Source organism: Barbus barbus (genome assembly GCF_936440315.1).
Source record: "Barbus barbus genome assembly, chromosome: 24".
Taxonomy (NCBI): Eukaryota; Metazoa; Chordata; class Actinopteri; order Cypriniformes; family Cyprinidae; genus Barbus; species Barbus barbus.
The window spans coordinates 22,463,169-22,700,319 of NC_136752.1; the positions used below are offsets into that span (position 1 = coordinate 22,463,169).

The following is a 237,151-nucleotide window of genomic DNA, read 5'->3' on the forward strand; positions in this document are numbered from 1 at the left end:
TATTGCCAATATTGAGTGGCGAGTCTACGCTTTTAGGACCACAATGAGAACGCACGTTGATTAAGGCTTAAGTTATCGGTCACACCTCTATCTTGCCTCAACAAAGCAACATCCCATTCAATTAAACAATACTCTGACCTTATCTTTTTCAAATCAATAACCATGATAAACAGCAGTGTCCAGTCTGACCAATCACAAAGGTCTCTGGGTGAACCAGATAGCAAAAGCACACAACTTGTTGAGACATATGAGGGCAGGAGTTGCTTTACTCACAATGGTTTCCATACATCAATATCTGCGGGAATTGTTTGCCTGAGGTGGAGACATGGCAACACGGGCAAAATGAAGTACAATTGATATCTTGATGTCTATATGATTGTGTGAGTTGGAAAAAATATTTATTTAGTGTTGTGTGAACAATAAGTCCCGATCGTATCCTTGATTAAAATTAAAAACTAAAAGTTTAAAGTTCAATCTTTAATTATTTAATTTTTGCACAACCAAAATTAGATGTTAATATAATAGACATTTCAGTCTGCATGACCAATATATGAGTATTTTCTGCACAGAATACAGACAATTGCTGTAGATTCACTTTTGCTAGAATAATTTCAAGGGTCTGGCACAAACAAACAGCAGTTGATTCATTTCATTCTGTTCTGGTAAGCTGCTTACTCACAAATTATTTCCTGCCTGCTTATGGTCATAATTATGTATTAAATTACTGTAAATGGACTTTATCCCAAAGGCTTTTTGGGTTGCGCCAGCCAAGGCCATTTGAATGTATTATTTCTGTCCCCAAGAATCTTCTGGAAGCTATTGAAGTGATTTGGATTATATTGAATAACCTGCTTTGATGATAAAATTATATGTTTATTCTCTCAAAGACTAATATAGGAAGGCAATGGACAGGCTATTGCCTTTTACGTTGATATAAATAATATTATTTAAAAAATTTAAAATCCACAAAGCATCTCATTTTTATTGTAAATTATTTAATGATGTCAAAGTCAAAGCAATATTTTTATTCAGTAGTTAATTCTCTGTCTTGTGTCCTCGTTCTCTCCCATCAGTTTTGCTTTGATCGTTTTTAACAGTGATCATTTTTGAGAGATCATTACCCAAAAATTTTGGAGGGCCTGATGAAACTGCCATCCAGCTGCTCCGTGATGTTATTTACCAGCCCTTATTTGTGTCAGTTTTGATAACACAATGCAAGGAGGAAGATGAGGATGTGGAAGAGGATACAAGCTGAGTGAGGAAGCAAGAGAAAGTAAACACACAGAGGGGATTTGAAACATTTGAAATGTCTTGCAGGTGCTTTAAGTGACATTTGGTGACTAAATTGCCACAGGCCAGCACTATCCTCCACAAATGCCTCACTGGTGATTCCTTGTGGATCCTGCTTTGACTTATTTATAAAGATACAGAAAATGAACGAGAAGGGTTAAGCATATAAAATGCCTAGAACACTAGTATTTTGACACATTTATGGTGAATATTTTGTCATTAAGAACAGTGTCACGGTACAAATTATATCTTTACTATGAGATCAGAGTCTGATTTTCACACTCATGGTAGGGAACAGTAATTTATTCTGAGACCAGTTAAGCTAATTTTCTAATGTGCCTGAATGAGTCCTGATGAATTACAAAAGACTGCTCTGAAACATCACACGCACCCTCTTAGTAAATGTTTCAATTACCTTATATTAATCTGATTGTCACATAACCACTCAAATACAGTTATTCCCAGAGCTGAGACGAAGGTAATCATAACTTGTCAGCTCTCCTTCGTTAGCACCTGTCGTAATAAATGAAATAGTCCTGCTGAACTGTCATCACTTTTCTGCATTGATAGTAACAGAAGACTTCTGGCAAATCCCTTACCAAGACCAAACTGTCAAATTAAAATAAAACCGCAATCTGCATGTGTTCGCTAACATGAAGTCATGCCTCAGGGGAGGTGAATTAAGCAACCCATAAATAATCTGATGGGCAGCATTTGTTCCATATGTGCTAATACAAAGGGACAGACAGATAGATCTTCACCAAGGGTCTTCAACCTCTTGGTTGGTAGTATAATATTCAGTGGCATATGGCAAGACTTTGCCATTTAGCTATACCTGGCAAATGTGTTCAGTACCATATTTAGTGTACTTGTATGATGTTTATATTGCAGAGTCTTTAAAACAGTTGTTGTAGAGAGTAATTTAATTTATATCAATATACTTTTTATAAGGTTTCGCTAACTTAAAAGTTTTATTAAATTTTTAAATATATTTTAATGTTTTAAACAATAAAAAAATGAACGGTTTTTAATATAATTATTTTTAATTTAACACATTTATTTTTAAGAAAATTTATATTGAAGATTCCTAAATGATGATAGAATTCTATCAGTAAGTATTTTTTAGTTTCTTTTATTGGAGACTTTCAGTGTTGTTGTTTTACAGGTGGCAAAAAGTGATGTTTTTATGACAAATATCTCATTTCTGTGAAATATTCATGAGTGTATTGGAGACAGTAAAGAAATTGTCAAATATAATAACAGTTAATATTTGCTTAAAAACAGTTAAAACAGGCTGATGAAAAGAAACACAATAAGGCCTGGTTTAACAGACAGGGCTTAAACTAAGCCAGGGTTAGGCCATAGCTCAATTAGGACATTTAAGTAATTTTTATAAACTATACTTTATATTTTAAGATCAGTCAGTGCAAGTTTCTTTCAGTTGAAACGGCTCAGACTTACATTTTAGTCTAGAACTAGGTTTAAGCCTTGTCTGTGAATTTGGCACAATCTTGGGGATTGTGTTTTAATTTTGGGGTGTACTATTCCTTTAAGAAGAGATTAATTGATACCAGGGCAGTTCTTAGGTAATGAAATTATTATATTAAGAAAGTGCCATTCATTCTGTGGAGGGTATATGGAGTTGCGCCCAGTCTAAAAGTGATCAGCGCCATCAGCATTTGGCCATTTTTGAGATTTGATTTGTGAGCTAATAAATGTGTGAAGAGTGACAGCATGGGTGCAAACAAAAGACATGGTAGTGTCAACTGGAATTATCACACACAACGATGGGATGGCTGCCAATTATTTTCCTTGATTGAGCATTGGCCTTATCAGAATGACGGCAGAGGAATAGCCTCCATATTCATTAACAGGAAAGTTCAGCAGAACATGGGGGAGTTATAAAAATACATTTAACCAGGGTTGTTTACTTGAGGGCATATACATGAATGTCATTTTAACATGCTCTTTTGCACAGGTTTTTGTGAAAAGCTGAACTCTTAAGGACACAATTCAGGTGCTTCGCTAGACATAAATTAAATTTGAGGCTTTGCCGTTTAATGGCATATGATTATGCAAAGGTACATAGAGGTGAAAGAGTTACTTCTAGGTCACAATTCATCAGCTAAGGCAGATGATTGGTAGAGAATTACAGGGTGTGCTCATTTCAATTAATATCACATTGAAAAATTTGGGTCTCTTTTTCTTAAAGCCATTTTTAAACTCATTAATAAAACCTTACTAATGCAGTTATTTAGAGTCACTATAGAAGACTTTTCGCAGAATTTTGGATTAGTGATCAACAGAGGGAATAATAGCAAACAATTTACATGCTGTTCCAATCAAGACCACAAGTCAGCGTGACAATTGAAATTTGGCTCTGCAACAATAAAAAGAAAAGCGTAATTAACTGTCTACACCGTTTGGCCTTTCACTGAGGGTTGTTGAGAAAATTGTGCATTAGTGTTTTCTGCTTGTACAATGGCAAGTCTTTCTCGCTGCTCCTCAGTGACTGATCTTACTCTCTTCCTGTGAAATTGCAAAGGAAATGTTAAGATTGTCGTGTCACTAAGGAACTCTTTCCACAAAAAGGAAGAGGAAAAGCATCTGGGATAGTGAAAAACACACGCTATCTTATTTCCAAGGATGAACCTTGTGCTTTAAACTGTGTACATATAGAATTAAGCTTTTCATACACTTTCATTACTATTTCATAAAGGACAGTTTCTATTATGCATGAGCAAGACCTAAAATATTAGTCCGGTCAGACAGTGCTGTGTGGGGTTTACAAATACTTGAGGAAAAGCCATCAGTACTCTGATAATCTGATGATTTATTAGTGTTATTAATAATAATTTCTTCTAAAATGTAGCATTTCTTAGGTAAGCTTTGATGAATGCGTGCTGTTATATGGAAAAACTCCACTGATTTCAGCCGACTGTCTTATCAGGGTCCAGTGTATACAGCGCAATGCTCCCTTTTATGTGTGTTTACGCTGATTTATCTTTGATATACAATTATTGACACAAATATTTTCTTCCCATTTTGACAAATAAAAAGAAAATGCAATTCCAATCTGGGAGACAGCGATTAAACCATGTCATAAAAATTCTTTACATCTGACTTTCAAATATTTTGCCATGACTCATTCAGCAGTTATGAATAATAAGGTTAACTTTATCTGTGAATGAACAGATTATGGTTTTTAAAAATGGACCAAATTTGCATTGCAGTTGCTTAGGGAAGTTAATATAGCCTATAAATAAATAAAGCTCGTTGTGCATCTTCCAAGTCTGGTTTCAGGGATCATAAAGCATTTGTAGATTTGTAGAAGTCCAAAAATCTGTTTATTTGTTATTCCATTTAAATCTTTAATAACTTAGCATTTTAAATACATATTGATTGACATTATTGAACAATTTATGAATCACAAATAATACAATGAAAAAAAATCTCACAAATAATCTCAAGAAAACATTCAAATACATCTTTGCAATAAACGCATACAATTTACTTGAAACCAGATATATTTCAACACATAGAACCATTACATGGTGTGTTCATTCATATTTATCCATTCAAGTATGGTCCCATATGAACATGTTTGTAAAATGTTCTGGAATATTTTTTATTCTTTTTTCAGTTATGAAAAAAAATAGTTAGGAAACATGCACATTGTAAGAATAACTGACATTTTATCATATGCAGGAGGTGGACATTCCTGATTAAAATATAAACTCTTGTAGCGTAATAAAAATGTAATATTAATATGTAATTTAAAGAAATAGTTTAATTTAGCTCAAAGGGAATCATTTATGATTTTATAGGGATTTGAACAGACTCACTGTTACGGCAATTCACTGAACCAGCCGTATAACAAACTCTGCACTGGATATTAAAATCCAAAATATAGCGAAAACACTATTTAATAGCACAGTGACAAGATCGGCAGATTAAGACATTAACTTGTGAGCACAAAACACAAGATACTTCTCTTTTCAATATAAATCTGATTTTATTTATATAAACCTAAGACATAAACTAATCTAACACATGAACACAAGCATTCACACGTTGCAGAAAGAGAGAAAGTAAGGAAATGATGAGTTTAAGAGAATGGAAATGTGAAATCCCAAGTTTACAGCAATATGTTCAATTGCATAGACCTGAACAACCATCAATCACTTATTTAACCCTCGCTTTGAGTTTCTCAATGAGGCTAAAATTTATATTAAAAACACCAATTCAGTTAGAACCTGGATGTGTTACTTGTTTGCATTGCCTGTGTTAAGGGGTTTCCTTTGTCGTTGCAGACAGGGGGTTCCCCGAAGTTGCTGATTGGCTGGAAGTTCAATAGTCTTTGAAGTGAGGTCTTGGGCGTTTCCTGAAAATGCGGAGTTGGTCTGGTTGAAGTTTGAAGCGAGTGCAGTCGGAGCTGAACTTTGCAGCAAACTTACATTAGAACACGAAACTCCACGGAAAGAAAATAAACTAAAGTAAAAGAATAAAAATAAAAGGAGGCAATGAGACTAGGTGGTTTTCTTCTCATTGTGGTAGCGTCAAAACGTGGTGGCAAAAGAGAAGAAGAGGAGAGAGAGGGACTAAGAGGACCAAGAGAGCATTTTTAAGAAGAAGAAGACCAAGAGGTTGTAAGAGAGCATTTTTAAGAAAAAGAGAGAGTTTGATGGTGTCCTGAGTTTTTAAACTCGGCTTTCAGACCGTCCCATCTGGACGTCTTGACCAATTAGATACTGGTGGTGGACGAGGAGACACCACCCCTCACAATGTAGAGCGCTTTGAGTGCTTAGAAAAGCAGAAAAGCGCTATATAAATGTAATGAATTATTATTATTATTATTATACTGTCCTTGCTCGGGGTATTGCTTTGTTTCTCCACCCCACTAATAAATCAACATGTTATCTGTTCAGTCAGAGGTCCGAACTTTACAGGCTCTTGCAAAGTATATTTTTGAATATGATTTCTATAACAAGACTATGATGCATTTGACAAAGAATTGATTGGAATAAACATTTAAAGCATGAATTTTCAAACTCATACATACCAAACATGAATATTACCCTTTAAGGCTTAAGCTATTCAATACTTATTAAAAGCAAGACATACACAATGAGTGATTAAAACAAGGATCGTCAAATGTGTGGGTTACATACATAATATGCAGTTATGCATAGAAATTATTAGTTTCATTAAAAATTGAAAATGAAAAGTCTTTTAAGATGATTTTAGGTGCATATGGAAGCAGACAGTCTTTGTGAACCAAGGAATTTCAGTCGGGTTCTTTGTCTTCTATGTGTGGGGGTAGTCAGTCTAAGGAAGCTCGTGAATTCCGCGTGGAACCCATGTGATAGCCATCTCTTTGACCATCAGTCCTGATTACTTGCCCCAAATTTGACGGTCTCCTTGCTGAATTGGAATTATCAATAAGTGTTCTTTTGTCTCAAGTTTGTAAGCTGTTCTGTGAAAAATTTGGTTAGTTTGCTTGCTTCAGACTAGTGGTGCCAGAATCTAATTTATGACATTGTCCTGTTTCCTTGGGGCCTCTCTGAATTACAGCTCCTCAGGTTTCAATGTTCTGATGCATCTTAAATTTGTCTGATTCAGTCTCTGATATTCTACACTTTTGTATCAAAAAAACATAAACACTTTATCAAATTAATCATTTTAAAATTCTGAAGTAAATAGAGTGTAATCAAATATATCCAAGCTTGATTGAGTCAAGTTTTGTCTATTGATGTTTTTAATTAACAGATTTTGATTAATATTTCATGATCTTGTTATGGTAAACATGCATGACTAAATTGTTATGACTGCATTACGTAGATGTCTAAATCAGCTAGACTTGTAGAAGACATATCTTTCTATTGCTCTATACCCACATGAAACACTTGACTAATGTTTCAATTTAAGAGCAGAGGAGGCCCTGCGGCTCCATGTGGACTCATAGTCATACAATAATTGTGTTACAATAACAACTTTGTTTTGCTGTTATGAGTTGTTGATACATACAATTTACATCCAAATTACTGCAAATGCAGGTTCAATTTCTTACTGATTGTTTTTATTTTAATATTGAATTCCAAACTGATAATGATCACTGTAAGCAGATTAATGAATATAAATTAATGAATGTAGGTAGCAGGCTACTGTAGCTCAGAAGTGCAGGAATACTTATTTTATGGTTTAGCATCATCCTTTTACTGCTTTATTTGCATGTGTTCTGAAAAATATAATTAACCAGTTTGGTTGAACTTGTCTTGATTAAATGTAAGAAGTTAATCCATATGTTTAGTTTACTCTCAGAGTGAGATCCCAATAAATCTGTTTAATCAATCATTCCAAATTACATTTAGATCCTGCTTCTGTGGAACAGTTACAATCAATTCTTGAGGAGGTAAGTTGTGTCTTTTCACTTCACTTCATGATGCTAAAGGAATGATATTTATTATGTTCTGTGCTGTTATATTTTTATATCATTTCATAATTGTACTATGCAGAGTGTAAAAAGTTTAAATTATGGGTACTGTTGAAATATTAATGTAAAGTCAAAATAAGTTCCACATTTAATTGTACTCAGGTTTGTAAAGGTTTTTTCTTGGCTTTGGAAATAGACTTATGAAAATCAAGTGCCAGTGGAGATTTTTTCATTAAAATAATTTTGATGCACAAACTTTTTTTTTTTTTAACTGATGGTAAACTGACACCAACATTCTGAAATGTATTACTTGAAATTGTTGATAAATTCAGCTGATTATTTTTTTTTTTTTTACACAAGTCAAGTGTCAATTAAGTCTTGTTAATTTTCAATGTAATTAAAACACATTGCTTTAGGTCAAAGATTCTGTGTTGTGGGAACTGAGATGTCTTTACAAGGACAAATTATTGTAATTAGTTATCCCTAATTACATTTACCATTAAAACGGATTTCATTGTTTTGAAGAAAAGCTAATTAAAATTCATGGAAATGTGACTTAACTTGTTCAGTTAAAGAGATCAAAATGTATAATGATGATCAATGAAATATGTCCTTTGAAGGTCTAAATGAAAATGTGTGTGTGTTGAGTAAAAGTGCAAGTATTCAGTTTTAAAAGTGTGTACATTTTCCAAAATGGACCACAATATCGCAAAAAACTCTTTAAACTCATTGTTTAGGTCACTAAATCATGTCATGTTAAGGTTTGATGTTTTTAACAGGTTCAGGAACCTGATGAAAAGCTCAAAATGTGGCTCTAAGGCGCACTGCCTGCAGTCCAGCAGCTACTGACAGTCGCTACATTTATAGATAATATTTTCACCTCACGACTGAATGATTATTCCATTAGATATAAACACCAGGCACTCCAAACAGAAACTGATTTCAAAGATTTTTAAAGATGATGTACTGCAATGCAGTGATTGATATGATAATATTCGCTGGTGAATCTAAGAATGATACACAGCATATGTTATTGATATTAATCTGCCAAGATGATCTTGGTGTTCCTATGACTTATATATCGGAAGGTAAAGGGGAACGTGTCTGAGAAATGTATATTCATGCTGAATCCTAATCTGTTTATGCATATATAAATCTAATCACCACAGTTTACCCTTGAGTGTGCGACCTGTCTGATCTATCATCGTAGACATTAACATTCACCGGGAAGAACCATGTCTCCCGTTGCTCCTAAATTAAATATATTGTCATTGTCTGAGAAATAGAAAGTGATCATAGGCATTGTATATGATTTCAGTGGGATCTCTATAATACACTTGTCCTCCTGGTGAAATCAAAACGGCTTTCCCAAACATTCATTTACTGTTTTAAGTGCACTTTCCTTCTATTAAAGTTGAATTTTCATCATTTGATTGGATGATAAATGAAATAAGATTGAGCTGTAAAGAAAACCTGCCATTATACAATAATGGAAATCCTTTGTACAGATCTAATATTTATACAGGCAGAAATTGTGTTTTGGTTGAGGAGAAATAGAATTAGTCTTTATCTGCGAGATATCCATTCATTTCTTTTTGCAATAAGAACAATGTTTCCAAAATAAAGCAAATTTCATTCTTGTGCTCAACCGACGCTGCAACCGTTGGAAAAAACATACATGCAATATTTACAACAGTAATTCCTCTGCTTCAATAATCGCTCGTTTACCCAGCTGGGTCACCAAACGCTTCAATCGAACCTAAATGTAAGTCACCAGCAACCCTTAAGCTCAGGTTTTGTTCAGTTTGGAGAACAGATGCTAAATGCAGACTCCTGTTTTTTGGCCATGTCCATTGGCGACAGTAGGTGTGCTCTTCCTGATGGAGGTCATGCGGATAGCAGAGGTGCTCTGGAGGTAGCTGGTGTTGCGCTCTTGGTATTTGCGTTGTCTGCACAGCAGCTGGTTGTTGAAGTGCCTTCGGAAGCTCTCACTCAGCAGGTACAGGGCAAACGGGTTCACGCAGGAGCTGGAGAAACTCAACACGCGCGCCACAAGCGTGATGATGAGGTGTGACAGCGAAGAGTCGATCTGCCGATAGTTGAATGAGCGGTACATGTAGAGAACGTGGTTGGGGAACCAGCACAGTGCGAAGAGGCCCACAAACACCAGAACGATCTTGGCTAGACGCTTCCTCGTTTCCGTCTCAGAAGAGAGAAGGAGAAAAGTTGACAGATAAGAACACTCGATAAAACACAAGGTGCATTTTAGATGAGGAAATGGTCAATAAAATGCATTCAAGTTAAGTAGTGCATCTTCTAACCTGATTCTGAACCCAGTAATTGATTGTCATTTGCAGGAATCAAGTTTAGTTACAACAGGTGTTCTGGATAGAAATTTATGTTTCAGCATTATGTTTTAAAGGAAGCATCTTTATCAAGCTTAACAAGGCTGCATTTATTTGATCAAAAATACAGCAAAAACAATAATATTGAAAATTTTTGTATTTTAAAATATAATTTTTTTCTGTGATGGCAAAGCTGAATTTTCAGCAGCCATTACTCCAGTCATCAGTGTCACATGATCTTCAGAGATCATAAAAAATGAGTGATTTGGTGCAATACAAGAGATTACAAGAGATTATACAAGAGATTGCAATACAGTAAATGATCCCAAAAAGCCATTAATGCCATTCAGAGAAATTAATGATAGATGGATGAACATGACTGTGTTGCTTTGTCCCGTGAAATGCATAATTACTCATAACCTAAAGAGATAAGATAAAGTGATAAACTTCAGCTAGGATGATATACTGTATTATCAAGGGCAAGAGGGAGCGGAAAATGTTAGCTGCCTTGAAACAGCTGCTAAAAGAGAATATTAACGAGAATATCTGTCATCCTTAAGGACCCTTGTCAGAATGCTTGACTGATGATTCACAGCACAGCAAAAGATAAAGTGCCCTGTCTCAAAAAACTGTCAAGGGAGCATTTTATGAAGGGTGTCCCTCAGTTCAACAGTGGCTCATTTTATACGTTCTCTAAAAATGTTTATGGTTTGAATTTTTGGAAAGGAATCTGGTCTTAGATCATCATAAAAGGGTCAATTCCATTAACAACAGCTGTTACTGCAATTTGACATTTTTTCTAAATAATGAGTATGGGTTATATGCATTATGAACTGCATTAAGAATGTATTTTGAATTCCAATTGAATTCCTGAATTTTAAGTTGTAAATGATATGTATAGAGTACATTTTACAAAAAAAAAAGTATATATATATATATATATCAGTCTTTATACTTATCAAATTTCACATTTAATTCAATATTTCTTTGTAATTTGGAAATTTGCTATCAATTTCAGAGAAAAAAAAAAGTAAATCCTATACGCTACATGTATGCAAGTATATAAAAGTGAGTGATCTTGGATAGATAGATAGATAGATAGATAGATAGATAGATAGATAGATAGATAGATAGATAGATAGATAGATAGATAGATAGATAGATAGATAGATAGATAGATAGATAGATAGATGCAATTTATGCAAATGTATTTATTTGCATGCTGGTAAATACATTAATCTTCCTCTTATTCCAAATTATATTTAATAATATTTAATAATGATAAATCTGTACGTTCTGTGGTACTGTCTCATCTATGATATTTAAAACATGATTGATAGATAATGTTTGAAGAAGAACTTTTTTTGACAAACAGAAAATTGGCTTTCAACCGTGTGAGCTTTACACTCTTCCCGTGGAACCTCTTACCTGTCTTTTGGAGTGCTCACTAATCTCACCTGGCATATCGTGAGCACTCTTGATAAGCGTCTTCGCGATGTGGTAGTAGTAAACAGTGATAATGCTCAGAGGGATGAGGAAGTAGACGAGGAATATCATAATGGAGTGAATCTTGGGATGCATCTCGTTGGAGAGTGGATACGGCACACAAGCAGTGAACGTCATGTTCTTATCTGGCATATGAACCACCTGCGAGAAGACCGCCTCAGGGATAGCCAGAAGTATTGAGACAACCCATATAGTGATGGCCTTCAAGCAGGTCCAGAACACCGCACTGGAGGTCTGGATGTCCATGGGATTCACAATAGCTTTGTGTCTAAGAGAAACATATGTGAAGAATTGTCAGCACACAGATTGCTGTGCCTTTCATCCAGGTTGAGGATGGATGAAAGAGAAAATTGCTTTATCAACAATTTATCATTGCTTGAGGGAAACCATACTGTGGGTTCTTATCTGAAGTCAGAGTTGATTCTCTGCGGTGGTTTATAGTTAGTCCACACTAGGATACGTGTCTGTTTAAACTTGACCCATTATTAGTAAATCAACATTTTGAGATTGGGTGCTTTAACTGTTACTAATCTGTTTCTTAAATTGTTTCATTCCATGTTCTTAAAATGACTACTGTTGTCATACAGGGATACATTTCTCTTATTGGATAAACTTGTTATGTGACAGTCTTTGAAGAATTTATTTATTTATTTATTACAGGGACACCTGCAGTCCCTAGACAGTAAAATTACGTATTTGTATAACAATGACAATACATTTAGTAAAAAATCCTTTAAAGCTAAGATGTACAATAGAAACACAACAGACCAACAATCAGACAAACATCAGACAAATACATGAACACATACACACACACACACAAAGCAAGAAGCCAGCAGGGGGGCAGCGAAAGCAGGTCTAGTAGTAAGCTAATGTTGACAGCTCTGATTATCAACTAGCCATTTCTTTAACTGGATCTTAAATGTACTATATGTGTTTAGATTTCTGATATTTATGGGGGTGAGGTTCCACTCAGCACCCGCTCGAACAGAAAAAGCGTTTTGGCCAAATACACTTTTCCTAAAGGGAATGATACAATCTCCTCTCGCTGCACCTCTGCTTCTACTATGATCAACTGTTCGGATGTTGACAAACTGGTGGACAGGAGGGGATGATAGTCCACAAATTATTTTATAAACAAGACATAGATTTGCATATTTTACCACATTTTCCCAGCTGAGTAATCTGTATTTTTGTAATATTGGACAATGATGAGAAATGCTTGGTTTCTTATCCAGAATTTTTACAGTTCGTTTATAAAGTGATTGCAGAGGTTTCAAAGATGTAACACTAGCTTGTGACCAAATAGGTAAACAGTTAGTGATATGTGAAAAGATCAAAGAGTGCATGTACATTTTTGCTGCCTGTGTGGACAATTGATATGGAATGTGTCTAAAGTTAATTTGATTCGATTACAGACCCTTTTTACGTGTGATTTAAATAGTAACTTTGAATCAATTAAAACCCCCAAATATTTGTATTCTGACATGATCTGCAGCATTTCCCCTGACACAAAAACATCTGGCTCAACACTGAAGTTATTATTTGACTTGGCAAAAAACATTGCTACTGTTTTTGATGTATTCAACTGCAGGCAGGAATGCTTCAACCAAGCTGTAATATTGACCATGGAATTAGTGATCTTCTCAGCTACCTGAGAGATATTACTACCATGAACATCTATCTGAAACTACGGTGTCATCAGCGTACATCTGCACAGAAACATCTGGAGGTCATTTAAATAAAGTGAGAACAACAATGGTCCTAAATTTGATCCTTGAGGAAGACCGGTGGACAGACTGAGAGCCTCTGATTTAAATGACTGGACTCTGACTTGTTGGAAACGGTCAGCGAGGTAAGACTCAATACATTTAAGTGCATCTGAGGAAAAGTTAAAACTGCATAATTTTGTCAGCAAGATTTTATGATTAACAGTGTCGAAAGCCTTCTTAAGATCCAGGAACACAGCTCCAACAACCCCACCTCGATCCAACAAAGCTCTGATGTTTTCAATAAAGAAGCAAGTAGCAGTTTCGTTGGAATAATAGGCTCTAAAGCCAAACTGCATAAGGTGGAGAGCATAGGGTGTGGTATTTAGATGGTTAATAATTTGTTTTACTATCAGTTTCTCTGCAATCTTAGACACAATGGGCAATATACTTATGGGTCTGTAGTTTGGCATGGAATGAGGGTCTCCACTTTTGAAAATGGGAGTAATAACAGCTGATTTCCACATACTTGGGAACATATTTTGTGAAATAGACAGATTGATAATCTTGGTAATGGGGCGTGTGACTGTTGTACTGAGCTCCTTGAGCATCACTGTATCCATACCAAAAATATCTTTACATCTAGATGGTCTGAGTGATTTAATGGTCTGTGATACCTCTGATTCTGTGATATTTATTAAACTGAAAACTGATTGACTTGTGTCTATTGAAGGAGTGTATGTGTTCTCTGGTGTAAAACAGCTTGCTATATTAGCCACAGAATCAATAAAATAGTGATTGAATGCCTCTGCTACAACCGGGATATTACTTGTTAGTTGTTCATTTATTTTAATTTATAAAGTGTTTTGTTCTTTGGGGCGATCACCTGTCATTTTTCTTATCTGGTTCCATATTATTTTAGCATTTCCATTAGATTTTTCAATTATAGTGAGAAAGAAATCTGCCTTTGCTTTTCTTAATGATCTTACAACTTTATTTCTCAACATGGTGAAACGTCAACAACATGAAAATTTAAGTACTTTGTCAGCACAGTATATAAACGGAAATTACACACTCTGTAAATTTATATTTATTATAGATTTTTTTATTAAAACATATTTATATATATACTTTTACAGATTTTATATATAGATTTTTTAGAAATATAATATAGAATTATCCATTTTCTGGATTTATATTTGCAGATTACCATTTTTACATATTAATCTTGGAATATTACAATGTGATTTATGTTAAATATACATACATAAATGTAAAAATAACTATATTATAAATATTACATAAATATTATATAATTATTTATTCCACATTTTTATTTAATTATTTAATGTTTGCTTCTCTATACTTGCACCTAAAAACCCTTTACACTGGAGATCAGCAATAGTAAGCCTAAAACTACATGATCAAAGTCATAAATGATTCATCTCTTGGTTAATGTTTTTTTTTCTAACAGAAAAGCTGTCCTATAGGAAATACGATATTTCCTGTGCACATCTTTCCGAAGTTCTGCTGGAGCTGCAAAGCCTACAGACAGAATACACCAAAACCAATAGAGGAAATTCATGGTGGAAAATTGGTTGCTTTTGTTCCAAGGAAATGATTTATTTTGTCCTATTGACAAATCGGCATGGTTTGATCTATTCGACAGTGTCCTTTAAACATTCTGCTGCCATCATCTCTAAAGTAAATGGAAATCTCATATGACAGCATCCTCACCCTGACTTCTCTCCTCCACCAGGTTTCACTGCCCCGGGCATGCTTTTTTCCTCCCTCAATGAAAACGGACTGCCCTGCCTGAGGCATGGGTTAGCTGTGGAGCACCACAATCACAGCTTGATTTCTCCCCGAGTCCCAATTGAACATACAGTATGAACTGACTGACATGCAAATGAACTCGATTGTATTTCACGCATGACTGTGAATGCTGAGTACATTCTAATCAGATTACGTCTTCAAAACAATCGTCTGGTTGACAATACAAATGGTCTGTTTTCTCACCCTCTCACATGAAATACTAGTCAATGCGCTTGTCGTTCTTCCTCAAGCAGAAGCTCCCCAAATCTATTAATATAGACTTAATTCCTTTGGCCAGGAGATTCATTATCACAAGTAGCTGAACATTGACTACATTTTGTATCACGATTGTTGTTTTGGGGACGGAACTGTTAATGCAACCTGCAAATCAATAGCAATAAATGAGAACTGCTTGGACCCCAGGGTGGTGGCATAATCACTGTGACACAAATGAACTTTCAGGTGCTCCAAACAACAAACAGACAGAGCAACAAATAAGACTAGGAAAGGTCATCACCTTTAGCCAGGGCCCCCCAGCACTGACACAACAATGAAGGATAAGTATGTGAAACAGAGAGGACATTTGTCATCTTCACTACAGATCCTCAGCCACATTTTTAATGCTCTTTCACAGACTTGGAGCCAGAAATGAGCTTGTCAATAAATTAGGTTGTCAATCATCATTTAGGATTTGAGGCAATGTAATCTACTAATGAAAACTTTGAATTCTGAAGATATTCCTATTTTCAGTAGCAGTTTATGGAAAGAAATATTAGGGAATTATGGTCCCATTGTATGTGGAGATTTTCTTGAATAAACAATGTGTTTTTGTAGGCTTCCCAAACCCTCCTCTCTTGGCTGTAATGATGTCTCTGTTATTTACAGCAGCCTTGGTTCAATTTGGTTATGAAAACACTGCTTCAGTGTGAGTAAATCAGAAAATTCACTGCGGTGTGAGTAAATCAGAATAATAATGTCAGGGGTAGGCTGTATGTATAGATTCAAAACAACATTTATGTTTATAGAAAGTACAGTATAAAAAACCAAACTACCTAATAAATCTTTCATAACCTGTCCAAACCTGTGCTCTGTGATCACCTAACCCCATCACTCTGTGTAATGTCAGAGAAATTAACTGCATTTTTGTTGTTGAGAAATATATCTGTGCCATGAATCAAATGAACTACAGAATCCCTTCAGGCTGCTTGCCAAATGTTGTATGATATCTTCGTCATCACGATTAATTCTTGTGTAAATCAAAGTTATTTGCATTTGCTCTCAGCTACAGGTGCTTAATAAGGATGTCTTTACTGTTTAATGACTTAAAGCAGTAACAACAAACCTAATATGAATATTTTAGTGTGGTTTATATAGCAATAAACAATGTATATACACCCAAAATAATATATTAAGTGTGTGTAATAAAGTGTTTAATTAGTGTGTGTGTGTGTGCGTGCGTGCGTGTATGTGTATCAAAATTTTATTAAAATGAATGTATAAGCTATACAAAAATGACATATATCACGTTTGTAGCTCATTTCTCTTGTTTTATTGGTTAAACATCATTATCTTCTATCTAAATGTCATTATCTTCAGTTCATTCAGTAGTGAATGTGCCAGTGATTGCAGTTGTTCATTGATGATTTTTTGCCTTACCTGTCTGCGCTCAGTGCCGTGAGAGTGAACACGGAGACTCCGACCGAAGTGAGCTGGATCACCGGGATCATCTTACAAGCCACCGTTCCAAAAATCCACTCCTCATAGAAATACCTGAACGCGTCCACTGGTACACAAGTGACCAAAAGCAAAAGATCTCCCACGGCCAGACTGGAGATGAAAATGTTTGGTACACTTCGCATCGCGCTGGTAGTGATGAATATTTTCACAAGAGTAATGTTGCCCAGTAAACCAACCGTTATGATAAGTATGTAGACCGACGGGATAACGCATCGAATAATGAAATGCACCGTTTCCCCTCCATCTGATGTCCAGTCATCTGTAAAGTTATCATAAACTGAGGTATCCTCAGAGAAAGTGTGATCCATATTTTGTTTTAGTGGCTATAAAACAGAGAAGTTGAAAGGATTTTAAAAGTTGTCCAGTGGCGAGAGAGAGAGGTGCTGTCCGCCAAACTTAGTGCTGAAATGAGCGACGTCTTCAGCCACGTCCCTAAAAGTTGACTGGCTTCTTTGACAGGCAGGAACAAGTAAAGGGGGAGCTTGTGGCAAACCAATTTAACATTTAACTCTTTAAACAAGCCATTCATGTTATTAACACATATTTTAGACTGCTAGTAAAAAAAAATCCAAAAGTGAATGGTATTGTTTAACATTTTCATTTTCTCAGCTTTCTCATTCTCTCATTCACAAAAACGCTGGATAATGACTATTCTGTAGCTGCTTTTTAGGTAAATCACATCTTGCAACATCTACACTTTTATCTGAATTGAGTCAACACTGAACCAACTCAAGCTGAATCATCACAATACTTCTGTAGAAAAACTGAACTGAACTCATTTCAAAATAGATTAACTTTACACTTTTATTGAACTGAATCAACACGAAACTGACTTAAGCTAAATAATAACACTTTTCTCAGAGCTGCTTAACAGAATCTGAATGGTCTCATAATTGTGTTTTCATAATTGTTTATGCTATTTTCCTGTTTATTACTTTGAAACCATCTGTGTTGATGGGGAAGTCGTGCCCTAGAGAGTTGGACTTGTAATCCAAAGGTTGCGGTTTCGAGTCTCAGGCTGGCAGGGATTGTAGGTGGGGGGAGTGAATGTCCAGCGCACTCTCCACCCTCAATACCACGACTGAGGTGCCCTTGAGCAAGGCACCGAACCCCCAACTGCTCCCCGGGTGCCGCAGCATAAATGGCTGCCCACTGCTCCGGGTGTGTGTTCACTGCTGTGTGTGTGCACTTTGGATGGGATAAATGCAGAGCACGAATTCCGAGTATGGGTCACCATACTTGGCCATATGTCACGTCACATTCACTGTCACTTTTCACTTTCACTGTGTTGTATAATGTGCTATACAAATAAAGGTGACTGTAACCAGTCATGAATACTAGTATTTATTCATTCTTCACAGCTAGTCTTGGATCACAAATCACAATTCACTTTTTATAGTGTGTATTAGAAGCATAATATATATATATCATTAAAGGAATCCATGTTAAATTGGCTTGCCATAGGAGCCACCACTTCAATGCGGACAGTTGCAGAGCGCAGCACCAAATAGTTCTCTATCTATCTATCTATCTATCTATCTATCTATCTATCTATCTATCTATCTATCTATCTATCTATCTATCTATCTATCTATCTATCACCTGTTTTAAATAGTATTTATTAATTTCATAAAACGAAGCCCCATCTCTGAATGATGATGGTCATATGGTGCAGTCGCTCATCAGTAGTAAACTGGGATTGTGCTTTCTGGACTCGTCAGGTGCATCTTTTGTCCACGCGCTCCCTTATCGGGATTCGACTGGAGCTCTTTCATGCTCTTTCTATGACTCGCAGGGGGGGATTTACTGAGGGAAGAATTGCAAGAAATACGTAATCAGAAAACCAACTGGGTCTGGACAACTAAAGTGGAAAAAAGGTATTTGAAAAAGAAAGATAGAAAAGGAAATTCTCCAGTCCCTTGCAAAAATGTGGCGCAAATGGAGAAGACTTTTTGTGTGGCTTGCGTCGTGTGTCACTGCATGTAACCAAAGAATTACATAAAGAGATTTTTTATTCAAACATCCGTTTAGAATTGGCTTCTCATCCTAATAAGGACTAAAAGAAACAGACACTGACTGCAAACAGACATTTATGGATTATAAATGCTGATGAGAAAGGTTCCATGTCTAGACAGATCTTGAAATCAGATTTTTCAGTTGGCCTTGGTCTCAGAACCAATTTATCACGGTCCTGTCTTGGTCCTTGCGTTTGGTCTGTAAAACTCGTTTTTGAAGAATAGAAATACTTTAAGCCTCGGTAGCGTCATTATAGAAGGCTGAATTCAAACTTCCAGAAACTTATTCAGAAATGATATGGTGTTTTGACAACTTTTACTGGTTCTGCTCTGCTTGAAGATCAGCCAAAGGAACAATCAAATTGTGAACTTGACATGAGCCTTGCATACCTGAATGAGTTTCAGACTATACGAATGAAAAGCTTCACAGGTCTGTCTCTTGCAGTTCAACTGGACTAGTTACTCAACTTGACTCACATCCTACGAACAAAATCATTCCTATCTAATTGTGTATGTTTGCACACAACACAGATGTTGTCTGATGTAAATGTGGCCTTTGGTAATAGGCTAAATGGATATAATTCGCAACCGACTTGGGTTGCATGCGGAAATGCCATCTGTTGATTTAGTGACATCTGCTGGTATTTATGAGCTCTTGATGCAACATGTTAATGCTGGAGACGAAAAATCTTATTAGAGAAGAATGCAACTTAAATATTTAGTAATTATAGTTAATAGTTATAATCCAAAACCAGCACTGACACACATAGCTGCCACATTTGAGAAAAAAATCTTTAGCTATGCCCAAAGGATTCAGTCATTTAATGAGATTTTAATTTTTTTTACAATTTCCAGAGAAATTTAAAACACGTTCATTAGAGAAAAGGCATATTCAAGTGATATATATATATATATATATATATATATATATATATATATATATTTTTTTTTTTTTTTTTTTTATAAAGAATTGCATTTTAAAGTTTGGAATCAGACGTAGCCTATGGAAACGTAATTTGCACATTTACTTTTATTTTCAAAGAAATTGGAAAATTGCGTTTTTATTTTCAATGACTTTTTATTGCACAAACAATATAAATATACAAACTCATATTTATAGTTCATAGCACTGATAATGTAAACTCATATAACAGAGTCCTCTATTATGCCATGATCTCTGTGAGCTAACAAAACAATCAAGCATGGTCATATATGAAGCATTACTCTGATTGACAGCTATGCTTGCGTGTGCATCACGTGCGCAATGACCGTATGACCGCCAGACCCCAGTACTCTTATTTCGGTAATTAGCATCTCTGTGGCCATAATGGCCTATTCTTTGCTACGTTTCTTTGATGCCTTGCTTGCCTGTTTGCTCTTTGGTTTATGAGTCGAAAAAGCTTGCCGTCAGAAAGGCGCCCCCAACATGTTGCTTTTCTAGCAGGTCTGTCTTTCCCTCGGGACGCAGTGGCATGAGAGCAGGACCTCGGTTCTGATTAAGAAGGGGGATGAACAGCTCTCCGCCTGGATTACGGTTGGTGTGTGGACTTTTAATAGACGATTTAACGTTTGTGAAACGTTTCTTACCTTGTGAACGTTACTCGTGCTGTAGTTTTAGAGTAGAAACACTGCAGGAAAGTCTAGAGGAACTTTCAGTAGGCCTACGCAGTTAACTGAGGCAGATGTGTAGCTACAAATATAATATATAGATATGTGCAATAAAGAAAAATATATGTTTATAGAACTATATACATCAGTATAGTTTGCAAGTGTTTTAGAGAGTCTAAAAAAAAAACATTGTTTTACAAAATGCACTTAACTTAAATGTTATTTATTTTTTACTTTGATTTGAATAGCCTGTTTAAAGTCTGCTCAAGAATTTGAGCAATTTATTAATTGCTGTTTTCCATTATGTGATCTGCCCAGTGATCCAATTGCATTTTGTTGCAATTGTCATGTTTGCTCTGTGCTATTGTGAGATACAAGAGTTGTTTTTTCGCTGACAGAGTTGAATAGGGATTAGCCTATGGGCTGACTACATGTCCCGTGGCCTTTGTTATTTTCCTTTTTGTTTTTTTGTTAGTTTTTTTTGCACTGTGTGAGTAAATTGATGAAGGCACTGCGGATAAAAAGAGAATGCATTGACAAGGGGTTTCTAAAGTGAAAGGTCATTTGGAGGTTCGGAATTGCCATCTGCCTCTGCCTGAGGCTTAGAAGACTGGCAATGATGTTGACAAGCTACCATAGAATAATGCAGAGTTGTGAAGCCAAATTATTTAATTAAACTACATCAAAAACTTTTATGAAGGATGTGTAAGTATACAATGTAAAGTTTTATCTTTATATGCAAAATTAGAACAATTCAATATAAACATGATTTTAGTGGATGCATGATATTAGTGGTTTTGCATTTGCATGTTATAATCACTTCACTTCATTGCATATTTCAGCTCAGGCCTCCGACAGTGATAGGCCAGTTCCACACGCTGTTTTTTGGCTCTGTGCGTACATTTTTCCTTGGAGTCCTTGGATTCGCTGTTTATGGCAATGAGGCTCTCCACTTCAGCTGTGATCCGGACAAAAGGGAAATAAATCTTTACTGTTACAACCAGTTCAGACCTATAACACCTCAGGTAAAAGTTTCTGAAAGTATTTGGATTTAATAATCTGGTATTGTGGTATCAAAATATGCATGGAATGACAGGAAAAATTGACTGTGGATGCAGGAAGAAGTAGAAAGTAGATATAAAGAAAAAAAGATTAATTCCTGGAAGCTAACAGCTTTTTATTAATTCATTAATTCATTTCACTAATCTAAACATGTAACTGTAAGATATGGCATTTAGGTATATGCAGTCTATGGGATCTTAGAAAATATTTCAGAAATCCAATAATCAAAACATGGATGTAAAAAAAAAAAATCAGTAAGTAAGTTCCTAGTAGCTGTAAGATTTGAAGCTTAACAGTCAAAGATAATTTGCTGAAATCTGACTTACCTTAGGCCATCTAAGATGTAAATCAGTTTGTTTCTTCATTGATTGACCTGATTTGGAGAAATTAAGCATTTCATCACTTGCTCACCAGTGGATCCTCTGCAGTGAATGGGTGCCGTCAGAATGAGAATCCAAACTGCTGATAAAAACATCACAATAGTTCATAAATAATCCACACGACTCCAGGCCATCAGTTAATGTCTTAACGTTACATTAATAGAAGCGAAGCACTGGTTTAAAATGACTTAATGATGGATTTGTTTATTACAAACACACAGATTAACAAGTCACAAGACAATAAATTAATCGACTGGTGTTGTGTGGATTATTGTGATGTTTTTATCAGACATTCAGACAGCACCCATTCACTGCAGAGGATCCACAAGTGATGTAATTCTACATTTCTCCACATTTGTTCAAATGAAGAAACAAACTCATCTACATCTTGGATGGCATGACGGTGACTAAATTGTCAGCATATTTTCATTTTTCATCCAAATAAAAACCATATTATACACTGAAAAAAATGATACTACATTTTTTAAGGTAAGTGGTTGCAAACAATTTATTTTAGCGATGTTTAATTAAAATAAATGTGTTGAAAGTCAGTCAACTAAATTTGTTTATTTAAATGTAGCTAAAATAAATTGATTGCAACCACTTAACTTAAAAAAAATTGAGTAGATTCAATAAATCATTTTTTCAGTGTAGGATGAAATGACAAAATAAAAAAATAAAAAAACCTAAAGACATAAAAGTAATAATTTTTTTTTTTTTTTGTCTGTTTGTAGGTATTCTGGGCGTTGCAGCTAGTCACTGTCTTGGTACCTGGAGCTGTGTTTCATCTTTATGCTGCCTGTAAAAATATAGACCAGGAGGAGATACTTCAGCGGCCAGTGTCCACTGTCTTCTACATCATCTCTGTCCTGTTGAGAATAGTTTTGGAAGTCTTAGCATTTTGGCTTCAGCGCCACCTTTTTGGGTTCCTGGTTGATCCTATTTATATGTGCGATGCCAGTGCCCTTGCAAAGATCTTCAACATCTCAAAGTGTATGGTCCCTGAACACTTTGAGAAGACTATCTTCCTCAGTGCGATGTACACCTTCACCATCATCACCATACTCCTCTGTATCGCTGAGATTTTTGAGATTCTGTTCCGAAGACTTGGTTATTTAAACCAGCCAGTGACTTGATAATTTAGGAAGTGTTTTGAGTGATGCTTCAGCAGTGTTTGTTTTATGTCTTCTATGAGTCTCTGAATGACAGATAGGACATAAACCCACATACCTCTGCATTTTCTGCTGGTAGACACAGAAATACATGCTTTTTAAAAACAAGACAACTTATCATTCCTTTTCTGGAATAATCAAAACAAAACAAGCCTAATTAATGGCAAGGGACTCATTAATCTTTTTAGCTTTTCAGATTTTTAAAGCCTAAAAGCACTCTTTTTAACTTGTGTAATCTAATCCAAAACCACATAAATATTTAGTAGGTAATTATTATCTTTGCAGTAATATTTTCAGATTTCCATATTGAAGTACTACACAAATTGCAAGTACTATTTTGACAAATATTATTTGATTTAAATTTCATTCTTCTTAAGGAAGAATAAGTACATGCAATAGTGCATCAGTTTCTAAAAACATTATTGAATGGTACATGGTTTCTAGTTACAATCATGCACATAGATAGTATATTCACCATGCTGTTGATTTCCATATAGTTTTGTGTCCATTATCTTGTGTGTTTGTAGTATCTGTATCTGTACATTTTTATCAGGCATCCATCCAACTTTTGTTATTATTCTCAGCTAAGTGTTTCATCTCAGGTACAAAATGGCATACTGTGATCTCTTATTTTGTGTCAGCGGGTAACTATTTATTATAAGAATACTTTTTATGCATAAATGAAATATCTGAGGAGATCTGACAGCAGGTCTGGCCTGCACATGTTCCCACAGTTGCCTTCCCACTGTTTCAACACCACAGCTGTTTGAGTAATAGCTTTTGGACTATGTGTAGAGAGTTGATCATTTATATTGGTTTTTGATCCATGTCTGTGGGGTTTATGATATGATTATGCATGAAAATCTTCATATAGATATAATAATTGGTGCATATTTATGACTACCATAATGTATTATCAGTCTAGGTCAGAATAAACAGAGCTGCTTGTGAATCTTTGGCACTCTGTCAGATGCAATGCTTTCCTAATGTTTGTGAAGTTTCAATCAAGTAAAAATATTTAAAATAGTCACGTCATTCCTTTTTTTATTTACACCTTTCCATATATGTGATATTCACACATTATAAGGGGAATATTATATAACAGGAATTAAAACTTCACGAGTAACATTAATGCTTTACAGTAAATCTACAGGTTCACCAAATTGATTTGTACAACATTTACAAAAAGTGTGATTATTATAACACTTTATTATTTAAAATACAATAAAAACAGAAAAGAAAAATTAAGTAAATGTAGCCTATAATTAATTCAATTAGTATGGCAAATAAGTAACAAATTACACCTTAAAATATATGATTATAATATATATTATATGTAATATATGATTACAGAATAAAAGTAACCAGTGGCCATGTCGGTCATTTCCTACTCCACGCCTATGGAGGTCAGTAAAGGCGTGGCTGCGCGTTCACGCCAAGACGCGGAAGCGGCTCCTTCGCGAGCGCTTGTCATCTTTGTTATTAGCTATTTTTCGGCTCTTGCTAATCCTAGAAGTTTGTAACAGTGTCTTTTCTTCGAGATGGCGCTCCCGTCGCAGCTGAAACCGATCCAGCACTATTTAAGAACAGCGCAGGAACATGAGAAAAGAGATCCGGTGGTCGCTTATTACTGTAAGTCTGTGAAATTAACGTTAGCTCTTTCTTTGTTTTGTTAGCTTGTCACATAGCAGCCCCTCTCCTCCCACTGGTTTATTAAACTTGTAATTTTGTAGATGATACCAATATAATTCGACTTAAATGGTTTTAATTACTCAGTATTTTTACATGCAGTGGATAGAAATGTTGTGGAAGTTAGTTTCAGTTACTTTGCTAAGCTAGCTAACAACTGCTGTTATGATCATGCAAGTTAGCTATTTACTATTTCATCAGCTTAACTTATAGAATATTTAGTAATACTGTACAGCAAGTTTTATAGCTCTACACACATGCTGTTGTGATGCAATTTAGGAATAAATGTAACAGGATTGTCTAACTTCACTGCATCACACGTACATCATGTGCTAGATTTAATTTAATGTTGTTCTGGGATCTGTAGTTGAGATACAGTCGTTCATTAGGGATGATATTCAGTTTGTTTCTTTATGGCAGGTGTAAGAGTAATCAGATATATGCTGAATCATGTTGGGCTTTGCTGTCATTCTCACCAAGCAAAGCTGAAAAACAAGTTCCTTGTCTGCCCATCTTGAGGTGTGTTGTGATAGGACGTGAACTGAAATTTCCACAACCTTACTTGCAGTATATTTCAGAATGTATTTTTCTCAGAAGTTGTGTTGTTAGTATTTTGACAGAATGTTTTGGGTCTGTATTGGGAGGGTATGAGTGTTGTAAAGGGCTAGGGCTTTTGAAAGACTTTGGTACTTTGAATTATCATATAGGTGTGTCAGACTTTGCGTGTGGTACATCTATTTTTAGCAATACTGTAATACTTCTTTACAGACTTTTTAAGTGTGACGTAAACTGAGATGAATTGTGACCCTTTATGTAACAGGAAGGTGGTCAGCCCAGTTGTTCAGGGCCCCCAGGGATCATCTGTGGGCCTTGGGCCTCTTGGTCTGTGCTCATGTCATGTGATGTGTAGCACATGCATATTATGTAGGGATATTTAGGGATTTAAAAAAATAAATAAAAATAAAATCTGCTATAATTAAAGGGAAAGTTCACAACAAAATTATAATTCAGCCATCATTTAATCACCCTCAAGTTGTTCCAAACTTGTATGAGTTTTTTTCTTCTGCTGAACACAAGAATATATTTTAAAGAATTGTCTAAACAGTTGCTGGCCCCTATAGATTTCCATAATATAGGCTATATTGTTTCATACTGTGGGAGTCAATGGGGACCAGCAACTGTTTGGTTACTAACATTATTCAAAATATATTGTTTTATGTTAAACAGAAGAAAGAAACTCATACAGGTTTGGAACAACTGGAAGGTTTGTAAATGTCAGAATTTTTATTTTTGGGTGAAAGGTGGGGGGAGTGAATGTCCAGCGCTCTCTCCACCCTCAATACCACGACTGAGGTGCCCTTGAGCAAGACACCGAACCCCCAACTGCTCCCCGGGCGCTGCAGCATAAATGGCTGCTCACTGCTCCGTGTGTGTGTTCACTGATGTGTGTGTGCAATTTGGATGGGATAAATGCAGAGCACGAATTCCGAGTATGGGTCACCATACTTGGCTGTACTTCACTTCATATTTTAAAACATTTTGAAAATTCAAAATTTTAATTGTAGTTACATTTACATTTATTCATTTAGCTGACGCTTTTATCCAAAGCGACTTACAATTGCTATATATGTCAGAGGTCGCACGCCTCTGGAGCAACTAGGGGTTAAGTGTCTTGCTCAGGGACACATTGGTGTCTCACAGTGGATTCGAACCCGGGTCTCTCACACCAAAGGCATGTGTCTTATCCACCACGCCACCACCACCCCTACAGTTATTCATGTAGTTTTACAAATTGTACAGAAAATGAATTTAAATGTGGTGAAATCTATAAAATGGCAAGAATCATATAAACTATTGCGTACAAGGAAAAATAGGATGTATATAGGGTGTTTCATCACAGTCGGTTCTCTTTGCCAGCAATGCAATATTTGTCATACCTCAAATCATGCTGCAATACAATTGTGCTTTTGATTAAATGCAGGTGCCTGTGATCGATACAACAACATTACAATATTATGTGCATATTTTACACAACCAGTTAAATTTTTAACTCGCAAAAGCAGCAAAAAGATTTTAACATGACTTAAATGACAATTTAAAATTTATTACATCCAACAACAAAACACCTCAATCGCTTAATTGGAGACATCTTGTCTTCCCCTGCACCATAGCCGATACGATGGACTGATGACCGCTCACTCAGGGTGGGTCTAAGGTAAGACGGCCTTGTCAATCAACTGTCGTGGGAGGGGCCCGTACAGATCTACGTCACTCTGACAGGAGTCTTAGAATGGCCTAGTTGCAGAAAGGAGATTTTTAAATTGGGATCCACTGGGTGGATTTTTATCATTATAGGATGGATGTGTGTACACACTTCCAACACACATTTATGTTCAAACAACTTGTAAAGTGAATTATGCATCCGATGACCCCTTTAAAAAATTATATAATGACAAAAATCTGTACTTCAATCGTCAAAATTAAGTACTTCAGTCGCTGAAAAAATTATTTTCATAAAAAAGATGTGCATCTTAATGTGTTGCAATGATAGAGCATATCGCCTGTGTACTATAAAGTAGTGTAATTTTTACTATAATCTAACTATATAATCAAAGTGCATAGGAAAGTAGTTGAGTTGGATATAGCTATTGCAAAACATTGTGATATGATAAGGATAACCCTTATAATATGGAAAGACTGTGATTTTGCAGTAGAAAGGATTGCATTTCAACAACTTTGATTATAATGTTATATTTGAAAAGCTATTAATTAGTGTGTATGTTTTTGTATGCTTTCTAATGAATTAAACTAAAAATGATAATTAGTGCTCAAGGGACATTGTAGCATTTTTGAATGTTTGATAATACCTGCGTGTTGTGGCTGCTTAACATCAAGCTGCTTAGTCTGCATGCTCAAAGAATCAGATAGCAGAAACTGATAATTGCAGAGAGAGATCTTTGCTTATAATTTTATTTTTACTTTGTATTAGAATTTTTGGTTCTATATGTTTTACCTTTATCGTCAGGGGGAAGGTTGTGCTCATGGATATTAATGTTATTTGATGTTCACAATAGGAGTATCTTATTGGCTGAAAGGAGGACATTGTTAGGTCTGTGCAAGTCAGCTTGAGAGCTAAGTTAACAATTTATAAAAATGTAATAAGTTGACTGGATGCTGAAGGAAGGTTACCAAATGTTTGCATGTCCCAGATAATAGTCACACACACTATACTTTGTCACATGTCGAACAGCCATTTTCTATCAAGTACCCAGTGAAAAGTCAAGTAACTTTATCCCACTGTCTATTGAGCAGGATCTTTTTTTTTTTTTTTGCATTACTTTCTTGTTGTCATAGTTACCAGAAGAGCACATTTTCAGGTAGACTGCAGTCAATACTGGGAGTCCAACCTCATCAATAGGAGACCTCCCACTGCTCCTACAATTTTCCATTTCTGAGTAGTGAGGTATTATGTCCTTTCTTTGCTGAGTCTAAATGTCAAACTTGATATTTGTGTTATGACCTGAGCAATCCATGAAGGCAGAGGGGCAACTTTAAGAAAATGTTAGATGTAATCTCTCTTCTTTGTTGAGCCGTTTCTGAACTCTGAAGGAGAAAGGCAGCCCAATTACTCTGACAAAGGCCGCGTTTAAGCTTCCAGGCTAAGGCCATCCTGTTGTTTCAGGGCAAAATATTGTAAAGATCAATATACATCTGTTATGGAACTGCTTTGAGAAGATTAAGTTTGGGCTTCAATCGAGGGAAAAAAGTGCCATTGTCACAACTTTTGGACTTGAGTTTCTTTGTTTATATAGCTGGCATCTATCCCTCTGAAAAGATAACAAATGAATCTGATTCCTTCTGCAGATACACTGCCATTCAAAAGTTTTTTTGTTTTTTTGCAAATAAATAATTGTATTCTGCAAGGAAGTATTAAATTAATCAAAAGTGACTGCATTGCTTATGATGTTACAAAAGATTTCAAATAAATGCTGTTCTTTTGAGCTTTCTATTCATAAACACATCCTAAAAAAATGTATCACCATTTCTGCGAAAATATAAGCAGCACTACTATTTTCAACTGAGCACCAAATCAATCAGTGTGGTTTTTGAAGGATCATTTGACACTGAAAACTGGATTACTGGGTTTTAAAGTTCTCATAACCCAAAGCTTTGTAAGGACAATCCATGGGGATGATCTATGAATTTGCAAAAGTTCACTTGCCAAAGTTGTGTGGGACTTGCAAATGCACTAGTACCTGCTAAACATCAAATGACTATCTGCAGCTTATTAACACCCACTAACACACCATTTTGGAAGATTTTCAGCCTTTTTATTATCTCAATTATTACATTTTTACTATACAGATTATAGGCTGTGTATTTATTCTGAACAGATCAGTTGCTTTGTGTGTAATTGTGTTGTTCTCTCCTGTTCATAATGTAAAAGGCAGTCGATTAAACAGTCTCATTGTAGATTTTAAACACTTTTTAATTTCTTTCATATTTTAGTAAGTCTCCATTAAGTGCTTTGGGACATTCAGTGCTGTTTTTGAGTGTGGAAGTTGTCTGTATAAAGCTCTGATTGTGTTATTCATACATAAAAACTTTCTTATTAATTATAAAAGGTCTAAGCAGTTTCTTTTAATAGAGGGTGAATTTACTGTGCCACTGGAGGTCAGCATTGACATTTAACTGAGGGAATCAGGCTTTGCTGGAATTGTTTCTGTAGTTAACTTACTGGCCCCTTTTTATTTATGACTTTATCTGTTGTTTGCTTACCCTCATAATAGTTGATCATGGTCTGTTTGTTATATAACTAGATGATGACGATGTATCTACACTCTCTCTCGGTTATTATATTTTCTTCATTATGCTAAAGTTTTAATTATTCTTGGCTCTGGAGTTAAGCTTGCTTTATGAATCATAATTAGTGATTTTGTCATACCCGGTATTTGAGCTGAAGGGTATTTTATGCTTCACCCTTTTAAAGTTAAGATGAACTACATTATGTGATATAATGAAAAAAAGAACAGATTTAGTGCTGCTTCAGAGCATTGGTAATGGCAGAACTGCTTTTCTGGATTATAAGAATTGATGTTTTCTTTTTTATGAAGACATCATAATGTGCGACAACCATGTGCGCGTTGTGTGGCAGTCTTTAGTTGTGTGTGGTTTTTGAAGCAGAATGCTCTTCAGATGCGGTTCTGCTCTGGCTTCTGTTCTGTCTTTTTGACAGAGCTCCAGTTCTCTGATTGGCACCATGCTGTAAACCTATGGAAAAGGCCCTCTTTGACATTGTTTTCCTTCCTTCTCGCTGGACCTTATCCAGTCTTCAGGCTGAGCAGCAGCTACATAATAACATCCTTGTAATAGGGAAAGCAGAGTGCGCGGGCTGACATTCCTGAATATACAATTCGGTTCTTACTGCAGATGTCAGTGAAATACTCGGGCATGTCTTCGTCTGAAGAGTCACGCTGTCTTTCGTCTGTCAAAGGTCAAGCTTGCATTGATGCTTACTTGGCCATAATGAGCATCTGAGATATTGTAGTGTGCTTTGTTGTACAGTGGACATTAAATGGGTGTAATCTGGTGTTTGGCCCAGGCAGATGCAAGTAGCAAGGAATCATTTGACCAATAAGAGTCTTTCTAAATTAATTTACATTTAGGCCACTTAATTACGCCAAAATTAGTAATATCTAGAGCTATTTTAAGTCACTTGATAAGGTTTGTGACAGCTTTCAATGAAACTCAATTCATACTCCTTATTTCACTTTCCTTTAAACAGAGAAAGAAATAAAATCACCCGTAGGCATATTATAGATTATGAATTTTATTGTCATGCTTTACAAGTCTGAATGGCCTCAGTGTTGCATTGTTTCAGATGAGGAAAATTGGATGTTGAGCAGTATGGGCGTAATACAGTTACAAAGGAGGACTTTGTGACCGTATGCTATGATCTATTCTGATAGACATCAGATCTCTGCAAATTGGGCCTCATGGAAGATGAAGTGGCATGTTCTTAAAGAAACAAGGACGGGAAGCACTTGACAAAAATATATCAAAAACTGTATGAGCCTTTCCTTTCAGCTGCCATCTATTGAACCTCCAATTATTTTGTTCACACAAGGTTAACTGATGACCATTTGAATTGTGACCTCATTATAACCGGTGAGATGGAGAGGATTTTTTGAGGACAAAGTGAAATGAAGAGGTCTTGCATACATTTTAGCGTGATGCAAAAAGTCTTGGATGCAGAATTCAGATATTATTCTTGTTTTGTTTTGTAGTGATCGCAGCAAAAGTTGTTTTCCTTAACAAAACTCATTTCTAAGCACAGCGTATTTATTGCTGCATAATGAATGATCAGGGACTCACTCAAACTGAAATGGCACTAATCGTGAGCAATGTAATTGTTTCTCATGAGAAATATGGTTGAGATTATGAGAAAAAAGTTTTCAGATCACAAAACAAGACCAAAAAAAACATTGTATGGTTTCTTAGGGTTTTTGTACTTTTTACAAAACTTTTGTGTTGTTAACAATTGTGGAATAGGCCTATACTGTAGATTGATATCTCATAAATATCTCTATATGTCATAAAAACTGAATGCATATACACATTTTTATATCTATTTATATACTTTGTTATTTGCACTTCTGGTTAGATGCTAACTGCATTTCTTTGGCTCTGTACTTGTACTCTGCACAGTGACAATAAAGTTGAATCTAATCTAATCTAATAAATAATTTTTTTGTAGTTTTATTATATTTGGATGTAATTGGTGACATGACTGGCTTCCTTTCCTTGTTCACTGCACAAGACTATTGGTTTTTCTTGTATTTTGTCTTTAGCTGTTCATGTTGCTTTCTCTTTCAGTTTTTCAGTTTATTTTTAACCCATCTCATTCTGACTAACTTAACTATGTGTATTTGAACTAAGGCACCTTACATGTCTCATTACATGTGAATATGTTTGAAATAAAACTTTAGCATTTGATAGCAGTCTAAACCATTTAAAGCCGTTTCGTTTTCAGATGTGTATTCTATCTAGTGTTTTTCTCTCTCAACAAAAATATTTGTAGTTCAATTACTGAAATTTGAACCTTACCTCTTGGCAGAGAGCACAGATCTATCCAGCAGCATACAAACACCTTTATGAGGACTAACATGCAGGATGTATTTGCCCTGGCCCAAGCACTCACAGCTGGGTATATTTACTTTTCCTTGTTTTGTTCAGGAAGTTGTAATTGCCAGTTCACTGTGTTTTACTGGCTAATGTGTTTAAAATCGGAATTAGATGACTGATTTCAAGGTCTGCCTCGCATACAAAGTGCCATTCAAAGTCCCGTCTCGGCTTGACGAATGTCACTTCAGCAAAGCATGTGGAATTGGTTATTTTGTTTGGATACTTTTTCTAAAAGCACTGTAATATCAAGAAAATGTTTCCAGCCTTTTCCACAGTGTTTACAACAAAAGACAGTAAGTCTAAATATGTACAGTATTTCACTTAATATGATTCATATTATAGTTTCCTTATGTTTGCATACTATGACTTTTAATTTTTTTATTCATTTTAACTTATGGCATGCATTAGGTTCGACTTATGTGTCTTGAATTCCAGCAATTATGTAAAATTATGTAATTTACATTTTACATTTACATTTATTCATTTAGCTGACGCTTTTATCCAAAGCGACTTACAATTGCTGTATATGTCAGAGGTCGCACGCCTCTGGAGCAACTAGGGGTTAAGTGTCTTGCTCAGGGACACATTGGTGTCTCACAGTGGATTCGAACCCGGGTCTCTCACACCAAAGGCATGTGTTTTATCCACTGCGCCATCACTACCCCATCTTCTCATCTGTCTTCACAGTGTTTCCATTAAAAGGCATTTCTTGCAAATATATGCCATTTTAAGGACCAAGTATAAACAGTTCACAAGTTCATGACACAAATTTTCTATCTTTTAGTTTTCTCATTGTTGTGACATTTAGTTTTGTTGCATTAAGTAAGAGGTCCATATTGATTTATCTCAATGTTTAGCGAATGAAGATTTTGGCCAATGTTTAGCCGCAAGGGGATCGTTTCATCCCTCTTCATCACATAAATACAATAGCAAGCATGGGAATACTTTGTAAGCCTTCATCTTTTTAATTTCCTTTGGGACAGCATAGGTTCACCTAGGTGAGATTTTAAATTGGTGGGACCGGATATTATCTTCATTAGTGGAGCATATCCCAAAGGCTATGGGCTTACTGCCTTTTTTTCCCAAATGTCCCTCTTAACTTAATGACTTTGAACCTGTGCAAGAGCAATTGATTGTTGTCTTGTCTTCTTCTAGGCAACCCATATTGAAGACCTTGTTTGCGATTCTTCTTGAATTCTAATGAACAAACTCTGTGCTTCCTGATTCATGCTTCACCTCTTCTTTGTAGATCACATTCTTTATTGATTGATCAAGACTTGTAATTTTATTCACTCATATTAAAACAGGGTTAATGCTTTTTATTGATGTGTGAGGTGAATGAAATTCATTCTGCATATGAGTGTAGTTTTATGCTCTTACAGCAGCGACTTCTGTATCTTTGGACTTGTTTGCCCTTGCAGTTGTAGCTCTGGTATTCAAAGTGCGCATCCGGAAATGACACACACAGTGTGCATCAAAGGCTTGTGGGACCTTGTTTTTTTGTTTTGTTTTTTAACCCTATCTCACTTACCATGTACCACTGTTGTATATTATACGAAATGAGCAAGAGCCAGTAAGAATTCCATTGTATGGGCAACATATGGCCAGTAAAATACCTTGAAAACGTTTGCCAGATGTGTAGGCCTGATCATGTTTTGTAACTCTTGCTAGTGACAACTAGTTGTCCAAAAACACATAAAAGCAAAAAAATGCAGTTTACTGGCAAGGAAAGGGAATTAGAGGATAGTGGAGAAAGTTAATAAAGGGTCAGAACTGTAACACAGACCTTTTAATTACTATTTAAAGTGGTTTTTTTCTCTCATCATAACCTTAAAGTAACAGTCAAACATTTGGACAGTTCTACTTTTTTTCACATTTTAGGTCAGCAAAATTTTGAAATAACAGAAATGGAAATATTAAAATAATGCAGTAAAAAACTGTCTTTATTTCAATATAACACTTCTTTACTTCTTTTTGATAACAGCTTTGCACACCCTTGGCATTCTCTCAGCCAACTTTATGAGGTAGTCTGGAATGCTCTTCTTCTTGGATTGTAATGAAGGAATTCTGATATACTGGACACGTGTTGGCTTCATTTTCTTCACTTTATTCCAACTAAAAAAAAAACAATTTGTAAAGAAACTTATACAACTTACAAAAGTAATTTCAGGCATTTTAGCATAAACTATAAGGTCATGAAAAACATATATCCAGTTAGGCGTGTTTATACATTTGACTGTACTGTATACTGAATGCCAACATGACATCAGTGCAGTGATTAAGCATTGAAAGTAAAATGCTCCTCTCATGTCTAATGTGTTTCAGGTCGGCTTTACGCCGTGCAGATGGGAATGAAACTAGATAGCAAAACTCCAGAGTGCCGAAAGTTTCTTGTGAAACTAATGGATCAGTTGGAAATGGTAAGTCCTAAATTTAATTTCTTTTTTTTAATTAACATCTTACCTCATGAACTCATTAAGCACACTTATTCAACTGATGTGAACTTTATAACTATTTACTTAAAAATGTACTCCCTCATCTTGCAATATGCTGTTATTTACAAATAACTAGATTCATAATTCTAGACTCATACTTCTACCAGTTTTGATTTCTTTTGTGTATGTGGCATTAGCAAAAAGCGATAAGTGACCTTTTGTATTAAGGCCACTGTATTCACATCACCGTTCACAAGGCTGAATTTATTGGTCTCCTTAGAAGGGGAGCAGGAAATTACCGAAAAACTTAGCTTTTATGCTTGGGTGCTGTTATAGACATTTCGGGAACCAATTAGTGGAGAATGGAGACCATGCCGTCTCTAGAGCTCGCTTTTACTATCGCCTCAGCTCAGTTAATTAAATGTCACAGAAACAGGAAACAACAATCTGTGGAGACCCAGATCCTGGTGGGCGCATCCGGTCAAAAGGTCGGAAGCATACAGTGTACTGGACTGAATCTGTGTGAAAGGATGATGCTCTGCTCTTTAACTGCGATCTGAATCAGTCTCCTGTCAATCGGGATTATGTGCAAGAAATCTACTGCATAAAGAGAGAGATCCAAGAATCTGTTACACTTAGAACTTTTGTTTTCTAGTTATTTATGGATTATTTTTAGGAATGGTCAACTTATGTAACCTTATTCTTTTTGCTCGTAAAGAAGTGTCTTGCAGTGTCTTTTTATAAAACTACAGTGGTTCAGGTAGCATAAGTGTAATTGAAATCAGTGGTTCTCAAAGCAGAATGCAAATGATAGCTAATATAAATATCTAACTAACTATATAATTGTGCATAACTGGGATGGTAAGGTAAATAGGTTTGAAAAAGGAAGTGAGACACATATATTTGTTGCTGATGCAACATCCAGTCAAACTCTAAGGTATTTCAGCACAAACTCATCTGTCAGCTAGCAGAAGCTAGACAAATTAGGTAGATGCCAGCATGAACAGGTTCCTCCATCCACAAGAAACGATGAACAAAACTAGACAAGGTAAAAGAAAACATGATCCAGACTACAATAAATACAGGTTCACTTGACCCAGAGGTTAACATGATTTGTGCTGACCAAAGTGTGTTTTTATACAGTGAATTATGGGCTTGAAATATCTGTCTTCTGAAGCATTTATATAAATGACTTGTAAGCCTTCTAATTCTCAGTGTTAGATGTAGGAGTTTTTTCTCATAGACTTGCACAGAGAAGTAGAATGTGCACGAGAAGGTTCACTTCACCTATATCATGCTCCCGTGCTAAATATCAGCATGTGTCTTGGCCAGAAAACACATAGTACCTTCTTCACTTTTCTTAACGGAACAAGCGTCCTTTAGTAAGAGTGTTAAAATGAAACTAGTGTTTCTTTTTTTTTTTTTTTTTTCTTTTTTTTCAAGGGGATTTTGGGTAAACCCCATGGAATCTGTGTGCAGAGACGAGATCTAGTTTCAAGGCTTTGATTTAGTGTGGACTGGCAACTGAAAGCGTTCAATCTCTGTACTGTTTTTGCACGCTTCCTTCCGACTTATGTTTTTATATTCTTCTGCGATGCAGCACAAGTGATGTACTGTGCCTTCGCAATGCTTTTTCATAGAATAGTTAAAAATGTCATTAAAACGTGAACAGTGAGTCCATTCAGGCGCCCACGTTCCGCCTGTTGAAATGTAACCAGTCGTATTTGCTTTACTGATTTTACAAGGAAACCTGACGCTCTGTAGCAGACTCTAACATCACAGAGAGGAAGGCCGAGCCCGGGGGCCGCCGACTGGCTGAAGCTTTGGTGGTTGGATGCTGGTTTGCAGAGATCAGGATTATAGCTGCAAATGTGCTGAAACTTGCCATTCCATTTAATGTTGCAATGAAATTATTATTATTTTTTTTATGTTGGACCACCTCAAAAATTGCTTATGTTTATATAATCGCTGTTTAAATTTATTTTAAATGAAGCTACACCACATTTATTGTCAATGTACCAACATGGAGAAGGATGAAGCCTGAAAACTCATGCCAGGAAAACAAATGGACATATTCAGATTTGCTGCTCTCTCAGTATTATTAGAAGTGAGAAAGCATAAGCCTGCTTTAGTCCACACAGTGCTGTTGTCTGTTGCATTTTAACCATTTTCTGTGAATTATGAGGCTGCAAATTCATTTGCTTGGTGTTGCAGAAAGGATCATAATAATAGCTGGGTGAATGAGTCCACTAATTGCGCATGGGCAACCCTCCAGAGGGACCCTCTTTTGCAACAAAATATTAATTACACTAGGCTTCTGGAGTGGAATCAATGTGGCCGATGCGTCTCAGGAATTAATGAGTCATGCTATGGAAACTAGAGCTTTAGAGAGTAATCATCTAGAATCTGTCATAAATGATGCAGTAAACACTATTTTACGGTATCGCCCACACTAAAACATGCTAAAATGACCTCATTTACATAGCACTTGATGATGATATTACCATTAACATCAGTACTGCACATGGAAAACTAACTTTCTTTGTGTTTCAGATGAAGAAGGAGCTCGGCGACAATGAATCCATCACGCAGGATATAGTTGGCAACGCCCACATTGAGAATTACGCCTTGAAAATGTTCCTCTATGCAGACAGTGAAGATCGATCAGGATGTTTCCACAAGTAAGTCGTGGTCTGGATTGGATTAGTCCCCAGATTGTATAGACTGTTTAAATGAACAGACCTTAATTACTGTTTCACTGAACTGTGACACAAAATAATCCCACTGTCAGTATTGCACATACAGGGAGTGAGCAGGCTAAAATTAGCAACAAAGCTGGTTCTGTACAGGGCAGTTGCTTGGGAGTGAGACGGCATGGATTAGCCAGGTGTAGTGTTACAGGTCACGGCAGTAGAATGAAGCTGTTGTGGACAGTGGCGTCATAAGCATTGCAGTGCTGGTAAAGGGTCCAGGAGCTGAATACCTGGCAGTGACTCAGGCCTCAGGTCATACAGACGGGCACTTCTCAAGGTAGTTTAAGTGATCATTAGTTTGGTTGTAGCTATATAAACCGGAGTACACATTTATTAAATGTTTACCAAGACGTAATAAAATATGACTTCAGGATGTTGTCATAGACGTAGGAACTTTGTATGCGATGCAGTTGCGCAAGAAAAACCTCCAAAAGTTAATTGCTAGCAAAGTCTTGCTGCAAGAAGAAACAACAGGTTCACTCTGAGTCTCAAAATACATTCTGAAATGGATAAACTTTGGCATTTCGTGCCCTTATGCTCTTTATCCCCTTCCTTTTGGTGAGGTTTAGAGTGAAGATCTATCTTACTGTAGGAAGCTGTCAGTCCTGCATACACTCCCTGTCCAGAGGCCACTCTTCAGGATGTATTCACATACTTGGGGTTTGTTCGAACAGTTCAAAAGGTGAATCATTGCATACTTTATGGTTTTCTTTTAAAAGGTACTCTAATTCATGACATTTATTCTCATTCGGGAAAAACAATGCCAGTATTGTCAGCAAGTTCCTTTAGGTTTTCTTGAACATGAATGTATAAGGTTTTATCGAGAGTGAGGTTTTTCTCACAGTGATCAGAGCAACGTATCTGAAGATGAAAATGTGCTGAAAGAGACTTTAAATGAATCACTTTAAATGGTTTGTTTTGTTTTTATTTAAAGAGGATAAGTCATATCCTCTTGGTATAGTCTCATGTCTCATTTCATGGTTCCTTATTCTAGGAAGTTTGAACGTTGGCGTGTTTGACTACAGCAGAAGTGTGACTATGATTAATATGTCCCAAGATGGTAACAGGGAGCTGTTGTATGAGAATAACACCATACCTGACTTTCAGGGTCATTGCATAAGTTTTCATAGGAAATTAAAAAACACTTACCTAAACCTTTGATAATTGACATTTAAATAAGAAAACTACTTTGGGGTCTGTAACAAAAAACAACGCTGATTACATCATAAATGCATGTTTAGTGGCACCATGTGTGAAGAAATACAACGACTTTTGGAAAGAGAAAACTTTAAAAAAAAAAAAAGAAGAAAAAAAAAAGATTGAGTCAGGATTACCAGAAGTGAACAGTCTCTTCAGCTTCATAGGTTCTTGATTTCTCAGAAAAATAACACACTATTTGACAAGATTATATTACATGTTACAAAGATTTCTATTTCTCTTCAAATAAATGCTGAAAATCCTGACAAAAATGTATCACCTTTTTAAAAATATTAAGCAGTACAACTGTGATATTTATGTTTTAATGTATATTAAAATAGAAAAGTCATTTTTAATTTTAATAATATATTACAATATTACTGGGGTTTTTTTCCTATTTAATATCCTATTGTAATATTCAGATGTTCTACGTTTTATCTGCTTTGAGACGTACAATTGGCTTATTTGTTGTACTTTGAGAAATTAATTGACTCCAGTGTTAACAGTTTAATGTGTGTTTTGATCACAGGAATATGATCAAGTCCTTCTACACCTCAAGTCTCCTGTATGATGTGTTGAGTGTCTTTGGCGAATTATCAGACGAGGTGAGTCACTGTGGGTTGTTGACACAGTCCCGTTTCTGATGGCACAGACACAAACTCGCCTAATTTAGTGGAACGTGAAAATGTCTGATGGAATCAAATACGTCATTAGAGCCATGTTCTCCTGTTCAAATCTGAAAACTGCTACAAAAACATGAAAAGGTGGAAATTAATGGGAAACTATAAAGCTGAGCCCAAGGACTGACAACGCCTCACCAGACTCAATGTACACAGAGGTTTTGAGAGGCCAATTCTTGGCAAACTTGTGCCTGGAAAGTGTTGCTAATCCACCAGTTGAATCTGTGTATTTCCAGTGTGCCTATTAGACCATCCCTACTGGTCGCCATGGCCGCAGATGTCTCTTTTATACAGAGGGAAGTGACCTGTGTCCGAAGATGGACAATGCTTCATTGAGTGTTCTTCGCTCCCTAAGGGCCAGACATTTTCCTACTGTAGAGAACTCATTGGATTGACTGTTGAAACAGTGCTCCTTCTCTGTGTAACACTAACCCAGACAATGAGCTCTCAGAATCGCCCTCCATTACTGTGCTGTTTCTCTCTGACAATGCCACAAGGAGTTGTGCCATATTAGATTACATGAGGAAAGGGAACTTTTTAGTGCTAGACTTAAGAGGAATCAGTTCTGATGTATGTAAAAGTAGACGTTGAGATGTAAAGGGGCTTCAAGAGTCTGCAAGACCCTTTTAATGGATTTGAGTCGGTTGTGTAATTACAGGTTTCAGCACGCTTCAGACCATTGAAAATAAAGCCAACATACTAGTCATTAGATTAAGAAAAAGTTTCATTGTACAAAATCAATAATTAGAACTCTTATTTGAATAATATGCTGAATGCATTGCATTAGATTTTCATATTGCAAAAGACTGGTTGATATAAAGTTCTGACTTTAAAACAGCTATTACACATTCCACCTTGAAACATATATATATATATATATATATGTGTGTGTGTGTGTGTGTTACATATAGTTAACATATAGATAAATTCTATCTTAATTTTCTAGGACTTTTTATCTGAGATATCACCCACAGCTAGGCTAATATACTGTAATATTTAACAGAATAATTGTTTGTGATTTATTATTGCATGTTTAGTCCAGGAATTGCCAGAGGCCTGCTTGAAGGTTTGCAGATCATTTGGAAGAAAAAATTTAAATAAGAAAATAAGAACTTGTATGTTGAAAATAATGTTTAAAGCAATCATTTTTAATATGCTGATTTAAAACTATATTTATTGTGAAAGTGCTATTTTTTTTATTAAAACTGTCAAACATTACACTATTAGTGGTTAGAAAGTAAATATTTTCCAGATAAATAATAGTAAAATATAAAAGTAATTTTTTATTTTGTCTTTATAATATTGCATTTAATATTTTTCTTCCTAAGTGTACATGAAAATATATAGCTGACTTTGTTCTCAGGAAGGGGGCAAATTTGAAAGGGTAGCATCTTATTTGTGGGTATTATTGGTTATTTAATAAATATTGGTGTCTTGTAACATACTGCATATGCCATTCAAGGAATTAAACTGTTCATCATGCGTAACAGCCCGTCCATTTCAATGCAAGCTTTCCAAGTCTTAGTGCTTTTTTTCAAAAACAATGCAGAATGTACCATCATTAAACTCGCATTCATAAATGCATGTGCCATAATCATAGTCAAGGGTGACTCATTCATCAATCAATGTTTATCCATGTCATATCCAGACAAAATCCTGACAAACAAATCAAAATCTGCTCTTTTAGCACCCATTCACACATAAGCACCTAAAGTTCATCAGTTGAACATTTCTTATCTTAATGATTCACCGATTGACTTTCCCATTTTTCTCTCCTATCCAGAATATCCAGCACAGGAAATATGCAAAGTGGAAGGCAGCCTACATCCACAACTGCCTGAAGAATGGTGAGACTCCGCAGCCTGGTCCTATTGGAATGGAGGGGGAAGCATATGGTAAGTGCTGATATTATATCTGCTCCCCCAGAATGATCCTGCGACTCCCATTAACAAAATACACACCAGTCGGGGGCTTTCCTCCAGGTTTACTAAGAGGTTTCTTCGATGTGAATGTGTTGTTTGGAGTCAGTAAATGTTAGCACATTGTGTGCCTTATCAATTTGTGAAGAACACAGGAGATGACCGCTTCGCCCCGTGACCCTCCCCCTGTGAGTCAGTACAGGGTGCTGTTTATGTGGTGATTATTTAAACAATCACAGAGTGGATCAGGGTTGCCACCCCTTTTAATAGTGTGAAAATTATCCACTGTTGACTAATCTAACTATTTTAAGTTTTAAAAATGAAATGGAAAAAAGTAATGCAGTACCTTGTTTAAACAGTGTTTATTTAAATAAATGGTTAAAACCAGCCAAACATATTAGATCTTGCCAGATAGAAAAAGTACTTTCCAATTTTGTTCGATTTAGTAACTGTTTACAGTCTGTGGGTGTGTCGTCTGAGATGCAGAATAACCACTATCTAACTCGAGTAATTTGATATCAGAAGCAGCTAAATGGGTTTTTATTAGTGCTGTCAAATGATTTATCACGATTAATTGCATACAAAATAAAAGTTCTTGTTTGCATAATATGTGTGTGTTCTGTGTGTGTGTATGCATATATATATATATATATATATATATATATATATATATATATATATATATATACATACACACACACACATAGAACACACACATATGCATACATAGAACACACACATATTATGCAAACAAAAACTTTTATTATATATATATACATTACATGCATACATACATACACGCACATATATATATATATATATATATATATATATATATATATATATATATATATATATATATATATATATAAATACACACACACATACAGTATATATTTGGAAAAAATGTACATGTCTATATTTATATTCACAATTGATAATATAATTATATAAGCGTATTTTTCTGTATATGTATACATGCATGTGTGTGTTTATATATATATATATATATATATATATATATATATATATATATATATATATATATATATATATATATATATATATATATATATATATATATATATATATATATATATATATATATATATATATATATATAACACATGCATATATTAAGTAAACAAAAACTTTTCTTTTGGATGCGATTAATCACGATTAATCGTTTGAAAGCACTAGTTTTTATGAAGATTAAAAAAGCTGCCACATAGTAATAGGAGGTTACATTGTAGTGGTGGCAGTTGATTTCTTAAGAATGTGCACAAGTAATCTCTTGCAGAATATTACTTGTAGCCAGTGTATAGGATATTACATTTCAACCAAAAAAAGTTAATTAATGTAATCAATTCATAGAACACAAATCGATTACGTATTGTTTAATAGGTTGCTTATGTTACTCTATAATAAAAATGGGAATGGTTAATAGAGTTTTTTTTTTTTTTTTTTTTTTAAATGGAGGTACACAAGGCCAATGTTTTGATTTGGACTTTGTGAAAGGAAAAGGTCATTTAATCCTAAACTGTTTACACAATAGCAATACCAAACCCATTTCCTCTTGAAACTTTATTTAAATTAATGATCACCAGACGTAGAACACCATGGCCGTGCCAATAGCATATAGCAGGGCTATTCAACTTCATCAAGAAGTGGGCCAAATGAAACATTCATTGGGGCAAGCCTGAGCTAGAATATTTTGTGAATGAAAGCAGCAGAGAACAGTTACGTTAATATTTTTGATCATTTAAAAAAAAAAAAGCAGTTTTTTTTATAACATTATTCATGACAACCATTCCCACCTACGAGGAAATTTTGAAAAAATACAGAAAATGGGCTTTTAAAATTTGTCTATAAGAGAGAGAATATAGCTGACTGATTGAAAGTAGGCTGATTCAAGAGCTATGCAACTATTTTACAGTGCCTCTTCACATTGCACTCTTTCACTACGGTTACAGCCTCGTTGCATAATAAATGCACTTTTTCAGATTTGATGAAAGATGCCTCACTGATTTCAAACCTGAATGATTGACAATTAACACACACATAATTTTCCACAGAGTGCATGCGATGCCACATTTTCACTGCAATTAAAGCAGTCTAAGAGAAATCGGGGCCATTTCTCAAGCGGGCCATGAAACCTTTGCTAAATGGTCTCCCAGTTAAATAGGTCTGTAATATAGCATATTTATAAAGTAGAATATACAAATTCATCTACTTGAGAAAGCCTTTTGAAGTTAGTCATCTAAAGATTGATCCTCCTATTAGTTGCAATGTTATTATGAAGCATCTTATTTAGAGATTATATGAAAATGTGACCGTTTGACTGCCAGATAATATATTAATATAGTTGCTTATATTGAAGAGTGAAGAATTTTCCTTGTTAATGTGGAGGTCAAAATGGTGCTTGGCGATGGGATTCAGTTAGATCACTCTCCCCTCCACATCTGCTGGGTGTGATGCTTTTGACCTGACCTGCTCATGTCAGAGATGAAGTCAGCTATAGGCTGAGCCATTGGGACACATGCATGCACAGTATGTTTCTGTAGTATGTGATATTTGTATGATGTTGCCTGTATCATCACTGTGTTTCATTCTCTGCAAGCTGTTTTATTTTTAACTGCTGTCACAAACTCATGTCACAAGTGTTTCTTCATGTTTTAATGGTATTTAAATTTGATTTCTTGAGCTTTACATCTAGCAGCTGGGCCCCTCTTGTTAAGTAGTGACCTCATGCTTGGTTATTCCCACTGATGTGCAGCATTGCCAAGAGAAAAATGATAGCATGCTTTTGCCTTGCAGAGTTTAAGCACCTTATCGCAGATTTGTCTCGTTCCATATGTCCGTCAAATTGCCTTTCCAATGAAGTCCCTTAGAAAAATTATTATAACACTATGCCAAGATGTTTATGTAACGAACACCAGACCTTGTTTGAGGTCAGACCTGCATCAGGTCAGCTGATTAACTGTTCGTTTTCTATTGTCCTTAGCAGTTAGTCAAGTTGTTTCTGTGTATGCGGGATCCCAGTATGACAGTGCATCTTATTACAGCATATGAAGGCAGACAGAGTTTTGCTCCTCAAGGACTTGAAAAGTGAGCGCTGTGTTTTTCCAAAAGCAATTGTTTCCATTAACAAAGTCTAACAAAGGAGTGTTGTATTTGGTGAAATTTTTATATTTTAATTTATATAATGTTCAAGGAATATGCCGTGCTGAAAATCCTTTTCCTACTTTGGTGTTCAAGTCAAAAATGACTGGCATTTAAAAAAATTGCTTGTAAATCTGTCATGCTATATTATGATTATTGGATTTAATCTTTTGTCAACTTTTCTTTTAGTTTGTACAGAACAGGTTTTGTATTTCTTTTTGGAACTGATTGGTATTGATCATTGATCTGAGCTTATGCACCTCAGTTTTTAGGTAAAAAAAACACAGGATTTTGGATAATTTTTGCAATATTCACTCAAAAACATACGAGATGCATACGCTCAGATTAATAAGGCATTTATCATAGGCCTTATTAATCTGAGCGTATGCATCTCGTATGTTTTTGAGTGAATATTGCAAAAATTATCCAAAATCCTGTGTTTTTTTTACCTAAAAACTGAGGTGCATAAGTTCCAAAAACAAATACAAGCCCTGTGCTTACTGAAAGAAAACAAGATGATAAAAAAAAGATTTGATCTGATATTTGATAACAATATAATGAGAAATATTTAAGTAATATTTTATAGGCTTGTCATTTTTGACTGAGAGCATCACAAGTACATTTACATTTACATTTATTCATTTAGCTGACGCTTTTATCCAAAGCGACTTACAATTGCTATATATGTCAGAGGTCGCACGCCTCTGGAGCCACTAGGGGTTAAGTGTCTTGCTCAGGGACACATTGGTGTCTCACAGTGGATTCGAACCCAGGTCTCTCACACCAAAGGCATGTGCCTTATCCACTGCGCCATCGCCACCCCTGCTCACCACTGCTAGTACTGCAAAGTCAGTAGGTTTTAGCCCAGTGTTGTAACTTTAGTGTTTGACTAGAACACAACATGAGGGTTAAAGAAAAGGAAGGACAAGTCAAAATTATTATTTGTGGTGTCAACATTATGCCACAACTGCTGGTTGAACTTAAGTTGTGTTGAATGTGGAATATTCCTTTAAGAACCATACTAGTGGTATTGTCTCCTCACCATATGAGTTTGGCTTTCCAACTTACGGGAATATATGCACAGCAAGCACGCCTCGGGGCATGGGAAAAAGGCTTATTTGAAGGAAAGAGAACTGATCTGTAACAACTTTCTCAATTAGTATACTATTCCTAAGACTCATCTGCAGTGTTTACACCAGTAGCTGTTCGTTTCCTGGAGCAGGATTTGCACCCGTGCCATGACTCCATGGAAAGTAAGGGGTTCTTTATTTTAGCCCGTTGAGAAATTAAGGTCGAACTCAAATGGGCTCTGGTGTCAGGACAAGTACAGCTTGGAAAAAATGAGAGGTTTAAAAAGTCAGTGAAGAACATGCTCTAGACATGCTGAAATAATTGCCTAAATGACTCTTTTGTAGTATTCAGGTGGATTTGAATTGGTTTGCATTATAAGTCGATTATATAACCAAGGTTGGCCTAAATTGAGTCAAATATAACAAGCATGACCATGTGTATACATGTACAGTATGATTATGTATAACATTATAACTTTATGTAGCATGACTGATTGCAAAACGTGATTTGGACATGCTTCAAATTGAATTACTCCTGATAATGACGCCCTTTTGCCCTTCCGAATTAAATCACCCATGACAATTCTGATTGCTGCTAGTTTTCTTTATCACAGCATCTCCCTCCTATTGCAGTATTTTCTCAAATGTTGCATACATTTTACAATTCCTCAAATGAATTTTCCCTTCATACTTTTCCAGATGAACATGACTGCAACATTCTAAGCAACTCATCTTGCATGTTAAAACAATTCCATCTGTTCACAATTTATCCATTCCCTCCCTGTAACTAATTAGCACAGAATACATTTTTCACAATTTTTGGCCAGCAGCTGTAGAGTTTGGTTGAGCACACCCATTAAGACTTTCAGAATTCAGCTATCAGCACAGATCAATAATAAATAAAGACATATTTGCTGAGAGCGCTTCTCTTAATCCTCATGTTGACTTTTACAAATCCATAGTGCGCTAGAGCCAATGCTGGCTCCCTCTCCATCACCATCCTACTTAAAACAAAGGGCTTTCAGAGTGTTTTCATTGGTGAGAACTTTTAATGGCATTTTAAAATAATTTTAACTGATCGATGTTTCTTATGCACTGGGCAGTGAAAGGTGGGAGCTTTATTATGGATTGGCACTCGAGTACCTGGAAATGGTAGCACACTGATTAATCAATAAAACACACAAAAAAAGCATAAGTCCTGCAACATGTATGCACAAAATAAATCCTCTTATTTACTGTTTAATTTTTTGTCATTGGTTACAACCTTTAGTTTTTCTTTTTAATCAGCTTTTACTTTTTTTTTTTTTTTTTACTTTTTTCTGAATTTGACTTTTTTTTTTTTCTGGTCCACAGAGAGGGTCAGGTGCTCGTTTAAATTATATGTGGATTACTCAAACAGACAAAATGAACATTAATTTTCTATGTGCTGTGCAGTTTGTTATACATAGCTGGTATTTATTTCCCTCATTGCTCACAGTGAAAGCATGATATATATTCAGGTGTTCAGAGTTTTCTCCAGAGCCACTGCTTATTCACGCATAGCTCAGCTCTGTGGATTATTTCTCTTATGAACAGAAGGGATGGCTTTTTTTGTGGTGCTATCCTTGTGTAATCACAACCTGTCTTTTCACTGTAGCAGTACAAAGCTATCTCAAGTCTAGACTTTCGTGGTCATATTCTGCCAACTTATGGCCTTTTTCACAATTCCTCATCTGCCTACAGCTTTGCTCTGAGAACAAAACTCTCCTCCAGGATTGACCAGGAATCCCCCTGATCTTTGGCCGATCAAGCCCTCAGCACAGAAACCATATGAAGGCCATATTTTCATAATAGCATAATGTTTGTTTGACTTGCCCCACCCTTATTATTTCACCACCGATTATGAAAATAAACCCCCTGACACATGTCTGGGAAAAGGAAAGTCGTCAAGAAAAGCATGTTTAAATCAAGCCAAAAAAAAATTCATGTGTTTTTCATATGCTTCATTTAGTTGTTCCCTATGAAGAAATGTTATATTGAAGTTTTACCTTGTTATTAAATCTTGCTGATGCAAGCAAATACATATGGTGCTAACCTCTAAACTGTGTTTTACTGTAATATAATATTTTTGCGAAATCGAGTCTGCACAGGGGCTTTAGAAACATTATGAATGTGGGATGGTTGTTAAATTTCAAATGGAAGAACCCAGCCGCAGTTTATTGAAATTTCTTGCTTTTTTTCCTTGTTCTATTTATTTATTTTCATCACTCAGTTTGGGGTGTCTTAGGGCTCAGCTTGCATTTGATTGAAATTGGTTCCGTGTAATTGCTGTCCTCATCAATTTATTCCAGGGATTTGAGGAGCAAAAATGTTTCAAGCTTAAATAAAATCTTACTAAAATGTCACTTGCATAATAGATTCGGCTGATAAAATTCTGCGTGTCCAAATTTCACATTTTTGTGTAGTGTTTGTTTCCCTGTGCTGCCAAGTATCTCCTTGGCTACAGGAAGTTGCCCTGATATTTTCAGATTGAAGCCACTACATCAAAGGCTTTTACAACTAAAGCCCTCAAACAGTTGACTGGCAGTGAGACTCATTTGTTCCATGATTTGTATTTATGATAAAATTATGTGAGAAAATAATGCTGTGAAAATGGGCATCTTTTCAGCACTGAATGGGATAATGTGAAAGAACTGAAAAGCCAGATTAGTGCTGGCAGCAGACAGATCAGAGCTCCATTAGTTGTGGAAAAATGACCAGGAATAAAAACTTCATCCTGAATTGCATTGGTTTTATCAGTACTCCCAAAACAAAGTTGATCTTTCTGGATGCTTTCACAACAAGCTTAATGTTGACACATTTACTTGTTTTTCCTCTTTACTTTAGATGATGAATTTGGTGCCGAGGGTGGTGGTCCTTCAGAAGCACCTCACAATCCACCCCAATCTCAGCCTTCTTTCCACGGCCACCCATCAAATCAACCCCCAGCATCCAATTTCAGTAATATTCAAATACCTCCTGGGTCACACGCCCCAGCCAATACACCTGCAGAGATTCCCCATCCAGAAGGTAAGCTAGCTGAGCTTAAGTGTACTTTATAACCATCTGTCATGCTTTCACTATACACTACTTTTGAAAAGTTTCGGGTAAGTAAGAAGTTAATACTTTTATTCAGCAAGGACACGTTAAATTGTTAGAAAGTGACACTAAAAACACATTTATAATTATACAAATAAATCAGTTTCAAGTAGATGCTGTTCATATGCACTTTCTGTACGTCAGAGAATCCTGAAAAAAATGTCACTGTTGATAATAGTAAAAAATGTTTCTTGAGCATCAAATCAGCAATTAGAATGATTTCTGAAGAATCTTATAGCATTAAAGGCTGGAGAAATGGCTGCTAAAAATTCAGCTTTAGAATCAAAAGAATAAATTATTTATATTTTTTAAATATATCAAAATAGGAAACAGTTCAATTGTAATGATATTTCACATTATTACTGCTTTTACTGTATTTTTTTTTTTTTATCAAATAAATGCAGCCTTGGTGGACAGCCTTGGCCAAGAGACTTCTTTCAAAAACTTTGAACAATCTTACCAACCTCAAACTTTAATTGATAGTGAATGTGTATTTTTTCATGTTTTTTTTCATAAACAGTTTCTTGTTTATGGATAGCCATGCATTTGATAACAAAATTTTAAATCAGTATTTGCTCAGTTTGTGTGGGCAGCGACTGATGAACACTGTTTGTCATTCATAACAACACAAATCCCTTGACTCAAACATACAGGTTAATTAGTACTTCTCAGAGGACTGGGACAGAGCTGTAGCATGTTTGCTGGTATATTTCCCATTTAGGGTTCCTGTTTTTTTTTCTAAAGCGCAGAAAGGCAGGTTCAGGGTCCCCATGAGGGGCATGTTTCCCCTGGTAACTGCTGTCCTCTGTGATTAGTGCTTCGGCTTCCAGACACGGAAATTACTAATCTGCAACATGGCACCCCAGAGGTGCAACCACTTAATTTGATCATGCATAGCATGCTCTCAATTCCCTTGCTCTTGTATTTGACTCTGTCAGCTCTCAGACTCTTTAGATGAAACCAAAGTGAACTTTGCTTTAAATAAAATGTACCTTTTGTTCTTTTCTTCCTTGGAAAGATTGTGCTCAGCCGTAGCTGGTAGCTGAGCGCATCTAAATCTAAATCAGTTACAGTGGTCTAAAATAAATGGACTAGTTAATTCATCCATTAGTTTTTCATCATCCTATCAGCCATGATTGCAAATGCAAAAAACGCTTTCATGGTTATGAGCTAATGGACTTTTCCCCCTCTTTTGGAGCAGCACAGCCTGTCAAACCAGTGCCTGTTCCACGAACCATGCCAGTGGTCGATCCTTCACTCCTAAACAATACTCAGGAAGGTAAGGTTGTTGTTTGAAGATGACTCCTCTACACTGAAATCCAATTTCACCGAAGTCAGCAAACAGTTGTTACAGAAAGCATAGAACCTCATTTCACAGATATGATGGACCTCATTTTCTGCTCATGAAGCCAGAGGAAAATCAGACATTGCACTGGATTTCCTGAAATAAATTAAGGCTTTATTGGAAGCAGATTGATTCTTTTGGCTTTCCATAGTTTGTGGGAACAGCCACAGATGAAACTCAAAATGACATTCCCTTACTACCAGCCATTGTGTCATTGGAATGTACCTTTAATATGAATTATTGCAGATTGTGCCAAAAGCTGCTATTGGCATTCAGCCTGCCAATTAAATAATTTGGCTAACGAGTGAGGTCATTTCATATACAATGACTGTCTATTATTGCTGTAATTTCCAGAAATAGAGCAGACTGAGAATTTTGTAATGCAAGACGTAATTTATCCAGATACAAATTTCATATGGCAAAGTTGCTTTTCTAGGTCAACCAGACGTGTATACATTGAAAACAGAGTATCATTTCTTACTCTTTGGGCTAATTGAAGTCTGTCTGCTCTCATAACTGGTACCCAGACAGGGACGAACAAGGAAGATGACACCATAAATATTATTATCATTATTACTATTGTTTAGACCCCCCCCCTGAAAAAAGGTAAAACCTCAATGTGAAAAGTTTGCATCGTCATACTGCAAACTGCTTTTTTTAAACCATCCTTTCTGAACCATTGAGGTCTTTCTCACAACATATCAGCCATGACATCGTCTAATTGGCTTTGAAATTACTACTTGGTGAACACTACTTGGTGATGTGAAAAAGGCTCTGAAGGTGAGGTGGTTTTGGTAGGGCTCATCCTCCCAGAATTACAATATCTGAACCCATTTAAAAACTTGTTTACGTGATATTGCATGGAGCAAGGTAAAAAGAATGTGTTCATGAAACCAGGGATTAGAAACTGTTCAAGCAACAAAAACATTTTACTTTTCAAAAGCTAAGAAAAATGGGGGTATTTAGTATTAATTAATGAATAATAAAGAATTTGTATATGATTTATTATTATTTAAATACTGTAATAGTAGTTATTTAATATTTTTTTATGTTTAATCAAATATTAGAATGTTTTCATTTTAATTAAGTTTTTAGTAATTTTGGGATTTTTTTTTTTTTTTTTTTTTTTAAGTGGTAGCTTTATAAATTTTTCTTATTTATATAATTTATTTTTATTAGTACTTCAGCGTAGATGTATTTTAGTTAGTTGCCAAGCCAACATTACTAATGATCATTTTAAAAATAAATTAGTTTTTTTTTTAAAACGTTTATTTATATTCTATTTTATTTCAAATAACACAAACTTTTTTTAAGTTTTAATATTAGTAAAAAAAAAAACCCAGATCTGATTCAACTTAAACAGCATTTAAAATAAATAAAATAAAAATTACTCAAATGAATTGATTTTCCTTATTTTTGTTGTTTTGAAGTCAAAAAGATTACTAACATAAGATATTAGTAGTATATATTAGATGTGACATCTTTTACCTTTTATGATTTTGGTTAAGTGTATGATATTATATGACACTGAATCAGTATGGTTTACTTCTGTTCTAATAAATAGGTTAAAAGACTTCGAATTAAATGAATTGAATCCCTTTTCTCAATTCATGCTGATCTAATCACTATTTTCAGAGTAGTTAATGGTGATCAGTTCTTGCAGGACAGTGATGAACAAGACCAGCAAACGAGCTGATATACCGACATGCCTCCAAGACAACTGCTCTGCCTACACCAAACAATAACAAAGCAATTACCAATTACAACAAGTACCAGGGTGAATCATGTCACTACAGTGTAACTGGAAAATGCATCTTAGTTAAACAAATCCTCACATCATAGGACCCGTACTTACCGGCAGTCACGTGTAAAGTCTTAATTAAGCTAGTCTTTTGTCCAGCTGCACCCACCAAACAGGCCTCAAATATTCAACTCATTCGTAATCCATTTCCAGTTATTTCTGTGTTATTTCAATTGATCAACATGCAAGTAGAATAATATTTGTGAATGACACAAAGATGAACCAGTTTGAGTCCCATAAATGCGCACATACACCTTCTGGTCCATATTTCACCCCCTCTACGGCCAAAATAAATGACGACCAAGGTCACAACATTGCCAGTGTAGTAACTTGTTGAAATGTTCTTGAAATCGAGCATTTCAGTTGAGAGAGTTCTGTGGTTATACTCTTCCCAGACTGTATGTATATTGTAGTAATCGAGGTGCAAGCAGTACTATCGAATGAGGCAAAAAATGTATTATGGTTAAATATTAATACTGGAGAGGAGACAGGATCTAGAGATCTTTGTAGGTTCCCAGAAATGCTGTACCTAAATCTATTTTGAAAGCTCACAAGTGCTTTGGTGGTCGTCTCTGTCCAGTTCATTATTTGGTTCCCACATTATGGATTCAGCTCAAACTGTCACTCAGAGTGTCACTGTGAGAGCCAGCATAGTTTACATTGTGGTAAAGGCATTCGTGCACCATGACTATAATATTTCACATGCCCACTGGCAAATGCCTTAACTTAAGAATTCATAAACTAGCTCAACCTCAGATCACCCTATAATTTAATGTGCTGGTGGGCACTGGAGGGACATGCATGTGTGAAATGGGTGCATGGCTTTCCCAGAATTTTCCCCTGAAAATCATTAAAATACTAGCAGAGAAGCTATCTGGTAATATGTCTCATATTATATTTATTTCGTTTTTATATTTACTAATAGATTATTTATAGCTTAAAGGGATACTCCACCCCAAAATGAAAATTGTCAATATTCACTTACCCCCATGTCGTTCCAAACCCTTAAAAGCTTTGTTTATCCTCGGAACGCAATTTAAGATATTTTCTATCCAGTCAATGGGACAGTCACAAGCCTCCCGGTTTTCATCAAAAATATCTTAAATTGTGTTCCGAGGACAAATGAAGCTTTTACGGGTTTGGAACGAGATGGGGGTAAGTGATTGATGTCTCAATTTTCATTTTGGTGTGGAGTATCCCTTTAATATACACTATACTGTTTAAAAGTTTGTTTGTTATTTTTGTTTTATGTTGCCTTACTAAGTCTGCATTTATTTAATCAACAATACAGTATTAATTATTTGACATTATTGCGATTTTAAAATAAATGTTTTTTAAGTTATTCCTGTGATGGCAAAGCTACATTTTCAGCAGCCATTACTTAAGTCTTCAGTGTCACATGATCCTTCAGAAATCATTCTAATATGCTGATTTGGTGCTCAAGAAACATGTCTTATTGTTATAAATGTTGAAAACAGTTGTTGTGCATAATTGTGGAAAAGGTGCTACTTTTTCAGGATTTTTAATGAAAAACTGTTGAAAAGAACAGCATTTAAAAAAATATATATTTTAAAAAGTTGCAAATTACTTCACTATTGCTTTAAATCACTGGTCTCAAACTCAATTCCTGGAGGGTCACAGCTCTGCACAGTTTAGCTCCAACCCTAATCAAACACACCTGATCCAGCTAATCAAGCTCTTCAGGATCACTAGAAACTTCCAAGCAGGTGTGATTTGGAGCTGGTTAGAGCTAAACTGAGCAGAGTTGCGGCCCTCCAGGAATTGAGTTTGAGACCAATGCTTTAAATAGATCAATTTCTATGTGTCCTTGCTGAATAAAAGTGTTAATTTTTTTTTTTTTTTTTTAAAAAGGGACCCAATACTTTAAACAGTAATGTGTGCGTGTAGTGTGTGTCAAGTTTAACTCGTGAAATATTTTCTTTTTACAGGTAATGAGCGGCTCACACCTGAAGACTTTACTCGGGCTCAGAAATACTGTAAATACGCAGGCAGTGCACTGCAATATGAGGATGTGGGCACTGCCATCCAGAATCTGCAGAAGGCCCTGAAGCTACTAACCACTGGCAAAGAATGAGACCATTGTGCTGTCCCCCTTAAAACCACTTTATCAGAGATCTGGCCCAGAGGAACTGAAAAGGGGCCTTTTCCTTAGCCCCATCTGTATCAAAAAGAGACACGCCACAGGACACCCCCCATCACTCAATACAACATCTGTTTCTGCCATATTGGATGTCAATAGTTGCTCATTACTAGACCGATGAGATACAGATACAACACTAAAAAATCAGGTGCATATGAAAGACCCTTTCAAATTGAGGAGTTCATACATATTCATGGTTTGAGGTGTTTTAATGTTTTTTTTTTTGTTTTTTTTCTGGCTTTACAACAGTTTGGTTAGATATGCATGGACATGTAAGCATGTCTCAAGATATCTCTTAAACAGGAATCTTCTCATCTTACCTCAAGCTCTCTGCAACATGAGCTTTAGAGACACTTTGCCCTTAACTACTTTTAGTTATGCTTCAGGTGAAAGGATTCTGCAGTTAGTTTACCTAGTAACTGTTTTCTGCCGTTAGTTATGCATTGCTACTATCAACAATAAATCTTTTTTGGTCAGCTCTTTTATTGGTCATTTGCAGTGCATGTTTCCTTCATCCTCATTAAAAAGGAGCATCTCACATTTAGCTTTTTGGTGGTTGATTATTAATTGTAGTCGTCATATGCTGCTTTCCAAGGTGTATGCATTGAATCACGTGAACTATAAGCATTGCACACATGCAGTTAGAACACGAATAAGGATTATAATAGTGTTAACTTTGGAACTTTGCTCAGACAGCCTTAAATAAATCAATGGCAATTCTAAACCAAATCAATCAAAAATGTGTATAGATTATATGGCTGAATTAAATTAAAAAGACTTTCAGTCATTTTCTTACTGAAGCCGTTTATATTACAGAATAAATCTAGTAATTGCAACTTTTTCTTTTTCAGGTCAGATATAAACCCAAAAGGGAGTTAACATCTCACAGTTAGATATAAACTCAGGTTTGTGAGAGAGTCAGAATTGTGAGTTTAAAGGTGGGGTAAGTGATTTATGGAAGCCAATGTTGATATATTTCAATTTCGGAGGTTCAACCAACTCTGAGTTTAAACTTGAACTCAGAGTTGACTTACTCTGAGATGGGAAACTCTTGAGTTTTCGGTTACAGAACAGCTGAACTGAGTTAGTTTACTCAACTCTGAGTAGGTTGACTCTGAATTAAGTGCGTGCACCATGACTATGAAAAGTCATGATCAGCGGAGCGCCGAAATTACGATTCACCATGGCAACGGCTCCCGCCAAAAAGACGTCAGCGCGAGTACTACAATGCCTAGCTTTAATTCTTAATAACTGTCAATAACTTAATAACTGTTATAATATCAGAGGTGAAAACTGTAAATTATTGAACTAATGTTCATTTTAATGGTATCCCATGGCCAAAGACAGAAAAAAGAAACAAGAATGTGGCAGCAGCTAAAAAGGAAAGTATAAAAACACAATTCAATCAAGGTAAAGCTTTAAACATGAAAGGTCCATGGGTGTGGGCTAAATGCATGACTTTACAAACATTTGACATTAAATATCATTCAATGTCTATTTCAATGCGCTGTAGTTTTTTTCCACAGTCTAAACACTCTTTTCACATAGGCTAATTAAATATTCTCTAATCCAACCAGTTACATTTCTTAATTAGAGTAATAAAATGAACTACTGACTTGTCGACAGCAAGAAGGCAGAGGGAGAACCTGCACCACTGACGAAAAGGAGATGGTCAAGTATTGGAAGATTTCTAAAATCCAAAAGTAAAAAGAATTAACTTTTGCTTTTGTATTAGGAAATAAAGATGACCAAAAAAATAGTGAATAATTTGTTTATTTAACAGCTGTGGTGGTGGTTACGGCTGTACTACCCCTCCATCTGGCATCCTTCCATTCCATAAAGTAATCGGTTTAATTTTCAGAAGGGGCGATGGTGGGGATATGCTTGTCATCAATGCATTCAACCACAGCGGAAATCCTGAAGGAAATTCTGATTATTGGGTTATTTCCAGACGTCACAGAAAGATGTTATCAAGTGCACGTCATTTATCAGACTAGCCTCATTTAAACCGATTTTTACCTCACTGACCTTTGAAACCCCTCTTTGATGGATTTGTGCAGGAAAAACATTCTCAGAATGAGTGTGAGAGGGATGCACACTTTCCTTAAAATCTGCATACAGTGGACTTATAATGTTCTCTGCATCTCCGATGTTTTAAAGTGCATTTTTCTTATTTTGCAAATTATCTTCCAATGGGGTAAGAAATTTAAAATATTATTGTTTCCGTTTGCATTAAGATTATTTTTCTTACCCTATGGTGGACAATTTTACTTGTTTTATGTAAAATGCACTTAAAAGGAAAATCCCCCAGGAAACAAGACTAAATGTAGACCATTTTTCATATATAAACTGCATATTAAGAATTTTTAGATATTTGTACTTGAAATAAGACAAAAATACTCAGTAAGAAAAGCAATTTTACAGCGTGAATTAATGAATGAGGTATTAAAACATTGCTAACACAAGGGGGAGGAGACGGAAAGAAACTCTGGGTTTACCAAAGAAAACCTGCTCAAGGCCAGGTTAGGTTCACTCTGAGTATAAGTTACCTCTCTTTCAGAAACGGGCTTGACACAAACCTCCCATTTTGAAATGGAAAACCCAGAGTTTCCCTGATTTCAGGCTTAACATACTCCGAATTTTCACTTAACCTCCTTTCTGAAACGGGCACCTGGAGGGCAAAACGTCCATAGAATTGCAGCACAAGCCTGTCAATTTTCCATCTGTTTCACAGTCGCAAATATTTATATCACTTCTCAAATTAACAAAACAAAGAATAAAACTCGTTGAGTTCTCTCCAGCACTGAAAAGCTGATCCAATATTTACACGGGTCCTACTTCTTGCCTCATTGTTCCGCCGACATTTTCCTCCTTTTGTTTTTTTTATCTGCCATCTCTATCTTTCTGTCACTCAGCTCAGCGGTTCACTGAACGCTCTCTCTTCCACATCATGAGTAGACATGCCCCTTACTGCTGATTGGCTACAAGTTTGTTTTGGTACTCGACCCCGTTTTCTAAAACATTTTTGAAAAATTACATGCCCCACCTTTAAAACGTCACGATTACCCTTTTCTGTAGAAACAGACTTCCTCCTTCACTGTCATAAATGCTTTTTTGTTCATAAATAATGTTGATTTTTGAATCATTCCACGTGGCAGTAACAGTAAAATGTGCCGCAGTAAGGATTCCTGCAGACTGAAAGATGGGGATGATATTGTATTTCAAAGGCACTAAAGGTGATACACACTGAGTGTAGTTATGTTATGATGTGTCATTTTTTTACTCGTCACAACCCATTCAGCTCTATGCATGACTGAACTTGGTCAGTTCAGTGTGCATATTCAGGAAACATCTAATTACAATAGACAGTTCCTGTTGTTTTCTGCTCAACTTGTGATTGTTGCGGTCGCATTAGCGGTGTCACTGTTTTCCTCTCTTTCCACAGTTTAGCCTGAAGTGTAATAGAAAGGGCATTGCACTTATCTGGAAGTAGACTGAGCTATCACTGCATGCATCTGCATTTGCCTGAATCCTTTCCTGCCTCACTGTGGATGCAAATGAACATCACCTGGGATTTTCCATCTCACCTGTCTTACTTCTTTGTACTCTGGTTTAATTGGCTTAAGTGAATTTACAAAGTAATTATTGCTTCTGATGAAATCCATCTAGGACAGCATATGCATTTACGCTACAGCGGAGGATTAAACCATAACATTGTCTTTTAATCTTTAAAAATGAACCTTAAATTCTGAGTGACCACATTCATCAAATTTCCTGACTTTATAATCTCTTTTTAGTGTTGTTATAGTGTGTTTAAGGGTATTGACATTGACGCACACAGATAAAGTTTATGACTTGATCACTATCAGTGCTGTGGGAATAGAGAAAGCCGTTAAATCTTTTTTACCACCATGAATGCTGCATTATCATTAAAATGTACCATATTTTGCAATGGCTATTGAGCAGAACAAATGAGTAATTTGTGAACAGCAAAGAATTTGGAAGGATCGGTCAAATCTTAATTTCTGGCTCTGTAGTTGTTTTATATTCAAAATCTTCAGCCAAGTTCCTGTGTTATGGTGATACAACGTCATTGTGGCTGTAAATCTCAATACTAAACAAAACATATAAATGTAGCTAGCCTATAATAAATGTCCATGTTATTGTGTATGTGTTCTCACACCCACAATAGATCAAAACCTAACCGTCCCCTACAGGGGATCTAATTCAAAGAAAGAGGCAGGCTCTACATCCAAATAAAGGATGACAAAATGTGTAGTATTATCATTCATCAGCTCATATGCTTGTCGTAAACAGGAACTGGTTACAAGGACATAACCTGAGATTTCTGTGGAGCGTACTATTTGACCTGAATGTTGCAATGTAAGTATCTGAGGTACATGCAAATACAGTTATCCGACTTGTAAGAACTATCTAACTGGAAGATCTTCTCTGACGTTGAAAACAAAGTAGCTAGCATGGGTGACTGAGGACAAGCTCATCTTTACAATCCTTTTATAAGGTCTTTAACAAATTAGTAAGAAGTAATAATTTGTTCATGAAAATATAATTAGAAAAATGACTGAATTCTATACGCTATATTTTGTATTTTTATTTTCTGATTTATTTCAATTTAACAGGTAATTTATTTAAAATGTCATGAAAAAATGTGTATATAGCCTATATATATTATATAAAAGTCTCTTTCTCCCGTTTATAGATTTTTATATACAGTTAATAAAATGTAGTTAGTTATATATATATATATATATATATATAAAATAGCCTACATATTTAATATGTATAGTTTTTAAAAAGAAATCTAGTTCTCTTTTATATATATATATATATGTATATATATATATATATATATATATATATAGTGTATATATATGTAATTTAAAATTACACAAAAAACAATATTAATATTCAAATGTGTGTATACCTAAATAATACATTTAATATAAAGTAAATATATGCTTAATTATACATTGTTCTACATTGTTACTCATATTATCGTATTTAATCCTAGCGTACCAAACACTAATACAAAGTATTCATTATTTATTTATTTATTCTTTTTGGGGTCTCCTCGGGATTTCTCTCACTGAAGGGTGGGGCTCTATTGAGAACTGCCTCCAGCGGTTGGACAAGCACAGTTTTGTCTAGTAAACTCTTGTTAACGCTTTACCCAGCATCTGTCTGCTCGGAGAACAGGTTGATTCATCAAATATAGATAGTGCAATTAATTTAAAAATATCTCCGATGATGATATGTGTGTGTTAATCACTGGCGTGGCGCATGAAAGTTGATGGTGGGCTGCCTCTCAGAGTTCTCACAACTTGTTCAAACAGGAGGAGAGATATAATGCTTCTTCAACGAGACGAGCTTCAATGAAATCATGTAAGTGACTTTTACAAGCGACTTAGCCTAATGTTACATATTCAGACTAAATCTCAAGTAAATTAATCTTGTGGTTTTCCCTCTTTAACTTTCGCTGACAATAAAGGGCTCTGATTAGTGGAAATAGAATTTGACCACAAGATACGTTTTAATGAATGTTACAAATATCGTCTAAAATGAATCCTAATAATAGGCTACTATTAGAAACTGAGTTAGCTGTTAAACTGCTATAGCCTACGTGTTTTATTTATATTTTCTCTTTTTTTGAAACAACGTTGATATTCAAGTAGGTCATTTACTTTTATAAATGGAAAGTGCATGTAGTCTTGTTTTATGTATGTATTGTGCGCATTTAGTTGTATTTTTCCTCTTTTACTTGGAGTGAAATGTCCATAGCCCAAAAGAATGGGTGTCACATTACAATGTTGGTGGGCAGATGAATTGCTTATTGGACTTTTAGATTACCTCAATAAAACTGTAAATAACTAAATAGTATTTAAAATGTCTACGTCTAAATTATAGCTTCCACTCATAGTCTGTCTCTCTCACTATAGTAAGCTGCCTGCCTACACAGCGTTTTTAGACATCACAGACATTTGATGTCCGACAGTCTACTTGATTTTAAGGCACAACCATGAAGTAGGTTAATGCGGAATTTCTTAGGTCATTAAATGAGATGAGCTCATGTCAGAGAAAAATGAGAGAATGATGAATATCCCATTTACCTGTAGTGTTGACAGCTGTAGTGAAGTAATTAAAAACTGTCAAAGTGTTGATGTACTTTTCAGTTACATCTAAGGTTTAGGTAACTCAGTAGTAGCTCATATTAATGCTAATTCTTTTTATTTTGCATTATGGTTTTCTTAGCATGAGAGTCTTAGCATTTTGAATACCATAAGCGCCTGTTTCTGGTTTTCCAACTCATTTTTGCCATGATGAATCAAGTTCTTTATGCTGCTTGCACGGTCCCTTGAGTCGCTGACCCCATTCATGTGTATTTACATATGCTTAGGGGAGCGTTCTGAACAATATTCATATGTTCCCTAATGTCATGTATTACATGAATTTTATATGGTGGTCTCATTCTGATCACTCATGCCAAATGCATCACCTTACAGAGATGATATGAGGATGTTTATTTAAGGCTGAAAAATATGTAGTAACTGATTTGTAACAGTGATTTATGTCAGGGTGTTGACTTACATTCCTCTTAGATAAGATTCCCTTCTCGTTTCATAATTATTTACTCCACAATTGTGGCTTGCCTAATGAGTGCTACTGATGGCATGTTGTGGTTGTTTAATAAAATATGAATTCAGGGCCCTTTCTATTGTCCTGCTGACTAATTCTGCCTTCGCTAAACTGCACTGTGGGCTGAAAATAGAGATCTCTATTATCTTTTGACAATGGTGGTTAAAATGAAACAAGATCTCGGGACCTCACACAGTATTTTGTAACTTCACACACTTCAAGTCTTGGCAACAAAAGCTAACAGACTATGTGTTATTAACCATAGTATCAAATGAAGGATTGCGATAATCTCATTAAAACATAGTCTCAGATGGAGGGAATTTTCCATCCATTTATAATAATGAAGACATTTATCACCCTAATACTAATACAGATGAACAATGGCCAATTAAACAAATAATGTCTTGCGAGGTCTCTAGTGGTTGTCGTCTCCCGCTGGAATCTTCATTTTCCATAGACCTCGGATAATGACTCACCAGAACTCGCCGCCTTGGAAGAAGATTTCAGATCAGGGTTTGTTTGTTGAAATCCAGTTTCAAATTTGGTATCTTAATGTGGTTTGTAGTGAAAAGTCACAGATATGTGCAGTTGATTCTTCTGAGGTGGATGTGCAGATTGGTGCTATGTGCTTTCAGGAGTCTTTTTTTTATCTTTAAAAAACCAAAATCAACTCAAGAAGCCAAAAATTGTCCACGATATAGGGGTTCTTTTTCTGAATCTATGGTGCTACACGGAATCATTGAAGAGCCTTTATTTTCAAAATTATTGTCAACTTCCCTTTCCAGTAAAAACCTAAAAATTCTGTTTTTGCAGCTAGTCAACAATCTGTGACAAAAAGCTCTCAGAAGGACCATTTTAAAGTTGAAAACTGATGCTGATAGCGTCAGTAGCCTCTGCTAGAACAGCACAGTCTTTTTTATGAAGGAATGAGAGCAGGGACTCCTGGGCAATGCTCCATACAGTCCATTATTGTGGATCTGAAGAACCAAAATAGTAATCCATTCTGAGCAGGTTTTAGACTGCAATCATTGCTTTTAAGGGATGTGGAGTAGGTTCTTTTGTATTGCACATCTCAGTATCCTGACCTCTTTTTGAACATGGATGGACATTGGATGGTTAGTGCATTGTAGGGCTAATAAGAGGTTAAAGGGATAGTTCACCCAAATGTGACATTTTTTTCACACTCATTTTGACTTTATTACTTATGTGTAACACAAAAGAAAACCTTTTCCAAAATGTCCCTGATTTTTGCCTGCACTATGAAAGTCTAGACTCACTGATTTTCAAAATAATTATTTTGTGTTCTATATTACAGTCATGAGACGTTGACCGAATTTAAGTTTTTTTTAGGGGTAATTTGTCCATTTAAGACCATGAAACGGCATTGTAGTTTTAAGCATTATCATTTTCTTTTTTTTTAGATACTGGTTTTCTGTATAGCTAAATAGCTTTGTCAAGGTATCCTTCCATTTATTTTAGCATCTGTGATATTTTTTATACATGCATGAACCACTTTATTAGATAACACACTCTCTTATGGTTTTTTAGCCTCTGGTTTCCTGTCATTTCAAGTTTTGCTTTGTAAATAGTGGTGCGTCCCTTTGAAAACCTCACCATCCGTGATCTTTTTCAGCGAACTTATTATGGCTGACGTGGAGAGTGATTAGTCATTATGTAACGGGGCAGCTTTTGCATGGCTGTGGTCACCGTTCTGACAAGAAAAAAATGGTTTCCATGCCACAAATACATAATTTAAACCTTCAAAGTTCTCCCAAATTATAGACGCATGAATAAAGATATTGTGCTCCTGCGTGTGTGTGAGAGTGAGAAAAGCTAATGCATGAAGTGTTTTAAGTCAGTGACTAAGAAAGCCAGAGACAACAATTCATGACACAATTTGTGCAGTTTTTGCACAAATAAACTCTGAAGAATTTGTTTCCAAACATCCATCAAATAACGTTCCCGACTTTAACGGCAATGCATTTAATGAAACCTCTAATGCAGTTGTGGTTTTTGTGTATTTACACTGTACTAAAATGACATGTAAGTAATAAATTTAATTTGCTAAATGTGATTGGCAGGATTTCGTTCATCAGTGGTAGGTGGTGGAGATGGAAGTTCCAGAACGCTCTCGTAGTTTTCCTGCTGCTGCTCTGCTTTTCCATCTCAGGTAAAGGAGCTCTACAGTTATAAATGTAAAATGTAATAATGCAAATAGTGTGTTATTAGGAAATGTAAGCCATAGTTAAATTCTAATCTGAGTTTATATGTATATTTATTGCATATCATGCCAATCAACATTGCTTCCATTTCATGAATTCATCTTTTCCCCTTTTTGATGTCTTTATTTCATATTGTCAATTCATTGTTTCTCTATTCATTTTATATGTAATGTACATGTTTTAAACTTTCTCTCAGCTTCCTTACATTTCTTTAAATTACTTTCTTGCTAAATATCATGCTTTTTTAATCACCTTTAACATGCTTTTGTTGTCCTTGTCCTAGTCACAACCAGTTATACATAAAAAATATGTCAAAGTCATAAAAAAATTTTTTTTTTTAATAATGCCACAATCACTTTAGTTGTGAAGAAAGATCCTACATAAACTCCTCCATATATAAATAAAACAGGACCCAAGGGTGAGATCTGGCTCTGTCAGTGGTCTCACAGCATGTATTGATGGGCTAAACTGTTTACCGTGACTGCTTCTGTTTGTAGGCCAGTCATTACGCACAACATTTGTAGTTGTTTTTGTGAAGCTGACATAATCTTTGTTACTCCCGAGACCGAGTTATAATTCAGACGTGCTATTAATGATTTCAGAACCAAAAAACATGTCCTTAACTGGCAGCTTAAATCCTTTTTAAATCCAGCCTGTTGTTGCTGAATTTAAGTTCTCTGTGCGCTGCATATGAAAAGCATGTGTCTTTTTAATATTAGTCGCATACCATGGCTCGCCTGATTTGTTCGTACTGTTATATTGGTCCAAGAAGGAACGTTTACGGTCTTTGGATGCCTGTCAGAAATGGTTTAGAGCAAAGATCAGATTTAATGCTGGGAATCAGCATCAGGGAAATTTCTAAAGCACTTTAATAGTTTAAACAATGGACAAGCGAGTGCTAAAACAATGAAGTTCGATTAATGTAAGCCACAGCAAAAACAAATAATCAAATAATCTTGTGCGGAAAAGGCCAAGAGCAATTTTGAACATCATTTTAGGACGTCCGCCTCTCGTAGCCATTCCAGACCTCACTTAAATCACGCCTAAATCAAATGTAGTTCAAACTTGGAAAATTCTTGATGAAAAAACTTGTTGATTAGATCTGATTCGTCACGTTCAGTAAACAGCGCACACAGACTCTCCATCCCAGACATGGAAGCTTTACTGTCCTCGTGCAAGAGGTTGTCATTAAAACCAGATGTGATTATGGCGCATAGAGAGACCAACCCCTTTGTGCATAAGTTCACAATATGCTTTTGTTGCTTGTTTTCATACCGAAACCGCAAATGTACACACAACTTGTCACATGTTTGTTCTTGGATGCCCTTGTTTTTCTGCCATGCTACATAAGCCAAGGAGCCACGGGTGTGTTTATAGAGTTAAATCTCACTTAATCCTTATAACAGCTGCTCCATGTTGATCAAGAGCAACGCAAAAAAAAAAGGGCACAAGTGATGGACTCAATTAAGGAACAGTTCCCCCAAAATGAAAACAATATCCTTTACTCACCCTCATGCCATTCCAAGCCCATGTTATTTTTTCTTGATTCCATTAAACACTAAATTAAATGCTGGATGTCTGAGCTGTTTTTCCCATACAATAATTATATGATTCAAAATGATAAAAAGCCTCATAAAACTGTTATAAAAGTAGTCACATTTATATGTTAGTGCGAGAATTATTGTGGGATTATAGAGCATGTGTTATGGACTACTTTATTGACCTTCACTTCATCAGCAGGCACTTCACAACTTTTTTAAAAAGAACAGCTTGGACATTCTGCCTTGTGTCTCCTTTTCTTTTTCATGAAAGAAAAAAATAACAGGCATCCGTAGTGACAGAAAGGTGACTAAATGATGACAGGATTCACATTTTTGGGTGAACTGTTAATTGACCCTTGGCAGATGAATGCTGCACACCTGAGGTACAAAGACAGCAGGTAAACTGCCAGGAGAGAGAGAAATACACTTCAGGATTAAAGCTTTCACAAAATGTGACTCTGCTGAAAGGGCTATTTTTAATCTCCCAGGCCTTTTTAGCCTGAGATCCATGTATCTGGCATTCCATCTTTTGGCATCTTCCCTAAGCGCCCTTCTTCTAAAAGGACATTTTGAGATCAAAGCTCTCCTTTTCTCCTGTAAAATCATGCAGGCATTCTTTCATTGACCTTCATTTCATCAGCAGTCACTTCACAACACTGCGCAAATCCCATTTTATCACCTGTATTTTATTTTATTTAATTTTTATTTTATTTTATTGGTATCACTGGATTGCAAAAATTAGGTAGTAAACCAGTGCCTTTTTGAGTTAATTACTTTCTTAAACATTATTTTTATACAATTTTAAATGTGTTTAAGTGTAATTAATTACATGCACAATTAATATATTGTAATACATGTATGTTATAATTACACCTTCAAAAAGATAACAGGGTTGACATTACGTATTACATTTCGTTTTCAACACATTTAACGCTATTACACTCAGCACGTAGTGAAAGTTGTTATCAGCTATTCATTGTTAAAGATGTTTTTACGCATAAGGATATGAACCAGACAAATTGTACTTATTTTGAATGATCTCACTAGTGAGTAAATGACCTTAGAGTGCAGTGATCCTGTTTTGTACAGTTTGTGCAAATGAAATTCATTAAAAAAGGCAGGTGACGTGTTGTACTGAGATGAATCCGTCCCGGGTGGGAACCAGGATCTGAGCAGCACACCATATATTGTGCCAGTTAGAGCTGTGGCTTCTGTAGCACAGTTAGTCGTGCCGCTTTTTACTGTGGCCCACTCCGACAGCTTTGCACACAACTATAAAACAGCAGGATATTCCAGTAGCGTGATTCCATCCAATAGTGATTTCAGCCTTTTTCTGCAAAACACTCATAGGCCACTTGTCAAAAGCTGATCCCATTCCTTGCTTGTTTAAATCCCAGGCATGATGGCGGAAAGAATGATCTTTTTTCCCTCACCTCTTTACTTGTTTTTGCTGGACAACTGTGATGAATTTTCCACCGTTTTCTGTCCCAGGTGTATCGAGTGGGGTCTTATTTGTGGTGGGTTTTGTAGTGACCCAGTTCAGACTGGTCTGACATTCTGATTTGTGCGGTGCATTTGATCCTCCAGGAGGGACCAGGAGAATGCAAATGTGTAGAAACTTTAGCTTACACTCCATAAATACATTTATGTTGTTTGCATGTAGAGCCTGCTGGCTTTTCAATATGAAATAAAATAAAAAATGAGGTAGTTACATTTATAAAATCTATTTAGTTCAATTGTTTTACAGTTTATAACTTGCAGCGATACAGCCAACGATCGTTTTGCCTTGTAGCCATAACACATAATGTGCTACACTTTATTAAATTCAGAATCACTCTCCAAAAGTAATTTTAATCACATATTTTGCCTTTTCTTATTTAGTTTAATTTAAAGTTAGGTTGAATGCTGGCACAGGGCTGTGGGAAACAAGCACAAGCGAAATTTCTTATAGTGTTATTCCATTAAGAAATTATCTGTTAATTTTGTACATTTATAAAACTTGACCTGAGGCACACAGTAACATTTCTGCAAGAGAATGTGTGTATATCGCTGTTATGTATGTTAGTAATTTGTATCCTTTAAAGTTCATTTACATTTACCTTGTAGTGTATTTGGTCTGGACCTGACTTAGACATACTTAAGGTAGCTTAAAATGCTTTAAAATAGCTAAAACAAGAAAAATTAGTTAGAAACAACTTTAACAACTTGAGATATATATATTTTATACCATACATATTTTATTCTGTAACTTTCTACCAAATTTGTTAGAGAGGGAACAAAGTTCATAATTTGCAACAGTGATACTGTGCATTCATAGGTTTTCATAAAAAGACATCTTTTGATTCTAGAAATGCTTTTAAATATCTGACCACTTTGAAACCGAATCAGAAAAGAGAAAAGTGTGTGGTTTTGGCTTCTTGACAGTTTGGATTGAAATGTAAGTGGTCTGAAATTCAGCCTTTATATCAACTGTCCACTCTGGTGAACACAAGGCACGTAATGACTCAGGTCTCTGAAGAGAGCGAACTCTGTGGTTTAGTTTGTGTCCCCTTAAACAGATCATTTTCCCTTTCTAGGGTGAATGCCCTTATCCTTCTATTCTATTAGAGAGCAGTTCTCATCATTAAAGTGCTTCAGCTTTATTGTTCCCCACCTGGAATCTGTGTAAAGCCATCAAATCCCATATTTCCTGTTTCTCCTGAGGTACAATGACTATACCTGCAAGTTTCAAACCAACTACTATGAATACCTTTTTTTATGGCCACTAGTGGACCTTTATTCTTGGATGTTTTATGCAAAGAGTTTTAAAATTTCATGCATGAAAATTCGATTTGTTGTTCTCAACAATATCGTTACTGTAAAGGAAAAATTGTTTCTGCAGAAAGAAAAAAAGCTCATGGAATATTATTTACTTGGAGAGCACATAATAAATCTTTGAAATTAGTTTGTCCTTTGACTGTTGGATTGGGTTATGAAATTTAACCCTCGGTAATGTTTGTTTACTTACATCAAGCTTGTCCTGAGGAAGCCACTGCATCTTGAGAAAGTTTAATTGCTCAGCGCTGCTCAATTTGCCAAAAAGTGCTGTGGTTTTTGCTTATGTGCTTTTCGGGACTGTATGAACAGAGGCCATTGTCTCTGAGTCAAGTTTTTTTTTTTTCCATTGAAGCCTTCACATCCGAGAGTTGCCTTGAGGGATCTTAAAGATATGGTTGGTGACGTTGATCATAAGTCCATGAGATGGTTCAAGATTCTAGGTTGTCTTAATGGGAAAATGGCTCCAGGACTCCAACAGAAACGTACCATATCTCGATCAAACTTGATATCTGTCTCTCTTGTTCTGTCCTTGTCGATGCACTAACCCAACGGCTGTCTAAATGCATCTTCCTGTCACCTGACTCCTCTTCTGTCCTTGGCCTCTTCTAATACCTGTCCTTTGCGAGCTAAAGTGACATGTGACCTGTTTGCTTGCAGTAGCACAGAGCTGCCAGAGTAGCGTCAGCTGCAATGTGGTGCTCACCGACTCCCAGGGCTCTTTTACCTCCCCCTGCTACCCCAATGACTACCCACCCAGTCAGGCCTGCAAGTGGACCATACAGGCCCCGACCGGCTTTATAGTGCAGATCACCTTCCTAGATTTTGAGCTTGAGGAAGCGCACGGCTGCATCTATGACCGCATCGTCATCAGCACTGGCACGAGCGATGCCAAATTTTGTGGCTTAACACCCAATGGACTAACTCTCAACTCCAGTGGCAATATGATGGAGATTTCCTTTAACTCAGACTTTAGTGTCCAAAAGAAAGGCTTCCATATCAGTTACAAGCAAGGTATGTTTATTGCATGGCGAGCTCTTCACAGCATGTTTATTTATCTAAGATGTTTTAATTGATCCTTTTTTTTATCTTTCATGATTGATTTTAAGGAATCATTTAATTTATTCATATTTATTTCATAATTTATAATTAAATAGATTTTTTTGTATCCTGTTATGGTTTATTGGATGCCATTAATTATGTTTCGTGGCTTAAAAAAAAAACTGATAATCTTTCCCCACAGCAAAAGCAGTGTTTTAATGCAGTGAATAAACATCAGACATCATAGATATTATCAAGATTATGTTGCTGAACTCTATCGCTCCGTTTCATATCACAGCTGCTCACATCATATTGCTTTGCCATTCACACTATCAGTATCATCTCATTGAGTTCTTATGACCACGGTCACAATCATTTAACTAGAGTTATTTATTCAACACTTCTCTTATTCTGTCTTCAAGTTTTCAGCCTGCAAAGTATTTTAATCAATGGTTTTTTTCTTGTTTTTCAGAAAAAAACCACTCATTTATTCATTTAATTTTGTTACCTAATAAGGCTAGTTTTCAGATAATAGATTTCCCAGATCCCAGATTTTTCATAAACGAATGGATGCCTGTTTTTGGAACAGAATGATGTGAACATTGTGGGGTGGAGGTTGGGGCTTAAAGAAATATTTATTTTTATTATCAATGTTGATAACATTTCTGGTAGTATAAGGTAAAGTGCAAAATAATACATTTTTAAAAAGTGTCTTTTTTAACTCTGAGGTGAAAACAATAAACTAAATGTAAAATTGTTATGTTGGTTTAACTAGAAGACATGATTTTTGTAGAATTTTTTTGAAACATGGAAAGAGTTTGGGAAGTCACACATTCTATTTATTTAGGGTTGTAATTCTTTTTGTGAACAAAACTACAAATTCCTAGGTGTAGGCTCATTATCAGGCAACAAGGGTGCCTGTATAAACTGAAGGACACAGTTATGTTCAATGGAAAAGCACACAATCTTAAGAGAAATAACAATCTGCAAAAATAACCTTTGTTATGAAGTCAGACAGGTGTGAAGGTACCCGTTAGTACCCAGTAGCTTACAGATTTAGACACTGTATTTTCTATTACCTTTCCAGTGAAACAGGTTTGAAATGAAACACCTTTGAGATCGAGCTCATTAGTGTTTGGTGTCTAGCAAACCTGTTGCTTGTTCTGTGATCAATAGCGTCAGATGTCTGGTTATGTCAAAAAGCATCATGAATATAGAGTGCAGGGATCTAATAGTACAACTGGAGGTGTATTTTTCCATTCCAGATTGCTTGTGGTTTTTATAGTGAGATGGCCAACAGACACAAACTTCCGCCAATTTAAATGAAATGTGTCAGCAAATCTGACTTAAAAGAGGTGTTTTAACATGGACAAAAGAATATGATTGTCCGGTTTGGAAGAAGGTTAATAAGCTTGTCTTAGAGTGATTAAATATAATGTTCCTGACAAACTTGGATGATTTCAGACATTAATGTTTCTCTTTTCTCATGTGTGTAAAATGAAACAGTTACTCTATATTAGCTGATGCTCATTTGAATTTAGTCTGTGTTGTCCTGTTTAACCAATTTGGAGATCATAAAGAGGTTTGAATGAACCATTTTCTATTCCACAATAACTAAGTGCATGCGTTTGTGTCATATTTTAAGATCTAATGTTTTTCACTCTTGCAGTGGCAGTGGCACTGAGGAACCAGAAGGTCACGATGCCAAAAAGCAGCAAGAATGTAGTGAGAGTGGCCAATTCAGTCTCCATTCCTGTTCTCACTGCGTTCACTGTGTGCTTTGAGATCGCCCGCACGGCCCAGAAAAGTACAGAGACCATCTTTACCTTGTCTGATGCTGATGGCACATCCATTTTGGCATTTGAGAACACAGGCAGAGGCATGGAGCTGTTCATCAACGGTTTCTACTGCTCTGTAAACGACCTGCTCACCAGCTCAGACATCACATCCAGCATGACGCCCATCTGCCTCACTTGGACCAAGTCCACCGGCTTTGTGGCAGTGTACGTTGGAGGCCACTATCGAGCCAAAACCTGCGCAGCCTCTCAGGCTTACACCTTGCCGAGTGGGGGAATCCTCCAGCTTGCAGGAAAAGGGTCAAGCTCGGTCAGTGTGGATGATCAGAATTTGGATGGCTTCATGTACAATTTCCGATTGTGGGATTACGCCATGCCCTACTCCGAGCTGTCTGCCCTCACCTGTGATGTTGAGGGAAACGTCATTGACTGGGATCATCGCTTCTGGAATATCCCAGGCAGTTTCACGCAGACCGACAGCACTCTCAGCTGTAGTGAGTATACGGTTTTAGTTCTATTGTGTGGAAGCTGATTTATTATAAATTAATAAATGGGAGAGATTAAATTGAGAAGCCATCATACACAACTCCGTGCCTTATTGTTTTGCCCACTAGTACCATTTTTTCTTAACGTATGAGATAAATGAAATAATAATCTATTCAAATGTCAAATTAAAACATTTATTAATGTACAGTGGTATAATTGGCATTGGAATAAGCCATTACACAAGGTATAAGAGAACAATTTTGTTTGTCTGATGAATCCAAAATCTGAAATTAGTTTCTAATAATAATCATTCATAATAATTTCATCTTAAATGCACCCAAGATGCATTAAAAACACATTCAGAGGTGGCCACAGAACGAATATGACCACATTTAACAAAGATGCGCATGCTAAATGTTGTGTGTTAAGTCTATACAACCACACATAATATGTAAGTGTTGTTTTCCATTTTACATAAATAAATGTCATTGTATCACACTGGAAATGCAAGGTGAAAATGCAATACAGCTAAAGGATATCCAGATACTTTCCAGATACAAATGGATGTTAATGCCAAGTTTAAAGGGGCCCATTCCTTGTGTACTTTCTGATAAACTAAAAATGCAGAATGAATCTTGAGAACCATTTCTTATCCCTCTACCTTAAACTTTTAAAGTCCTTCAAATGCCCTCCAACTCTCAGCGTAGAGGAATGAGCTTTGGGAGGAATAGAGGAAAAGCAGGCATGACTCACATGCATAACAAGCCTCACCAAGGACTGCTTTCTTCCACTTAGTTAGGTTCCTGAAACTCTAGATGCCCAGCACAGCTTGGGTCAGCAGCCCATGGAAAAAAGTGTCGCTTTTAACTATGGCGCCTCAGATCAAAAGTATTAACTCACTCAGTAACGTTCTGTGCCCTAAGACAGATAAAGCCATACGTCCTGTGTGAACATTTGGTCTGTGTTAGTCTTGGAAGTTGTGCTGGAATTATTTTCTCTAGATAACCTGTTAAATCGCCTATATAGATCCCTGTTAAAAGTATTTGCTTGTCAGGAGAACATCAGAACAGAGAGGGTACTGATTCCTCATCAGAGTTCCTTTAGATATAACTGCTCATATGCAAATCATAAACAACACATTGTCTTTTTATGTTAATGTGGGCATCAAAGCTCTGAAAATGCTTCTCTTTTTTGACAGTTTCTTCATTGCAAATTTTATTATTAACATGAAAATAGTGTGAGTAAAAAGTTTAATTGTAAATATACATGAATGTCTTGATTTCCCTTTTTTTTGCTTTGTGTCCATCTTGTGCATCACAAATTAGCTTTTTTATAAAGTAATTAACTAGGATAATCAAAAATATTATATAGCCTGCAAAAGTCATTTTTTGTCTAGTAAAACATCTTTAAAAGAAAATTAATTAGCTTGAGAGGTAAAATTGTGTACGGTAGCAAGCATGAATGTTTTATTTGATTTGTCCTACTTTTGCTGACGACCGAATGATTTGAAAATGATAGCCTTGACTGGTCACCATCCTGTGCATCACAAATTTCACAAAAGTCATAAATAGTGCATCTTTTTTTCTTGTTTGTTTTCAATTATTTGATTATTTTATCAAAAAATGTTAAACTATTTGGCTCAAGGTTTAATTGGATGTTGAATCCAAGATTTTCAATGTGGACTTGTATATACAGTGGTTAATGTTTTCAAAAGCTTTTTAATTATCTGTCCATTTCAAAGCATGAAATTCCTTTGAGAGATACTGTATGCAATTTACAGACGTATCCCTGCCATTGGCTAACTTCAGTTGAATTAAGTGCTTATGCTAACTGTAGTTTGTAAAGGCAACTAATTTCTCGTCTTCTTTTGCAGTCTGTTACCCAAATTGCATTCACTTAACAGCTTCAGCTAGTGGTGAGTGTACTGCTAACATGCCTAATATGTGTGTAATTGCTTGCTTTGAGCTGTGAAGGTCATGCATGACGCTTACACAAAATCATTCAACGTGTGGCTGTACCTATAGATGCTTTTTGCACAGTGTAAAGTGTATTTTCTGTAAAATGTTCTTACTGACGGACATTTGGAAGGCTGATGTTTATTGACATATACTTCTGTTTACTCACTCGCATGTCGTTTCAAAAAGGTATGACTTTCTGTACTTTCTGCTTTTTAAGGACACAAAAGGTTAACTTCCAGTATGCCACTGATTGCTTCAAGCTTCATAAAGAATGCAAAAGCATTGATCACATGATTAACTGAGAAGATCTGATTCCTTCATATGTTAATGATGCCGTTTTCATTTTGGAGCTTCATTATTTTGAAAAGAGTGACTAGAATATTTTTAGAAATGTACCTTTTTGGTACTCTACTAAAGAAAGTAATACAGGTTTAGGACGAAATGAGGCTGAATAAATGAACTACCCCTTTACATACATTCTTTTGTTCCATTCATTCATTTAGAAGTTTTGCCATTTCAGTGCTAGACCTATTCCAGGGCATTTTTGCTTTTAGCTGGCATTTTTTTTACCTTGACAGGAGCAGCGCAAGACCCCCTCAGCCCTCTGCAGACAGTTAGACGCTGGAACCTATGACACATAACTATTTCCTTTGCTCAGTTACAACCAGCTGTGCTTGTGATGTTGGCATAAAGTCAAGAGGCCCGTGAAGTTGAGCCCCGAGCAAAACTAATGCTGTCACTAATAAGCATGCTTTTAAAACACTACCCTCCCCTGTCTTTCCATTGGCTACTCATGTGGTTCCCTCTCATCCTTTGACAAGACCAGTAGGAGACGGCGATCCCACCTTGCATGGAAATGCAGCAGAGGAGTCTGTCCATAGAGGTTTTTTCCCCTCAGCCTTTAACACTGAACATCAGGATGATCAGAGACTCTGCCCTATAACACTAGGCAGTTTTCGCAATGTGACTTCTCCGTTAATATATTAAAGAGCTCTTAAAGTTACCCTACTACTTCATTCCTATGATCTACAATGGATTAGTTCCTCTGTGTAGTTTGACACCTGAATAAAATCATCTTTATTACATATGACTGGTGCTCAGAGCTTAAGTCAGAGTTACATTGTATTTGAAAATGTCAAATAATCAGCTTTTGTTGGAAACAATAACATTTTGATTTGCATGTAAGTCCTTTAGCCATCTTAAAAGGTGAAAAATATCAAACAGATCTGGGAAAAACTTTCAAATTTTTGTCCGTTCAAAAGGTTTATTGACTAGACTTTTGGTCATTGCTCCAATCTTCAGCTATGCTCTGATGAGGATTTCATTGACTAAAGCTTAACCAATAGATTTGCATTGCAAGTTGAGGTTTTGCTTTTGCGGATTTCCTCGCTTTTAAATTATTTTCAAGATTTGGTGTCTTCATGCGTTCAAGCATGTTGTTTAGACACAGCTTGAGCTTTATGTCAGAGGATGAATTGGAAAGATTTGAAAAGCAAAATAATATGTGATTTGGTATTTCACACACCCCTAATGGATTTGTGTTGAGAAAAGGTGGCATTTCTGGGCCTCGATCAAACCAGCCTGCAGAACATTTCTGTCATTCAACTGTGGCAAATGATTGAATTCCACCTTTGAGTCGCTGATGTTCAAGTTTCAGTGTGGACATTTTGAGGTCACATTCCATTGCCAAAGCCCAGAGGAGTGCTGGGAAATGTATAACACGATCCAAATCGAGTTCTAAGGTAGACTTGAATTTCTATTTGCGGATGTAAAAGAGAGAGAATGAGTATTTTTGACAGTGCTTTGGGAATGTCCAAGTCTGTCCATCTCAAACTTGATTCATTTTAGATGTATTTTTGTGACTTTGTGTAGCATTTAGATTTGATAATTTTTTTTCTTGAATTTTGAATATAATGTGATTTCTCAGTGTAAACATGAGGCATTCTCATGCTGGCAATTTATTTAGTTTCACTTTAGAACTGTTTATTTTTCAAACATTTCATTTGTTATAAAATGTCTAATGATCATTTTCAAATCTTTCTTAGGCACTGCCATAGCAACTCTTTCCCCGGGAACCACAGGTTGTGCTTCCCCAGGACTTGGCTGCCCAGGTAGGAAGAAATATTCTAATTGTAACTTTTCTTGCTGAACACATTCCTCAGAACATGTTTTACTAGATAATTAGTTGACCCATTATCAGCAAATATTGTCTCATCAAAGTCTTTACCTTTTTGACTCATTTATGACTTTGCTGATTAACATTATTCCTTTGTCTCTTAATTTCATTGCTAGTTTTAACATTAAAGAGTTTAACATACAACCATTTTCCTTGAAAATTATATGTAATACTTAATTGGCAAGTCGTAGTACTTGCGTAAGCATGACAAACAAAAACAGCTTGGCTTCCGCTCATTAAGACACCCCTGAACTGAATTGGTGGCCAGTAAACGTCTATCATCATCTGGGAGCCATGAGAATCCTCAGGCCTCCTGTCCATAGTAAAGGTCATTGTCCCATGCTTCTTTCCCACTGGTCTACTGAAATTTCATTGCATAATATTCATTCCCATGAAGTACAAAAATGACATATTCATGCCTGGAGATTTGAAAATCTTTCAATAAAGTTAGTCTTCTGGTGGAGAAATAAACTTTAACATCACTCATCACTGAACTATTATTGTCGTCATAATTTTTTTTTAATGTATCATGTTTGCAGAAGCAACCTATCATGGAGCTAAAATATCTTTGCATAGAAATTCATATCAGTGTATGTAGAATCATTGGTTTCTTCTATATAATTTCCTTCTTGAAATTTCACGATTAATTACAAATAACTGGCTGTCATATCTGAGGGGAAAAAAGCATTTAAATAAGGATGAACTGACTGTATGTATTTCTGAGGATGCACAAGGTAGAATTTGACCTATTGGGTGTTTAGAGAAAGTGACTAGAAGTTTGTGAGGAAAACATGAGAACTACCAAGAAAACATTTCCCTTTTCAGTCACATGTGTGACTCAGCAAGGGAAGTTAAAAACAGTCTATTGACAAATTTTTCTTGCCCTTAAATAGTTATAGAACATGTCATGTTTCTCATTTTTGGTTATTCTCTTTTTTTTTTTTCCATATTCATCTCACACTATGCTTGTAATGCACACAACTGTTCATTTGCTCCACCAGTTGTTCTTGCGTTTTTGGTTTCACTCTAACCTCCATTTAATGCCAGTGTGCCCTTTTTCCATCCCTGCCACCAGCAACATTAACTGTTACCACCGCATCCATTGCCACCACTAACATGATTCCTACTAATGCAACAACCCATGGTAAGGATTCACATCTGCCTTCTCATCATTTTATGCCTGTGTTCCTTTTGTTTTTATGAGGGTAATGTCGTTTGCCTAATGCAGAACAGGTGGTGGTCAACTCATCTGGAGAACATGAATATTAACTGTGAAAGTAATGTTCCGTTAAAAAAAAAAAAAAAAAAAGATGTTTTAAAAATGCTAGTGGCTGTGTTCCAGAATTTTGAATGCTTTTTTTAAATGCTCAAAAGTAGATTTGAAAAATTGCGAATGGGAATGGTTGCTTTACTGTATGTGGTGAGTTGGTTGAATCACAGCACTCTACTGATAATATCCCTAGTTTCTTTTATTTTTTTAAATCATCATTCAGAAGTATTTTTGGTTGAAATGCTAATTTCTGTCATATTGCAGTTTACAAGTGATTTAAAAGTTAGTAGATAGTATTAATTCCCTTTTTAAAATGTCCTTTTCGCTCTCTTTTTTTCTTTTGTTCTAGCACCAAATAATGTAGCAACAATGCAGTTTGTCTGAATTGAAATAGATGCCATATGGGGCGGTTTACTTTTAATAACTGGGGATGATTTCCTCAAAGATAAAAATGTTTAATCTGTTATTCATCCTTGTGTTGTTTACGATGACAAAAATTGTATTTGTTATATACCATCTTTTTCTTCACTGGTGTATTCCAAGTCAACATCTACTGGGTTATCTGACTTGGTATATTCCAAGTCAGATAACCCAGTAGATGTTAGTTTTATCATTTTAAAGATGGATGCATGTCAGTAGAGGTCATTATCTCTGTATTTTCTTCATCAGCTCTTACTACTACTCTTTCATACACATCTACTTCTAGCATGCCTCTAACCACAACTTCTGGTAAGCACATATCTAGGTTTCCTACTGTTTTATATTCTATTTAATGAGGTATGAGAAATGCCCTCACTAATACATGTGCGCGGCGACTATGCTTCTTTGTACCAATGCTAGCTCTACTCATACCAACTACTAGCGCTAAAACAACAACTACTGGTAAGATAACAGTTACTGATTAAAAGATTTAGCCATTAATATACATGTATGCTATGTGTTATATTGCCTTACTAACCAAACCTATAACATGTCTATGTGTGCCATCATTAGCACCAACTACATCACCTTTAGTTCAATCTAACCCGCCACCCATCAACCCTGGTAAGATATCACTTCTACAAAAGATGTATTATCAAATGCCAATTTTATTAGCTAAATTACTGAGTATTGTCTAGAATCTGCATTTACATCCATTTGATTGTAAGTTTCCAAGACCTGATTATTTTAACAGATTTACGTTTATTTGATGTACTGTAAGACTAGAAATATGTAAAATGTTTCTGTCATTTGGACGCTTAATGTGCTGTTACCTGCAATATTTAAAAAAATTATAATTTGGATAAAATAGTTAAACATTGTTTTGGCAGATACCTTGCCCAACAAAGATAAAAATAAACAAAATTGGCCAATAAACAGAAAAAAATTGCATGGCAGTATATGGACCCTTGTCTCATGTCCTCATGCATAGCTTTACTCTATGTGTGTTCATTTACCTAAACCATTCATCAGTCATTTAATCCCTTCATTCATCTGCAGCTGCTGCTACTAACTCACCTCTGTCCAACCGCAAAACCAATGGTAAGCCAAACCTGTTATCTCATGTCATAAATGGCTTGCTTGTGCTTACCTGGGGATTTCACTGCTAAACTTTCATTTTTATGGGCAGAATGGGAACTGCTAGCTTGCTTAAATGGGAACAGGAATTAAAATGTTTCTGGGGGCAGATGAAAGGCCTCATACCTATTTTTTATGCATGTTTTATATACTTATCGAATATTAGAATGTTCAGAAATAATTGTATAAATAAACACCATTCTAACTCTAATTTGTCAAGTGTGTGCTGTGATTAGCTTGTTTTTTTTTTTCAATTTGGACTTGACTTCTACTTCCTGTATGTATCTGTGAGAATCTTGAAAGCTTTTTGTATTTTTTTCAAGTCTTAGCAGTCTTTTAACACTTACCTTCACTCTTCTCTTTCATTGCATATTCTTAAATTCCCCAAATGTGTTCAACTAAAACCGTTCCTGGTAGCCAACCAACAGTTCTCTAGTGTTCTCTTGCTTTTAGCAAAGCTACATTTCAAAACTAACTACCATTCTTATTCTTTTACATTGTGCATAGCACGCTGTGTACTGTAATATAATCTATTTTATAATTAATGGCTTATTTATGATGCTAAAATGATCTTTCTATCCTTTATTCTGCCCTAACATTAGCATTGCTTTCCAAGCTAATTTCCTGAAATCCTATGTTTCTGCTTTCTTTCTGCTTTCTTCACAGTCACCAGCAATGTGTTAATGACTGGATTATGTTTGTGCTTTATTTCAAACCGTCATTGTGCTAACTTCTATATTGTTTTTTTTTTAGAATTGTTTTTTTTTCCAGGTTGTTTTTCCAGTATTTAGTTCTGTTGTATGGTGTACTGTATATCTACAAAGATAAATAATAGCCTGCTCTGACCTCTTCATTTTTACCAAATCCGGGATCCTCTGCTAAATAATTGAGCTGGAGCAGAAAAAGAGAGGGCTGCATTTTTGTGGTCACTGCTGCGGTTTACTGCTCGCGCTGAGACTCCATCCACTAGCTCTCCCCCTGCTAGGCCTCTTGTTGCTCCTGCACCCCGGGGCCCCAAAACATCACTCGGCTTCATCTCCACACCCCTCATCTGGCCCGTGAGGAAGAAAGTTGAGGCTGCCGTCACTCGACCACACAAACGTCCCGCCATCCATCTGACCAAGCCGCCTGCCCAACCGACAATAAGCATGACAAATGAATCCCACTTGCTGAAAACATCCACAGTGGCCCCCGTTGCCAAGAAAACAGACTCTACAAGCATGAGGTCAGCCTATTCCCAGGTGAAGCCTCCGTGGCAATCAGACACTCACAATCAGAGTGAAGAATTTGAGTCTTTCCAGGTGCCATCACACAGTAATCGTAAGAACAAGCCACTAGCTCCCCAACTGGTCCTGAGTGATAGTGACAAGAACAGCACGGAGATACTTGAGTACCCATCTGGTTTTGGCCCAGAGGCGTTTTTTTACGACATTGACTTGGATGATGATGTCTTCAGCCTGTTCGACTTTGATTCCACCTACTCCCTTGATGAAAGCTTGGCCACTGCCATCCCCCATAACATGTCTTTCTTAGAGGTAGAAAGTGTGCCTACTGTCAACACCACGACTTTTGGACCTATGAGACAGGCTGTTAGCAAACAAGATCATTTACACAGTCAGTCAGACCTTAGTTTACCCTGGGCTATGTCAGAGCTGGCACAGGTCTCAGAGCAGCAGGAGACAGACGGCAGCTGGACACTTATCCCATCTCCCACCATGTCTCTGGGAGGAACAGGTGTGCAAATGATCCAGCTTGAGCTCAAGAGTCTCTCTGACCAAACAGCAGCATGGCCAGAGCGGTCACCCACACAACTTGTGGATATAAAGCTAACAAGCACTGTGCCTTGGGCCCTCTCGGAGGCAACTGCCATCGAGGACACCTTTAAAGATGCGCAATATGGTCAGAAAAAGTCCACCGTCGAGCCCACAATGGTTACTCATGACCAGGTGGAAACTTTAGTAGAGGGTTATGGCAGGACAAGCTTTAGAGAACCTGAGTACAGTCTTACTGATACCACCCCTTCCTATTTTTCATCAACCTCCCAACAGAGCTCTTTCAACAATCTCCCTGATCAAACTATTTTACTCATAGAGCCTTTGGCAGCGAGCCCTCTCGTTCCGCAAGTTAGCTATTCCTTCACAACAGAGACACTTGTCATCTCCCCTCTCGCTTCTTCTCATAGTGTCGAGCCGGTGGCTGGACTGCTTATGGATTCAACCTGCAGCGCTGCCACTCTTATTGAGCCCCCGAATTCGATGCTTACTGCAGGGGTTCAAAGTGACTCTTTAATGACAGAGGCCATCAGACTGAGTCTGTTGTCTTCTTCGCCTCACACTGATGTTTTCCCATCTCTGACACCTGGCTCAGCCCATAGTCTCTTTAACTCTGATGCCAAAAACAACGCTGACCTGATTTTACCCTCAATGAACAACCAATTCATCCTCTCTGAAAACCCACAAGCTGTTGACTCCAGCCAATTCCCAACTCGCAGTGTTCTCACGGCGTATCCAGGCATCACAAGAAGCATTTCTACGCCAATAGTGGGCAGCCGGTCCAAATTAGATTCACCTCTGGCGCTAGAGCCGTCGCATGTAAACAGATTGCCAGAGACCCTTTTCAGAGGCTTAAGCAGGCAAGGCGATGTTAATCCTTCAGAGGCTGATCTGAGGGACTTGTCACATATGCCTCATAGTTCTGTCAGCTCAAGTTCGGAATTACCATATGGTACTGCGGTGGCCCTGACAGACGAATGGAGAGGTGCTCAGTCTTCACCCCTTAATTCAGATTCCCAAATGAAAATGGAGAAGATAGATGTGTCACCCACATTAAATTTGCCTTCCCACAACATTTTTTACTTTGACTCAGAGCATGGCATGGTCACGTCAGCATGGTCGGACTACTTCAAAGCCAATTGGGAGAGTTCCCAAATTTCATCAACTGAAATATTTTCCTCGATTTTGTTCAATTCGATAAGTAAGAATGGACCAGATGAGGCCTCACCTTATGAAACCAAATTCAGGTATCAATCAGAGACAATGGACATTTCTAACTTCATAGAGCCTGGCAATGTCCTTCCTTCTCATTCAAAAGGAGAGGTTTATCATGATGGATTTGTTATTTCTGGTGCATATGGTCGAGAAAGTCCAATCCACAAATACGTTGAAGCCACAACTACCACATGGTTTCTCAACACAACATCATCTCTAAATGTCTTAGAAGTCTCTAAGACATTTAACAAAAACAGCACACGTGACTTTGTTGATTCACATAGTAATTTTGCAAACGTGACCACTGTGAGCCATTCAAACACTATTCAAGACCATGAATTGTTTAGAACAGATATACACACATTTGAATCATTGTCAGCGATCATGCCGCACACTCATGCTCCTTTGCAAATGACTATGACTGGTGCAGATCTGTCATCTCAGACCCTGCCAGACCCTGCTTTTCATCAGTTTTCCACCTTAACAAACAGCACGCCATCAAAACTCGCCTCTGTTCCAGACATCCAACCCTCAAAATCAATGGACATCTCAAGCAGCCACAGTGAAGACCTGCTGGACACTAAACATGTCCACTCCTCAACAACAAAGTGGCCATTTTGGGCCAAGAATGAATCAGCAAACCCCTCCAGTCATAGCCACAATACGCTTGTTGTTCAGCCCGCCACCACAGATAGCGAGACGCATCCGTCTCTAGCTATTGATGGCCAGTCTTTTGTCCACACAAATGGCACGGTCGACACCCCAACCAACGGAGTCAGTGCTGGTTTTGGATCTGTGCATACTAGTGCCACCAATGGGACCACTACAGACCCTCATGAACTGGCCCCATGTCCATGTAAAGCTCCCTTTCATATTACATGTCTGTGTGGACTTTCAACCGGGAACAGTATGTTTTCCAATAACAATCTAGACCTTAGAAAGAGAGATATCTTCTTTTATTGCTGAATCTTGACTTTCTGAGCAAGTGATCGTAGAATGATGGTTGTTCAATTTGGGGGGAAAATCAGTCTTCTTGGTGTTCAAATAAAAAAAAAAATTGGATTCCATGTGATTTACTAGAAGTAGTAAGATATTAACAATAGCCAGTTCTGACAATCACTGAGTTTCTACGCTCTTCGTGTACTGGCAGTTACTTGCTCACTCAAATTGAGTGCATAGGTCTCTTGTAATTATCCAGATTTGTATCATTCTTCCTTCTTAGGAGACTGCTTTATTTAATTATTTATTTTACATTGAACTGTTCAGCCTTACTTTCAATAATTTTCACCCTGATGATTTTGAGAGACTACCTGGAGTGCAGAGTAAAAATGCAGTGTGTCATCTAAGGAAGCTTTTTCATATTTTCAATTTGTGGAAATAAGTTTTTACATTTTATTATATTAGGAGTCTCCTAAGAAAGTCTTGGCATGGTGTAGTTATGCATTATAAAGTAGTCCAGCACTAACAACTCAAGATACATGAGAGCCATCTTGTGATAGAAGTGCAGCATAGCAGTAGATTTCAAAACCAGGATTTTTTTACTGCCAGATCTTCTATACTAAATTAGTTTTTACAACACTTTGAATCAGTTTGATTTAGAAGACTATATTTGTTTCAAAATTGCTAATGACAGATATATCTTTTATTCCTATTACATAACTACTGCTATGCAACACAGAAAAAAGTGAATTAAGCAAAGTGTGTTTTGATTGATAACTAAAAAAGTACCATATTCTCCTTTTACAGAGGATATTTTCTACAGAATATCCCTAGTGGTTATTGATGAACAAGCAAACACCCCAGACAGGGATGCTAAGACGATGATATCTCAATGGGTACATTTATATTCGTTAATTTATATATTTGTTTTGTTTTGCTGTTTTAAAACTCCAATAATAGATATTATGATAACTGATTATACATTTTAGTAATTATGAATTCTTTCTAAACATGCTACTGCTTACTAATCCATTTCTGTGGTTTTTACAGCTCAATCAAACATTTCAAAACTGGATCTACAGAGTTTATGTTGATAGTGTCAGGTAGTATTATTTTTTAACTTGAAGGTGTAAATAAACATCTCTTTACTTTATTTAATGATGATTGTTGGCAATCTCACTCTCATCCCCTTTTCAGTCTCCAACCTAACACTGTTCTCTCAAGGACCACAACTATACGGTAAAACATTTGCAGACTGTTACTATTTTGGTCAATTAATATTTCCCAATATTTTGTTTTCAGCATTTTTTATATCTAAAAGGTATGATGTGATGTTGCATTCTTCTCAGACAAACCTACATGGCCCTGCTGGTGTATAAGAATACCACTGATGCAAGTCTGGCAGAAGCAGAGATTGAGAACATATTGAGAAGTGCCCCTGCAATTGGAAATGGCTTGATATTGGACGGTGTGACTGTGAACTTAATGGGTATGGCATGCTCCATATTGTTCAATTTCAGTAGCCCTGTACTTGCAAACTGCTAAAGAAAAAAGCATTAATATCAATTCTTATTAATTATTGTGATCTCCTTTTAAAATATGATTTGGTGTTTTTCTTGAACGCTGATTTTTAGTTGTCAAAGCCATAATGTGATTTTAAAGATATTTTCAAAAGGATTCTTCATGTCGTAAGAGTAAAACTTTTCAGTGAGAAAAAAGTACTCAGTACACCTTTAAAGGAAGGATGGAATTTTTCAGAAGCATGGCTCCTCTTTAAAAGAAACATTTATGAGTGAATCCTTTTAATTTAATTTAATTTCTATGTTTGTTTTACCTCAGAAAACTGCCAGGCCGAGGAGTTCCCATTCCACTACAGATGGCCAGAGAGCAGACCCACTGTCACCCAGTATGTCCCCTGTTTCCCTTACAAAGAGCAAAATGCATCCAGGACTTGGTGAGTAAATGCTGATAGCTTCTGATCCAGATGCAAATGGGAATGAATTACTAATTGAAGCAGTCACAGCCAGTAATCACGTTTTAAAATGTGTGTTTGAAAAATCAATTTAATATTTTGCATTTGTTTTTCCACTCTTTAGCATGATTAGCCAGTATAACTATACATCATATTGGGCCCTCCCGGACCGTGGAAACTGCACTAATATAACAAGCATTTCAGTTTCACAAGGTAGGTTCTGATCCACATTGCACACATTACTCTGAAATCAAAACCACACATTACTCTGAAATCTTATTTTGAATTTGCCAGAGAATGCAATGGAAGTGGCTGTGCAGCTCGCTGACATCTCCAATAATGAGCTCTCTAAGGAGGAGGTGACACAGGTTGTCTTAAAGGTGAAAGAGCTTGTGAACATAGCCAAAATCAATGCCACCCTGGCAAGCACTGTGGTCACTATCATCTCCAACGTCATGATCAGCTCAGAGGCCGCTCAAAAGGAATCCTCAGAGACGTATGTGCTATTACCTGTACACTAGAATATGAAGAGTTTTCAGAAGTTATAAATAAAGGCAACAGTTTGAATACATTTACAGTAATTAAATGTCTTGACTAAACATGAAATGTGACCCTGGACCACAAAACCGGTCTTAAGTGTAAATTTTTGCACTTTCCATTGATGTATGGTTTGTTATGATCAGACAATATTTGGCCGAGATACAACTATTTGAAAATCTGGAATCTGAGGGTGCAAAAAAATCTAAATATTGAGAAAAACGTTTTGATATATTTACGGTAAGAAATTGACAAAATATCCTCATGGAACATGATCTTTACTTAATATAAAAGAAAAATGGATAATTTTGACCCATACAATGTATTTTTGGCTATTGCTACTTAAGGCTGGTTTTGTGGTCCAGGGTCACAAATGTCCAGTTGTCATCTGCACTCTTAAAAATAAAGGTTCCAAAAGGGGGTTTTCACAGCGGTGCCATAGAAGAACCGGTTTTGGTTCCCCAAAGGACCTTTCAGAGAACAATTTGTAAACAAACCATTTTTTCTTAGCGTGAAGACCATTTTAATAATCTAAAGAACCTTTTGTGGAATGAAAACGTTCCATGGATGGTAAAGGTTCTTTGTGGAACCATTGATGCCAATAAAGAACCTTTATTTTTAAGAGTGTGGCATCATTTTAATAATTATCTGTTTATAGTCAGTAAATCTAAGATTTCTTAAACTGTATCAATTTCTGTGGAAATTATTCCCTTTATTTTAGTTTTACGGATTTAAATGGCTATACATTGTTGAATATTACATTCACCGCACTACATATTATTTGAGAACAAAGTGTTATATTTTTGTAAGACACTGTATTGCCTGAATCTCTCAGAAATGTCTGTATCTTATGCATCCAAATGTTTTCAGTTTCAATGAAGGGTATTCTTGTATGTCCAGTCTGAAAGTTTTTTAATCTTCTCATCTGAGCCTCTTGTTTTTGTATCGTCATGTTCAGAGCTCTCAAAGCAGTGGATAAACTGATACAGAAGATTGAGTTTGATGGACCCTTGCTAACCATCACATCCAAATATCTGGCTGTTGGAGTTTCTGCTCTCAATATCAGCAATTTTAATGGGACCACTTTCAGTGCGTTTATAGCCACAAACACAACGGACCCTCAGGTAAATGTCCATCAAAAAATGTTCACCTCTCTGCTTCATGTCTTTTGATGTGACATTTGACATGTCTTTATACAAGGGTGTGATTTTATTTTATTTTTTTGTTGTTGTTTTTCCTTGATGGGGTCTATTTCCAGTTATGCATGTATATTTGAACATGTACTGCACACAAAATTTGCTTAAGACTTCCTCAGGAAGGCTGTCCAAACATTTTAGCAGTAAAGTTTTAAAGTAATCTTTAGCAATTAAAGCAGTGTAATGAGAGGTGACGTGTATGGACCATGCCCAGAGGTTGCACCCATTGATTAAGGGCCAACGTTTCCTGGAAAGCTGTGGGAGGAAAGAGCAACATTGCACAGTTTAAGAGTGACTCAGACAATGACACATTTCTCTCTTCTCAGGGCATGAGTGTCAGAATGTATATTTTTGCAAGTATTTAAGTGGATTTTCTGTATTTTTTAGCATACTCAAGTTTAAATTGTTGTATTTTTGTGCCATTTTGTATGTTTATAGTTGAAGTTTAACTCAATCATTGAAACTATTTAAGGGATTTTAAAGAATAAAAAATACGAATTAGCCTACCAACAGTTTAGATTATCACCTGAAGGCCCCGTTTAAGGGCAGTCTTAAGTTAACCATTTTTATATCTCCAAGAATGCATCGTAGTTTATTCAACCTGAGTCTGCTTGACTACCACTTTATTCTGGCAGAGGGCGCAATGACCTCTTCATATGCAGTAACCCATGTAGCTCTTATACCCTTAATCCACACATTATGGTATAATATAAGTAACTTTTTCTCCACAGATTGATTTTGAATCAGAAGCCCAGAATGCCTTGGCTGTGGTCACTCTACCTCCAACGCTACTGCAGAACTTGAGTAATTCACAAAGAGTGTCCAGAATAAACTTCATGTTCTTCAGCAAGACAGGACTCTTTCAGGTAAGAATGTACCAATTTAGCTTTTTTTTATTGTATATTTTTCTCTAAATGAAGTATTCTATGGTCCATTCTCATATTAAAATATGGCTTTATTTAAAGGACTGAAGAACAATATAATATTGACAATTGTCATTGGTATTTCTGTTAATAGCACTTTGGATCATTCATGGTACGGTAATGAATCTCTGGACGTTTTCTCTGTGCTGAGTAAACTAACTTCTCAGAATAAACTCTAAATTGTGCATTAAACATACACTACCATTTAAACTTGTTTGGGGTCAGTAATATTTTTTTTTAAAGAAATTAATACTTTTATTAAGCAAGAATGCGTTAAATTAATCAAAGGTTTGTCTTTTGCACTTTTACAAAATATTGCTATTTTAAATAAATGCTGTTCTTTTAAAATGCATTATTTAAAGAATTGTGAAAAAATATATCATAGTTTCTTAAGCACCTAATCAGTATATTAGACTTATTTCTGAAATATCATGTGAGACTGAAGACTGGAATGACTGCTGAAAATTCAGCTTTGCCATCACTGAACATTTGAAAATGTATTAAAATAGAAAATAGTTGTTTTTAATTATAATAATATTTCACAATATTATTGTTTTTATTGCATTGTGATCAAAAAATGCAGCCTTGGTGAGCTTATTAAAACTTATATTTCAATATTTAAAAAATCACCCAAACATGTGAACTGTATGTCCTGAATTTTAATTAACATATATATCTAATTATATGTTTCTTATTCCTTGAATGCATCTTTGGTCACTTACTAATAGCTAACAAAAGTGATATATTCTGTCTATACTTACAAAAATTGAGGTATCATTTTTATGTGTCTAAATTGTCCTGACAAACTGTTTCATGTCTTCACAGGATCGACAAAGTAACGGCATGTCCTTGAACAGCTATGTGGTGGCTAGCAGTGTTGGCAACTTCTCAATCAAAAACCTGCAGGATCCTGTCAAAATAGAGATTGCCCATCTGGAGTACCAGGTATTCGGCTTTTTTGATTTGTTGAAAATGTAATGTATTACCAGTTTTGGTAACTGCTATTTATGCAGAAACTAAAGTTTTGGTGATATATTTTTTGGAGTAAATACAGTAGCCATTCATTTTATTAGTTTAACCTTCCCGTCAATGAGGTTTCAGCTTTCCAAAAAGTTATTTGTCCAAGCTAACTGGAACAATGGTGTCTAACACATCTTAATGTGTCTGTTTGTCCTCCAGAGAGATCCAAAGCGTCTTTGTGTGTTTTGGGATTTCAGCCTCCAAAATGAGGGTAAAATAAATGATTTATTTGGCCACTGCTAAAGCATTAAAACAGTCCCATAGGATGCTGTACTTATAGACTTACAGTATTCATATTATATCCATTTGTCTCCATTAGATCGCACAGGGGGCTGGAACAGTGAAGGCTGCGAGGTCAGTCCGGAGTCCAACAGCAACAGGACCGTCTGCTTGTGTAATCACCTCACACACTTTGGCATTCTAATGGTGAGATTTGTGGGATTGGCAACAAAATGACCCAACAGAGCGGTTTCATGTACAAAGCCAATATGGAAGACTCAAGCAACGTTGATTCATCGTATATGTCATCTAGAGTGGCTAACCATCCCTGAAACAGACAGGGCCAAATAGTTGGCAAATAGCTAATTAAGAAGCTTCACTAATGTACTGAACAGACTTTGCACGCTTATATTATTAGCTGCACTTCGTACATGTTGCACCAGTGTGTCATTTACAGTAAATGTAGCATTATACAAAAGATACCAGTGGCATTGTTTTATTCACAGGTATAATAAAGCAGCAATAATAGAATAAAACAGCATTTTAACTATTAATTTCTTTGTTTATTGTTTACTGTGTCTTGATTAACCTCACTTTTGTCTTTTAGGACATCTCTGGAGCTTCTGCACAGATAGATGAGAAGAACAACAGGGTTCTCACCTTCATTACCTACATTGGCTGTGGCATTTCAGCCATTTTTTCCGCAGCAACACTTCTCACCTACATCGCTTTTGAGTGAGTGTCCTTCAGCACCTGACTAGAGAAGAAAAATCTTGCATCTTTGATCTATGCCTCTTCGTAATGGAAAAAAGTTTCAGCTAGTTAAGTTTTCTTACCCACATTGTTAAACATGTTTTAATGGCACGTTGTGAAATAGTACATTTGGCTTTCCATTAACAACTATTAAAATTCTCAAAGAATGTCTTCAGCTCTGCCCAACTCAATGTCCAGTTTAGACTGCACCCTTCCTTGTTACTAGCATCCAATGATTCTGATTTGGAAAAATCATACTTCTCTTCAGCAAGGACATATTAAATTGATCAAAAGTGACTTTGTGAGTCGAAAAAATACTGTTCTTTTAAGCATGTATTCATCAAAGAATCAAAAAACTTTGCATGATTTCCATAAAAATATTAAGCAGCACAACTATTTTCAGCTTTGATAATAATAATAATAATTGTTTCTTGAGCACCAAATCAGCATTTTAGAATGGTTTCTGAAGTATCATGTTACACTGAAACCTGGATAATGGCTGATGAAAGTTTACCTTTGTCATACCAAGAATAAATTACATTTTAGAATATATGAAAAATAGAAAAAGTATTTTAAATTGCAATAAATATTTCAGAATATTGCTGTTTTACTGTATTTTTGAACAGTTAAATGCCAATCCCAAACTTCAGAATGATGGCATAAGTGGTGAAAGGTGCAATGGAATTGGAAAGGCTCAATGTTTTTTTTTTTAAATAAATCTATAGGAAGCTGCGGCGAGACTATCCCTCCAAGATCCTGATGAATCTCAGCACATCACTGCTCTTCCTCAACATGGTGTTTCTTCTGGATGGCTGGTTGGCCTCGTACGACATTGAGGGATTGTGTGTAACAGTGGCTGTTTTTCTGCACTTTTTCCTTCTCACTTCCTTCACCTGGATGGGCTTAGAATCCATCCACATGTACATTGCCTTGGTCAAGGTCTTCAACACCTACATACGGCGATACATCCTCAAGTTTTGCCTGGTGGGATGGGGTAAGTGCTACTTTAAGTAGTTTTTCCTTTTGATAGTTGTTTGCCATGGATTTTTTTGAATCCAGTGTTCAATGTAGTATAAGATCACTCTGAAGAAGTGTTGAACATAATAGTAAGAAGATCTGACTGTGTTTGCAGGTGTCCCTGCTTCAATTGTTGGCATTGTGTTGGCTGTGGGCAAAAATTCTTATGGAAAAAACTATTATGGAAAAGGAGAGAATGGACAGGGCACAGAATTGTAAGTTTGGTCGTAGAAATTCAAACTGACCATTCATTATTTTATATCTGTGAAAGAAGTAGCCTATTTTAGTTCCTTATTCTCATTCTGTTTTCCTGGTCTTTCCTTCTGTAGTTGTTGGATTCGTAGTCCAGTGGTATTCTACGTGACATGCGTGGGCTACTTTTCCATGATCTTCCTGATGAATGTTGCCATGTTCATCGTGGTCATGATCCAGATCTGCGGGCGTAACGGCAAGCGCAGCAACCGAACACTTCGAGAGGAGATCTTACGTAACCTGCGCAGTGTCGTCAGCCTGACTTTCTTACTGGGCATGACCTGGGGCTTTGCTTTTTTCGCCTGGGGTCCAGTCAGCCTGGCCTTCATGTACCTCTTCTCCATTTTCAACTCCCTACAAGGTTGGTTTATATCATCATATTTTCTCTGTCCTGTACATTTAAAGACTCCATGGAATCCTATTATTTTTTACCTTCTTTAATACGTAAAAATACTTGTCAAAAGAGAATTTTGTTGGCATTTAAAAACCTTATTTGTTGTAAATACCTGAAAAAAAAGTGAATTTAAAAAAAGTATATTTATTTTTTATAATAAAATTAAAATGTTAATACAGTTAAAAATCCTAATTTTGCCTTTAGAGTTAATAACATTAAAAAGCTGCTTATCATAGCATCATATTTTGCCGAAACCCGGGATCGAACCAGGGACCTTTAGATCTTCAGTCTAACGCTCTCCCAACTGAGCTATTTCGGCCGGTAAGGTTCCGGTGATTAATTGTGCAGTCCTATATGCGATCCGCTAGAGGTCGCCTTGATATTGTGTGAAATACGACTGCTCATTTGAAAATAGCTTGTGGGTTTGTAATCAGAAAAGATGAAGGAGTGTAATTTGTTTTTTCACAGGATTATTCATATTTGTGTTCCACTGTGCCCTGAAAGAAAATGTACAGAAGCAATGGAGGAGGTACTTGTGCTGCGGAAAATTCCGTTTGGCAGATAACTCAGGTGAATTTAGTCAGTATTAATGATACCTTAAAGGAATTATGTTTTTTGGGGGGATTTTTTGGTCAACTACCATGTGTCGGAATACTATACAGAGGAAGAATCATATATTAAATCACGTTCCATAAAGTAAAGCCCACATAATTTAGTTAAAATTAGTTGTTTGAATGCTGGAGCATTGTATAATTCTTCTGTTGCTCATGGGCACGCACATTGCATTTGTGCTTATACTTTTTTCATATTTTTTTTATATCATTTATTTTTTTATAGGCATATTGGACTGTGCTGTGACTACATCTTTAGGTGCTGAATTCCTGAGACTTTTGTTGCACTCGGAATGTGTGTTTCAGTAAAGCCCAGCTTTGGAGCCTTTTTATGCCTCAAGTATCACAGAACTATTGTTAATAAAATTTAGGACCATGAGAAGCCTTAGCTGGGCTTTACTTACAGTTAAATCTGATAAAATGAAATGTGAAGTAGCCAATTTTTCGAATGCCAGTCCCGTACAACTTTCCTTTAGAAAGTTGTCTGTCTTGTATTTAAGATGGAAACTTCCTAGGTTTGTCTTGTGCTGTATCTTTATTCAAGTTCAAGTTCAAGTTGAGCGCATGGGATTCACCTGTCTAACTGGTATGTATGAATAACATTTGACCATATTTTGCAGACTGGAGCAAGACTGCCACTAATAATACCAAGAAAGTGAGTTCCGATAACCTGGGAAAATCCCTCTCCTCCAGTTCGTTTGGCTCCACTACAGCCAACTGGACGTCTAAAGCCAAAGCCACACTAAACCCCTTTGCCAGGCACATTAATACAGGTAAGCATAAAAGTAATGATGTGGATTGCATAGGCCACAGTTGTTGGTTTACATTAGCCCTTTGTTGCATGATCTATTACATTAAAACAAGGGTAAAAACACAAGAACTGTCAATATATAAGCGAAATATACTACTAACCTACAAAAAAATGTTTATGTAATTAATAAATAGGTCAACTGAACCCAAATATGCTCATAATAATGCATAGTGTCCAGTGTGTTAGACAAAAATATATTTATTATTACATATATTTTACTGAGCACCAGTTAAGAATTAGAATGTAGTGTATTATATATTTTAAATATATAATTGTAATATTGTTTCATAATATTGCTTCACAAGTTTTACTTTTAATTCAAATAAATGCTGCCTAAGAGATTAATTTGAAAAACATCTCACCAACCCCAAACTCTTGACCAGTAGTGTATACGAATGATTAAAAATAGCCTGGCCACTTTAACATACATCATGCATCAAAGGGTTAGGATTAACACAGGTATTTGATACCAAAAATAGAGCTTGAAAACGTTTCGTTAGCATGTTCTGAGTAATGTATTGCTTTGTGTAATGCTTGACTATTTTTAGTAAGGATACTGGCCTTCATGCCTTGTGTTATTTTGTGCTTTACTCTACTGTGTTACTTTTTGTGTGACTGTACGTCTGGACTCAGTGGTGCTGTGTGTCTGTATTTATGTTTGTGGTATAGATAGTACCCTGCAATAATGCCATGGAGAGACTTCCTGAGGTAAAACCACGCAAGCCAGCTTGAGTTCACACTGCTTTCCTCTATTCATGTTATCAGCTTCCCCTTTTGGGATAGACTGAATTCAATCCAGCGGCCCTAGACGTAATACCTAGTCTAACTCACTCCTAACACATAAATGCTTCTATTTGACCCTTAATATGACATTACCTTTTTGGAAACATCAGGCATCTGTTGTGATGTTTTATGGTGGAATAGTTGCCTGTTGGATTGAATCCAAGTTGTGGAGTGACATTCAAGAACTAGAAAGCACACTGCTGCTGGTTGTCATTGTCAGTTTAATAGCAAATAAAGTTGCTAGCACAGTGGTGCAATAGCAGGAAACACCTAAACCCTAATAAATATGTGTGTATATATATATAAATAGGTTACTTGACTCCCACCCAAGACATTGACAAGCTTTAGTGTCTTTTAGGAGTTCTGAATGTCATTTGCACTCTGTTTGAGACTAATGTTTCTCACGGTGGGCTGTTTTTATTTGGCTCCTTTGTTTTGTTCTTTTTTCATTTGTCAGTGTTAAAGTTAAAGCAGCTTGCACTGCTGACACTAAAATGTTTAAAACCATACACAGTAAACACTTCATCCCCACAGCAGGATCACTCTACATGCTGGCCATGCAGAGGATAGATTATATGCACTTGACACTAATAATGCACTTAACATCAGAGATGCTGTCATGCACAGCAGAGTTTTGTCATCGTCAAATACTGAGACATTTAGGATTTAAGAGTAGTAGACTTATGTTTGCATATATGCTGAGATGAAGGAAATACTGTGCTGTTACACTGAATTGAGCAAAATTGTATAATTTATCCAAAAATCCAAAGTTTGCATAGTATAGCTCACTCTATTATGTATTTTGTAGTGCTGTCAAACGATTAATCACATTCCAAAATAAAAGTTTTTGTTTTTACGATTAATCGTTTGACAGCACTATTTTTTTAATTAACAGTACAATGAATTACAATTGATTATTCTCTCTAGTGAAAGAAATTAAATTAATCAAAGTATATTAAAGAATTTAGATTTCTGTAATATTTAACTTTTTTCTATTTTTATTAATGAAGGAAGGATTTTTTGTTGATATTTGATTTATTTCATTTTCTAGATTGTTTTGTCATTATTACTGTACACATTATGTATTGTGAAAAAATCGTTGCTATTATATTGTCACCCTTTGTTTTTATTAGTTCATCCTGTTTTTTCTATTTAAAGAAGAAATTAAATTAATTTAAATAATTTTTAATTTTTCCAATTTATAATTTATTTTTATTTTTTTTACTTTTTTAATATTGTTTTACTTTTTATATTTTTACTGTTATATTCTTGCACCTCCTAAAGGAAAATTTGATTTCCCAAATCCAGTAATGGAATGATTTTATGTTCTTGACCAATTATAACTGACATTATTAATTCATTTATTTATTAATTTTTGACTTCATTTGACTGATTTTACACAATATGTGTATTGTGAAGTAATATTTACTCTTATACTGAGACCTTTGTTTTTAGCTATGTAAATGACCTCATCATAATCAAATAATGACTTTCCTAGAATAAGTCTGGGTTGAAATGCCAAAAGTGTTCTCCAATTTTTGTGTTATTCTGCAGTTTAGCAGCTCTCTGGAGCCTCATAATTGGGCATAATACAGTGTTCAATTTATTGCACATTAAAAAGCAATAAATAAAATAGTGCTATAGAAGGGGACTGAGGGTGCATGTGTGCATTGGAATGTTTTGCCTAAGAATGCACAAAGGCATGGAAATTCAACAGAATGGCATGAACAAATAATGACTCACCCTTCATATAGTTGAATGAATTGGAAACTAATATGATCAAACTGTCAAAGCATTGACAAAATAGTCCTGTTTCTTTTGAAGCAGCCAATACTGTATGTGAAAAAAATAGTTTAAATTGGGTGCCATTTGTCATCGTCACCTTGTATGCAAGCGTATAGATACTTTGGCATCAACACTTGCTTTTCCTACTATGTAAGTATATTCCCTCAGTCCTTCAATCAACCACTGTGGCATATTTGCAGGTAAAAGTTTCTCCAATCAGAGCAGTCCCAAATGCAGCCCTTCTGACGGAGAGGCTTCCTCGTCCATCCTCCCCGTCCACCAGGTCCTGGACAAGGTAAAGGGCTACTGCTCCGTGCGCTCGGACAACTTCTACAAAAACATTATCATGTCAGACAGCTTTAGCAACAGCACTAAATTCTAGTGAGTGGATGCTGAGACGGATGCCCGTTCTGCCCCACAGACTTACCTTGTGTGTAAAGACTACGCTACAAATTGAGTTAACCTTCCAAGCCCTGCCACCCTTCCCCCGACTGGAGCAGAGAAACGCATAACCCTATAGAGAGGGCAAGCTATGAAAGTGTGGATTTGACATACTGTGATATTCAGCTTATACTGACTATGTGATCTGTAAATATTCATAATATATTTTACTATTTGTGCTTTTTCTAATTTTGGTTTTGCATAATTTTTTTGCACATTACTTTGGTTTTTGTTGTTGTATATATAAATGCATAAATGCTTGCTGCAGCAAAAAAAAAAATGGGACCAGTTTACCACCAAAGACTGACTGTCAAACATGAGGAGTACTAGTTAGTTCCTCAGTTCGGGACTGAAAGAACAAGTACGGTTGGAGCTTGAATTTTCATGCTTGTGAATTTTGCCTTGATTTAGCTTTCTTTACCTTGCGTACATTTCCAGTGTAAATTAGTGAACCTTTAATACTTCTATTTTGTCATTATTTAAATGCTCTCTATTTTAGTCTTCACATGATCTACTACTGATTAACATGTTACAGAAAATGTTAAGTTTTTTTTACAGTGTGTTCATTGTTCAGTTGTTTCAGTGCATGCAGTTTCATAAAACTGCTCTAATAGAAGGGCAGGACATCAAGATCAGTTCTTTTGCTATTTGACCATAGAATGGAAAACAACAGCTATACACCAAATCTAACACATTCAGATCTTCCTATTGCTGTAGTTTAATGACTGTTTTGGCTTGGTATTTATTGTAAATGCTTTTAAGAGATTTCTGTGTTTCATTCAAGAAAATGTCAGCAGAGGAAATGCTTACCGAGGGCCGTTCAGTTTGCTCTGGTCATCAGTGTAGATCATCTATGTATAGTGGTAATGGATGCTTTATGAAAATGTGACATCCTGCATATTAAATGCACTTAAAACAGACCTTGTCATTCTTATTTGTTTGAATAGTAAACATTACTTTATGTTTTGTTACTTTATGGTTACAAAAAAAACTGAAAAGAATGTTCATCATAACATTATTATTTTATTCACAAATAATTAAATAAATTAAAATATCCAAGTGGGAACCAAATACTAACGTTAGGGGAACATTCTGTGTTTTCTGGGCTGTAAAAGGCCTAAATGTGCAGCACATATAATGTTGAGCAAGAGTTTTGGAAATTTAATTTTCTGTCAAAACAATATCATGTTTCCTGTTTGTTTGATATGTTCACATAGTTAACTTCCCAAACAATATTGAAAAAGTAGCCCAATTAAATATGATAAATTAAAGGGATATTTCACCCAAAATTGAAAATTCTGTCATTAATTACTCACCCTCACGTCCTTCGTTCATCTTCGGAACACAAATTCATATTTTTTTTATGAAATCCAAGAGCTTTCTGACCCTGCATAGAAAGCAATGCAACTATTACGTTGAAGGCCCAAAAAGGTAGTAAGGACATCATTAAAATAGTCCATGTGACATAAGTGGTTCAACCTTAATTTTATGAAGCTACGAGAATACTTTTTGTGCAAAAAGAAAACAAAAACTTTTTTTCAACAATTTCTTCTCTTCTTCGACACACGTTCACAAGAGTATCACGACACATATGTGTGGCGCTGCTGATGCAGGAGCCCACGTTTTGACAAAAGAACCCAGATGCACAGTGCATATTTTTTTCTTTGCATACAAAAGTATTCTTGTAGCTTCATAAAATTAAGGTTGAATCACTGATGTGACATGGACTATTTTAACGATGTCCGTACTACCTTTCTGGGCCTTGAACGTGGTAGTTGCGTTGCTCTCTATGCAGGGTCAGAAAGCTCTCGGATTTCATAATAAATATCGTAATTTGTGTTCTGAAGATAAACTAAGGTCTTAAGTGTTTGGAACGACATGAGGGTGAGTAATTAATGACAGAATTTTCATTTTTGGGTAAACTATCCCTTTAAGATTTATATGCAGTATGTGATGCAGCCATATCTTGATAATCTTAATGATCTGTTTTTAGCTGACTTTTAATCATTTGTTGGTTTTTTTCAGGGTGTTTCCCAGAAACTAACAATGTGGTTAGTGGCTGGCTCGATGCGTCTGACTGAAACAGGGGGGACAGGAATAGAGAGTGTTTGTTCCTTTGTCCCAGTAGTAAATGAGAGCACCACAAATTCCTTCCAGAGGTTTCTTGTGAAAGGCTTCCTGTGAGGAAAGCCAGCATTCCTGATGATGCCAAAAATGAATGGAGATAAATAGCCGGCCTTATATAAAGATGTAGCCCCACTATTATTCCCCTTAACTACATGGTTGATCCTTCAATATGTGATCACTCAGAAACCAGACCAACGAACAATATTGGTTTACACCAGAAAGGCTTTACACATCACCTCATGGAAAACAACAACAGCAAAAGAAAGAGTGAGTGCAGCTATTCAGAAAATTGCTAGCCTCTAGCACTGTGGAAACATTTAGCTTTGCCATTACCCTCTCACATGACGAGAGTCCTGTTTGATCTCCGGGCAACAATGACAGTTTTATCGGTTTCTCTCACACTATACCTCTCTGAAGGTTTTTTTCCCCCCTTAACTTCCACTTTTTTTGTACATATTTAACCTTACTCTCATTGTAGGTACAGTATGTTTCTTAGCAATTTTTCCATTATTGCAAGTTGGAACCATTTACAAAGAAAGTCGATACCAAAACCAAAATTATAAATTATATATTTCAGCCATATTCCATAATATGGGGGAAAAAAGGCTCACAGATGACTAGATTTTTGTTTATTTTATTATTTGCCTTTCACATTACAATAAATATTCAGTTCATTCATTAGATTACAAATTGTTCCAATTGCCTGAGAAATCGTATTATATCCACTAATAAATTTTAACTGCTTGTCTGAGTAGTATTTATTGTTATTTTTATTATTCCAAGGCTAAAAATAAAACTCAATCTTCAGTCTTTTTGACAATGTCCTCTTTCTAAACAAAAATCGTTTCCCAAGGCCAATTTATATGTTTAATGTCAAACATAAAATGTCCATAAGCTGCTATTGTTATCAATACATTTTCAAATGTACTCACTACAAGGAAACAAAATTGGAAACATCAAACAATATATATTACACATCAATAAGAAGCAATACGGTTTTACAGTATTTACAAAATACTGACAGTTAGATAATATACAGTATCACTCCTGTACTGTCACTATTGAGGTGCTAGCATTTCATGACAAGCCAAAGTAATACAAATGTTGTCTAATACTATACTTCGTAAACTATTCACAGCACACATGATCAGACGTATGGCCAGGCTTGCTGCCCAAATAGTAATAATATACAGTATACATGCTTTTTTTCATTTCTCTCAGGTTGTTTGTATTGGTTTGTGATTCTTCAGTCTCTGGGGGAATCTAGACTTGTATCGTTCTTTGTAGTTTCTGGGATGGTACCTCCTGACTAAGGCATTTTCATCTCTGCAAAAGATACCAAGTAGTGTATCAGTAAAATATAATACAACTGCCGCAATGTGTGTCAAATACAGTGAAATGAATAATGACACTCACTCTTGCTGGATATCCAAGTAAGAGCAAAACCACACACACTTTTTATCTCTCTTGTCTGTGCACTGGCATCGTTCCACATCTCGTCTTAGACGCATTTGGAGTGAACCCACACCATAGGGAATAACCTGACTGAGAGAGAACAGTGAATATTTTATAAAAACCTTAAAATTTTTAATATGGATTTTAATAATCAAATTTAATTACTAATAACTCGACTAGACAAAAGGTTCTGCACCAAATATACTGCAGCCTATATAAATGTATATTTTATGCACAATGTAGAACTCTTTCAAATTCATGAACAGAACTGAAAGCCTTCTTTGAATTTGCATTTTGACCAGGTGTGCGGATTCCTGTTGGTTTCAAATATAAAAGACTTCACACTTGTTTCACTTCCCAAGAGCCAGACTCTCAATCTTTGGCTTCTGGGTTGTTTTTCACCAAAGGCAGTCTGCCTGTCCTCAGGTCTCCATGCGTGGGCCACATTAATGAGACCGCACACTTAAATACAACCAGACACGTGCTTGCAGAGCACACAGGTTACCAGCATCAGTCCCCATAGATCTCAACTCGCTCTTTACCAAAATGTGCTGTTCAAAGACATTCACAAATCAATGTTTGTCTGATGTACCTGGGCGTATCGACCCATACGATTCCTATGTGGCAAAAGTACACACATTCTTTGTCCTTCAGGTTGTCACAGGAGCAGCGTCTTTCACGACGGTGAGTTTGTGGAGTAGCATTTACAGATGGACTTCTGTTTGCGTGGGACCCTGGGATTGACAGATACAAAGAAAAGAGCTTTAAACAACAGGTAACAAAAAAAACCTATCAAAATCAGTAAAGACAATGTTATAAAAGATTTCTATTTCAAATTAAATGTTATTTTTTATTTGTGTTCATTAAAGAATCCTAAAACTTTAATAGTAATAAGAAATGTTTTTACGCACCAAATCAATACATTATAAATATTCGCATGACCCTGAAGACTGGAATAATCTCTGCTGAAAATTCAGCGTTTCCATCACAGGAATAAATTACATTTTAAAATATATTAAAACAGAAAACAGCTTTTTACTATATTTTTACTATAACAATTTTTACTATATTTTTGATCAAATGATAATGTTAATAGTTGCCGTAAAAATAAATGGGGTAACACTATCAATGCAGCCTTCAGAAAGCTACATTATTAGCAATTTACAGATCCCCATTTTCAGCCTAAGACTTTTTGCTTTGATGTGTTACACCTGAAACAAATCCTCAAAATTTGTCAAAATATTAGTCTTCACTTGATGATGTGAGACATAACATGTCTAAGCTGTTGCTGCTGTCTAAACAATTCAGCACTGTTGTGTCTTCGAGGTCCACTTTGTTTTAATCCTGAAGATTCCCGGACAAATCTTGTTTTCATGTAGCTTTGATCTCATAGGTTATCAGTCCAGAAGTGAATTGCCATGCAACAGTATTAATAATGATCAAATGATAATTTGACATTTGATTGACAAAATAATAAAAATGAAGAAAAACTAAAAACAAAATGTTTTATGGTTGAGCTTCATTAAGGTTGCGGTGAATAAAAAGCCAAGTGGCCCATGTGGACCATGTTTAAAGAAGACAGCAAATACGAATCTGTGGCCAACCACATTTTAAGCCTCTAGGATTCCAGCAGCACGTGTAGATGCTACAAAGCAAACCACCACTACAGCTTCCGATGGTTGGAGTTTTAAAAGTTGAATCAAAAACAGATCTCGCACTCATCTGCAACATGGTAACTCTTCAACAGACAAACAGATCTCAAAGGAAAAGAAAGACAAAAGAACAAGTATGATGGTATTTACATCAGGGACTTTCAATTGCCAGAAAAGTTCAACGATAAATTCTTTTATGAAGCAAGATGGATGAACTGGAATGACTTCTAAGGTGCTCAGTCAAGCAAACAGGGCCTCAGGCTGTAAGGCTTTATAGAAAAGGATGAAATTGCATGCCCAGGTCTGGTGGAAAGTGATCTGGGAGTGATCACAGTGATCCATCACTATCAAGGTTATGGGGGTCTAACCATGGATGTTCGATGTGGAATACACAACAATTGGTCTGACTTGGCTGGAAATCAGTTGTCATCCACATCCTGAAGGCGTCAGTTGAGGTTACCCGGTGTAGCATTGGGGTTAGTTTTCATATATCAGGTGAGGATAATTAATCACAGTGAGTAGCTGAGTGAATAATGTGGAACTTGGAATTTTTGACAAATCCATTGGAATGTCTGCTTAAAATGCCTGACATAATTCACATGCAACTGACTTTATACCATCCAACCCAAAGTCATGAGGGAAATATTTTCTTCATCCCTGTAATATTTAATCAGGCTAGAATTCACTAGTTCAATATGGTATGATACTAGATGGAATGACTGGAATGATGCTAATGCGAGTTCTGTAGCACCTCTCAGGACAGTTTATTTTCCCAAGAAAAATTTAATTTTGTGACCCGTGCCCTGAAGAAAGAGAGGACTGCCAAGGTGGATCAGCATAGAATTGTAAAAGACAAGCAAGGGATTACGTAAAATCCTACCCACCAACAGTGAACCAGACCATCTCACTCAAAGAAACAGCAACAGGTTTCCAGTTGTTAGCATTAACATGCTAGCAAAACAATGTAAACCTTTACTAATCCCAAGTAGTTTGACTGCTGTTATTAAAATTCAAAGCTGGGATCATTTCTGTCCTGTAGGAGACTGGCCTTGAAACTCGAAACTACTGAGGAAAATGGTAAAGTATTCCCAGCAATTAACTGCAATAACAATACTTTGCTATACAGTATATTATCCTAGCCTAATATCCTAGTATTTTGCTCTGCATACATATACATCCAATGCTGAAACTAAAGAGCTCAAAAACAAATCTTTCTGTTATGTTAATTTGTGAGCCAACTTGCAACCATGTCAATTGATTAAAGAAAATTTCACGTGTAAAAAAGAAATGATCATAGTCAGTGTCTGAAATTCATTGCTTGAACTATTTACAGAGACAGCTTGCTCTGGCTATGAACTCTGCATGCTATTAAAATTAAGCCTACCCACAGCACAAAAGCAAGACCATTCTGAGGCATCTGTCGCTGCTTTTGCACCACCATGAAGGAAGTTACATGTTCTGTGGTCCATAGAAGTGGTAGATGGCCTACTCATGGGGAGTTTACACACTTACGTGCTCAAATGGCTTAAACAGCACTTTATGCCACATTTAACCCTAATTCAACAGTTCAATCTACTATTGTACAACTAAGTGCATATTGGGACTGGTGTTATATATTTAAAAAATGATAATAGAAATCTATCAAAAAGATTTCTGTAATATATTTTTTTCCATAGCACCATTCACAATCAAATATATATTTTGTGTCAAAGTATTTCTGTCAAAATTTTACACAAAAGAAGATAATTTTTAAGAATATTGGTAACCAAACCATTTCTCAAAAAATCTTTTATGTTCCATAGAGGAAAGAAAGTCACACAGGCATGAGTCAATATGAGGGTGAGTAAATATTTTTCTTTAAGCATTAACAGTAAATAGTTTATCGCTTTCATTTACAAGAATATATAACTGGTGTGAAAATACAGTTCACATGCAAAGAACAAACCAGAGAGAATCTGATAATGAAATTTTAACAGAGTTGGCTTTTGCTAGATAAAATCGTATGTAAGCTAGATTAACATTTTTTCAGATAGGAAAATATTCACATAGTAGTTCAAGATTTAAACAGAAAGCCAAAATAATATATAATATAATATATATAAGAGAGATGATAGTTACCTTGTTGTTCCAATATGAAAACAACCACACTTATTAAAAGTAAGAAGGAAAACTCCATAATGCTTCTTTCCAAAGATGCTCAGTATGTTAATTGGCAAGCCTGTCTCCTGGATGTCTATCCACAGGAAGAGAGGAAAGCTGTGAGGGGAAAAAGAGCAGGTTGTGGAGTTTCTCAGAAACTTCTGCGACTCTCTAGACACCTCCAGCCTACCACACCCTCCTCCCCCCATCTCCCTCTTTGGATCAGCCTGCCAAGCTGTTCTTCACAATGCTAAGAACAGGTGTTTGACAAGACTCATTGTATGTGAGTGTCAGTGGGAAAGAGAGGGGGAGAGATTGTACTCTTTGTTCGGATAGATGCTCTAAATCTAGTGGAAACATTTGTGAAAGAAGGTATCTCAACATTGTCTGTTTCCATCGAGTGCTTCCAACACAGTCAGAGGTGCATCACAGATTATAAATGGATGGGTTGAGTTCCACTTCATGGGTGAGCTGGCATCTCATGGGAGTTTTTTGCGCACTCTTGTTTTTTCCTTCCTGATGCTATGTTAGAAATGGAAGCTTGAAGAACAAAGTCAAAACTACAGCCTGGAGAGGAAACCCATATTTTTCAAAGTAGAAAACCTAGACAGACCAGGTCTTTTTCCCAAGCCAAGGGAAGCCCATTGTGGTAAACCTCCATCTTAATTAAAACAATAAAAAGCCAATTGAAACATCTCAATATAAGCATCTGCATGCCAGACTCTCTTAACTGTGGAGGGTTCCTCTAACTGGTTAAACATTTTCTGCAGTTCAGAAACAGATCTTGCTCTCATTTTTGGAAGTTCCTTCCATAATCATTTCAAATTTGTTGAAAATTTGTGGGACACGAGCTTCACTGCAGGCTAGGAGATATGAACTGTGGCGTGAAAGTTGTTGAGAATGGTCCTCAATTGGGCCTGTCGTTTAATCGCAAGGGGGGCAAAGTGATGTATTCTATGCAACACCACAGGGGTTGGGTTATTTTTTCCCACCCATAGTTCTATTTAGCTCACTTTTTGACTTCTCATTAGTCACTTAGTTTTGCATTCAGGAGAGATAATTAAAGGCTGGGCACAACACAAAACAACATATTTGGTCACAGAGCCCCTGGCTACAGCAATTAGATCTGTGAGGTGAGGTGCTGTGGAGGAGGAAGCAGAACTTCAGAGCTACAAACGGCTTCTTCCTGCAGCTGTGGGAGAGACATAATGAACAGTTTGACAGACTGTCTGAACAGAATGCTCATGCTTCTGAAATTGAACTGTGAACTATGTGACACAGCCCCACTACATATGCAAGTTCAACTGAAACTTTAATGAGAATCTAAGTGTTGTTTTTTCTTTTATTCAAGAAAATATTACATGCTTGATCTCTGGCAGAGGACGAAGTGCGAGGAAATTTTCTTTGAATACTCTGTGCCAGTCTTTGTTGCTCTATTGCATTTCAAATCACAATACATTAAATCATTGGTTATTTGATTAAAAAAAAGTTGTATCTTTTGTAGCAATGTACAAGTGCTGAATAAGTGTTTATTAAACTAATAAAACCGTGAGACTTTGGCTAACTGCTCGAAGTGTCAAATGGCATGCAGAATCGCTGACTAAATCAATCAGTAAATCAATAACTTTTCTGTTTTCACAGAACACTGACCTCTATACGAGAGGAAAGCTTGATAAACTTTTCAACAGAATTATTGTTAGCTTGCTAAGCAAGCCTGAAACAATCTGTTCATGATTATCCATCCTGGAGCCAGCAAATGCATTAAAAGTAAAATATTATTGAGAGAAGACAATAATTAAGCTATTAAAATACTTTTGCTCCTGAAAACCAGTACCTTCAAAACCAGTGTTTTACACACTCCCCTGGACTTTCACTCACCCTCAGCTGCACTCCCCCCTTTAAGCCTCTAATAATATAGGCAATGCTGATTCTTTTTTTTTCTTCTTCTTCTTTTTTTTCAGGATTTGACCACAATACCTGCTGAGGTATGCATCAGTCATCAATGATCAACAATCGCTTGTTTCTATTACTTTTAGCATCAACACACACACACACACACACACACACACAATGATAAATTATGATATATTTTTTATTATTTTATTGGTGTATTGAAATGAGTTAATTTCAGTTTCGTCATGTTTTGTATACGCAGATAGAGATACTGTTTAAAAATAATTATTAAAAATGATCAACGATTTCAGACATCAGGCATGGACAGTGAACGTGACATCACTTCCTACAATGGGCGATTGATCAGGTTTAACCACTGATCTATATATAATATATATATATATATACATACATATATATATATATATATATATACATACATATATATATATATATATATATATAATATAATATAATTCTCTATTATAGATCAGTGGGTTTAACAGAAAAAGGGAACTCTATGACTCCACCTAGTGTTCAGATGTGGGGTTTAGATGAAGCGTTCAAACTAGCTGCTTGTTACTAGGCCTATTTGCAAAGGTAGGTATCTTAATCAAACGAAAATGAGTACAGTATGAAGTATTTTGACTCGACAACCATGTTTAACCTGTTGGTCAGCACAATGGATAAAAAATGTTTTCTCGCGTTTTTCCCTGTTTAAAGAAGTAAGGTGAGAGATTCCCGCGCAAAGCAGCAATGAAAAGTCAGAGCTTCAGTGTTTTACCTGAACTATTTGGAAAGCCCAGTCTTACATAAAAGCAGGTTTGATTAATGTCCACATGAATTTAAACTGCATTGGGCATAAACCATGTAGGTAAATATGTACATTTAATGTTTATGTAATAGAACATGCAGTCCCATTTCTTGCTGGCATGACTCATATAGCCTAATTATTTAGATCTTCATTGACTTTCTGTTTTACAGCAACACGTTATAATGTTATATTTATCTTCAGTGCTTTAATTACTGATTTAAAGACAAATTCTTTGATTAATTTGTGTATAACAATGTAGTTTTAATTAAAATCTCTGATAATGACTGGCTAACTGTACATTATGCTTTACAATAACTGTGCTACGTTTGTCAAATAAGCAATTTTACATTAGAAATACAGCCTGAAGCTGTTGTAACTTCCTGGGATTAGATTCTTTGTGCTGGATTGTTGGATTTCAGTTCTTAACTTCTGAATAATTACAACGGTTTTTAAAGAATCATAAGTTAAGTATTTTTTGACTGCTTTGTCGGAAACAATGTACTGTACATAAATGCAACAATACATGAGCTTGTCACAGGTCAGGAAGTGCTAATGTTTTCTTCTTTCCAAAGTGAAACATAATGTACGAGCACATGGTTGTCTTGCTGAAAATGCTGCTAACACAGGTCTACCACATCCTGTCTCATGTTCTAGTGCTGGGCTTGGACACACATTCTCAGGGAAATTAAATGTGATTTATTGCCGATTATCCCAGCTGGAAACTTGGGAGCCGGATGCATAGACTAAAATAAGCTTGGTGTCATTTTCATTTTTTCAATCTGAGACACTTTCTTACTGAAAACCACACATTTTACCTTTGATTACAGAGTGAATGCTGTTCCACACGGGCCTGTTGGGTGACAGCACTAATGGAGAGGTGGTGACTTTTATAGGAAGTTGCTTTTGAGAGAGTGTCAGCCATCATTTCGATCCCAGGTAGCATGAGAGCTTGTCAGGTACCGATTTTGTCTGCTTTACACCAAGAACTCCTGAACTTTTCAAACCTAATGAAGGTTCACTACAGCCTTGAAGCCAATAATTTGTTTATAGTAAAGGAACAAATGTAATGTCCGCACACTGAATTGATTGCTCCATAAATAATTCCTTTATTGCAAAATTTCGACCATCATGTCTTCGTCAGGCACAGATAACAATAATTTGTTTGACATTTAACCAAAACCTTCTTTAAAGAGAGAGCTCACGCTAAAATGAATATTTTTTAATAATCTTTAGTTCTCAACTATGTGACTTTCTTTCACTGACCTCAAAAAGAGTGTTTTATTTACACTCTTTTGTAGAATGAAAGTGAATGATTATTGAGGTAAGTTTTACAAGAAAATTCAAAATTGTAAAAACATTTTTAGAGTATAACAAAATTACCTTTCATAATTCAAATTTATAGTGAAATGAAAAAAGCACCTGTGTGCATCCCTCTGCATCCATCCACTAATGCTGCTAAACGAGTTCATAAATGCTTTAATTTGTCCAATGTGACAATCTATATATCAGCATTTTAATTGTTCTGATAAATCCATAAAACCACTTATGGAGCATACGAATTAGATAAGACAACAAAACTAATTAAAGGTTAGGCAGAAGATAATTATGTTATTTTTGAGCTGAATCACAGTAATTACGCAACCAGAAAAACACACGTTGGTCAACTGCAACTTGAAATACCGAAAAGATTTTGAGGCTATATTTAGATAATTGGGCTCAGGCAAAAGTCTTTAAGAGTTATTGGCCAATTTCTCTGAGGGGAAACATCGGAAGTAGTGGTTACAAATGCAAATTTTGTCTAATGACTTACCTCTCTAGATTTCTTCTTTCTATGTATGTGTGTTGCTTAAAACACACACACAGACAATAGACAAACTTAACAAAAAATAGTTTTAACTCCTGTTCATACAAAAACCTCACATAATTATTACAATATTTGAAAAAGAACATCTTATATGACTTTACATAGTACTGTGTATATACAGTTTACTGTAAACGGCATGCTAAATATTTTTACACTGTGCTAAAAAAGTGCAATTGGCAGTTTGCAATTTATGAGACCATCAGTGTACAGCAAGATGACGACAAAGTGTTCTAATTATAATGGACTATCAGAGGGTGGGCAGCCCTACAGTGCTCAACTGGATCAAAATGCGTCAGCTCTGCAAGAACAGTGCTCTGTGTCTGCCATGGCTTACTGGGTATGCCTTGGCTGAAGGCAGCCTGAGAGCCACTTAATAACAGCGAAGAACAGATTTTTCACCATATGCTATGCAGGTCTTGCTGAGCTCGCATCTACCCCTACAATTCTACTGTCCGCCTGCTTGTCTGCCTGCCTGCCTGAGTACTTCCTCCCTGCCACTGTACAATTACACGTCTCTATTCTGCTCGGGTGTGGAATCGTATGTCCATAATGTACAAGATACGATCAAAGGCAAACCTCCAGGAGGAGATTAAGCACAGCTAAACATCCTCTCCTGGCTCCTGCCCTGCGAAAACATGATGCCTTTGAGGCCATCAGTGGAATGATTTAGAGTTCTGCATTAATGGTTCTCCTGCGCTTGGCCGGACTCCTGCTCTGTCTCCTTGGCCCTAGTCTATGGATGGAAAGTAACCTCTTTGTATGTATCTGCACGCCTACAGCTTTTCCACAAGCCACCAAAGAAAAACTGATGTTGTTCTTTCCCCAAGTGTTTCCAAATGAATCACTTTTAAAGGTGGCAGCAGTGATCGCAGTTTAAACTCCTCTGACTAGAAAGCAGCTTTCCTCTGTCTCATCCTTCCTTCTGATGTTTTAATTGAACTTTTTAACTTTACTTTCTCAGGAGGCTGCCACACTTCATTCACCATTCAGAATTCACAAACCAATCAGGGTTTGAAGCAATGCAATAGAAGAACCATTTTGGGTGGCCCAATGAACCTTTCTGTTAAAGGGATAGTTCACCCAAAAATGAAAATTCTGTCATCATTTACTCACCCTCAAGTAGTTCCAAACCTGTATGAATTTCTTTGTTCTGCCGAACACAAAAGAAGATATTTTGAAGAAAGTTTTGTAACCAGGCTGTTTTGAGGCACCGTTGACTTCAATAGTTGGAAAAAAAAAAAATACTATGGAAGTCGAGGGTTCCCCAGAACGGCTCTGTTTCCCACATTCTTCAGAATATCTTCCTTTGTGTTCAGCAGAACAAAGACATTCATACAGGTTAGGAACTACTTGAGGGTGAGTAAATGATGACAGAATTTTTATTTTTGGGTGAACTATCCATTTTTTTTTCTTAGTGTAAAGAACATTTCAATAATCTGAAAAAATGCTTCCCACTGTAATGGAAATGGTCCAATAAATTTGTCTTTCACCCGACCCTGCTTTTAACATCTGCCATGGTTAATAGAGCTGACAGTACAGAAATTCAGTGACTTACAAGCGAAAAGGCTATGATATCATCTTGCACTATATGACAGTAATATTCCATCAGCTGAACACATGATACATGTCAGCAAAGAAGCAATTAGTTAACACAGCAAGAAAATCTCTGAGGAAGTACTTCCATGATAAGAGAGAGAGAAAAAATCTATGCCTATAAATTGATTTTGGAAAGTTTTACAGAAGCCCTTCAGCCCAAGAGAATGCTGGAGGGAACAGACAGTAAACAGTGCTATAAGTCTGACTTTGAGACCGTCGCTGTCTCCTTTACATCTTGTACTTATTATGACTCAGAAGTTCCAGCCAAGCCATACATGTCGGCCCTCTCAATATACAGAGAGGCCCAGCCAAGTATGGTCAGTATGGTGAACCACATCACCTAATGATCCACTCCTTTAGTGCTTGTTTAGTGCTAGTGTATATTCCTTAATGACCACTGATAGCAAACATAGACACAAGTTGCCTGTCTGCTCTTGATCACTGGCATATTTCATACCTAATACCTTGATTTATAGTTCAGCCCAGTATACTTAATAATAATAATTAATAACAATAAAAATAAATACAAATATTTTTGGCCCTGTTTTTATCTTTTAAATAAATATATATATATATATATATATATATATATATATATAAAATAATTTTAATTTGTATTTTGTAATTTACTGTAATGAGAGAGAATTAAGTCTGTTATGCTTATCAAGACTGCATTAATTTTATAAATATTTTAAAATGTAGTTTATTCCTGTAATGCATTTACATTATTTTCAGCATTATTGCTCCAGTCTTCAGTGTCACATCAGAAATCATTCTAATATGCTGATTTTGTGCTCAGAAACATTTCTTATTGTTATCAGAGTTGTGCTGCTTAAAATGTTTGCGGAAACTGTGATCATTTTTTTCTTTCAGAATTCTTTAGTGAATACAGCATTCAAAAGAACTGAATTTATTCAAAATAACAAATCGTAACATTATAAATGTTTATTTTTAATAATTTTAAGCATCCTTTCTGAATAAAAGTATCAGAAAAAAAATTGTAGATCTGAAAAATATTAACAAGTTAAAAATTGCACAAGCTATTTTAAAGGTATGTCTCTTCTGCATTGTATTTTTCCTGTATAGGAAAAAAAACACATTTCAGTCCTAAAACCTAATAATCTAAACCAACAGATGGCAGTATGTCTTAAAGAAAAGACCAGGAGACAGACTTTGTTTTATAGGCACTGTAACACTGCAGCATGTGGCTGACTTACTGCCAATGTGAGAAGTTTGAAAATGCACTAAATTAAGCTTGAGACCTGTCAGTAAGTTTCTATAGAATTCTCTCCAGGCTTGATCTTTTTATTCTCAGGGTCTATCAGAGATGACATCCGGTCACCTCCAGCAGGACAGGTGTGCCTGTCGCCCATGAATAAAGCTGTGTAGAAACATTGACTACACATGGAAAATGTGGGCTGTGGTTTTCTTCTCTTCTTGGCAAGAGACTGCCTTATTTAAAAAAAAAAAAAAAAAGGAGAAATGTTTCAAACATATGTTCCCATGGAAGGGGGCAGCACTTTGGGTTGGTCCCCCAACCTATGTGCAGACTTAACATACTAATTATCAATTATTTTCTCCACATTCAATCTGTATAGAAGCGGGTTAGATATAAAACAGCTGAGGAAAATATGTCATTCTGGTTAAATAGATCACAAACATTTATTGTAGCTCGTGTGTACCAGTTAATTCTAATCAGCATCAGTTTTGAACAAGGCTGCTGCTATTTGTTGAGACTTTTAAGAGTGCTATTATGGGTGGTATTGCCAGTGGTATCTGTGCACTTGTATAGAATTTTGCTACACTCATTTTTATGACTGCAATCGAGTTTCTGCTTGCACTGTAAAAAATATTTAGTTGCATAAGGCTGTATTGTGCAATCATTCTATATAGGGAAGTGTGGGAAACGGTTCATTAATAGGGAGGAGGCCATGTCACATTTCTTAAAACACTCAAGAGTTCCTCACATTGTTCTGGAAGTGCAATTCCATTCTTAAGTTAAACAGTAATGGATAGGTCATATGACACGACATAGTTAATCATGAACGGATGACATCTTATTTTGGGAATAATCAAGAATGGTAAACAAAGGAAAACCTGTGTAATGTTAATGCTAATACTATTTCAGTACATATAATTTTTCCCCATAATATGTGCACTTGATCAGTTTTTGGATGATGTGGTAAAAGGTTAATCTGCTGACAAACGCTCTTAATAACTGTTTGCCAGACATGAAGATTTTACAGGAGCACACCCATCATCTGTAGCTCTGCTTCTGAAACAACAGTGTATTTCTAATCAGAGGCTCAGCATCCATGTTTGTTGATGTGAAATGTTAAATGTACACGTTTTGTACAAAATGTGTGGCTATTTTAGCCAGTTCCGATGCTGTATAAGATTATGAAATTTTAGGGACCAGAAGATCAACCTTCCTTTAAAACTAAATTTTGTCTTTTAAAAAATGTGATTTTGGGTATGCAAATGATCACATCAATGATTATTAGAAGTTTACAGCTACTTCTATTACTGTTTAGATTACAAATAATTTTGAAAGACTGATAAGACTATTAAAAAAATAAATGAAAACAAGAAGATTGGTGGGTTGATCTAATTGGTAGATGCACAAAAGATGTCACATCAGCCTATTTGTGTCAACGTGTATTAACACTGGTGATACAGTTTTCATGTATAGTCAGGCAGAACTACTAAAATTAGCAATGCAAGATGTCTTTGTGTACTGACAGATTCAATCTGAGTGTGTATCTGATCCTTTTCAAATTTTTTGTTTTGTCCTCTCCTTTCTTCACCCCTCTTTTTACATTAGTTGAAAGAGAATTTGAGAATTCGTATTTTGTGCCAGTTTCTTGGAAAAGTAGAGAAGCATCAAGACACCACAGACATGCAAAGTTACCATAGTTGTATTTATTTGAAAACAGCAATCTGTATTTTTTTTTTTTTTTCACCTGTGCTGTGATTCGTCAAAACTGATATTGTACATATTGGTTTTCCACTGAAAATCACAAAGTTACCCTTTTTATTTTTTTTATTTTTAATTATGTTTGTCTTTTATTCTTTTTGTTTGTTTCAATACAATGATTTGTGCTTTTGATACCTTAGGTTTGAAAGACATGTTAATACAGTTAAGTGGATAGCAGGGACTACTGACAAAAATGTCAAAAGAGTCAATTACATAGACCATATACACACAATACAAAATACAGATATACACACAAGTGCACTGGCTCCATACTCCAGTTGAGTTAGGTTGCTTCAACTCAAAACATATTCCAAAAAAAAAGAAAGAACAATCTGTATTTCCAATCCCAGTCTAAAAGTGGTATAATTTGGGACTCGTTAGGAAGGTTTAGGAAACATAAGGTGCATTTTAGGAGTTCTCAGTATTGGAGTTTTTGTATGTACACTTATAAAAGTGTTTACGGACTGATGACGTGGCCCTTGACAAACTCCTTCAATGTGTGAATATGTATGGCTATGAGCGTCTACAGAACCATAGGCATCCGGTATTTACATCTGTTGGAATGTTCCCCATACTAATCATCAACAAGTCAAGTACTTCAAGCAACATAATTCACAGAAGATCAAAATACCTTTCACATCTACCTCAATAAGTGGTGGAGGAAATGCAGAAGTGCGAAAGTTGATTCACTTAATGCTTAACAGTTCTACATTTAAAATGTGAACGGTGAAATCACAACTAGTGTAGCCTACCAGCCAATAGGAAAGAGAAGGGTACAAGCACTTAGAACCAACTACCATACTGTATGTGGGTGTCAATCTAAAACATGTGCAGATATATCGTTTTTCTGTATACTAGGTATATAAACATTTACTTAAATTATATATAATTCTAAATAAAGCGCGTTTACTGAGAAGTATATGCACACATACTTCTAAATATATAAAGCCATATTACATGTACATAATTTTTTGCTCTAAGCAATAGCAAAACCCATGCTTTACATAAAAAAGGCATCCACAACATTAAGAAAAATTTACAATTTATGAAACATGATACAATAAATAGTATTATAGAATCAATGCTGTACACAAAAGCCATTTAATTTCACACATATAAAAATATGTTTTAGTGCAACCTTACATGTATTGATACTTCACATCATTCAGACCGAAAGTGTCCAAAAAGACGGTAAATTGCATTTATTACAAAGCGGGATACACAAAACTCGATATATATTTACATGTCTTCCTGTTTAATGCTTATAAGAATATAAGCAAAAAGTAAAGGCACACACATCTGTACATTTTTGAAAAGTACCAGACAAAGTCCATAAGCAATTTTGGTCAGGCTCATATATAATTTAACACATATATATTTATATATATGTATATTCTTTGAAACTTTAAATAAGAAAGTAATTATAGTTGAGATAGCAAACCGTGTTATAAAAGGCATGCTATACATGTACATTAAAACCACTGAATCAGTTCACTTGTTTTTCGAGACTGATTTTCTGTGTGTACATGGATGTACATGTGTAAGTATAAAATGTGTGAGCATAGTTTACCACTCTCTCTTCGACCTTGTTCACCTGTTGTTAATAGGGTCTTTTAAATCTTTGCCTTTCTTTATGGTCGCTGGCCTCTCTCCACGGCCCTGTTGGCCAGACGCTCGCTTTGCCGTCTCTGTGTTGTAGAGAGTGGGATGGCTTGCTGTGGGAGTCTTTGATGTGGCAGACACACTGCTCTCTGCTCTGGAGTGTAGGGGGTGACTGATCTCTGAGCTGCAATAGTGCTGTGCTCTCAGCGCACAGTCTTGCTGAGCTGCGGGTGAATGACATAATGTGTGCTGATGGTAAGGATCAATTGGAACTGTCGATTTTTCGGGATTTTCTTCGGAGGCGATGCACAGCGAGGCAATCGCCTTAGTGCACGTTTGGATGCACTCTTCCTGCTTGCTCTCCTTGTCGGACATGTCGGTGCTGTCCTCTCGTGACTTTTGTGAGGAAGGTGATGTAGCCTTGGGGGACATGAATTTTTCGTGGGAATGGGGTGAGTCTTCTGGGCCTCTGCTGGTGGGCCCTCTACCCTCGGAAAGGTGGAAGGACACCTCGCTAGTGCTGGATTCCTCCGAAGTGCTCTTCTGCAGGGGAAGGCGTGTAGGGTGGACATGACCAGTGACAGAAGTGGGCACAGAATGGACCATCTGGATGCCGCCAATGGGTATCATGGAGAACGGAGTGCGGATCTGTTGCTGGGAGTGCAGGGGAAGGTGGCTAAATAATCCCTGGTGGACACTGGGGACATCTGCGTTGCGAGCCTCCCCTTGAAGATGCAATGTCTTTCGCTGGTCCTAAAGAGTTGGAAGATACGGTTAATTTACATTACAAAATATTCCTGGAAAATCATAAAGGCAGTGTTTAAATAAATCATTGTGAAGCTAAATACACCTTAGGTGATAAGATTAGCAAAGAATTCTTGAAATACTTGTCTGTTATTCTGCTTATCTGGGGCTTGTTTCACAGTTATTTAAACTGGACCTCTTGGAAAGTTTGGAAAATTTAACAAGACCGCAACGGAAAAAAAACAACAGTTGCCAGTAAAAAGGGCCAAGCTTACATAATAGACCTTGCTCATTTATCTTATTATCCCCCTAGCTCTATGGTTACAAGCCAGGTAGCACTGAAATGAATTACTGTACTGCATACACTGTATAGGCACTGCAGTTTTCCACTTTCTCCAGGGAGTTCTTAACTATACAATATAAATAGAAATGCTCCATTCTGTTGTATGATGGCAGTTTGTTTGTTAGAGACATTAACTGACTACCACTGCAATTTACTTGTCCAAACTTGTATACTTGAGCTTTGTATACTTTATTAAGGATCCAACATACTGTATGCTGGCTATTGCCTTTCCTCTGGCATATCGTTATTATTAGTCTTCACTTCGAACAACAATTACTTTTTATCCTTTAACTCACCAAACCTGGCACGCGTGTAAAGTATGCAGGCTGTGTAATTTTGAGATGGATTCGATATAGTTGCCTAGCTAGTGAACTGTTTACAGCTATATTCATTTGGATTTGTTTTAGAAAATGTAATCATGACTGGAGATATAAAGTTTTATGAGGCAAATCTAACTTACCACCTCCAGATCTGCATGGCTCTTGGCCTTTTGGCTTAATGATATCATCTCTGCATGTGGGCTGGGGCTGTGTGGCCATGGGCCGCTTTGATAATGGAGACCCCTCCTGGGGGACACAGGTCTGATCATGCCCCTACGGCTTCTGGGAGAAAGTCTGCCTGAGAGATCCCTTCCTGGAGATGTCGGCCATCCTGTCTGGGAGATGGGAGAGAGATGTCCTCTTGGAGAAAGGTCCCTCCTCGGTGACAGATCCCTTCTATAAACATCCCGCCTGGGGGAGATATGCCTAAGGGGAGACGCTTCTCGCCTTGGTGACAAACGGCCACGTGGGGAGAGGTCCCTTCGAGGGGACAGATATCTCCTAGAGGAAGGTGAGTTTTCCCGCAGAGGGGAGGAATCACAGCCGGGTGAAGACAGACGGGAGCATGAGAAGTCAAAGGAGGATGAGCTGTGTTCTGGAGAGAGAGCCAGGTCTTCATCCATAGAGCTAGGCACATCCAGTCTGTTTCTGTGATCTTCACCCAGAGCCCCTTGAAGGAGCTTCTGGTATTCTGCCATCTGGGCCTCTCCAGCTTTCTCACTGGGTGCCATGAGTTGGGTGATCTGAATACTGGGCAGACTAGTGAAATAAGTGAAAAGAGGCTGTTTGGAGACAGAGGCCAGAGGCTCTGGTGTGGATTCTTGTGAAGCGGCGACTGCAGTGATGGAGAGCGAGGGGATGGCACATGGCTGTGGGCTTGTGCTTCGGGACCGTGTCTTCGGCGTTGAATCACCATCATACTCGTCATCATCATCCTCATCTTCATCAACTTCATCACCATCCTCTTCAGCACCCTCTGAGTCATCAGCGTCAGAGAATTGGTGCTCTGCCATTATTTCTGACATGCCAATCTTTTCTGATGCTCTTTGGACCTCCTCAGTGGTGTCTGGAGAAAAGTACAATAACACATTTTCTCAACTGACTTTAACAGGTTAATCAACATTGTTTGAAGTGTTTTAATAGCAAATTGTGTTTATTTTATTCCTAAATATCAGTTGGCCTAGAAAGGTCGCTGGGGTTCTTTGTTTCCCTTTGATAGAACATGCGATCACAATGGGGGAAAATTTTATGTTTTATTTAGGAATATTTTATTTAACACTGGCAGTAGAAGGTTTCTGTTTTTAATTAGGCTAATTTTCCTGTACTGGTACTACTTCCAGATGCCAACATATATTGCAATATTGGCTCCTCTAAACAAAAATGTATGCAGAATCTGAATCATACAGTACCTTGTTCTTCTGCTTCCGTCTCGTCCACTGATGTCACTGACACTCCAAGCTCTAAGCACTTTTTCATGTGAGCTTTGGACTTCATGTGTTTCGTAAGGTTTCCTGAAAACAGATTTTAAAGTGTTTTAATTACTTGCATTGGCATGCCCAAAGTGATGTCTGACCTGCAATTTATTCTCATTAAATAGTATAGAGATCTTCTGTTGTTCAGTATGGTACAAACAAATGTTTTAAGTCCACAAAAAAAAATCATTGTTTTCGTCAAATTACAGAATGTTGTTTTTAATTTTGTGTGTGCATTTGCATGTATTGGTTATTGAAAATGTATCAGAAAACCCACCTTTTGTTTTAAAAGCAAAGTTGCAGAACTTGCAGACATATGGCCTGACATCTGTGTGTGTGCGAATATGTTTCTTCAGCATGCTTGGCTTTTTACAGCGGATCCCACACTCCTCACAGATGTACTTTCCCCGGCCTCGGCCACGCACATAAACATAGTCTTCATTGGATTTGTACCTGAAATAAAAACAAGGCAAGGGTTATTAACATTATTGGAAGATATCAAATATATTGGTTAATGCTGATGTGGAATGATATCATGTTCATCAAAAAGCTCACATTATATATTTTGATTCTTTTATATGTTTGAAACAAAAACATTTTCACAGCTGTATCAATTTAAATTATTTCCCTGCACAGGATAATATTATATGGAGCACCCAATGAGATACCATACCATGTAGTTGTATGCATTCCAGGTACTTGTGTTCAACAGATTTAGGCACCATAAATGAAACTGTATGTTGATAGTTGCAGTTTGATTCCTCAGCTCCTAATATTTGTTTCCTAGCAGCAGTAAACTTTTAATTGTATTTTAGAAATGGGGAAGTCCCATCTTGTATAAAGAATACTACGTTATGTGTTGGAAAATAAACACACATCTTCACATACCCTCCTTCAAAGATTTTGATGCGAGTGGGTTCAGCCAGCTTTGAAGAAGCTTCTTTATCTCCGTGGTCTTCTTTCCCCCTGTCTCTTAAGCTGATTCCCTTCATTTTCTTCCCAAACTTGCCAACATCCAACTGTATGATCTCTGGCTTCAACTGGAAATGTAAACAGAGAAGAGATTGAATAATGAACCCTAAAACTGTAAGCATAAAACATAAGCAACATAAGTTGGTCTGTGCATTTTCTTGTAATTCATTTTTAATCATCTTGATCATTTAAAAATTACATTTAAAAATGAGCAAAAGCAACTTATGTTTCAACAAAAATTTCAAGTGGTAAATTTAACATGAATCTTTTAAACAATATATCCCTATTATCTGTCTATATAAATTACTATTAAAATCTACAATGTTCTGAAATTAATATTTATTCACAAAAACAAAAGGAATTACATTTATATTATGTGTGTATTTTTAGGAGAAGTCAGGACTACCTGCTCAAACTTCTGTTTCCACCGGAGGGACGAAACAAGTTTTCCAGAGCCAGGTTGATACATAGCAGCCATTGTATACATCTCTGTGTTCTTCCTCTGTTTTGACCGAAGAAGTGCCAAGGTGGCCTTGGTGCTGAGGTTGAGTGGGTTTGGGTTGTAAGAGCTGACACACCAAGAACCATACACAGAGGTTAGGGGAGTCGTGTGTGCATAATTCGGCTTGGTATAATTTAGGAAGCACCAGCTGACACTGGTTGGTGTGCGAAGACTTGGGAATTGAAAAAACTGATGGACATCTGCCAGGTCAGTGAGCAGGAGAGTGCTACCAACAACTCCACCACCCTGATTGGCAGCTAGCTGCACCAGCATGTTTACTGGGAACTTGTTACCCATCTTCTGCTTAGATTCTTCTTGAGTATCACTTGAGGAGATTACTGATTGTGGTCTTGAGCTTGCCTCTGGGGTAGACTCATCTATATCAAGCTCTTCTGGGGAATCTGCTCTGCTAGCTGCATTTGTAATAATTTGCAAGGGTGGAATGAAGTTGTCTTTTGGTGGCACATCAGGTAAACGAGGTGCAGATGGGTACCCAAGGAATTTAGATGACAAGAAATCAGTGGGTGGAGATGAAGACATCCTCTCTTGTTCATCTATGGAGTCATCTCTCTTTGAAAATTCAGGTTTGGGGGACTTATCTTTCGGTGCACTGGAATTGCTTAGCTCAACTGCACTAAGCTCTTTTACTATCTGGCCATACATCTTTTCTTCCTTGACCCGTTTCTGTTGTTTAGTTTCAATAAAAAGCTCAAGACTGCTGGCTGGTGACAACATTCTCTTACTCCCCCCAATACTAGAGGAAGCATCTGTAGTAGAGATAGTTCCTGATGTCATAGACAAAGGAATTCCTGTATTAAGGCTCCCAGGTAAATATTCAGGTACTTTCCATATTGGAACATTTAAGGACCCTTCTGAATGTCCTAATATTTTGGATAAATTGATGCCTACTTGGTGCTTTGATGCAGTGCCTATTAGTGAATCAGTCGACCCATTGTCTGTGCATAAAGCTCTGATAGAATTTTTGCTCTGAGAATGAGTGACAAGGATTTGTGAAACACTTGTATACATAACACTACCATAAGATGGCACATTTGTCTGGATTCTGACTGGTACCAGCATTCCAGGGAGTGAAGGTTGTGAACCTACATTTTGAGTAGCAAAGATAGGCTGAACTGGTTGTAAGAAGTTTGTAGTCAGCACTTTAGATGACAAGACTCCAAGTTGCTGTGGGGAGGCTCTTGAAGGATATGGATAGTTGTGACTTGCCCCATCGGTTTTTGTGTCTGTTTGAACCTGAATTTGATGAGGAGGTTGGTATGGTTTCTGTAGCATGGGCTGTAGATTTGGCTGTTTGATATGTAGTTTCTGTAATTGTTGTGCCTGGAATGCCAGGTGCTGCTTGTTTCTTTGTGTTGGTTCAGGATGCCAGAGCATTGGTTGAAATGGCAAGAAAGGTGAGGATGGCAGGTTGCTCTGAAGAGAAGAGTGCTGAATTAAATCCTGGGCCATATGCTCATGCAATGAATGCTCACTGTCTGATGAAAGCTGTGCAGGCAAACGGGAAGCATTCTGGAAATGATCCTCAGATAGACTGTCCTCACTGATGCTTTGCTGCAGCAAGTGATGTGATCCAAGAACTGACTGTGTACCTCTTCTGGGTCTTGCCAAGTCACTAGTTACACAATAGGATGTACCAGTTAAAGCTGTTTGAGAAACATGGTCAGAATGCTCTTGTTTGATATTTAACTCTGAGATTGGCTCTTGAACCACTACTTCAGGATAGACACTGAGAGATGCCTGTCTAACAAGGTAACCTCGTCTACGCTCCTTCATAGCTGAAGCACTTGCATAAACTTCTCCTTGTCTTGAACCGGTTGAAAGACTTCCATAATCAAATGACTTACTACGCATTTCAGGTACTTCAGTGGGTAGAGCACAGGGGGCCTGCTCTGATGATGAGCGTCGCATCTCTCTTTGATGATGGCCTGGTATAGACAGAGAATGGCCACTGCCTGGAACAGTTAAGAACTCTGACTGTTTAGCAAAGTCATCTTGTTTTGTTGGGGATACAGATTTGATGCTTTCCTCTCTGTCAAATGACATTGAAAAACTTGAGCTATGTGATAAGTTACTTTCTTGACTAGGGCTTCTTGAAAGGCTAGTACAAGTAGACTCAAAGCTTGACTCCCCAGAAGAGTGCTCCATATCTGCAAGACGCAGACGTTTCTTCTTTGGGGGCAGCTTCTCTGCAGGAAGCTGGGACAATGTTTCACTCCTTTGTGGCCACTGAAATTCCTCAACATGTTTCTCTGGTTCTTTCACTGGTACTTCAGGTTCTTTTTCTGGTTTGTCAGGCTCTTCTGTAACTCGTATTTCAGGCACTTGAATGTTAGGTTGTCGTACAAGTTTGTGGGGCATATGATACAGTGGGTTAGAAGAGAAAGATCCATGTTCATTGTCACCCTGCTGCTGGTGTTCCATGCTTTCTGATCTATGATGAGAATCAGGGCTCTGCACATCATCAATGTTTTCTGAGTCTGATTGCTCAGAAAGGTGTCCAGCATGCTTATCTGGCTGATAAAATGGATGTTCAATTGATTCAGCCTTCTCAAATGAGTTTGGCCTGCTCAGTGAATTGGTATGTTGAATGACAGATATTACATTACCAGAAGTCTTCGTGTCTGAATCTTGAACAAGTACAATGTCCTCTGGAGTCATACATGAGCCTCTGTCAAAACTGTCTGATGGGCTATGTGCTCTAAACATGGAACCCTTAGTAGTAGGAGCAGCCTTGGCAGAATCTTGACTTCCTTGTCTTAGGTCATAATCCCCTGTCATTTCAGTAGAGCCGCTTCGACTGCTATCATCTTGTCCAAGGCAATCTTCTTCTTCACCAACACTCTTTTTCATGCGTCTTTTTCTTGTGGTAAACTCTTGTGTCATTCCCACCTTTGTACTATATGAAGTGTATGCGGTGCGTACTTCTGGGCAAGCCATCTCTGACCCAGAGCCTTTAAATTCTGGCATAAAAGCCCCCCTCTCTCCCATTTTCAAACTTGAGTTCAGACCTGTGATTTTCCCGTAGTTCTCTGATTCTCCATGACCTTCTTGGGCAGAGTGTTCAAAAGCAGCCTGCCTCCTTAACCGTTTTAGACCCGCAGCTCCTCCGTAAAAGACGTCATCTTGGGTCATCATCTCATCAAATGAGTGACTCCCTCGAAGACTTGGTGGGACATTGAGGTTGGTTGGAGAAGGTGTTGGCATTGAGTTGCTTCTAATAAGTGTCCCTGAATCAGAGGGTGCTTCCAGAAGACCTGTGCTAGTTTGGCAAGAGCCAGCATGATAATGCTTTGGGTCACATCCAGCAATTAATTGTGATTCTGCACAATCACTTTGATAAAATACATGACCCTCTGATATCTTTCCCATGGCCAACTCCTGCATGGCACTAGACTTGTTGATATTAGTGTCTTGACTAGCAATAGCTACCATCCCAACTGTGATTGATTGTCTAGATCTGGAGTTGGTTCTGTGGTACCACGTTCTTCCAAACATTATCTCTTCATATGTCTTTGCATTGGTGTTGGGTGGACTGATCTGCTGTTCGGCACTCTCTGAGCGGGAAAAGTAACCAGAATCAGTGCTACCTTTGCTGTGGGGGCTCAAGAGATTTTGAGACTGCTCTGAATCCTGGTCCTTTTTCTCTGTGAGTCTTAAGGCAAGTCTCTGTTTGACCGTATGAGACTCATCTCCTCTGCCCATCTGTCCACCAATAACTGAACCTTTAATGTCTGTAAACTGGGGACACTCTGTGGCAGGTGATGGTACCCCTTGTTTTGGAACAATTAAGATAGGCACTTTCATAGATGCCACGGACTGTTCCTCTGCTGGATCTGCGTATGCTGGTCCCCTTTCCATTGGGCTCTTGTCAGAATCAAATGATATCTGTGGGCTGCGTTTTTCTGGGAACATTGCACCTTCTGCAGTTTCTTCATCAGTGTCAGTGCTTTGTTCACCATCAGAGTGTGCCTCTGCTTCCCCAAATGAAGATGCTTGATCAGTGTCTGTTCGAGTTGCTAACTCGGAGAATGGAACAAGTCCTGCTTTGATAGCATGAGCATGAGATTTTCTATGTTTATACAAATTGCTCTTGGTTTTGAATGAGAAACCACATGGAACACAGGGATAAGGACGCTCCCCTGTGTGGGACCGTATGTGTTTTTTAAGCACACTGGGTTTAGCACATGCCCTGCCGCAGTAGTGACATATGTACTTTCCTGGCTTCTTGGGTTTTTGTTCCTTCTTATGACTTTCATCTGGCTGCTCGGGTGCAGATTGGGAAAACTGGCCAAAAGAAGCTGGAGACTTCTGACGGGGAAATACTCCATGAGAGCGGGAGTGTACAGGAAACATATCATCTGGTGGCAGAGATTGCATTTGACCAGAGAAAGGCCAGGCATGGGCCTCTAACGCAGGTTGTGGCTTTGTACCACCAAGGAAAGGCTCCTGCGGGTATGAATGTGGCAACTGGTAGGAGTAAGGCCGAGGGAAGACCTGTTGAAACTGGCTTTCTTGTGATGAGTGTGTCACTGCAGATGACATCAGCTTTCCAGAGCTAAACTTTTGAGTGGAGCTAGCAAGGCTTGTCCCACTTGTAAGACTTTGCTCACGATGCATGTGTCTTTTAACATCTGGATCTCCGAAGGTACATCTTTTCGTTCCAGCAGAGGGCTCAGAGACCCATTTTCTTTGTAAGGGGTTCTTTTCCCGTTGCTCCTTGGTGCATTTTTGGCCAACAGCAGGTTCATGTGTCTCCATTTTTCTTAGTACTTCAATGGGGTTTCTTAAGATGTTTGCTAGATTTCATTCATGCAAGCTGTCATGCCAGATGAGTTACTTAAGTGACTCCTAAATAAAAGGTCCTTCCACTTCCATAGTTCAAGTGTTGCTCCAGTTTAAAATGTAAATGATGTCGCTCTTTGACAATCAGGCCAGTATCTTTCCATCACTCATTTCAACAGTCCATTTACTTTGTTTCATCCAGGCTTGTTCCTCTTCTGTTTAATGTCCTCTGTTTCAGTATCTATAAGAGAGAATAAATGCATCTATAAGAGAGAATAAATAAAATCATGTTTAAACATGGTTTTTAAACAAGGATTATTGTTCTACATGTATTAAAGAAAATGCTACATATGTAACATAACTACCTTAAGATTTTAAAAGCTGATTCCTAAAAAAAGCTGGCAAAAAATACTCAGCTGTCTAAACAAAACAGTATGGCAGTTTATCATGTGACTCTGTTGCTCATAATACTTCAATTACAGCTTGCTTTCTTGTTTTATTTCCTTCAGTTTGATATTGAGGCAGCTGCACAGCTGTGTACTTCTTGCCTAGCAAGTGTGTCAAGAGTTTTCAATGAACTGATGCAGAGGAGCTACCACCTCCCTCTGCTCATGAGTCATCATTTACAACCTTGCCCACTCATTACCTAAAGAGACACAAACATATAAAAATAGCCAAAGGAATGCAAATGACATTCAACGTAGTGCGTGTGGGTGTTTAAAGGGCAAACTCAAAATTTTTGTCTTCCTTAAGAGTATTGGGTAGTTCTATGCTTTTAAAAACCTTAACACTGTGAACACTTAAAGACAAAATACAGCCTTAAGGTACAGTATGTGCTCAAAGCAATAAATAGAACATGAATGTGTTTGTAAAGGGAAGGTACTGAACACTCTCTGTGCGATGTATATCTTAATCTCAGACTCGTTCTGATTGCAACAGACAGCACTGCCTGAGTATGAGTGAGGAAAATGTGTGACGCTGGTGTCTGGAAGGCGATGTGAGCACTAAAAATAGCAGGGCAGAAAAACCACTGGTATTTATAGCACTTGAAACATTAACTTTTGGTTCATTTTGTTTTCATAATTCTTCCATGCCTGACACAGGAAAGTATGTGTTCACAAACCAAAACAAACTATGAGTTGAACTCCCCAGTTGCTGTTGCACTAAAGCAGCAATTTTAAATGTACAGCAGCATTGTTAGGCAATGTTTCCTATAGCAACATACATAACAATCTTTCTGCCCAATTCTGTAAGTTAGTAAGGCTTTTAGAATGCAATGACACAGAAAGATTTCTATGAAAGGACCACAATGTATTTTCAAGATACCCCTGATACTACTATAAAGAAGGATGTAGATTTTTCTTTTGTTGTTTGAATAACATGTCATAGACTGCAGCAGGTTAAGTATTATAGGCAACGTCACTTTAAGACCTACTGCACAGATCCAACATATTGACAATATATTGATCAAGTTTCTCCAAAGAACCTTTTCTCATTCATGCATGTTTCTTTGCCACCCTCACGTGTTGATAAATTTAAGTAGTACTGCGCTGTGTGGATCTTTATACCTTCGAAATCTGTAGCGATAGACACTTTGTACTGTTGCTGTGATACATCTCATCATTCCATCCAGCCCTACTGCTCATGCTTTCGCCTGCTTTTTTCTTGCTTTTCATGACATGATGGGTTTTTGGGTTCCGAGATACTGAATCTACTGAATGAATTGCATAATCTATGTTTCTAAGGGAGGTTAAAAATACTTTGAATCACATTTTTAAGAGGCAAATGGATGTGCTTGAGAGCGTATGTGTGGGACACACACTGTGAAGAGGATAAGAGCAGTACCTCCATTCACAGCAAATCCATCAGAATTCAGAATAGAATGACGCATTACATAAACCAAAAGTGGTTACAAGAATCCTATATGACATGAAGTCCCTGTGCTCTCTGCCACTGTTACAGAGTGAATCTACAGTATTGTACTGTTCTACACACATAGCTTGAGACATATTTTTTAAGTACCCCATGCTAAATGGTTATGAAACTTGTTTATGCCCAAAGGTTATTGTGATCCTTGCATGGCTGAGATCAGTATGTTGCTGTCTGCTGTCCCACTCATCTTCCAGCCCCATTTCACCATACAAAGTGTAGGAGGTTCTTAGCCTGGGGCCACAGCAAGGCCTCCATGCTGGATGCACAATACCGGTATAATAAAGAACATACAAATTTTGTATTTTTTGGACGCTTTCTCATGAATAAAAATACACCACCTAATCTAACGCAAGGATTATGCATTTTACAGTCCTGCTGTCAGATTCCAGTGAGAGGATTAACAGCAGTCTTCTCAAAGTCTGTTTGTCAATGAATGCTGCACGGTGCAGCAGTCCTAAAAGGATTTGGAGAAGCATTATGTCACATTCTAAGCCAGCTGGATATCCTTTTCACTTGAAGGGAGACTCCCTGTCTTTTTAAAGTGTTATCACATTTAAAGCCATTATGCAGTGGAAATGCCTAATCTCCCCCAAGTTCACTGCAGGACACTGCAAGACCGCAAACAAATAAATATATAAATGAATCAATAAATAAATAAAGAATAAAACAGAAGTAGACCTGCCAAAATATATTCTTGAAATATTCTGAGTCATGCTCTTTAACACTGTGATTATCAGCTGCCTGGCTGTTAAACTCCTGCCAAAGTTACAGGGTTATAGCAATAAACAACTAGGGTAATTCAGTCAAGCTTGTCCATTTACCGCTCCCCCCTTTTAAAGGGATGGTTCTGCAGTCCAAAGCCGCTCATGGTGTGATCTGTTGGTTCAAGCACAAAGATCTGGAACTTCAGTAATGTAAATGACTCAGAAATAATTAGGTGATATGTATGTGACTGCAGTTTGCATACTTAAACTAATGGACTCTTTGGAGGCAGACAGTGTTACTAGATCATGTAGCTCACTGAGGTGCACCTGGGCACACCGGGCGGCATGTTCCAGAGATTGGGTTCCACCTTTTGTCTACTCCCTCATGACATCACAGCCATGATGCTGGGGAGGTACACAATCCAGATCTCATTTCCCTGAGTACAAGTGGCACAATTTTTTTGTCCCATGTAGGACAGACACTGAATAATTCAACAGGCTGCTAATTGTTTAAATTTGGTGGTTATAGAGGTTACAGTGACACATTCCTTCCGCTAAAACAATCGTGGTCAATCTCACAAACTTTATTTTGCACCTTATTTGTATTTGCTGTGCCGTCATGCACCTAAATTTTGCTTACACCTTGTTTGGTTGTCTCAAGAGGAACTTTACTGCCATAGGGGAATTTCAAGTGTGCACAAATACCACTACTCTTGCAGAGGAGGAGAGGTTGCAGAGTTGATTTTCCACTGCCCTTGTTCCAGCTATCCCAACTCATTAGTGATGGAGGCAACTTTTACTACTCCAACTGGCTTTATCATCTGGCACAGAGCAGATGAGAACAAGTCTGAAAATAGATTGAAGTAAGGATACCACAATAAAGTCTTCTGGCACATGTATATTCAAAGCAATTATTCAAGCAACCACAACTGTATGCGGGAAGGATCTCAATAGCTGTTCTTTTATAGAATTTACTATAACTACCTGAAAGGAAATTTTTGAGACAATCCTGAGTATGGCCCACTAATGTTATCCTCACATTACCTTTTCCTTCACTCGCTCAGGACTGGTCTTTGCAGTTTATCTCAGCTCCCCGCAAGATTCACCTTTTGCTCATACAGCAACTTTTACGGTGTGATTTTGGTCTGTGTTAGCAGGACTGGAGGATGTATCACCCAAAATGTGTGTGAGTCAGCCCCCTGGAGTGTCATACTGACTCCTCATTAAGAATCCAAAGTTGAATCTTGGGCAGACGACTCATCCAGCTCCACATGCAGCCGGGTGAGAGGCCAGTGCAGAGACACAGGCCTTCTAAAATCATGTCCAGATGGTCAGGGGAGGGGAGTTCTACACATCGGCAATATCGCAATCATATTCCAAGGACACCGGACTTCCATAACGCACCTTTTGACAATAGTTACAATGCCTTCAAAGCCTTATGAAATGAGGAAAGGGGAGGATCGATAGGAGTTCATGAAAAGACAGCCGTACTTGCAGTTCAGACAGATAAACCAGTCTTTCAAAACTATATAGAGAAGAGGAAAAAGCCATTAAAGCAAAGGGGAAGTATTTTTAAAACTACAGGAGAGCCTAAGCATTTATGTGCGCGCTGGAGAGAGAAAGCATGCGTGGGAAGCATCTACAGCCATCTCGAGACAGGGTGAGGAGAGTGGGTGACTGTTCCTGTGTAGGAGGAGAAGGCATGAATACCATGCAGGGTTATGCTGTTGATGAATTGCGTTATGAAAGGGGCTTCAGTTACACAACCCAGCCCATCCAATTCTCTGCCTGTGTGGGCCGAGAGGGATGGCAGAGCTGCTGTGATCCGCGCGCAGCCGGAAACGAGGTGCATACAACCCTTCAAGACATTTGGTCGAATGCGTAATTATCTAGCAGCTGTGATGCCAGCGACTCAGTGAGATCGAGAGAGTGAATGTACCGGAAAAATCAAGCATCAACAGACTCACATTCATGGAAATGATGGGCAATTCTTTCATAAGGACAATATCACGGCATAAACAAGAGGGAGAAAACGCTCGCTCGCTCGCTCTGATTAGTTTTGAGATACAGCAGCAGAAAGGACACATTATCCATTAGCTTGTCATTATAATCATATCAATGGTGATTATTTAAATAACATCATCTGTCCAGACGGCTGCTCTCTCAACAAATTGCTATGCGTTAAAATTTGACTGGGCCTTGACATCAGCCATTAAATAAGACATTAGCACTGCCTCAGTTTGGGGAATGTTTCGATTTATCTTGACGAACAGTAACGGCAGTTAAGCCCCTGGGGCCGGCGATACCAGCTCGGTTTTTTTAAGATCAGTGCAAAAGACACTAAAAATACTCGACTTGATTTTGGTCATAAATAAGTGTTATACATCAATCGAAACTGTTAAATGTCTATTTTTTTTGTGTACACTCACGATTACAACAAAACTTTGTGGTTTTGGGAAAAAAAAAAAAAAGGCTGAAGTGTCTACTTTCAATTGAAGTAAGTCGTATCGGAAACAAATATTCTGTGATAAAGTAATCCGTATGAAACCAACACAATGTTCAGTCTGTCCAGTCGAACGTTTTCTTTTTAATGCGATCCCGCCCCCTCGCCTTCACATGTAAATAACCACGTGAGCCGCACACGCATGGAGACGCCCAACATAAACAAAGAGTCAGGAGGATTCCCATCTCTGCTACTGTTCGTTTCTGGAAGAAGACGTGCTGAATAAAGGCTGGATTTCCCTCAAAATAAGAGCAAGAGTTCATCCAGAAGAGGAGATCGATCTGATGAGTAAGTAATGTTTTTTTTTTGCATTAGTTAACGTGTTATTGTGACAAACTTGAATGCGTTTAGTTGGGTTTTTCCCAAACGACAACATAATGAATGCTACCATCTAAGAATGTTTAGAAGAATGTTTAATGTTCACAAATAGATTTAATAGCGTGCTAAACAATAATAATTACTTTCTCAGATATAAAATATCCTTTTTTATGGTACAAAGTACATCCTTTTGTAGTTCACAGCATACGCGAGTCTATGGCTACAGAATCATAACAGTTACGATAAAATCATACATACTAGGCTATATGACTACAAAATCATAGTTGTTTTTTCCCAAACTGTAATTCCAGACTACAATGTTTGAATATGATGGGCAATTCATTGTATTTAAATTTAAATTTAAAAAGTAAATTTTGTCCCAGTTATTTTGTCCACCGTTTATGTCTTAATTTGTTATGTTACATTAATTTTGAAAAAGCTACTGATATCTGTTTCTACAAGCTACCAACCATTTGCAGGGGTCTGATGGGAAGCCCTGAGTAAACCTATTACAGTCAAGCAGCAGTTTTCTCTTCTCTCTCATTGTCACAGAAAAGATCTACATTGGGACAGTACCACGATCGGAGTGCTGCTGTGGGTGTCGGGTCAAAAGGCAGTGCCTGCTGATAGAAAACACAACAGCTATTAAGGAGAGAATAAATCCCTTTCAACATGAGGTCATGTCTAATTTAACTGCCACTCTGAAAGCCCAAGCACTATCCCCCCAGCACGAGATACTGTTACCAATCAAATAAGTGACTGGACCGGCCACTAGACAAAAGGGGGGCCTGGTAGGAAAAATGTACCCCGGTCTGGGATAGAGGTCTGGCCCGGGACTCTGAGGTACACCAGCGGTCCAATATGGGGCAGAGCAGCGTAATTACAGGATGGCTCGATAATTGAAAACGGCAGAGATGAAAATATTCTCTGTGAGTAACCCGCTCCCAAAACAAGAGCTGCATAGTTGTGGACTGGTGCAATGCAGGAAAACGTCATGGAAGTAAATAGGGAAAAGATCATTAGCACCATGTATAGGTCATTAGATGGATTTATAATGCATTCCTGGAGGTGGTGTTTAAAAACATGCCCGCCTTGCGTACTGTGAGAGGGAACGTGCGATTTGACACTAAATGTTCCTGTAGGTGCCATTGCTTAGATTGCCTAGTAAAGCGCCAAAAATCCTAAGGGTTTTTCAGACTCCACAGCTGTATCTGTTTTAATGTACATGTTTCCATTTAGCCTTGGCTTAAACACAGAACACTGCCCAATGGAAGGAAAGACAGAAATAAAAAAAGTGAAAAACAGGGCTTCATGTTGGTCTTAATTGTCTATGGAAAGACTGTCATATTTTCCACCGGGTAAGCTTGAAACCATTACAAGCTAGCCTTCATTACATTTTCCACAACATTTTGCAGAAATGTCAGGAAGCAGCTGTGGAGGCACTGATTAATTGTCTTTCTTACTGGTTCCCCACTTACAACATTATGCCTTATTGAAATTATATCCTTGCTTTTTTTACTTCCTCTCACCTACATTAGAACCTCATGAGGTTGACTGAACCATGTATAAACGTAAAACCTGTGGTCAGTTGTTGACATTGAAATCACAGAACCCAAGGGGAAATGACTAACTCCAAAGGAGGTCTTAGCTTGGCTCTTGTAGACTAACACGTCAACCCTTCAGCCACGTGAAGGTCTTTCCAAAGCTTACTGGATGCAAGAGCATCAAAAAAAAGGTGTTGCGCAGGACTAACCAAGGTAAGTGGAACGGTATACCTCAGAAAGATTTTCACTGCCAAAATTCTATAAAGAGAAGGCGCTAAACAAAAGGGAGAGCATCTGGAGGTTGTGATCCCAAGTGGAAGAGTTGAAACATCTGCCACAAGTGTGCCCTGGCCTCCTAGAGTAGAACAAATAAATGGCTCTAGTCACTGTCCGTTAAAAGCTTAAGCACTGGTGGGCGAGCATGCAAGAGTGGGACGTTTGGCTGCCACTACTCTGAGCACAATTGAAAATAAACCCTGTCACTGTTCACGGCTCAAGCTTTGAAGCACAGGCATTTGTGGCATCCACAAACATATCATAGGACTATCTTTGCTCTGCTGTAGGGGCCTAAAGGCTGCAATACACTACATGACTTTTGCCCAGATTTTTGGCCCTATTTGCTGTCTGGACGCTTTAGCTGTTGGAAGTCAAAGCCAGTCTGCCATTTTTGGGCAGTCGAAGTTGAAAGATTTTGCAGAAAATTGTGTCATGTATGATTTTTGTGCTTCAGTCTATGATTCCATCCGGTCGGATGATAACAATCATGTTTGATATTTTGAGTCAATTTTAGAACACATTGCTTTCATTTGTCGTGCATCTCCTAGCAATGAGACGCATGTTTCTGTGGGAGTTCCATGTTCGGAACGACTTAAAAGTCTGGTAGTGTGTGATCCTCAGATGTTTGGTGTACAATGGCCATTTTTTCTCTGTAAAACGATGCCTATTGAGTCTCAGGTCCGGCAGGGATTGTAGGTGGGGGAGTGAATGTCCAGCGCTCTCTCCACCCTCAATACCACGACTGAGGTGAGACCCTTGAGCAAGGCACCGAACCCCAAACTGCTCCCCGGGTGCCATCTAAGGGTTGGTGCCGGGTGGTCCATGTTTCAGGAGGTAGGGCTGAAACACGTCACACGTCACATCCTTTCCTTTCCTTAAAATCTGTAGTGTATTCTCAGCCTTACATGTAGGGGACTAAAAACTGGAATCAATACCAAAATATCCTTTGTGATCTTTGAACTTACTAAAGACACTCTTAAATATTGATTCATCTATATGATTCTACTCCCATGCTAATCAAAAGTTTTATTGGCCGTGGTAAATCAGATATAATCAGCGATGCACTTTTATCTTCCTACTGCATCTGTGAGGCATGCAACCTCAGCACACGGTCCTGCCAGATGCACAGCTCGAGGAACATGTGTCTTTTCCACTTTTTCCATATTAAACACCTGGGTCCTTCATGGCCTCCCAGATACTCCCCATCCTGCTGTTTTAGCTCTTGTGTGATGTGACATTGTGAACTCACCCAATGGTTCTCTGTCTGTAAGTCTGGGATCTGCTTGTTTCTCAGGGTAAAGGCCTCACGCTGCTTCCTCTATGGTAGTCAGGTTAGGCAGGTGAAGGCTGGGCAGTGGGGTGACAAGTAAGTTCCCCTGGCCAGGGTGCTGAGATTATGCAGACCACTGCAGAGACAATGAAAGGAAACAAGTTTAATGATAATGTGAGATTAAATAGAGGCTATCAGACTAGCTTAAGGCTCTTCATATCGAATAAATAAACTGGAACTGAGCATCTGCTAGAACATTCCCTTTGGAGCAATCGTGCTCTATTAATATGAATCCTCTGATGTGTTTATGCACAAACCATATTGCAATGAAGTGTCTGTCTTTGAGATAATATACGCAATGTTATGAGACATGCCGGTACAGATTCAAACTGATTAAACATCAACCTTTCCTTCATTTGACATCTGCATGATGATATTGTGCATCTTACACATTGTTCTCTAAATTTTTTCTTGGACTTTTGCCAATTCATAAATTACAAAAATCACATACACCATAATTATACTGATTGGTAATCTGCCAGAATGAGGTTGTCTTATCATAAACAGAATAGTGTCTGACACAATTTGTTGCCTTTAACCACACAGACACTAAAATGGCCTTCAAGACATTAAAATAGCAAAGAACTCAGACGACGACCACAGGGCTCCATTGTTTGTGCCTGGACGAGACTGAACCTTGGCCAGCAGTCTGTGATGGAGAAAGAAAAAAATTGATGTAATATTGCTATAAAAAAGGCACTTGTGATACCAGGGATCATGACTACAAATCTATGTATTCCTTTATCTTAAAATAAGTAAAATAAGCTTGCACTGCTCATCTATCCATTTATACTATGATGAGAAAATAAAGATACCAGAAGAAGTCTCTCTGACAAAGACCACAACCTTAAGTTCTTCGTTCTTAAACAATTTACTTGGCCTTTGTAGTGCTATTCAGGCCTTCTCTCCAAAAGTCCATCTAGAGAAGCATGCTTCACAGTGTTTTCATGCTCCCTGCCTTGGAGTGAATGCAGCCAAGCTGTGCTCTTCAGCCTCGCAATCTAAAATGTGCCCTGGGGCTGGAGATATTACAAACACCATTATGCTGCTCTGCTGCACTAAGACAAGCTCAGCTAACCCAGAAAAACAAGACATTTCTGTGAGGTTGCATCACAATCTGCAGTGGAGCTCACCCAGGGTAAACACAGGCAACACTTCCTCTCACCCGCAACAACAATAAAAAAAAAATCCTTTCACCAGAGCTCACATATCGCACTGCACACCAAATCAAGACATCAGACCTTCAAAACTGTTTAACAATGCCATTATAAGGAAGGTTTGCTATGTCTTTATAATAAAACAAATCATCACCCGTATCACTTGAAGTGAAGTATATTTTGGTTGCTGAAATGACTTTGGTGTCTTTAAAAAAATGATTTCTGCCAATGGTTTCTATGTAGGCTTATGATGCTTTTGGGAAACAAGTCCAGCTACAGTATTTAGACTACTTGCTCAAAACCCTTTACCAAGGAGTTCACCCACAACCAAGGATCTCACCCACAACAGGTCATCAAGAACTCACAAGAGAAACTATTCTTACCACTGAGATGTGCTGGAATGGGGGCAATGATGAGTGCTTACTTCATCTTTAAAAAAAGCATTCAAAATAGAGACCCAACATAGAGCTGTTAGCTAAATGAACAGGTGATGAATTGGAGATGCACAGGGTATAAATAACTGCCTGTAATTATATGCCTCCACTTTTTTCACTGGAAATTATCATTTGAAAGTACTTCAGGACATGTGGCACATTTTGTCAAAGCTCTCATAAACTATGCTCTGTGCCACTCCACAGTGTGTGAATTAAAATGTAAAGAGTGACAAGTGAATGCATATTTTCTATTTCAATGGTCTGAGTAATTTTAGCGAAATGATTTCGGTGGAAAAAGTTCCATATAATGTAATGCAATAAATGCATTTCCAACCCCCTTCCCAACATCCTCACACCATTTTCTGCCTCTTTGTCTTAAAGTGAATAGGATTACAGAACTGACATAGGAAATATATTATTATGAAGCTGTTTCTAACCTAATCCATATCCATTTACTTCAGTGAGAGAACACAAACTCCTCATAAAAATGAAATAGAGCTGCCTGATAAACCAAGAGGAAGTCCTAGTTGTTCAGATGGATCTTGTGTAATATCAAAACACTTAAACAATTCTTTATTTGAATGTTGCACTTCTATTTTTAATGTGTGTTGCATGCTAAGATGTAAAGGCACACTGCCAGATTTGTCTTTTTTTATTTATTTAGATACATTTTTAGAGAGATCTGCAGTATATGAGTCACAGAATCTCAGATAACGATTTATACAGCCAGTATAAACCAAGCAGCTAAGTGTAGCTCAGTGCATTTAGCCTTATTTACACTAACCCGGCTCTAATATTGCACGTGGTCAGCGACCACATCCTTTGAGTAAAATTTGTTAAGGCGATGAGCCTTCCTGTTGCCTCACTTCCACAACATTATTCAGGGTGCTAAAAAATTCATGCAGAGTAATACAGGAAAGTTAGCCAGATCATTTGAGGTGGCATTAAGAAGCTAAATGTATCACGGAGGAGGAAGGGCCCTGGGGCTAGAAGGGCTGTCATCATTCTGACGGTCACTCATCGCACCGGCCCCGCAACCATGGGAACCAATGTGCACTCTGTCAGGTGCACCTGCTTCACCCTGACACCTCCATTGCGCTCACCATGCTCTCATTTCCTCTTTTACTCATTCTCTTTTAAACCTCTTTCCTTCTGCCCGTGTATCATTTTGCATTCTCTTGCATGCCTGATGAACTATAACGCCATCTTTTCCAAACCCGAGCCTCTTTTTACTTGAAGTTGGTTTAATGAAGCCCAGCTGGGGACAAATAATAGGGTGAGGAGGAACTATTACTACTCAGAATAGATCGACCCAACACCAGTCAAATCCCCATCTGTGGATTGTCATCGATATGAGCAACATTGACCACTACGTGAACAAATCTACACTTGTGACCCTTGCAGCATCACAAGCTCTCCTCATCTCGCACTCTCCTCCTCCATAATTAATATCATTCTTTTTAATAAATACTCTTAACACTCACTGCCTTTGTGTCTCTTTAATAGGACTTGTAGCTCCAGGCGCCATATAGAGACAATGCAATTACCTTATATTTAATGGGGTGACTTAAAAATTTATGGAAGGAAACTGGAAAGTACTTTTGACAAATGACACAACCAACAAAGGTGACAGCTCCCTCCTTCGGCTTGGTCTTAAAAAAGAAGGCAGAAAAAAAGGAAAGGATCCCTTTAAACCATCACATGTCTCCCAGCGCAAACAAACAAATCAGTAGGCTCTGTTGTTCTCCTTCAGCCCCAGCTGCACACAATCCCCCACCGAATCCCCCGCTTCCATCTTTCTCTCTGCTACCTTCCACCCTTTGATTCCCATGTCTCTTCATGACAGGGAGTTTTAATGGAAAGAGCACCTCTGATAGATGAGTGCATCAGTGAGGAATTCGGCGCATAGTTGTGGTCATGACATCAGAGTCACATGTTTTATTGTTGGGCGGTGAGTGTTCCCCTGACGGCTGGGGTCCAGTGTCATGTTACCCCTCACAAGAGCCGGGAAATAGGGCTAAGTGGATTTCCTGATGGCACAGGCTGACTTGTACTTAAATTAGCTCCAATGACAGGCCAAAATTGAAATAATTGTGGCAAGATTGGTTTTCTGTGCTTTTAACTAATATGTCTGATCTTCCCAGCAGGCTGAGAAAGGGTTTGCTTCTGGACAGTGGGTTCGCCATCCAATCATCTTCTGACAGAAGAACTACTTTCACGTGTGTCATGGTCTATGTTTGGTCAATCCAGAAGGGACCTATCCATCTAAACAGTATCTACGAACCAAAAGGAGAATACAGTGGCAATTAAACATAATATAAAGCATTTATATAGAAAATATCTAAGATTTTAAATAACAAAAAAAAAAAAGCATACAGCAACCATTATCGGCTCCAATGTCAAGAACAATTTAAATGCTTTGCAAGAATTTCAAAATAATAAAAGACACATTTAACAGAACCAGCCAGATACCCCTGTGGAAAATTATGTTAGGTATTCAGTGATTTACGAGTTGTCCAGTCTTAAAAGGCGAGAAATTGATTCATTGCTCACGACTAATTTGAAACATCATGAGGCGAATACCTCTAGAGGTTTTCAAGTCAAACAAAACTGCTGAAACAAAAATATTTAAGTCTCATGGTTTATTGTGATTTGGTTGAGCTGTAAAATCCCTGATCACACACTGTTGATTAGGCAAAGTTCCAGAGGGAGTGCTGTCTCTCCATTGCTTGTTTATCTAAAGAGTCCGCGGAACCACATGACCAAGAACGAGGCACAATGAGCATCTCCTCAATCCAGCAGGTGTAGAAGAGCTGGGCTTTCGCTCTGTAATCAGCGCATTGGGAGACAGGATTTGGGCTGCAACAAATTGGAGCCACATGGTGTTTAATGGGCATTAATCACAGAGTGCCACGGCCATCCTGCCCAAGCCACGACAGTCGCCCCCAGAGCGAGCTAATCAATGTCATCCTCTCCAGCCCTTCGCTTCACTGTGCATCTGACTTCTAGGCCCAGACTGAAAGGGGGAAGTGACATTTACGTCATTGGAGGATGAGTGGACCAGTTACCATCCTTGTCACCCCTTTCATAAGCAGCGCTCTTTTCGGATCAGAGGCAGGCCGCGGCGAAGGAATGCTGCCAGCATCAGCAAGAGTCCATCCGCTGCCAAGAGAATCCTCCCTTGAGATTGAAACGGGGGAAGTGTGACTTATATCGCACAAGCTGAGCACATCACATTGGGTGTGATAGTAACACAGAACCGTAACAAGCACCCCGAGAGAACAGCTCGAGGAACCCATTTGTAGAACACCACATCCCAGCCTCCACGCTGGCCGAGGCCCGAAGAAGAACCTCTCCTCGAGGACCACGGCGAGGTCACTGGGTTCAGCTGTCTTTTGCTGCGTAAGGCGAGTCCGCCCACTTGTCCTTCTGTTCTTCTCTCTCTTTCCTCTACTAAAGAAAAACAAGAGCAGATTCTTCATGATAGCACCGTGAGTCAAGCTCACTCTATCTGTTCCAATCTCTGCACTGTTATACAAGTCAAGAAGCTGGCGCTGAGCTGGTGTCTGAGTCAGTCTGTATAATACATCCAGGCCCCGTCTGTCCAGTTTCCACTCATTTTCTCTCTAACATGCCTTTTTCACCAATTTACTTCAGCCGAGGGGGAGGGCGGTTGTTAAAAGTACCCAGGCAGTTTGGTGGGGACTTTGACACAGCAATGGCAGCTATTTGGGCTGAAATGAGAGCTTTACGGCTGTGTAATTGATGGGCTCGGGCAGCACAACCACCGCACAGTGCCATTACCCTGTGAAAGACATGCGCTCCTTTTATAGAAGCCCACCATATATAAACATACCAACTCAAGGTTGAGGAGTCCGGAGACTTGAGGCAGCAATGGCTATTAACACCCAATCAGCAATGGCACCAGTTAGAATGAAACGCAAAACAACACATTTTTGTTGAAAATACATCATTCTAGATTGTTCGCTGGAAAATAATGGGAGAATAATATAGTTTAAGATTTCCTGCTAAATTATCTGAGGTGACGCTAGACATTTTTCTTCCTGGATATTAGGTATTGCAGCAGGAAGAGGGTCTTCCTGTAATGGTCTTTGATAGACCTATAGCGAGAAACCAGCTGCTTTTTGCAGCATCCGCTAACCAATAACCCACTGCTTTCTCCTAGGGGTAAACAGCACTTCCTGTGCAGCATTCTCGTAACACGGCGCCACTCCTTCCATCCCCCCAAACCCAACTCTGATCAGTCTTGATTTATGATGAAATGTCCTAAAACCTGCATTACTCAACTCACAAGTAAAAAATGTTTATATAATATTTCCTTCCATACATCAGCAAGAACTCAGAGTCAATGGGGTTGTCCAGAAATAGTTCAGTACAGCTTTATAGGTGAGTTTCCACTTAATTCAATTCTGCATCTACAAAACACAACTTTCTGTAATTCTAGAAAGAATTTATCACTGCCAAAACTGTTAGTCAAAACCATTTCATTAGCTGACATTACATAACATTATTATTATTTAATAGATAGATAGATAGATAGATAGATAGATAGATAGATAGATAGATAGATAGATAGATAGATAGATAGATAGATAGATAGATTTTGCAAAACCTAGTGAGTGACAAGCCGCTGTTCAGGAAGTCAAAAAGTTTCACAAAGACCAAAGACATTTTCAATGAGCAAACATTAGTGACACAAATACTTTGTGTAGTACTTCAGTCTAGGTCAAAGGTGACACTGAGTCCAGGAACTAATGCAAGAGTCCTACTTGCAATCATTACTCATGGTCACACTTCTAGCAAGAGACACTTCCAAGAAAATGAGCAGCTATTACAAGTCAGAGAAAGAGTTTTGGGCCTACTTGAGCAACACTTTAGGGAACATACAGAGTACATTAGACTTCCTGTTGTCTTTCTGAAAAGTGGATCTAGCATTGCTATACCACAAACACTGAGGATAGCTGTTTCCAGGGGGGTGAAGTGCTGATTCACCACTGCAGGGATAACAGTGCCGTGGTCATACTGTTCTCTGGCCTTTGATATCCACTCTGCTGTGTCTGCACTGAGCTGTTTTTAAACCAACACCAGCGTCGAGGAGGCTGTGCTGCTGCTGAAAGCCCTGCTTCAAGACAAAGAGTTTCCTGAAAAGAACCGATGGTGGTTAACGCATAAACGAGTCACTTACACACTGCAAAAGAAAAGCAGACAGAGCAATATGCTGATTCGACCTCGACCGTGCTCCATTTCCAACTACACAGGAGGATTTTACCCATGATCAGAGTGCATCACCAAGCCATTAACGGAGCTGAGAAAATTTGACATTTTGCGGCTCTCCCATAAGACCCGATAGAATAATATTATTACTGGAGAGAGAGTGCCCTGCCCTCCAACCACTCCTATAATTAAGAGTGAATACAGGACACGGGGGGTGATTCTGGGGGCCAAGAATATCAATCAGTCACCCCACAGTGTTTCTCTGGGCTCTGCTGGCTGGCCCACATCATAGAGAACACGAGCTTGTTTGCTCTGTGGCGCCTGTCCCTTTAACTGTCACTCTGCTGGAGACAGACATGCGCGGGAGATAATAACAGCTCCCTCCGAAATCCTCCTGATGCATTAATATTGAAGTGCAGGACTAAAGTGGCCCACTACAGTCAAGCCTGGCAGTCAAGGCCACATAATCCAGCGGAAATAGAGAGGGAGGGAGAGCGTTTTGATCCACTCGAGTCCTAAGGACATGGTTGTATTTCCAAAAACAGGACCCTGTCTTTATGCTGTGCCTGTGGGAAGAGCTTGTAAAGTAGCTTGTGTCCCACACACACAATAACAGAGTCAGAGTCGCACCTCGTCATGCTGTCCAGGTGCCAACTTTCCCAGGAATCGCCATATTTCCATTTCCCACCAGAAAAAAAAAAAACACTGTCAAGAGTCTCGCTCTACTGACACCAACTGCAAACAATTCTTGATGCTAAGATCTTTATCAGAGTATGGCCGTTCCCACAAATTGAGCTTATCTGTGTAATGCAATTAAAGCCTTTACTTCCAGGAATCTGACAGAGACAAAGCGTCTTTGGTGTCTGGCTCAAGTGCTGAGGGTGGAACTGTCACAGCTGTGTGAGGAAGGAGAGGAAGCCACTGTGGCATCATAATTATGGCATCTTCAGTGAAATAACTGCATCTCCATTTCCTCTACATGGCTGCTTTTTACCCCTGGCTCTGTGCCTTTAACTCATCGGCTGACTAATGTAAGATACATTTTCAGATAGTCTGTTCAGATGCGTTTTTTTGGTGGTCAATTCTAAAAGTCTGTTTATTCCTGTAAATGGAATAAATTTGTACAGACTGTGGCTGGAAAATTATTTCAAATGCACACCTATAATTGCAATCAATTCATCCAGTCTTTTTCAGCATGCAAGAGGTGACTAAAATAATTAATATTCAACATTTTTGACAGACCTGCTGCTACAATGTTTTGCTGCTTTACAAAAGAAAGCCTGCTTTTACTCTCAGAATAAAAAATAAAGCATACAATAATGAAATAAAGTTTAAAATGAGAAATAACAGCATATTGTGAAATATGAAGTCACCTTGTGAGATATTAAGTCACAGTTACAATAAATAAATTTGCAATTGCAAGATATAAAGTCATATTTTTGAGATATTGAGATGTAAATCACAATTATGAGATATGGAGTCACAATTATGAGAAACAAATTATGAGATATGAAGTTATGAGACATTCATAATTATAAGAAATAAAGTGATAACTGTTAGATTTAATTCTGAGATTCTGCTCATGTGAGACATGCATTTTATGAGAAAAAAATCGATTGTGAGGAAAAAAGGCGCAATTGTGAGACAAAGTCAGATTTTGAAATATAAAGTCATAATTAGGAGAAATACAGATGTGATTGTGGGATATAACTGTGAGATATGAAGTCACAATTTTTTTTTAGTTTTTTTTTTTTTACTCGAGGCAGAAACAGACTTCTAGGGATCTGACGTAAAGTGCTTTTTAGTGAAAGAGAAGTGTCAGGCAACTATATTAATTCTGTCTCCTTATCTAAATCTGCCTGTCTCAATCCCTGAAAGGGCCTCAAGTGTGCGCTCAGTGGGGACAGATTTTTCCGCCATTTCTTGAGTGGTTTTGGACCTCTGAGGCGCTGCTGAAATCAGAGTGAAACAATAGATATTACATTAAGAGAATACACAAGTGTTACCTGTGATTTTGATGCATTTACTAATCCTTTCCATCAGGTTGTTCAAGATAGTAAAAGTAACTGAGAAGATGTTAGCACCAACACTAAGATTACAATCACAGAAAGTCAGTGAATGCACAATCTTGTGTGGCATCCCAGGTTGCAACGCTGAGATCCACACAGCGACTACTACTGTTGAGGCCGCAACTGTGTCAGTGACGCTGAAGGAAGTGGTAATATAAAGGTGCGAACTGAACTCCCACAAGACCGTAGCTACAACACCACAACAGTGCAGGCAACTGGCTCGCTCGCACACACGTACACATCCGCCCCCACATGCAAGAGCAAATCTCTATAGCTGTCTTTGAGTGAGGAGAGAAAGGATATGAGGTGAAGAATGATGAATTGGTTGTTTTTGTTAAGTTTGCTCTGACTAGAGAGGCAGGCCGCAGGTTTTCCGGCCATGGAATTAGGGTCTGCCACATACACACTAGGGCCCAGAAAAAACACTGATTAACAGTTCCAGGCTTGGAAACTCTGGGTACCACTGGAGGAAAAAGAAATGGAGGAACAGGCCAGATTTCCCCAGACCAAATACTACCCATGGAAAAGCTGGGCACTAGCACGCAAATACGCATATTTGCGCAAACAAGCGCAAAGCAGTTTCTGATGGCATTGTTGGGTTTTTTTTTCTTTCTCTTGTTGTGAGTCTCTTTGAGAAATTATTTTTCCAAGCTGCTTGGAAAGTGGAAAATCAAGCGGCTCTCTGGCGTTTTCCACATCTGTCATAATGTGACAAGTCCTCTCCCCGGGCATGTTCATTTCCAGAGACAGGTCCATAGTGTAATCTGACCGTGAATTTCCATTTCTAAAAGACACAACTACATCACAAAGGCAGCACAGTGGGGATGGAACCGCTCATTCACAATTTCTTAGCCTCTCCCAGCACTGGGACGAAACCCCTCAATACGAAATTAAGATAATTGTTTTTCCAGTTCCATTGACATGCAGCTGAGCCTTTCCATGTGCCCGTGTTTCCCGCTCAGCTTGTTCCGTATCATGTTTGCACCGTGGACGCATTCATCTGAGTCACATGTGATACTGGGGAGCTGTGAACAGCAAAAACAGAAACTATTTGGCTACCAGGTTAGCTTATTCCCCTGTGAACCCCTAAAACAATCACCACATTGACTGGCGTGTTGAAACTACAATATAAAAATAAATAACAACAACAACAACAATAGTAATGATATACGTGTAAACCTCTCCATGACATGAGTTTTAAAGGTCAAAGGCAATACATTTGCAGTTTAATATGCGAGTCAAACTGCAGTTTATTGAGTCAGATATTGATTCAGAACCCATTTTAACTGATTCAGTGAGTTCGTTCAGTAAAAGATTCATTCAGATGAATCCATTGAGTCAAGGATTCATCAGACTTACATAGAAGTTAGTGAGTCTTTTTGAACGATTCATTAAAAGAATCAGTTGTTGAATCAGACTACACATTGTAAATATATGACTCACGAAAAAGAACCAAGTCATTTGTTATTTATTAATAATACACTAGTCAAGTTGTACGTATATGATTCTTCAAAGAGAGCCGGGTCATATGCTTGTGAATTAGACTAAAAAGAACCGCATCACAAGAATTGTCTGTGTGAGATTCGCCCTACACTTTGCATGCAGAATAGAAAAAAGTATTTTCTTTCTATAATTTTGTGGTACATGTATGTTTATCTCATCACATTCAATTCATCCTCGAGCTCAAATTCACTACTCCGGTTTCTCATTTTTTGCATGACTTTCAAGTCAACACTGAGTATGTCATTCTAAAAGCAAACTATTGTCTATCAGCACCTCTCAAAGTGAAAACAACAACCATGCCCGGACACAAATCAAATGCTCCAGTCGGAATGGCCATTGCAATTTCAACAGGCAATTTCCCCTCCGATTCCATTCTTAAAAACACGTCTGCCACAGTCAAACAACTTGAACATTCATTTCACCTGACAGACATGAAACCCTTTTTTCAGTTTTCAGGAACATGTAACTGTGGAAGAGAGGAAAGTTCAGTTGATGTCATAAGCTGACTCTCAAGGGGAAAGCCAGGCAAATCAAATCCAGACAATGAAGTTCTTGCTTCAGCCATTCTGAAGTGTCAAGCAAATACAATTCAGTGTAAAGAAAGACGAAAACGATGAGCACACAACATCCCAAGATGTTAGCGTTGGTAACACCCAGGATGCCCAATTTTGTGTCTCTGACAATGCAGACCTCCTCACAGATGGAAGGGACGAGGTGTCACTGAGGTCCACCGCCTATCTCGGTCGAGAACCTCACGGTGAACTCTGGCAGCGTGTGTGTGTGACTTGCATAACAGATGCTGCGCTGTCTCACTGGGGCGGAGGGGTATACAAACTGTGCGAGTCTGTGTGTGTGTGTCAGAGGGGTGGAGGGGTACACTAGCTTCTCTGTTAAGCGTCTGAGGTCACTGCTGGCCCCCATCACAAACAAGTCCTCATCATCTGGCCACGAGCAGGAACGCACACATGAGGCCTCTTGAATGTTTAAGTGTGTACATATGCTGTTTGTGTATGTCTTTTAAGGGTGTGTACGGATCCCAGGAGAGCTTGTTTGTACGTGTGTATTTACATTTATCCCCGGAGACACATCAGACTAGGGGTACGAGAAGAAAATAAACACATAAACAAACCGCATAGCCAAATCATGGCCGTTTTTTTATTTATATATTTTTTTTACATGAAGCAAGAACGGATAAGCTGTCTCGCAGCTGTCCCACTAAATATATTTACATGTGCAGTTATAATCAAGCTACAGATTCTATCACTCTGTCCAAATATACATGCATTATTGAATATTTGAAGGATTAAATTCATGTCGCACATCATTTCTGTCTAAGGCCCAATGTCATGTACACATCACATTATGTAGGTCTGTTCAAAAGTTCAATATCAGTCAGATATTAAATAAAAATAATACAAAATAATTACTGTTTTGTCCAAATTAATAATAAAAAATAGTTTGAAATGCTACAAGTGAGTTTAGGCATTAGTACAATACAAAAAGTATAACAATTTCAAAATGTGCTAAATATTACATAGCTGTTATTAAATTATTCGTTTAGATTAAGAGTTCGATGACGGCAAAGATAAAAAAAAAAATAGGGCTAATGAACATGGGCAATTAAATATTCAATATCGACAAATATAGATAAATTACTGTAGTTAAATTCTGTCTAGTGTTTATTTTGGGTTCTCCGTTTCATTAATCTGTTCTTAGTAAGTAATCAGCAATATTTGCCAGCCAGGAAACAAAAACTGCTATTCATCTAGCTAAAAATATAGAACAGAGCATTCTAATAATTTGTAATCTGTCATTTTCACAAACCTGTTACCTGCCACGTCAACGCAGCACCTGATTAAGACGTTTGAGATGAATATAGAAAGAACACCCAAATACTACGCAATCGATGATGCTTTACGAGAATGATCTGAGAGCTGCTAAAGCTGCCACGTCACAACTGCACCTGATTAACACATAGTTCTGGGATAAATTTAGAACAGAACAATCAAATAATACCAAACATGGACTGTAACACTTCTAAAGCAAAATAAGGCTGATCCCATTTTAACCCAGATTAGCCGTTCGTGTATTTTCTATTGCTGAGTTGTAGTGAAATGCAACTACGTCAAATCTGTTCACGAATCTCAGATGTAGACACATTCTGAGTGTGTTAATTCGGATTTCATAGGGGGGGGGGGGGGGGACTCCATTGTTACAGTGTAAAATAGACTTCTAAATGAATTCCAGGCACAACCATTTATTTGCTGAATAAGCCTGATTCAATATCCACTGCACTGTATTTGAACTCTGTGTGTATTTATATATCTGACACAGATAATACAAGCATATGACTTCTAGAAAGTAAGAGGTAAAATCTTGCATTGTGTTGCCTGTTTTACCTCTACAGGACATGATTTTCTGGTATTGTTCTTATCAAAATATGTTCTGACAACCATAAATCCACCCATTTCAAGCACTAACAAGAATGAAATAACATTCAAACTGAAGTTTGGCTTAGAAACCTTTAGTCCGCCCTGCGTATTATGCAATCAATCCTCTTCCATGACACATTAGAAATCTATCAACAGTTCCTTTTCGATTTTCCATCGCTAAAAACACTTAACCTGCGTTTAATTACTTTTGGATCAACAAACGCTGAGCGAATGACTGCCTGACCTGCCAGATCATGAGGTCACAGTATATAGCACGCACAAAAACATGCACGCATGCAACTCTATACAAACATTATGTGGTGTTGCATTGCATGCTGATGACTGGAGAAGTGGGGAAAAGAAGCATACCGTTTTTTTTATATCGCTATTAAACGAGCCATGAAGGGGCCACCCTAAGTTGTCTCGGAAAGAGGCCCCCCAGTCAGGAATGTAGCGGCCGTGCCGCCCGGGGCATCTGTGCACTGAAGCCACCTCACTGGAGGAATTTCCAGTGTTCTTATAAAACTGATAATGGGATATGTACACAGCAGGAGTGGAAAATCAGAGGTGCGTTACGAGGTTTTCCACATTCCTCCCTCTCCAAGGGCCAGACATGCGTGCCCTGCATATGCTGGAGTCTGAGTGTGTGAGGATCTCACAGTGTGTTTATGTCTACCTGCTGACGGGATATCCCCACAGGCAGTCCACTGGTGTTGTTTAACACCGACAGAGTCTCTGTGTATACGCTGCAAAACTTACAATGGATATGGAATGCCATAAGGCGTTTTATGCAAACATGTAGACCGAATTAAGTCTAGACATTTTAAAGAATAGAAAAAGATGTTACGCACACTACCATTCAAGATTTTTGAAAATAAGTTTATAAAAGTCTCTTTATGCTCACTGAGGCTGGATTTATTTGATTCAAATTACAGTAAAAATTGAGAAATTGTGAAATATTATTACAATTTAAAGCAACTGTTTTCTATATAAATCTATTTAATAATGCCATGGCGAAGCTGACTTTTTAGCAGCCATTAGAACAGTCTTTTGCATCATTCAGAAATCATTGTAATATTCTGATTCGATGTTCAAAATATAGATGCTCAAAATATTTCTGTGGAAACCGTGATGCTTTTTTTCATGTCTGATTGATTTGAATGCTGTAACACATAAATGTCTTAATTGTAATTGTTTATCTATTTAATGCATCCTTGCTAAATTGAAGTATTAATTTCTTTAAAAAAAAAAAAAAAGTACAGATGTTTGAATAGTATACTAAAATTATGGCAGCTGAGGTTTCATTCTTTAAGGCCACATCCTGACGAATGCAACCAATGACTGACTCCACAAAACTGCAATATTCATACAATCCAATAGCAGAGCCAAAAACTGATACCCCTTTTCTCTAAGGATGCCCATTTTTATTTCCAACCTGGACAGCTTCGGCCGTCTCCATGGGTGATAAATGTAGACAGAACCAAATAAAGATCTAGTTTCTCCCACTGCTGAACGGCTTCCTGCTCAGCTTTTGTTTGGTGTGACTGTATGCAGATGGACGAGTGGCAGCCTCCTCTCCTCAGTATCACAGAGAGATCTCCCTTAACTGGCAATGAGAAATGAACATCATGAACCACTCTCAGCACAGTGGGCATATGGGGATTGGCCTTCTCCATTACAGACATTTACAACAATTTTACAATGTTTCAGTGACACTCCTTTTCCTGGAATACTAATTTAAGTGAGTTCTAATGTTGTAGTTTCATGCGATTTAGCATAATGCAGTAGCTTGGGTCAAAAGCTGATGGCTATATATGGATTAAATTAATATGTGAATTTTTTATTGTTCAGCTACATCACAAATATCATGATACTGTTCTGTTCAGTGGGTGATTCAGATTAAGCATGCCGTTATCCATAACCTACATAATAATAAAAAAAAGTTAACTATATTATATTCATATTATTTTATTTCATTTGATTTTATTTTATTTAACACTACCGTTCAAAAGTTTAGGATCAGTACATTTTTTATTATTAAATAATAGTTAATTTAGTAAAAGACTGATCAAATTGATCTAGAAGAGAGTAATTTCTGCTGAAAACTCATTGTCATCATAGGAATAAATTACATAAAAATAATTTAATAGAAAACAGTTATTACATACTAATAATATTTCACAATATTATTGTATTTACTGTATTTTTAATCAAATAAATGCAGCCTTGGTGAGCATAAGAGACTTATTTAAAAAAAACAGCAATGTTTACTTCACTGAGAAGTATTTACAGTAAATATAATAATAATATTCAAAGAAAATCATGACATTTTGTTGAAATTCTGTTATCAAAACAAGTTGATGCTAAAATATCTCCATATTCAGGGATTAAACATTTATGCTTACCAAGGGCAGAGGTCACAAGGCAGTGATGTTCGACCATAAACAGTCATGCTATAATGTTCATAGATAAGTGTCATGCCCACAGCAGTATGTGGTCAGATCTGTGTAATGAGGGCTGCTATGCTAGCGACAGTTTTTATATTTCCTTCCCTCTGTCCTCCCACTTACTTACACACTGCTCTCTCCATCTCCACACACATAACATGTACCCCACGGTAGCATTAACAAACTCCTGTGGTTTTTAAATAGAGCAGCACAATCTCAGTCACAGCAACCCACGGCTGCTGCCTCTCCATCTGCCTGCAGATTTTTTTCCCGTTTCCTTCCATTTCTTTTCTGTCTATTCTCCCCTCTGACTCAACTCATGGCTGCTTCCATTCACAGGCTAAAATTACAAGTGAGGCCCTCACCTTGCCTCGGTGTCAGCGCGTCAGATGCATCAGTATGATGAATAAACGTCAGCTGCTCTCTTCTCTTTAGTGGTTGAAGATTCAGGTGGGTTTCATTACAGTAAGCTCTATCTTTCTCCATTAATCTGGTTCTTTCCTGTTCTGAAACCTCTGCATGATTCCCTTATGAAATGCCACACACTGTCTCCCTCTTGTATCTCTGTGTCTGACAGATAAAGAAAGATGATGCATTACCAGAAGCCTCCTCTATCATCATTCCAATATCATTTTTAATGTTTAAAATCTGTTGCAATACTAAAAAGCTAGGATGAAGTGATGAAAACTTGTGCTCCAGACATGTTAAGCTGTGGTGCTCATGTGGGAAATGAAGGTTTGAATCTGGTCTATGCCCAGATTACCCAGAATGATACTGGTACAGGCTGGTTTATGCTGGTCCAGCTCGTTAATCTAGTCAAGAAGCCTCACTGAAAACAAATCAATTTAAATTGAATAATTAAAATGAAAAAAACAATTAAAATAAAATTAATTAAAGTTTAAACAAGTTAGCTGAGGAGGCAAAATGTCTATTTTTTCATTTAGTTTAAGAACTAAAATTATTCAAACTAAAAATGAAATAAAAATTTATAAAAACAGACATTTTAAAATAATATCAGTTTAAGTACTAAAATTATTAAAACTAAAATAGACATTTTTAAATAATATTAATAACTTTAACTAAAATTAAAATGGGAAAGTACAAAAATAAAAACTAATACAAAACATAAGATACTATAGTAATGATACTAAAATAACACAAGCTAGAATAAAAGCAACTAAAATACAACATATGCTTGTGACCAGCCTCATTCTCTACAAAATCCCTCCAAAAAAGGTTTTGCTGAAAAAAGGGATTTGTTGAAACGATTGCCTATAAAATCTAGCGTACAGCATGGAGTGACTCATACGCTGGATGATATGTTTTATAGGGTACAGTCCACCAGCCTGGTGTGTAAAGCCAGATTTTTTTTCTACATTAATAATGGAGGCCACAGACTCTCAGAGAGCAGAGGGAGTCTGGGTGAGAAAAAGAGAAGGGAAAAAAACTCTGATCTGTCTGACAGGGCTGTTTGGAAAAAGAAGAGATAAAAAAAGACCCTAACTTTAGACATTCAACTTTAAACTTTTACCTTTAAACCATACCGTAAAGGTGAGTTCAGACAGGGTTGTCGGATAAATTTATGCCTGCCCAATAAAAGTCTGTAGATATATGCTATTAAACGTCAAATCTGTACCTGGGAGAGATCTGAACCGTAAATTGCTTTTATGTGAATCTCGATTGTAGCAAACTGATTTTCCAGCGTGAAAGCTGCCAGGAATGTGGTTGATTCAGGCCAGTGGAGACAGGTGGTCTCACCTGTGATTCCATGGAATAAACCCACCATTTTCCTGGCTGTCTTCGCTCTCCATTTCTCGAATCCGAACACCGTGAGAAGCCTCACCTGAGCAAAGGTAAAGTGTCTTTGTGCGTCTTCCATCTCGCTGTTGTCTTTCATCCCTTCGGGCTGAGAATGTCATGAGTCTCGCTCTCTCTTTCTCTCCATATGATGTCTTAGCTGACCCCAGGCCTGGGCTAATGTCAGTGGGCCATCTGTGATAGGAACCCTGGGGCTCAAGTGGCAGAGGGCCACATGCCTGCCTGCCCACTTCCTGAGTTCAGCCCACACACTGGGCCTGGCCAATGCAATGCCGGCACACACACTTGTACAGTATGATGCACACAAACACATACAGACACAAAAAAAATGCTGCTGGCGATGCACAGTACACACTCAAACACTGAAATCTACATTCACATGCTAAAAGTCGAGAGGTCAGCATGACTGAACTTCCTGCCCACTCTGTGCTGCTTTACTCACGTTCACAGATGCACTGTATTTCAAGACGTAAACAGCATGAATAACAACTGCAAGTGAGGAGATCAGGTTAATGTTAAAACAAATCATGATTTTGAATCTCAACATTGGATCCCGTCTATTCCACCTTCTTTCTCACTGAAGTGTGAGTCACAGAGTGCTTGCCCATTTGGCTTAAGTTGGTTATCCAGGTCTCACAGTTTGCTACAGATCTGGCATTGGCCAGGACCGAACAGAAGGTATGGAGAGCTTAGACCAGTCGGAGATCAGGCCATAGACGCAGAGAGGGGATGCAGTCAGGGTCTGTCCAACCTCCATCCATACACCTCCACACTCTTCTGGCACTCGGATCAGTGACATTTGCGTCACAAGGCACAGCTAGAGTAGGTTTGAATGAAAGCCTCAGCATTCATTATGAAAACCTGGCCATGCTGTTTTCGACCAGACCCTGCTGCAGTCGCCCTTTAGTTGCTCATCTATGGTTTCTAATGGCAGCAGCTGTACATTTCAGCAAATGTTTCTTCTTACTTTAATTACTGAAAGTTTGGGTCAAAATAAAAAGATTGTAAAGAATGTATTAAAAAAAAGATGAATGAATGAATAAATAAATAAAAAATGTATTTAGGCCATCTGTCTTTTAGCTGTACAAAATTATATAATATTACATATTTGTACATTTAAAATCTTATTTAATATTTTCATATTATATTATATTAATACAGCTACTGTACAAAATATAATATTAAAATATTTAATTTGAAGATATGTTGTATGTTCTCACTGTAATATACTAAAGGAAATAACATTAAAATATGGAAAATAATAATAAAAATATTAATCCAGCATAAATAATCAAGAAAATTAAACAAATGACAGTGATTTCTTGCACTAATTTTAATCAGTTTTAGTGTTTTAGATGGGCTTTTCTGCTTTTCAGTTACTGTATAATATAATATAATATTTCATTAGCTCGCACAAAGTTTTTGGTATGTTCTCACTGTAATGTAAATGTACTAATAGAAATAAAATAGAAACAGGAATATAAAAGGAAACATATAAAGGCACTAAATAACTAGGAAAATGATTAATCAAATAGAAGTGATTGAATAGTGAACAGGAAGCAGACATAAATTAGAAAGACCATCTAAACGTCAGCATAATTAATTCATTGAATAGCCACATTAACTCACACAAAGGTCAGAGAAGTTAATAGGGGCAAAATGGCAGTCGTGTCACCATGGACACGCTGCCTCTGTCCTGAGCATCTCTCTCTAATGCTGCAATGGGAGCAGCCTTGACTTTTAACCCACACTGATGGTCACTACAGAATCATTCAAGAGTGCAGATGCCGAACACATTGTCAAGAGCCAACAAAAAAGAAGATATTTCATCAGTATCTGTCAACACATGACAAAAATAGATTTGTGTGTCAGCACAGAGGATCTTGGGAAAAAAGTAAATCATGCAGGAGGAGTGAGCATGGATGTGGTCTCTTTCACTCCTCTTCAACAGAAGGAGGAGCGCGGTGGTGCAAGGTCACGGAGGATCGTTCAGGTGTACAGGTGGCCTCCTCCTACCATCTGTGCTCTGTGGTTCTCTATTCATTTCAATTTTTTTTTTTCTCCATATGGAGCTGCCTTCAGCTTAGCCATTGAATGGTGGAATTTATCATCAAAACACTATTTTCTGTAATTCTAAGAAATCAGGTCCTTAACTGTAAATGGCTGATTCTAATCAGCATGCGAAGATGGATAACATCCACTTCTGTCTGGAAAGGGAATGAAAATGTGTCATTAGAAGGAAAATGCATACTAACGTGTGAAAATGAGTGGTGAGCCTTTCGGCGGAGAAATAGTTTCATTCAAGTAAAGCTTGAAAAGAGGAAGTGTACAAAGACAGCAAATGCAGGAACACTGTGTAGGACACACAAAAGAAGACAAGGTTAGATGCCGAATGAAGTGCCAGTCCGTTGTGCTCTTCGAAGGCTGAAAGAATCTTGATAGTTGGACAAATACATATCTAGCATTTTTGTGGTTTTAAAGAAATAATTCTCTCTCTTTTTTTCCTTCCATGAAATACAAACAAAGGACTTTGATTAATGTACTGGTCGCTCTTTTCATTGCAGTTACAATTAATTGGGACTGGAGGTTTTAAGATCCAGAAATAAAACCTACAGTATAAGCACCAAATATAAAAGTGGTCTATATGATTCCTGCACTATATTCCGGGTCTTAAACAGTGAAACTGAAGCATTTGAAAAACTAAATTTAAGCCATTATCTGCCCTAACTCACCTTGGGCCATTATTGTGATAAGCAGTCATCTATAATTTGTAAACGATCAGTTTTGTTACTGTTAACTAAAACTATTAATGGAAATAAAGCTGAAACATAAATATTACATGAGAAACTAAAAATAATGAAATAATGAATAACTAACTGAAATAAGCTTAAACTGTACTAAAATTTATTTAAATTAGCTGTACTAATTTAAAGTACTACAATTACTAAAACTGAAAAGAGAAATAAATTAAAGCTAAATATAAATATCAAAATATCAAAAGCTCATCAAATTACAAAAAATAAAATGAAAACTAAAAATATAAAAAGAAAATCAATCAAAATATTAGTAAATAAATACTATAACAGTATATACATAATAAAATAACACTATGAATCAACTGATCTGGTTCACAAAAACTGAATGTTCACAGATCAATTTAACTCACTAACAGCTGAAATTATGGTCTCTTTCTCAAACAAATTTAACATATGTCTTCAGAAGACTGCTGCTGAGTCACATGGACGTTTATGATCCCTTGAAGATTGAAATCTGTAGTCCCATTGAATTAAATTATATAGACAAAAGCTAATCATTAAAAATGTCTCCCTTTGTGTTGCACAAGAAAACCAAAGTCCTAAAGAGGTGAAAAAAACCTTTGAATTCCTTTATAATTAAACAGCAAATTGAGAAAAAAAACAGGAGATCCCTTCCAAGAACTTCTGGGAGCATAGGTCTATATGTGTCACACATAGGGTACAGGACTTTGAGCTAATCAAATAATGGCAAGCAGAAAACAAGCGGTAAAGAATGCAGTGCCCAAACCTGGACACAATTACTTCCTGTCCCAACACCAAGACAGAGCAATTGATGAAGCGGGGTTTGTATCTGGTTGTTGTGCACGAGGGTCTGTTGTAATCCCGTGAGTGCAGCGGTGGCAGGCTAACATCGCATTACTCTCATGCTCACGGGCGGACAGAGCTCCCGCTTCGATCGGTAATTGCTTTCTATCACACCGACAGGTCAAAAGGATCCGTGGTGGTAGGCTTCCCTCCGCTGACACACTTTAGATCTTCAGAGCCCAAGGAAAAAAAAAAAAAAAGGAAACTCCAAACAAACAACGAAACGTTTGTGCAAACCAGTCCAGACACATGAAACACTTGATAATCCTTAACGCACCTCAAATGGGGCATTTCCCGAAACCTGTCCCAGAGACACCTCTCCGAACTACAGTACAGCAGACGAATCCGGAACGTGAAGTATTTGTGAATGGAAAATGCTTTAGCACACTTGGCAGGGAGGATCATTCCACTGCTATCAGACAGACGTATTACAATTCTTTCACTCTACACAAGCAGACATACAACAAGAGGAGGAGGATGGAAGAAAACGAGGATGATATGCTCTCCTGACATGCATCTCAAGGTCGCTGTAAAGGTTTCGGAATGGAACTTAGTCGATACATTCATATAAATCTAAGGTTTATGCAAAATAAATATATGCATCTTTAAACTGGTGACTTTTAACTAGGACTGGGATACATGCGCCAATTACATTCACCTGGTGTTTCCCTGCGTGATCACCAGAGCTATCCCTCACATAATGAATTATACCATGCTGATAAGGCAGACAGCTGTATGGAGGGGTTGCATATCCGGAGACAGATGAGACGCATTGTGCAAACAAGTGTATGTGAGGGGTGTCCCACAAGGGTGTATGTGAGGGGTGTCCCACAAGCAAAAAGGGAACTGACATTCCTCTGCGCATAGACGCTGAGGATGCATGAGTATCAATGGAAGTCTAACAGCAACATACCATCAAGCCAGTAACAACAGGTGTACTATCAGAATGCAGGAGAGAATGGAATAAGAAAGGGTCGTGCACAGCAAAAAGATTCCTAACAAAAGCAAGGCTATATCGCTGTGGTAATGTTACGGCAGCATGCGAGCTATACAGGGAAATCAAGCAAGCGGAGACTCTGTCACTGACAGCTTGCTGCAGCCCATGGAAAACAGCTAAAACACGCTCCTCCGCTCCCGTGCTTGTCCTCGCGGTCGCATCAGCCTCCCGTCAGTTTACAAACACAGACAGGGATATCACCTCTCTGATCAACACTAGACGCACTGGTAGAGACAACTCGAGAAAGGGGAAAAAATGGATTTGTCAACCAACCTGGCTTCTCAAGGTCCTCGTTCATCCACAACATTCCGCCAATCTCAAATTCCCCTTGTCCATTCTAGGAGGTCAGGAATAAAACGCCAGCAAGCCCCTGCCGAAACTCCCATCAATCAGAAGGCTCTCGCTGATAGAGCGTATACTAGGAGACCTACTGATGTAAGCTAGTCACCAGAGAAAATACCCAGTCGTGACGCATATCCAGGAACAAAAATAGCAATGGGGCCCCTAGAGGGATTATACAACATACTACGCTGAGAGGTACTTTTGCAGTGCCTGCTCTTCTGGGCTGTTTTGGTGCCTTTTAAATCTCTAGTGCTGCGAACACAAATACTGCAGATGGGTCAAAGAACTTCACAAAGATCACAGGCAGCCTTTTGAAGGAGCATTTGTGTGAAACAATGCTTGAGTTTTATCGGACAGTGCTTTAATTGCAGTCTGGCCTCGGTGCCTTTGACCCTGGGATTGTCCACAGAGTGCGGTGTATAACAACATGGTATCACCACTCACCCCTCCTTCCGTCACCTCCCACAGGGATAAAAATAGCTCACCTGGCTAATTCTTACAAAATCCCTTTATAGATGCGCTTTCACCGATCACTCTCGGCCAGGCCCAGACACTGATACGATTAACGTTTCGATCACGCCGTGAAATTGTGTGTCTGTGTGAGCGTGCATGCATTTAGTGAGGGTTATTTCACTGTAACAGAACAAACGTTGACATTGGACAGGTGTGCACTGCGACAATCCAAATAATAAAAGATTTTACGGGGGAACCAGGCTGCTGAGCGGAGACTTCCGGCCACCCCCTTCACCGCAGAGAAGATTCATTCTAACTGATGCTAATATATTTACCGCCACCACACTGTGTCATGAGTGACAGCAATGCAGCCTTTCTGAGGGTCACCTGAATGAGCTGTCGGATCAAGAGTTATGGCCACATCGGCCCACAGCTGCGGCACCATTCCAGGGAGCATTTACTCAACCTGCGGGATGACATCAAGCTGTCAGGAGTCACCGTGATAACGACCATCCCGGTTTTCCCAAAGATGAATCAGTTAATCACATCTGCAAGCTAAACATATACAGCTATTCGGCAGACTTTTGCCCTTACCACAGAATCCAATTTACACAGCTAAATATACTTGACCAGGTCTGACCTCTGGAGAGCGACTCGGTGACTAACAGAGAATCTGGCCAACAGGGAGCCAGGATCCCCTGTGACATCGCCCACTCAGATACACAGAGAATAAAAACACTATAAGGACCTAAACCGGTTCCCTGGGGGTTCTCACTCACTGTCTGAACAAGTCTCTCTGTAAACAAGTCTGCTGGTTTAGCTACCGATAGATCTCCAATAGGGCACCATATTAAAATGTGTTGGATTGTTTTTGATAAGGTATTATTTGCTCTGCTAATTAAACTAGATGGATCATTCTTTAATTGGAGTAGCAAATGAGATGTATAAATTTGGACTTATTTAAAAATCTGCTTTATATATGTGCATTTAAAAACAGTTTATCATGCAATATCCAGAGAAATGTAACGTTAAATAAAATACTTGTAATCTCTTTGTCTGGGTTGTTACTTTCATGGTAGGATTTTCACAAATTTAAGGTTGTGATGGTTTCAATGTCATAGGGCATTCAATGTCATGATCACATTTATCAAAATGTATACTACTGTTCAAAAATGTGGGATAAAAGTACTTAAAAAAATCTTTCTGATCTCAAATCTTTGAACGATTGTGTATGTTTTTTTTAATTTAATATTATTATTTTACTTTTAAATACTAAAAAGATGTCAGCCTTATGGGTGTTGCGCTATGGGCATCCCGAGTTCGAATTCAGGCTCAAGAACATTTCCTGATCCCACGCCTCCTCTCTCTTCCACTTCACTTCCTGACACCTCTAAACTTTCCTATCATAATAAAGATAGAAAAATGACAACAAAATTTTAAAAATATACTATTTCCCACCACAAATTAAGAATGACCCCATATTGCAAAAGCTTGCTGTAGAGATGGAAAGGGATTTCCAGATATTGATATGTTTTCTGTAAGATCAGGTGGTATTTACCATAGGCGATCATCTGGATACCATCTGCTAACTGTGAAGAAATAAAGAGCAGGCTTCATCTATCTTCCACTGTTTTGTTGTACAAATTAATTATTTATCCATTACCTGTGGCCTATGCAAGCATATAAATTCCTGCTAAATGCAGTAACACATAATAGTGCATTTCCTACTAAACTAGACAGGTGAAACTTCATTAATTTTTAACTGCTCAGAATGTGATTGCCCTTGATCTAAAAACAGCGTCAGTCCACCTTCTGCCTACACATAGGTGTCCCTCAACCCGAGTCACTAAAGATGATACAATGTGCTGAGTGTGAAAGCAAATAAAAATGCTACAATGCCATCCATGCAGACAGGTCAGGTACAGGCCTGTCATGTTCACGGTAATGGGCAGAGAAGAGACAACGGTCTAGGACAAGATCTAGGACAGGATGGTCGTTTCTTTGCATCACCCGCAGTAAGTAAGCAGCCTGACAGGTCTGTGGCTTAGGGACAATAGGACAGGAACAAGATCTCAGCTGGCATTAGTGCTGAATGAACAACTTTAATGGCTGAGGTGAGGCTCTGGACCTTTGCCAAGCTGTGAGCACTTCTTTAATCAGCAGGCTGCGATGTGGGGAGGAACTTGAGGGAAATGAAGGATCCTCCCGTCACCACAGTATACTCTGCTTACCTCACCGAACCCCCAGCTGGGATTTGCCTTTATTTTTCCCCTTCTCATGGAAGTTTTCCCTCTTTGATGCTAATGACAAATCTATTGCATAAACTACCTTGTGAAGTGACCTCACTGTCTGAGTGCCACTGTGGTGAGATTACTGTTACCGTCCCAAACCTTTGAACTTTTTTACATTGACATATTGCAACTGTTTAGTCATGGTACTATTCATTAGGAGTATCATTACTGCATCAGCAACCACTGAGAACTCCGTGAAGTTAGACATGTTGTGCCTCTGTTTCTTGTATATTTGTCATGTATTAATTCTAAGATCAGATGGATTTGTTTCAAACTGTGTCATAAGCGGATCATTATATCAATCAACATGTTCCCCAAGGGCATTTTATTCAGTGTTTCTTAATTAGCCGTTTCATTTGTGGACACAAAACTTATTGCAAATACTTGCTGTACATCAATAATTATCTTATATATAATAATTATATATTTATAATTATGCTACTATAATAATCAGTCTGTTTCACTGTAAAATAATAATAATAGTATATTATGATAGTGATTTAATTAGGAAGTTTAATATTTAAATAATAAGTTTAATATCGTCCAGTATATATAAGTATTGCTTTCCCATACATGTATACAAGACAGACAACTTCTGATATCTGTATCAAAGTGGTTTTGTATTAATAATACTAAATAATTAAATGTTTCTCTGTAACAACGTGCTTGTATCACACAACTGACAGCATTGTCTTTAAATCTATTTGTGGAGCTGCAATGAAAAAGCATTTGTTTAGAACGGAAATGAGGGATGTTTTGTTTCCATGCGTTGGTGACAACAGAAGTTCGTGCCTTCAGGAACCATCAATCCTCCAGAGTGGGGATTGTCAAGAGAGCGTTCAGTTGTATATAACTATAAAAAGCAGCATAATCAGCAGGGCACATCCTGAAATCACTTCTCCTGAGCCTGTTTTACTTTACCACTCATTCATACACATTTGCTGGAAGTACTAGTGTTGTAAAAAGATGCTAAAAGATGGAAAATCATACAATAGTGGATAACTAGAGCAGAGAAAATTGGGAGGCAACCTGTGTTGGGTCTCATTTGTAACGCTGCACAGTACTTTCCATTAGATCCCTCAAGCGCATGAGAACAGGGCACAGCCAACTGCTCGAAAACAAGAGCTTTTACGCACACATAAATGAATCACACAATTAGAGCATGTTAACATGTTTGCAGCACAGAGGGGTTTGCAGATTCAGTAAGTGATTAACCTGAAGATAGTCTGGAAATGAGAGACAGTGCATAAAAAACACTGCAGTATCCAATTAACACAAAACCTCACACCTATCAAATACCTCCACACTGTTCCTTCATACAGAACTGACAATTGAACTGTAATTCCAGAGTGACTGAGAGGACAAAATATATATTTTATATATTTTTTATATATTATGTATGTATGTGTGTGTGTGTGTATACGTATATATATATATATATATTAGTGCTGTCAAACGATTAATCGCATCCAAAATATGTTTTTGTTTACATAATATTTGTGTGTACATTTAAATACATGTAAATATTTTCAAAATATATACTGTATGAGTGTGTATTTATATATACAAATAATAAATATACACAGTACACACAAATATATTATGTAAACAAAAACTTTTAATTTTGGATTAATCGCGATTAATAATTTGACAGCACTAATATATATATATATATATATATATATACATACATATATAACATATACACCATATGTGACCATGGACCACAAATCCAGTCGCTGGGGTATATTTGTAGCAATAGCCAAAAATACATTGTATGGGTCAATATTATTGATTTTTCTTTTATGCCAAAACTCATTAAGACATTAAGTAAAGATCATGTTCCATGAAGATGTTTTGTAAATTTCCTACTGTAAATATATCAAAACTTAATTTTTGATTAGTAATATGCATTGCTAAGAACTTCATTTGGAGAACTTTTTTTTGCACCCTCAGATTACAGATTTTCAAATAGTTGTATCTCGGCCAAATAAAGTCCTATCATAACAAACCACTCATCAATGGAAAGATTATTTATTCAGCTTTCATATGATGTATAAATCTCAATTTCGAAAAATTTACCCATTGACTGGTTTTGTCGTCCACACACACACACATACATATATACATATATATATACACACACACACACACACACACACTCATTCATCACATTTGTGCATTCTAAAAACAGCTTATGGCATGTTTAAAAATAATGTTGTGATTTGAATCTTTCTGGCTAAACTTCCTATAAATAACATTCCACATTCCAGTCTCAAGCGTTCATTAAAATCAAGATTAAATTAGCTTTTCCTTCAACACACTGCAGGGTCACAGTCACAGGTTTCTGACACCTCACTTCAGGCCTTGATGAGCCGAGCACAAATTCATGTCAGTGTTCCATTTGACCTCTCAACCCCAGCGTGACTCGCGCCAGGAGTGATTCTCCTAGGAGGCCCGGCGGGAGTTCAGGGGGGTGCGTGTGTGTAGTCTGACAGGCCATGCGCAAACGCTGATGAAAACAGTCACTCAGCAGCCATTCCAAAACAAACAGGCTCTCAAGCGAGGGCTGCACAATTGCTCACTGGAGTACAAGGCAGTGGCTCACACTCCGTACACCATCGGGGACCTGCTTTCTCCTGTTATGCAACCCAGGAGCGTGTTTTCCTATCTGTGCCGCTCCCCAGCAGCTGTCTCTAATTTTGCCCGAAGGAAAAATATGGGGGAAAAGAAACCTTGTGGAGCGAATACCCCTCTGAGCACCATCCCCAGAGCAGATCGCTCAGCAGTCTGTCATTCCACAGGGTTCAAGTTGCCCCACTGCACCTGTTGCGTTTAAAGGCGAGGCATGGAGGGGGCACGGCCGCTCCAAAAGAGCCCCCTCACCCGCAGTGTCAGTTTACAAAAATCGCCCAGACAAGCACGACCAATTTTAGCCCTGGACCTGAGTCAGATCAGCTGGCTGATGTTGGGAATGAACGCCGGGGGCTTCCCAAACAGAAGACCCCTGTTGTGTCCAATTCCCCTCCGCTTCCCCGAACCCAAACACATTGCGGTGCAGGTGACTCGGCTGCTGCCCAGTGCGAGAACAAGAGTTCTATTAAAGTACACAGCAAACAGATTCAGGCTTTGTATATGCCACCCTCGTCTCATTCAGCGCCCAGAACCGGATGCAGTCAACCGGAGTATGGAAAAAGACCTTAGATTGGGGGTTATTTAAGAAATTATATTTTTCCACTTCCGAACAATTACTGTGAATAGAACATTAGCAGCTGAAATTAACTCAATTGCTCTGACAACAAGTTTGAGCTACATAAGAATTAGAAAGAAACGTCAAGCGCAAAAGCTAAAGGCACTGTGTGAAACGGCTGCATCAGACTCAATTTTATAGCAATTTAGAACATTCTATTTTGATCAACATGTTTTCATGACTGAATTTGAGCTATTTTCATTCTTCAGTTACAGAATGTGCTATGCAGGGCTAGGCTATGTGTACGAGTGAAAAAAAACTAAATAGTCAAATGTGACCCTGGACCACAAAACCAGTCTTAAGTAGCACAGGTATATTTGTAGCAATAGCCAAAAATACATTGTATGGGTCAAAATTATCGATTTTTCTTTTTATGGTAAAAATTATTAGGATATTAATATTAATAGCAATATGCATTGCTAAGGACTTCATTTGGACAACTTTAAAGGCAATTTTCATTTTTCATTTTTTGCACTGTCAGATGTCTCTCGGCCAAATACTGTCCTATCCTAACAAACCATACACCAATTAAAAGCTTATTTATTCAGCTTCCATGTGAATCAATCTAATATAAATATACATTTAGAAAAATTTACCCTTATGACTGGTTTTGTGGTCCAGGGTCACATGTGTTAAAATTAATATCCATTCTACAATACACAGTCTTATTAATTGCTTTTTGAAATTCAGTGCTTGCTCTGTTTATCACAAACTTCTAAAACTAGTATCCAGCAAGTACACCGTTTTGGCAGTGGTTTTGTTTTTGTCTCCATCTACACACGGTTGGTGCAAAAATACAGGGCTCTAAACTCGTCTGTGCGGCTGGGTTGTGTAATATTTTGAATTGGCATGAAATGCATAAATATGTAAATGTGAATGTAAATCTATCTATCTATGCTTTGTTATTAAAATGTAAAAGTTAAAAATAGAGTATTTCTTTGAATTTCAGTTTATTTATTCAAATATAAATTGCAATTATGCATCATGTTTGTTACTGTAAGTCAAGTCAATTAAAATCCAGGAATTTAAACTGAATTTAAAAGGCATTCTCTACTCACTTCTGAATGGCTTACAACTCTTTTGTGAGGCAGCTCTAAACTTGGGCCTTGATCCTGGATCAGTAGGGCACATTGGACATATTGTTGGTCTCTAAAAATATGCTAGGCTGTCCTGTGAATGTCCCTGAAGGGCTCTGGAACATTCTCAGAGTAAGTGCATGAGCCATTCATATTCTCTAAATATACGTCAGTGGTAACGTAGAAACAGATGTTCGCAAAGGTGAACACTTAACAACGTAAGTTGTCATGACTTCTGCAATGCAAGAAAAAAATTCATACTATTTCTGTTCTTTAAATCTTAAATAATATCACCAAGATACCAGTCTAGTATTGAAAACTAAGACCGGTGGATATAAAAGCTGGTTGGACAGGTGGCTAAAATTGTAAAGTCCATTTTCTCTAGCGCAAGGATTCATTCCAAGGCTAATGGGTTTGTAAGCAGAGAGGTTAGTGAACATGAATGGTTTGCTGGAGAGGATGAATAAATGAATTTCTGTCAATGAGCTGGGCTACAGTATTATCTATCACTCTGGAAATGCAATCCGTTCACAAGCCCCCCCTCCGAGAACCCCCCAGATGCCACTATCATCCCGGGCCACTGCATCGCAATCAGCTAGCAGTTCAAGAGCATCTGTTTGCTCCAGGAAAACCTCAACATGCCGTGACATTATTTCCTGCAGTGCAAAACAAACACAACCATCAAATATGCCTTGTAAGGCTTTGTGAAGGAATGACTCAGTTGGGTGTATCTGTGTTAACTCATGTTACATTACAATATCACGGCCAGGTCATGACACGCTTAACGTTTCAGTTTTAAACTACACAAATGTTCCTCTCCTGAGGGTTTATTATGTTGCAGCCCGTTTCCAGTCAGATATTTGTAAGCTGGTGCCATGCCATAAGCTTGTTAACATCTATTGTAAACCTCGCCGCTTTTGGGAAAAAAATGACTCATTGAGTCTTACAGCAATTACTTCAACAATCAACAAGACCTGTTCGTTTACAAAGAGCATCGAACTAGAAAACATCTTGAATTGATCTCTCATAGAGAGTTTCTGACAAGCTAATCACGCTCAACAAAGAAAAGACGCCAACCATACAATGACTTCAAAAACACGTTTGCTGTGGAATTTTTTTTTTTAAATCAGATCTCATTTACATTATTAGTTCATCAGCCCATTATAAAACAATAAGACAATCTAAAGTGATTTCAGTCCACTTTTTGCAGGAAAACTGCATCATGATACTGATATATTTATGTATTATTATATATACATACATACATGTACACATACATACATATATATATATATATATATATATATATATATATATATATATACACACACACACACGCATACATATACATAATATATCCACATACATATGTACACACACCCATATATATATATATATATATATACACACACACATATATACATATATATACACACATACACAAACATAATACACACACACACATATTTACACACACATACGTATGCATAAGGATTAGGGATGTAAACTATGGTCATGCAGAATATGTGCTTTATCAGCACTAATTTTGTGTTAATAATAGGCATGCTAATAAGCAACTAGCTAATAATGAGAATTGGTCCCTACAGTATAGTTAATTTGACAGTAACAATCTAAAACCTTAGTAAAAATAATTCTAGGTCAAAATAATTTTTATGTGTACTGTGTTTGTGTGTGTGTGTGTGTGTGTGTGTGTGTGTGTGTGTGTGTGTGTGTATATATATATATATATATATATATATTGTCATTTATATTTATCTGCTTTTATATTGTCACTTAACTAAAGACAAAATTTAAATATTACTCAATAATTATTACCTTTTACAACCTTTTGATTACTAGTTCACACTTTGACAGAACTCACAGAGTTAATTTCTTTATTTTCTTAAATATGTGGGTAGATAGTATTTATAGAGTTGTAACTTTTTAGTTTTAGTTACTTTTTCTTATTTGTAAGTCGCTTTGGACAAAAGCGTCTGCTAAATGACAAAAGTAAAGTAAGTAAAGTATATGAGTTTCTCAATCAGGTTAACAACAGCAGCAGTTGCCTCATATCTCCAAACTTAACAAAGCTTGTATTTTCTTCTTGACATCAGCATTCATCTTCAACTGCAGGATGTGACTCTGAAGAGCCTCCTTCTCCAACATTCAACATGAAATATGCATCCAATTATATAACGCATTATATAATGCATCCAAGACGTACTCTGCCATGCTGCGTGCCATAGCTCATTAAGCCATGCACAGCAAACAACCCAGAGATAGCACGGAGCTGCTAAATTTAGGTTTCTCCCAGAGCCCATCCGCAGAACGAGAGATACACAAATGGATACCCATTCCCTCACCTAGATCCGCATTTTACATCACACAGGGGAAAGATCCTGAGCTTGTTGGGGGGAGAGAAATACAGACCTGCAGCAGCTATAGGATGCAGAAATAGAGGTGGACAAGAAGTCAGGGAGGGAGAGAGCGAGAGAGATAGAGGGAGAGAACATCTATCAAGGTTGCAGCATGAGCTTAAAGCACACTCACAACCAGACGCGACAATATATTCAGAGATAGAGGGGAAAAAACTGAGTGTCAGAAGGAAAAAAACATGATGAAGTGTAGGCAGAGAGGGAGTGCAAGGAGGAGGAGGGAGTAGTAAACAGTAAAGGGGGATTGAAAGTGGCCTTGACGCAGCATAGTGACAGAGAGAGAGACAGAAAAGTACACAGCAGCTGTCTCACTGCTCCACATACAAATCCAGGGTCTGTCCCACCAGAGGAAATCAATTCACCCCGCCACTACCAGGGCTTCCAGGGCTGCGTATTTACACAAAGGAGATAACCTAAGCCAATAAAGTGCTTCCCTCAGCAGGATATTTGTAAAAAGCCAGACTACTGTTCTCTTCTGTTACTCTGGCTGTGCCAATCCAAGATTGAATATATGTAAAGCAAGACCCGAAGAGTTCACACGTCAACATCTAAGGCTCTGCATAGTAATTGGGAGTTCCCCTCTCAAATGGGAGCATACTGAGTCCCTACAATCCCAAAGTGGTTTGGCTGAACACTGTCGTACCTATTCAGGGCTAATTAACACAGTTAAGCTTCCTGTGCTCTCTGAGGGGTTCATTGGGAGCCACGTTGTTGCATTAAGTTTAGGTAAACACAGCAAATATTTCTGCATCCTAAACTTTTCCCTCATCCCTCCCTGGATCTTTAAAACATTACTCACTGTGCTGCAAACTGGCAGCCTGTGACATTGTTAAATGTCGGATGAAAAACCTTCAAACGGCCCCTGCATAAAATTTATGAAAAGGAACCTCAGCAAAAAAGCTACAATCGTTGACAGGATTACAGTCTCGAGGGCTGAAATTTGCTGCTTCAATATTTATATGCCCCGACAAACCAAAGTAGCCTTTTGGGACTCATCATTAAACCCCCCCCCTGAAATTGCATCCTAGATTAAATACCTAGGCCATAAACCCAGCCCTAGTTGGTGTCCATCTAAACTAAACTAAACTAAACTAAATTAAGCTAAACTAAACGAAAACAAATATACCATGCAATAAAATTACTCTATACAGTGGCGCAACTACAATCAAAAAAGTTCAAAAAATGTATAGGTTTATATTATTTACTCATCTATAATTAGCCATTCTTTAATTCATTAATCTAATTTAATTTAATTTATATTGCTATTTTAAATAATTTATCATTTTATTTAATTTAAAGCAAATCAAGTAATAAAATAAAAATAAAAAAAAGGCAAAAAAACGAATCCACAGTGGGGTAACTACAATCAAAAAAGCCTATATTTATAGGTTTATATTATTTACTCATATATATTTAGCCCTCCTTTAATTTAATTTAACTTAACTTAGCTTAACTTCATTTAATTTAATTTGATTTAAATTGCCATTTTAAATCAATTGTAATTTTATTTTATTTAAAGCAAATCAAAAAATTCAATCAAAAATTAAATAAAAGAAAAGAACGCAATTAAATTATTAGGTTTCTATTATTTGCTTGTATATAATTAGCCGTCTTTTAATAGTTTAATTGAATTTATATCATTATATATTGCCATTTTAAACATTTTATCATTTTATTTAAAGCAATTAAATTAAATTAAATTATTAAACAATGTCACTACAATTAAAATAAAAACTATATTTGTTGCTTACTATTATTTACCCATATAATTAATCATCTTTTAATATAGTTTAATGTATACGATTACACATTTAGCTATGTACAATTTTATATAATTTGTAATTAATTTATAAGCATATCAAATAAAATAAATAATTCCACAGTGGTTTGAGATTAAAACCTAAAATGAAGTTAAAATTAAAACCTAAAATCCTAGGTTCATAGAAGGTTTCTATATTATTTACTCACCTCTATGCTATTCCAAACCTGCATGACACAGACACATGGAAAAAAAAAGGTATTTGGTCATCAATTTTTTTACATGCAGGTTTGTAACAACATGATGCTGAGTAATCGATAACAGAATGTTCATTTTTGGGTGAACTGTTCCTTTAAATCGTGAGCAACAGAAACAGTTTGCTCAGTACAGTACTCGAGGAAGGAGGACCACTGGAGCATGGTATCCACAAAACTGGCATGCCACCACAGACCACAGTTCCTCAATACCATGGAAACCAGCAGCACGGGAGAACGGATGCACTTGCGATTCTTGGATGGGCTGCAGGGCAAAAATTAGAAGGTGAGATAGGAGACTAGCAATGTCAGTTTAACAAGGCTGCCAAGCGCACAGATGGGATGAGGAAACCGCCAGAATTGAGATAAAGTGAAACCCCCCTCCTGCCACGCTACCGGTGCAGCCCTGCCAAGATCCAATCCTCCAGGAACAGCGCCTCGAGTCGCACTTAAAATGTTCCTGCTTTGCCACACAATTTGTTTTGGCCAGAGGGTGACTGGAGGGAGAAAGTGAGCGAGGCATGGGATATTTTGGTTCCGAAATCGTTTAAATGGACGTCATACTCACAGATTGCAATTTACAAGTCGCTTTCTTGCGTCGTTCCTCCAAAGCTTTCAAGGCTAGGAAAATCTTTTCAGGGACGTCTTGTGACTAACACGGTTTTGCATTAGGCCTGCGCACCTGACATTTCAAAGGAACAGAATTTCACAGTGTTTGCACTTGCACACACAAACGCACACACATGCTCGCACAAGCAGTCAGCAGAGAGCAGATTGTCAGCTCAGGCAGGAAGCTGAGTGTGTTCAGCATGGGCTGCTGGGAGCACCAGAGACCTGACAGTGTGGCAGCTCACACTTCCTTAGCCTTCCCAGTATGCTGTGTGTGCATGTGTGAGAATGCGTGTGTGCACGTGCACCAGCAACACCTCTCACTCGACCGCCCTGCATCATGAGCAGGGGAAAGCAGACTCGCTGGCATCACACTGAGCAGGTGGCTACCCCTCTCCGAAGAGGAAACCAAGATCAGAAAGTCGTGGAGCTAAATGAGTGTGCATCGTTAAACAACTGTATAATCTTCCATCTATCTCACAACCACAAAAAAAAAAAAAAATACAATTCTGAAGCTTGGAAAGTAATCAAAAACTGATTTTTACCATCGGGTTGTGTGTTTTGACTATGAGTGTCTCATCTCTACAATATGACTAATTTAAAATGTCTCAGTCTCTGAACTGAAGACATGAATAAATATTACAATTATATATAAATATATGCTAATCAATTATTTATAAATTATAAAATAATATAATATATATTGTATGAGTTTATTTGCAAAAACTCTGTTTTTTTATTTTCAAAAATCATGTTTTTATTGTTATCATATTTGTATTGTGTTAGTTAGCTATTATTTTTAGGTATTTTTTACCTAATCAAAATAACCCAAATGCAGTTTGATTGAGATTACCTGGAATGCACAATGAAAAAAAACAGTTATCAGTTAAGATGTATCTGTTTTTGCAAACTAACTCTTGATATATTATATATAAATATATTCATATATTAAATATGTTATATATACATACTACTGCTCAAAAGCTTGATATGATTTTTGAAATGTTTTTGTTAATTTATTCAATCAAAAATACAATAAAAACAGTACAATTTTGAAATATTACTACCACGGTTTTATCACTGATTTATTACTTCAGTCTTTAGTGTCACATGATCCTTCATTCTAATATTCTGATGTTTTGGTGCCCAATTGTCAGCAATAATTATTTTAGCAATAATTCTAAATATTTTGAGAAAACAGTTAAACATTTATACATTTAGAATTATTAATTTGAAACTGAAATCTTTTGTAATATTATTAATGTATTTATTGTCACCTGTGCTCAGTGTGGTAGTGCTCGAGGTGTTGTGGCCGACACGGACTGACTGAGGTCTTCCGGTTAGAAAGTCCAGGATCCAATTACAAAGGGAATTGTTGAGGCCCAGCAGGTTTAGTTTATTTATGAGCTGTTGTGGGAATATTGTGTTGAATGCCGAGCTGAAGTCAATGAACAGCATTCTAACATAGGAGTCTTTATTTTCTAGGTGGGTAAGTAAGAATTGAATTCTGAATAAAAGTATTATTTCTCTCCCTCAATAGTAGTGTATCATGGTTTCCACAACAATACTAAGCAGAAAAACAGTTTTTAACATCGATAATAAAATATGAGAAGAAAATAAATGTTTCTTGAGGACCAAATCAGCATGTTAGACTGATTAGATAAGCATTTACTATTATCAATGTTGAAACCAGGTTGGTCAGATTGTCTCTTCCTGTTTAAGTGGGCAGTTCTTGGCCAGAATAAGCTGCAATGAGGTCCCATTCAAAAGTCTGGCTATGGAAGACTAGGCTGGCATAAAGCTGTCTCTCTTGAAACAAACCATGCTAACGGGGTCAGCTGTGAAGACAACCAGATGGACGAAACAAAGTAAACACACTCAAATAATGGCAAAATACTGATAGCACAGGTCTATTTTATCTCATCACACACATTTCACATCTCTGGTGTTTTTTTTGGCTGTCAGTGTAATAACGTCTCTGTTAGCAATGCTTCCTGTCACACGGTGGCCCAGGCAAGCTGGTTGATCATAGCGCTCGAGCAAAACAAAATGCCACCGTTTCTTCCACCGCACGAAGAAACAGCCGTTCACAGCCAAAAGCATTTAAAAAAGCATGTCATGAAGCGCAGTTGCCCCCCTCCCTTGTCTTATTCAAAAGACTCCCAGCTTGCTCAGTGGGCTCTCAAAGCAAGGCATGTTTCAACACACGTCAAGTCGAGGGCTCATCTCTTTTGCTAATACTGTCAGTGTTTTTATTTCTTTTTTTCAGAAAAACTGGGATCAATGCGCTGAGACAGACAGCTCGGGTCTTTGAAGCGGCGCGCGGCGCAGATACAGCGAGCGGTTGCACTCGTCAGAACCTATGACGCGGCGTTTGGAGGCGCAGGCTGCTGATCAAGGGATCCGGACTCAAAGGAGGAGGAGTGGTGGTCCTTCCCTCCTTTCCTCCGTCCTCCTGTGATGAAGAGAAGCTTAACACAAATCAAACGCAAAGACTCAAAAGCATGTGTATCAGTAGCCAGTGCATCGAAATGCCTCAGAAACATGCTGGCCAGCACTATAAAAGTTTTGATCTTCAATTTTATTTTGTCAAAAAATAAAGTGCTTTAGAGCTATCGTAACCTTGTCTTGACCCTAGGGGAACCAAACCTTTTTTATTATTATTAAATAAAAATAACTAGAATTTATTTGCAAACTATAAATACAAATAATAATTTTATTTTAAAATATGCACACATTCACTTCTATTCATGAGACTAAAATGCCAAAAACAGCTCTGTTAATGTTTCTTGTCTCAACACATTATGAATTACATGAATCATTTAAATGATAGCCTATATTTCCGATTCAAAACAGCAAAATTTGACAAAAACAAGTAGCTTTGCATCACTGGATATTACTCTCGGTTGTTTAACATTTCTAAAATTAAACAAATGTCGAATGTTTCTTACTGAGATTCTTACATTTTACCTTTCACTCTCTGACTGTTAAAACTAAAGTGTTGAGCTGCAAATCATGCTTTTTTCATTTTGTAAACAATAAAGCGGTTTATTTGACTAGACATCTCAATCTTTTTGACATTGACAAGTGTTAAGGAAATGCAGAAAATCGAACCTGATCCAAAACCTTTTTATGACGGGTGAAAGTTTCGGAGGCAATGTGTAAACGTGATTGACACAATGTGAGGTCGTATTTATTTTTTAACGTGCAAAAATATCAGACGAAAATTTCAGACTCAGTGTGCAAACACCTTTAGACTGTTGAGGTAGACCAGCCTAAAACTCTACATTTTCATCCTAGCAAAAAACTGAGCAATGTATAACAGAGTCTAATTGGTATCTATGTTGGTTACATCCCTGAGTATACATATATTAAAAATCATACCATTTTTAGTCTTGCTAGAGATAAGTATCAAGCTAAATTGTGAGGCACATTAGACAAACACAATCCCATGATACTGTTGTTTCCAAGATCTCTTTCGAACTTGTCTGGAAGGAATGTTAAGGTGGAAAAAGAAATTCTGTGACAGAGACGTCAGTTGAGTAATACGCTGTGGGTTCTGTCAGCACTTTGCTAGCTTTGATTCATAACGTCTGTAACTCCCGGCCTCAGCGGTGTGATATATAGTAAGAATTTCCTTAGTTAGAACCTTAATCAAACCTCCACAGGTATAAAAAAAAATCTGTATTCCAATCCAATGGCTGTGAAATAACAGCACAGATAGGAAACAATAAGGTTAAACCCCAAGATCTGACTTGACAATTTGCCATCTCTATTTGAGTAGAAAAAAATCTGACTTTAACACCTACAGTAAATTAAATTACTGGCCTTTAAAACCTAATCAGCCAGCTGATAGATCCAAAATAGGCATTTTGATGCAAAACCAATTTTGAGTATTAGTACAGGTGACTCACTGAGGTGTACTTCCAAGGCAGTGATACATAGAGCTGTACTACACCTGTAATCACCTTTCATGTACAGGGAGAACAAAGAGCCTTAATATGTGTCTCCGCTCACATGCCGTAATTAAACTTTGGCTTCTATTAATCCCTGCAGTAAATTGGAGCAAGGGAAAGATTTAGCAGGCCATTCATCACTAGACTATGTGAAGATGGCAGTTTTAATAAAAACATTCCAGGCAGCCTATTGGGTAGTCCAAAGCAGAATTTTCTTATTTAGCAAAGAAGAACAACAAATTATAAGAGCCATTCTGTCCGTGACATGACCAAATTTCTCATTCGGAACAGAAATGAACACTCCTGAGTATATGAAATGTTGGCAATCCTACATGGATGGATGGATCAGTCCAAAGCTACAAGGAGGGCAAGAGAGGGATTATTAAAGCAGATGCAGATTCAAATCTTGTCCTCCATCACAAATGCCAAAAGATCAGAACCACATGTGTACTGTGCATCCAACTTTCAACTCTGTGCATCCAGAATTGTTCAAGTTTTTTTTCTGTCTCTCACTCATAAAACTTGATTACTGTAATTCAGTCCACTGGCAGATTACAGATGTCCTGTAGTGGCCAAACAATGTGTTTTTTTACAGATGTCTAGAAAGCTTGGTGGCACATATTGTGACTCCAGTAAACAGGGTAGAATAAATAGGGACAGAAATCAAAAAGAATTTAAAGATTCCAGCTCCGATTTCATGATTCTGTCCTTAATGGTTTTATTAAGTGATTATTTTGTACTTTTAGGGAATAAAATTCCTCTGTCAAATGTTGAGACTCCTATATCGAAAACAGTTCTTGCAAAAGCAGTTAATGGATTTTTAGAGTCATTTAGAGGTGGCATATGTGCAAAATGTGGCCTTAAATATATAAATACCAATTTACTAAACAAATAAAACAAGTGGACATTCATTAATATCTATAAAATTCCACTGATAAAATGCACAATGCATCTTTAACTAAACACCACCATATGAACTACTATTCATTAAAAAGAAATGACTTTCAAATTCAAAGAAATTAATTTGTTCACTGGTCCCAATGTATGCATTTGATTAAAAAAAAATGATTCATAAGAGTCATTCATTGATTCGCTAAAAATAATCACTTGAAATAGCTTTCAAATAAGGCTTGCCTTCAAGCAGCTTTTTGGAATTCTGATCGGAGTCTCTTTAATCAAATTACTGTGTAAAACAATAACTTTAAAGACAGATTAAAACAAATGTGTTGCAACATCACCCTTGATTCAAACTGTTACCTTTACTATTCTTGGAAGTCTCCAGAACAACAATTATCAAGGGGGTAAATGTTTAGCTAACTGAGCCTTAGCGAAGGGTCAATTGTCAAAGCCATGACCTGGCAAGACCTATCCTCTGCTAATTGATTAAGTGTGCACGGTTATTGTCTGATGCCAATTTGATGGTCCTGAGGATTTCAGAAGCTGTTAATCTCACACAAATCTAATTCTGTTTGACACAGAATTAAGTAACCACTTCCTGATCCCCATGTGTGCTGTTGTTAGTCTCCCGACCAGAGTACAAACATCTTAGGGCATCTCTTGGCTGCATCTTTAGCTGGAGAGACCAACGCTAATTAATCGCAAGCACCCTTCCTGATTGCAGGGAGGCCGAGTGTCATCCGCCGCTCATTTGTGTCAACAGAAGCACACTGTCCAGCCTGTGCTCTGTTTAATAAGCACTTCAATGTACTGCTATCAAGTGTGAAGGACAGCTGCTGAGGAACAGCGTGGAACCACTAATGACAGAATGTTGGATTAATGACCTGGGAAGATGAGCCAACAGGCCAGTGTCAGAGGTGCTCCATTCCCAGCAGGGCACTCATCGTGCAGGCAGGGGGGTGGCCTACCCCCTCTATACCCCTTATCACCGGCCAAATCCTCCATACGCAAGAGTGTTGGATGACAGATGACATACAGTAGGGATTACCTGCTTCATACCACACAATAGGGAAAATACTCCATGCCTATAAGTAGGTCACCTTCAAAAAGAGGAGATAGGTGAGACTCCTGTTGTAGCAGTGAACAAAAATCAAACATATGATCAAGAGAGGAAGTAAATCTTGGATGGGAACACTCACAAAAAGAGCAAACCAATGACTAGATAGTGTGCTAATACTAAAAACAGTAAAAATATATAAATGACTGAAATAAAGTAAAATAAAATATAAAGGCAAAACAACCCCTGATGTGTACTGACCTGTGTTATTTTTTTTAGTCAAAGCTTCTGTCTTTAAATTTAAATATTTAATGGATATTTCCTACATTTTAGTGATTTTTACTCTGACTAAAAAGGCATCTGTTGTTATTGTTAACTAAAACTAAAATTATTAAAAATACATTTTGTTATGTTGAAATGATATTACATATAACTGAATATAGATTAAATACTTTTAAAAATGAGAAATGTTTAAGTCGTAGTACAAAAATTACTCAAACTAAAATATCAAATAAATTAGAAATGTTTAAAAAACTGAAATGAACTAAAAAGCAAAAATCTAAATGTGTAAAACTAGATTTAAAACTGAAAATACATAAATTCAAACTATTGATAAATACTATTACAATATATAAATAATATTAAACACTGCATCTAATTAAAAAATAGAAAAAATAACATTTTAGTTTATAAGAACTAAATTAAACAAAATATATTTTAACAAAACATTTTATAAATTAATTTTAACAAATTAAATATTGTTAACATCGTTAATATCTAGCATTTTAGTGTATTTTGTTCACATAGGCCTACATATTTTTGTAAACAACAGGTATTAATTTAAATTTTAAATTTTCACCATGATGTGCATTTTTACATCCGATCTACGAAATTAAACAATATGTTAACAAACATTTCACTGACAAAATTAGCACTCACACTGATCTCCACAGAAATCTTTCCTCATCTCTCGGTTGCACTGATTGCAACACACTCCCGCCCCAACCGCCCCCTCGCTACACCCTCATCCCATCGCAGCGAGAGTGGGGCGAGAGCAGCTCTTTTCGGCATGCGGGTGGCACGTGGGTGTGCTGAAAGTGAGGCGGGGAGGGAGGGATGCGCTACTTTTTGCTCAGTGCTCAAAGCAGCTGCCACCTCACCAACTCAACGAACAGCCTCTGCCAACCAATCCTACCGAGCTCAGCTCACCACCTGTTCTACAGAGAGCAAAAACAGAGCCCTCCTTGAATAACCCCCAATCAGGGTTTCCTATTTTCTCCAGCTTTCTGACAAACCACTGCCAAAAAGTCATTATGATGAGCAATCACAGTCGACTCATGTATTAGCCGGTAATATGATATAAACATCTTCCTCCGTCCAGGAATATGTGATCAACAACAAAGATTTGAGACAAAGGACAAAAAACTAAAGAAGCCTAAGATCATTTTATTTGGAAAACTGGGTGCATTAAGGGAACCAAAAGCCCGTAAGCGACTTAAAACAGATTGTGTGAACAAATAAAACAATTATCTTAAATTTAAAGTGATGACGGTCTCTGATTTCAAAGCCATCTGGTGCTATTTTACATCCGTCTAGTAATATGCATACTGGGTATTAGTAATGTAATGATGTTAGTAATCTAATGATGTGGATTTTCATGCTAATTAGCGACGCATTCTGCTGGTCATCTGCAGATGCTGGGTTAATAGATTAAGATATAGATAAACCATGATTAAAATAGAGGATTAAGTTAAAGAGGTGTCACATAAGTAGTACTGCTATGTCCTCTTTTGACATCCAGAGAGAGAGATAGCAGTGCACAGAGGTGTCTGCCAGATAGGGAGATACGCATCACTAGAACCCGGGTCTAGCCGCAGAAGTAATGGGTCTCTTGCTGTGATGCAATTCCATGCCAGAAACAGCCGTCACCGTCTGACCTTATCGAGACAGCTGAGCACCCGCATACACGCTTGCATGTGGCAACTGAGTGAGTGGGCATGAAAACCACAGGCCCGGCTTCAACTCCAGCACGCATCCCTCCATCTCTGCAGAAGCTCGCGCATGCACCTTGTCAAACAGGAAGCGTGCTCCGTTGCAGCGGTGCAGCTTTTGGACGGTGTGCGATTTGCATTGACAAAGAGAAGGAAACTAAAGGAGGGCGTATTTCAGCTCTCTGCCTGCATGCCCTGTGCGGTGCGATGTGTGGGAGAGCGAGGCAGGACAGTTCCTGCTCGCTCTCTTGCTGCTTTCCATGTGCTTTGCCTACGGACACACGCCGCTCACCTCGCCTCTGTCTGGCTGCAGGAAACAACAGTGTGCATGCTTGTTGTCCAATCCTGAACTGTTCAGTTTATGGGAGAAGTGATGCCCGATTCTTTAATTTACTGACTCAATAGACCCTTTGCATATTTCTGGGGTTCCCAGAAGCAGAAGTCATTACAGTCGAGTAAACTTCTACAGTGTTAAATGTAATACTATTTTTGTGTTCCCATTTGCTCCAATAGAATTGGAAGAAAAATCTGTGAATAATAACCAAGTCTCAACTTGTATGGATGATATTTACAATATTTTTATACTTCTATGGTGCTTTTGTGTGTTTTTTAAAGCTTGAAAGCTCCAGTTCGCATTCATTTCAATTTCACAGACATTAGTCAAAATATCTCCTTTTGTGATCCATGGAAGTAAAGAAAGTCATAAAGGTTTGGAACTACAAGAGAGTGTGAGTAAATGATGACAGAGTTTTCATTTTTGGGTAACAGCTCCGTTAACTTATTTTCCGACCCACAGACAGTGTATCTAACGTAGCATTGTTTGTTAGAGAAAGGTGCACTGCATGCGTGGTTGCTCGTAAACGGTTTAGGTGAATGAGTATGTGTGTGCTCGTTGGTGCATACGTACGCGTTTCCGTGTGTCTTTGTATAACTGTATGTGTGTGTGCGTGAGTGGGTGGGTGCTCTATTTCTGATCAGATGAAACACCTGCACATACTATTGTTCTGCTTGGGAAAGATGAGACTAGTTTTGGTCCCATGTGCTTCATTCTTTATGTGTGTATGTGTGCGAGGAACCTTTGTTTCTCTGACCCAATACACTGTTGTCTTTTTTGCTGTTACCTAATTAGTCAGCAAAGAGCTCATGTAATCTAGTGACATGTCTAGCGGCGTAATAAATTCTTAATGTACTGAATCGATATAGACAGATCAATCAGAGCAAGGGTTGAGGGTCAACAGTCTCCCGTTGTGTTGAAATTCACTCGAATGTAGACGTACTGTATCTCCATTCATCCTCACACATGCTGCTTCCTGCTTTTATTCTTTTTTCTCTGTCTGTTACTCTCTCTTCTAAGCTCCACTAATGCAGCTTCTCTATCCATCTGATTCCGTCAAGGACAAAGCACAGTTCTGATAGGTTCCCATAGTAACAGAGTATGTGTTGCTGCTTTAGGGGGTTTTGTGCATTGTCTTCTTCGGCGGGGTTCATATAAAAGCTCTGGGCTGACCAATAGTGCTCGTTTCCCTCAACCTTGAGCCGTCGACGCGACCTGGAACCCCTGCGGCGGTTCAGATCATAAGCAGTCATCTCAACGTTGTATATCAGGCAGGTTGCGCTCTTCTGATGGGCGAGACCCTTCATTAGCATAATACACGCAACTGCTGACAGGGAAAGATTCGTATAATCATCATGCACAGTGTTTTTGCTGTACCGTGTGTTTTACTAAGTCGATTGCTCATACTTGACCGCCTCCTCCACTTAAGGGCTAATGGACGACTAAATGTATCAAGGAAGGATTTAAGTGATATCAGATGGCATAAAGGAACTGTAAACAGGCAGTGCATCTGGGTAAATTATGTTGTACTACCTACAACTATGTCTAAGAGATGGAGTTTGTTTCATAGTGCACACTGTAAGACTGACATCTCCATACAAACATTTAAATTAATATTATATTTGATGGTTTGACATTTGAAAATGAAGAAATTACAGGTAATAAAATCATTATTATTACTTTGATTTTTTATTTAACAGTAAACCTACAATAGTAATATTTCCTACACTGTTTTAGTAATGTTTATATACATACATATATATATATATATATATATATATATGTGTGTGTGTGTGTGTGTGCATATATATATATATATATATATATATATATATATATATATATATAAAAACATTACTAAAACAAAGATTAAGTAAATACAAAGTAAGAGACTATTGTAATTTCACTCAAATAAAAATTCTTCTTATTATTAGTATTATTAAAACTTTTTTTTAAATCATGCAGCCTTATTTGAAAGTGGCCAGTCAATAAACCTGAAAATCCTCACTTTCAAAAGACAACAATATGCACATCAATGTGATTTTAATCTTTTAAAAAATTATAATCATCACTTACTAATTTTCTTTATTGTGAAGTGAAATCTAATTTGCCATGTAAAAATTATGAGAAAAAATTCTAGAATATTTTTTAATGAAAAGCTATAGATTTCTGCTTTTAAATCCTCAAAAAAAAAATTTTTTTATTAAAAAAAACAGCATTATTCCACAAATGCTGTTGATTAAGCTGAAACCAGAATATTTCTTAAAAGACACTAAATTTAATGTATGCAGTCATGTTGCATGCACTTTAGCTTTACACAGCTAATTGCCAACATTTCAAGCAAGAGAGCTTGTGGATGTTTTAGCCCTGACTTGATGAAAAGGAGTCAAATAGTTCAATCCCTCACTCTGCTTGCACAATTTCATTCAGTTGTTCATTGCTTTCTCTATATTTGGGGCAGAATGTGCACCTGATGGCCATTCAGAAAGATTTCAAACAGCATGCGCTGCGAGTTGGCTACAATCAGGGGGGGTTTTTTGTCAGACTAATTGTAGACTTTAAACATTAAAGAGCTGTAAGGCAGGAAGCATGTCTCTTCCCAGAGAACTGTGGTCACTGCATTGGCAGCTCTGACCTTTTTGCCTTGGATGGAAGATGCCTGACCTGATAGCCCCTCAATAGGGTGAAAAGTGTCATGCACTATAGGGACAAACACCTACATATACACACACAGGTCAGGCGATACCCTGACCGCGACCATTTTCTGAATAGGAATCCATAACAAAAATCCTCCATTGCCACATTTAGCTGAAAAACACTAACAGGTGCACAGATTGCCTGTAAGAATTAGTTGTAATGGCTGACTTGTCATTACCGGACTGTTGAGCATGCACATGCTGGTCAAAAGTTCAACTAGTATTCATGGGTGGCACTAACGTCACAAGAATGTCATTTCGAAAGAATGTTCGAAAATATTTTTCAAAATGCCTCAGCATTATTTACTCAACCAAAAGTCATTTTAGTAACACGCACAAAAAAAATGCAAACGCTGACAATGCTGATCATAATAATGGGCTGAAAAATCAGTTAAAATGTAGATGGCAGAGACAAAACTAAAAATGTGACCAGTGTAGACTGATTAATGAACAAATGACTCTTGAGCTGCTGATTTTTAGTGAATCAAATCAATGAATCAAAAATATACAGTGTAACTAGTTAGTTATTAGTGATTAGTTATTCTAATTGCTATAAGCCAGTACTTTTTATTGAATCAAAAACATACAGCATGAGCAATGTAGTCTGATTCCAAAAATAAATGATTCTTTTGAGCTGGTTCTTCAGTGATGTGTTGAATCCATCTGAAACACTGCCCTGCCCTGTATAATTAATAGCATTAGCAAGAGAGAGTTTCTTTCATTTTCACTGAAATATACTCAAGTGAATCTGAATCTGAATCTGAATCAAATAAAGCAGCTTTGAATCAGGAGATATGCATCGATATCTAGCCATACTCAGCACACCAATCTTCAGGTTTCCATATTATTTGGCATGATAATTCACTTCAGAAGATCGCATTATAAAGCATAAATCCAAATGCTAAATTTAGTCCAAATGTTAAACTATTTTCCATACTCAAAGCATCCTTACCCAAGTTCCTGTCATTACCTTTGTTATTTTGACCCACTTATAACTCATCGCTTGCATGAAAGAAGACTGACAGCATGACCTTTTGACCTCTCCATGCCCACCACACTCACACGCCCTGAGGTAAACAAGGGCAAATGCATGCCACTCGGAAGAGGGCAACGACCGCCTGACTGTCGTACAGCTGCCTTTCTTCCAGGAGCCGCATGTTTTTCCAATTAGCACAGCGTATGATAACCAGAAGGCATTTTACTGTCACCTCAAATCAGCAAAGAGCATAAAAACACTCCTAGCCAATTGGAGTCAAGAACAATCAAATGCCATTTGACCCAATGTGATACACATCGGCACGACAAACCCTCTCAGCCTTCCACATCGAAAACCAAAATATTAAAATCTGTTACTCAACATTACCTGAACTTTACAGACTAAACACAAACACTAAAGTTCAATGACTTGCCTGTTTTATCACCCCGAGCAAACTGTGGTTACATCACCAGACTGCTTCAGGCATGGATCAACATTTGCCACCCACAATACTCTAGTCCAGACAGACACAACAGTTCACACTCTACCTACGGCCCAGTGCTAACCACCGAGCTCCACATCGACAAACACACACCATAACAGACGTGACGGCACCACACCCTGTATCAACCAACACACGTTCAATTTACTTTTACACACTCTTCTACAATTTGCTCAAGGTAGTTGGTCCCTCAATTTTGTTGATCCACTGGCAGGCTTGTGTGGTGCCTGATGCTTATCATCGTTTTATACGTCTATTTTTACGGTGCAAACTATGTACGGTCACAAACATCTCTTTGTATCCTGAGCATATGGTTGAGGTAGCCTGAAAGAAAGAAAAACAGAGGAGGTCTGGCCTACAAAAAGAGTGGCACACAACAGAACATATACAGTACATCAGGCCTACCTCAAAAACCTCCACTAAAACAATGCATGCACTGAAGATGACTGTATTCTAAAATAGATTAGACAGTTCGTTTTACTTTTACTATTTTCAGTTCCTCTTTTCGATTCCAGTCCACATATTCGCTCTCTTTGTTATCTCAAACTCAACCCTGAAGAAAGTTGACTGCAAGTTCATCAAAAGCGACTGAAAATAATGAGAGGCGAGAAATACTTCCCAAATCGGTGAAGATATTCATCATTCTTATAATGAATAATTAGCCCAACTCAATTACCTGCTCATTAATTATTCAGCCCTATTAACAAAGCTCAGAAACTGCAGTTTAAAAAAAGCGTGATAGGTTTCGGGTAACACACCCTTGCGCAAACATTTCTGGAGATGCTTTACCAAGCACACAGAAACCGATGACGTCACTGCTTTACAAACTTCAGATTGATGCAGCTGCAAGCATAGCATAAACACCTGTACTAATTTTGCCACAACGTATCTCAAACACATACTGTACCCTGTGTTTGGTTTTCTTGTCCTGACGGTCCCGGGAATCTAATCCAGGTACACACCCTCCTCACACACCCTGTTCAGAAAGAGAAAAGATAATGTCATTAGTGTATGCAACACTGGTTTTATTAAAGCACAAACGCACCAACAAAATATGTACAGCAGTGTTCAATCTGCCAAGTCATCTAGTGCACAAGTTATCTATAATCGGACAAGGTATCTGTATTGAATCACTACACATTATCAGCAAAGGTATGTCAGTGGGTTAACAAACTTGTTCCCGTAAGCTACTGAACTTGTGCAAATCTGTTCAGCATCAGTCAGATCCCCTGTCAATGCCCACTAACCAGCTGTCACTTCAGCCTGACCCCATATAGGACTTAAAAACAAGCAGCAAGAAACCACAAGCCACAGCACAACCAGCATTTCTTTACTTTCATTCTCATTCTTTTTCACTGCTCCTCCACAATCTCTCCCTGCCGGGGTCAGTTGCTCACCTGACATGGCATCCTTCAGATCCTCAGGGGCTCCGAACCTCCTTCCTCTCTGCTGTGGCAGTCGCGCAAGCCCGTGCAATTACCCGTGCTCTGCGAGAAGCTATTTCCCTACCGCTGTCTGCAGCCTTCTCTCTCACTCTCTCTCTCTCTCCTCCCTCCCTCCCGCACACTCTTTCTTTTGGTTGCTCCCACTCCTGCTACCTTCACTTGCTCAGAGAAAGGAGCAAAAGAGTGAAAAAAACGATCATGTTTCTTCGGCGTCAGCAGATGCTCTCTGATTGGCCGGATGGTCCGAAGGAGGTGTCAGCCACGGTGATGGCTGCAGGCATTAAAATAGCTCTTGCCTTGCCCTGCTGCTGCAGAAAACGAAAGAAAAGAAGGGCAGGAGAGCGAGTGACTAACTATTTTTCAAAGCAGGAAGGAGGGGAGGCCGCGAGTATTTCCTGTTGTGCAGCTGAAGCGAGCGAGGACGTCACGCGCAGCATTCACACTCTGGCGGGGTGTCAACACAGACGCCGGCGCATCTGGACACTTTCAAGACAGCCTCAGGATTACAACACACACATGAAGATTCCTCCCAGCATCTATACCGGATTCAGTTTAACACTGAGTGTTGTGAGTGAGAGAGCTAGTTTTATTACTGCCGTGAAATAGTAAGTATTACTGTATAAAATGTTACGAGAACATTAAAACCACATTAGAAGCACCTTCGCAATCGCTCATCTCTGAATCGGCCCCAAGTATGTAGCTACTCCAGATCGTATTTTCCTCCTTAACCTTGTATTCTCGAGCAGAAATCCAATTATGTAACCTGAAGCAACAGGTGGAAAAGCACAACCCAGATGCTGGCATCCATTCTGTCACACTGTTTAAGCGGTGATACGCCTCAACTGTTTGCTTCCATACCAGCACCATGAGAACAAATCCTTCCCCTCATCATGCACACAAAAACAACAGTCGCCCACTGCACAATTTAGCATTTAACCACAACTAGTGCATGCCAGTTTTCCTGTACCAAACAGCAAAGCATGCTGCCAGCAACCAACCCCAAGGTCATGGGTTCAAGCGATTAAGTGTATACCTTGAATGCAAAAGCTGCTTTGGATGAAAGCATATGCTAAATGCATAAATGTAAACGCAATATCAGTTCGCAGTTTGTTACAAAATTAGTTGTAGAAAGAATTATTACTCAGAATTTGCTAGCAAACGTCACAAATAATTACAAAGTAACTGACAACTGAACATGACATTTTTAAGTAGAAAGATCGAAATAGGCTAGTATTTTCTTTTCAAATGTACGCCAATAATCTTTATTTACAATTTTAAACGAAAAGATGTACCAGAGACCTTGAGCCAGTTAAAATGGCATGAGCTCTAAAAGACTTGGAGCCAGTGCCTTCTGTAGCCAATGACAGTGTGGTTTGACTAAGTGCTAGAGAGTGACCTTTGCCTTCCTAATTTAGTGCTGAGTGTTCTCTGCATTTAATGGTTCGGCTTGCACCAGGGAACAGGCTGTCACAAAGAAAGCTTGTTTAAATTCCCATCAAAGTGGCACTTAAGAATTTGAGGCCTTTGAATATGCTTCCCTAATTCCAGGAACCCATTTGTTTATGTTGGCATTACTGAATGAAAGCCATTTCGAGAGGTGAATCATAAATGTGTGTGCGTGTGTGTTTAAAGTGAGAACATAAGGTGTGTCAGTTTACCTTTAAAAGCGACTTTCCATCAGAAACAATTACAAAGAATTTGCCAGAAAGCCTAGATGTGTCAAAGCTCAACACGGAATCAATGTGATTGATTCTGTTGTGGAAAAAATGCGTAAGGACATTTGTCAAAGCTCCAACTCTGTCTGTTGCTTCTTGATGGATAGAACCCAGGTGATGGAAAACAAAATTATGTTTATGTATCATATGTCAGTGTCAGGAAGAGATACGGTGGGTGTGTTTATGCATTGCACTGGACATATATATCAAGCCAGTGCAAAGGGCACTGGCTTATGTATTTGGCATAGTCAAATAAACTAATTTGCCTGATGGGTTGTAAATACTTGGCTACACCCTTGGCCCTGTCTCTGCTGGTGTGCTTGCTTGTTACATAACCCTACTGCCTATTCCTACCGGACATACAATATATAGTATCTTATATTAATCATGGAAGAAGAGAACAGTAAACATTTTTCACAAAAATGCTTTCCTGTAGCTCAAACAGTAGAGCATGGTGCCAGCAACGCCAAGGTCATGGGTGTGATTTCCAGCGAAAGCAAGAACTGAAAAGAAAAAAAAATGTAAATGTGTACCTTGAATGCAATGTAAGTCACTTTAGATGAAAGTGTCTGCATAAAGGTAAATGACAGAAAGATTGTGGTTCACAAAATGACATCAATATAAAACATTAAAGCAAAATGCTGCTCCCTAAACAGAAAATCATTGTATATTTTAGAAATGTCCTCAGCAAAGCTATATATATGACCTAAAATTTCAGGATACTTTAAATATTTATCTATAATAATAGTATAGCCTCCAACTAAGCTTTAACATGTAACTGCTGCTTGCAATATGTGTGTGTGTATGCATGTATGTTTTGCATAAAAAAAATAACAAATAGCTTAAATACAGTATTAGAGCTGTCAATTTGGAAAGTTGTGAAACGTTTTATATTAATACATTAACATTCTTCAGTATGCATTTTTTTAATGCAATATATGTTGCCACATTACAAATTAAATAAATAATTGTTCCATCCTATCACAGCATGGTCATGGCAGGTGCCATCCGATTTAAACAACAATAGCTTGTCGAGAGTCTCCCTAAAGGGGCCCTTCACTGACTGAGAGCGCGTCATGGAACATTCCCGGAACGAGCCAAAGTCCCACCCACCTTCTCTCCTGCTCACACACATACACGCGCACAGGCGGTGTGCATGAAAATACAGATCACAACATTACCCATGCTGAACAAAACGAACGGTCTACAACAACACAAACAGCACAGACCCTTCAACATTAATGACATCCGCTTTCAAGTTAGCGATTCGTGTCTCTTTTCGCACCGGCCGTGCAAATTCCTTAGGATATTACGCAATATTCACTATCTCCAACCAGGCAAACGGGGTATTCCCCACATGTCCCAATAAGCGGAGGAGACCCATCCGCACCCCATTCTCGCTCAATCGCGCTTTCAGAAGAATATCACTCCCTGACATTCTAAGAGCAAAGTGTACAAGACTAGAACTTACCGGTAGAACGTTTTCAAATCCGCCCACAACATTCCAAAAGATTGTCAAACGCCACTGTCGCTTCCAGCTCTGACTGACACAAATTATCAGTTCAACTCGAATTGTGGCGCAACGACAACGCTGCAGACGCCAGGTGTTGCAGAACAATGTAGTGCGTCTTTGCTTCAGGAAGAGATGAAAGTGAGTTAGTTCGCTTCGACTGGGGGGTAGACGGGGTTATTCCAAGCGTCGCTTCCCAGAATAGAAAAGAGAGAGAGAGGGAGAAGGACAGAGAGAATCTGCGCGTGTGTGTGTGTGTCAGTGTGATTGTGACGTCAACGGATCCCCCAGCGCGCGTCCCCGTGGAGCTGCAGGGGGGGAGGGAGGGAGTGGGGTTGACCGAGACTACCCGCCTGCCTGGCCTCTAGCTTTTCTTGATAGAGAAGGGAACTCCCTTGGTGAAATTTCTCCAGAACGAGCTCCTCTGACTCCAAACCGCGACAGATGTCTTGTGTTCCTGCAATTTGATGCATCAGGGCAGGGCGAGAACGCGCGGTGACATTAGGTCTACTTGACTTGCACATCACACTAGAGTAAAAGAGACGTCATTTTGAAATGCCCTGAGAAGTATTCCTAAATGACAAATTTAGATTTATAATCAGTACCCAGGTCTAGATGTTATCATCCACGAACAACTGCTCAATAGCCAGCATCACATTTTTCTGTTTTCTCCTCGAAAATCATGGCAGTGACCTGCTTTCCCTGCCTCCATGCATGACACATATTGTTTAGGAAAGAAAAACTGTAGGTGGTAAATCTAGAGACACCTAGTTCTGCATCATTGACAGTGCACACACACACACACACAGGTTTGTTTCTGTGAATTATGGGGACTTTCCATTGACTTCTATTACTTTTATACTGACCATACAATATTTTCTATCCCATAACCAAACCCTAACCCTAAATCTATCCCTTACAGAAAACCTGTTTGCATTGTTACACTTTCAGATAAACATCATTTACTATTTTTAACCATTTTTTTCCCTCGTGGGGACCGCAGGCCGGACATGTAAAAAATGTCAGGTTTTACTATCCTTGTGGGAGCAATTAATAAGTTGATTACTTTCCAATATTACTTAAATGCCTCAAAATGCAGGATTTTTCTGAGTAAAGGCTTAACCATAAGTGTAAAATTATATACATGTAAACATGGTCATTGTTCACGTGTATGTAGGCTTGGTTTGGCCCCAAATAAAGATGGACTGTTAAAGGAGACTATTTTATTTTTTACTATTTATAATTTTTTCTTAACTCTATAACCATACTGTTCAATTCTTGTGTGCGCATGAGGGGCCTCGTTTATAAAATGTTGCGCAGAAACCATCCTAAATTTGATCTTACGATCTTCTCTCAATATGCATACGTGTGATTCATAGAATGAACGTACGCACAGAAAACGCATGTACGCCTCTCTTTCAGATGTGAAAACTATGAACCGCAAATGATCTTGAACTTGCGCGCAACTGAATGACAAGAATACTCGGACAACAAATAGTGTGTACGCTAAGCACTTTTCCACGTAAAAACCTTGTAAGGACGGTAAAAGCTTGAGGGAAACCAAAATGAACAAAAGCTTGTTAGAGGCTTTAGTTCAGGGCTAGGAGATAGAAATTATCATTAGCGTACTACAAAATCAATAGAAATCAAGGGAAAGTCCTGTTCGTGGTATGAAATGTGCATGTTTGTCTTGCCAGGAGTGGTGCATCTGTTCTGTATTGTGTAAAATGGATTACTGGCGAAGTTAGAGTGGCTTACATTTCCTTTAAGGAGCTTGTGATCACATCAGCTGTGACCTGGAGTTCCCATCACATTGGCAATAGGGAGCTCCTCTGTAATCCTCAGCAAGGGCATCCCCAAAGAAGCACTGGCATCTGAGTCACTCAAGCATAATTGACAGCGCACAGACATAAATCAGCATTGCCGGACAAGCTTAGACAGCAGAGTCAATGGTGCTTTCCCGCAGGAAATAAAGAGGAAATGGAAATGTCTGCACTTGACCCAAAGGGAATTTATCAAGTCATCTTGTTGCACTGGTTGGCGTTTACTGATTGCGAGTGCCTGTGCAGGTGTCTGCGTGTCTTCAGCGTGCAAAGTAATTTTCTCAAGGACACCAAGGGTGTTCCCAGCAGCACAGAGCAGTTCTCAGTTAATTATCGGTGGACCAGATAAAAACACTGCTCCATGCTATTATAGATGTTTGAATGTCATGAATCACAATGCACTTTTATTTCCCAGAAGTGATCACCACTAGACATTCCTAGAAGCAAATCATAACTCCCATGACTGTTATCACTGAAACATATTCTCCTCCGCATCTTCATTTATATACTTTGTTTATATATGTTTGAGAAATGTTACATTAATACAGATGTAGTAGCTTTACACTTAATTGCTTACAAGCAAGGAAATGAAGGGAGGGTCTTTATATCTGTACGTGCTGTTGTGCCACAGCTCTTTGTTTGTGAATGTGTGCATGTACATATTTGTGTGTGTGTGTGTTTGTGTTTAATCAGAAGTAAGTACTGGTATTAGCAAGAGCATGACTGACTCATTCTGAGATGTTTGTGTATTTTACCTTGTCAAGTTTTATTTTTTTAACCACCAGTGACACCAGCAACCAACAACTACCTGATCGGCTGAGAAAACAACAGTAGTTAATGAAAGACAAATCAAAAGCTGTGAAAATGAACTCTAAAAGACGTGTCTGTAAAATCACCAACAACTTCCAGAAAGCTGGGGTGATGCTCTGACAATCTACTGTCCTCAGGAGACTTTGACACAGAATTACAGATGCTACACAGCAAGATGCAAACCTCTGACCAGCACCAAAAATAGAAAGGCAAGATTAGAGTTTGCAAAAAAGCACAAAGGTGAGCCAGAAGAGTTTTGGAACTGTGTTTATGGACCGATGAGACAAAGATGAACCTTTATCTAAGTGATGGGAAAGCAAAAATGTGGAGAAAAAAAGGGAACTGCAAATGAACCCAAGCAGACAGTCTCATCTGTAAAGCATGGTGGAGGTGGTGTCATGGCATGGGCATGCATGGCTGCCTTTGGAAAAGGCCCTCTCAACTTTACTGATGACTTAATGTATGATGACGGTAGCAGAATGAATTTGGAAGGGTACAAAACCATCTTGCCTACCAATATTCAAGAAAATGCCACCAGATTCATTGGGAAGTGCTTCATATTGCATCAGGACAATGACCCAAAACACCCTGCCAGTTCAGTCAAGGAATTTATTAGGGCAAAGAAATGGAAAGTCTTAGATTGCCCAAATCAATCTCCAGATTTAAATCGATTGAACATGAATTTCACCAGCTGGAGAGGAGACTGGGGTGGTGATGGCGCAGTGGATAAGACACATGCCTTTGGTGTGAGAGACCCGGGTTCGAATCCACTGTGAGACACCAATGTGTCCCTGAGCAAGACACTTAACCCCTAGTTGCTCCAGAGGCGTGCGACCTCTGACATATATAGCAATTGTAAGTCGCTTTGGTCAGAAAGCGTCAGCTAAATGAATAAATGTAAATGACTAAAGGCAAAAACTCCCCAAAACAAGCAACAATTGGGATTGGCTGCATTAAAGGCTGGGAAAAGCATTTCAAAGGATGAGACCAAGAGTCTGGTGATGTCTATGGGTCACAGACTCACTGCTGTGATTGTGCGCAAGGGATCTGCAACTAAATAATAGCTTTTAATCTTTTATATCTGCCTTATGTTCAACTGTCCCAATACTTATGCTCACATCAATGAGTGGGACGAACTCTAGAAGTGCTCATCTTTTTATTTGGTAAAATATGTGTGTTGAAACGGCTAATAATAAAATGTGTCATTCTGTAGTTTTGTCTCATATTCATCTTTTAATCATATTTGCAAATGTCTTGATTCCACAGCCAACAGAGCAATTTTGTCTTTACTGTTCCAATACTTATGGAGGGCACTGTATATATATGACACAGAGGAATACAGCCCAAGGCTGTAACTGTTTCTTCAGTTGAGATGGTGTAATATTGCTTCAACAGCAGTCATCCTGCCAGAGCTTACACAGAGAGATATGCCTCTCCCTCTTCCACTCCTAGGTTTACCCCTGGTAATCTTTGACAATTGTGCAACTTTCACATCCCCGTGATTAACCTCATACTCAGCAACATGTCATTCTCAGGAATCCCAGAGCTTTCTTTCTGCTCTTATAGCACTGCTGGGAAATTACATAAGAATATGTTACACTTGACAAAGGTCAGGTTGTCTGTGCGATAAGGCAGGGCACTAATGTGTGAATCCTTGCCAAAGAAATCCTTTCATCTCATGTACCTAAGCTGTAGACCGCCCTGTAAAACTGACAAAGGCCTGGCAAGTGGACACACCTAAAGTCTCAGAGTCCATACCATTTCAAATACTCCTTTGTTGGGTCTGCTGACTATAAAGAGAATGCCACTATGATTCATTCTTTTGTTACCTGACATGCTTTCTAATGAATCCCAAATCTTAAATTAATACCTGTTGAAAGAACATCAACAGTGTCATTAAATTCATCTTTATCATTTAGTTTTTTTCAGATACTAAGATTTTATCTTTTGAAATATAGCAGTTTGGAAATCGGTGTCAAAGGTCATTTTCAATGGCGGTCATACTGTAAAAAGAGGAGCTAGTTTGAGGAGCTGCCTCAAGACCTCTGCTGGTTAAGAATGATATTGCATTGTCTTCTGATCAAATTTTGGCAAACTTATTTTATTACTATAGGTGATGTTTAAAACATCATTTTAATTATAAAATGAAAAAATAAAATAAAGTCATAGCTGTCATATAAAGCACTACTGTTAAAAAAAAAATTGGGTCAGATTTGTTTTTTGTATTTTTTTTTATAGGATGCATTACATTGCTTGAAAGAGACAGTAAAACATTTATAAGGTTACAAAAGATTTCAAATAACTGATATTCATTTGAACTTTCTATTCATTAGACAAAAAAATCCTGGAAAGAAATCACTGTGACCAAAATATGAATTAGCATAAAATTAAAAAGAAAAGAGCAAATGTTTTCAACATTAATAAAAAGAAATGTTTCAGCAAATCAGCATATTTGATGCCTTCTGGACGATCAAATGGCACTGAAAAAAAATTGAGTATCAGCTGAAAATTCAGCTTTGCCATTACAAGCATAAATTATTTTTAAAATAGTATATTTAAACAGAAAACAGTTATTTTAATAGTACTATTCCACAATGCTATTGTTTTTATTTTTAATCTTATAAATACAGAGAATGATAAAAGCCTTACTGCCCTAAAACTTTTAAACATTTGTGTATATGAATAAAATAAAATATTTAATAATATGACATTTTACTAATTTCTTATAATATACCACTTGGTATTATGCCATATGCATTAGCATTTAGTTTGACCCCTAACTGCGTGGTCAACCTCTAGCAGTAGAGTACACTGGTGCCTTTTAATTACTTTCTTTTTCATGGTCAATATGACTTTCAGTGTGTGCTCCCTCATCCCCCAGAATGTATATCTCATTTTCCAGGACCCTGGAGACCGCACAGAGGCCCCTGCAAAAAGGCGGTTAACATGTTTTCATGAGATAAAATCGCAGTGATTGCGGATGCCTCCATCCCGTGAGACTAAAGCGCTGTGTTTGAAGTCAACAACTGACAGAAAGCGGTAAAACATTGATGCCTGGCAGAGCACAGGTTTTCCACAGTGTACTTGTCACACATGGATTCTGTCCTCTTGTTTTCCCACAGATCAGGAAGGACATCATTCTCACAATCAAAACGTTTGTTTTAACAGCTACTGGCCTATTTTTGACTTTTGCCTGTCTGTCTGTCTAATGCAGTTATATCCATATAGTCAATGTAAAAAAAAGCTTATCTAAATAAAGTCTCTTAATAGAAGACAACACAGTCGTATTGAAGCATGAATGCTGATATAGTCTAAAAGTCTACACCAATGAATAAAAATAACACTCTTGGCTGAACACTAAATTAAATCAATGAAAACAGTGTATCCATGACTCTGATATAAAACAAGACAATAACAGAACCACACAAGCGATTCTAAGATCCCAAAACGATATCTCCCTCCAAAGATAACCCAAAATTTTAAAGGAATAGTTCACCCAAAAATGAAAATTTGCTGAAAATGTACTCACCCTCAGGTCATCCAAGATGTAGATGACTTTGTTTATCATTGGAACAGATTCAGAGAAATACACTATTATATAATTTGCTCACCAGTGGATCCTCTGCAGTGAATGCGTCCCGTCAGAATGAGAGTTCCAAATATAATCCAATCCATAATCTATAATAACGCTTCCTCCAGTGAAAAAAGTCCACCCCCTGTTGTCCTCTTACATCAAAATCCACCAACATGTTTGTTGGGAACTCTTTAAGACTGTGCATATTTCTCTCTAAATTCAGACTAAATGACTTGATAAAGCAATATTATGGATAGAAGACTTTTAATTTAGTTGGAAGTGACGGTTTGAAGTTAAAAACATCTAAATGATGGATTTGTTTATTACAAACACACAGCTTGTGGATAACTTACATTACTTGTGGATTATTGTGATGCTTTTATTAGCTGTTTGGACTCTCATTCTGACGGCACCCATTCACTGCAGTGGATCTGTTGGTGAGCAAGTGATGTGAGGCTAAATTTCTCCAAATCTGTTCTGATGAAGAAACAAACTCATCTACATCTTAGACAGACTGAGGGTGAATACATTTGCAACAAATTTTCATTTTTGGGAGAACTATTACTTTCATTTAATCATTGAATAATTTATTTGCACTTTCAGTTACACACTAACAGCCTGAACGACTGATTCATGGTCTAAAATAAAAGCCAGTAAATACATATAAAAAAGGTTATGTGCTTTATTTCTAAACAAGAGTCTGGTGAGTGACCTGTTGCGAACAGGTAATGGAAAGACGTCAGCGTGAGGAGGCGAGTTATTCTCATTTAGTCATAACATCCAAAAGCATCTGCGTGTTATTATTGCTCATAATTCTGTTTGCTCAGCTCTTATGCTGTCATGGTGGATGTTTGCGCTTTCTGCACAATTTCTCTATCTCCAAACCAGTGAAAGTACAGTGTTTACACACCTCTCATCGGCCATCTGTCTTTTCACACGTCTCCATTATGGATACACACCTTGTGCTTTAAATATCTCTGCAGGTGTGTGTGTGTGATCTGTATATTTGGACAGACTGTGACCGCAGACCATAAACGATAATGATATGAAATGTGTGATGTGACTATAGAAACCCCACTGCTTTCGGTGAGCATTTTATACTGTATACACACTGTATCATTTATTGCTTGTCAAGATGATGATGAAAGCCGCCGGCACAGTAAACAACACTCAAATCTCTCAAAAAAGTCCACAGGGACAATTATAAACCTCACCACATGCATCATTCATTCTCAAGCAAATGGGCCATGAGAAAGAGGAAAGATACAGGATATGAAAAATGCATATTTTCAAGATTTTATTTTGAAAATATTTGAGGAAATGGCAACCTGTCAAATCATAAACATGATTTTGAACTGAATAAGACATTTGTTGATCAAAAATACAATGGAAACAGTTGTGATTACAATTTAAAATAACTGTTTTCTATTTTAATATATATTTATTTTTATCATGGCAAAGCTAAATTTTTAACAGCCATTACTTCAGTCTTCAGAGTCACACGATCCTTCAAAAGTTATGCTGCAGATTTGTGTTCAAAAACAACAGATATGCTACTCATGTGAATTTCACTACTGTACTTATAATCAAATTTAAATGTATCCTGTTTGCTGAAATGGAATTGTTGTACACAACACTGAATACCTGAGCTCTCAGCGAGCACAATGTGACCGCTGAAGCTCCTGCGGTCCTGCCAACCTCCATCCAAAAAGCTGATAATCTGTGTTGACGGTTTTTGATTAACCGTAGGACAGTTATGAAACCAAATTTGAATCTGGAGGCAATTGTAATGAATGAATAATATTTCCTCATTATCTGCGGGATTAGAGTGGGAGGTTTCTAGGAAGGGACATCTAATTGGCAGAACCAGGACAAAGGTAAGCAGGAGGCGGGCGAGCGGGCAGATGTGTGTTCGCTCTCTTCATTAGATTGATTGGGCAGACTTTGATGTCTGCAAACAAGTCCAAACATCAGTGCCCGCACCAGTGTTTGGTCCATAGCATTACGCTGTTGTAAACAAAACAACATTTTAATGAGACACTGATAGACTATTTATAGGCTGCTACAATGTCTTGCTGGTATACGTACGTAAGGGCAACTCAACCTAATTACTTGGGATCTTGTTGCAGATCTGACTAGAGATTGATAAGGGGGAAAGGGATTAGCATGACTTTCCCCACATGACCATAAATGTATCCAAAAGACAGATATATTGCTCTACGCGCCGTCTGTGAACTGCATTAAGACTTGCGGTTCAGTGTCTTAAACTCTCTTTTCAATTGTGGTTGAATGATGGTTGCCACTGCACATTTATTGGCTATAAGCTAGGCTATGAACTTTCTTAAGTTAACAGAAAATCGAAAGAGACATATAGAAAGCAGATCAGGCCAGCCACACAAGCCACAAGTCTATCACCTCAGCAGGCCTCTCCATAGTCCACTGCTTTTTCCTACTGCATTTACAAAAGGCTGTATTTCTTCATATAATTCATTATACACATGTTTGTTCTTGTATTACTTGATAAAGTTGAATAATACAAAGTTTTATGTGGCTCTCTGGTGTACGTGATTCTGAATGATTAATTGGAATGTTCAGTGTGAGAACGTTCCAAAAACAACTCAGTCATGATAATTCTCGTCCATTTGTCCATCTATTGTAGACAGCATAACTGATTATAAAGCCAGAAACATATGGGCTTTTCACACTGCACTTAACCCCAGGTTATCATTCTTCTAAGCTCCACTTTTAACCCCTGGTATAGAACCCTTACGAAAATTAACCATGGTTTTATTATAGTAAATGTAGTAATCATGTTTTGTGGCGTATTGATTACCTTTTGTATAACCACAGTTTTACTGCAAACACCACGGTTAAACTAAACCCATGGTTATTATTTGTGGTTAATATGTATGTGACAAAAAATAAATAAAAAATAAAAAATGCTATATTGATGTGCATGCCCAGTAGCCGCGGCTGTATCCCTTCTAACCTTAACCGTTATGAAACCCTGCGCTGGGCCTGGGTTAGCGCCGCTTTTGCGATGTTAACTCTGGGTTGCGGTGCCAAACACGTAAAGTTTAAAATAATTAGGTTTTTGAATGTTAAGGCTAAATGCCTAGCAGCAGACACCCAAATCGCAGGATTTCATTTACTCCGGGTTTAGAATGACCCAAGGTTAACTATTTTAAGTGTAAAAAACTCTATATTTAACACAAGTTTGCGAATGTATCTGCAATTTGGCCAGCAAATTATAGAAATTATTGCTAAATTCGAACAACTGACAGCAAATACAGTACGACTTCTGACCAAGACTTGAGTATTTGCGTAAAGAATGTTTCTGGAATAATGGGTTCTATTTGCTTATTCGTGTGACATATCATACTCATAATTATCATACTATTGATTGATTTGAGATATAGACATATAATAATTAAGCAGGATAATGTACAGTCAACTGGCCATTATTGCTAAATAAACCCTAAGAAAACCAAAACCAAAATAAAACAGACTGTCTGGCCTGACTGACTATATTATTTACTTAGCAAGCAATGTATTTCAAGTGTGAGATGGGGAGCCTAATCTGTGTTTTCAAGACTTTTGGCACTGAATCATACTAATAAACACACTGAGATCTACTCTTGCACATATATTGCACATGAAATCTGAACTTTGCATGTCTGAGAACTTGGGGCCAACTGAATGAGATGAAGTTTTGGGTTGCTGGTGGACCCACTCATCTAGAACCACATGCACATGTGTCTCACTCAAGTGCACTTACTGTGAACAAGTCTGCCTCAGCTCTGGAAACTTATGCACGTTCCCCACAGCTAACCACAAACTGTGGAGCACTCCTGCACTCTGGAAGACCTCATCAAACCCCACAGTAGGTGAAGAGCCTGCACAGCAGTCAGCGTGCTTTATATTTTCTTTGCATTTTCTCATTTTGCTCATGGGGCTCGGGTCGAGTTAGATAAATAAGAGGTTTTGAATATTTCAAGGGAAAAAAGGATTTTACACACATCAACTTCAGTGACCTGATTTGTTTAAGATATAAAAAGCAATAACATGCTGGTAATAAGTGGATTTGGCTGAGATAATATGGCATGTGAGTGACAGTAAGTCCAAACATAAAAGCGTCCAGCTTCATAACGCAATTTGAGATGTGACAGCTAAAACTGTGTATATTATGCATTTTATCCCTTGATTTGAAAAATAAAAAAATCATCCTGTCCTACGTAATATAGAGATAGTCCAGTATAGTCCAGGTTCCAGGAATCACACCAGCCCCTGCAATACTGCTATATGTGGAGGCAGGCATAGTTTTTTAATCCTCATTCCTCCATCCTCTTAAATGGCTAGTTCTGGGAACCATTTGTGTGCCTGTGGCAAGGGATTTTCCACTGTAAACCTCTTTGGCTGCCATATTGTATCATAATGCAGGTTTTACAGGGGCAAAAATTTTGTCTGCTACTGTCTGACATCTCTTAAACAGTGATGGACTCAAATGGCCAATTATAGGTTACTGTTCAGAAATGGGCCTGTGAGAAAAGGTTATGTTTTTGAAGGGTTATTTATGTTTCATAGTATTCTGGTCGCTACCTATACCTGGTAAGTATGTAAGTAAATAAATGAATAGCCTAAGTAATAAATAAAATAAAATAAAAATAGTGGAGTTGTAAGTTTTCACAAGGTAACCATCTCAGTAACCATAGGTTTTCGTAGGTCCAATTGGTCAAATGTGTACTTTTATGTGTATTTATGTGCTTTAGTATGTTGGTTTACTAAACACCACAGTTTAGGTCTTTAATAATGTCTAAAATATTGTTCATGGAATGTGTTTTTTCCCCCTGAAACATTAATATTACTAACCTTCAGAGAACATCAAAAGTAATTTTCTTATATTGATATGATAAATGATAATGTTATTCATTTAATGTTCATATATGTACACACACACACACAAGTTTGGCATCAGTAAGATTTTTTATTTTTTTAAAGATGTTTCTTATACTCATTAAGGCTGCATTTATTTGATCAAAATACAGAAAAAAACTTAAATTTTGTTAAATATTATTGCAGTTTAAAATAACACTTTTCTATTTTAATGTTCTTTCAAATTAAATTTATTCCTGTCAAGCAAAGCTGAATTTTCAGCATCGTTACTCCAGTTATCAGTGTCACATGATCCTTCATAAATCATTCTAATATGCTGATTTATAATCAATGTTGGACACAGTTGTGCTGCTTAATATTTTTTGTGACCTGTGATATTTTTTCAGGATTCTTTGATAAAAAAAAAAAGATACACTGCCCTCCAAAAGTTTGGAAACACCCCTGGCAAAGTGTGGTTTTGGACAATATCAGCATAAATGCTTATCAATGACCCCAAGCACACTACCAAGCTGTGCAAATCCTATTTAGAGAGGAAACAGTCAGCTGGCATGATGTCTGTCATGGAATGGCCTCCCCAATCACCCGACCTCAACCCAATTGAGCTACTATGAGAGGAACTGGACCGTGATGTCCGTAAGTGTCCAACAATCTTAGAACATATTTTTGTTATCTGGGTAATTAACTGCATCTTTTTTTCCACAGCCAATGACGGTGGACATTGCAATCATTTTTGTAAACATTTTTTATTTTTTTATTTTTTTTGTATATGAACATACACAAACTGGCGTCTCTGATGATAAACAGTAAACAGAAGTGTGACAACACAATGACCTACAACAGAGAATAAATGTTTCATCTAAACATTTTGTGCTATATTAGGACAGTAAACAAATCCAGAAAAAGATTACCCTAGTGAGAGACAAGCGAAAAGAACAAACAAAACAAATGCCCAAACTCAGTACTGGTGCTAATCAGCGCCTCCATACAACGAGCATGCGCGGACACAAAGAACAGCAATACGCGAGCTACTCCACACAGGCAGCGATGCTTGTTCCTATAGAAACAACCTCTCTCGCACATCCGCCGCCTCCGCCAACGTCTCCTCCTCCCCACCGCACTACAGCATCCCTCTGTCAACAGGATATTTCCCGAGACGGAAATACGACGGGGGAAGGAAAATGGCGCTCATCCCTTCACAGATTCTCAGAGTAGCGATACTCCTCTCTTATTTTTCCATCCTCTGCAATTACAAAGCCATAGACATGCCCGCGCATCAAACATACGGCGGTAGCTGGAAGTTTCTTACGTTCATAGATTTGGTAAGTGCATGTGCATCGTTCCCATGCATTGCCTGATGTATATGTATATGAGATCTCCATAATGCATTAAATAGACAGGCCCCTGTTATGCTGAAATATGCAGGTTCCTGCAAAAAGGAGTCCAAACGCCAACACAAATAGTCTTGCGTCATATTTACTGAGCATTAAACGTTAATCACATGACTTTTTAAATCTCTAATGATGATGTCATGCTTTTCATATCTCACATCCTCATTAATAATAAATCTTCTTCTGAAGGCTTGTGCTGAATTACCAGCAGTTCATAGGAGGACAAATTTACAGTTTTTATATACAAACTGAAGCATCATTTTCTTTTGTTCTGGCACCATAAGGGACCAGTCTGTTCGAGTAAATGCAGGTCAGCAACTGCATGCACGCACATAGGCATTGACTCTTATGACAGTCTGTGAGCCAATGACTCATGTTTTCCACATAAACAGCCCATTTTCTCCCCCTTTTTTGAACAGTAATTTTTAATAGCAATAAAAGTTGTTTTGTTACACTTCACATTTACACATCTGTTCCAGTGCTCTTTTTTTCATTCTTGTTTGGGAATAATCTCATGTAGAGATATTTTCTGTGCAGATGTGTTCGGATTATTGTGGATGGAGCTTTTTCAACCCTTATGCTGTTTCATAACACTTATGATGTTTTCTCAGAATCCTTAGTACTTATTTGAAATTGTAGCACACTCTAGTCAGTGCACTAAATTAGCATATTGGGCTCAGTATGTGTTTTTTTTTTTTTTTATCTGCAAGGATGCATTAAATCAAGCAAAGCGACAGTGAAGACATTTATAATGTTACAAGATATTACTGTTTCAAATAAAACTATTCATTAAAGTATCCAGAAAAAAAAAAGAAATAAGAAATGTTACTATATCTGCCAAAATAGCTGTACCCCAAACTTTCATTCAGATAAATGTACAAAAATGGTTATTTTAATAGTTTTTGTAACCTAAAAACACAGTGATGGCCGTTCATAAACTCTTTCATTGTCCATAAGCACAGAAAAACTAGACTCACTTTCACCTACAACCATAAAGAGATAGGGAAGTGATTTATTGTTTGTGTAATAGTATAATGATTAATTATGACAGCATATAAAGACCTCTGACACCACTCATAGCATGAACCTGGATGATGAGGCTGTGTGAAACTAATATTAGAACAGACGATAAACACATGTCACGTTCAGAGAGGCAGATTATCTCATCTTGGCACAAGAAATGCAAGTACGTCTGGATCAAATACTTGCACTCACTATCCACAACTGATCTACTCTACTGTAGCATCGTTGCATTTATTAACACTCTAAGTAACTACCATTGTGTTAACTGTGATTTTAGCCATTTATGTTTTCATCAGGCTTCATTAATTATTAAATACAGGGGTTCAGATTTGGCTTTCCATTCTCTCAATAGGACACTTGAGGAGCCTGGCATAGAACTGATCGCTCCGTGTCATACATAAAGTGCCTGGTCAAGCGTAGCCGAAAGCTTTCAGTGATCTGAGAATGAGATACCCACGGATTAATTAGCAGAGTTTAATTAGCACAGATGCACAGGTTTTCGGAGTGTGTCGTTACTGTGATGAAAGGCAGCCGATATTTTTGTGAGAGCAGTTGCTATGTTGCAAACGCTTTGTAACTTTAATTATAAAATCTTTGATTTTAAGACAAATAGGGGTGGGAAAAGTCTGTTCACAGTCTGAAATGGTGCATTTGAATGCATATCATCTGAACTACAATTGCACACCATTGTTTTATGACATTTATTTTATCATGAATGCTACATGTTATTACCTTAATTTTCTAAGACTGTCTTGCAAGCCACTGTTTCTGCAGTATACTGTAGTGGTCTGTTGTTTGATAAGAACTGAGGTTTCCTAGCCCAATTATTATTATTCCCAACCTCAAACAAGCAATTCACTAGATTTCATGGAGACTTAAGTCTCAGTCCAGGAATCCGTGTGGTTGTTTATAAGTACAAAATAAGACTTTGCATAGCTAATAAATGATTTTATGCCTCTATTAGCTTCATGTCCTTGCACCGTGGCTGTTTTTAACTCTCAAATGATATGAGAAAAGGATGAACGTCCATTTTTAGCTCAGCTAAAGCAAAGATCAAAAGCAGTAGTGAGGGTAGAGTAAGAAAAATAAATCGTTTAGGCGGCTGGGATTTAAGACTTTTCCAATAAAAGATTGGTTTTGGACTAATCGAACATTTATATGAAGCCTTAGCAGGGCTTCTCCTGTCTTCAGACACCAGGAAACAAATTTAGGAGCAGAAAGATAATGAGGAATGAAATATTAAAGAGTGCATTAATGGGAGACTTTTTCGCATGTTGGATATCTGTGGAGGAGATATAATAAAGAAACCCTCATAGTTCCATAATGTCTTTCCATCTTAAATTAATGTCAAAGCAATCTCCTAATGCTCTCACCACGAATGTTCACTAATGGAAAATGGGCTAAAAAAAAGGCATATTAGCCTAAGATGAGAAATAGGTTATGGAGGAAAGGTTGTGTATTAAATTATTCCAATGGCAGTTTTCTTGCAGCCTGTCATGCATTGTAACGTTTTAAAGCTTGTCAGCTGTATCTGTATATTGTTCTGTTTCCTGTGATGTGAGTTTGTTTGCTGTTGGAAAATGATGGCGCTTAGAAATACTCGTATTCTATTTTGAGACAACCAAAGATGAATGCATGGCTTTCATCAAGTTTCCCTTCAACTTCCCCTTGTGTTCCTTTTATAAGGCAGCTTTGATTTACATGTCAATGAGAGGCCTTCCAAAAAAAAAAAAAAAAAACACACACACATTGAAATTTTATATCATTTATTTATTTATAACAAAAATGGACCAAGCTACATCTCAGTCAGTTTTGCCTGCTCTTTTCAGTTAGGGCTTAAAGGAATATATTTATTTACCCTCAGACCATCCAAGATGTAGATGAGTTTGTTTCTTCATCAGAAATGTAGCATTACATCACTTGCTCACCAGTGGGTTATCTGCAGTGAATGGGTGCCGTCAGAATGAGAGTTCAAACAGCTGATAAAACTTTATAATAATAGACTTGGTCGGCATTGCTGGGAATGCCCACAAAAACATCATATCTGTTTATGCCATGGAGGAAAACAAACCATTCGAATTAACGTGCGGAGACCTTGTTAAGTGCAGTACTTTACTTTTTGTTATGATTTTGATTGATTTTTGCTTGGTGCAATGCCGAAAAGTTGCTGTATGGCGTTCTGTACCTCTAATAAGTAAAAAAAAAAAAAAATGATCTGAAGATTTATATACTGCTGAATAAACAGACGGAGGTAGCACAATCTGAGCGGGCAGCACAAATCATCAGAACACCTACAGCAGTTATGGATATACAACGCACATTACGAAACATATCAAGCTTAATATTCATATTTATATGAACTCTAAATAGGCTACACTACTTACCCTGCAATGACCTGTCAGTAGGCTTTACAGTAACCCTCTTTCACATCACAACCAAATAAATGTCACTCCCTGATATTTTGTGATGTAAATGTCATAATCTATTAAAACATTCATTTCTTATTATTATTCACAATCCCTTACAAAAATTAACAATGGTTTTACTATAGTAAATGTACAGTAAGCTAACCATGTTTTTGGGCATTTTTATTATAATTGTAGCCTATAACCACAGTTTTACTACAAATAATGGTTTAACTACTGTATGGTTAGTGTAGCAAAACATGTCTAATTTGTTTTTACCATGGTTTAACTATAGTAACCATGTTTTTTGGTTGTAACCATAATTAATTTTCATAAGGCATTCATTTAATTTTCACAAGGCATAAGGTTAATTTTCATAAGGCATATTTTCATGTTATTATATATCGTTTTATTTTACGGCATGTATTTGTGAAAGAATAACGCGGTGCTATTCAAGGCACTTCAGTGGACCTTTAATGTTACTTATATTTTGTCAATGTTAAAATGATTTTTAATATACCAATAAAAAAGTAAGACAGCCTTTTACTCAAAATTAAGCAAAACAAAATGGCAAATGTTTACTTTCACAAGCCGTCACGTATAGGCTTGCAGTTAGCTGTCTCTTGCCTGGAGACTCAATCACACTGTAAAAAATCAAAAGTTGAGAAAACTCAAAAATCTCCTACAAAAACCAGTTGAGAAAACTCAAAAATCTGCTGAAGCTGGTTGCCTTAAACTTTTAAGTTCCCCCAACCTTTTTTTTTTTTTTACAATGTGGACAATCCAACCCAAAACAGCTCAGTTTTTCTATATATCTTGCTCTGTCGAGCGGCAGAAATTATTTTATTTAGGCCATTCTGAGTTGACAACACCATGCTTTTCCAATGAGGGGGAGAGGATTGTTTTCCCCCCCGCAGCTATGACATGACACCAAGTCTATCCACAAGTAATCCTCATGACCCCAGTTTAAATCTCTCACATTTTGACTTTTTGAACTCTTGACGGCTAATATCTTAAAAGTTATACAGTGAAATATTGTTAAAATTTAAAATAAGGTTTAATTTATCTTACAATGTCTTTGTCACAATGCAAAAGTCAAAATGTCACATCATTGTTCTTAGAAGTTGCATTTACAAATCTGATGGGACCTGTGACCCATTTCTTCAGGGTATACTACATTACCTTTTCCTAACCAGTGTGTTATGATTCCCCATGTCAGGTCATTCAGGCGGTGTTCTTTGGAGTGTGTGTCCTGACTGACCTCTCAAGCCTTTTGACAAAAGGCAGTGCCAGTATGGAGCAAGAGAGACAGTTGAGGAAGCTGATTAGCTTACGAGACTGGATGATGGCTGTTCTGGCCTTTCCTGTTGGTGCGGTATGTATAAACCACCAATCAGATTTCTTGTTTTGCATATGTACACTGTCAGAACTGACTGAGATCTACAAAAATAATCTTTATTTTTGTTAGTTGGATCTACATCTGGAGATTGTAAGCAGTGCTGCTGGCTCAATGAGTATATGTTGATGTTCAGATAAAATCAATGCTTAAAATCAACACTGAAAATTGGATTGAAATTGAATAAAAACACCAATATGGCCACTTTTTAAAGTGAAATATTGAAGTGATCCAAATTATTAGAAATGCAAAGAAATCTAGCGTTCAATCTAAACCTTGGAAAAGTTTCAGCTTTTATATAAGTATGCAAACATTGCTTTTTTTTGCTATACGGAAAATCAGCAAAAGTCATTGGCTGCTGGCGGTTTAGTTTAAAGTGTGTGAACCTACCATAAGCTCTCTGAGCCATCAAGTTCCATTGTTAATGTGTGGGAAAGAAAAAAAAACAGTACAGTAACGGAACATGAATGCAATACTTTGTCTCAAGCTGCCGTCTCCTCCCACACGTCATTGACATTAAGATGTCTGAAACCACAGAAAAACAGAGGCGACTATTCAAAACTTGTTTCAAGCAATCATTCAGTGGATCAGAAAGGAGGACAAGAAAGGAGGGTTGTGTAAAGAGCATATTTGTAGGGGGTGCCAAAGGTAAAATACAGCTTGCTGCATATGCCTGACCAATGGTTTAATATTTTTTGCAGCTTTGCAGTTTCATACATTTGTGGACATTTATCAGTAGTGTACAGTATATTTTTAAAGTTTTTGAAAACTCACAAGGCTGAATTTATGTGATCAAAATACAGTAATATTGTGAAATTATTACTGTTTTCTATTTGAATATATTTTAAGCATAAAAATGTCACATGATGCTTCAGAAATCACTCTAATATGCTGTTTTAGCCTGCCTCTGAAGAAACACTTATTATTATCAATGTCAAAAACAGTTGTGCTGCTTAATATTTTTGTGGAAACCATTTATTTCACGAGCAGAAAGTTCAAAAGAACTGCATTTGTTTGAAATATAAATCTTTTTGTAACATTATAAATGTATTTACTGTCACTTCTGATTAGTTATTGTGAAGTCCAGTTCAAAAGGTCACTGTGTCTTGTCTTTGTAGAGCAGAATAGACACTAGCTGCCTTTAGATCGGTATTTAAACCATCAAAACATTGAATCATCTGATTCTTTAATAAGATACAATAGGTGAACTAATGGAAAAGGCATGAGCCTGCAGGTCTGGTCAGACAGCATCTGTGTTCTCTTAGCATATACTGCTATATCTGGCCACATCCACACATACTGCTTTGCATAAGGGGACTACAGACACCAATACACATTGTCTTAAATGTAGAGCTTATTTGTTTTGCAAATGCCCAGTCATCTAACTGGCACTGCCACAAAACCATCTATGCACTAAAATCCTGTCCTGTGAAGTGAAGAAGGAAACACTATGTTGTTTCTGTTTTGTGTGAGTGTGTCCGTGATAACCATCAGATAATTGCATGGAAAATATTTAAATTTTGATCACAAATGTCTTGCTTTGGCTCTGGCTGGCTAAAGAGCTTTTAATATTGCATGGCACAATGTTAGTAGGGAGTTTAAGATGTCAAGTGACTTAAACCTTAAGTGGAAAGAAAATTGACTCTGCTCATTTCATTTTAATGAAAGAGACACAGGCATTCCACTTATATTACAAGGAATCACTAATAATATATGGTTAATGTGGTTAAAATGGCTAAATATTAAGTATAAAAATACAAAATTAATTCTATAGTCTGCAAATACACTACAGGTCAAAATATTAGAATATAAGATTTTTTTAATGCTCACAAAGGCTGCATTTATTTGATCAAATTATTCCTGTGATGGATATTAGAATTAATTCTGAAGGATCGTGTGACACTGTAGACAATTTTTGAAAAACATTTTCCATCATTGAATAAATTATATTTTAAAATATATTTTAAAAAGAAAACAGGTATTTTAGATTGTAATAATATTTTGCAATATTTCTGTGTTTAATCTATTATTGATATAAGAAAATGCAGCCTTGGTGAGCATGAGAGAGCACTTTCAAAAACGTTTATAAAATCTTAATTATGTTAAACTTTTGGCCAGTGTATCTGATGACTAGGACTAGACTGAATGTTTTTATTTTTTCACATTTTCCTTACTGTTTTTTTTTTTTCACTGTAAAATCTAACAAACCTGCTAACTCCATTCTTTTTGTTGACTTTACATAAAGTGCTATTGTTTCTTTACCTTACTGATGTTGATCTATTAAATCTTTCTATTTGTGCTAAAGTCCTAGTTACTCAAATGTCCTTAGGTAAGGTTACATGATTTGTTTGAGTGCTGTGCAAGCCATCAGGGTTTGGATTGAGAATTTTCTGATCAACGGCCATCTTGTTTTGTGGAAGAACTCAGCTGATAAACAATAAAACTGGTGAGTATTTATACATATAAGTTTGGATCAATATATTAGATTCTTTCTTCTTAAAGTGACAGCAGCCTAAATAAACCTGCTGTGGAATGCAGAGAGTCCTGCTTATTTTTCAAAGATTTTGATAATTTATTTTAGTTACTTGGCGGTCTAAAATAGACCGGGTGATTAATAACACATTTTTCTGTTGTGTGACAAACTCAGAACACATATTTTAATATCACTTTACACGGACTTTAATGTTAATCAAACAAAAGATAAAGAGAAAATCTCTCTTTAATAAATAATATATATATTTGTGTCATTTTAATGTTTTATTTATTTGTTTATGCTTTTGTTTTCCTTCAATCCAGTTAATAATTGCTATCTTTGTCTTTTTTAGGAAAGAGATTTTTGTACAACAGTTTGGAGATGTTATCACATCACAAAAGTAAGTACTTACAGTCTTTTAGGTATATATTTATGGTATTCATATTCATGAATTAACTGAGTTGTTTTTATCTGCATCATCATATTACAGATCCGTGCCTGCTTGATTACCATGCATTTGAGGAGATAAACACTATCTAAAGATTTTTAGAAAAATAATCCATCTATGTGAGACCATATAATGCTAGAGATCAGGCTTTCCTGTAGCTCAAATAGTAGAGCATGGCGCTAGCAACGCCAAGGTCATGGGTTCGATTCCCAGGGAAAGCAAGAGCTGATAAAATGTAAATGTAAAATCTGTAACTTCAATGCAATGTAAGTCGCTTTGGATAAAAGCATCTGCTAAATGTAAATGTACAACTCTTAACATTTAATTTGGAATTTGTTTCTGATTCAAGCATTGTTAATGAACAACTATTACAAATTACCATGCTGACTTACATTATTTTTCTGCATTTTGAAAAATAAATGTTTTGAAATATGAATGGAGAGCTGTGTTTTTTTAACTAGGTATAGCTATTCTCAGTGTTCCTCAGATCACAGATTCAGTTAAGTTAACTAAACTTAAATGGCTTAAGTAAATAGGACTAAAAATAAATAAGAAATACTTGTAATATATTAGTAAATACAATTTAAATTACACTTAATTCAATTAAGTTAAGATTACTTAATTCAATTAAGGCAACAACTTTGCACAATGCAATTAAGTAAACTTAACAAATTACTTTTTACAGTGTGGGGGAAATTCTGCAAAACATAAAACAAAAATAAAAAACAATAAATAAATATTAAATACAGTATTGTATTTTTAAATATAAAATATACATAAAGATACTTTTTTCCAGCTTTGACCATTGCATCATTCTGTGGGTATTTGTAGGTTGCAGATTCTCAGCGGGACTTAATGAGATGGCAGACAGAGGAGGCTTCCTTGTTAGCTTGTAAAAAACTAAGCAGCCAGACAGCCATGATACAAACACAAAATAGATGCTTGACTTGGCCCTGGCCCTCAATCTAAGAGCTGGGCATGAGGCTCAGCTTACAGCCATCACAATGAGCATCATTAATGCTAACGTTAAAACTGGGAAACAGGCTCTGCTGTGTTTGAGTGATATGCATACTTTGTTAGCCTTGAGCCCAGGTCATTTCCTGGCACCTGTTAGTGTTATATGTGTCTCGCTGATATTTACTCTTCTGCGGTGTAGACTCAGCGACACAGTGGGACCAGATTTTGTGCAATGTGCTTAAAGGAATAGTTCACAAAAAATAAAACTTTGCTGAAAATTCAACTCCATGATGTAGATGTAGATGAAGGAAAAGATTTGGAGAAATTTAGCATTAAGTCACTTGCTTACCAGTGGAGCCTCTGTAGTGAATGGGTGCCGTCAGAATGAGAGTCCAGACAGCTGATAAAAACATAATGATAATCCACAAGTAATCCACACGACATCAATTCACATCTTGTAGAGCAAAACATTGCATGTTTATAATAAACAAATCCATCATTGAATCCATCATTAATTAACTTTAAACCATTGCTTCTGGCCATAAACCATAACACCGCTTCCTGCAGTGAAAAAGTCCATCCCCTGTTGTTCTCTCATATCAAAATACATCAACATAATTGTTTAGAACTGTTTGGACTGTTTTCACTTTTAAATGGTGCCTGATCTGTGCACATTTCTGTCCTATTCAGACAAGACCACTTTTTCACTGAAGAAAGCAATATTGTGGAGAGAGGACTCAATCCCAACCCTTAGCTGAGACTAAAGTTAGTTGAAAGAAAAAAAAAATCTTGATGGATTTGTTTCTTACAAACATACAGCTTTTCACTTCCCAAGATGTCAACTGATGGACTAGAGTTGTGTTGATTACTTGTGGATTATTGTGGAATTTTTATCAGCAGTTTGGACTCTCATTCTGACGGCACCCATTCACTGCTGAGGTTGAGCAAGTGAGCATTGGTGAGCAAGTGATGCAAAACTAAACTTCTCCAAATTTGTTCAGATGAAGAAACAAACTTGAATAGCCTGAGGGTGAGTAAATATATAGTATATATTTATTTTTAGGTGAACGACCTTAGTCTATCCACACTATTTTGCAACGCAGAAGTAAGCTATTTTCTGTGAATGTGACTTCTGGTTTATTAGTTGCTTGCTATAGGTAAATAACTAGAACTAAAACTATTTGCATTACAAACCAGTGTGTTTATGATTACAATAATACATTAAAATGATAACAAACACCAGATTGCAATATCAAGCTGCATAATAGACTGTTTTTGTACAGCTAAAATAACTGGAGGTTGATGACACTGGAAGGCTTGCATATTCAAGTTACAAATGGCCACATCCGCTCTTATGTTAAAATAAGGTGGAAACAGTATGTCAGGCCTAGGGATGGAGCCTCCAGCTAGCTTGGCTGGCTAATAGAGAAGGTTTGGAGCTTGTTATGTGGTTTATCCACAGTGCCCAATGAGAACGGGCAAATCCAAATAAACCACCTGTCCGGCAATGAACTTATTTAACTTGAGCTTTCAAGATGAAGCCCGACGTTTACTTGAAATATGCTTCAAAAGCACAACAGTTCCCTTTCACAAGGACTATCCTCATAGTGCCGCCCGTTTATTTGGGTATGGTGACCATCATCCAAGCTCTTACTGGAAACAAGAATCCTACAAAATAATCGGAGACACCCAAACCAAACAGAAATCTGTCACACCCATAAATGAGGCCCATTAATGCAAATATGTTTGAGCAGTTCAGGATTACAGCAAGGGAAGTGAAATTCCTCCTCGGAGAGCCTGGGACTTCAAACGCTCATTTACGAGGCCTGCATGCTCCACACCAACGTGATGTCCTCATCATCTTAACACTGTCCTTTTTCACAGAAGGCATCTGTAGCTCCAAGTAAGTGTTGGATAAAAGCAAGAAAAAGAAGTCAGCTCTTAGAGATTAATTATGGTGCTGATATGAAAATATGAGCTCTGTGTGTTGGTTCACTGTGCTCGTGGCTGGTTTTAGTGCTTGTCGTGGTTTTGCGCAGAGATTGCGTCCTGTAGATGAGGGAATCAAAGAGGATATTAGACAAGTTAGACTTTTTGGCATAATGAGATGTGCCGGCATGAGGCAGTCTGCTGGAAGACCTGCTGGGAATCTGGGGGTGAGGAATGGGCTCAATTTTAAGTCATGGCAGGGAGTGAGAGGTCTTAAAAAGTTATGAACTATCTGAAGATAAAATGAAGTTGCAATTTCAGAAAAGTCCATAATTGAGGTGGCTAGCAGCCAATAACTTACAAGAATCATTTACTATTCTAATGCTTATTCTGTGCTGAATCATATAATCATGGGGAAAAGCTTTAGCATTGTTGGTTTTTAGCTATAAAGCTGAAGAACAATCACAGAAATGTCCTTTAAACATGTTCAGGAACAGAAATGGTTAGTATGGGCCATGTGACGGTAGAAGTGCTTCAGTAGTATAGAGAATTTGCTGTACTGTTTATCCCAAACTATATGTTTACATGTGTATTAAAACTAAAAAGGTTTGAGTGCAGATGACAACATTGTCAAAACAGTCCCTGTTTACACGGATCCATGAATGCTGTATTGTGCATGCCAGGCCAGTAGTTGGTGATATTACTTTTTTTTTTTTAAACACAACTTGCCTGTACACTAGTGTTGCCAAATCTGCGGATTTCCAGTGGAACTGGGCTATTTTAACATTGTTGCTGTGGGTTGTTTTTCATGTCCGTGGGTTGAAGTGACCCCAAATCATAACATTTTTCCCTGAAAAATGCGAAAGCGCTATATAAATAAAGGTGACTTGACTTTCGCAAATTTGCATTTTCATAATTTACATGGAGATAACGGTATTGTTTTCAAAAACGTGCACTTTGAAACCTCAAAGTTTGCATTTTCAGACCCCCAAAATACTGTTGTTGCGTAAATTAACAGCTAAGACATATGTAAAGGTTTTCAGTTTTTAATTGAAAATGGTGTCATAATATGCCCCCTGTATTTGCAGCATTATTTAAAAAAACAAACAAAAAACATTGAGAGCAGAAAACTGTTCAGTCACAGGTGTGGATCTACACATTTTATTTATAATAAATGTAAACAACATGTAAATAATATCGCATACCACACATATTCTACACATTTCATTAACATTAAGGATTTACTTTTAAAAAGTTACTATACATTTTTTTAAAAATTATACATTATTCAATAAGGTTATAGAATGTTTGTGTGTGTGTGTGTGTGTGTGTGTACCTACTTAACCATATTTTGGGGACAAATTTGTACCCAAAAGTGAGGTAAACCTGACAAAATCTCCAAAAACCTCCCTTTGGGGACGTCCTCATTTGTAAAACGGGTTTAAAAATAAACTAAACAAAGTTTATTTGAAATTGTAAAAATGCAGAAAGTCTCCTGTGAGGGCTAAGTTTAGGTGTAGGGTTGGTGTAGGGCAATAGCACACACAGTTTGTACAGTATAACAACCATTACGCCTATGGAATGTCCCCATTTAGATAGCTAAGTAAACGTGTGTGTGTGTGTGTGTGTGTGTGTGTGTGCATGTTTATGTGGTTTATGAGGACACAAATTTGTATAATGACATGGGTATGACAGAGGTATTACAATATGAAGGTGGTTTATGAGGACACTGCCTATGTCCCCGTAATTCAAAAGGCTTAAAAAACATACTAAATGGTGTTTTTTTGAAAATCTAAAAATGCACAAAGTCTCCTGTGAGGGCTAAGTTTAGGTGTAGGGTTGGTGTAGGGCAATAGCACACACAGTTTGTTCAGTATAAAAACCATTACGCCTATGGAGAGTCCCCATAAACCACAAAAACCAACATGTGTGTGTGTGTGTGTGTGTGTAATCTGATGATTCATTATCAGTATTTTTGTTTTTGGTTTGCAGTTTGTGGTGACTATGTTCTGGACGCTTTACGTGTATGACAGAGATTTGGTATACCCAAGACTCCTGGACAACTTTATACCTCAGTGGCTAAACCATGGCATGGTGAGTGGAAAATTGCTTTCTTTTCTTTCTAAAAACTACAAGACTGTAAAATATGCTTGCCAGTTTCAAATCACTGACATTACAAATGTCTTTCTAAATGAACAATGGTATAATGAGTCTATAGAGATAGATAGATAGATAGATAGATAGATAGATAGATAGATAGATAGATAGATAGATAGATAGATAGATAGATAGATAGATAGATAGATAGATAGATAGATAGATAGATAGATAGATAGATAGATAGATCACTCTCAGGCAGGTGCAGAAGTAAAAGCACATTTTGTTATTTTTTCTTCAGCCACATTGACGTCAGATGTGAAATGCTAGTCATTGTGCAAACGTTCATTTCAATCAGGTGGAACAAAAGCTTCAAGGTGGGGTCCAAGTGGCAGGTCTTGTTTTTTTGACAGGTGAATGTGATGTTAAATGTGACAGCATTTTTAGCCGGTGTGTTATCCCAGTAGCAAAATCGCAAAAGTAACTCTGTTGGCAACAGACAGCAAGAATGTTTACTTCAACATATTGTCACGAATGCAGCATTAATGTATCATCCGAACTGAAAAGACTTCACTGCAATTAGTCTAGAAGAGTCTCTACAAGAGATATTTAATAACCTAAATGCTTCCATATTGAATCCTTCTTTAATCTACTCCAGTGGCCTTGACGAAAGAGGTATTGGGACCTAGAGGCTTCTGATAGATTGATAGGAAATACAACTCAGAATGAGGCTATTACTGGAAATGTGGTAGGATGTCTCAGTCGTTGCTAATCACAGGATGTATTCGGTTGACTTGGGTATAGCCCGGGCCCGATGACAACACACGGAGCGGTTGCTAGGGAAGCATGTCTCGGTTATTAATCAACATGAATGTAACCTTTGAGCCTAATCAGAAATCGTCTCCATCTTTAATGTGCAGTGGCATTATGAAATCACATGCAACTGGATTTTCCGCAGGGTTTTTAAACCTTTCAACATTTGTCATTAATACACATTAGACTGTACATGATTTTTAGGTTTGGTTTTAGGCATGTGCTAAAAATGTACATTTCATTTCTTCATATTTCCCTAATGATTTTGGTGGACGGTGACCCAAAAATGAGTTGAGAGTCTGTTCTGTTCACAGGTAAAAAAACAAAAAACAATGCAAATGATAAAAACTAAGATCATGCATTGCAAGGATGGCAAGATCAAAAATGTTCAACCCCAAATTCATACTATAGGCTGCTCAAAATCTAAATTTGGTTGATCAACCATAGTTCAAGGTTTTCAATGAAGAAAGTGCTCTTTCCTGCTTTTGACAATGGTTTTCTCCAGCCAGTGAAGGAGCAGAGGTCTTGTGATCTAAATACAGTTGTGCTGCTGAGGACTGACCCACGGGAGAGAACTACCTTCCAGCTGAGAACAATTTGTGCTATGCAGAAAGTTCCAGATTATCCCGCCTGTAACTCCATTGTAAATATTTTGAAGCATTCCATGGTACCACATTTGTTTGTTTACCCATGCTGCTATGGCAACTGTCTTCTGTTCCCTGGCTGCTCTGACAAAGAAACAGTGACTAAGCCTTGTTACTGTTAGGCACAAAGTTAAGTCTGAGCTGTGGTCTGAGCATTTATACCAGAGATTATCAATGTGACAGATATGTCTACAGATATTCAAACAAAAATAAATATGACAAATATATATCTAAAGCAATGAAGATTTTTTTTAAATGCTTTGCAATTTAGACTGCAAAGCTACTTTGCATTAATAATAATAATAATAATTTTCTTGAAAATTGTGTAATTAATTTATTGACTACAATTATTCCAATAAAATTGTACTATTAAAAATAAATACATTTTAAAAAATGACAAAAGACCATTTTGACTGCAAAGCAACTTAGTATAAACAGAACTAAAAATATGTTTAAACTATAAAACAAATTTATTAACATAAATTATTACAATAAAATTATAATATAAAAAAAGCTATGAGAAAATATATTTAAAATGAAGACTGTTTGGACTGCAAAACAACTACCATAAATAATATTATTAATAATAATACTTTAAACTATAAACTTAATTAATAAATTAATATAAATTATAACAATATAATTATAATATAACAAAATAATTAGGAAAAATATGTTTAAGAAATAAAGACCATTTAGACTGCAAAACAACTTTAGAATACTAACAATAATAATAATAATTATTATTAGTATGTTATAATAAAAATATTATTATATTTACAGTGGTGTGAAAAAGTGTTGGCCCCTTCCTGATTTTTTTTTTTTTTTGCATGTTTGTCACACTTTAATGTTTCAGATCATCAAACAAATTTAAATATTAATCGAAGATAACACAAGTAAACACAACATGCAGATTTTGAATGAAGTTTTTTATTATGAAGGGAAAACAAAATCCAAACCCACATGGCTCTGTGTGAAAAAATGCTTGCCCCCTAAACCTAATAACTGGTTGGGCCACCCTTAGCAGCAACAACTGCAATCAAGTGTTTGCGATAACTTGCAATGAGTCTGTTACAGCGCTGTGGAGGAATTTTGGCCCACTCATCTTGGCAGAATTGTTGTAATTCAGCCACATTGGAGGGTTTTCGAGCATGAACCGCCTTTTTAAGGTCATGCCACAGCATCTCAACAGGATTCAGATCAGGACTTTGACTAGGCCACTCCAAAGTCTTCATTTTGTTTTTCTTCAGCCATTCAGAGGTGGATTTGCTGGTGTGTTTTGGATCATTGTCCTGCTGCAGAAACCAAGTTCGCTTCAGCTTGAGGTCACAAACAGATGGCCGGACATTGTCCTTCAGGATTTTTTGGTAGACAGCTGAATTCATGCTTCCATTTATCACAGCAAGTCTTCCAGGTCCTGAAGCAGCAAAACAGCCCCAGACCATCACACTACCACCACCATATTTGACTGTTGGTATGATCTTTTTCTGAAATGCTGTGTTACTTTTACGGCAGATGTAATGGGACACACACCTTCCAAAAAGTTCAACTTTTGTCTCGTCAGTCTCCAGAGTATTTTCCCAAAAGTCTTCATCAAGATGTTTTCTGGCATTTCCATGTTTTTGCCATTTGTGGATAATGGCTCTCACTGTGGTTCGCTGGAGTCCCAAAGCTTTAGAAATGGCTTTATAACCTTTTCCAGACTGAGAGATCTCAATTACTTTCTTTCTCATTTGTTCCTGAATTTCTTTGGATCTCAACATGATGTGTAGCTTTTGAGGATCTTTTGGTCTACTTCACTTTGTCAGGCAGGTCCTATTTAAGTGATTTCTTGATTCACTTTTTCACACAGGGCCATGTGGGTTTGGATTTTGTTTTCCCTTCATAAAAGAAACCTTCATTTAAAAACTGCATGTTGTCTTTACTTGTGTTATCTTTGATTAATATTTAAATTTGTTTGATGATCTGAAACATTAAAGTGTGACAAACATGCAAAAAAAAAAAAAATCAGGAAGGGGGCCAACACTTTTTCACACCACTGCAAATGAATAATATTAACTAAATAGACTACAATTATATGATTATGTTTCTATTGTAGGCTAATGATTGAGTTATTGTGTAAAAAAAAAAATTTCTATCTTATCCCATGTGCCTGTCAGTGAAACACCCACAGCAGGGCATTTATGAATCCTTTACACCTTGATGCACTGAAAGAGAGAGAAGCTGTTTTTCACAGCTACCCTAGAAATTAGGCCACAACAAATTATAATAGCACTGGACAACTGCTCCTTTTAAGTCATTTCATTTGAATATACTAGACATAGACATTTATATTTCTGCTGGTGCATGCATCACATGGCTACAAACATCCTTTGAAACTTTCAGGGACTCTCTAGATATATGTAGACACATGCAAATATTTGCAAATATTAATCACATCACTGGAATTTGAAAACTTTGTCTCTGTAAGTGCAGACAGGAAGTGACATGAAAAAAAAAACAGAAATAAGACAAAAAATAATAATTTTCCCCAAGTGACAAGGGAAAGGACATTTTCCTTGTTTTGAAGCTGTCAGTGCCGTTGCTGTATATTTGGCAAACCTGTCAAGACTCATAATGTGGCGATGACAATCAAAACAGAGCCACTTCAATAAGACTTAAAGAAGCCGCTGCTAAACTTTCATGGCATCATCGGGAGGCGGTTTACCTGCGTCAAAGTATCTGTGACAATAATCCCATCTCCGCTTTGTAATTACTCCGCTGTGGAGAGAGGCCTGTCAGAAGAGCGTTGTGCTGCTCTAATGTTAATGCCAGTGGCCTCCCGCTGAGCAGTACCCGTGTTCAAACGCGTACTGCAAATAAACATCTTACACCTGCTTAGAAAAGACACCACTGCTGTACATCTCAAAATAAAAGTACAAAAGACCCAGAGAGGCCGACTTCCCACGTGAAGGTATTTTCTGGAGTAGAATGCCTAGTCTGAGCATTTAACTTTCCTTATATATAATTCAGCAGGTAGCTTTTAAACGATACAGGTCATTGTGCAGGGGGGCTTTTATGACTGATTACCTGTGGTAAACAACCCTCCGTCGTTCCTTTATTCAAACTGCTAATTGTTCAGGGGAAACAAATGCAGTACACGGCAATTCCTTTTCCACAGCGTGACCTTGAACGCACTTGGTTCGGCTAATTAATCATGCAGTAAGTTCAAAGACAATCAATACTTCAGAAACATCCATTGCTGCAACAGAGAATGAATTTTACGCAAGTATCCCATTTAACTAAGCACTATAGGTCAGTAATGAATTCCAGTTGCAATTCCGGCTTCTTTTGGCCTGTAAAGAAAAACTCACACTGAGAGGAAGCAGACTTTGCTTTTTAAAATTGTCTCTCAACCTGTCTGTGGCATTTCTCTACAATTTCTTCTGCTGGATTTGTGGGATGTTGTTTAGAGTAGAAAATAGCTGTGCCCACAGGCCAATTTGAAGAGTGCTCTCCTCCGAAAATTGTTTCTAACTGTATGCTCCTGCTGTGACTACCAGTATGTTCAGACTGTGTGGATAAGTGTTTCACCATTTACAGTAATAAGAATCCATCCTCCGAGCGAGAGGAGAAACACATCCATGTGACTGAAATCGATCAATGTCACCGTCTGTGGCTGTGCTAAACTGATTCGGGCTCCTGATGCACTCCAGTGGTGTTTTCTCTGCATCTAATAACATGTTGGGTTTGCAGCTGTCAGAGGAACTTCAGACAGACTAGTTTCTGCTTAACCAACGGTATTACCCAGACCGTCTTTAGGATGCCGCGAGGATAAGAACCAGATGTCAGAGCATATCAGACTTTTTTTTTCAGGCTTTGCTTCACTTGAAAAAAAAAAAAAAATTATCATGTACGAAATACGGTACATACTTTACGGTTAGATAAGGTATAAAGTGACTACTTGTCAAATTATATGCAAATTTAATATATTCAGTTTAGTTTGTTTTTTATTTTTCTAGTTTAAATTCCTTTTTATTTTTCGATTTTACTTTATAACTGTTAATGTGTTAGCTGATATAATTTTGATATGTTTAATAGTATAAAATATTATTTAAAAATGTAATAAAATAGCATATTAACTTAAATACTACGTATGGTACAACTAAATATGAAACTAGAAAATATTTTTATTACTTCAGTAATAACTAATATAAAATAAAAATAACTAATACATTATTTTAACATGAAATTACTACTAGATATCAATAATACTAGACTGTGCTGAAAAATTGTACTCTGTTAAACTTTTTAAAAATGATACCAGCTAACAAATTAACAAAAATAATTGAAAATAAAAAATTAAAATAAAATAAATTAAATTAAACAAATAAACTATAGAAAATAAAATACAATAACAGAGAGAAAATTAAATAAATGAATGAAAATGTAAAAAATTCTATTAAAATGAATGAATTTTGTATATAAAAGGCAAAGTTCCCCCCAAAATGAAATTGTGTCATCATTTATACAGTACACCCTCATGTAATTCTAAAACTCTATGTGACTTGCTTTCTTCTGTGAAACACAAAGGAAAAGAAACTGAAAATATTCAACTGTTTTTGTCCAAACCAATTCAGTGGAGTAAATGATAATAAAATACACCTAAATTCAATATTATTCTGGCTCAGCACCCATAAACTGGATGCAAACTACCCATCAATTACCATACTGGCCAAGTATACAAACCAAAATGTCTGTCTGAATGCTAGAAATTACAATTTGCGCATGCTAGTAATCACCTACAGTGCCCAGACCCTGATTCATAAGCGTAATGCCATCTGGTGGTCATTGCCAACTTGGGTACTGGTCGCGTACAAGCTCAGACTGTAATTCTCCAGATTGCTGCAAGATGCAGAATCATTTTAATGACATGTTAAATCAAGGCTCCCCTTCATTATGGCCGTTGAGGTTTCCCTGCAAAATCTTTTGTCCCGTGGCTTGCCATTCCTCATATGCAATGAAGTAAAGTGAAGCAAAATAAATCATCATTTTTGTGGTGTTTTCCACAGTGGAGTGCCACAGTCATCTTCCATAGAACATTTACCCGTGGATTCTTTCATGCTTCGCCAGAGGACGTGCGCTTTGATCTTATATCAGCCTGGCTGAGAAACACAAAGCAGCTCAGTATTGTTGCAGAGAGCGTAGTGCAGGGGTTGCACTGGTAAACAGAAGGGAGAGGTCAGTGTTATTATTGTTAACAAAAAACTAAAGCAAAAACTGAAACAAAACCATTCTGTTAACTGAAATAAAATGGGGGTAAAATATAATGACTTTGAAACTAACTAAAATAAAATAAAAAATAACTAATAAAGTATTTCAGTGTTAGTTAGTTTTGGATACACAGTATATTATAAAATTGAAGCTTTTACATAAGTATGATTACACTGTTAGCGTTATCTTTTTGCTTGGCAACCACTTCACTCCCTAAAGCTCCAGATTGACAGGAGGGATCTGGTTGTTTTGTCTGGCAACCCTCCAACCACTTACAGAGGACATAATGTGCTACGATCTTATGCAATGACGGTTGGTTGCAAGTAACCCGGCACAGTGAAGTCAAACAAACTACAATATCCTGATGTTTTAGCAAAGACCTATGTTTTGTTTGAAAACCAAAAGGACACACCACATCTAAGGGCTTTGACATCTTAAGCTGGATTTCCGCAAATGCAATTTGATTATATCTGATTACAATGGTCAGGTTCTAATGCATTATGGATTAAACTAAAGCGAGCGCTGATGGAGAGCAAATTAAACTGGGATCAGTGCTCAGCATTATGTGTTGAGGGACAAATTAAGCCTAGATCAGCATCCTGTCATGTGACGGACCAAAGAGCAGCTACCAAACCAACACACTTCTTGGCACAGGGAAATAAAAAGCCCCATCATGCCAGCACTGTATCCACGCTTGCCAGAGAGCATCCCTGCAGCTGTGCCAGGCGTTCTGAGCCAAAATAGCCTGTCATAACAAGAGATCATCTCCCCTAGAGACTGACAGCAGAATCCAGCGTTTGTGTTCAAATGCAAAAACACAACTGCCTCTTATCAAGCAGGCAGAAGAAAAAAAACATTTTTACAAATTGTTCTGCCTGCACATCAGGAATGAATAATGACAAATTAATTCACTTTTTTGGTACTGCATATTTTTAACAAGGAAATAAAAAAGCTGAATTTAGGGTTAGTATTAACGAAAACTAAAACCAAATGAACTACATAAACTTTTTTTTTTTTTAAATGACAAAAACACAAAACAAAATTACTAAGATTAACTCAAATTTAAATGAAAATGGAAGATATAAAAATAATTCAAATTATTATTAAAAACCATAATAGTACCTCACACTTGATGTGCAATACCTCGATTTTAAAGCCTAAATAGTGTACATCTCAAGAAGTCAAAAAGCCATGTCAATGGCCTTTTTGTTCAGGAGAACAAAATAGTTATACAAGTTATACCAAACCCATTTCTTTCCATCCAGGCAGTATGACTTTTTATGTCCTATAAGAGAGATAAAAATCCAACAAAGTGCCAAACTGTGCACATAGACACTCAGGAACTTGGTAAATACCGGTTATAGCTTTTCAAAAAAAAAATATATATATATATTTTACATCAACTTAATTAATAAATATTTTAACAGGTACTATATGTGGTGAAACACCACACCTGTTGACCAGCTACTGTATACGTAATGTAAAAATGCATATTTGATAATAATAATAATTTTGTTTTGTGATATGACTTTACATCCACATGGAGCTTTATTAGATACCTATTAGAAATTGTGGTTTAAATGATGCCATGTCTCAAATGCTTTTATTTCTTCTTAAAGTTCTCTGATTCTGGGCTCCAGGTAGCTGGTGTCAATGGCAGTGTGACCAAGTTAGCTAGGTGTCAAACATTTTAAAGAGTGGTCTCTGTTTTTGCAAGCTTTAATTATAACGTCATCTAATGTTTATATATTTAATGCACAGTCTGAGTAGCTCACTAGGTTTACATTTCACTGCAAGTTGTATTCTGTAAATAACTGTGTATGTGACAAATACAATTTTTTGAATTTCTGTCAGCAGGTTTGTGCATCCCATTGAGACCTGTAAAAATAGCAGGTAAATTGAAAATGTTCACCAGTGCTTTGGACACTTGTCACATGGTTCTACACTTGTTTATGATTTTGCTGGATCAGAATCCTGATGCATTTCAGATAGGATCATCAGTTTTCCACTGTTTATCTGATATATAGACAAAAATCATACATTATGATAATATAATATAATATAATTAAAAATATATTTAATAATGTAAAATAATATAAAGATACTGTAAAATATATATATTATTTATAATAACAATAATTATAATAGTAATAATAATTATTGTTGTTGTTTTCATAATTTATGTTATCTTTTGGTGCATTGAGACACTGAATAAATAAATAAATGACACTGAATTTGAGAAAAAAATTAGATTGTTTTGAGAGAAACTGAACTAACTTAAGGTTTATGCTTAAAACAAGAAAGAAAAAAACAACTTGCTAATTGGGTAAGGAAAAGTTAATTTTTCTTATCCCATTGGCATTTTTTCTTTCCTAGTTTGAAGCATAAAACTAAAGCTATCTACATCGTACTTCACCTTTACTTTTTTTGGCTTGAGATGAGCTAGTAATTACACTAATACAAATCATAAAGTCTCTACAAAATCATCAACGAAGGCCTCGCCTCACCTTGACCTTTCTGAGTAAAGGCAGACACTTCAGACGGCAGTGAATTGTTTCAAATATTCATCCGTGCATGTGTGTATCATCAGGGTGAAGCGGGAAGTTTCAGCTGACAGTCAGTGTGATCCTATGTCTGAGCTGCTTTTTACATGGAGCAGAGGAAACAGATGTGCTTTTCCACAAAGATCAAGAGACAGATTGGGTTTTTACAGAACAAACCCAAATTCTTGAACAACTGGTGCAAAGAGGCAAAAAAACTACTATGTTCAACGATATTGATTCTCTACGGGAAAATTATCTTTTGAAGTGTTTTCTGTTCAGCTATTTCCTTTGGTTTTCTTAAGTGCTGGGGGATTACTTTATAAAGATCAATAATTGCAGGTCCGTTTTTCTAGACGCTAATATTTCACGGTACGGCGGTGTACGATGTCACGCTTGTGCTCATGATTGAGTTGCCATGTTGAGCCTGGAAAAGTTACTAGGTGAAGTCATTAAAACGAGCGCATAGCTGGCTCGCTAGCTCATCCTTAACAACTGGGAAAATATTTACCCATCTCAACCCAGTGAAAGATGGCCGTTTCGTAGTTTGCGTTCTTGCCCATTGTTGACAAAGTTGGCAAGGACGTTTTCACATCGGAGGGGCTGGAAAACATCCTAGCTCAGAGTTCTTGGAGTGTATTCGACAGCAGAGCAAGCAGTAACCCCTGCTTTTAATTTGCGCATAGAAACATCTGTGTTCACACCAGTTTTGCTATAGCAGGCTGCCAGTGAAGTGTGATCAGCGGTGCATAATGAGCTTGTGAAATCTCGTCATGTGCTTCACACTCAAAGGCTCATGCATTACGCTGGAGTCTTCTGTACTTGGTCTTGCACACAACTTGAGGGCTCATAGGTTAATTCTGTTTCACTATCTGTTCTGTTATCATGGAGCAAGTGTCAACAATATCATTAGGTAAAGTAACTAAAGTGTTTTTTGGATAAATACTCATTTTTAAAAAATAACAGACCTTCATTTTAAAGTGAGAAATGTAGCTTAGAATTTAGATACAGCAAAACAAAAATGAAAAAAAAGTCCATTGCATTTTAATTTGAACAAATACATATTGTTTCAGTATATTGATTTTCAGTGACGAGGATTATTATTATTATTTTATTACAACACTAAATTAAGATGTTGATGATAAATAATATAAGCACATTTTTGCATTCTAATAATACTTTCTTTAAAACAATTATACATTTTTTTGCATGTTGATATCAATGATGATTATTTTATTATTAACTGAATATAACAATAACCCTCAATTTATGTCGATTACTACTAATAATAATAATTTCTTTAAAACATTACATTTTAGAAATCGTTTCTGCATATCAGTTATCAATGTTGATTATTGTTAATTTTATTATTAAGACATCAAAAAAATTATAACACTGAGATTAATAAATAATATACTCATAACACATCATTTTTGCAGTCTAATGATCATTTATTTAAAAAAAATACAAATATTTCTGCATATTGATTATCAGTGATGATAAGGATGATTATTTAATTTATTACAACACTACATAAATTGCATGTTGATTAATAATAATAATAATAAATATTTTTGCAGTCTAATGACCATTTATTTTTAAACCAAATGCTGATATGTTGATTAATAATAAACATTTTTTGCATTCTAATAATAATTTCTTTAAAACAATTATAAATTGATTTTGTACATCAATATCAATGATGATTATTTTATTATTAAGACACTTGATGAGGGTGAGGGTGACTTGATGAACGAACACGCAGATGAGGATGTAAACTCAAAATAACAGTCTTTAATAACTCCAAACAGGGCAGGGCAAGACTGTCATGAAATCAAGAGAAGGATTCAATAGCGGATAATCACAGTTTATTATAGGGAAGAACACAATAAGCCACGAAGCTCGTGCACAGCGTAGATTGGAGACTGACGCAGGGACGCAATGGGCAGCCAGTCCGGCTGTAGAATCCTCCAAAGACAGGACAGAAACAGGAACACTACAGGAACAACGAGAAGCAACACAGGAACACAGTGAAACTCTTAAGGATCTGACACTGAGAGATGTGTTAGCTGATCTTAAATTGTCCCCAGTGATGAGTAACAGCTGGAGCCGCTCAGCCCGTAATCACGAGCTGGCCACACCCACTCAACCACACACACACACACACACACACACCAAAACAGACAAGCAGGCTGAGACAGTGATTCTATGAACCGTGACAAAGACAAGGCAAGGTAAACACAGACAGGAACACCGGGGAGTAACGAGTAGACCAGACAAAATCAAACTGAACAGACATGACTATAAATACACAGGATAATTAAGATAATGAGACAAACACAGCTGGACAAGAATTAACTAATAATCACACTAAACAAGGACAGGAAACAAACCAAATATGGACACAAAAGGCGGGAACACATGACACAACAGAGGTCTGACAACACTGAATATAACACTATTAACATAACATAACATTTAGAAATCATTTATGCATATCAATTATCAATGATGATTATTGTTAATTTTATTGTTAAGACACCGAAACATTACATCTGTCGATCTGTACCTGATTAATTCTATCTCTCCATTCATTCTGCTCTCACAGAGCAAGTGTTTGGCACTCGAGTGGCATCAATCTGAAGTGCATGCATGCGGCACTTTCACTGAAACAGGAGGATATGAAGTCAATCCTGCGAGTGTTTGACAAGGCCTGTCCTGTTTATATTTCAGGGTCCTCTGAGTGAGTTGTGCTGTTTTGTTGGAGGGGATTTTCCACAGACAGTCCAGGCACGCTGGCCAAAACCACAAGACTCCAAGAGCTTCTAAGCCTAGTGGTCAGAGAAAGAGAGCTGCCATGTTAAATTAAGACAGGGGCCCACAAACACAAGCTAAAATAAAACAAGTCTGGGTCACATTCAAGCTCGCCTCAGTGGCAAAAAATGCACCGTCAGGACAAATCAACTGATACCGATCCAGCTGAGCGGGGACCTAAACAGGCTCTCCTTGTGGTGGCAGCTGTTTGCGTAGCAGCTCGGAGTGGTATTTAGTGGGGATTCACGGCTGCCAAGGGGAAAAGGGCTAAGAGGTCATGTGAGCCCCTGTTGACTGGGAGCCGTGGGGAGTATGTCACAACCAGCCTGGGAGGCTAAGCGAGGAAACCCAACACCCGACCTTGGGAGCACTCTCTCTGTCACCCTATACCCGCCCCGCTGCACGGTTAGCATGCATATCTCCTGTTCGGATTCCTCAGGGTTCGGCCGCTTTGACAGGTCGGGGCAAGCTGGACTGTGATAAGACCGAATCATGGGCCTTTAACCAACTGGCTCATCTCTCACAAGTAACTCTATCCACAGCTCCAAACAAGCTGTAGTATGTGTATTGATATGACATCCTATTAATCATAGTTGTCTTGCGTTTTTTGAAAGAACAACTCTTTCAACAACTGCTTTCTTTGCACAGATAATAATCACTATTGATTTCCAAGAAGAACACTTTTGTTGGTCTTTTTGTTGTGGCATATTTTCTAAACTCTTTTTTTTTTTTTTGTCAGCAATGACCCCTGCAATGACTAGTAATGACAAAAAAAAAAAAATGTAAATATTTGTTCTGATTTAATTTGCCTTATACATCAGTATTTAGCCTGATTCATTCATATTTGATTATTTTGGAACAATTCATAATTATTTTCAAACATTTGCTGCTGAATACATAAATGTAAGTAGAGAGAGAATTCATGGTGCAGACTAAAACAACAAAAAAGTATGTTACTGTTCAAAATTTTTGGAACAATATAATTAAAAAAGAAAAGAAAAGAAATATATATTTTTTTTATTCAGAAAGGGCTTATTAAAATGATGAAAGGTGATAGTAAAGACAATATTTCTTTTTGAAATAAATGTTGTTGTTGTTTTAACTTTCTATTTATCAAAGAATTCTGAAAAATTGTATCACGGCTTCCACAAAAATATTAAGTGGCAAATATGTTATTCAGCATTAATAAGAAATAATAAGAAATTTTGGTAACATTGTACTTAAAGCCTTTATGTATAATGCATTAGAAAAGCATTATTTATGCCTTGTAATGTACCTTATAATGCATTTTCATTAATAGCAATCTCATTATTAATTGTTAATTATAATGATAACAAATTATTGTTAATTATTTGATTATTTTTTAATAATTATAAAACTGTTACACTATGCATTTAAAATTTTGTTATAATGATTTAAAACAAGAAATAATGTATCACAATGTACATTATAAATAATTATGCATTACCCTTTAATAACCCTTTATAATGCATTATACATAAAGTTTTTAAATAAAGTGTTACCAAAATGTTTCTGAAGCACCAAATCAGAATATTAGAATGATTTCTGAGGGATCATGTGACACTGAAGGCTTGAGTAATGGCTGCTGGAAATTCATAGATTATATTTTAGAATATATTAAAATAGAAAACAACAGATAATAATTGTAACAATAGGACAGTATTACTGTTTTTACTTTATTTTTTGATCAAATAAATGCAGACGTGGTGAGCTTAATAAACTTCTTTAAAAAACATTTAAAAATCTTAATTTTGGAAGAAATATGTTTATTCAATAAAAATCAACATAAAGCATAGTAAAAAGTTGCTTAATCAAGCAACGCCATAGAATTAACAACTATACTTTAATGCCACTTTTAAGTACATTTCTAAGTATACTATCCAAGTATTCTAGAATACACATTAATAAATATTTAAATAAATCACAACTGAAAAAGAAAGCTACAACAAATGGATGCAGACAATTACGAATGATGCAGAAATCCAAACTCAGGAACTAAGTAATCTGAGATGGCGTCTGTAACACATGGGGTTTTATTATAGCCATTATAATTGATTATTAAATTTCCGTAATGGATGCATTGATTTCTATTATCAGATTGCTGCACCATGATATATTTTTATTCCCCTAATGACAATCTTATGTCCTTGGTTCAAGTATAAAGTGGCAGACTGCAGCCAAACGCTAATGTGGCAGTAGCTGAAGCCTTGACACTTTGACCACAGAGTGTTGGGTTGAATCCCAACTGGGACGCAGCTGTGAAATCCTTACATACGCTGTCTCACCACTGTCAGAAGACAAAAATAAGAAACAGTGCTGCTTAACCAACTCCAGGGGCTGGAATGTTTGGGCAAAGGTTCTGCCAATAAGTCTATTCCTCTAGAGCTCTCCATATCATGAAATAACTATAAGTGTCAGTGAGCATTAAAGTATAGCTTATCACTGATCACAGTGGATTATGTGATCACCAGGCAGAGGACTGTTCTTGTTGCTTTGGCTATTTGCACCCACAGATACAATCTTTCTTAGTCTTGCTTTTCCCAAATGTGGTCTATTCTGAGATCTGGCAGTTGTGCATCCATAACCACAACTCGTAATTGCATGTGAGGCTATGATTATTATCATTACCAATGAAACAGACATTATGTATGTGAAGAGAGGGTCCTGGGGTAAAGCCCAACTCTATTCCCAGATGCAAGCCTGCGCTATGTCTATGAAAGAGAGTGTGAAAGACATTTTATGATGGAGATAGTCAAACACAAAGAACTAATAAAGTGAAGCAATAGTTGTGTGGTTTGTGTCAGAGGTCATGTATGTTGTGTCAGAGGTATATGTGTGTGTGTGTGTGTGTGTGTGTGTATGTGTGTGTGTGTGTGTGTGTGTGTGTGTGTGTGTGTGTGTGTGTGTGTGTGTGTGTGTGTGTGTATGTGTCTCCGTTACACTTAATGTTTACCATTTTCCTGGGTAAATAAATATTACATAAAAAAGAGAACAAATATAATTATATTTTGTATTAATATTATTTTTTATTTTATTTCATCATTTTAATACTAATTATAGGCCTACATTTCATAATGTTTTTATGCATTTTTATTTTTATTCCAAAATAATGACTAAAGGCAGTAACAATTTGAACAATATTCTGGAAACAATAAGATTTCATTAGTTCTACTGTAGTTAACATGAACTAAGAATAAACAATAGCCTACTTCTACAGCATTTGTTAATCTTAGTTAATATGAATTTCAACATTTACTAATGCACTATTAAAATCAAAAGTTGTGTTTGTTAACATTAGTTTAAGCACCGTGAACTAACATGAACTAACAATGAACTGTCTTTGTATTAACTAATGTAAACAAAGATTAATAGGCTAAATACTGTAATAAATGGTCATTGTTTGTTCATGTTAGATTAAATGTCAATTTATTGTAAAATGTTACCAATAATTTTTATTTGTGAACTGATGTTCAGCTGTTCTTTTTAATAGTCAACTTATTTTTGTAAGTCATCATTGTCAAGCAATGTAAACACTGCCACAGACACGAAGATATATCTTTCATTTCATCACACAGAATGCTCACTCAAAACTGACGCAGTCATCACGTTTTCAGACCATTTCAAGTTTTATTTTGATAAAGCAGTGATATCTAAGCAGGAGAGTTGTTTACTTACTTTATAATTAGTCAATAACGCCATCATTTTCTTCATTCATGCCGAGATGTCGCACGAAAACAAGAGGCGGGATTTGTCGCAGGAACCAATCACATCCAATCATAACCGATTATATCCAATTATAGCACGATGGAGGCACTGCCTCCTCTCACGTGACTTTCCCCTGTTCATTTCAATGAGCCTCCAGAAAAGTCACCGCACGCTTAGAGTCTCCGTTTTAAGTCGAAAGGGACCAAAGGGAGGCAAGCCTCCGCTGGAACTTTACCTGCGGGTGTCACGGGTTTTACTTTATAAAAAATGAGTGACTTTTATACTTTTAATGCCATATTTAGTAATATTTGCGATTTATGTTTGTAATATCGATTATTTTCCTATCCAATTATTTGAGGAGACACTGCCTCCCTTGCCCCTGATATATATGTAGCTATATATATATTAGGGGTGACCCCGAATAGTCGACGATTCGATGCTTCGATAGGGGGAGCCTGATTCGACTCCCAATCTCACAGTCGAATATTCGCGGGGTGTTATGGTCATGCCATTTTGGAAATATAGGGGTGCTCAAATCTTTAATTTCACATTAAACTACCAGTTTTCTCCCAATAGGTTAATATATAGCCTATTAAAATAATGCTGTAAATAAGAATCTGAAAAGAAAGAAGCTTCAAATAAATATTTTAACATGCGTGAATTATATCCAACCACCCCTATAGATTTAAGTTTCACTCTCCATAATGCGTGACCTGCAGAGGAGCATTTTAGCAACAGGGATTTAAATCTTTAAAGAGACTCAAATTGACACAGGTGAGTGAAAGACACGTGCAGGACATGTCCATTTCGTTCAGATAGCCTATAAGTTGTAATATTAACATTATGTTGTAGCTATAGAAGCGTATTCTATAGGCTATGATAAATGATGAGTTAAATCCCTTTGATTAAAAACCTGCTATCAAAAGCTTCATTCTACTGGTCATCTTCAGCGCTGGCAGCTCAAAACAGAAATGCAGAACTACCGTCATAACATTATAATGAGAGCACTATTGTAAATAAAATGTGAATTCTTAGGGTTTCGCTGACGTTTATCTTTTAATCAAAACATAAAACATTATTTACCCCGTTTGTATCTGCGAGTCGTCTGCTACATTTTCCCTGCGTGTCTGTGTCTGACTTGACTCTTGGTAATTATTTTGCCCCGCCCCCAAACATATGATTTGAACATCGGCAAGATTAGAAAATTCCAATTCGACTATGAAAATCCTTAGTCGGGTACACCCCTAATATATATATATATATTATGTTCTTTTAAATTGTAATATTTCACTATATTGCAATTTAAAAGAATGACCAAATTAGGCCTCAATTTGTGTCATATTCAATATTTTGGCCTTCTTTGTTAATATAAATGTTTTTTTTTTGTTTGTTTTTTTTTGCTTGTTACAATTCCCTTATTGGTATGCAGCTTCAAAACCCACGCTAGCTTCTGCACAAGTGCTCTAGTACAGCCACAAGTCTCCCAAGATCAGTCTGGAGAGTTTGAGAGTCATTTCAGCAGATCATGAGGGGTTTCGATAGCGGGGCATTAATGATTACCCCTCACTGTGATTTGTTAGATGGAATGTGTGTGGGTGAGGGAGCTCCTTGGAGAATACTTCAGCGCTACATGCGTGCTGAGACACATCTCCACACCTCTAGAAGCATACGTTCTTAGTTTTTTTCTGCAGAGGTTTGGCATTATAGCAATTAGACTGTAATCACCGTAATGAACAGAATAACTGTCTATTATCCAAGTGCCAACTTTGACTCGCTGACTTGCTTCTGGGAAGAGATGAAAAGGTTTTCGGAATCTCCCAAACTTGTCGCAAACATGTTTTGTAAATATTTGAGGGCACTGAACGATTAGGGAAAAATCATTATGGTGAAGATGTGCAAATGCACACACAAGAAGAACAGAGAACACACAAAGGATTAGAGTATCCAACATCAGTTCACTGTTTAAAAAAAAGAGAAAGAAATTGCATTTTACACTGCATAATTCAACTTTGAATGTCAAATTAAATTAACATTAATTTAGATTATTAATCCTAATTAAGTAATCTTAATAATAATTGATTCATATTAATATTAAACAAAAACATAATAAAGAAATTAGCAACTACAGTAAATGCATTTACCACCCTAATGTTTTTGCAGCCTGCAGTCAGCGTAGACAGTGTGCCAAACCACACGTACCGAGAGCAGACAGCACAGAATGAGTCAGAAGCATGCTCATTCACACAGGACGTGTTCTTGTGTTCTAATAACTAGATGAGGAACAGAATGCAGGGGTCTCGCGACACATTTTTAAAACCATTTTTATCTCAACATTTTTAACAAGTCTTGAAAAAACTCTTCACTCATGGTGCTGAGAAAATTGTCTGGATGTGTACTTAGTCACATTGCAGCTAGATGGATTTCTATTTTCTATATTTCTATATGTCTCAGTCTCTCTCTCTATATGTGTGTGTGTGTGTGTGTGTGTGTATACTATATATATATATATATATATATATATATATAGTATACACACACACACACACATCCATTTCATTCATATATATATATATATATATATATATATATATACACTTTATACACGTGTGTGTGTGTGTGTAGTATTAATAATTAATAATAACTGTTTTCTATTTTAGTGTTTTGATGGCAAAGCTGAATTTTCAGAAATCGTTGTAATATATATATATATATATATATATATATATATATATAATAATCATAATAATATATATAAATTTTTTGTAGAAACCATGATACAATCATTTCAGTACTCTTTGATAAATCAAAAAGTTAATTTATGTAAATTTTGGTGAATTTAATAATTGAATACATCCTTGCTAAAAAAAAAACAATAAATTGTTAATTTTTAAACAGTAGAGTGTGTGTGTGTGTGTGTGTGTGTGTATATATATATATATATATATATATATGACTTTACATATACTTATTCTAAGTCTTAATTATTGTTCTCAGCATGTCCTGTTATTATGTCTATTTTTTGTTTTAGAAATGATTACTTTATAAAGCATGTTTCCATTTCATTCTTACAAATGACAAACAGCTCTGCAGTATTTACATTTACATTTATTCATTTGGCAGATGCTTTTATCCAAAGCAATTTACAGTTGAGGAACCTCTGAAGAGAACATATTGCAAAGCAAAGGCATTACGTGCAAAAGTTTCAGTTGAATGCACATAGCCCACAATGCTTTACACACAAACCTCAATAACAGTGACAGGCGCCAAACAATTCTTAGATTTACAAGGAGGAAGTGATAGAAGAATCGTTTCTAAAATCTTGACCTTACACACAGTACAGCTGACACTGACATGGATGTATTGGCTATACATGGGATATTTTCCATTTAGTAAACAAGCAAATTCAACTCGGATACACTAAGTTGTGTTACTGGGAACAATTAATTAAGACTCAAAAACATCTCAGTGCGTCACACAGCCTTAACAACACTGGTGAAAACACCAACTACTGAAAATTGGGTCACAGTGAATCCGAGCTGATTAACCTTCCTATATATGACTTTTGATTGACATCGGCCGCTTTTCTTGAGCATTACAGTATCTGTTTGGTTAGCAGTAACGTGACTCATAACTGGTATCTAGCACATCATGGGTTCACTCACAGAATGACACAAATATCTGCCTTCCCCCTGACTGTATATCTCATCCTCACACTTGTCAAAGACAAGTTCAGACCTGCCGATCTGATGAGACAGACTTAAACACCCAGCATCCGAGCTTCAAGCGGGCTGGCACACTCATATCTAGGGAAAGCCCAGTAAATGCGGTCTGTTTTTTATTTAGTGTGGAAATATGATTATGTGTTGCAAAAGGGTGTTCAGTGAGAGCTGTGGTGGCATGTTAAAAGCATATCAGAATATCAACATGTCATGTAATTTCAGTAAGGCTCATAAGTCTTCCTTTAGATGCCGTTTCCACCACAGACGTGGGGTCAAATGAGGCAAGATCTGCAGGGGACAAGAGAGTTTTGACTGTCTCTATGTAAGAACGGTGCCACCTGGTGACTAACAGAAGAAGTGAACATGCAATGGAAGGAGCCCAATGGGATTGTCCACCCAAACATTTTTTAAATATTGTCACTGGATACTAAGAGGAAATCCGAAAAAATGCGCTGAAAATAAAAGACAAGCATGGATCTAAGATATAAATATGGATATCTCAGTAGATGACTGGAATACAATTTGTTTAAATGCACAAACACAGACTTTGAACTCTCGGTTAAGACTTTTACAATATAATTGGGTAATGAGAACGTATATAACCCCTGTAAGACTAATATTCCTGATCTATGTTTTAAATGTAATAAGCGTCTAGGTACATTTTTCCATTGTGTGTGGGAATGTGAGGAGGTACAGAAGTTTTGGGTAGGGGTGATTCACTATGTTTCTCAATTTACTTCCTCTCCAATTCCTTTAAGTCCTGTATTATGTGTATTGAGTATGTATGAAGACGATTGCTCTCTTTGCCCACTAAAGAAAGAAAATTGGTGGATCTGAGTCTATTACAAGCAAGACGTTCTATTGCCCTGTGCTGGAAAAATATCAATTGCCCTTCCATTGGACAATGGCTGAAAAACTTAATATCATGTTTGGCTCTTGAAAAACTTACATATGTAATAAGAAAGAACCCCTCTGAATTTCTTGATATCTGGGAGGTGTTTTTGGACTTTGTTAAAAGATATTTTAACCCCTCATGAGATATTGAAGATGCTTTAAGTTATAGAATGTAGGAAGTGTATGGTATTTGTTATTATTTATTTATTTAATTTCTTTTTATTCTAACCTGTCCCCCCGAATCAGTAAAGTGTGGGGAAAGATGTTGTGTGTTTTGAAAACTTTGTAACTTTGTCACTATATAGTAAAGGTCTATTTCCTGCGATTGAATAACTAAAAATACTGCTACATTAATAGATAATATATATACAAACGAAATTGAAGGAAAAATAGTAGGAGGATTATTTATAAATGATATGACTAATCATTTTCCAGTTTTTGCAATATTTCAAAGATTATTTGATAAAACAAAAGGTAGTAGGATAAATAGATTTAAATTAATTCGATATAGAACACCAGAAATCATTGTTGCTCTCAGTGAGGACTTATGTGAAGTTTATGCAAGTAAAGATCCTAATAGTGCTTATGATGCTTTTTTGTCCATATTAATTGAAAAATACGAAAAACGTTGTTTGTTAACGAAGACTGTAATGAAGCAAAAAAATGAGGATGAACCATGGATTACTAAGGGAATAGAGAAAGCATGTAAAAAGAAAAATGCATTGTATAGGAAATGTATAGCAACTAGAACTATACAAGCGGAAAATAAATACAAGATATATAAAAATAAATTAATAAGTATTATACGATTTAGTAGAAAGGACTGAGTCTCACAGTTCACACTTTTTACCTGCAGTTCTGAATAGTTTTTCTTAGAATTCTCAGAAATCCAAGATATAAACTCAGAATTGCAAGAAAAAAATGTTTGAATTCATATCTCTCAATTCTGAATTTGTTTCTCAGAATTGCCTAAAAAGCCAGAATTGTGAGTTATAAACAAATTGCAAGAATTTAGTTTTTTTATTCTGAAGCAAAAACGGGCTTCCGTAGACTTCCATTATGTGGTCAAAAATGGAAGTCCATGTGAAGCAAAACCATTTGGTTACCAACATTCTTCAAAATATCTTCTTTCGAGTTCTACTGAAGAAGAAAGTCATACAGGCTTGAAACGGCATGAAGGTGAGCAAACGATGACTTTAAGTACACAATGAATGTCTGTTTTCAAATTATTAGCCTTTAATACTGACTTAATGTGCATTATGTCATCGTTCAATGCAACTTTTAACAAACCATCAGTCTAAATATTTTCTCATGCACAATGCACATGGCAGCGCTCTCATAAAAATGAAACAGATGTTCAGCTCTACATTAAAAAAAACAATAAACTAACTTTATGTTACTATCCATGACCTGAAGTGTTTGTATTGGCTTGCATAATGGTATTGATGGTTATAATAATGATAGCTCACCCATTCTCGTCACGCACATGGCAGGAGAAGCCCCCGCCCAGGCTTGGCTCGTCTAGCACGTCTCCATCTTTTCAGGCACATGAAACCATGTCAGCTTGTTAGTCAAACTCGGCTTCAATCCACACCCAGCTTCCTTTAATTAATCATTTGCTTTAGGTTGTGTAACCGTTCTATTCTTGGTCCTAATGCAGGTGGTTAGAGGAGTGGAATGACGAGTTAATCAAGATGGCTGAAAAAAATTGTTTTGCATATATCACACTATGCATGGCCTATTTTTGCTACACATCACTTGCTTAATTCAGCAACAAATACAGATATAATGCAACGTAAAAGTATGTGTCAATAAGCGTTTATGATCTTGTGAAGCAACATAAAATAATAAAAGAGAACTACTCACCCATTGTTCAGGAAAAGATGCCTTTTGGGTTTGATCCACGTTCCAGATGCAGTGACAAACAGCACTTTTGATTCAGTCATTTTGACTAAAACAAGATAATTTAAGCTTATTATAGCTACATTTTGTGGTCTGGGTTCCATTCTGTGCAGATTAATTAGCATTTGGATATAAATTTCGACATCAAGTTTGTAATCATTATAATTAACCCTTGAAATAACCCCCTTGGGTATCCTTGAAATAACTTCATTTACTGCAGAGCTGCATATTGGTTGCAGGTGGTTATTTTTTAAAAACTTCAAAATTGTAATATTTATAATCCATTAATTGGATATCAGAGTAACCAATATTATAATTGAAGTCAGATACTGCATATATCAGATTTATGACCCATCAATCCGCAGTGAAACCACGTTTAGACATTAAATGGAACACTTCCTGGAAAACTCAGCTTTGCTGGAGCCAGTGCATTGAAATTTGGCGACACTGCGTGATCTTTTTATATTTTAGAGTCATTTGTAAAGCTAACTGTGATCTGTTTCTGTCCTTTCAGCACACAACAGTTCTTCCTTTTATCATAATTGAGATGAGAACAACACACCATCGATATCCCAGCAGGACCTGTGGACTCTTCGCGGTGTGCATGTTTGCTGTGGGATATGTTGTATGGTAAATGTCTCTTTTCAGCACAGTCATTTTTAATATCACACTGGGCTCATTTGCAAAGGACTCCCTGTAGGTATTATGATCAGGGAAAACTGGCTTTGCATTGTTCTAGCACAGTGTCAGTCAAAAGAAAGATTCCATCTGGTCACCTGATCTTCCTGACCTCCAAATCATTCCCTTATGTCTTTCTGCATAGTAATTAATTAGCTTGAATTCTTTCCACAAATAGGGTAAACTTTGGGCACAAATCCCATGTAAACTATCACCTAAAGTGAAATGAACCCAGCAAAAGGCGTCTGTATCCCCGCTTAAAACAGAGACTTTGACTTATCCCTTTATAAAAGATACAAGTTTATCAATAACTACAAGCCAACATTTGGTCATTAGCTTTAGGCTAAACCTGTGACCCTGTTAGAAATTCTGGTGTAGTTTAAAATACCAACGGCAACTAGTATGGAGGGCCAAATTACTCAAAATTAAATCATTAAATAAATGTTGAAATATATAAATAAATCGTTAAATACATAATTAAATACATAAATAAATTGTTAAATACACAATGAAATAATTAAATACATAAATGCAGAAATTAATTATTTTATTTCATTTTCAGGGTTATGTTGTCGGCACATCACTCAGTGGGCAGTGTCACCTTTCAAACTCGATTTCTTTGGTCTTTCTAATTTAGGAAATTTTTCTTGTGCTTTAATACTGGCAGCGCTGTCACGCGGCTTGTGTAGCTACTTTAAATACAGACCAGTATCATCAATTCTGTGGTATTTTCCAGCGTTCTCCTCTGAACAATGTGTGCCATGTGCTTAGGTGTATGATATGGCCAGCATACTCTGTTGCGATGCGACATGTGCCCCTCTTTAGGGTGACCATACCTGCCATTTGCCCCGGATGTGTCCTGGCCAGGATTTCTATATTGCCTAAAATATCTAGGCTTTGGCTTTGTTTGCACGTGCAGACCGATCGGTGTATGACATCAATGGTTCCTTATGCTTTCAAAACGCTCTCGAGGTACTCTGAAGTCAAACACCGATCGGTCTGAGCCGCGCCGCTTTAAGTCAAACACACTTTAATGTGTACGCATATTTGCATCGCTTTGACCGTAGATCCCACCTTGTCACACACACCATGATTGGTCAATTATGTACAATGCTTGCATGCTATTGGTCAAACTACTTTTCGATCATTACCTTCAGCAAGCACGAAAACAAAGCCAAAACTAATCCTGGCCGTGTCAGGGAAAAATAACATGCTGTATATAGGTAGTTTATATGATAAAAAGTACAAGTAACAAATGCCTCTAGTTTTATTAATTTAAACAGGCCTTTGAAGTTTGGGCAAAACCTCGCAGAAGTGATTTTTTCATATGGTGATTGTGCATCACGAATGTATTTATTACACGAAAATGTGTTATTTTTCACGTTAATCAGGTCAGTTTTGATCACTGTGGCTTTAATTCAGCATAAGCGGTGCAGCAAAAATAGACTGTGCCGAAACAATCTGCTGCTGCGCCGCCTCTGCATGCGGTGTGAATACGCTCTGTTTACACGTGCAGCCAACATCTCCCGGATATTTTCTACTTGAATTAAAATTATGTCATAGTCAACTTCATCTGCAAGAATCGACAACAGATCTTTTACTGCACCATACTCCAAGTAGGGCTCGCCGCATCCTGCGGTGGACATCCAACCCCGCCTACATCTAAGTGTGACATCATATTGGTAGGTTTAGGGGTGGAGATGGGTGGGTTTAGGGATCAGGGGGTGGAGACGGGTAGGTTTAGGTAAATGTAAGCTGGGAGGAGTTGGATCTGGATCCAACCACACCCCCTGGATCTTGTGGGCTGCAGTGAGACGCTCCTCCCATACTCAACCATAGCTCTTGAAACAAGAAAAAGATGCCTCAATTAGAAAGACCAAGAAATCGAGTTTGAAAGGTGACACTGCCTACTGAGTGACGTGCCGACAACCATAACCCTGAAAATGAAATGTGGAGGGAGGAAATAAATAAATGAAGAAACGAATGAAGAAATAAATAAATATATAAATAAAATGAATGAATAAATTAATTAATTCATATTTATATATTAATTTCTGCATTTATTTATATATTTCAACAGTTATTTAATTATTTAATTTTGAGTAATTTGGCCCGCCATAAACAAGAACAATACAATTATTATTATTATTTTAGTTATTATTAAATATATGGTGTTATAATAATTAATAACAATAATAATTTATTATTATGTATTTATTTGCAAGCTAAGAAAAAAATTAATAAAATCAAACAAACCAGGATTTTTAAACTATTTAGATACTGTTACATCATGTTCTGGTGTAGTTAAAAAACAACAATACATTTATTTATTTTTTATTGAATTACTTATTAATAGTTTATTTATTAATAAATTTAATACTAGTTGATGCCATAATAAATATAATAATTAATACATAATTAAGAAAAAAGTAAATATTAATAATAAGTATTAATAATTTCTCAATAATAATAATAATAATAATAATAAAAGTAAATAACACATTCTCAAAAATTTGTTATTCTGTTACACAGGTGTAGTTTAAAAACAACAACAATAATTATAAAAAATATATATATAATAAATGGGATTAATAATAATTATTAATCATCTTTTCTTTTCTTTTTTTATAAAATATATATACAAAAGATTTTCAAACTATTTCGATCCAATTAGTCTCAAACTGGCAACATCACTGGAAAACTGCAAACCTCATATAAAATAAATAGAAAATAAAACAGCTCGTATAACATTTAGTTTGACCTCCTGAGGTTGACAAGCACAATTTGATGGGGGGAAAATATTGAGTTTCGAGCTCTGTTTTATACACAATTCATGGAAATTGCCCCAGAAACCTTTGTAAAATAATCAGCCAAGGATTTATTTAGTCTTGCATATAACAGATTAATTGGCAATATGAAGAAAGTCCTTGGAGCCAAACTAAACTAGTTTGACAGCATGGAGGAGGCCTCTGTCAAAATTACCACAAGTATAAGATTATCAGCACACACCTCTGTGTCTTACTTCCCTTCCCTAAATTAAGCTGATTAGGCATTGCATTTTATTTAGTCAGGGAATAAGACTTGCCTGCAGTTGTTAAATCCATAGGCAGCTTTACATGAGGATTAACTTCCAGAGACAGCTTTTATACACACCATTTCTCAGGACACTCACGAGGCTGAGAAAACAAGCCATTTGAAAAGTAGGTAGATGGGCCTTATTCATCAAACATTAAAGCTAAGGTTATGAGTGCGGGAGTAGATTAAACAGGCACAATCCATTACATAAACGGGCTGTCAGACCGTAGATTATAACCATGTGACTGCATTAAAATTGCTCCAGAAAAAAATTATTTAAGCAGTGCCGCATCGTAACAAAAAGAGCAGTGTCTAGCATTCACAGACATGAATGGTAGACACATTGACAGTGCGTTGACTGCTTCTGCAGCCTTTCAAGCACTGTATTTAGCAGACAGAAGGACAAACACATTAGACAGATCACGGGTACAGAGGTAACAGATTTTCTCTGTCTCGCTCTCATAGGATGTGCTGGGTGCACAGCATGACGGGGGTGTGGGTTTATCCGTTGCTGGAGCACATCGGGCCCATGGCCAGAATTCTCTTCTTCGTCTGCCTCACGGCTCTGATCAGTGTCTACTACGTCTTGGGAGAAATCCTGAACAACTACATCTGGGATTCCTCAAAGAGTAAGTTAAAGGGATGGTTTAGCCAAAAATGAAAATTCTGTCATCATTTACTCCCCCTCACGACTTTCCAAGCCTTTATGAATTTCTTTCTTCTGTGGAGCACAATAGAAGGTATTTTGAAGAATGTAGGTAACTAAACAGATTTGTGCAGTCGACGGGACCCAAAACTGGTTACCAAGATTTGTCAAAATATCTTCTTAAAGGGATAGTTCACCTAAAAATCAAGTGTCTTTCATTATTATTACATGTCAGACTTACTCCTGAGAACAGAAAAAACACCTTAAAAGTAGTCCATATAACTGCACTATATTCAAAGCCCTACGAAGGCTTTATTGTGAGGAACAAACAATATTAATATCTGGCTGATATTACCAATATTAATAAATGGCTGATATTAAGTAATTAATCGTCTAATTTAATAAACAAATTAAAATTAATAAAAGACTTAAAAATAAAATCAATCATTTAAAATCTTACAAGTGAATTTAGGTATCAGAACTTATGATGTAGAGTATTAAAAAGGTTATTTATTTGTAGATTTGCTAAAGATTGTATCAAACACTCTTATTAAAGAGATCGGTCACCCAAAAATGAAAATTCTGTCACCATTTTGAATTAGTCACCTTCACGTCATTCCAAACACATAAGTCTTTGGTTAATCTTCAAAACACAAATTAAGAGATTTTTACTGAGAGGTTTCTGTCACTCCATTAAAAAGCAACCAAAATTTATAAATTCGTAAATCAAACTTAGGAACCAAGCAATCGCTTTTTGGATGTTTCCCCTTTTTGATCCTCTACGTTATGCTTACCTGGACATTTGTATGTATATATATATATATTATATATATAAAGATTTTAAGTTTAAAACAAATTATAATAATAATAAAAAAACTTAAAATCTTCTATATTTATTATATATATATATATATATTTGCCATCATCTAACAATCACAATCACTTAGATGATTGTTATTATTTTATTATTGTTTTTTTATTATTATTATTTTAACTTTTAGTGATTGTTAGATCATGGCAAATAAATGTAAAAATAAGGCAATGAGCATGAACAATTACAAATCCAATATCAAGCATTAACAGTGGTTTACAGAGACTCACAGCATATCAAATTTGAATGCATATGTTTTTACCTCATAGATTTATTGTATGCTTTTAGAAGACTTGGATAAATAACATACAAGCCAAATAGATTATTCTATAGTGTTTTACAGTGTTTTTTCTTTGCTCACTTTTGCATGGAACGGAGCAGTGTAAACATCATCCTTTTGTGTTCTACAGAAAAAAGAAAGTCATACAGGTTTGGAATAACTCTTTTTTTCTGATTTGGTGTATTATCCAACATTGACTGGCTACATGTGTGAGTTTGTGTGTGTTGTATGTTTATCATGTCTAGCTACAAATTTTCTTGCTCCCCAGCCCACGCCGGGATAGCAGCTAGACACATTATACACTTGCCCTCAGGTACATATACATCCCGCTTAGCTTCCTGATGCACCCACGCACACTCCTTCACCTGTTAGCGCTATAGACTGGGAGCAGTGCATCGTGGGTGTAGTGCCGCCAAAGGCAGCGTGCTGCAGATGGGAACGGAGCCCGTGAGCAGTCTGAGAGCAGCAGACGGCGAAGGCTTCACTTCCTCCCACCTGTTTGACACTGACCTGCAAATCACCGAAGCAGCACGCACACACACACACACACACCTCAGGCTCTCTCCCAATGGAGCTGATCTATGTCCCTTCATCCTCAGTACAAGATCTCCCTCTTATGTCCAAAGCAGCAGTACCGTAATCTCCGACAGCCCCTCCAGCTAAACTAACCATGAACACTTCCGTCACTAATGCTTTGTGTTGTTCTTCACTCTGACTCACGGTTCGAACAGCTTGTTGAAATGCACAATCAGTTGCCAAGAGATCACAGATCTTGAATATGTCACTGCAGTATCCAAACAATAATGTGAAAATATTAAAGAAAAATACTAAAGAAACAGTTTAAGAAACTACTAATATTTCAGGATGCACAATTTATTTTTAAATGATCAACATCTGACAAATTATGCTGAAGTGGCAAGCAAGGACCACATACTGATAAATTATCATTTCATTTGATCATTTAATGGCAACGCTTTATAATAAAGTTTTTTTTTTTTCGATAGTTAGCTAATGCATTTGGTGTCTTTTGCAGCATTTATTAATCTCCATTAATTTGTACAGACATTATACTAATACAGTTTTATAATTTTAATAAAATAATAATTATAAAGTAACCTTAGATAATTAGCCAACAGTGTATTTATATTTTTATAAAATATTTATATTTTATGTTTATAATTTATTTATTATTTTGTATTTATATTTAAAAATATATATAATATTGTTCAAAAGGTCTGGAAGGTTTTTTTTTCATAAAAAGTCTTTTATGCTCAACAAGGCTGAATACAGAAAAAAAGTACAGTAAAAACAGTAATATTGTGAAATATTTCATTCTATTTTAAAATATTTTAAAATAATTTCTTTCTGATGGCAAAGCTGCATTTTCAGCAGTCTTCAGTGTCACTTGATCCTTCGGGTGCTCATTAAACATTTCTTATTATTATTACATTATAAATGGACCAAATGAATGTGACCTTGCTAAATAAAACTACTTCAACATTTCAACATCTTTTCTTTACTACATTATTGTACCTAATGCATTACCTAATTAAATCTTATTGTAAAGCGTTATTTAATTTATAAAGGGACAATTGAAATACACAGGGTTTTCATGATGATTATGACACTGAAAGCAAACTGCAGTTCACACAATACACTGTTTTTACACGCCTGCTGTAGTATTAAACATAGATTTATATAAAAGTAACTTTTGGTTAGATCCTGCTTTGGCGCCACAACAATAAATAAAATAAATGGTGTATAATGGAAATATCACATTTGCTATAACTTGCTACTGAATCAATAAAACAGCTCTCTTGTTCATGTAATATTGCTCAAATATCCATCATATCATTTCAGGTCATAAAATCTACCATTATCAATATCAGCCAAAACATCTATATTAATGCATACCTAATAATATACACATACTCAACATTAAAAAAATTTTTTTTTTTTTTTTTCTAGGCACTCTGGAATCAGACAAGACCAAAGCTGACTGAAGACCACCACAAATGTTACCCTGCCTCTTTTCTCTTCCTCTGAATTCAGATCAGTTTGACTTTGGAGTTCAAACCAATATTATATATTTATCTTGGTCCCCTGAGACATTTATCTCATCCTCATTAGTGCCCCTTAATTAAAAAAAAAGCACAGACCTATATTGGCTTGAACGTGAAATTTAATAATTCATGTTTTTAATTAATGGTATGAATGTTACAGTATTTCAGAGAACCTCAAGCATTGTGTGAGCACTGAATGATCTGTACTGCACACATGCTGTATTCGTGTGTGCAAAGACAGTTTAACAAACCACATTACATATATAACTCACGTCAGGTATTATTTATTTGCAGAGGGATGATTTATGAGGGAACTTGTCATTCTTTGCCCCTGTAAAACAAATAAGCAACACCTTTATATACACAGTAGCATATGGCATATGACAATGAGCACAAGATTATTTGCTTAGATGAGGTGTTTCTGAAGCCATAAATGTTTTTGATTAAGATGAGCAGATATTGCCGCAAGAAATTGTCAGAAGAGAAACTGACCTTTCCCTACCTGGTAACACTTTATAAGAAGCTCTCATACGTTAACATTAGCCAACACAAACTAACAATGAACAATATAGTTTTCAAAGCATTTAGTTTATAAAAATACAGTTGTTCATTTTTTGTTTGTTAGTTTATGGTGCATTAATGTTAACAAGTTAACATTTTTATAAAAAAATCTTTAATTAAAAATTAAAACTAGTGCTGTCAAACAATTAATCGCGATTAATCGCATCCAAAACAAAAGTTTTTGTTTACATATTATATATGCGTGTACTGTGTATATTTATTATGTACATATAAATACACACACGTGCATGTACATATTTAAGAAAAATATGTTACGTTTATATTAGTGCTGTCAAACGATTAATCGCGATTAATCGCATCCAAAATAAAAGTTTTTGTTTACATAAGATATGTATGTGTACTTTGTATATTTATTATGTTTTTATAAATACACACTCATACAGTATTTATTTTGAAAATATTTACATGTATATATTTATATTCTTATAAATATATTTAACATATAAACATAACATATTTTTCATAAATATATACATGCATGTGTTTGTATTTATATAGACATAATAAATATACACAGTATACACAAATATATTATGTAAACAAAAACTTATT

The 237,151-nt window shown here is 37.0% G+C and overlaps 6 protein-coding genes and 1 pseudogene across 16 annotated transcripts; 4 read left to right on the top strand and 3 right to left on the bottom strand.

The window, feature by feature from the left end:
* Window positions 1–9,542: 9,542 nt before the first annotated feature.
* LOC306843483 (neuromedin-B receptor-like) lies at window positions 9,543–17,143 on the bottom strand (the record flags this gene model as incomplete). The annotated part of the gene is made up of 3 exons (XM_079375009.1): window positions 9,543–9,926; window positions 11,497–11,842; window positions 16,755–17,143. The coding sequence occupies 3 exons, from the start codon at window positions 17,141–17,143 to the stop codon at window positions 9,543–9,545; spliced, it is 1,119 nt and encodes a 372-aa protein (XP_079231135.1).
* A 3,215-nt stretch (window positions 17,144–20,358) lies between these two features.
* Window positions 20,359–23,036, top strand: LOC306844242 (gap junction epsilon-1 protein-like; the record flags this gene model as incomplete). The annotated part of the gene is made up of 3 exons (XM_079376215.1): window positions 20,359–20,388; window positions 21,301–21,483; window positions 22,635–23,036. 3 exons carry the CDS (start codon window positions 20,359–20,361, stop codon window positions 23,034–23,036), a joined length of 615 nt encoding a protein of 204 aa, XP_079232341.1.
* A 1,454-nt stretch (window positions 23,037–24,490) lies between these two features.
* On the top strand, window positions 24,491–54,962 carry LOC306843785 (vacuolar protein sorting-associated protein VTA1 homolog). Of its 2 annotated transcripts, XM_079375455.1 has the most exons (8): window positions 24,510–24,704; window positions 34,272–34,366; window positions 36,935–37,062; window positions 38,861–38,936; window positions 40,795–40,906; window positions 48,028–48,210; window positions 49,481–49,558; window positions 53,375–54,129. In XM_079375455.1, the coding sequence occupies exons 1-8, from the start codon at window positions 24,614–24,616 to the stop codon at window positions 53,518–53,520; spliced, it is 909 nt and encodes a 302-aa protein (XP_079231581.1). In that variant the 5' UTR covers window positions 24,510–24,613; the 3' UTR covers window positions 53,521–54,129. The 2 variants fall into 2 exon arrangements, with proteins under 2 accessions (XP_079231582.1, XP_079231581.1); XM_079375456.1 differs by lacking the exon at window positions 49,481–49,558 and having other exon boundaries at window positions 24,491–24,704; window positions 53,375–54,962.
* A 3,740-nt stretch (window positions 54,963–58,702) lies between these two features.
* LOC306844015 (adhesion G-protein coupled receptor G6-like) lies at window positions 58,703–94,653 on the top strand. Of its 8 annotated transcripts, XM_079375831.1 has the most exons (26): window positions 58,721–58,989; window positions 62,322–62,410; window positions 67,478–67,831; window positions 69,528–70,148; window positions 74,144–74,209; window positions 81,835–81,923; window positions 82,078–82,130; window positions 82,225–82,266; window positions 82,377–82,516; window positions 82,867–82,981; window positions 83,124–83,212; window positions 83,294–83,495; window positions 84,495–84,660; window positions 85,464–85,598; window positions 85,750–85,767; window positions 86,481–86,600; window positions 86,835–86,886; window positions 86,995–87,101; window positions 87,502–87,629; window positions 88,373–88,641; window positions 88,780–88,879; window positions 88,994–89,277; window positions 89,779–89,880; window positions 90,542–90,694; window positions 91,402–91,440; window positions 93,501–94,653. In XM_079375831.1, coding segments are annotated over exons 1-25 (3,513 nt in total). In that variant the 5' UTR covers window positions 58,721–58,987; the 3' UTR covers window positions 91,419–91,440; window positions 93,501–94,653. The 8 variants fall into 8 exon arrangements, with proteins under 8 accessions (XP_079231961.1, XP_079231956.1, XP_079231959.1 ...); XM_079375835.1 differs by lacking the exon at window positions 67,478–67,831 and having other exon boundaries at window positions 58,703–58,989; XM_079375829.1 differs by lacking the exon at window positions 91,402–91,440 and having other exon boundaries at window positions 58,742–58,989.
* A 1,858-nt stretch (window positions 94,654–96,511) lies between these two features.
* LOC306843454 (uncharacterized protein) lies at window positions 96,512–101,271 on the bottom strand. The gene is made up of 4 exons (XM_079374976.1): window positions 101,094–101,271; window positions 97,916–98,057; window positions 97,285–97,413; window positions 96,512–97,194 (listed from the first exon to the last, which is right to left on the bottom strand). The coding sequence occupies exons 1-4, from the start codon at window positions 101,149–101,151 to the stop codon at window positions 97,086–97,088; spliced, it is 438 nt and encodes a 145-aa protein (XP_079231102.1). The 5' UTR covers window positions 101,152–101,271; the 3' UTR covers window positions 96,512–97,085.
* An 8,918-nt stretch (window positions 101,272–110,189) lies between these two features.
* Window positions 110,190–180,901, bottom strand: LOC306843619 (transcription factor HIVEP2-like). Of its 2 annotated transcripts, none has more exons than XM_079375193.1 (9): window positions 180,845–180,901; window positions 177,121–177,189; window positions 129,543–129,699; window positions 116,118–121,257; window positions 115,628–115,779; window positions 115,017–115,192; window positions 114,677–114,778; window positions 113,408–114,333; window positions 110,190–112,613 (listed from the first exon to the last, which is right to left on the bottom strand). In XM_079375193.1, the coding sequence occupies exons 4-9, from the start codon at window positions 120,990–120,992 to the stop codon at window positions 111,849–111,851; spliced, it is 6,996 nt and encodes a 2,331-aa protein (XP_079231319.1). In that variant the 5' UTR covers window positions 120,993–121,257; window positions 129,543–129,699; window positions 177,121–177,189; window positions 180,845–180,901; the 3' UTR covers window positions 110,190–111,848. The 2 variants fall into 2 exon arrangements, with proteins under 2 accessions (XP_079231319.1, XP_079231318.1); XM_079375192.1 differs by lacking the exon at window positions 180,845–180,901 and adding an exon at window positions 177,611–177,747.
* Window positions 180,902–193,027: 12,126 nt separating this feature from the next.
* Window positions 193,028–235,957, top strand: LOC306843973 (androgen-induced gene 1 protein-like; annotated as a pseudogene). Its single transcript has 6 exons — window positions 193,028–193,302; window positions 198,019–198,174; window positions 205,995–206,096; window positions 228,919–229,034; window positions 232,623–232,786; window positions 235,923–235,957. The product of its transcript is annotated as an androgen-induced gene 1 protein-like (transcript).
* The last annotated feature ends 1,194 nt before the right edge of the window (window positions 235,958–237,151 follow it).

What these genes read in the sequence shown, in the direction of transcription:
- LOC306843785 (XM_079375455.1), top strand. Translation starts at nt 24,614, where the DNA reads ATGGCGCTCCCGTCGCAGCTGAAACCGATCCAGCACTATTTAAGAACA. An exon ending in CGATCAGGATGTTTCCACAA is followed by an intron (nt 37,063 to 38,860) that starts GTAAGTCGTGGT and finishes TTTTGATCACAG; the next exon opens with GAATATGATCAAGTCCTTCT. An exon ending in AATGGAGGGGGAAGCATATG is followed by an intron (nt 40,907 to 48,027) that starts GTAAGTGCTGAT and finishes TCTTTACTTTAG; the next exon opens with ATGATGAATTTGGTGCCGAG.
- LOC306844015 (XM_079375829.1), top strand. An exon ending in GCTCTGCTTTTCCATCTCAG is followed by an intron (nt 62,411 to 67,477) that starts GTAAAGGAGCTC and finishes GTTTGCTTGCAG; the next exon opens with TAGCACAGAGCTGCCAGAGT. An exon ending in AGACGATGATATCTCAATGG is followed by an intron (nt 81,924 to 82,077) that starts GTACATTTATAT and finishes TGGTTTTTACAG; the next exon opens with CTCAATCAAACATTTCAAAA.
- LOC306843619 (XM_079375193.1), bottom strand. Translation starts at nt 120,992, where the DNA reads ATGGAGACACATGAACCTGCTGTTGGCCAAAAATGCACCAAGGAGCAA. An exon ending in GGAAACAGAAGTTTGAGCAG is followed by an intron (nt 115,780 to 116,117) that starts GTAGTCCTGACT and finishes TTACATTTCCAG; the next exon opens with TTGAAGCCAGAGATCATACA. An exon ending in GACGGAAGCAGAAGAACAAG is followed by an intron (nt 114,334 to 114,676) that starts GTACTGTATGAT and finishes ACTTTTCTCCAG; the next exon opens with ACACCACTGAGGAGGTCCAA.
- LOC306843454 (XM_079374976.1), bottom strand. Translation starts at nt 101,151, where the DNA reads ATGGAGTTTTCCTTCTTACTTTTAATAAGTGTGGTTGTTTTCATATTG. An exon ending in TTTCATATTGGAACAACAAG is followed by an intron (nt 98,058 to 101,093) that starts GTAACTATCATC and finishes TGTCAATCCCAG; the next exon opens with GGTCCCACGCAAACAGAAGT. An exon ending in GTATGGGTCGATACGCCCAG is followed by an intron (nt 97,414 to 97,915) that starts GTACATCAGACA and finishes GTTCTCTCTCAG; the next exon opens with TCAGGTTATTCCCTATGGTG.